At 47.0% G+C, this 288,358-nt stretch overlaps 1 protein-coding gene across 1 annotated transcript; it reads right to left on the bottom strand.

Moving 5' to 3' along the window:
• Positions 1-95,748: 95,748 nt before the first annotated feature.
• On the bottom strand, positions 95,749-278,102 carry LOC147751532 (NADH-cytochrome b5 reductase 3-like). The gene is made up of 9 exons (XM_086920019.1): positions 277,809-278,102; positions 262,007-262,138; positions 217,630-217,702; positions 175,877-175,983; positions 151,805-151,934; positions 146,596-146,679; positions 146,432-146,517; positions 121,425-121,524; positions 95,749-98,990 (listed from the first exon to the last, which is right to left on the bottom strand). The coding sequence occupies exons 1-9, from the start codon at positions 277,827-277,829 to the stop codon at positions 98,818-98,820; spliced, it is 906 nt and encodes a 301-aa protein (XP_086776145.1). The 5' UTR covers positions 277,830-278,102; the 3' UTR covers positions 95,749-98,817.
• Positions 278,103-288,358: the final 10,256 nt, after the last annotated feature.

The raw sequence follows: 288,358 nt of genomic DNA, 5'->3' as shown, positions 1-288,358 counted from the left end.
ACGTGATTCTTTTGTTGATTTCTATGAGACGTCCTTTTGGATCTCTAAGGCTTTTTTTGTTTATGCCAATTTTGCAAGCTTTACAGGTGTTACATTTTACAAAGCCTTTTTGTTGTTTCTCCAACCAGTTTGATTTCGTTGTTTTCTGGTCAAAGTGGCTTTGAATGAGTATGTCTTTGATTGAAGGTGCTTTTCTGAAAGTAATGAGTGGAAAAGCACCTACCAGTTTTTTCATATCTTGATCTTGAATAAATAGTGGCCAGTATTTTTGGACACTTTGACGTATTTTGTAGCTTTCTTTGCTATATGAAATGATCAGCCTAGGTTTTTGTTGGCTTTTGTCCTCTTCAGATATAGCTTGTGATTTTGGTTTTTGAATCAAGATTTCAATTTGAGTTTTCTTTTCTACTTTGTTTCTACAAATTTGTAGATCTCTTTCCCGATATCCTCTTTTCCTTAGCCTGTTGGTGCACTTTTTAATTTCTATCCTGGCATTCTCTTCTTATGAACAATTGCGCTTCATCCTAATGAACTCCCAATAGGGGATGCTTCTAATTAGTGTGTGCGGAAGAAAGCTGTCAGCGTGAAGAATGCTAATAGTGGCAGATTTTTTCCTAAAAAGTGTAGTTTGTATTTGTCCTTGATCGATATAGATACAGGCGTCTAGGAAATCAATTCTGTGGCGATTGATGTTATATGTAAAGGATAATCCGATTTCATTCTGGTTCAGTGAGTCAAATTATTGGATGAATTCCTCCTTACTTCCATCCCAGATTAAAAACAAATCATCTATGTATTTAGTCCATAGTATGATTTTTTCCAAAACATCGCCATATTCCGAATTCCATGCCACCTCCTTCTCTCACCAACCCATGGTTAAGTTGGCATAGTTGGGAGAAAATGACATGTCCATTGCACAGCCACAAAGTTGGTGAAAGATTTCATGATTGAAAAAGAAGATATTGGTATTAAGGCACATCTGAATCATAGTGAGAAGCATGGCCGAGTGTTCTAGTTCTGTGATCTTTCTTTGCTTCAAAAAGTAGGCACATGCATTGAGGCCCACTGAATGTTCGATGGACGTATATAGGGAAATAACGTCTATTGTAACTAGTAGATAGGATGGATTCCATGCAGTATTTGATAGGATGCGGAGGAAGTCCCCTGTGTCTTGAATAAATGAGCTTACATTTCTTACCATTGGTGCCAAATAGTGATCAATGTAAGATGAGATATTTTCATTGGCTGAATCACAAGAGGACACAATTGGACGTCCAGGAGGATTTATCATTGTTTTATGCACTTTAGGCAAGAAATAAATAGTTGGAATGGTTGGATGTTCTTTGAATAAAAATTCACGTTCCTCTGTTGTTAGGAGTTTGTGATCATACCACTCATCCAAGTTTTTGCGAATCTCATTGATCATTTTGTAAATTGGATTTGATGTTAGTTTCATGTATTTATTGCAATCAAGGAGTTGACGATATGCCTCTTTTTTGTAGTGATCTACATTTTGAATAACGATATTGCCGCAATTATCTGCGGGTTTTATCACTATTTTTGGGTTGTTTGCTAGTGACTCGATTGCCTTATGTTCGCTAGATGACAAATTCTCTCTTGTATTGGTGTTTCTTAATTTCTCTATTTTTTCGATTTCATCCATGATTGCTTCTGAGAATGAGTCAATTTTGTTACCTGGTGATAGTTGTGGGCAGTATTTCGATTTTTTCTTTAGTCCACTCTTGGTGTGTTGTTTTGTTTGAATCTCCAGGTTTTTAAGTACTGAGATCTCTGTACTGTCTTCATCTGATAACTCATTTGCAAGATCAAAAAGATTCTTTAAATGTGGGATTTCCTGGATTGTTAATGATCCGGCTTCCACAGATACGGAGTCTGATACATTTTGTTCAGTATTTGATGATTTTGTTGCATGGATTTTAGATAATTTCAACTTGCGAACATATTTGTAGATGTCAATTTTCGTGTCCGTAAAGTTGAAGTGTTTTTAAAGGGCAAAATGACAGACCTTTATTTAATACTTGATGTTCAATTGGTGTCAATAGGTAATCTGATAAATTGATTACTAAGTTTTCCGAAGTTAATTCTTCTTCGTGCGATTTCTCAGTGGGTAAGATCTTTTTGCGCTTTGCTCTCCTGGTTTTTCGGTGGCTTCTGAAGATTTTGAAGCGTCCTTTCCATACCCTCTGCCTCGCCCTCTACCCCTGCCTTGTCCACGGTTCCGGGAGATATTCTGGTAGAGGTTGACCAGGTGCATTTCGTCTAAAAAAGAGAAAGGAGTGGAGGTTGCACTCTTTGTATTTCTGCTGGTAGTTGCACCATTTTCAACTGTGCTTACATCAGATTCACTTCCCGATTCCAATTGTGGTTGTTTCTTAGCATAATTGCTCTTCAGAGCGTCAAATCTCCGGGCAAAAGTTAGAAACTGGCCATTTTTATAATGGCCTCATCTCTTAGGAATTTCCTTTGTTTGCATTGCTGTATGTCGTCTTCATATTTTTCTAGACGATCTTCCATTTCTTTAAGCAATTTGTCTGATTCATTTTTGTCTTCATTAGATATTTTCTCTTTTAGTTCTTTGATTATGGTGTGCGCTTCCTCTAGGTCTTTTTCGGAGTATTTAATAAGTATGCGCATCATGTTTTTGCTGCACGTCATGTTGTTTATCCCCCATTCTTCCAACATATCCGCCCTTGTATTTGGATGTGTGAGCATGGTAAATATCCATAGTCCTCGCGGTACTCTGTCTCCACCTCTAAGTATTTTTCTAGTGTCAATATCTCCCAGCTCTTTTTTATTTCCCTTTTGTACTGCTTTTCTAGTTGGAAAAAGAGTTGTTTTAGATTTGCATCCACCAATGGTTGTTGAGTTTCGCCCATGTTTGTTGTGGTGTCTTCGCCACTGTTTGAGGAAAACATCAATGCTGCCTTTTGCGCGTGTTTCACTTTCCGCGCTTCCATTGTGAAGGTGATTATAACGTTTATGCAAAACTGTGAATGTTTTGTCACAATTTCATGTAATAGCTCCGCTTTACTTCACTCGAAAGAAGAGGGCACTGTTGTTAATAATTTCTGAACTTGACAAGTTGCCGCTTTCGTGGTGAGAGGAGAAATGCTGTTTGCTTAGTTCTTAACAGGATTTCGATTATCTACCACCCAAGACGCTTCGAGTCAGAGGATTGGGAGAGAGGGGTGGGGGAGAGTGAGCAGACCCAAAAACCATTGAAGTGTGAAAAAGGCCGCTTTATTGGAACAGGTGCACATTTACAAATACACAAACTCGGCAACCGCCTCACAATCTAAACCACAACCAAGATTTTGTTCGTTTTATTTCAAACCCCCAAATCCCGCCCCCACCCCACACCCTCCATCACACCCGCCCCCACCCGTACATACCCAACACCAAAACCATACAAACCCTAATAACATTATAACATTATAACATCACCTTTATCAAATACAAAATATCACATCACCGATTATAAACCAACTGATCATATCCCCCGACCCATATTCTCCGAACCCCACCTAAATCAGTATGAAACATCCCCCAACAAGATCCGATTACAACTAACGGGTCCAAACCTGGCCTAAAACTGACAATCACATAGCAAAACCGCCACGCACCTGTCCAAGCGACAAAAGAACAACGTCAAACCCCATGCACACATGTCCCAAACAGCAGCCAAAAGAGAAAGAAATACTAGAACAAACCCCCAAAAGAGGGAGGGAGGGAGGGACAAAAAATTCTAAGCTCAACCGGCCACCAGGTCACCAAGCCCAAAATGGTGCCCGGGGAAGGGAGCCCCGCCCATTTATAGGGGGCCGCACAATACAACTAAAACCCAGCCCAAAAAACGCCCAAATAGAATCTGCTAGAAGGATTACCCCCACCCAAATCTCCCAAACCGCCCGGGGGAGGAGACCTCCCAGGGGTCGGCTGCCCTCCCCCAAGCCCCCCTTGGGAGAAAGGGGTGGGGGAGAGTGAGCAGACCCAAAAACCATTGAAGTGTGAAAAAGGCCGCTTTATTGGAACAGGTGCACATTTACAAATACACAAACTCGGCAACCGCCTCACAATCTAAACCACAACCAAGATTTTGTTCGTTTTATTTCAAACCCCCAAATCCCGCCCCCACCCCACACCCTCCATCACACCCGCCCCCACCCGTACATACCCAACACCAAAACCATACAAACCCCAATAACATTATAACATTATAACATCACCTTTATCAAATACAAAATATCACATCACCAATTATAAACCAACTGATCATATCCCCCGACCCATATTCTCCGAACCCCACCTAAATCAGTATGAAACATCCCCCAACAAGATCCGATTACAACTAACGGGTCCAAACCTGGCCCAAAACTGACAATCACATAGCAAAACCGCCATCCAGAAAGCCGTGGGGTGAAAGACTGATTCAGAGAGAGCCCCACCTTTCTGCCCCCCACACAGACCTAAAAACAGGGTGGGGGGGGGGGAACCCAAGAGAAGGAAAGACCAAAGCCTACAACACAAACGACCACTTATTCACCAACAAACTGTTGCACAGTCAGACAGCGAGACAAAACCTCCCGCAGCTCCAGCAAATATAGGTCCATACCCATCCGGGACAAATGAACACCGTCCCCCCTGAAAAATTCCACCGCATCATATTTGATGTCACCATGGACGATACGACCGAAACCCAAATCCCTACAGAAACGGGAAACCTCCAGATTCACTTTCCTCCGAGATTTATCCACCGCCTTCGGTTTCACCGCATTCCTCCAAACCCTCCTTGGCACCAATTCAGTCCACAGAACATGGCAACCCGGCCACTGTTTATGCAATAAGGCCAAGTCCTTTTTGATCGCCCGAAGCAGAACAACCCCCTTGACGGAACCCAAGTCATTTTCACCTAAGTGAAGAACCAACACATCCGGGCAAACCCCCCCTACCAACCAGGAATTCAAAGCAGGGATCAGTTCCTTCCATAACATACCCCCCCTACCCTTCCAAACCACATTGAACAACCGATCATTGAAACCCAAGGATGAACCAAAATAACTTTGACGAGCTTGCACTTGAGCTCTCTTAACGAAGAAATGGCCCACGATCCACACTGTAATGAAAGCAGCCCGAGGACCAGCCACAGAACCTGAAAAAGAAAACAGAATCAGACAGGCAAAACAGATGAAGACGCCAGCGCTCCAGCAGCCTCATTTCGAACATAGCGCCGAAAGCAATCAGAAGTCCAGCGCCCCAGGCCCATGATCTCCTCCCTCGACCAGCCCCTGTGGAAGGCCTCCGTGGCCGCCCCAATCCTGAAGGAATGAGTACCGTATAATGACCCATCTAAACCAATATGTCGCAGCGCTTTTCGCAGAACCATGCGCAGTTGATAATTCGACACACATGAACCGTTTAAATGTCGAAAAACCTGAAGGTCTAATGACCCCCCCGACATTTTCTTCCAACAAAGAGCCCATCGTAAAGGTCACGTTTCCGGAGGAGACACCGCCTCCAACCAAACACCTTTTCCCAAACTCCTCTGATCCGTTTTGGAGTGGGAGAGCCAAATGTGGACCTCCCTCACCGACAGTTGAACATTCCCCCACAGAAGGCCAGGAGAGGACTTGTTGCCAAGCAATTCAGACACACGAAAAGCTCCAAAAAACATCCACACCATCAACGTGGCGAACAAACACGCTTCCACTCGATCAGAACACACAGCCGGGAGTACAGAAATCACCTGCAACAGCTTCTGCCACGACAAAGGAGATCGCAAAGTACGAACAGCACCTCTCTCTCTAGACCACCTTTCCAACATTCTTCTACCCAACTCCCCAGCCGACGGAGAGTAACCCCACAAAAGCTTACCCATGAAAGAAATACCCGCTAGTTTGCCAGAAATAGTAATTCTAGACAAATTCCTATCCATCATACACAAAATGAACTGAACCACATCCTCAGACCGTTGCCAATCCTGCTCCCTCCAACACGCACCCGACTCCAAAAACTCTGTCCAGGCTAACTCATACGCTGTCCTCGTGGAAGGAGCCAAGGAACCTAAAACCAGTTGAAAGACCCGGTGTTGCCTACCGTCCACAGGTGGTCCGGCATGGGAGTCGGCTCCTCGTCTGCCTCCAAAGCAAGCCCACGGAATCTCTCCCACTGTGAACGAGACAAAGCATCCGCAATGTCATTGTCCACGCCAGGAACGTGCAGGGCCCGAAAACAGATATCATGTTTCAGACAACCCAACACAAACACTCGAAGGAGCTTCAAAATCTGGGGATCCCTGGCCGACTGTTTGTTAATTACCTGGACCACAGCCATATTATCGATCCGGAAAAGAACCTTTTTGTGGGCCAGATCCACACCCCACAGAGTGACAGCAACAACCACAGGGAAAAGTTCCAGAAAGGCAATACTTCTGCCACCATTCATCCATTGTACAGGCCACTGTTGGGCACACCACCTTCCTTGCCAGTACAGACCAAAACCCTCACTTCCAGCAGCATCAGAGATCTGTACATCCCAACACCAATCCACCTCCCGACACAAAGGCACACCATTGAAGGAATGTAAGAAGAAGACCCACATGCGTAAGTCCTCCTTCACCCCCGCGGACAGCCTCACCCGATGATGTGGAAGGGAATGACCAGACAAAGCTCTGCCCAACCTCCTACAGAAAGTCCTACCCACCCTGACCACTCTGCAGGCAAAGTTAAGGTGTCCCAGCAAAACTTGTATCTCTTTCACAAACACTTTCTCTTTTCCCAACATGGTTCCAACCAGTTCAAGCATTTTTTGTTTCTTGTCCAATGGAAGACGAGCTTGCATCAAATGTGAATCAAGCTCGATCCCCAAAAAAGACATGGTCGCGCAAGGACCCATGGTCTTCTCAGGGGCCAATGGTACACCTAAATAACTCATCAATGATTGAAACGATGTGAGAGCAGTTTGGCAAACCAACGAATTGGCAGTACCCACAAAGAAGAAATCGTCCAAGTAATGAGTGACTAATTCATGGCCACTCTGTTTAGTAAACCACCATTGCAGAAACGTACTGAAAGTTTCAAACAACGCACAAGACATGGAACAACCCATTGGCAATGCCTTGTCCACGTACCATTTTCCAAGAAAATGGATGCCCAGAAGACACCAGTCTTCAGGATGGACTGGAAGGAGCCGAAATGCGGATTTGATGTCGCATTTTGCCATCAGAGCATCAGGGCCCGCCGTGACAACCAGTTGCATAGCTACATCCACTGAGGAATAAGATACCGATGCAGCTTCGTTATCAATGAAATCATTTACCGACCCACCTTCAGGCCATGATAGATGTTGAATGAGCCGGAACTGACCAGTCTCCTTCTTGGGGACCACACCAATAGGGGATACAATTAGGTTCACCAGAGGCCAATCATCAAACGGGCCCGCCATCCTTCCCTCACTCACTTCCTTGTCCAATTTTGCCCGTACAATGGCAGGGTGTTCGCTTGCCGACTTCAAATTCTTGGACCAACGTCTCAAACGTGGTCCCTCATACCCCAAACGAAAACCAACCTGGAAACCCAACAACAAGACTGACCGCAGCTCGGCAGGCTCGTAATCCCGCAAAGCAGCAGCCAATCGATCAACATTAACCGGTGTACGAGCCTTTGGGCCCAGCACCGGATGAAGACTTCCCTCCCCTGGGAGCTGGAGGTTGCTGTGGTGGCACGAAAGTTCCTGAACTCTGTTGGGAAACCTGGGGACCCCCGGAAGTCCTAGGACCCCAGCAACGGGATAACGGATGGTTCTTCCTACCACATTGTGAACATTCGTGACGTAATTTACAGAACTGTCTGTTACAAGTCCCGCTGTTAAAATCCCAACACGTGCCGGTAGGCGACTGGGTGTTAGAGTTGGCCCCCACCCCTCCCCGGGTGGGACGGGACTGAAAGGGACGATAGACTAAAGGAAGACCACTGGCTGTAAAAATCGTTTTACCAGAGGCAGACGAACCCATAGTGTGCTGCCAAAGGTCAGAGTCCAACTCAACCCATTTCGCCTCGGGATCCCAAGCCATACGTGCCCTAAATTCCTCATCATATTGAGCCCAAGCGTAATCATTCCTAGTCAGCTGAGCCTTACGGATAACATCCATGTACTTAAATAATGACACACAGCGCTCAGGGAACTTTTCGCAGTAGACGCTGGCATAAATTAAAAAGGCCGCCGTCCAGTTTTCGATAGTCAAAGGTACTTTAGGGCGTTTAGCCAATTCAAACTCCTCCTCCTTGGAACCCTCTTTAGCACGAACCTCCCTGTGTAGCAATTTTAACAGTTCCACATACTCACCGTTCCATATCCTTTCCTTTGTACTGAGCATCAAATGAGCCCCCAAAGGCTTCGTAACACCCATATACGGCAACTTTTTGATTTTTAGTTCCTTACTGTGAAGTACATTTTTAGTAGTGCCCAAACCAACAGTGGACGTGCCGCTATCCACTGTGTCACCTGTACTGGGTTCATCCACGTTTGTACCCACACCTTGATCTCTGACAACACGTCCTTTTTATAATTTACCATCTATTTCAGGAGATATTAAATCTACACCAACACCAATAGAAACCATATTTGGCCGCACGGCCTGAACCACCGTCTCACCTGGGCGTAAAAGAGGCGGTTGACTGGCGTCCGTCCTCCACTCTGTCTGTGCACCGTCGTCCGCCCTCCGAGGAGCCCTCACCGAGGGGCCGAGCACTCGTGGCCTTGACGATTCCGCACGACTCCGTACCACCTGTTCCTGTAACATACTATGAGAAACATTAACGTGTCCCCCCCCAGACACCAACTCACGTATTTCTCCCTCTTCAGGGCTATCCTCATCATAATCCAAAATCAACGATTCATCTAACTGGGGAAGGGCATTGACAACCACCGAAGTCTGTCGAGCCTCCACTGTTTTTGACCGACCATGGGCCTTACCAGCCCTCACACTTGACCTTGGCGGGGATGACGACTGAACCCGTCTATACACACCCCCGCCAGTACCACTGACGACTTGTTGAGCCCCTGTAAAAGATAAGCCAGCATTAAAACCACCACGTGGCACAAGAGAGGTCGTGCGTAACCCGCTCCCATGTAAAGCGTTGGATTCCACCGTCAAAGCTGGGAAGGTCGCGCTGGACCCGGGGGCACCACCCACGTCGAAATCCCTCGTTGGGGCCATCAAGGTCATAGTAAACCTGCGTGTGATGGCCGCGGCGGGATCCCTCGATGGTATGGGACGTGCCGCGCCAGGCTCCACCCGCACTTCTCCTCGGCGTACCTGGGCTGCCTGCCGCCCTGCCAAGTCTGCTGCCGAAGGTCGAGCTCCCACCTGTAAAGAAAAAGGCCGGACTGGTGTGCCGGGTCCCTTACTAAAACCAACTCCATGAGCAGAAGAAAAACCGCCAACACTAAGTCCTCCACCCCTACCAGCCCCCTCCAACATCCCAGAACCACCAGCCCCCTTCCTTTTCAAAGCGTCACACAGCCGAGGAGACGGAGGGCAGACTTCCTCATCCGAACTAACATCCAACATAGCCTGAATAATCTGCGACGCCGGCCCCTGAGCAGCAAAATCCGGAACCCTTGTATTTCCAAAGGAACCCCGAGATGCATGCCCCGAAACCACTCTTAAACCAGGACACTGAAAATCCCCAGACAACCTATAAAAAGAACCCCCCTCAACATCACCCTGCTGAACAAAACCAGCTCCGCTCCCGTCCCCAACAAGGGGAACACCTCCAACCTCTACCGCCGGGCGGAAACTCCCCACTGAGGTACCCACACCATACAATTCACCCCCAAGTGAAGGAACGTCAGTCCGCCCCGAACCCTCCACCAAACCCATCTGAGCCCATTCCCCCTCCCCCAAAGAACCACTCCCAACAGACACAGCCTCCCCTCTTAAAGACACTATGGGGGAAAACAATAACGGGCTACTCAGATCCCTCCCTGCCGACCGCACAAGCACACCAGAGCTCCCAGACATGACCAACCCGGGACCAGATACCGAAGGCCTAGCGATGGAAGCACCAACAGGACCATCGTCAACCGATACCGGTACCTGAACCACATGCTGACGCATAACGCTCAAAGGAGCGCCCACCTCCTGTACCTCTTGCACCGGAGCACTCCGTAACGGCTGTTGCGCCACATTGACCAGATTCAAAATGGCCTCCGCCCCCCCTACATCGGTGACGTCAGTACCCGCCACCGCGGAGGCCGAAGCCGAACGGCGCGTGCAACCACGTTGCCTGGAAGCACGACGGCCTCGCAAAACAGGAGCAGAGGCCGCTCTATCACGAAAACCAACATTAGAAACCTCCCCCGACACAGAAGTAAAATCACCTTCCCCGACCACTTCTACCAACGAGGTGTCTAAAGAAACAGACGGATCCGAAGATCCAGAGTCACTCCCACGACGGGCCCTAGAACTCGCCCGCCGAGTCCTGGAACGACCCCGTTCACTTACCCCGTCCTGCCTCCGGCGTTTCGGAGAATAACACGCTGCCACCACAGCCGACACCCTCGCTGAGGCCTCCCGCTGGGGACGTGGAGGCTCCGTCTGACCCCGGTCACCAATAACCAGGTCCAACCGACCTGCCTCGCTAAGCAGTCGAATAGCCTCCAAAACTCGGTAATCTTCACCAGCCATAATATCAAAATAGAATAGCGACAAGTAAAGATAACGAAACACCAAATATCTGACAAAAAATTCTAAGCTCAACCGGCCACCAGGTCACCAAGCCCAAAATGGTGCCCGGGGAAGGGAGCCCCGCCCATTTATAGGGGGCCGCACAATACAACTAAAACCCAGCCCAAAAAACGCCCAAATAGAATCTGCTAGAAGGATTACCCCCACCCAAATCTCCCAAACCGCCCGGGGGAGGAGACCTCCCAGGGGTCGGCTGCCCTCCCCCAAGCCCCCCTAGTGCCGGTTATTTTCACAGAAGCACTTACCCGGAGGGGAGACTCCTGTACGGGCTGGGCTCTCTGCTCCGTCCTTCAGCGCCCGACCTAGTCGGGATCTTGGTACTCCTTCAGCGTGTTATTTCGGCGTTTCTATTTTCCTCGGGCGCTTCCTGCTTCGATTCAGTTTTCTGCAATGTGGTCAACAGGCAGGATCGCACAACAGCGGGTGCCGGCGTTAGCCCAGACCAGACCAGAGGCCAAAATTAATTTTTGCACAAAAGACGCCGCACACAGCAACTTGGATTTTCAAAGTTTAATTGGTGCCCAGTCTGACACACCAACGCGTTTCAGCCTCAAAGCCTTGTTCAGTTGCACTAGAAAATTTATTTTGGTCCTTTTTATTTATCCATTGCCATAAAGCAACAATTGCCTTGACAAACTGTGAAATTGTTTTTGAAAATGACCATCTAAAACCTTGAAAAATGTAAAATTCGTCTGACAAAGGTGAACTGTTACAATGAACTACATGTCCCAGAATTCATGGGCATGTTAGATACAGGAAACTGTATATAATTGTGCAGGAAAGTAGTGCCACCTACTGTGAACAAGGCCGTGAGGCAGAAACGCGTTGGTGTGTCAGACTGGGCACCAATTAAACTTTGAAAATCCAAGTTGCTGAGTGCGGCGTCTTTTGTGCAAAAAAAAATTATATATATATATATATATATATATATATATATTATGCATATATCTATATATATATCTCAGGGAGGGAGGGGTTGAAGAAAACATCCCACCAGAAAACTCAGGGAGTACCCTACAGAACTAAATCTGCAGCCACGCAAAGACATGAGAGAAAATGCATGGCAGAAGAATAACACAAGTGAGGAGAACACTCCATATAAACATAGCATTACAATGCCCCCTGCACGGACGACTGGACCAAGATACCGAGGCAGAAAGCAAAGGACAACAGCTAAAACTACAGGGCCAAGCCACCAGCCATCGAAGTAGGCATGGCATAGGGCTCCAACCAATAGCTGATAAAGCATCGCGAGCAGGAGCAAGAGCAACAATCATGGCCATAGACCACGTTAGGCAGAGGAAACACTTCGAGAGAGAGGAGGCTCTCTGGGACTATGCAGCGTAGAATCCCAAGAAAAGAAAGTATAAAACATATATATTTAGAGAGGTATGAAATATATATATATATATATGTATGAACATAAGCATATACAGAATTCACACTGCACACTAATAGGTGCCCAAGAAGGGTACATACAATTACCACAAAAGCAGCCATGGGCCGAAGGTGAGACAATGGCAAACTGGGAACCAGCCACATGGTCCTGTCTAAGGGGAGAGGGTGGGGTGGAAGTACACACCCCAGAAAACCAAGGGAGCAGACAGAAACAGCACTTCTGATGGAGCAGTACGATTAGGCAGGAAGACAATTGAAAAGTAAACCACAGGGAAGGAATAATCCAGCTAGAATAGCGAAATAAAGACAAAGATGGAAGACTGGAAAAAGGGACAACACCCGGGAGGCCTATGCAGATAACCAGGCTACAGCGTAAAAGAAATCAGTATTGGAAGACCAACGCCAGAAGTAAAGTCCAACCAAAAGGCCAGTGTAAAGAAGAGGGATAGATATTAAGGTAGTGCCCACAGCTTAGAAAGCAGAAAGGACCGAAGCCAGCGAGAGTCCTCGTAAGCATGAAACAACCCGTGCCCGGCCAACAATGTGAGGTGAGGTGAAGTGAGGATCCTGACACCTTCCAAGATCATACTTGGTAGTCCATAAGTACAAGGGAGACAAGCCCCCAAGGAGTGAGAACTGCAACCAGCTCACAAGAAGCCGAGGAAACACCCGTAAAAGAATCCTAAGGGATCACAAACCTCCATACGATCCAACCCGGAATGGACAGGAAAGAAACCCATATCAGAAAAGAACAGAAGAGAAACATTCTCCATGTACCACCGAAAAGGGTAGAAGGCACATCGGAAGAACAGCAAGGCAAGCACCAAAATGTTGAGGTTGGAATCAGAGGTGTCAAGGAAACAGCTCCAATCAAAAAGTAAAAGCAACTGCAGCTGCAGCTGCACGCAAGAGAGAAGCAGAGGAAAAACAGGCAATATAGAGCCATAGAAGAGGTTAGGCAGCCGAGTTGGCCATCCATGCCACGATACGGACAAGGGATGGTTACAAGGAACTTAAGAGAGAAAGACAGAGTGTGGACAGGGGCCCCTCCCACCTACGTATAATGAGAACTAGCACAAGAAGTGCTAACGCCTGAAGAGAGAAAGAAGAAATACCCTACAGGACAGAACGAAACAAAGAACCGTAGGCCAAGAACAATGCCCCTTCCCTTGCACCAAGCAAGGGAGATGTGGAGTCCCCTATAAGGGGTATTAGGGTGACAGAAACATATTGAAGGAACACCTGTAAGGCATACAGATGAAGTACCCTGTCAGACAGGGAACAAGTCAACAGTGCGTTTTCACAAAACCATGAAAACTCCCCAATCCATACTTGGGTAGAAAGCAAAGAACTCAGTGCAGCCACTGGTGTAGACACCAAAGAGGATTAGAAATTAAGACGCTTCCCAGAAAACAACCAGGGACCACAACCTGTCGTTGACAGGGTAAGAATGCAAGAAAACAAAATACCTTCTGGGGCAGAACAACATGCCGAACGGCAAAAGGAGGGATGAGTGAAAAGAAGAAGCCAACTGGCACTGCCTTATATTGGCTCACCCAGAAAGAAATGAAGGAGGCATTCTACTGTCAGACTAAGAACGGGGTGAAAGAGGACAGTATACCAATCAGAACTTACGATTTTGTTCCAATCAAACCATTCCAAAGTGGCTTAAAGCAGACTGAGCTTGAGAGCCAAACAGAGATTGGCCATCGAAAGGCATGTCCACCAAGGCGGACTGAAAAGCCGGAGGTACGTAGCCAGGCAAGTGTGCGAAGAGCTACCAAAAGGGCCATGGCCTGCTCATCAGAATCTGATGTATCCATGCCACTGTGAATCAGCAATGTAGCTGCCTGAGGGCCATCCTGGATTAGCTGAACAAGAGTGTCCCGAGAGTCATCAGGGACAGAGGGGAGAAACCGCTAGACCGAATCCCACAAGACATTAGAAGAATGGCCCAAAGCAGAAAGTGTCCAGCCCTTTAGATTCTCTGACCAGAGGGATGTCAGACACTGTGCCGATGTCAGGGGAGGCTGTAGCAGCCTGAACCACAAAGCTTTGCACAGAAGGGAAAGAGCAGGTCTCCAGGTCCAGGATTGTGCCTATGAGCAATAGACTGGTCCACAGAGGCCCTTGAAACGGGCTTAGCCCAAGTGCCCAACAGAATATCAAAGAGAGTTTCACTAAAGGGAAGCGCTGGCTCAGTTCTCAACTGGCTCTGCTGAAGCACCTCAAGTAGGGGATCAATGGTCACTTCCACAGAAGGAAGCTGCAGCCCCAGAACTACATTAACGCTGAGCAAAAGCTGAGCTAGACTCCAAAGAGATGCGAGGAGGAGAAAACAGGCCTGAGGATGGGGAAGAGTCAAGGCCACTAGCCTCACCAAGGTCAGAGACCCAATAAAACTCCGGAGGGGGCTCATCTATGTGAGCATGCACATCACCAAAATACCCTTGTGCCATGGAGAAAAAAACAAAAAAACAGGGGGCTCCCCAGAAATCAAAGGAAGGTAGCCTGAAGGGGACCAATCCACTAGTGCCATTACTGACGTCGACCAACATCAAGAAAATTACACCTCAGCGTCAGGTGAGAAGAGACAAAGTGGAAGCGAGCGGTGTCGTTGACGCTGGAGTTGGCGCCTATGGATCCAAAATAGGCGTCACAAGTGGGAACCTTGAAGGGCTGTGCACTGGAGATGAAAGGAAGTTGAACACAGATTCGGAGGACTCCACTGACACCAAGGGAGGTCCAGCCGGCGTGTAGTCAGTCGAGGCCTTGCCAACCTCCCGAGGGATGAGAGGCGCGCCAGAGAGAGGTTGAAAGCCAAAGATGGCATGAAGAGAGAAATAGTATTCCCTTATCTGAGCCACAGTCACCTGGGCGTCGGGAAAAACTGGCAGGCATGGAACAGACACCTGCTCCGACTTTGAAGGAATAGGAGGTGAGTCAGGGACACCGCACATACGCAGAAAGGTCGGGGAAGGCTGTGGCACCAACCACCTCTGTTGTGACTTACCAGGCGACAGCGAGGATGAAGGACTTTGTGGGCTGGCCCTCAATCGATCCTCAGAGGATGAAGATGACCGTGACCGATGAGAGGCCAACCACCATATGCAAATAGGTTGAGTGCTTGACATTGTAGACCCCAAAACCTTGAAGATACCCAGAAAAAAACACACTATGTCATCATCAACATCGAGAGAGGCCAAAAATGGCCAGAGGTACAGCACCCCAGATCCGCATGAAAGCGCGGAAAGGAGAAACTGATGTCAGCGCATCACAGGAGGGCTTATATGGACTCTAACAACATCACATCCAGTGGACAATGTCGTTACAGAGGCACTCGGTGTAATTCTAAGGAAAGGAATGTGCGGCTAGGTGTCTCTATCTGATATAATTAGCTACAGAATAACAGGGAAAAACCCCTACCTGGAAAACCATATAGGTTGTTAAAATTGCCCTCACCCACCAGATAGTGGCATCCTTCATCATAGGGCCGCTGACACACCCAGGCAAAGACCAACGCTCTGGGTGGAGCGCTGTTTTTTGGGGTTAAAGAGGGATCCTATATCCCAAAAAAACATTTAAACTGTCTCAATTTTATTATGGCCCCAACCCCTGGCAGGGTTAAAATCGTAAAAACAGGGTGTACTGGGGAAACTAGATCCATGTCACCCTCTTTGCTGTTATGGACATGTTTCAGCCATCAGTTTGCCACTATGGGTTATTTACCTGGTATTTTGTAAAGCACATTGAATCACCCTTAAGGGCCTCAAGATGCCCAGGGTTGTTTGGGAGATTAAGTAAGCTATTGCCCAAAGTCACATGGTGATAGGCTGAGCTGTCCCTGGCACCAGGAATCGAACCTCGAAAAGTCAGCCACCCTGGCCGCTGCACCACACTTCTCCCATTCCTCAGGCTAAAGGTCCCTTTGTAAAGTGCCTCCTTGTTAATGACTATATGGAGGTAATGTATTAGTGTAAACCCCTACTTGCCAATTATAGAAACACCCCCAGAGTTTCATTGCTTGTATTCCAAACCTGGGGAAAGCCTGGGAACATTGCTCTATAGTCACTTTTTCTTCAAGGTCAGATGTCTCCTGAACTAAGGCCACTTATCCCTCCGAAGTTGCCAGGATAAGTGTCAGATCTTTGAACCTCCTAGTGGTCTTAGTTTTGGCAGTGTGCGGGAAGCAATGCAAAAGGCAGTGACCAGGGGTACACTGGACTTCCCTCTTGGTGACCTCAGCTAGTACTCCCATAATGACCTCCCAATAAGCAACTAATCCCGGGCACCCGCAAAACATGTGTAGAAAGTCAGCCCCTCGTTCACCACACCAGCGTCACTTCGCATCGTGTACCACAAAGTGTCTGTTAATCCTTCCCAGTGTAAGATACGCTCTATGTAGCACATAAAAATTGATAAGTTTAAAACTGGCGTTTCTAGACCCTTTGGGTATCTATTCCACAATGGTCTCCCCGTCCTTCTCCGAAATGGAGATCTCCAAGTCCTCCCATCAGGTTCAAGGGGTTTCTAGGGATGACAGCATATCCCCTTGTAACCTTTTATACAAACAGGTGACAGCCTTAAAGATTCTAGATGAGGTGACCACGTACTGGCAGCCTCTGGCATGAGGTGGCTCGGACATGCCTGTCCTCCAGTGCCTACTAATGGCCGTTGTGACTGCGCCATGCAGGAGGAAGTGACAGCTGAATTCTTCAAATGGAAGTAGCAATTCAGCCTTGAAGAGGGCTCTGATCATCGTTGCACCCCGGGTTACCCAATATGAGAGTTCACGTCAATCTCCACCATGCAGGAGTTCTACCAGAAACCCCAGGGGGATATCTGGAGAGTACAGTAGCTTCACCTGTGTTTTCTGCAAGCTTCTAGCCCAGCATCGGCGCAGCATTTGTAATTCCACAGTGTCCCCCAGCCCTGGTACTATGGAGGCGAAGCAGTACTCGAGATAGCCTGTGAGGTTCAAGGACATAGGAGCCCATTGTTCTCCCTAGGGCGAGTCTGTATGCTACCCACTGCATCAGCTATTGAAGCTGTGCTTCCAGATAGTAGGTCTCAAAATCAGGACGAGCCAACCCATCCTCCGCCGCTGGCCTCTGAAGAGTGGTCAATGCCACTTGCCTTTGACCCGATCCCCAGCGGAAACTCATCAGGAGCATGCTTATGTCATAAAAGAATCCTAGAGGAATCCAAACCAGCAAAACTACAAAGTAATACAGCAGGTGGAGGATGGCTATCATTTTTAATAATGCAACCCTATCTGCAACGAGAGGTGAAGTGTTTTCCAAAACTCAGCATTGAATCGGAGCCCGCAAATACCCTTTCTCACATTCCCCTCTAAGAGATCAGCGGAATCATGGTAAATCTGCACACCCAGACACGGCTGGTCCCTTGGCTCCAAATTTAACTCCCTCCATCCCTCGGGCAAGGCACTGGATGCCAACATGGGGAATAGCAAGATTTCTGTCAATTAACCAAAAGGCTAGAGAGTGAGCCAAACCGCTCAAGGAACCTCAAAACGCCCACCAGAGCTGCCCCCGCATCAAGCAGAAACAGCAAGAGATCATCTGAGCACAACAGCAATATGGTAGGTCTACTTGCCCACTGTTATACCCCGATACTCGACCCCGGTCCTGGCATAACAAGTCAGTGGCTCAATTACCGGCGCAAAAAGTAAGGGCAACAGATGGCAGCCCTGTCTTGCACCATGCTCCACCCTGTAGCTGTCCAAGATGATGCAAACTGTCCAAACCCTAGCTGAGGGGCCCTCGTACAAAAGTCAGGTACAAGCCATGAACCTCTGGCCGAAGCCATAGTGCATCATCACGGTATAATGGAAGGCCCATTCCAGGCTATCTAACACCTTCTCGATGTCTACCTCAAAGATCACTGCCTTCTCTCTGTTATACGTATCCGCCTCCAATAGCGTGAGGAGCCTGCAGATATTAAGGACTATATTGCAGCCCGGGATAAGTCCAGCTGAACACGATGTATAAGGGTAGGCATACGGTGCAGAAGGTGGGTGGCTAGGATCCTATTTAATATCTCATAATCAATATTTAGCATCAATATTGCATGGTAGGCTTCCTTGTCGTGGGCGGGCTTTCCAGGTTTTGGCAGCAGTACAACGAAGGTCTCTTGCGTAGATGCTGGTGCAGTCCCATGTCCCCAGCCACTTTATATAAGTCCACCATTCTGGGGGCTAAATCCTCCACATACTCGGAGTAGAATTCAACCAGCAGTCCATCCATGCAAGGTGTTTTGTTCCTGGATATGGATTTTATGGCTGATCAAATCTCCGGGAGTGTAATGTTGTCCCCCAACATGTCCGCATCCTCTGTCATAATGGTCAAGAAAGCCACTGGTGCCAAAAATGCCTCAATGTCATCTACTGACCAAGAAGCAGCACCACGATAGAGGGCCGAGTAGTAGTCATAAAATTCCCAATTAATGCTTTCCTGTCGGTAGAGTTTGTGTCCGCGTTCCGTGTCTAACTCCACAATAACCGGTCCCCTTTTTACTGGGTTTGCAAGCCATGTTAGCAGCGAGCCAGTACCATTCCTCTCTACATGTACTCATATAATATAGTTCTTGTAGTCAAAACATTACAGCCGTTCTACATTCTCTTTAGCCTCCATAAGTTCAGCCTGCGCCTCTGGGTGCCCTGGTCTGCGCCACACTAGTATTGTCAGCTCTTCCTCATTACTTCTGTCAGCAAGGTCCTCAGGTGTCTTACTGACTCCGAAATGCACCAGCTCCTGATCACTTTTTTAAATGCATCCCACTCCACTTAGGGGAACAAGGCAGAGCAAGCATTTTTGCAAAATACTGCTTAATGGCTATCCGGATTGTATCACAGAAGACTGGGTCATCAACTGCCATAACGGGATTGAGATTCGCTCTCCCTCCCAACCCAACCCAAGCATCAGAGGGTTGTGGTTCTGGAAAGGTATTCAGTGGTTTGGACCAGACCAAAAACAGCAGGCATGCACAAGAATGCATCCAGCCTCACATGGAGGTCATGCAGATGGGAATAGAAAGAGTAGTCAGTAGTAGATGGGTTTTAGCATAGGAAGCCTCTCACTTTTCTGGAAACATGCCTGGTGGTCAGACCACTGTTGTTTTTGCCAATCAGCTTTTAATAGAAACACTTTTACCTTGTGTATTGCGGAGCATCCAAGATGGTGTTTACCTGGAGTTAAGCTAGAATGTCCAAAAAGTACTTGTTAGATGGTGGCGGAATTCTATTCAAAGAATATGCTGCTGCTGCTGTGATTGAGGTCTTCATTAAGTATAAAAGGGTACGGAAAGAAGAACTCTGAGACCTCACTACTTTTCTGGCAAAGTGTTTATCTAGCCCTAACTGCATTATGACCTTTTCCTTGATGTTCTGCCTTTCATCTTGCATTCAGTTGTCCAATTTTACTGTATTGATGTCTACATCTGTACTCCAGTGATGGTCAATTTTGTTTTCATTAATTTTGAAGCTCATACTTCAGTGATGTTTCAACTTGATTGCCATTGACGTCATCTTGCCTCAATGTTGAAGCTCAAGTTAGAGTTTTGCAGTGAAGTCACAGGCATTTAAGTGGCAAACAGTTGATTTTAGGGTTTGCCCCAGGAAGAGCTTGTATGTTACCTTTTCGGGGAACAGAGGAGATGCTTTTGTGTCCCATTTCGTTGCAGGCCATTGCTGGGTCCCCTCTTTCTTGACACCTTCCCCTGAGATGGCACATGTAGTCAGGTGGTCCTACTTGTGGGGTGTTTCTCATCAGAGGTGTGGCTGTTCATCATTTCTGAAAATACAATAGGGCTGTGCTTAACAAGTTATGTGCCATATTCGTAGGGGGAGAGACCTCTCTTAGAATGAGAACCCTCACTCACCCAAGGGTGACATGCTTCATCATTCCTCTCGCCGGGACCCTCTGTGTCGAAAGGACACAGACTGTGCCACGGCTGTGTACGTAGTGGCGTATTCATAAGGCTGAAGAGAGGTATTTGAATACCACCTAACGATGGGCAGTGTACCCTCTTATCTACTATCTCTGGGCCATTGTTCACATTTACAGGCTACTATTACGTTATGACCAGTAAACATTTATACATTTTAAATATTATTCCATGAATCTGAATGCAGTGACTTACCTTTTGGTCCTGACGAATGCCCCTGAACCTGAGCTGGGGTCGTTGATAGGCAGAAATATGACCTAAATTAGGGGTATATTTGCTGATAACCCCTAGTTCTCTTCTTTTTAATCCTGTCCTAGGAGACTGCAAAATAAAGACATTTGGGGCCACATGCATCAAGCATTTTTGCCCTCGCAAATGTGCCGATTCGCAGAATCGGCCTATTTGCGGGGGCAAAAAGGCCTTATCTGATGCATCAAAGGCTTTCCATTCACAACTTAGGTAATAGCCATTTTTTGCGATTACCTAAATTGCGAATGCATTTAGGAAATCGCAATTTGCGATTCCCGAAATGCAAACTGTGCATTTAGGAAACAATAATTACCATCAACTTCAAGTTGATGGTAATTTGGGCATTCTCTGAAAAATGTACAAAAGTGCATTTTTCAAAGTGACATGTGGTGCCCACACATGCCCCTAGGGCATGTGTGGGCACCACATGTCACATATACGTTTTTGGGGGGTGCATCGGGGGGCCTTAGGCTCCCTGGCACCCTTAGAATTGCATTCGCAATTACCAATTTGGTAATCACAATTTGCGGATGCATTTCTATTCATTCCTATGGGCCTATAGGAATTAATGGAGTTACCTAATAGCGATAGGCAATTTGCAAATAGCTATTAAGTAATGTTTAGGACTCACAATCTATTTTCCAATACCTACATGCATATGAAATTGCGATTCCTAAATAGCGATTCCTTAAAAATCGCTATTTAGGAATCGCAATATTTTATGTTGATGCATGTGGCAGTTGATCTCCTAGATACAGTTTTGATATCTTTTCAATTATTTCTGCACTCTGTCCCTCACCATCCTGATCTTTGGTCCCATCCACAAAACACCTCAGCTCCTTTTCTAGTCCAGAAGAGTTGTAGCCCACATTAGTGACCTTGCAGCCCTGGTGTGAGGAGGGAAACCTTTGATGGATGAAGCATGTCACCCTTGGGTGATTGAGGGTTCTCGTCCGAAGAATGGTCTCTCCCCCTACGAATAGGGCACACAATTCTGTTATTATACCATCTTGGTGCTCTCTCTTTTCTTGTTTCCCCGTTTATGATTTTCTGAAAACATACTTATAGTGAGTTTAGATTCAGGTAGGGAGTAGTAGGGTCTCCCATTGGCGAGGGCCTCGTCCCTTTATTTTTTGTGTGTATTAATAATGCCGTGCTTAACAAGCACATAACATGGCTACTTCTCCAACCATTGTGTGACCTCTGTATTTTTGACAGAGGGAAATTCAAAGTGCTAGGCCTGCATTTTCTAAGGGTGCTAGAATGTAGACTACAAATGGATCGGAGTCTCCTGTTTAATAGTTTTGTAGCCGAAAACGATGTTGCTTCAATTGAGACCATCTGCAGACCTTTAAACCATTCGGAAATGATGTTTTAGACCATTTCTGTCATTGCTCGGATTATGGAGGATTTGTGAAAACAAACACTTGGTTTAAATAAAACATTACGATTTAGGTAATGGCAGAATGTGTTCAAATCTTTGATATCAAGCAATAACAATCAGTTTCGGAAAATAGTTTTGTATCAGTGAGGTCCATCACAATGTCATCTCTAGTCGGGAATGCGCTTTCTCTCTTAATTGCCTTATTGAATAGGCAAATGTCAATAGAAGGTGGACCTTCCAAGGGGATTTTGGGTGTTCCTGTGACCACTAAAGAAGAATCCCAGGGCATGGTGCTAGTAGACCTGTCAATTAGGTCCAGTTGGGCAAGCTTTTCAAACTCCTGTTTACCTACAGATCTAGAAGAACTCAATATACCTGATGAAAATGGTGCTCCTCATTTGAAGAATGACTGAGTGTTTTACTTCCTGTGTGACGCTTTAAGAGGTCTGTAAGAGGTTAGAGGCACTATACACCGAGTTATTGATGTTCACGAGTTAGCATTTTGCTGTGCCATAGATGATAAGCAAACCAACATGTTGTAAAGTTTGCTGGTGTCTGTTTACACTGTTCTGGCAAATCGGTCCATGAAACAGTGCCTTATTTGAAGTGGTCAGGCAAGGTATAATGTATATGGAGATGTGAGCATATCAAGAAATTGTGCAAACCCTGACCTTCACTGAAGAACCTGTGACGATGAGCCCGCTGAGATGTTCTCCAGTGACAGTGCCTTTGAGGGAGCGGAGTGGTGGGAGCCATGGTTGCATTTAGCTAGGTCATGATTATGGGATGAGACTAATATTAGAGCAGTGGTGCTAGGTGGTGTGCGTTACAAACTACCCTCATACAGTCATCACTGTCAGTAGTAGGGTGACATAACTGAGCAGGTAACGCTTCATTTGAGGAATGACGGTCAAGCAAGTTATGGATGAGTCTGAGCATTAGCCCTTGTGGCATAACTGTCTGCAGTTTCAGAATTGCTGGTTATTTGCAGAATAAAGATAGAGTAAGAATGGCCAAGAGGTTGGTCACTCCAGAGAGCAGTATCATAGAAGAATTGTGACATAGGTGTATGACTGGGGGTGGGCTGTCTCTGTGGGGGCGATGACAGCCTTCAGGTTGATCTGAGTTGAGGCTGTTGTGCGAAGGAATTGTGCCTTTAAGAGGCTTTGACTGGAGCATACATTTCACAAGTTCTTGTGACCGGGCAACTACATCACTATCTTCCATTGAAAGGTAGTGTTGGGCTATGATCGTGATAACCACAGATTGTTTTTAGAATGCCATGTCAGTCATGGAACATACAGGAGGAAGCAAAGTGGTGAAGCTTTTGTAGAAGGACGTTGTGTGCATTGCTGGTGAAACAGTTATAACTGGGGGTTGCGTGGGCCTTAAAGTTGCCAGTGACAGTTGACTAGGGCCATTGCAGTTCCTTTCATTAATGACCCAAGACTTCCGGTTGGTGGGGAACATATCTGTGAGGCCAAAGCATTTTTTGAAGTGCTTTAACCAGATAGCCCAGCATGGAAAGAAGAGAGATAACAGCACAAATGCCATGGTGTTCATGGGGTGAAGAAGCTACTGTAAGAGGTACTAAGCCGCTTGCGTTCTCTAGGACATAACTGGCCTGCTTGATGGGGATCACATGGGGGGTGGAAAATAGGTAAGGCAGGCATTAATGGGGCTGTGTGCTGTGTGGTACACAGGCCACTATCGTCCTATGTGAGTCAGGTTGTGCATGGGAAGATGGGCAGAGGTGCAGGTGGTCAGTGGGGGAATTGACTGGCAAGCAGGTCAACTGTGAAGTAGGCTGCATTTACGTTGAGGCCTGCATGCGGCTCATTCTGCAGACAAGAATGACTTGTGCATTAATAAGAATTTCAGTTTATTAATTGTTCCCAATTTTGCACTTTTAGAATATCCTCAGGCTTCACTCTAGGTTGCACCAATGGTCTCCAGCAATGGTTCCAAACCATCTCTGGATCTGATTATACAGACCTTTATCAGGTGTCATCTGCACGTTGGTGTCAGTTTCTTTTCTCTTAGCTCCAATAAAGATATTCTAGGTATGAGAGTACAGGATTTCTGTGCGGGCATTCTCTTGCTGGTTAACATATCTGTTAATCAATTGGTAGGTAAGTTGACATAAAAGAATGATTTCTCATTATTATCTTCACTAGCCACAAACTTTATGTCATCTCGACAGCCTCTACCTAAGGGTTTTTTTGGGGGGGGAAGTTTTATATAGCGCAAACTCGACCCAAAGGTATCAGAGCTCTTAACATGAGCACCAGTTGCATTACAGACGGACACCAGTGGTGGCTCCTCCGTTATGGCGGAGGAGCGTTTCCCCACTGCTTTTAAGCAGTGCAAAGTAAAGGAAATATTAAATGATAATAACTTTGAGTTATCATCATTTTATGTTTCCTTTGCGGGCGGGTGGGGCTGCTCTGCTCCCGAAGCAGGATAGGATAGAAGTGGTTTGCCCACTCCTATGTGCGCAATGACTGTTTGGTAGGCCCCCTCAGGCTGCCCATAATAGTCATGCACACTTTTTCCTGTTCTCCATGCAGGCTGCATTACAGCCTGCATGGAGACCATGCACTGGCCCCCATTTCCTGGTTGATCGTCGAACCAGGATGCTCAAAGCGAATCACAACGCTGCATTGCAGCGTTGCGATTGGTGTGGAGAGCATTGGTGCTTACCCGTCACAATTCTGCACTGCAACGTTGTGATTGGTCAGTAGCCTGGCTTCCTGTTCCTCGAGTCCCACTGCCACTAGGGAAGCAGGAACAGAGACGCGGGACCCGGCGGAAAGGTAAGTGTATATATAGGTTTTTTTTGCATTGCGCAACCCCATTGCTTCGTTATACCAATAAAATAAATTTGTTTTGCACATGATGCCACGGACTGGATACAATGTATGTATGTTGAGTGCTCTTAGAGATTGCCCAAGGAAAGGGCAACTCTTCCAGTAGCCAGGATGCCACCCTGCACAGAATAATGTACATGAAGGGTGAGGTTGAGAGCTAGGAGGAAAAATCTACAAGGGAAAAAAACTATTTTTGGGCATCTGTGTAGATCTTGGTTGATGTTAGTTGTGTTGGTGATAATCAGCAAGGTACGAAATGCTCCCTGACGTCAGGAGTGACAAATAAGCCAAGCATGATAATAGATCCAAGAGTCTTATGATCCGCAAAGAAGTTGATCCAAAATGCTTTGAGGGCAATAACTGCAAATATTTCAAAAGCCTAGAAAATTCACAAGGAATGATACAACTCTGCTGAGGAAAAACCAGGGACCAAAATATATGGCAAGGCAGCATTGAGTATGATGAAAAATCAGGCAGCGAAATGCATAGCGACATATCCACCCTTTCCAAGCACTGCCTTTTATGTGCCAAAAATAGGACTGAACTCAAAGGAAGAGATTCTGCCATATCTTAGTTGGGGGAAGATAATGTAAATCCCATTGGAGACACCATCATCTTGGACTTAACGCTTATATGGCCAAGCGCCACCTTCCACCGGGAACTCCTGGCTTCAATGATCCCATGAATAAGGCAAAGTTTGACATTCAGCCTACAATGAGGTAATTTAGATGGCTGCTGCCAATCCTCAACGTGGACTGCTACCCACGAGGACCACCTCCAGGTTCCCCCAGCACAGAGACGCCGGAGTGACGTGGACAGACTGCCACCCTCTTGCTATGGTGATGCAAACAACATGTGCTGAACATGAGCTCATTCAAGACTACTTTTCTTCTGAAAGCTACACGAACTTCAGTGAATTTTAGTTCTTTGTCTAACTCTGTGCATGGACTTAACACAGGCTAATTTTATAAAACATAAAAAACAATCAGACTATTTTGCCAGGCTATATCACTGGCGTAAAACAGACTGCCCCTCTTGCCTCATTCTATCATTTTGTATATGTAATACAACACCTGCTATATTAATCAGTTCACTGTTGATAAATGTGCAACCAGCGATTAATTATGTTTCAGTCTATACAATCCATGAGATGAAATAGGTAATTTCTTTCACTGTACCTATACTTTTGCATTCCTAGAATGCTTCCTGCAGTCATCCGTTTGTACATTTCCCTGTCATATTGTGCATGTTCGTTTAATACCGAAATAATCTTCAAACTCATGAATAACTTTTCATCCAACCATTGGAGCTAAGGATAAACTTTTTATATGGTACTTGTATAGGTGCCAATATTCTTCCATTTTAGGTACCAATGTGTAGCACATGATGGTGACACAAATAAATCAGTTTTTAAAATGAAGAATGTATTTTGCAGACAGAGTTACAGGGCTTAATTCAGTTATTCTTTCATTAAAGCAATTCGTATAACAATTTTGCAATACAAATGTATCCAAGGCATGTAACATAATCATGTTGTTGACCGCTGTTCTGGAACTAGTCTAAGAAGCAAGTGCGTAAACAATAGGAACATCAAACTGTAGACTCGCTGGTCTAAAATAACTTTTAAGGGGCTAAATCAGCCACCATAATTTTTTTAAAACCATATGCGTTTTTGTATGGTACTTTAAACTTACCTTACAACAAAGTTGAATATTGCCGTTATATCGGATCAAGTTTTCTGCAAGGATTAGATTACATTTCCTAATCCTAAACTGTTTAATGGACACAATTCTTTTGTCAAGATCACACTCCGCAGGATCCGCATGCAGAAGAAATGCTCCACCTCCGGACCCCCCAAACACCCCGAAATAATATCACAGGGTATTCAGGAGATACGGTGAGGGAAAAAACCCCAAAAGGGGAAAAACCCAAAAGAAAAGATAGAAGGGGAAGGGTCAGCGGGGGACAAGAAGCTGTAAATACAAAGCACACAAGCATTAGTATATTTCTAAGGCTACTCTCATTTAATTCTCGCTAAATAAACATTTCTTAAGTTCACCTGAGTTACACTCTTTCCTAGCCTCTTCACACAGCTGTCTTCATGAGCCCCTCCTACCTGCATAACACAAAAAGCATAAACATCAGCATACAGAACAAGTACCCTGACCTTCTAAATATATACACTACTCTTGATACCTACCCACACAGTAGAATAAATAAAGCCTTAAGAATAACCCTGTATTCTGTAATGCTGTGCTGTCATAAGCAGAACACCTATGGAGGCATGGAAGGTGCAACAGTACTAAGAACCCCTTCAACAGGCAAGGCACTGCAGCAGGAAGATACCAAACAAGTTCGAAATAAATATGGTCACCAGAAGAACCTAACACGGTATGTTGTAGTTCTTATCACTACCAACATTCGCTTAGGCAATTGTAATCCGAATAGGGAATCAGCGCTAATCAAACCACCTAACACGGTATGTTGTAGTTCTTATCACTACCAACATCCGCTTAGGCACTTATAATTCATTACGAAATCGGTGCTAAACAAACCACCTAACACGGTATGTTGTAGTTCTTATCACTACCAACATCCGCTTAGGCATTTACAGTCTATTGTCAAATGTGCCACAAACTTTACCATTCGTGCCGGTATTGCGGAGAACCTCCTCCCCCTGCAATCCGTCACTTGTCGGATACGTAATGACCCCCTTCCGGAGGAGGAATTGTCTCTAGGCAGTACCGCACTAAACAACACATGCGGAGAAAATAACCCCTTGCAGCCGCAAAGGATTGATGACTACTCCGACTGCCATGAACATCGGAAGCGGAGCAGTAGTAACAGCAGCGCAGACAGCGCGAACACGTTACCGGGTTGTGAGTCTTCCCCAACGAAAATCCTAGGACTGGCGTGGCAAAGATCCAACGCAGACACGTCCGGAACAAACACAGGCTCTCTGAATCCTTCAAAATCGCAAGCACTGTTTCCTGGTCCTGCCCCGCCTTATCCAAGCGTCGCAAAGGATCATGGGACCAGTAGTTCTACTCCCTAGAAACATGGGGATTGTAGTTCTAGGCAGGCGCTTCACGTTCTGGAACCTGACATCTTTCCTATCAAATTACACAGCAGCATTAACAATTCCCTACATTTGTGAGGTTCTAACAAAAACATATACATGTATGGGGATGAATGTTTTGCAATATAAGCACAAAAGGAAATGTATTAATGAACGTGAAAAGATTCATGAGAATTAATACAGAAATGTACTACCTGAATGTAAAAAGAAGCTAAAATGGCGAGTTTACAGGAGTGGCTGATTTACAGGATGGGGGTTGCCTAAACATGGCGAAATCTTCTGCTTCAAGGCTAGATCGACTCCAGACAGGAACACAAGCAACCATAGACTGATTTTGCCCCCTTCCTTACACCCTGCCAGTGAGCCACAGCTGGAGTTCTGAGGCACAGTGAGCAGGGAACCCCCGTCTGGGCATACGTATCACAGACAGGGCATTGGAGAAGTGTGGCTCACTGGTTAGAGGAGGCAGACCTGGAAGCAGAGGTCAGCCCGGGACCAGGGTTCAATTCCCGGCTCGGCGGGGTCTTGAGTCCTAAAAATGTCCATGGACTCGACAATTCTCGCTCCGGTGCCTACTCGATTCACGAGTTCACACTCTGCGACTCTGGGCAATAGCTTGCTTAATCTCCACAACGGCCCCTCGCGGCGGGATGCCTGGCTTTCACCTTGCGGATACCCTGCCGGAGTTATCTCACAGGGGAATACCAGGACTGGTTCCCTAAGCAAGCGCTTAGAAACCGCTTGATGATTTGGCCTATATAAATTCCTGTACATTTACATCTAGAGCAACAAGGTGATGCTAGGAATGCGCATTGAGGCCTAATAGGCCGAAACCAGTCTGGGGTTGTTTGCATTTCTATCTGGAAAGAACTATTCTAGCCAATTCAGGCTGGACTGTTCCCACTGCAGCACGACAAAGACCGATTTGCATATGACCGGTTTCTATATAGAGTGGCATAGTAGGTTAAAAAAAGTTCTAAAGTGCAACCCCTGTGCAACTGCTAGTGATTGTGATTAATATAAGCATTCCTTCAATCACTATGTTGTTTGTTGGGAACATTCCCTCTCTCAGGGATCAATTACTAAATGTGACCCAATATGAGAAGGCGTGTGTTGCTATAGTTTTGGTTAAGGAGAACATGGTATCATCTCTATTGTTTGACAAGGGTACTAGTTTCTTTTTCAGAGGGTTGACATTTAGATTTAGAAGTGTCCAGGTTAGTCTGTAGGTGATTTAGTAATTCCGTATTTGTCTGTTTTCTTCTTTATGAAGGTTGTTGAAAAAAGATTCCTTTAGCATTCAAAATATTTTCCTGGCAAATTTTCGAGTGCTCAAATTTAGATAGATTGCTTTTGTTGCCAAATTCCTTCCAGTCGGTGGTATCCAGTCCACATCTAAGCGTAAACTTAGCGGCATCTCTCCTATCTGCAACTGCCTGGGAGAGTATGGTACGGGCCAACTCCAGAACCATGAGAAGAACCTGCACAACTGAGTCCCAGAGCACAGGAGTAAAGGGCCAAAAAGCATGCAGTGTTCATGGACCACAGTGCCAGGCTAGGTGAAGAAACATCTTCTTCCCTAAGCTGTCCAGCCTCTTGTATTTCCTATCCAGTGGGGTCGTAGAGAATGGGCCAGGACTTACGTGGGAAGTGGAGGCTTGGACCACTAACCTTTTAAGGTTAGGGTGTTGCCTGAGGAATTTGTGGTCCCCGGGAGCTGGGAAGAGAGGGTGGGCAATCTTCCTGTTCAAAGGAACCCCTGTGCTGGGCTTGAACCAGGTCCCAAGCAGGATGCCATAAAGCCATTATTGAAAGGGGAAGCAGATCTGAGGAGGTCACTCCTGGCTGAAGAACCTCTGTCAAGACATTTGTCTTGACAGCCACAAAAGGCAGGCTAAGGTCCAGGACCTCTGCCGCCCTCCTTATCATCATTGCAAAGGATGCTCCCTCCTCCATAGCCAAGGTAGGGAGAGAAAGCATGCCAGACTCTGGGATAGTGTTCAGTCCACTAGACACCGCCAAGTCCTTATACCACTACCTGTTGGATTCTAAGGGCTGCTAAGCTTTAAGGTCCAGAGACCCATTCTAATCCTCCCTGAGACCTAGCCCATGGGAATAGGGCTCAGGTTCCGGCCTGGAAGGCATGGCTCCAGTTGGCGCCAGAGTCATCTTCGAACAATGCCCCTCCAGCTTCGTGTCGGAGTCGAGATCAGAATGGGGACGGCGGCACTGGGAACTTCAGCATCGGGAACGGTGCTGGGGAAGGTTGAGGTGGTACCACCGGCGCCGGTTCAGAACCCTTTGTAAAGTCAAGGGGCCTAACTGGCATTGGGCCGGAGTTGCTGGCGTGGAACCATTTAGGGCCTCTACCGAAGGTGCACCAGGGGAAATGGGCCGCTCAAATATGAGGAGCGTGGCCTCATCAAACCAAACTCTCGGAATTGAGCGAGAGCCACTCCGGCTCTCAGAAACTCATGGAGGTGCAGAGCCAACTCAAGAGCTGGCTCAAACGTGGAGCCAGGCCTCGAATGTCGATGCTCCCTCATCTCGTCGGCCGATGGACGCGGCAAATCAAAGACTTATTCTACTTCTTACTCTTTTTCATCTTCTGGGACTTACCAAAGAGGCTCGACGACTTGCAGAGTGACGAGGAACATGGACTCCATGACCAATACTAGTACCAGTATCTTCCTATCGAGGAGGATCAAGAGCATTGTGGTGTCGTTCATCGGCCGGCAAGGAGCCCGAGGGCTCGCTCCCTCAAGGCCTTGGGGTGCATAGAGCAGCAACTTGCGCAAATCTTCGCCTGGGGATAATTCTAAGGTAAGGAATCTACAGCTAGAAGTCTTTATCAGATAAGAACTGTAAAGATCATATTTAAAAACAAACAGTCCCGAAGCTTCAATGCGGAACATGGCAGACGTGTCTCCTTGGAGCTCCTCTGTTTGCTCCTACTAGGCGCTCATATCCTTCACGATCCTTGACCCCAGCAGTTGCTCATGGGACTGCCTGCCGGGGATCACGCTGCAACCCTGCCAACACGGTTTGGGAAGGTCTCGGATGAGTCCCAATCAGCGGAGACCGCACATGAGGCCAAGAACAAAGGAGGCTGTGCCGCGGCTGCCGTGAACCTACATTGCTGAGGGGGTGGTGGAGGCCCTGACTGGTGCGACCCCTGATCGAGATAGGCAGCGGAGAGACTTTGGGGCACGGCAACTGCTTGCAGGCTGGGCGGCGAAGCAGAAGGCCGACATCGCAGCCGCTGCACCATTGCAGTGCCCATCCCCCACCTCCCTGGGCTTCCCCGCCCGTGAACACTGCGTTGCGGACCTGGCGGGGTTCCATACAGATCTCGGAGCTCCCACGTCATCACTCTGCCTGACTTGTACCGGAGGCCCTGAGGCACCGCTTATATGGCTAGGAGCTGCAGAATCTTCGAAGGGTGAAGCACCTACCCGAAGTGTACAGGGAGATCCGGAGCTGGGGAGTCAGCTAGCTGCAACCTGACCGGGGAGTTTACTTGCGGTGGAGGTGCTGTTGATACCTGTGGTCTGAGGGCTAGTAAGTGAGCGGCTTATCCTGTGCCCGAGGCCCACTATACTGCGTGCTGTTGCTACCCCCTAGAGGACTGGTCTTCCTGTTTTGCGGTTGAGAGGGCTCACCGCGCTTTACCATGAAGCCGCCGCCTGGAGAGCGTCCAAGACCGGTGAACACGTGGCTTCTCAACTATGCGGATCGAGATGCCATTCTCCACTATGCCCGGCTCCATAAAGACAAAATGGTCTTTGATTCACATCCCATTATGTTCTTCCCCGACTACACCAAATGAGTCCAGCAACAACGTCAGTCCTTCGTGGCGGCAAAACGATGACTACAAGAATTGAACTTATCCTATGTGCTGTTGTACCCGGCCCGGATGAAGGTGATCTATAATGCCAAGACTTTCTTCTTTGATACCCCGGAGGAGGTCTTTGTGTGGACAGATGAAAAGCGCAACCTCAGGTCTCACTTGCTGCTCCCGATGGATTCGGACTCCTCCAGGGCTCACATCGGAACGGGCGGCAAGGCATAGACACAGCTTTGAGGCGCAATAGATCCCGCTCCTATTGGTGCGCCCAGAGCCAGACAGGCGCCGGGGACTGAGGTAGTTTGGGATGTATGGACGTATACGGCTGGTTCCTCTTCATTAGTTAGGCGGGGTCGCTGGCAGTGGTCTCATGCTGGATTGCTCTAGATCCTATGGGTTGGGGTCTCTACTATTAGCCCCGGAAGGTACCGGACATCGTTCGCCCTGAACGTTTTGGGTAATGTCGGGTGATGTTGGGTTGGGGGGGATCCATTGGAGGAACCGTTTGGGTCATCATGTTTGGGGCCTAGGGTGTGAATCCACTGCGACAGATACTCCATGTTCCCGGAAGTATGGGAGTGGGTGTGGGGGGGTTGTTTGTTGTTAGTTTTATGTGTTACGCACCATGCACACACTTCGTTGCTCCGATATGCTTACATGGGTTGTCATTATGTTATGTTATGTTAATATAGACTTATAAAGCGCATTATCACCCAGGGGTATCTAAGCGCTATCAACGACGTATACCACCAGCGAGGGACGCAGAGACCCTAATCAGAGGGGCCCCCAGGCCTCCAAGAAAAGCACAGTCTTCAAATTCTTCCTAAAGGGGAGGAGATTAGTTTCTTTCCGAAGTTTAACTGGAAGGCCGTTCAAAGCCTGAGGGATAGTGCTAGAGAAAGCTCTACCGCCCATAGACGCAAGGTTAAACCGGGGGCAGACCAAGTTACAAGCATCAGCTGACCTAAGAGTCCTACTCGGCATATAGTTGATCAGTCTGCCCTTGATATAGCTAGGGGCTGAGCCGTGAATGGCCTTGTGTGCAATACAGAGGCTTTTAAATTTGGTTCTCTGAGTAATCAGAAGCCAATGTAGGTCCTGTAATAAGGGTGTGACACGGGTTCGCCTAGGTGTTTTGAAAATTAATCTGGCAGCGTCATTCATTACAACCTGGAGCCTAGCCAGGAGGTTTTTAGGTAAGCCATAATATAAAGAGTTGCCGTAATCGAGACGTGCCAGAATCAAAGCTGAGACCGCCAGCCTAAGAGTGGAGAATGACAGCAGTGACTACAGTTTCCGAATCTGGCGAAGCAGACTGACACATGTTCCCACCACAGCCGACACCTGCTGTGTCATGGATAACAAGGCATCAACCTTGATACCAAGACTTTTTACCGCCACTGCGGGTTCCGGGATCACTCCAAGGATTTGAAGCTGTGGTGACCGCTAAGACTTCAGTTTTGTAAGGGTTTATTTTTAATGAATTAGCCGACATCCAGTTGATGGTAAACTTGAGAATGTCTTGCATTCTCAGGTGAGCCGTAGGTGAGTGGTCAATCTGGATCAGAATTTGAGTATCGTCGGCGTAATTATAAACCCTGCAGTCCATCTGGTTCAGTGCTGCTATCAGGGGCTGCAAATAGATATTAAAAAGCAGAGGTGATAAAGCTGAACCCTGGGGCACTCCACATGTCAGCATGGCTGGGTTGGACACTAGATCCGCTAGTTGGATTTGCTGGGAGCGTTCCCTAAGAAAGGAAGTCAGCCAGGCCAAAGCCGTGCCCTGGATTCCTAGATTCTTGATCCGCGATAATAGTTGGCCATGATCAACGGTATCATACGCCGCGGATAATTCCAATAAGACCAGAGCACACAGAATTTTCTTATCAGCCCTGAGTCTCAGGTCATCCAGCACGGAAAGCATGACCAATTCCATGCTGTTATGGGCTCTGAACCCAGCCTGATTGGGCTCAAGGAGATGATTAGACTCTAGGAAGCAAGTAAGAGAATATAGAACATGCTGTTGTTGCCAGAAAAGGCAGCTGAGAGATTGGCCTGAAGTTCTTAAAATTTTTAGGATCTGCGCCTGGTTTCTTTAGAAGCGGAACCACCTGGGCTTCCTTAAAATTAGAAGGGACAAATCCCGTTTCCAAAGAACGGTTTAAAAGGGCAAGCACTTTATCCTCCATGCTAACTTAAACATTTTAGGAGGGCAGGGATCAGCTGAAGAGCCTGATTTCACCCGTCCTACCAGGGTGGACAGAAGCTCCTTGGTGAAGGAGGGCAGACTAGTCAAAAAGTTTGTTGTCGGAGGAGGAGCCAAGATGGCGATCGGAGCGGACCTGTAGGCTCCCGGCTCCGCCAGTCCGTTTCTGCCGTACCGTTATCCTGATCATAATCCTGACACACTCGACGGCAGCGTGTGTGCAAGACAGCGCTGATCACGAGGGTGCTCTCCCGGACCCTGGACCTGCCCGGCAGCCGGAGAAATCTGCCTCCTGGCTCCCGGCCCTGGACCCCGCTTCAGTGGGCTCCTCCTTCCGTGCCTCCTGACCCTGATGCCGGCCGGAGTGCTCCGCCGGCGCATACGGTAGTGTGACCGGCGCTGGCCCTGCGAGGCGCTGCTCGAGCATAGTCACCTGGGATGGTGCGACGCGGACGGAGAGAGGAAAGTGTTTACGGAGCCGCGGACCTCCGTTATAGCGGAGCCTTTGTTTGAGGCGCCTGGTACGAGGAAGGGACGGACATTTTGAATCGCACTTCGTCTGTGGACCCCATGCCTCGCTACCCGAGACTGCCAAATGGAGTGTAACTGACCCGCATTGTTTGGGGCACGGAGCGTCCTACTCGGTCGGTGGTAACGAGGGGGTGCGCTGGCGCTATCCTGAACCCGGTGCCCGTCGTGGACCCTGGTCGAGATGGCTGGTTGCGCCGCCATGTCTTGTGGGGACCTAAGCCCTTCCACGCCAGAGACCAGTGCCGCCCTGGCTGTAGGAGATCCCGTGACTCTGGAGATCCCCCGAGGGCACAAGACCAGAGGACTACAGCCTGCGATTTCTCTCGGCGCTGTTCTGTCAGCCCTGCGTGACCTCCGCTCAGAAGTGCGACACTGCTGCCGAGAACTGGGCGACAAGCTGGACCGCATGACATCGACGTTGGGCTGGAGCACCGATGCCTCGGAACTGCACAGCAACCGCCTGCCATTGCCTGCAACGAGTGGGGCGCCGATTATCTCTCCTGTAAGCTGCACATCTGAGTTCCCTGACTATCTTGCGGACGCCCAGGATTACCAGCCTGTTGACTACCCTCGGAACACTTTGTTTCTCCTCCAGGAGAAGTGTGCAACATTGTGGCCAGACTCTCTACTGTGGATGCCTCGAGACCGGTTTGCAGCGTCTTGGCTGCCTTTTCTTCCTGCGCTGCGCTTCTTGCCTATCCTGATTAAAACATCGTGTACGCCTGGTGTGCTTATGGAACATTTTGCTGCGCTTGACGGACTTCCTGCTGTCCCATCGTGGCCATTTTGTGCCTCCGCTTTGTTGTCCTCTGTCCTCTCGCCACCTTTGTTTTGTGGTGGGCGGGCCTCTCCTGGGCAGCGCGACTGTGTGACTATCCACGTTCAGGTCAGGGCTAGGCTGCTTTTCCTGATGTTGGCTGCTGGGCTGGTGGGTCGGGATTTGGGACTGTATCTTGTGTCCAGTTTACGTGTTCGATGCTGATTAATGCTTCGCTCCTACATTGCTTTAATGCTTGCCGTTTATCCTGACTTTGGGGGGGCGGCTGTATTACAACTGGCGGGGACCGGGTTGCCTGGAATTGAACCTCCTCCCTCCCTTCCTTCCTGCCTTTGAGAGTTGAAGATTAGGGTGTCCTTCTCTCCCTCTCTATACCATAGGGTACGTTTTGTCTCCTTTGTTCTTTTCCTCTCTTCCTTTCTCTCTTTTCCTTTCTTCTCGCTATATTTCGGGTTTACTGGGCGACAGACACACTGCTGGGGGGGGGGGCAGGCCGTAGCCTCCGCATGCGTGTAGGGTGGGGGGTTAGTAGTTAGAACTTAGTCATTATTTCTATGGTGCCTTCTTTTATTCCTATTTTTTGGTTTTACTTTTGGTCTGGGTCCATGTCTAGTTTTACTAGGGGTTAGGGGGCGGCAGGGTTCGGGTGGCGCACGATAGGGGTCTTCTATCTGACTCTGTGGATGGTTGCCTTCCTGCCCGGGGGGAACTCACTGGTTGGCGGTTCTATCCTGCACGTATGTTTGAAATTATGGTTTTGCTCCTCCCGCATGGATCCTTCTTTCTTTATTTTCAAAAGACTTGGTGCAGTACGACATGGTACAATGCTTGCTTAAAAAAACCTTTTAAAATTAACCTTCAATGATTCTGAGACATGGTGTTACGATGTATATAGTGTAATTGAATGCTCGCCTGAAAGTGATTAATGCTATGTCGCCGTAACGCTGCATTGGTGCTTAACTGTGTTCGTGGCCGGCCGATAGGTTGTAGGCCCGTATTTGTTCTGCTTTGAAGCACAATAAAGGTTTTCAAAAAAAAAAAGTTTGTTGTCAGCCTAGGGGGAGAGGAAGGAGGCTCGATTCAACAGAGAAGGTTTGGGGTATGACTGATTTCTTTCATCAGATCCTTTATCTTGCCCAAGAAATTTTTTTGAAAATCATGGCAATCCTTTTGACTAAAGGTCGGTTTTTGCACCCTAGCCGTCCTCAAATCGTTTAGGACCCTGAACACTTCTTTCTGCGGGTTGGCAGCCTCCGTAATTGTCGCCTCATAAAATTCTGCCTTCCTTAAACGGATGGCTTTTTTGTATGCAGCAGACTTCTGTACATAAGCAGAAAGGGCACTGGGTTCGTGAGACTTGCGCCATGCTCTCTCACATTGGCGGAGGACTTGTTTTTGTTCCCTGAGAGCATTATTAAACCAAGGTGTCCCCTTACCCTTGTCTACCAGTTTGATTTTATGGGCCGGTGCCACTCGATGGCATCCCTAAGTTTAGACAACAGGGTAGCGCTCTCAGTCTCCAAGTCGTCCTTCATCGGTAAATGGTTATCAGAATAGGATGGCTGTCAGGTCGGTCGCTTTGACCTGCCTCCAACTACGCAGTGTTTTCCATTCCGTCTTAGCTTTTGGACTGGGAATGGCTCACACGGCAGGTGATTCTCTGTTGGGGGGGACTCAACATTCTTGCTTGGAAGGTGCAAGGGTTATTGAACAAGGTCAAAAGCGGGTCTGTGCTTCATCAGGCGAAGCGGTATTCAGCTGACATCCTACTGCTTCAGGAGACCCATCTTTTAGGCACTAAAGCCCCATGCCTCTCCCGATATGGGTTCACTACAGTATCCCACTCTGGCTTCATGAGAGGGGCGCGTAGCATGGCAGTGCTATTCCATTGTAGGGTGCCGTTCCGGGTTACACAGCATTGCTGGATACCGGCGGCCGTTTTATGGTGATCTCTGGCAGAATAGCTGGTGAACAGATCACGATCGGCAGCATCTACGCCCCCCCCCCCACCGCTAGATCAGACATTTAAAGATAAACTAACACAGCTATGGGGAGTTCTCCCGGGCGGCCTGACAATAATTGGAGGGGACTGGAATGACATCATGGGCCCCGGCGATAGGTGGAGTGCTAGGCCGCCAGATATGCCCCCTGCTATATCCAAACTGGACATACTGGTGCATACACTTGGCTGGGGAGACTCGTGGCAGGCCTTTCACCCTTCCAAAGCCGGGTACACATATGCATCGTCGGTCCAGCCCAGTCTTCACGCTTGAACTATCTGTTCCTCCCAGACAGCTATATACACAGGATTACGCATACATCCACTAAGCCCCAGGGACTCTCTGATCATTCGCCAGTCTAACTCAAGCTGCGCCTGTAGAACCATCGAGCCCCCTACCGGTGGTGCATATTCCCTTGGCTGCTCTGCGGTGCAGAGTATCAGGAGATGTTACATCGGACAATCGCCAACTACCTCAGCTTTAATGTCGGAACCTCCCCATCTCCGGTCATCCTCTGGGAGGCTTTCAAGCCAACAATTAGAGGAGCAGACATAAGCTATTGTACAGGGGAGAAACAGCGTCGCCTGGCACAGATACAGGGCCAGGAGGACAGTCAGGTTAGCTTGCAATCCCTAATGATGGAGGGCTCAGACCCCAACGCTCGCCGTAATCTGCTGCATGTTCAGCAGCAGCTTCATCAGTTGCACACTGACAGCGCCAAAGAGCCCTGGTTGGCCACTTAATGTAGGATTTACCAATGTGGCGACAAATCCAGCCAGATGGTCCACAGGCTCTGCCAGTCCAGAGCGTCCCCGACACAGGTCCCCTTGTCGCGTCCCCAACTGGGGATATCTGCACCTCCCCCAAGGCGGTGGTTCAGGCCTTTGCAGACTTCTACGCGGTGCTCTATGAGGTACGCGAGGTAATAACTGAACCCCTTATATCACCTTCTTCACAGATATTCCCCCCGGGTGCCTCTCGATGAACGAGACACCTTACACAAACCAATCTCCCTGGACGAACCGTGGACGGCGCTCTCTAACACTCACCCGGTATGTGCACCGGGCCCAAACGGGTTCCCATGCGACTTCCTACGCTCTCATGTGGGTACTCTCCGACCTCATCTGCTTACGGCACTGCAAGAGTCCTCGCAGCAGCACATTCTGCCTACCGATTGGCGCCATGCCAAAATCATATTCTTCCTCAAGCCGGGCCACCCTCCTGAAGATCTGGGTTCGTATCGGCCCATTCCCTGTTGAATTGCGAGCCTAAATTGCTGGGGAAGGTCCTGGCATACTGCCTCCGCGCTTGTATCCGGGATCTGGTGCATCCGGATCAATCAGGATTCATGCCTCAACGCTCCACCTTGCACAATATCAGACGGGCCCACAACGGCGTGGAGGAGGCTCATCGTTTGGGGGCGCCCGTGGCGGTCTTGCTGGGAGACATTGACAAGGCGTTTGATTCGCTGAGATGGATATACCTTTTTAAACTCTTAGAGGCTGTCAACTTGGGTCCTTGCTTTAGGGCCTATGTGAAATTACTATAAACAGATCTCACCACATTGGTGTGGGGGTCTCCCTTCCCCATCCGCATGGGCACAAGGCAGGGGTGTCCACTCTACCTGCTTTTATTTGCCTTAGCTATCGAGCCATTAGCCGCATAGGTACGCCTGGATTCTGGCTTACGTGGACTGGACAGGTCTCCGGAGTGTTCACACAGGATCGCTCTTTACGCCGACGACCCTCTGTTTTTTATCTACGATCCTTGGACCTCCGGGTCACGGGTGCTCTAGATTCTGCTGAACTTTGGGGAGACTTCCGGGCTCTGCGCTAACCCGTCCAAATCTGTCTTGTTCCCCATATGCTGCGAGCAGAGGTCTCAGTCCTGGGGTTTGCAACTCATCGCCACTGAGGCCGGTTTCAAGTATCTCGGGGTATATATCACACGGTGTCCTGACAAAGCTTGGTCACGCAATATCGTGTCGCTGCTCCTCGCTGTCCGAGATGAGATGACGGTATGGTGCCACCTACCCCATTCGCTATATGACAGGTCAGCCGTTTTCAAAATGGTGTCTTTGCCAAGTCTGCTATATTGGCTGCAAAATTATCCATCTCCTATTCATGTTGTGGTTTCTCCAAATCAATGCTCTCCTGAATAGGTTCCTCTGGGAGCGGGTGGTCCAGGTGGCGCTGGCAACTTGTATTCAGTCTACGTATTGCGGTGGGATTGCGGCGGCCGACGTACGGGCTTATTACTGGGCTTCGCACCTCATGGTGATTACTGAATGGTGGTATGGCTCTCCAGTTCACCCGGCTTATGCGGTGAAACGGATTTTCATGCAGATACCCCGCTGCTTCACCTCCTGTACAGCTCCTCGTCCCTGGCAGAGCTCCCCTGGCCTGTAGGAATGTTATTCAGATATGGAGGCAGGTAGTCCGGCACATGAATTGGTGGGGCAAGCTGACCAGTGCAACGCCCCCCTGGCATGGCTCACACTTCCGACCGGTTTCGACACAAGCACAATTCCATAGATGGAACAACATTGGGATATCTACGCTCGCAGATGTAATGCAGGATTCCATACTCCAATCCTTCCAGAGGTTGCAGGAGGGATTCGACCTCCACAAATCACAGTTTCATAGGTATCTACAGCTCCGACATGCCTGATACGGCATCTCACGTCTCTACACGAGTTTCATCCGTTGGAGGGTCGGTTGTTGATGGGGGATCTTTGGGTTCACAAAACCCGGCAAATTTATCAAACCCTCACTACACATTCAAAAACAACTATTCAACGGACCTCGGCGGCTTCGGAGGCGGGTATACCCGCCCTGACGGATGATGAAGAATAGGTTGATGCAATTTAAATATCTCCACAGGGTATAATAAACATGCCTCCGCCTCTGGAAGATGGGGGGCATTCAGTACTCCGCATATCTACGCTGTGAATTGGATGAGGGGTCATTTCTCCACACGGTGTGGACTTGCGAGGCACTGCAACAATTTTGGTCGGTCGTTCTATCCTGCTTGGGTCGGGTATTGGCATGGGACATACCAGCAGACCCTAGATTGACACGCCTACATGGCACAGAAGATATTGGGGAGAACAGATATAAAAGACACCTTCTGTGTTTGGGCCTTACATTGGCTAAGCAGGACATTGCTCAACAATGGAAGGCTTCATCCCCACCCCTTATAGCGACTTGGAAAAAGGCCATGGATAGGAGCATGTCGGCAGAGATTGCGGTGGTCCAGGTAAGCAGCTGTCCTCAGAAGCATGGGAAGATCTGGGCAGGGTGGGCCAAATACAATGCATTGACCTGTCCCTCATGATGCAGCCAATACACCAGGACCCTCTAGTAGTAATAGACTCACCAGTTTAATGTGATGGTGGTATTCAGATGTAGACGGGAACTCATGCAATGTGTTTGCATCATGTTGTTTACGATGTGTATGGTGCGTGGTTGGGGGAGGGGGGTTGGTTATGGTCTGATGTTCTGCAGACCTCTGGGGGGGAAATTTTCAGTACCTGGACATTATACAATGTGTCTTTTACCTGCATGTTGCTTGCTGGGCTCGGCCCATCGGGTACTGCAAAAACTCAATAAAATCTGTTAAATAAAAAAAACCACAAAAAAAAAAACGTCCCAAAGCAAAGTAGAGTTAACGGTTAAATATATTATCCATTGTAATTTACACTGATAGTCACATATGGACACATAAACCTTATGGACCACTAACATATGCACCGTCATATTTCCATATGCATACACAAATACTTACAGGTACTTTAAACACTATTTCAAAATCAAAGACATAAAATAAATCACATTTGACCTGTATCAGGTTACTAGCTAGGAGGTACAAGGAACATCAGAGTTCAAAAGCCATAAGTAAATCAATCTAAATTCCATCACAAATGTTAACAGGTATCCTATATGCCATATTTCAAGACCATTATATCCAATAGCAGACAGGATATCAGTCACAACTCTGACAAATTATCCCATCTGCCAAACTACAAATCAGGCTCAAAGTCCAGAAAGGGTAAGAATCTGAGGCACTAAAGGAGGGGCATAACACAAATCGTGTCCTCTTTGTGTGTATTTTTACCTATATGTATGTGCCATATAGTGCCTTTGTTTTGTCACTATACTAATATTAGGATGAACATGTCTACATCTGTATGACTTTAACAGCGGGAATATACCTATGGTAATTTATACTCTGTCTCTATGTGCCACACTGAACAATCAAAGAAAACTATGCAGACCAAAACTAGGGATAAAATACATAGAAAATATATTGCATATTAATGTATTTTAAGGAGGCCACAGATTTAAATCAGCAAATGTAAAAAAATGTTAAATGTAAATGTTGTATACTTGTAAAGCGCACAGCTGCCCGCACCGCAGGCGTCCCGGCGCTGTATACCGCTATTGAACCAGTCCTGGCTTTCCCTGTGAGATGGTCCCTTCTGGGCACCTCCAAGGTGAGACCAGGCATCCCCTGTGTTGAAGGGGCCATTGTGAAGATTAAGCAAGCTATTGCCCAGAGTTGCAGAGTGGAGTCCAAGGTTCGAGTAGGCGCCGAGGCGAGAATTATCAGGCCCGCGGACATTTTTGCCCCAAGACCCTGCCGCGTTGGGAATCGAACCCTGGTCCCGGGCCGATCTCAGCTTCCAGGTCTGCCGCCTCTAACCATTGAGCCACACTTCTCCACAAAGACCCCAATGTCAAACTAAATTAGATCAAAAAGGATGAAAACCCAAATATAAACAAAATTATTAAACAGGAACATATAAATTGCAACTAGAAATTAAAAATGTAATTAAATCTAAATAAGCAACAACTGAGATTAAGAAGGGGAGACACAGTCCATTTCATAACAGTGTAGACCTATAGAGGCTAACACCCTACATTGGTCAAAGTTTTCTTATATTGTAAACAATCTTCAACTTGTTCTAATACCACAGTTGGCACAGTTACCAGAACACATGTTTATGTTTGGGGGATTTGTAAAGCGCATGGCTGCCCAAGGGCTTCCCAGCGCTGAAGAGAGGAGGCAGAGGTGATAGGAAAAGAAAAATCATGAGAACAGCCATGTCTTAAGTTTTCTCCTGAAACTATGTTCACCTTTCAGCAGTCTCAGTTCTGTGGTCATTGAGTTCCAGAGCGTAGGGACCAGGTATGAGAAGGATCTTCCTCCCCATCCTGATCCCGTTATCCTTGGTGTATTCATAAGGAAGTCGGCTGATGACCTGAGGGACTTTTTGGGGACACATGGGGAGATGAGGGTCTTCAGCAGTGCTGGGCCCCTGCCATTCATAACCTTATGAGCTAGGCAGAGGGCTTTGAATTGGATTCTGGATTGAATGGGCAGTCAGTGCAGCTCTTTCGAAGAGGCTCTCATGGACTCCTGTCTTGGTATCTTCAGGAGTAATCTAGCCGCCGCGTTTTGGGCAACCTGCAGTCTGTTGACCACGTATTTTGGGGCACCCAAATACAGGGAGTTACCGTAGTCCAGGAGTGAGACCACCAGAGCCTGGATCACTGTTCTCCGTGCCTGTTCTAGAATAAAATCTTGATCGTACGGATCAATCGAAGTATGCCAAAGCAGGTTGCTGAAAGTATTTTTGCTTGAGTTTCCATGGCTAGGTTGTGGTCTAACCACATCCCAAGATTCTTTATGGAAGGTTTGGGGACAGGGTGCACCCCAATCCTCTGGCCAGCTAATCATGGCCCAAGGCCCAGGCAATTACCCAGGAACATCAGCTCTGTTTTATCGGTTTTCAGCTTAAGGCAGCAGCTGGCCATCGATCTGACCACCTTTTCCATGCATGGTACCAGTTGGAGGTAGTTGGAGTTAGTCTTCTTGGACATTGAAACTACAGCGAATGACACAATTGTCAGCGCAAACTCCTGCACAATTTGCGCTAGTGGAAGCATATATATGTTAAACAAAGTGGGGCTGAGCGCGGAACCCTGTGGAACTCCGCATGGGGCCAGGAGCGTGTCTGATAGGTAGATGGATTCCATAATCTGGAAGGATCTATCATTTAAAAAGGAAGCTAGCCATTGGATGGCTTTATCCTGGATACCGATCTCCCTCAATCTGTGTATTAGGGTACAGTGATCCACAGTATCAATCTGTGCTTAAGTCAAGAAGCAGATTTGCGTCAGAGCCCCCCGGGTTGAGTATCATTTTGAGCTTCTCAGTGGCCACGAGGAGGGCAGACTCCATACTCTGTTCCGGACGGAAGTCCATCTGAGTCTGATGCAAGATTTGTTCTCCTCCAGAAATTGTGAAATGATACGACTGACATGTTTTTCCACTACTTTACCCAAGATGGGTAGCATTGAAATGGGGCGGTAATTCCCCAGTACCGAGGGGTCTAATTGTGACTTCTTAATGCATGTTTCCATTTCTTGGGGACTATCCCGGTACTAAGAGATTGAGAGAGAAGCTCTGCCATTGTAAAAAGGATTGAGTCCCACCCTGTGGTAGAATATGTGGGGGTGCAGGATCTACTGATGAGCCACATTTATTGTTCTTCTAGAGGTGACCCGTGTGTTCTTTGTTCAAGGCCATAAAGTTGTTTAGTACTGAGGCTGTTGGCAGGACTGATAGGTCGGTGCCCAAGTACTGGCCTGGTCTACAAGGGGTTACCCTGCCCCACTTCGGGTCCACCAGTGGAGCTACCTTGCAGTAAGTTTTATATGTTATCAACTTTGTTTTTAAAGAAAGTGGTTAGCTCATTACATCTCTCCTTCGAGGATTGATGTGGGAGGGATGCCTTGCTCAATCGCAGTAAGTGACTTTCCGATTTTAAATAGTTCCTTGGGGGAGTTGGACGCCATGTTAATTCTCTCCTCATAGTGTATGGCCTGGGCTTGCTGTATTTCATCATGGTATTGTCTGATGGATCTTTTATATAGAATCTTAAGGTCTAATGCGTAGGTCTTCCTTTAGTCCCTTTCAAGTTTCTTGCAATTGTTTATTAAGGAGGCTAACTGGCTGGTAAACTATGAGGCCCTTTTGGACTTGCATTGCACTCTTGGTCTGGGTTTCTGAAAGCATTGGTCAAACAAATTATTGATCTAGTCTTACCAAAGCGTGTCAGCCTCGTTAAGGTCTTTTATTGGGGGGGGGGGAGGGGGATGTAGGACTCTAAGGTACTAACCCATCTTTCTGGTACGGCACGAGGGCATTCTCTGCCTAAATTTGTATCGCCAGAAGAAGGTGATTGTGTGGGTGTTTTTGAATAATACAGTCAATAAAATGTATTTCCTCACCCCTAAAAATTAAGCAGGCCATTAGATATAATAAATAATACAATTTGTAAAATATTATAGTAGAACATATTGTAATGAGAAGCAGCTATGTCCTCAGTGATGTCAATGGTGAAGTAATGAGTGATGCGGCTAATGTCAAGTGTGATGTCATAGGCATCTCAAGGGGGTGGCACAACTTATGGTTCTAGCAGTTTTGTCAATGTTATTATTAAAAAATGTTATAAAGCGCGTAGTCACCGGAGGTATCCCAGCGCTAAGATCCCTGCACCTGCGGGTCAGTAGGCAAAAAGAAGGGGGGGGGGGAATGTCAGAGTTCAGGGAGGACAGAATTTAAGGGAAAAGATGGGTTTTCAGCCGCTTCCTGAATCGTAGATAGTTTGATTCAGTTCTCAGGTTGCGGGCAAGTGCGTTCCAGAGGCGTGCGGTGTGGACCGAAAAACGTCTTCCACCCGAGCGTGCCTTCTTGAATCTGGGGATGATAATAAGACACTCCTGATCAGATCGAAGGGATCTTGGGGCTTTATAAGGTCTGATAAATTTTCTTAAAATAGGGGGGCCTTTGTTTTGAAGCAGTTTGTGTGCCAGGCAGAGGGCTTTGAACTTCACTCGCTCCCTCACTGGGAGCCAGTGAAGGAGCTTCAAGGCTGGTTTGGCCGAAGCAATGGCGATGTCAATGTTGCAATTCATAAAAAGCAGTGGAGGTACTGTTCCTATCAGAAAGCCAAAGAAAGGGGGACGAGGACGGGGGAATCCTAAGGATTATTTCTTGGTGCCCTTACACATCCATGATTTTTTTTTTATTAAATCTTTTTATTAGGGTTTTGTATTCATAAGACAAATCACAAGGCAAACCACATATGTGCTAGCAGTACTTATCAATTACAAACGTGATTTAATGACAACGGATCAAGTCCAGTCCCATGAGCACTGCGATTGCATAGCATGTCCCCTGGGTATGTTAATGGATTGTTACGCCGCTGGGTGTCATGACCGAGTGTACCTGAGCACTTGGGTGATGAGGTGGTGGGGACGGATGAATCTATCCCCCTTCTGTTGGCGTACGACCCCTTTGAAGAGTGCAAATAGTAACATGCCTGTGGAGATGTCGGACTTCAAACTACCGACTGAAAGTGAACTGGGGATCGCAGGAGGTGATACCTCCAGTGGCAAAGTGGGGTAAGGAAGGGGGAGGGGGCGAAAGCCGCGAGCGCCGGGGGCAGGGAGAGCCGAAGCGCATACCGATGACGCATCAGTTAGACGACAACCGGCAGGAGCTGGTGCCGCATGTCACCAAGGGGCGAGCAGGGAGGAGGGGGGGAGCAAGACTGGGGAAGAAGGTGGACAGGGGAGGGGGCAAGGAGGACCCCCCCCATCACGACAGGTGGTGATAAATGTAGCGGCGGAGGAGCCTAAGGGGCCGGGGCCCCTAAGTGGGCTGCGAGGGCTGGGACTGCGTCGGTCGCGGGGTATCCTGTGCTGTGGTCTCGTGTTTAAATTGTATCGTCAGGTGCGGCCATTCCATAGAGATTGGGTGTTTGCGTGTTCCTTTTACCTCCTCGTCTCTCAAGATCTCTTCTTCCGCTGCCCCCCACTTGTTCACTGCCCCTATCCAGGCCGCCTCTGGTGGACCCGTGGGCGCTCTCCAATGCATGGCAATGGAGCGTTTGGCCAGAAAAATAGCTAAGGATGCAAATCGCCATTGCATCTTTTCGGATTTCTTCTTCTTATAAACGCCCAGGGCGCACGCCTCCCAGGTGGCAATATGTTGTAATTGTACTAGCCCTTGCAGTGTGTGGTGCACCCTACTCCCAATATAATTGCAGGGAATGACAGTCCCAAAAATATGTTTAAAGTCCGCATTCAGTGTGTGGCAACGGGGGCATCTGAATTCTGTATCTGGGTAAAATTTACTCAACTTGTCTGGCGTAAGATAGGCCCAATGTAGGATGTTGAACTGTATATTTTAAAAACGGGCGTTGAAAGAGACTTTTTTGGGATATTCTAGTGCTCGTGTCCACTCCGAGTCATGAAGGACCCGCCCTATGTCGTCCTCCCAGGATTGCCGCAATCTGTCCAGGGGAACTTCGATGAGTTCCCGGATGGCCTTGTAGTGCCACGTGACTGGGTGTCTACCCATCCCTATCCGCAATATCGTGTGCAGTACGGGATGCGCGGGGAGTTCTCCCTCACGTAGGTCCCAGCAGGCTCGGCTACTGTCTATTATTTGCCTGTCGTTAGGAATTGTCCCTGTGGATGGTCGTACCACTCGACCATCTGCTCAAAGGACTTCAGTGGTCCCTCGAGGAACAAGGCCTCCACCTCTGACACCCCACTGTCAGCCCACATCCGCAAGTCCCTCTCTGTGTAGTAGCCCTCCTTCTGGAGGGAGCCCACCAAAGGGAGTAGTGGGGAGTATAACGGTCGTCCTTTGGACAGCCTATGTATGCGCAACATGCATTTGCAGGCTATAGCGACCTGCAACGGGTGAGTACGGACTGGCCTGGGGCCCGGCATTAGTAGTCGTCGGATGTCAGGAAGAGGTACCCCTCCACTATCAGTGATTGTCTCTCCCATATGTCTCTCAGCCGTCCATTGAGACGGCCACTGGAGTTGCGCGGCCAGGAAATATGATTCTAACGACGGGGCGCCCAGGCCACTGCTAACTGTGGGTAACTGCAGAGTGCGTAGAGCGACTCTGTGTCGGCCGTCCCCCAGATCAGTGTTGTAAGGAGCGTGTCCAGTTCGCGAAAGAAGGACTGAGGCGGAATAACTGGCAGGTTCGTGAAATGGTACAGGAGTCTGGGTACCATTATCATTTTAGCGACGGCTACTCACCCTATTGGCGCGAGGTGGAGCATTTTCCAGAAACCAACCGCAGACCGAAGGCCCGCCAGTGCTTTCCGGTGATTTCCCTCATAAAGGTCCTCCGGGGAGTGGTACAATCTCACCCCCAGGTATCTGGGAGTCTCTGCACTCTAACTCAGGGTGTGTGTGCCAACCTGCAAATCGTGGGGTGCCAGGTCAGGGCTGAGGGGGTAGATCGTGGACTTGCCACAATTCACTTGGAGGCCCGACATGTCACCGAACTCTCGCAGGGCGCGCCAGAGCGAAGTGAGATCCCCCGTCACATCGCAGACAAACTAGCAGGTCGTCTGCATATAGAGAGACACAGTGGGTCGTGTCCGCTATTGGGATACCCTACACTTCCCCTTCCCGACGCAGCCTAATGGCCAGGGGTTCCACCGCCAGCGCGAACAAAAGGAGGGAGAGAGGGCACCCCTGTCTAGTCCCTCTCTCCACCGGAAACGAGGCGGATATCAGTTTCCCGACTTTTATTCTGGAGGCAAGATACCTGTACAGGAGTTGGGTGTAAACCAGCAGCGTGGGGCCTATCTGGATTTCCTGTAGGACTGCGAATCGGTGAGGCCAAGTCAGAGTGTCAAACGCCTTTTCCAGATCAAAGATCAGGCAGGCCGCGTGCGGGAATCGGTCAGAGACTTCGTGTTGTATATGAAACAGTTGGCGTAGGTTATGGGAGGTGTTGCGTCGGGGCACAAATCCACACTGGTCGGGATGTACCAGTGTCGGAAGGATTTGGCTATAGAGGTCGGCTAGAATTTTCCCTGAGCTTACAGTCCGCATTGAGTAATGTGATCGGTCTACATGAGGCTGGTAGTGTGGGGTCCCTATGCGGCTTTGGGAACGTCACAATCAGCGATTCGCAGAACGAGGCCGGCAGTACACCTGTGGATAAGGCTTCCACATACGTGGACGCCAGGTGAGGTGTTATTTCGGCTGCAAAGGTTTAGAGGTATTCCAGGGAAAAGCCGCCCATACCGGGGGCCTTTTTCTTAGCTAATGAATTTATGGCGTGTTTGATGTCGGAGGGTGTGATTTTCCCATCTAAGTCTTTCCTGTCTGCCTGAGATATTACCGGCATGTGTGATGGGCTTAGGAACTGAAGCAAATCGTGTGTGGACGTCAGTGTCGGGGCTCGGTATATCATGGCGTAATAGTCGTGGATTATGCGTAAAATGTATGGTTGGGAGGGGTGAAGGTGACCGTGTGGGTCCATGAATTCCGTGATGGGTTGGGCCATTGTATCCTGTTTAAGCAGCCAAGCTAAGAGTGCGCCTGTTCTGTTACCCTCTCTGTGCGTGCGAGTCGCATAGGCGCGGAAGTTGTATTTGCGTAAGTCCCTCATGGCCTCTGCGTGTGTGAGTTTCGCCGCCGAGAGTTGCGCTAGGGTAGCCCTTCCCTGATCCATGCTCTGAGAGAGATCCGCAAGCGCTCTCTCTGCCTCGTCCAGCGCTCGCACTAGTGTATGTCGCACCCCCACCACCTGCTGAAAGCAATGTCCCCTGGCGCTAGCTTTGTTTGCATCCCATTCAACGGCCCTGGAAGAGGCCGTGCCTGCATTGTGTTGGAAGTGTTCACTGATGTGTGCGCTGTGGGCGTGGCAGAAGGCCTGATCAGTAAGGCACTCCTGGGGCAGTTTCCATGTTGGGACCGGGGGGTGAGGTGGACGCCAGCGCAGGGTCGCGGTGTGCACATCGTGATCTGATAGGACGCGCCCCATATAATCTGCATGTCTTAACTTAGGTATCAGGTCTGCAGTGCAGAGGAACCTGTCTAGCCTCACTCGCAGGTCATGTGGGACGGAATGGAAGGAGTACAGCCGCTCGATTGGGTTTAATGCTCTCCATGCGTCCACGAGGGACCAGTGGTCAATCCACCGGCGGAAACGTGCTGTTTGTCTGTGGGCTGGCGAGTGGAGTGGCGGGGGATGTGACCTATTTAGTTGTAGGTCTAGAGCACAATTGTAATCCCCCCCAGGAGCAATGGTATTCCAGTGTGACAGGCTAAAATACCAGTGAGGGTGTCCCAGTATTGTTCTTGGTCAGTGTTGGGGGCGTACAAGCAACCCATGAGTAGTGGCTGGTCCTCAAGTTGGCCTACAAAAATTGACGTAGCGCCCATCACGGTCAATGATCCTGATGTATTCCTTGAAGGGTACCCCTGGTCTTATCCATATGAGCGTACCTCTGGCGAATGCGGAGTACCTAGTAGCGCAGAGCGTGCCTCGCCATTTTTTATGTAATCGGTCCGCTTCCTGTGCTGACAAGTGTGTCTCCTGTAGGAGGTCCACCTGAGCTTGTTGGCGTTTGATATAGGCGTAGATCGAATACAGGTTGCTGGCCGTGTGCATGCCCCTGACGTTCAGCGTAAGTAACTTGTAATCTGAGTTGGATAGTTTATGTGTCATGTGGAGTCCATGTGGCCCAACCCGCTACCCCCAGATGTGTCCAACCCATCGTTCCCCCCCCTCCCCGCCCACCCCTCGCCTCCAAGAAGGGGGCCCACAACGCACCCACCAACCGCCCGCTCGCTCAGAGATAAATAGAGAAGGAAGGGAGTAAAAGGGAACAAAAAACTGTAACTGGGGGAAGCTTATCCCAACAAGAGGGACCCGTTGCGCGAAGCAACGTGTCCAAACTAGTTTGCATGGTAACTCTAGTTCAGAATCGTGGGTTTGTGGAGGGACATTCCTCCAGTCCCCACCGGCGCGGCTTCGCAGCCCCGAAGTACAGCAACACCATGCCCTCGTTTGGAGGAACCTCTGGACCATACAGCTGCTGGGCAAAGGTGTCACAGGTCATCGTGAACTCCGCAGCGCGAGCCAGCAGGCACCATGCCAAGGCCCGCAGCAGGCCGAGAAGTTCAGTGGCAGTTCGTGTTCCAGTACTGGAGCTCATCTCCCTCGTTGTTTGTCCTGTGTTATCCGGCGCCGCATCACAGCAAGGTGTCAGCTGTCTGGGAAGTCACTATGGGGGGCGACACAGAGCCCTCCTGGGACGCAGGCGTGTCGCTGCACTCGTCCTCTGAGCTGAAGAGGTGGGGGCCCTCCTCTGCATCGGACCCTCTCCTCCCAAGGTCCAGGGTGGCTACCGCGCGTAGGGCCTTCTTGCGCTCAGCAATGATTTGGGTTAAGTCCGGGGAGCCTGTTCCGGATGGGCTGAACCTCACCTCCAGTTGTGTCAGGGTGATTTTGCGAGGCTGGCGTCTCCGCCTACGCGACGCTGGGCTGTTACGAGTGGGTGAGGTGTTGGAGCGACGGGGGAGATGTTGTTCAATCCATGCATCTGCTGCTTTCAGGTCGGAAAAAAAGTGTGTGTTTCCATCCTAGATAATCCTAAGACGGGCCGGAAACAGGAGGGCATATTGGACATTCTGTTGGCGCAAGGTGCGCTTAACAGCCTAGAAAGTGGCTCTCTGTCTCTGTACTGCCTGGGAATAATCGGGGAACAGCATCACCTGTTTGTCTTCCACTTGCAGGTGGACCTGCACCCTGGCCACACGGAGAATGGTATCCCGATCCCAAAAGTGCAGCAGTGTCAGCAAGAAGGGTCTTGGGGGGAGACCCGGTTTTGATCTTCTCGCTGGCACTCAATGCGCCTGTTCGATGGAGAAGTGGGGAGTCAGATCGGCGGCGGGTGTGAATGTTGTAATCCATTCTGTAATGTACTTGACCGGGTCTACTCCCTCCACTCCCTCCGGTAAGTTCATGATGCGGATATTGCTCCTACAGGAGCTCCCTTCCAAATCATCTACCTTATACTCTAGCGTCTGGTTCCAGGCTTGGAGGTCTTTAAGGGTCTGGTGATGTTGCTGGATTTGTGGCTCCATGGTTTGTATCGTCGCCGCGCTCTGGTGCACCTTGTCAGCGAGTTTCCTATGGTCAACCCGTAGGAGATTGAGGCCTGTGGCCAGGGTGTCAAACTTTTGTTCCATCGCCACTCTGGAGTTTTCTATGGCTGCTAAGACCTGGTCCAATTTCGTGGACATAGTGTCCCCTCTGGTGGGGTCGTCCTGTGGCTTCGTGACGGCCGGGGCCTGGGAGGTCGTCTTCTGCGGGCGGCCCATGCTGGGGGAACGACCCCGCGTCGCGCCTCGCCGGCGGTCTCCTGTAGTCTACTACCGTCTCCTCGTTCGGAAAAGCCACGCCCACGGCTTGTCAGTTCCGTCCTGCAAGGGGACCGGGCACGTAGCCACACCTGGGCTGGCGGCGAGTGTCACGGTAGGGGTCCGGGCCGGAGGCGGCCAGACAATCCTCCTGACCCCTGTCCACGTCAAGCGTCAGTAGCTGCCGGGATCACGCCAGCCGTGCACGGGGGGGGATGCGGGTGTTATCGCTTGTCAGAGCCCTCTATGTTTGCGCTCTGGGTGTCGCCGTGGGTGCTCTCACCTCGTGCGCCGCTCCTGCGCCCGAGTCATCAATCTCCCCCCAGCAGGGTCTCTCAGCTAAGCTCGGGGCCTCATGGCAGCCGGGCCCCAGTGCCAGGTAACAGCTCCGTACCCCCGCAGACTCTCCCTCTCTGGGGTGGGGGAGGGGGGGCGGGAATGGTCTAGGCACCTACGTGCGCTGCAGCTTCATTGCAAGCGTGTCTCTCCGGTCGTCGCTGACAGCGTTTCCCACCTCTAGTGCCCCGTGCTATGCGGGGGTCACAGCGGTAACTACCAGTATTCTCCCAGCCTGATCTCGCGCTTCGCAGCCCACCGATTGTCCCAGGGCCGCCGGGCTCAGGCCTTTATCGCCGTCTCACCTGGGGAATGGAGGGTGCGTGTCTTCCACGGGGCCGAGCACCCGTCCAGCGCGCGTGACGCCTCTAGGACTTCTCCGCTCGACCGGCGGTATTCAGTGCTGCAGCTCAATCTCCCATGTGGCCCGAGCCGAGGCCCCGTCGTAGGCCTCACGTGTATGTGGGCCGCAGATCGGGGTGCCCTCATCTGGCAGGTGGGCCGGCTCGGAGGGGGATCAGTCCGCGCTGGTGCAGCGCCTCGTCACGGTGCCGTGGGTGCTCCGTCGGCAGCTTGGTTGTTGGGAGCGGCAGTCTCACCCCACCGGAGGCACGGAGGCTTCTTCAAAGCCGGCGAGGACAGGTCACCAGAGTTGTCAGAGGTGCGCGGCGCTCCGCCGCGGCCCCGCCATTTTTAGGTGGCAGCTCGTAGAGGATTCGGGCAGAGCGCGTCTGGCTGCACCGCGCCGCGTGGCAAGGCGCCGGTCACCCAGGAGTGGTCCCAGCAGCCTGCGGACTCAGTTGCTCCCTTTCAGGACATGGGAGGGCACAGGTTAGGGGCAGTAAGGGCGGCGATCGCCGGCCGGCAGCCAGAGCCTCACCGAGAGACGTCCGCCATCTTGGCTGGTCCGGCCACGCCCCCTCACACATCCATGATGATGTCATGCGCCATCATCGGGGTGTTCCTCGTAGGTCCGGCACTGCAATGCCTTACAGGCCCACGAAGGGTCGCTTTGGCGGAGATCCTTTTATTTTTCTTGCCGTCTGGGGAGAATTACCTGTGTGAGGGCACTTAAATGTGTACAGTGAAATAAGGGGAAGCTAAAACTGTCTAAGAGATACTAAACTGGACTTTAATGTGATAGTTGCCTTGGCAGGATTAAAAAAACATTATTAGGTTGGCACGATTATACCGCCACCCAAGGGGGGAAGAAACCCCATGTCTTATTGATCTTCATTTCTAATCTAACTCCTGTTAAGTGGCCAACATCATTCCCACCACAACGGATAATTATAAAGTACAGATGGGGATGTGCACTAACAGTGGAATGGTGAGGGAGTAACTGATGCCATTTCAAAACGTCTTACTCCAATCCAAGTAATACCTACTCCGTTTAAACCCAAATTAGCTTCCAAATTCCCTTAATTTGCATGCTCTCTGGCCTAAAAATCTAAACTGTACTCGATAAGACATAAAAAAAACCATCTTGCTCCTCCTCGGACATACAACAATAAGGAACACTCAGCCGAAGAAACAAATATATATAGGGTTAGATGATTAGCCAGTAGGGAAGTACTTAACATTGACAAATTTTAGAAGGGGTTCCATGATTTATTTACATTAATTTTGGGCTACAGATATAGCATAATAGTACCAAAATCCAAAATTATACCAGAAAATAAAGTCTGCAGCTCTAATGTTTCACAAGTAGTAGAAACTCACATGAAAGAACCAATTTTGATAACATGAGAAAATCAATCGACAAATAGTTAAGAAATACAAAAAACAAAGCATTATGTGATTGGATGCTAACAGAAAGTGGGCTGCAAATATAGCCTAATACTACTAAAACATAATTCTGGTCACGGGACAATGAAAAACAACAGAAAAGTAGATAAGTAATTTCATGAACATGTAAAACTAAATATAATTGTTTTAGAATACTAACTGGGCTATCAACATAGGCCAGTGCCACTAAATAACAGGTACAACCATACCCACTCCGGTGACTGTTGAAAATCAATAGAGCTTGTTGAAATATATTGCACTAAAACTTAACATTAAACCTCCTCATCTACATATTTCAACATTAAACAGATACATTTTATTATGTAAGACTTAAAAAAATGAAATACTAGATTAAAAAAAGTACATACTTTCCTCTTATAGTACGATCATTACTCGTAAGACCATTCCTTTTGTATGTCTTTTATATAACTAATTTGGTGGCATTTATCACAATAGCTACAAAACATTACCGTTAGGGCAAAAGAAAAAGAATTGTACAGTAGAGACTTAAGACAAAAACAAAAGGAAGAAATAGAAGTAGAATGTGTACAGAAAAACAAAATAATTTTAAGACCGTTTATGCACACCTTAACATTGATAAACACATTTTTACAGAAAGCTATTGCCAACCAAAGGCAACACAATTAGCAGCCAGACAACCCACCAACAAAAATGCTGCCTATTGTGAAAAAATGTACAGTTTGACAAGAAGAGACAATATAAGGGATATCACTGTAAAGCATTATAAATTTATAAATCTGCTTGAAACTCTTCCTTTCATAATGCAAAACAAGGAAAAACTCACACAGAAACAATATGTTCACCATTATGTTAAAGTAGTATTTCATGTGAAAAGAAAACGTTTTATTTTCATCATGAATTTCTTGAAAACCCTAGACCATTTAATTTGTACCTATAACATATATAAAGTATGCAAAATGAACTAATAAGACTAAACTTCTGCAACCTTTTCCAGCGAAATTAGAGACATACATCTAGTACTGAACCATTCTTTCATGAGGAGACTTACCATCAACTGAATAATTGTGGGCTTTCATTCAGACGTGAAGGTAGCTGGTATGACCTCTTACAAGAAAATGTAGTAGGAAAAGAAAAAAATGTGAAAGATAACACTAGCTACTGACGATTTGCATGAGGGAAAACAAGCCTGTATATGAATGGATTGCACTTATGTAGTGTTTGGAAGCTAAGGAGATTTCTTATTGCATTTAAATGGGCATCACTATTTAAAAATAAATAAGTACTATAAGCCTTAGATGCCTACTAACCTCGAAGGACATTCTTCAGGGGTGCCTTACACATGATATGTGTGACACCACTTCCCATTACATCAAGATGCTCTCCACACATCATTCTACAATAAGAAAACATGTGCCGACATTTTACTCTGTGAAAACATCAACACTGCAATTAGAACAACTCAATTCGGCTCTACTTCTCTCTAATCCTGCCCGAAAGACCAGTATTACGGACTACATACAATGTATATACTTTGATTTACTCTCTGACACCAATAACTGTCCAGAGGTTGTCTTCACTCAGGATCAAGCAGAAGATCCATTAATGTACTTGGGCAGTTACAAAATGAATATTCTGGAATTTCAAGACACAATTTTGGAAATACCAAAAATAAATTGCATTTGTTACAGAAGAACACGTTATAAGAACCAAGTTAATCTGATTGATCTCCTTGAGAAAACAGAAAATTAAGAAAAAAATGCAAGGAGAAATTTGACTCTCTTTCTAATTGCCTATGAAAGACATGATGTCTGAGAATATCAACTAATCTGCATTTACTGCCTTGGAAAACTAGACCATAACCTCATGCCTTCAGGTGGGATTAATAATATGGAAATGTATCCAGTTGCATCTGTAGTACTACTACAACTGAATTCATATGTAAGTATTTTAATTCAAACAGTTCATCGTTTTCTAAATATTATTTGAATTCAACTAACATCAGGAAGAATTCAGCCACATGAATTTGTATGCGTGCTGAAAGGTTAAGTTATTTTCCTTCCATCAGTTTCAACAAAAATATTACCACTCTTGGGATACAACGGAAAATAGAGGTACCTTTAGTGGTTTTAGTCAATGAAGTACCAACAAAAGACAAACATGTGGCAACTAATAATAAGGATTGTGAAAGCTCACAAAGCTATACATTACCTTCAGAAAAATAACATATACTATTAAGATTTGGACATTCATAACTAGCTCATCTACATACTTATCATTTGGAAACGAAAATGACACTGGAAACTTTGAACTGAATAATCAGAAACAAGTTGAGCAAATATTTGAACATTACTGTATACACCCACTACACTCAAGAGCCATGATGGGCTCTAGAACTGTAAAAGATGAGGGAAACTAGAGAAGGGCCAATTAGGGTTTCGGAAAAAACTCCAGAAGCTAGATGTTATCCACATTTATTACTCACTGAGAAAGGGGTGTAATGTGATGATCGCCCAGTACAAATTTCTGCATCAGAGTACCAAGCAACAAGACTATAATCAGAGAATCCACGTTTTTGGCAAGACACTCCCTTTCATTTTCACACTACTGCTCATGTGATGTGAACTGGAACTCCCTTCATTAATATAGCAGCACATACTTTTGTTGGAAAGGTGCATCATAATGATGGGAAACTACAATATAACTTTATCAAGATTATGGCATGTCAGCAAAGAGCAAATGAATATTGGTTTCGAAGACATGGAGAAACGCAATGTATGCTCAGAAATTCAGGACCACCAGCTTCCTGGGTTAATACTTTAAACTGTTCTGAGTACATATGGGCCGACTTGTATAAAGTGGTGCAGGGTAGAGTGAAGTGATGCAAGACAGAGTGCAGTGGCATGGAGTAGTAGGGTAGAGTCCAATGGAGTAGAGTGGCATAGTGTGGAGTAATGCAGAGTAGAATGAAGTGGTCTAGACTGGAGTGGTGTAGAGTGCATTGGCGAAAGTGCAGTGGTGCATAATAGAGTAGGGTAGAGTGCACAGGCACAGAGTAGTATCGTACAGAATAGAGAGGTATAGAGTGAAGTGGCATAGAGTGCTGTGTTATAGAGTACAGTGGTGCACAGTAGATCGGAGTGGTTTAGTGTTGTGGTGTAGTGGTGTAAAGTGCATTGGCATGGAGGGCATTGGCGTAGAGTGGTGCAGTGACACAGAGTAGAGTGGTGGACAGTAGAGTGGCATAGAGTTCAGTGGCAGAGGGCGCAGTGTTTCAGAGTAGAGTGCTGTTGAGTGCAGTGACAGAGTGGCATAGAGTGCATTGGTGTAGAGTACAGCGGAGTAGAGTGGGCAGAGTAAAGTAGAGTGCAATGAAGTAGAGTGCAGTGGTGTGAAGTAGAGTGTTGTAGAGTATAGTGGCATACAGTGCAGTGGTGCAGAGCAGATTGGCATAGAGTGTATTGGTTTTGAATAAAGTGAGGTAGAGTGCACTGGCGTAGATGGCAGTGGCATAGAGTGCAGTGGTGTAGAGTAGATTGGGCCAGATTAGAGAGGAGTGGAGCAGAGTAGAATACATTGGCATAGAATGCAGTGCCATAGAGTGCAGTGGAGTAGAGTAGATTGTTTCAGAGTAGAGTGAAATGGTGTGGAGTGAAGTAATGCAGGGTAGAGTTTTGCAATATAGAGTGCAGTGGTATAGAGTCCATTGGCAGACAGTGCAGCGTTGCAGATTGGAGTATTTAGAGCGTAGTGGTGCAGAGTGGAGTGGTCTAGACTGGATTCATAGTAGAGTGGGTTAAAGTGCACTGGCACAGAGTAGAGTGGTGCAGAGCGGAGTAGAGAGGCATTGAGTGAAGTGGCTTAGTGTGCAGTGTTATAGAATGCAGTGGTGCACAGTAGATTAGAGTTGCTTAGTGTTGTGGTGTAATGTGTAGTGGTGTAGAGTGCATTGGCATAATGCACAGTAGAGTGGTGCAGTATAGAGTGGCGTAGAGTTAAGTGGCAGAGTGTGCAGTGTTGCAGAGTAGAGTATTGAGTGTAGTGGGGTATTGTGGCACATAGGGCATTGGTGTGGTGTGCAGTAGAGTGGGCAGAGTAAAGTGATGTAGCGTGCAATGGTGTAGACTACAGGGCAGTGTTGTAGAGTATAGTCGCATGCAGTGGTGCAGAGTAGATTGGTGCAGGTTGTATTGGTTTTGAGTAAAGTGAAGTAGAATTAATTGGCGTGGAGTGCAGTGGTGTAGAGTGCAGTGGCACAGAATCGAGTGGGTACTTTGAAGCGGCATAGAGTGCAATGAAGTAAAGTGGCGTAGAGTGGTGAAGAGTAGAGTGCAGTGGTGCAGATAAGAGGGGCATAGAATTCAGAGGCGGATAGTGAAATGTTGCGAGTAGAGTGGCGCAGAGTAAAGTGGAGTGGGGTGGTGCAGGGGAGAGCGCAGTAGCATAGAGTGTAGTGGCGTACAGTGTATTGGCATGGAGTAGAGTGGTACAGAGTAGAATGCAGCAGCGTAAAGTAGCAGAGAATGCAGTGGCAGAGAGTGCAGTGTTGCAGAGTAGACTGTCATAAAGTGCAGTATTGCAGAGTAGACTGTCGTAGATTGCAGTGGTGTATAGTAGAGTGGTGCATAGTAGAGTGGTGCAGAGTGCAGAAGTGTAGAATGATGCAAGGTAGAGTAGTGCAGAGTACAGTGTAGAATGGTACAAAGTAGAGTTGTGCAGAGTACAGAGTAGAACAGAGTGGCTTAGAGTACAATGGCATAGAGTGCAGTGGTGTATGGTGCTGTGGGATAGTGTTGTAGAGTATAGTGGCACAGAGCGCATGGTGCAGATTAGGTGGTGGACAGTGCAGTGGTGCAGAGCAGAGTGCAATTTGCAGGGCAGAATGTGGAGGGACTTAGAGTAGAGTGATGTAGAGTGTAATGGCGCAGACTGCAGTGGCATAGAGACGTTTTTTTCAGAGCGGAGTGGTGCATGGTAGAGTACAGTGGTGTAGAGTGCAGAGTAGATTAGAATAGCGTAGACCAGATTGGCATAGAGTGCACAGGAGTGAAGTGGTACAGAGTAAAGTGGATGAGCGTAGAGTTTAGTGGCACAGGGTGCAGTGTTGCAGTGTAGATTGGCAAAGAGTGGAGTAGTCTACATTTATCCTCCACTGGGAACCAAACACTCCATTGAGCGCTGGACTCTCATAGGATAGCGTGGCAAAGCAGTCCACGGCCTTCTCGAAGAAGGTGGCGTGGACGAGTAATCACCATTCACAGATTGAACACAAGAATAACATTCAATAAATGACTGTCCAGTCTGTGCTTTTCTTTATAAAAAGGAAAAATACATTTAATACCCACTAACACTACTCCATCAATCAATCAATAAACTTTATTCAGAGGAAATTAGCCATCCATAGAAGCAGTTTATGATACAAAACAGACATAAAAAAACTTTAAAAAATACAATTCATAACATCAGATCAAAGTATGTGCATAGATATACAATAAAAAACAGAATGAACAAATTACTTACCTTTGGTAGCAATGTATCTGTAAGAGACATATGTTAGTTGTAGATTCCTTACCTTAGAATTTCCCCCAAACGTCAGTCCGGATCCAGAGATTTTTCTTAGCAGTACCCCTGCACATCGGTAGGTGGTGTTGGTCGACTCAACGGCTGTTGATGGCTTGGTGGTGACCTGGATGAAGTTGTGGTGCCTACTTTGATGCCGCCCCTGCACGCTGATGTCTGTTCTGACACGACTTTCCGTGCCAGAAGCGCAGAGCCGTGACCGACACTGACCCCTGGTGCACCACAACTAGGGCCCTGTAAAGGAGTCCCTAAACCTAGAAATCAGTTTGCAGAGCGGGGAGGATGGGAGGGGCGGTAAGGAATCTACAACTAACATACGTCTCTTAAAGATACATTGTTACCGAAGGTAAGTAACTTGTTCATCTGAAAGAAACAGTTGTAGATTCCATACCTTAGAATAGATACCGCAGCAATAGCATCCCCGGAGGAGAGTCTGCAAACCAAGTTCAGATTAGAAAGTCCTGGAGGACCAAACAGGCAAAAGAGCCATCTCTCTGGACTTGGCTGTCAAAGCAGTAATGTCTGGTAAACGTGTGCAGCGATTCCCATGTTGCCGATTGGCAGATATCAAGGAGTGGGACGCCACGTGCCAATGCAGTGGTTGCTGCCGTAGCCCTAGTAGAATGAGCTTGAAACCCCACTGGAGGGTCCTTCTTCGCTAAAGCATAACAGATCTTTAAGCAAAGGACAATCCATCCAGAGATTGTATATTTTTGAACAGCCCTGCCTTTCTTGGCAGCACCCACATATCCAATAAAGAGTTGATAATCCACCCGAAAATCTTTGGTGCGGTCAAGATAGAAGGACATAGCATGTTTAGGGTCCAGACAGTGGAGTCTCATCCTCCTTGGAAGGGTGTGGAGGTGGGAAAAAAGTGGGCAATGTGATAGATTGTCCTACACGAAATGGTGTAACCACTTTTGGAAGAGACTAAGGCCTCGTTCTAAGCACCACTTTGTCCTGATGCACAGAGAAGAAGGGGGGGCTTGGAAGACAGAACTTGAAGCTCACTCGCCCGGCGAGCAGAGGTGATGGCACAAGGAAGGCAGTTTTGAGAGTAAGGAGTCTGAGAGAATAGTTATGAAGAGGCTCAAAGGGAGCACACACAAGATATGTGAGGACAAAATTAAAATCCCACTGGGGCATTATGAAAGGAGATGGAGAAAGAGATGAGTAATGCCCTTAAAGAATCTATTAACAATAGGGGACTTGAATAAAGATTGCTGATCTGGCAGCCGAAGAAAAGCAGACATAGCAGCAAGATAACCTTTGAGAGCGCCCAGAGTAGAGCCCTGCTGGGTCAAAAAAAAGTATATACAAAAGGACCTCTGAAAGAGAGGCAGAAAGGAAATCCACCGCCTTTACTGTGCACATGCCACAAACTTTTTCCATCTAAAGGCGTATACCGATTTTGTGGAGTGATGCCTGGCTGCCGGGATGACATTACAGACTTTGGGCGGAAGGTCGAAAGCTGTCAACTGCCACCACTCAATCTCCGGGCAAGGAGGTGGAGACTGGACATGTTTGGGTGAAGAACCGTCACCTGCTGTTGCGACAGAAGATCGTCCTGAGGGGCAGTCTGATCGGAGGATCGATGGCCATGCTCAGGAGCTCGGGTTACCAGACTCTTTGTGCCCAGGCCGGAGCCACAAGAATAACTTGGGCCCGGTCTAGAATGATTATCTTGCGTACTCTGGGCAGAACTGGTGCAGGCGGAAAAGCGTACAGGAGGCCACAGTTCCACTCGCGACGAAAAGCGTTGTCTAGCGAGTGCTGCCTTGGAAACTCCAACGTGCAATACTGTTGACATTGCGCGTTCTCTTCGGTGCTGAACACATCTTACTAAGGCTCTCCCCATCACTAAAAGAGACCTTGCACCACCTCTGAATGAAGACGCCATTCAAGATCGACCAAGCATCGGCGGCGGAGTTAGTCTGCCATGGCAGTCAGAGAACCCGCCAGGTGTTGAACCATCAGGGTCATGCACTGATGTTCCAGCCATGTCCAGATGAGAAGAGCCTCCTGACAGAGGGTCCACGACCCACCCTATTTGTTGCAGTACCACATGGCAGTGGTGTTGTCTGTGAACACCTGCACCACTTTACCCTTGAGAGAGGGAAGGAATGCCTTCAGTGCCAGTCGGATCACCCAAGCTCCAGCAGGTTGATACGGAGTCCAGACTCCAAAGGAAACCAGACGTCTCTGATCTCTGCCTCTCCCAGAAGGAATCCCATCCTAGGAGTGATGCATCTGTCACCACTGTTAGATCTGACGCGGCCACTGCGCGGCGGCGCAGCGGCCGCGGGCGCGCCGCTGGTGCACCGAAGGCGCGTCAAAGGCAAGCACGTCTGCGCCCGTCTGCGACCCGTCCACAACCAGCACCAGGAACCCTGGACCTCCGCCCCGCCAACGCTACGACCCAGCAGCACTCCACGCACTCAACCCAGGCTGCAACAACAACTGCAAGCTAGCATCACCAGCCGACACCCATGGACCCTTCAGCTGTCACCGTTGCCGGCACACCTGCAGCAACGCAAAGAACACGGATCCAGCACAACCCGCCCACAAGAACACAACCAAACCGAAGACCCTGCAATGCATCCTCCTCAACGTCCGATCCCTCCACAAACACGCAAAAGAAATCTGGGACCTCCTCGACAGCACCACCCCAGACGTAGCATTCTTCACCGAAACCTGGACCAACACCACCTCGGGACCGGACATCGCCATCGCCATCCCCCAAGGATACAAGATCTCCAGGAAGGACCGCCCCATCCACCCAGGAGGAGGAATCCCCATCGTCCACAAATCCAGCCTCCGCCTGAGCACACTCCCTGACGAGTCCACAGAACTGATGGAACACCTTCACTTCAAGATACTGGCCAGCCCCACCGCCGCCCTCCGAGGAACCCTCATCTACCGACCCCGCGGACCCTTCGCCAACTCCATCACGGACATTATTTTCCCGCAGGCCATCGCATCCACCAACTACACCCTGCTGGGAGAGCTCAACTTCCACCTCGACAATCAACTGGACCCCAACACCACATCCCTCGTGGACAACCTCCACAACATTGGACTCCGCCAGATCGTGACCGAGCCCACGCACTCAGCAGGACACACCCTCGACGCCCTCTTCACTACAGGAAACTCCATCACCTTCAGCCACACCACCAAACTCCCATGGACCGACCATCGTTGCGTCCACTTCACCTTCAGAACACCCACCATCCACAGACACCAGCACCTGCTTCCACAAAGAAACTGGACCAAAATCACCGATGACCAGCTCACCTCCTCACTCAACAACTCCACCCCAACCATCGCGGAAAACGACGACCCCAACACCACAGCCCGAACCCTGCATAGATGGATCTCGGACAGCACCAACACCATAGCCCCCCTCAAGAAAAACAATACCCATGCCAAGAAAGCCAGATGGTTTACCACTGAACTTCGAGAGTCCAGGCGCACATGCCGCCGCCTTGAAAAGGCCTGGAGAAACACCAAATCCACAGAAGCCCACAACAACTTCACAGCCGCCACCAACGCCCACCATCAACTCATCAGAGAAACGAGGAAAAAAGCGATTGAAGACAGAATCTCCACCCACGCACACAACAGCAAGGAACTCTTCAGCATCATCAAGGAGTTCGCCCAACCCACCAGCGAGTCTACCGACATCCCTCCCTCACAAGACCTCTGCGACAAACTCAGTATCTTTTTCCACCACAAAATCAAGAGCATCTATGACAACTTCGACGAAGACAACCAACACACTGAACCCTCACCAACCACCCCCGACACCCGGAAACCAGCGATTGATGACTGGACAGCCCTCACCACCGAAGACACACTGAAGACAATGAATTCAATCCACTCAGGGGCCCCCACGGACCCCTGCCCCCACCACATCTTCAACAGAGCCGCCAACACCATCGCGCCCATGCTCTGCCTAACCATCAACCGCTCCCTGGCGACCGCCTCGTTCCCCGACGACTGGAAACACGCAGAGGTCAACCCCCTCCTAAAGAAACCCTCAGCGGACCCCACCGACCTCAAAAACTACAGACCCATCTCCCTGCTCCCGTTCCCAGAGAAAGTCATCGAGAAAGCCATCAACAGCCAACTCGCCACATTCATTGAAGAACACAACATCCTCGACTCCTCCCAATCCGGCTTCAGAAAAAACCACAGTACGGAAACCGCCCTCCTCGCCGCAACAGACGACATCCGCACCTTACTGGACAAAGGAGAAACAGTAGCCCTCATCCTCCTCGACCTATCAGCGGCGTTCAACACAGTCTCCCACCGCACCCTAATACGCAGACTCTACGATGCAGGAATCCAGGACAAGGCCCTCGACTGGATCTGCTCCTTCCTCTCCAGCAGGACGCAGCGGGTCAGACTCCCCCCTTTCCTCTCGGACCCCACACTGATCACCTGCGGAGTCCCCCAGCCCTCCTCCCTCAGCCCGACGCTCTTCAACGTCTACATGGCTCCACTTGCCCCCATCGTCAGAACCTACGGACTCAACATTGTGTCATATGCAGACGACACCCAGCTCATCCTCTCCCTATCCAACGAGCCCAACACCGCCAGACGCAACTTTCGAGAAGGCATGGAAGCCGCCGCCAAATGGATGAAAAACAGCTGCCTTCAACTAAACACCAACAAAACAGAAGTAATCATCATGGGCCAAAACCCCGACACCTGGAGCGACACCTGGTGGCCCACCGCCCTCGGAAACCCGCCAACCCCCACAGACCACGCACGCAACCTGGGAATCATCCTGGACTCCGAGCTCAAAATGGACCGCCAGATCAACTCTGTCTCATCTTCCTGCTTCCACACCCTCCGCCTCCTTCGTAAGACCTTCAAATGGATCCCCTTCGAACACCGAAAGACAGTCAATCACGCCCTGGTCACCAGCAGATTCGACTACGGCAACGCACTCTACGCCGGAATAAACAAAAACCTCATCCGCAAGCTACAGAACATCCAGAACGCCGCCGCAAGACTGGTCCTCAACCTGCCAAAACACTGCCACATCTCCCAGCACCTGCGCACACTCCACTGGCTCCCCGTCGAGGCGAGAATCACCTTTAAGATGCTCACCCACGCACACAAGGCCCTCCACGGCACCGGACCAGCATACCTGAACAGCCGACTCAAATTCCACGCACCCCAAAGGACCCTACGATCAGCCCAGCTTTCCTACGCCGTGGTCCCCCGCACCAGAAAGACCAGATCGGGAGGCCGCTCCTTCTCCTTCCTCGCGGCCAAAGCATGGAACGCCCTTCCGCTCCACCTCAGACAGACAACATCGCTCCCCATCTTCGCAAGAAACCTCAAAACCTGGCTCTTCGACAGACCCCCTCCTTGATGGAATGGAACCTGCACCCACCCCACCCCCCCCACCCCTAGCGCCTTGAGACCCTTACGGGTGAGTAGTCGGGCTTTAACAAACTCCAGATTGATTGATTGATCTTGTTGGGAAAGGGATCTGCCTATGACCAAGCTTGGTTTGTTAGCCTCCACTGCAGTTGTAGTACAGTTCCCTCTGAGATCTGAACGTAGTCCGAAAGATTCCTTTGATGCTGCATCCAATGGAACTTCAGGTCCCACTGCAGAGCCTGCATATGCCATCTGGCATGATCCACCAGCAGGATGCAGGATGCAGGAGGCCATGAGGTCCCAGCATCCCCAGAGTCATTCTCACTGAAATTCGGGATAGAGGCTGAAATATTGGTATCATAGCATGAATATCCCACTCTCTATGCTCGAGAGGAAAGGCCCAAAACTGCACTGTGTCCAGAACAGCTCAGATGACAAGGAGCGTCTGAGAGGGAGTCAGGTGGGACTTCGGCACGTGTATAGTGAACCCCAGCGAGAGAAGGAGGACCGCTGTAGTCTGGAGGGAGACAACAGCCTGGGGCGATCCCGCCTTCAACAGCCAGTTGTCAAGATAGGGGAAGACTGAAACCCCTGATCTGAGCAGATGAGCTGCGGCCATCACCTTTGCAAACATCCAAGGGGCACTGGTAAGGCCAAAGGGAAGCAGGGTGAACTGAAAGTGCTCGTGGCCTACCATGAACTGTAGATAGCGTCTTTGGGCTGCCAAGACGGGAATATGGAAATAGGCGCCCTGCAAGTACAACACCACCATCGAGCCTCCGGGGTCGAAGGCAGACAGGACCTGAGCCGACGTGAGCATTTTGAAATTCTCCTTCCAGAGGAAGCGGTTGAGCGCCCGGAGGTCTAGAGTAGGACGCAGGTCTTTCTCCTTCTAAGGCAACATAAAGTAACGGGATTAGCAACCACGACCTACTTCCTGCGCAGGGACCCTCTCTTTAACTCCCTTGGGCAAGAGAGCTAAGACTTCCTGGCGGAGAAGAGCCAAATGATCCTCCGACATGTGATCAAAAAATAGTGGCATGGAAGGAGGGGTAGTCTCAAAGAGTAGCCCCTTTGAAAATTTGCAAAACTCACATGTACTACATGATGGATTGCTAGTGGAGGAAGTGATGGCGAATCCTGCCCCCAACTGGCCGTTAATGGCCCTGAAATGTTGGACTAGGAAGGTTTGGAGGATGTGGTGGGGGGAGGAAAGGGTGGACAGGCCTGCCCGCTGGGTCCCATACCCACGAGGACACGGATTGCCATGCCCGAAAGCACACAGAGGCTGGGCAGCTTGAGTGAACTGGTGGCTAGACTGGGCCTGACGTGGTTGGGTGCCCCTTCCGTAGCCACGAAAGGGACGAAAAGCAGACTGGAGTGAGAGAAAAGGCACAGTGAGGCCCAAAGATCTAGACGTAGCCCTATAATCTTTAAAGCCAGCGAAGAGTCTGCTTTATCACTAAAAAGGTGCCAGCCATCAAAGGGCTTTTCCATCAACGTTGACTGGACATCCCTCGAAAAGACAGATGTCCTCAACCAGGCGTAGCACTTAAGGACTGCCGAAGTAGCAATCATTCTACCCATTGAGTCGGTGGTATCCAGTCCAGATCAGACGGCAAATTTGGCTGCGTCTCTCCCATCCTCCACTGCCTGGAAGAGAATGGCCCAGGCCTCCTCGGGACACTGAGGGAGCACCTGCACTACCGAACCCCAGATGGTATGGGAGTAGCGACCCAAGAGGCATGTGCAATTCACTGTCTGCAGTGCCAAGCTGGAGGAAGAGAACATACCCTTCCCAAGATGGTTCAGTTCTTGAAATCCCTATCTGGAGGAGCAGAAGGCTTGGACCACCAAGAAGACGCTTGGACCACCAAGCTCTCAGGGGAAGGGTATTGGGTCAGTAACACTGGGTAGCCCAGGGCCGGGCGGTCGCAGCAGGCAATTGTCCTCTCCACAGAAGCCCCTGTGCTGGGCTTGGACCAGGTGCCCAGGAGGATGTCAGTGAGGGCCTTATTGAACAGCAATAGGGGTTCAAAAGAGGAAGCCGTAGGCTGAAACACTTGTCACGAGGTTAGTCCTGACTGCCACCAAATGGAGCTCAAGGCCCAAAACCTAAGGTAGTCCCAAGGGCAGGGTGCATTGTAAGTATAAGGTAGGACATGCTTTGGTGTGTGTAGCATCTCCTAATAGTGAATTACAGCCATTTTCGTTTTTCACTATTGCAAGGCTATCTGTTTTCCATAGGCCTGAATGGGCAGTTAGATTATAACATTTTATTATCCTAACTGACTCAGACAACATTGTAGAAATTCGAATTTAGTATACCTGAACTCAGAATGATAAAATACATCTTTTAGTAAAGTTGGTTTTAATATTCTGTGTTTGAAAATACCACTTTTAGAGAGTAGGTATTTTCTTGTCGAACTATCCAAGGCCTGCCTCTGGTAGGTTGTGTATTCCTTGTCTGGAGTTTGAGTGACAGGGCTAGGGGATTCCAAGAGACAGAATGAGTCAGCCCAGTGGTGAATAGGGAGATCTGCATCTAGATGGGAAGGAGGAGTTGCACCTGGGACCTGAATAGGGCTGGGCCTTCCCTCCACAATGCTGGCACCACCTCCTGGGGTGCGGCTGCTGTCTCTGCCCTGCACTGTGAACGATGAGAAGGAATCATGTCAACAAAGTGCTCCAGGGCTGTGCTTTCCCTCCACAATGCTGGCTCCACCTACTGTGGGGCGTCTGATGTTTCTGCCCTGCACTGTGAAAGGAAGGAAGGAGTCCTGTAAACTGAGTGCTCAGGCACTGGTTTGGACTGAGTAAGGGCCAATCTGTCTTCAGAGAACAAAGAGAAAAGCAGTATAAATATTGGGACTCAGATCCAAGAACTTTAGATCACTGCTGGGAACAAGAAACCTTTTGTCAAGGAGAAGAACCAAGGAAGCGGCAGGAGTTTGGACTGCCCCTCTGCCAGTGTGCTGTTTGCTGGGTTGGCCCGCAGTGGTTTCTTTATTGCCAAGAGAAAGTAGAAGGAACTTTTTTTTTTAAAGACTTTCATCATCTACAGAATATTCTCCAAGGGCTTGAATTTATGCTTGCTCCTGCTAAAGTCTCAGGGACAAAAGACTTCACCTCCAGCTCCCCCCCTGAATTTCCTTGCTGGGAATTCTAACTGCAGAAGCCTGCGTGTCGCTGGGAGCGCGACGCAACGAGAAGAAGCGTGTCGCCGCCGCAGTTGGAATCGTCGCACCGTCGGAGAAGCGTGCCGCCGTCGCATCTCCCAGAAAGAGTGTCTTCGTCGAAAGCTACCTGCTGTCGCATCACCGGAGAAGCGTGACGCCATTGAGAGAGTCGCCATCGCATCACCGAAGCGTGTCGCAGGGCCTGTCGCAGCTCCTAAATACAGAGTTGTCACAAGGCTGCCAGGGCGCCTACGCATCGTCATTGCATCGCCGCATCAAGGGCACCATCTTCTTGCATCGCACCAGGATCATCGCATCGAAGAGCCATCTTGCGCATCGCAACCGGACCGCAAGCCGAGAACCTATGCATCAACTCCACACCAGTAAGGATCACGATGCATCCCCTACTCTGCGCAAGCATTGAGGCCCAACGCATCATTTCCACCGGATCACGGAAGAGACGCATCTCCCCTATTGCAAGCCTTTTGTTTACTTTGCGTTACGCATCCAGGTACTTTGTTGAGAACTTTGTTGCATTTATCATAAACTTGAACTAAGCAACATTTATCATCTTTAAGTCAAATTTAAGTATAGTATTGTGGATTTTTGTTGTTTGTGGTCTTGTGTTAAGTCTATATAAAGAATACTTATTTTTATGAAACCTGTGTTGTGTCCATCTGTAGTGTTTTCACTGTATTACTGTGTATATTCCCAAATGCTTAACACACTGCCTCTGAGATAAGCCTGTCTGCTCGTGCCAAGCTACCAAGTGTCAGGAATACGCTTCACAGGATCCGGTCGTTGCTCATAGGGGTCCACCTCCAAATGTTACCAACTCCCTGATCTTAGAATACAGGGAGTTCGAACCATTAGGCGAGGGATAAAGGGAAGGGGAAGGAACTGCTGGGACAAAAGGCTCAGAAATGACATACATAAAGATACTGTTATGCAAGGCACACAAGGACACAACTACTCTCATATATTCTCACTAAGAGGTATGTCTGAAGGATCATAAACACACCTCCAACAGTAGAACCAGCACACAGACAGCAGTTTGGGAATGAAAACAAAAGTACAAAAGCCCAGTTCTCAACCCTTGAAACTATAAAACTCAGTATTCAATAATGGTTGAGGCTCTCTAGCATTCCATAGGACAATAGAGATTGGCAAGAGCACAGGTCATCTCTAATAAACATCCTGCTTCACAGATTAGGTTCCTGGAATATTGTTTCATCTTATTCCTGCAAGCCCAAAGTATTTGGAGATTCGAGTACATGAAATCCGGTGTACACACGGTAGAACGTAGTGACCACCACAGTCCTCCGCTGTACAAACAATAAAATGAAATCCAATGACACACGGCAGCAAGTGGACACCAATCTCACTTTGCTCCGCTAAACTCGTAGAAAGAGAACTTCCATGAACGGCAACGGTACACATTGCGTTCCGCTAAAAGGTAATGAAGAATACAAGGTCACGGCAGCATGTAGCACACACCACTATGCTCCGCAACTGATCACAAGGCTAGAGGTGTTCTAAACGGTAACACGTGGTCAGCCGACACACAGCGTTCCGTTTTAAGCCACAAGCGCAGCCGTGAAGGAAGACACACCGAATGCAGGATGCGGCATAAGAACTGAATTCTAAACAGTAATGCGTGGTCAGCCGACACACAGCGTTCCGTTTTATGAAGAGGGCGCAGCTGCGCAAGTAACTCACCAACCTCGAGGAATAGCTTGATCAGCCCCGGAGCTTCAGGGAAAGGAGAGACCAGCTACCGAGACGCCGACACTGAGAAACAGGAAACAAACAGAATAACGCGCATTCGCTGTAGCGCATGAAGACAATAAGTACCTCCCACTACAAGAGGTTCATGGGAGTTGTAGTCTTTAAATGTTGGGTAGGCGCAGATGTACACGAATCCTGACACCAAGGGGGTGAGCAGGGGTTATTTAGGAGTGTAATCCCCTTATCCTGACTTAGAAGTAAGGGTCCCTGTTTGGACAAAGGTGTATACGATTGCCAACTTGATACCCTCAGATCTAACAGACCTTATTGGTTGGGGCACAGCCAACGCTGGGAGCGTCGTAGTCAGGATCGCGGCTGGGGAAGGTCGAGTAAGATTGACCAGCGTAGATACGGATCCATAACTGATGCCACTGGTTCCGGCACCAGAGGGCCTCCACGGATCTAAAGGCCCAGGTACCTAGGGAACACCAGAGATAAACAGGGGAACAAAAGTACCCTCCGGCGTCAGCCTGGCTCCAACTCGGGGATGAGGATGGGGACAGCGTTGGTTGAGGGCACAGCCAACGCCGGGAGCTTCGTAGTCAGGATCGCGGCTGGGGAAGGTCGACTAAAATTGACCGGCGTGGATACTGATCCATGACTGGATCTGTGGGGGCCCTCCGGTGCCGGAGCCACTGGCATCAAAAGCCCAGGTGCCCCGCCCTGTGGGTCCCAAAGGTGCGTCGGCAGAGTTGGACGGCCCAAAAATAAGGTGTAAGGCCTCGTAAAACTGTATAAATTAGGCAGGGAATGCTCCGGCTCCTGGAAATGGGGAGAGGCGTGGAGTTGTCCCAGAATCAGGAACCGGATGCAGAGCCTTTGAGTGACGGTGCTGTGAACCCTGCGTCGCGTAAGCTGACCGATGGGGAGAAGGTGAAGAGCACTTGTGCTTCTTCGCTTCCTTCTTCTTATCTTTGGACTCACCTGATGACCTTAAGGACTTGAGTGCGACAAGGAGTGGGGGCTCTGGAAACCGCCTCAAGACCTTCCTCTCGAAGGAGACCGGGAATAAAGCAGAGCCACCGCCGGGCCGCCAGCAACTTTCGGGATCACTCCCGCAAAGTCTTCAGGTTCATGGCCCGGCAGTCGGAGCACGACTTTGGGTCGTGGTCGCGTTGCAGACACCACAAGCACACAAGGTGCGGATCCATCACAGACCGCATCTTGTGACAGGCTCCGAAGGGCTTGGAGCCGGTCCGACATAGGGATATCCCTCGCTCAGACTAGAGAGTCGAATATAGCTAGCCAAAAAACGGCTAAGGGGTAGCTCTTTCCGGATCTGCGCTAGGCTGGCACTGAAAAAAGAAAGACCTGACGTCAGGGCACAGGGGCATTGTGTAAGTAGGAACCGCAACGTCATCCGGCGACCACGACACCGGACGCGGAGTCAACTGAGGCCACCAACTGATGCGCAGGGGTACTGCTAAGAAAAATCTCAGGATCCAGACTGACGCCTCGGGGAAATTCTAAGGTAAGGAATCTACAATGGTCTCTTTCAGGTAAAAGGAATAAAAAAAAATCGGAAACAATGCCATGATATACCAGTGATAAAAGGACAGGTGTGCAACAATTAGGAGTTAAAGGTAGTAAGAGACTACATTCACATCTGGGTGGATTATTTCACAAATTCACCATACATCCAGTTGGAAAAAAGAATCAACACCAAATTCCTATAACATAACTAGCCAAGATTAGACGAAACCTAAGAGGAGGGAGGACTAAAACCACATATTGGGCCGCCATGCACTCTTCATGAACCCCATCAGAAATATGTACATTTTTTTCAATTATAGGGGTGTAGAGATACAGTAAATGGTATGTACAGCACTCAATTCATTTTAAAAAAACATAGGTCGCGTATCCTAGATCATAAAGGTTTGCACACTATGTCCCATTACTGTAGGAGATCTAGGGGAATCTTCTTTCTGGCGTAAAAGCCAGCCCATAAAAAGGATGCCATACTGCAGCAGATCTCCAAGGACGGCAAAGATTGTAGGTATAGATATGCAGAAAGATATTACGTAATGTTTAAAGCTGTTATAATCAGGGTAATGTAGCTTTTCTTCTGATAATTATAAAATTCACAGAAGAACACCACCTGCATAGTATTCTGTGACGTTTGCATCATCACAGGGACAAGTGATTAGAATTGTGGACCAGTCATTCACATTCGGTAAACTAATCAAACGATGGAAAGTGTCCAGTCTTAAACAAGTCAAAACAAAGCCATGCCTTGCATTAAAACTGCTTTAAGATAGGGTTGCATATCAAAAGTGGTTAAGATCATTTGATTTTTCAGGACACTGGGCTTAGGTATTTCGAATATCATTCTAAGATTTCCCAAGTGTGTCAGGGCTTTGTTTTTTGAAGATTTCCTACTAATGAAATCTAAAGTTTCAAGCTTCTCAAAATACTCAGGGTGACCCAGGTTATTGCAGAAACGTTGGATATAAACAAGCCAATGCATGCGCTGGTATAAACTTGTATTGAAACAGTACCTGATTATAGCACGATTTAAATCAGTATATTCAGAGGTCCATACTTTATACCAGGGTAGGATGGGCTGCAGCATTTTATAAGGTCAATGAAGAATGGGGCTCCAAGTTCGGCATGACGCACATATACTGCAGCACTTTTAGAAGTGGCAAGAACATTTCTACACAGAGACATTTAGCTTTGTAAATCAACATCATCAACTCTGGTGGGTTAGAACCAAACGACTGGCAAACCCACTAAGGGGTGTGCTGCCTTTACTAAATTGTAGTTTCCTATTGGAAAGAGCCTTGTTCCATAAGCCCTCTTTGTCAAATAAAATCCCCAAGTAGGAGAAAGTATTTGAAAACCAACAGTTGGACCGTTTATTTTGAAATCTTAACAGTTGCGGTGTTCTTCCCACATTTCATAACGAACGTTTTTGATTGATGCACTAAGAGACCAAGGTCCTGCATATATTCAACAACATTTGTGAGCAGGGTCCGAAGGGCTAGTGGTGTACGTGCCATGAGGACCGCGTCGCAGGAATAGGTGAGGGCAGGTACAGGGCGAGTTCCTACTTGCGGAGGGTCCTTAGTAGATACAGCAAGTACCGCATCCACACTGTTTATATCAAGAAAGAACAAAACAGGGGCCAGGACACAGCCCTGTCTCACTTCACTCTCCATCCTGAAGGCTTCAGTACATTCTCCATTGGACCGTATCTGACCCTGGCACTCCAATCCCAAGTAAAAGTGCCTCAGAAAGGTAATTATCGGCATCTCCACCCTCATGTCTTTCATAATTTACCATAATTTGGCATGTATAACACAGTCGAAAGCCGAAGAAAGGTCGACAAAGGCTAGATAGATATTCCTCTGTTTGATTTTAACATATTTCCCAAAAAGCATGCTTAAGTTAAGGCTTTGCTCCTGAACGAAAACCGTATTGTAGGTCTGACAGGATGTTACGTGTGTCTACCCAATCTTGCAGTCTGTTCAGAATTATACGACCCGCAATCTCACCAGGGAATCAAGCAGAGAAATTGACCTATAACAATCTGGACTGTAACGCTCTCCCTTTTTATAGATGGGGATGATGATTGATTCGGCCCATGTTGTTAAGAAACCAGCTATGCAGCATGCCCCAAGTACTAAGGTCAGTAGGGCCCCCCATAAGGCGACGATGGCTTGGTACAAATCTATGGGGTTTGCCTCTGGACCTGGGGCATTGCCACCTTTACTTGCCAATATTGCATCATTGACTTCCTTCAAACTGAAGGAAACAGTGGTGGGAGTCTGAAAAGAGTCTGCGGTTATAGTATGGCTGTGTCCCCGGTCTGATGAGGCATCGCAGTAGATAGAGAATATATATATATATACTAGCACTCCTCAATACGATGCAACAATTTACAAATATACATAAGCTGATGGAAATACTTCTTGTTGACATTGGGTAAACATTACCACCCCTCCCGGAGGAAGGTGGTCTAGTACCACCACTCACATGTATAAACATTATACTGCCCCTAAATGCGAAGTGTAGTCCAGAACTTGGAAGGAGGGCTCTTACCACTAACACAGAGTGAGTGGCTGCCCGCACTATTATTTCAACAAGCATTTAATTATGGGAATGCATGAGATAGTTTCATAAAACCCTGACCGAGAGCACCTAATACTGACAATAAGGTGTACAAACTTTAATCACAGTGGCTGACAGTCTCATTATTCAACTAAACCATTAGCAAGAATAAATATCTAAGCATGCTTGAGAGTGGGCTACTTATGACTGTTGGCATAAATAGCGCAATTCAGTCACAGACCTTTAAGGGCCTCAAGTGTATAATTACATGGCATCAGGCACCCATAAAGAATGCTAACAACATATACCCAAAATCACATGTGGTATAACATAATGCATGTGGATCCTAATCCCCAAGGGACAACATTTATGGAAATGCACACCTGTTCAATTACCATCTTACACTCCTAGAGAATGTCCCCAATATGACAACTCATATTAATCATCTCACACCTGGGTGTAGCCCTAAACTTCTCCCAGCTGTAAAACAAAAGTTACAGCATGAGGAAGGCTTGAACATGTTCCAAAACCCATTGAGGGGTTCTCATCGCAAAGCCACCAGAGACTTAAGGGGGGACTTTCCAACTCTTTTTGGGGGAGTCTGTGCTGCTACTGCAGTCCCCCGCTCTGTTGCTTCACTTTGGCGGTAACACATCCTCCTGGGGTCCCCATACGCCGCAAACAAGCAGTTTTTTCTACAAAGAATGGGCCAGGTCCCGCAGGGAATTATGGGGCACCCCATCAGCGGTGTGCATAATTGAGCAGTGGCTCCCCCGCTGCTCTGGGGGGAGCCGTGGTGTAGCTCTGGGGGGGGACTGCGGTGTAGCTCTGGGTGGCCTCACACCAAGTATCACTTTTTTTCAGGGGTGCCCGGTTCTACATGGGTGGTTGGCATGCAGGTAGGACGTTGGAGAGCAGCTAGGGGAGCCCACCCCTGGCTGCTCTCACCGGCTCCACGGGCGGCCAGCACCTTCGCGTGTTGCAGCGGGAGCCAGAACCTCCTCTTCTGGCAACCCCTGCTCCTGCGGACAGACACGCACCGGGCAGCCGGGCCAGCGGCTGCCGGTGAGAGCACCGTGGTGCTCCACCCTCCTCCCCTCTCATACTGGGCAGCTTCACAGGTAGTGGGACGGGACTCCTCAACTTCCTCTGCTTTTTGGGGGCCAAGGGATGGTATACTGGGTCCCCTGCCCGCTTAACGGGGAGCGGGATGGTGATACCAGACTTTGCTTCAGGGCCACTTCACAGGGAGCGCAACAGTGTTTGCAGACTTTTCTTCAACTGGTTGCAGCCTCTGGACCTTGACCCACCCAGGGGAGAGGGAACATCGGAGACTGGTGGAGGAGCCTCACACACTTTGTTGGTCATACCAGAGGTCGCCTACCTTCCGGGGGGAATATCTCGGGCCCTGTTGGGCGATTTAAAAGATCTTGGACTCTTTTCGCTCCTTGTGGACAGCCCTAGTCAACTCGAGCACTCTCCTTCTGCCTTCTGGCCTGCAAAAGGATGTACTCAGCGGGGAGAATGTTTCACTGGCTCCCTGGGCCAGTCTTACGTCTGGTTTTCTCTTCTGGGCTTCTCTCCTTGCTCAGAAACTCAGGATTTCCCTCACTGGTCCTGGACTTCCTCAGAGTCACAGTCCAGAGTACTGGGGACAGTCAGAGGGCTCCTCCTTCCAACCGCCCATGGTGTCCACCTCCAGTGCCAGTGTTCCTCATGAAACATATCCCAGAGAGAGCTTTCCTTCCTGTGCAAGAACTTTAAGGAGGTGAAGAGGATGCTGTCAGGAATTCACCTCTGGCTTATCCTGCAGTGCCACATCACCTCTCTGCCTCAGTTTCAACCTTCCTGCATAGGCCTCTGTGATAATTCAATATGGCAAAGTCTATGCCTCCCTGTTATACGGAATAGAGCTAATTGACCAAAAAAAGTGGAGTTTTTTAAACTCCTCGGAAGGAAAAAGTTTGCGTAGTTTACCATCTGTTAGCACAGCAAATTCTACTGGTTCCTTGAGACAGGAACTTGGCTTACGCAGCAGCTGGGTTCAAGGTTTGGCCAGCATTATACGCTGGGTTGTAAGTATTGCAAAAAGTGAGTCTAATACCTTAAGACATCTCATAAAAAATGAATTGCTGGGAAACTTTAATGACCATTCATTGATTGTAAAAAATTTCAGATTTGCTGTGGCCCTATTGAAACTGGATAAAGAGATTTTATTTTCTTTATCCTCTCATCAATTAAAAACCATCTTGAAGTCCTCCACATGGGAACTGGGGTTTAGACAGGATAGAGATCTCCGGTTGTTGAAAAAAGGCTGTACACCTGTTATTGAGTCCTGTATTTTGAGGAAAGCTCAACCCTACACTCACTGGAACATCTATCATTGCGTTAGACGCTTAGTGTTTTTAATAAGACAGGACCTGCTTCCGTTGAAATCTCTTTATGCCAGATGGTATGGCCACTCAGCACTCTGTGATTTTTGTCAGATGTATGACCAGGACTTGGTTCATGTCATTTTTGTTTGTCCTGCCCTGATGCCTTTTAGGCGAAGATGGTTAAGACCAATTTGCTTACAACTCAACATTTTATCAGCCTCTTCTTTTCAGGCGGCCCTGATTAATCCACCAAATGAAATGTTTTGTTTTAAACTGTACAGTTTCTTTAAATGTTTTTTGGACCTATATTAAGATGGTAACTTTTCATTTTGTTGCTATTGCATAATCGACATTTTATGTGTTAATTGCTTTTGTATGTATATTTTGTCTTTTATGTGGACCTCATAAAGAGTTCCGTTATCATAATAAATAAACTTGAAAACTCTATTCACCACGAAGAAATGTTTTTTTTAAACATGCAGGCTTTATATGTTTATACAAGATCTTCAAAGATGGTTCTAACATATCCTCTGCCTGCATAGCCAGTGCGGAGTTGTTCCAAACCCATTCTGCCGCTGGTATCCCTGTATCATCTCCTTTTATTAATTGCTGATACCAAACGGAGATTTCTTTAGAGATTGGTGTAGATGATCGAATAAGCCTTTCTACTACCTCATTATTCCCCATCTCTTCCACTTCTGCAGTATGCCAGGACACTAGTTGAAGATATTTAACCCCTTCGCTGCTAGGCCTTTTCCCCTCATGTGCTAAGCCCTTTTTTGGCGATTTGGGGTAGTGGGGGCTTAGGCCCTTGTAACTTTTTGACCACATAAGGTATCCACGCCAAATTTGCGTCCTTTTCTTCCAACATCATGTGGATTCTAAAGGCGCCCAGGGTTTGTGGATTACCTTGGAGGGGTCCCAGAAATTAACCAAAATATAGTGATTTTTTTTGTTTTTTTCAGAAAAATGGGAAAAACGGGCTGCAAATGAAAGCCTCTGGGTTTTTTCCTGAAAATGTTATCAAAAAAGGGTTTGTGGGGCTGAAATCTCCATTTTCTCAGCTTTTAGGAAATGACAGTCTTTTGTCAGAGAACCGACATTTTTCACACAGTTTTGGCATTTTTCTGGGACACAGCCTATTTTTGCTATTTTTAGAGCTTTCCACCTCCTTCCAGTTAATGGTAGAAATGAGTTTGAAAGCAATAATGGATCCTAGAAAGCTGTACATTTTCAAAAAGTAGACAAAATTCTGAATTCAGAAAGGGGTCATTTGTCTAAATCCATGAAGGTTTCTTTATAGAAACTAACAGTTAAATATTGGAATATTTGAAAATTTGTTGAAAAAAACAGCCTTTTGTCTCAACGTTTTCACCTATAACTTTTTCTAGTTTGGACAGCTCTTGGAAAGCAATATACCGTTACATCCGTTAGACATTCCTGGTTGTGGGGATATATAGGACTTGTAGTTTCACCAAGAACCCGACGAACCCAGATCCAAAAACTGAGCAGCAACTTGCAATGGTATTTTTTCATTTACTGGGTATAGAGCACTTTGTCTTGGAAAATGTATACATGGAAAAATCTGTATGAAAGACACCTATGTATTTCTGAATTGGGTACAAAATATAGAGTTCAGAAACAGTATATTATTGCTAATTTTCAAAATTGGGAATACTCATACTAGCATGAGAATTATTGGTCATTTTTCAAAATTATTTTTTTTTTACACAATGTCTTTCATTGAAAGGGAGAAATGCGCAAAATCTCAATTGGTAATAACAGTTGATTTACAAATCTGAATTACCCCAAGTCTCCCGATAAAAACGGTACCTCACTTGTGTGGGTCGGCCTTGTGCCTGCGACAGGAAACGGCGCAAAATGCAACGTGGTGACACCTAAATTTTGCAGTTACAAATTGACCCTTTTTTAGCAAAGTGCCTACCTGTAGTTTTTGCACCCTAGCTCTGCCGGCACCTAGGGAAACCTAGCAAACCTATACATTTTTGAAAAGTAGACACCCAGGGGAATTCAGGATGGGGTGACTCGACTGCCTACCACCAGGTCTTGTTACCCAGAATCCCTTGCAAACCTAAGAATTTGACAAAGAAAACACATTTTCCTCACATTTCTGTGGAGGAAAGTTCTGGAATCTGCTTGGATCAACAAATTTCCACCCACCCAGTGTTCCCCCAGGTCTCCCGAAAACAATGGTACCTCACTTGTGTGGGTAGGCATAGTGGCTGCGACACGAAACAGCGCAAAACGCAACGTGGTCGCACCTCAATTTCCCAGTGAAATCTTGCGCTCTTTGGACAAAGAGACTACCTTTTGTTTTTGAGCCCTAGCTCTGCCAGCACCTAGGGAAACCTAGCAAACCTATACATTTTTGAGAAGTAGACACCCAGGGGAATTCAGGATGGGGTGACTCGTCTGCCTACCCCCAGGTTTTGTTACCCAGAATACCTTGCAAAGCTAGGATTTTGACAAAATAAACACATTTTCCTCACATTTCTGTGGTGGAAAGTTCTGGAATCTGCGTGGATCTAGAAATTCCCACCCAGCGTTCCCCCAGGTCTCCCGAAAAAAATGGTACCTCACTTGCGTGGGTAGGCATAGTGGCTGCGACATGAAACAGCGCAAAAAACAACATGGTCGCACCTCAATTTCCCAGTAAAATTTTGCACTTTTTGGACAAAAAGACTACCTTTTGTTTTTGCGCCCTAGCTCTGCCAGCACCTAAGGAAACCTAGCAAACCTATACATTTTTTAAAAGTAGACACCCAGGGGAATTCAGGATGGGGTGACTCCTCTGCCTACCCTCAGGTTTTGTTACCCAGAATCCCTTGCAAAGCTAAGAATTTGACAAAAAAACACATTTTCCTCACATTTCTGTGGTGGAAAGTTTTGGAATCTGCGCGGATCAACAAATTTCTACTCACCCAGCGTTCCCCCAGGTCTCCCAAGAAAAATGGTACCTCACTTGCGTGGGTAGGCATAGTGGCTGCGACACGAAACAGCGCAAAACGCAACATGGTTGCACCTCAATTTCCCAGTGAAATCTTGTGCTTTTTGGACAAAGAGACTACCTTTTGTTTTTGAGTCCTAGCTCTGCCAGCACCTAGGGAAACCTAGCAAACCTATACATTTTTGAAAACTAGACACCCAGGGAAATTCAGGATGGGGTGACTCGTCTGCCTACCCCCAGGTTTTATTACCCAGAATCCCTTGCAAAGCTAAAAATGCAACAAAAAAAACACATTTTCCTCACATTTCTGTGGTGGAAAGTTCTGGAATCTGCGTGGATCAACAAATTTCTACCTACCCAGCGTTCCCCCAGGTCCCCCGAAAAAAACTGGTACGTCACTTGCGTTGTTAGGCATAGTGGCTGCGACATGAAACAGCGCAAAACGCAACGTCGTTGCACCTCAATTTCACAGTGAAATCCTGCGCTTTTTGGACAAAGAGACTACCTTTTGTTTTTGAGCCCTTGCTCTGCCAGCACCTAGGGAAACCTAGCAAACCTATACATTTTTGAAAGGTAGACACCGAGAGGAATACAGGATGGGGTGACTCGTCAGCCTACCCTCAGGTTTTGTTACCCAGAATCCCTTGCAAAGCTAAGAATTTGACAAAAAAACACATTTTCCTCACATTTCTGTGGTGGAAAGTTTTGGAATCTGCGTGGATCAACAAATTTCCACCCACCCAGCGTTCCCCCAGGTCCCCCGAAAAAAACTGGTACGTCACTTGCGTTGTTAGGCATAGTGGCTGCGACATGAAACAGCGCAAAACGCAACGTCGTTGCACCTCAATTTCACAGTGAAATCCTGCGCTTTTTGGACAAAGAGACTACCTTTTGTTTTTGAGCCCTTGCTCTGCCAGCACCTAGGGAAACCTAGCAAACCTATACATTTTTGAAAGGTAGACACCCAGAGGAATACAGGATGGGGCGACTCGTCTGCCTACCCTCAGGTTTTGTTACCCAGAATCCCTTGCAAAGCTAAGAATTTGACAAAAAAACACATTTTCCTCACATTTCTGTGGTGGAAAGTTTTGGAATCTGCGTGGATCAACAAATTTCCACCCACCCAGCGTTCCCCCAGGTCTCCCGAGAAAAATGGTATCTCACTTGCGTGGGTAGGCATAGTGGCTGCGACAGGAAACAGTGCAAAACGCAACGTGGTCACAACTCAATTGTTCAGTGAAATTGTGCCCTTTTTGGGCCAAGAGACTACCTTTTGTTTTTTAACCCTAGCTCTGCCGGCATCTAGGGAAACCTAGCAAACCTATACATTTTTTAAAACTAGACATCCAGGGGAATTCAGGATGGGGTGATTCGACTGCCTACCCCCAGGTTCTGTTACCCAGAATCCCTTGTAAATTTGAGAAATTTGAAAAAAAAAACGAATTTTCCTCACATTTCTGTGGTGGAAAGTTCTGGAATCTGTGTGGATCAACAAATTTCCACCCACCCAGCGTTCCCCCAGGTCTCCTGAAGAAAATGCTACCTCACTTGCCTGGGTCTGCCTAGTGCCTGTGACAGGAAACAGCGCAAAACGCAACGTGGTCACAACTCAATTTTGCAGTGAAATTGTGCCCTTTTTGGGCAAAGAGACTACCTTTTGTTTTTGAACCCTAGCTCTGCCGGCACCTAGGGAAACCTAGCAAACCTATATATTTTTGAAAAGTAGACACCCAGGGGAACTCAGGATGGGGTGACTCGACTGCCTACCCCCAGGTTCTCTTACCCAGAATCCCTTGCAAAGCTAAGAAATTGGAAAAAAAACCAAATTTTCCTATTATTTCTGTGGTGGAAAGTTCCGGAATCTGCGTGGATCAACAAATTTCCACCCACCCAGCGTTCCCCCAGGTCTCCCGAGAAAAATGGTATCTCACTTGCGTGGGTAGGCATAGTGGCTGCGACAGGAAAAAGTGCAAAACGCAACCTGGTCACAACTCAATTTTTCAGTGAAATTGCGCACTTTTTGGGCAAAGAGACTACCTTTTGTTTTTGAACCCTAGCTCTGCCGGCATCTAGGGAAACCTAGCAAACTTATACATTTTTGAAAAGTAGACATCCAGGGGAATTCAGGATGGGGTGACTCGACTGCCTTCCCCCAGGTTCTGTTACCCAGAATCCCTTGTAAAGTTGAGAAATTTGAAAAAAAAACAAATTTTCCTCACATTTCTGTGGTGGAAAGTTCTGGAATCTGTGTGGATCAACAAATTTCCACCCACCCAGCGTTCCCCCAGGTCTCCTGAAAAAAATGCTACCTCACTTGCCTGGGTCTGCCTAGTGCCTGCGACAGGAAACAGCGCAAAACGCAACGTGGTCACAACTCAATTTTGCAGTGAAATTGTGACCTTTTTGGGCAAAGAGACTACCTTTTGTTTTTGAACCCTAGCTCTGCCGGCACCTAGGGAAACCTAGCAAACCTATATATTTTTGAAAAGTAGACACCCAGGGGAATTCAGGATGGGGTCATTCGACTGCCTATCCCCAGGTTCTCTTACCCAGAATCCCTTGCAAAGCTAAGAATTTGAAGAAATTGAAGGAAAAAACCACATTTGCCTCACATTTCTGTGGTGCAAAGTTCCGGAATCTGCGTGGATCAACAAATTTCCACCCACCCAGCGTTCCCCCAGGTCTCCCGAGAAAAATGGTATCTCACTTGCGTGGGTAGGCATAGTGGCTGCGACAGGAAACAGCGCAAAACGCAACGTGGTCACAACTCAATTTTTCAGTGAAATTGTCCACTTTTTGGGCAAAGAGACTACCTTTTGTTTTTTAACCCTAGCTCTGCCGGCACCTAGAGAAACCTAGCAAACCTATATATTTTTGAAAAGTAGACACCCAGGGGAATTCAGGATGGGGTGACTCGACTGCCTACCCCCAGGTTCTCTTACCCAGAATCCCTTGCAAAGCTAAGAAATTGGAAAAAAACGCATTTTCCTCACATTTCTGTGGTGGAAAGTTCCGGAATCTGCGTGGATCAACAAATTTCCTCCGACCCAGCGTTCCCCCAGGTCTCCCGAGAAAAATGGTATCTCACTTGCGTGGGTAGGCATAGTGGCTGCGACAGGAAACAGCGCAAAACGCAACGTGGTCACAACTCAATTTTTCAGTGAAATTGTGCCCTTTTTGGGCAAAGAGACTACCTTTTGTTTTTGAACCCTAGCTCTGCCGGCACCTAGGAAAACCTAGCAAACCTATATATTTTTGAAAAGTAGACACCCAGGGGAATTCAGGATGGGGTGACTCGACTGCCTACCCCTAGGTTCTCTTACCCAGAATCCCTTGCAAAGCTAAGAAATCGGTAAATAAAAGGCATTTTCCTCACATTTCTGTGGTGGAAAGTTCCGGAATCTGCGTGGATCAATAAATTTCCTCAGACCCAGCGTTCCCCCAGGTCTCCCGATAAAAATGGTACCTCACTTGCGTGGGTAGGCATAGTGGCTGCGAAAGGAAATGGTTCAAATTGTACGGTGGTGAATTTACAATACCAAATTGCAAAACAATCTTGATTTTTGGGGGGGGCACCTGAGTTTTTGGCCCGGGGCTCGGTGGTATTCTTTGGAAAGTACAAAACCCAAACAGTTCTGAAAAGTAGACCCCCGGGGGAGTCCAGGGAGGTATGGCATGCGTGGGTCCCCGAACGTTTTCCTACCCAGAACACCTTGCAAACCTTAAAATTAGGTAAAATAATCACTTTTCCAAACTTTTTTGCGTGGGATCACCGTGCCGGCACAAAATGTCCTACCACCCAGCGCTCCCCTTGTTCTCCGGAGTAAAAGGATACCTCACTTGTGTGGGTGCCCCAAAGCAGAACAGGCCAAAAACGAATGTTGAAAAAAGTAGTATTTCAGTGTTACAAATTAAGCCCCCCTGCCTTAGTCACAGGCCTTTGGCCCACCCACACAAGTGAGGTATCATTTTACTCGGGAGAACAAGGGGAATGCAGGGTGGTAGGACATTTGTGCCGACACGGCGATCCCACGCAAAAATGTATGGAAAACAGTTTTTTTAACCTAAATTTGTGGTTTGCAGGGATTTCTGGGTAGGAAAACATTGGGGGACCCACGCATGCCATACCTCCCTGGACTCCCCTGGGTGTCTAGTTTTCAGAACTGTTTGGGTTTGGTAGTTTCCAAAGATGCCCGCCGAGCCCCGGTCCAAAAACTCAGTCCCCCCCCCCAAAAAAGAAGGTAATCTTGCTATTGGTTATTGTAATGTCTCCACCGTACGATTTGGACCTTTTCCTGTTGCAGCCACTATGCCTACCCACGCAAGTGAGGTACCATTTTTATCGGGAGACCTGGGGGAACGCTGGGTGGGAGGAAATTTGTGTGAGCCCAGTGACGCCACGCTTTCCCACACAAAAAAAAGTGTGAAAAAACTGATTTTTCCAGCAAAAATTGAGGTTTGCAAGGGATTCTGGGTAAAGGAACATTAGAGGATCCACGCAAGCCATACCTCCTTGGAAGCCCCCGGGTGTCTACTTTTCAGAAATGTATGGGTTTGGTAGGTTTCCCTACATGGCCGTCTCGCACGGGGCCAAAAACCCAGGTAACCCCTCTTGCGAAAGCTGGCGGTATTGACATTCAGTACAACCAGCTTTTGCAAGAGGGGTTACCTGGGTTTTTGGCCCCGTGCTAGACGGCCATCTAGGGAAACCTACCAAACCCACACATTAGTGTCACTCAACTAGCAATGTGTGTAGTGACCAACAGAAAGTAACTACTCACACACCACCAGCCAAGCGCCACTCCACGCATACCGCCAGCCAAGCACCACTCAGTGCACAGACAGCAAAGTAGCACTCCTCGCACACCACCAGCCAAGCGCCACTCCACACACACCGCCAGCCAAGCAGCACTCCGTGCACAGACAGCAAATGACCACTCCACACACACCACCAGCCAAGCGCCACTCCACACACACCGCCAGCCAAGCACCACTGCGTGCATAGATAGCCAAGTACCCCTCCACGCACACTGCCAGCCAAACACCACTCAGCGCACACCGACAGCCAAGTACCACTCCACACACACCGCCAGCCAAGCACCACTCCACGCACACCGCAAGCCAAGCGCCACTCACCGCCAGCCAAACACCGCTCCACGCACACCATCCAGTCAAGTACCACTCCACACACACCGCCAGCCAAACACCACTCCACACACACCACCAGCCAAACACCACTCCGTGCACAGACAACCAAGTACCACTCCACACACACCACCAGCCAAGCGCCACTCCACACACACCGCCAGCCAAGCAGCACTCCGTGCACAGACAGCAAAGTAGCACTCCTCGCACACCACCAGCCTTGCGCCACTCCACACACACCGTCAGCCAAGCACCACTCCGTGCACAGACAGCAAAGTATCACTCCATGCACACCACCAGCCAAGCGCCACTCCACACACACCGCCAGCCAAGCAGCACTCCATGCACAGACAGCAAATGACCACTCCACACACACCACCAGCCAAGCGCCACTCCACACACACCGCCAGCCAAGCACCACTGCGTGCATAGATAGTGAAGTACCTCTCCACGCACACTGCCAGCCAAACACCACTCAGCGCACACCGACAGCCAAGTACCACTCCACACACGCCGCCGGCCAAGCACCACTCCACGCACACCGCAAGCCAAGCGCCACTCACCGCCAGCCAAACACCGCTCCACGCACACCATCCAGCCAAGTACCACTCCACACACACCGCCAGCCAAACACCACTCCACACACACCACCAGCCAAACACCACTCCGTGCACAGACAACCAAGTACCACTCCACACACACCACCAGCCAAGCGCCACTCCACACACACCGCCAGCCAAGCAGCACTCCGTGCACAGACAGCATAGTAGCACTCCTCGCACACCACCAGCCTTGCGCCACTCCACACACACCGTCAGCCAGGCACCACTCCGTGCACAGACAGCAAAGTATCACTCCACGCACACCACCAGCCAAGCGCCACTCCACACACACCGCCAGCCAAGCAGCACTCCATGCACAGACAGCAAATGACCACTCCACACACACCACCAGCCAAGCGCCACTCCACACACACCGCCAGCCAAGCACCACTCCGTGCATAGATAGCCAAGTACCACTCCACGCACACCGCCAGCCAAACACCACTCAGCGCACACCGACAGCCAAGTACCCCTCCACACACACCGCCAGCCAAGCACCACTCCACGCACACCGCAAGCCAAGCGCCACTCACCACCAGCCAAACAGCGCTCCACGCACACATCCAGCCAAGTACCACTCCACACACACCGCCAGCCAAACACCACTCCACACACACCACCAGCCAAACACCACTCCGTGCACAGACAGCCAAGTACCACTCCACACGCACCGCCAGCCAAACACCACTCCACGCACACTGCAAGCCAAGCGCCACTCCGCACACACCGCCAGCCAAGCACTACTCCTTGCCCAAGGGGTCGCTACCTAAAAACAAAATTTTAATTCCCTGGTGCTAGTGGGCATTTTCTGCCCCCCCCCCCCTGGGGGCAAAACGGCAAAAAAAATGGGCCGATTTGCCCCCAGGGTGGACAGAAAAACAAAAAAACCATCATGGCCACCTGGAAGCGACCCTTACCCAAGGGGTCGCTTCCCAAAACAAACACATTGCCCCAACAAAAAACCCTGATGCTAGTGGGAAATTTCTGCCCCCCCTGGGGGCAAAACGGCCGAAAAATAGGCCGATTTGCCCCCAGGGGGGGCAGAAAAACAAAAAGTTAAATATGAGGCCACCTGGAAGTGACCCTTGCCCAAGGGGTCGCTTACTAAAAGCTAAAAACAAAATCCCTGGTGCTAGTGGGCATTTTCTGTCCCCCCTGGGGGCAAAACGGCAAAAAAAACGGGCCGATTTGCCCCCAGGGGGGGGACAGAAAAACGTAAACAAAAGCCATCGCCGTCATCTTGGCTTCACAAAACAACCCTGGTGCTAGTGGGAAATTTCTGCCCCCCCCCGGGGGCAAAACGGCCGAAAAAACGGGCCGATTTGCCCCCAGGGGGGGCAGAAAATTGAAAATTATTTGGCTGCCCACGTGGAAGCGACCCTTGCCCAAGGGGTCGCTTCCGAAAAGCTAAATAAACAATCCCTGGTGCTAGTGGGGGCATTTCCGCCGCACAATCGCGACGCTGTGCGCGATCGTGAGGCAGAAATGCCCTGCAAAGAGACATCAGGGGAAAGGAAAATCTCTTTCCTCTCCCCTGATGCCTCTTCGCTGCCCCAAACCCCCGCCGGAGTCCAAAAACCTACCTTGCTGCACGGCGCTCAGGAAGCAAATGGCTTCCCGAGCGCAGGGAATCCCTGATGATGTCAGCGCGCGCTGTGCGCGCTGACGTCATCAGGGATTCCCACGGGGGGGGGGCGCGGGGGGGCAGCGGAAGCTCTTCCGCTGCCGCCCCCAGCAACGCAACCAAGATCGCAGACCCTCGGGGGGAGCGCCAGCGCTTCCCCCGAGGGTGGGGCTGATGACGAGCTGGCCTTGTCATCCGCGCACGGCAGGTAAGCGCCATGACGAACACAGCTCGTCATTAGCCTCGAAGGGGTTAAACCTTGACAGATCTATCCCAACCTTGGCCCTAAAATACTCCCATGGGTGTATCCCATCCTCATCCATTAGCTCCTCCCACTTCATTATCCCAGTTCTTTGGATGGGTACAGCCAGGGCATCTTTTAAGGAGTCCGGGGTACCAGGTGAGTCCCAGATTGGAGATGAGGCTGAATAATACCCAATTCCACATCCTACCCTTATCCTGTACCAAGTCTCCAGGGCTGTTTTTAAAATCTTTAAACGAACCCTCTTGAAGTATCTTGGGGAGCCGAACTTATAAATAAATTCGTCATTCCTCCCTTTGATTCTAACCATTTCCTGCAATAGTTTGCCCCAGGGTGAATCATCTGGCCTAGTGAGTAACGTGCAGAGACTCTTAAACTGAAAAGCCACAACATAAAGGCTGATATCGGGGAGAGCTAAACCACCTTTTAATAATCTTCTTCTGAGTTTTTTCCAGGATAAGCTTGTCCCTTTATTTCCCCACACAAAACTCCCAATCTTACCCTGTATCCTTTTTACATCTTTCTTGGGGAATAGTAGCGGTATAGTAGAGAAGAGATATGTAAGCTTTGGAAGAACCACCATTTCTACCAAGTTCACTTTCCCGTATATTGTTAATGGGAGATTTTTCCACCTACTGAACAAACGGTCTATTTCCTTAGTAGTTCTGTCTAAGTTTATTTTAGGGATCCGATCTAATTCCTTCACTATATAAATCCCCAGATATCTGAACTCCGAGCTCTCCACTCCTGCCCAATGATCTAAATTCTAACACATAACCTCCGTCTTAGATCCATTCACTTTATAGCCGGACAGTGTCCCAAACTCTGCTGTCAATTCCTCTATCTGGGGTATGGCTGTAACTGGGTCTCTCGTATACAGGATCAAGTCGTTCGCGTAGAGGGCCAATTTGGAAATATACTGTCCAGATTGAAAGGGTGCTATAATAGGATCGAGCCTTATTGCCTGCGCCAAAGGTTCAATATACAAATTGAATAGTAACGGCGAGATAGGGCAGACCTGCCTGGTTCCCTGCTTGATATTAAAGACTGATGTTAGTGTTCCATTTAAAACGATCCTAGCTGAGGCTCCCCTGTAACAATTCTGTAGTGTACTGATGAAAAGTGGCCCAAACCCCATTGTTTCAAGGACTACCCAGAGGTATTTCCAGCAGACTTTATCGAACGCCTTGGCAGCGTCGAGAGCTATCACTGCCAAGGGTTCTGACTTTCGTACTGCTAGATCGATGTTTCCCAGTAGGAGGTGCGTTTGATCCTCAATATGCCCACCCGCCACAAAGCCCTTCTGGTCCTCATGGATCAACGTGGGTATCAATTTGGCCAATCTCCCTGCCAAAATGCCCACAAAGATTTTATAATCTACATTTAGCAGGGAGATTGGTCTGTATGAGTCTGCTCTCCGAGGGTCCTTTCTGGGCTTCAAAATTAAAACTATTAAAGCTTCCCTCCAGGAGTTTGGGACCCTACCCTTTGGGGAATAGATTGAATTAAATATGATTTCTAAAATCGGACATAACTCCTCAGTTAGATGTTTATATAGCTCACTGGGTAATGCGTCTGTGCCCGCAGCTTTTTTTGTTCTTTAATTTCTTAATCTGTTCTGACATTTCTTCTATTGTGATAGGGGCATCCAGGGTGTTCCTCTCCTCCTCAGATAGCCTAGGCAAATTCTTGTTGCTCAACCATGTATATATGGCTTCTATAGGCGGATTCACCTCTTCTCTATATAGGCTTGAAAACAAGGAAAGAAGACAGTTCTGCATGTCCTCAATATTTCTTGATGTTTCTCCATTATTGTTATTAATTATTAACTCCTTTATGTCATTCCTTGCACGGTCAGTTCTAGATTTCCACGCTAGTAATGCTCCTGCCTTTTCCCCATATTCAAAATTACCCATCCTATTGGAATCCCACTGAACTTTACACTTAATGTCTAGATGTCCTCTATAAGTTTGTTTAGCTGATTCTAGATCCGATTCGATCTGGGAGAGTTTTCCCTGCTCATTGATTTGTATATTCATCCTTTCCTGCCTCAACTGTCCTATTTTAATCTCAAGATCTTTAAGTACCCTTGCCTCCGATCTGTTCTTGGCACAGACTATTGCATGAAGCTTCCCTCTGAGCCCTGCCTTATATGCGTCCCAAATATAATCAAAAGTAGTGGACCCCATATTAAATAGAAATAATTCTGCTGTATATGCCTGAATAGATTGTATTGTCACTGTACTAGAAAGAATAGACCTCTTTAATGTCCATCTAGACTGTGTCTGCGTTACTCCTTTCACATAGACTAACTGGAGAGTGTCTATCTGTAAACATGCAATCTATCCTCGAGGCATGCTTAGATTTCTTACTGTAAAATGTATGTCCCTGTACTGCACCCTGCTTAGTTCTCCACACATCCTCCAAATCTAGATCATGGATCATATTCTTTAGTGCGCGCCGTATCTTTGGTGCCCCTACGTAATTACTCCTGTTGGATCTATCCCTTATTGGGTCCAATAGCACATTGAAATCTCCACCCACAATATACGGTGGTGCCTCCAACATCAATATAGATTGTAATTTCAAGATGTAGGAAGGGTCATCCACGTTAGGGCCATAAAAGGAGGCACACACAACATCTATACCATTCAACAACATCTTTACTACAATCCATCTCCCAGATGAATCTGAGTGGACCCCCCTAACTGTTGCCGAAGTACCCTGTTTCACAAGTATAGCCACTCCCCTGTTGTGTGCTGTCTGAAGCGAAACCTCAAAATCTTTTATCCATTTAACCTTCGAGAATATAGATCGACTTTCGAGTACACTCAGATGCGTCTCCTGTAGTAGGCAGATCTGGGCACTCGAGATTTCCAGATATTTAAGAATAAGTCTCTGTCTACGTAGACATCGCATTCCATTCACATTCCATGTGACAAAGGTGGTCCGTTTATCCCTTAAACTTTGTTCTCCCATCATTCATCCTACTACTTAACAAGCTTAATTCCATACCACTAGTGAGATGAGTAATTTTCTGGATTTTTTCCCTATGCCCCCCCACCCCACACGCCTTCCCCCAGTGCCCTACCCGCCCATTGGGAACCCTCCCTTCCAATAGGCTAAGCCTATTTGGCTGGGCTCTCTCTCTTAGATGCAATTTTAATATTTATTAAACAATAATGCTCTGTTTATTCATTAATCGCCACATTACAGCTCTTAGCGGCTCTGGTCATTCATGGTTTTTGACTCCCTACAAAAAAAACATAAGGGGGAATAAAAGATACACCACTTATAGATACGGAAGGGGGAGAACTTCCTATCCTTATCATTCACTTCCTTTAGAGCTTTTTTCTTTCTTTTTTAATTTTCAAAATCAATTCATCAGCTTCCTCCCCTGTTTTGACCAAGTGCATGTGGTTGTTCCACATCACCCTTAAATGTGCCGGAAACTTTAACTGTGCCTTGACCCCCAAACTATTCAATTCATCCAGTCTTTTTCCCAGTTCCCATTGTCGGTTAGCTGTCACATGGGAGATGTCCGACCTTATTTGGAAATTAAAGGGGTTGGAACTATTGAATGCAATTGTTTTTTCTTTCAGTGCTGATGATAAGATTTGCTCTTTTACCGTGTACGTCAAGAAATTCACCAGGATTTTCCTTGGTTTCTGCCTGGCAGGATTCCTTCGAAAAGGATCTTGATGAACCCTCTGAATTTCCTGCACAAGATCAACGGTTTCATCTCCTTTCAGTACAGTCCCCCTTATCAACGATATCACAAAGCCCTTTAAATCAGCTCCTTCCATTGCTTCTGGCACATTGAGTATTTTTAAGTTATTCCGCCGGGAGTGGTTCTCCAGCCTCTCAATGTCCTCTTTCAACTCTCGGTTTTGTGCACTTAGTTTCGCCACTACCTCATCAGTAGAGCGCACTGACTCCCTTATCAATTGAACTTGTTTCTCCAACACTTCTGTCCTTAACATGACATCATTTAGTCGTTTTGCCAAAACTTCACATGAAGCCTGAATAGCGGCCTGGTTGGCTTCAGAGGTCATAAAACGGCTAGCTAATTCTGATGGATTGCTTTCCGAAACCGTAAATCTGTTTGATATTTCTTTCTTCATAGTTAGAAGGATATCTGCCAGCGTTGAAGAGGACACATCAGTTTTACTAGTGGCCAACTTACTGGCACCAGTGCACGCTAGCCCTCCCTGCAACTAGGGCATTACGGGCTTTTTCTGATGTTCGGTAGGCAAGGGACTAATTGGGGGAAGAATCCTCTCCCCCGTGACTCCATCACCATCTATCAACCCAGAGAACTTGTTGGAGAGGGGCACGTCCGGGTGTATGGTCAAATTTGCCGTCAGCTCTCCCTCTTCATCTGCTGGCATCTCGTCCATCCCCCCATTGATTTTAGCTATTTCCTCAGTGCTTTTCTTTTGCTCTACCACTGTACCCTGCTTTGTAATGCCCTTTTGTGCGGTTGAGACCAATGCCGGTGATGGTGTTTTCTTAGGCTTTAGTGATTTAGATGGCGTCTGAGAGGTACTAGTAGACATTACTTTATAGTACGTTTTCAATGAGGGGGTAACCTTAGTGTATGATGGACTCCCTTTCTTGGTTTTAACTTTCCTTTTAGGTGTTCTTACCACAGCCTCCTCTTGACTTCTATCCGGACTACTAGTTATGCCCTTGCTTTTGCCTTGCCTTTTAGACTTTACAGACGCAATAAGCGGGGACACTCGCATGGGGTACCCAGAGTTTTCACGAACGGGGTCTTGTGTTAACCTGGCCCTCAGTGCATACCTATTCACTCTTCCCCCTTGTATTTGGCCCAGGACAACTTCTCTTTTCTTCCGTCTCCACCGTACTTCTAACGTCTTCCACTAATTCAGATTTAATTTGGTCATACACACCCCTCTCTTTACCCCCCTCAGGGTATATAGTTTCGCCATCCATCCATCCCCTTTTCTGCAACAATGCAGTGGCGCCCTCTTTCTCCCGAATAGTCAATTTTAGATATTTCGAAGATTCAAGTAAACCGGGATAATCCGCACCTCCAATAACCCGCTTCAGAGTATACTTTCCCCACTGCCCCTCCACAGGAGTTACTAGTACTCTGCTTAGTCGGTGTAGGTGTGTTTGTGCTCGTGCTTGTGTTTGTTTAACAATGTTAACCACCCTGTTTGTGCTGTTTTGGGTGCTAGAACAACATATATCAGGGATATTGGAGATATTGGAGATGTTGAAACACTTTAGAGCAGGTACACTCTTACCGCTACCATATTTATGGGAAGCCTCACTTCTGTTACCTCCTTCCCTCCACGATACCTGAGCCGCTCCCAGCGACCCCACAGACTACGGGCTGAATCACGTCTCGTTCGAGGAGAAGCTGCCTCCTCCGACCATGTATGGTTGATCTCCCGGCAACTGCCTCCAACTATACAGTCGCCTCCATATGAGCGTGGAGCTTTCTCCACATCTCCCGCTCCTCTCACGCTCTCCACCAAGCCCCGTCGCTCGACTCCTGCTCCCATCAAGGTCGTCTCCGCCTTCACCGATGAGGAGACCGTAGAGCTGGGCAAACCGCCACCACCGCACTCCCCAACACGGCGTCCACCTCCTCCCCAGCAAAACCGCTGCACGTCTCACGTCCTCCGCTGCAAAAATCGCCCTGCTCCGCGTTCGCCTCCACTGTCCGTCACCACAAGAGACCGAAGAAACCAGAGGCGCAGAGACTGAGAAAATGAGCGCCACTTCAACAGACCGCTGCCGCCGCGATTCACTCCCAAGGTGAGCCGCGGCCGCTTAGCTTACGGCCGCCATGTTCCCCCGGATAGTACACTCCCTATAAAATCGGGAGATTTGCCCCTCTACCTCCACCGAAATGTCCAAGATGTCAGGAATTGTTGGCCAACGATATACATATGTTTTTTGATTGTAAAGAACTAGATCAATTTTGGACTGAGATAGGACAGGCTCTGTCAGGACATTTTAGCTCTGTGATTAAAGTCAATCCCTCCCTAGTGATTTTTGGGGATGACGGCCTGTTCTTTCAGTCAGCTACTAGTGTGGAAAAAGGGCTCCTACTATATTTGATACTGCTGGCTAGGAGAGAGATATGTAAGAGGTGGAAGGACCACCTACCCCCGAGTAGTGAGGACTGGTTAAGATCATCATTTAGTATGGCCCGGTTGGAATACGAAAGGGCTGAGGAGAAGCTGCTTAACATCTGGCATCCTCTTATAAGATGGGGAAGGGACTTAAGACGGATTCGGACACTCCTATGATTACACCATGTCCCTGGTACTAAAGGGGAGGAGGTCTGGTGACCCAAGTAACGGTGGTCAGCCTGGTGGCCCCTAGAGATGGATTATGGCTGTAAAGGTTCCACAAAGACTTGACACGGTGAGATGAGGAGTAAAAAAATAAAAATAAAAAAAATAAAATGATAATTCAATATGGCGTCTTCCAGGGGTCTCATGCCACATGGTTTCTAAAAAGCCCACTTCCTCCACTCAGGACGGCTGCCTGACACCGGGTGACAGCTGGCTAATTAATGCGGAGCAGCTTCACCCCATGTCTCCCTCCAGGAAAGAAGACCTCCACCCGGTGGAAGGCTTGCCATAAAGGGCTAGGCCTCTGATGCTACAGTGGGGGGAGGAAAGTAATTAATCCAGCCTGGCAGGGTCGCAAAAGGCCTGGATTCTGGTTCTGAGCTGAGTCCGAGAAATATAAAAAATTGATACTTGTATAGTGCACTACTCGCCCGCAAGGGTCTCAAGGGGCTTGTACGAATACCGCTGTGGAACCCATCCTGGCTTTCCTTGTGAGGAGTCCACTCCTGGGCACCCCCAAGGTGGAGGCCAGGCATCCTTAGCGTTGTGGGGGCCGTTGTGGAGATTAAGCAAGCTATTGCCCAGAGTTGCAGAGTAGGACTCCATGATTGGAATAGGCACTGAGGCGAGAATTATCAGGTCCGTGGAATTTTGAGCCCAAGACGCGCCGAGGCGGGGAATTGAACCCTGGTCCCGGGCTAGACCTCTGCATCAGGGTCTGCTGCTCTAATCATTGAGCTACACTTCGCCACAATATAACATTACTGGATGACCCATAAGCGGTACAGAGATGCTTTTGGACATAGCAGAATGGTTCTTTCCATACAATTAACAGTGTACTTTCGTGAGTGTCTGGGGTTTGTAGGCTCAAGGGAACTGAAGCTATGCCCGAGACCTCCTTCCCCACAGGAGTATAATTGAGTGTTTCTATAGTGAAACTGTAAAGCACACTGACAATCCCTTACATGTGTTCACCCACATTATAAGGCCTACTCCATGCCACCACCCAACTCTGCATAGTTCCTTGTGCGCCAGTCCATTCTTGCACAGCTCCTGGGCTGCACACAATAGTAATCTCCCCAACGCACGCCCTGACAGGTGCACACACGTGTGCACATGTGTCCGCAAGTAACCAGCCCAGTGTCCCTGGCCTTGGCTGCGTTGTAGCGGCCTTACGTCACGAGGCGAACACTGGCGGAAAACATGTGCAGTCCACTTTACCACGAGTGAGTCCTAGGTTATGAGGATCTTCCACAGTAAAAGGTAAAAAAAATCAGGTGATCAAAAAGCAAAAAATCTGGGCGGCTCAGATGGTCAGCACCACCTGCTCTCAGTCCTGTAGGGAAAACAGCAGGTCCTTGCACAAGGCTACAATTAGATTAAGTAGAAATGTCACCATATGATGGTTTGAGGTACATATTGGTTAGCGTTTGCTTGTTTTCATAGTGGGTTTAGGCAAGGAGGTGTGATACACTAATGGTTGTAAAACTATTATTGCTGGAGTTGATCCCTACATTTGGAATACCAACTTAAATTGAGTCAGACAAGGGGACATAATTCAAAATGAAATCATGATAGTTGTGTGTGCAGCATGGATATTATTCAGACATTTCATGATACCCATCATCCAGAAGCATTAGGAGTTGTCTTGTGTATTGGTTTCACCTTTGCACTGTGTTAAGTTAGCATGTGCTAGTTAGGATTTTAAACACCATTTTTCCTTTTCTGCTACCTCTGCACACAACACATTTTTGTTATTATAGCTTTTCGCCTAGTTAGGTATTTTGCTTTACACGAGAACAACATGTTTGCTTATAATATCAGCTTTGCTTGGTAAGCTATGTCTGTACAGTGAGTGCCGAGGCCTTCAAGGTTGTTTCAAGACAGCGCTTATTGTTTGGATTGATCAGCGCACAGAGTAGACATAATATGGATGCAGCTGTGGCCAACTTTGGGTTTAGGCGCGATTAATAATGCACTGCGAAAGGCAGGAGACACACTTGACGAATATCCGTATGCAGAGAGTTGGTGTAGGAGATGATGTGATCCATTCCTGCTGAACCAAAAGGTATGGGCCCGCCCTTCTAAACCCTAAGAGACCTTCTGTAGATATAATATAATATACTAGCTAGGGAGGGTAAACTGAGGTTCTATTTAGACCTGTTTCCTTTAGCATTTTAACACGCGTTCATCCTTTGTATTTTATGGAATAGTAACCATGCTGTTAACCTTGTTCCTTATAATATGTTTGCTTGTATTAGCTAAGATACTGCGTTTGAGAACACTGCATTAGAAATAAACATTTCAAACTCGCACGTGTCCTCATTTGACTCCTCGTTCTGGATTGATATTATAACGAAAGAGTGTTCATGTGTTCCACGTTTCCTGAGGTGTTCTAAGTCCATGTTCTGGGTTGTCTAAATCATTGGGGTTTTGTAAGTACCAATGAGACACTGATAGCTAGTATGGTAGGGGGTTTTGGATGCTGAGGTGAGTTTTGGCACACCCTAATTCACTGTCTCACCTTCTGAAACATAAGTTGGAAAGTGGATAAAAATATAGCAGTCAACCATATTCATTATGTCTTTATAATTCTTCAACATCTATGTAAGAGAGACATAATGAATATGGTTAAATGCTATATCGTTATCCACTTACCAACTTATGTTTTAGAAGGTCAGACTTACAGTTAGCTTAGTCATGTGGACTGTCATGATCTGTGTATTATTCTACTATGATGCATCAGTGGGGAGACTCCCTTTGGTAGAAATCTAGAAAAACAATTTGAAAAAACGGGAGTGAGCCAATTGGCCTGTGTGTACGTTGTCAAGTCAAGCTCGTTTATAAAAAGAGAAAACAAAAACAATGCTGTTACCTTCCATTGCTCTGCTTTATGCCAAAAGATTATTTTCATAAACGAAAAAAATGTGTCAAGACGATTGTATTAATTGGTGGCAACATTTTCTTTTTTGATGTTTGAAAAAATTATTTGAAGCCATCACTTTCGAAAATATTTTATTTGGTTAGACATATCAAAAAAGGGCATTTATACTTTGGCAAAACAAAGCAAACATTTAACGATGCAGGTGTAAGTAATATAAAGTCACACAACACTTCAATTCATTGGTGGAACCCCCTCTTTTCAGGAAAAGACAGCAATTACATCTTTGCTATTTGACATGCTGCCGAACTGAAATATCGAAATTTCAACTAAAAAAGAAGCCAACACAAATAAAGCAAATGCACATGGTATGCTCAGTGGCTAGAGCACGTGTAAGAAATAACAAAATAAACATGATAAAGTAAAGATAGAAAGGCCACATCTTATAGCTTCCACAGGATAAATTACGTTTCTGCAAAAACTAGAATCAGACATCATCAATACTCGATTACTAAATACAATTAATTCTGGAGGAATTGATAACAATCTAATAGAATAAACTAAAGCACTGATTACATTTTTATTGGAATACTTCTTTATACGCTGCCTTCATTTATCGTTCACAATCTCCAAACTGATACATATTACCACACTCCTCCAGGTCCATACAGAGAACACCGTTTATGACCGTATAACACATGCTTGGTCCCTTCCCAATTGACATCTCAAAACATTCTCCTTAATACGCTATGATTTTTCGTGAGCATTATTTTTGCTTTGATATCTGAAATTCTCCCTACAACCGAGAGCGGAACTGAGAATGTCGGCATGTCGAGACTACAACCAACTATATGTGTCAGCCATAATAGTCCACTGCTACACCAGTTTAAAGAGGGGAGAAACTGCACAAATACAAGATTATGTACCATTCTGTAATGTAAACTGCCCAGTTAAAAAGAGGAATTAATTCCGTGGGTGAAATCTGCATTCCCCTCGCTCACAATTCCAAGCAAAGAAGAGGCAATTAACTGTATGGCTTGTATAATAGCCAATAATCAGGACTAAAGGATCGAAGTATTACCGGACAGGCTGCAAAACTGCTTAGTAGAACAAACAGAGGACATAAGATCCAACTGGTCCAAGTCACCAGAGAGTGTAGTGCTAAGCACATACAGTCTGATGCCTCATGAAGCTAATCTTGGCCCTTCAGCCACTACAATCACCATGTTTACACATTAAACGCAAACATAAAAATGCAGCTAAATAAACGTGGTTACCAAACATTGCTGGAAACTAAGCTCTTTGACAACTAAAGGGCAAGCCATGCAAGGCTCTTATCAATTTTGAGGCAGAAAAGTTCAGAAGATACATGTGATAAAATGTCCACAAAAATGTTTAGGCCACAAATAACAGCACTTGCCAGAAGTCATCACTATAACACAGCAAAGCAAGGCTTTATGTTGAGGAAAGAAGAAAAAATATCACTGCAGCTAAAAACGAATATTTGTATTGCTAATGTGTTTTTGTGGACATCTCCTTTCCAATTTCTTTAATTCTATAGAACGCCATAAGCTTCCCTTCAGACCCCTCTATGTCTCGCTCACATATTCCATACCTGAAAACTGCCAGTGTTTTTCAAAAAACAGCATTCCCATGCGTGCCTGCACGTCATGATGCACTGGCTGTTGCTGCAGACGGTTTAAGCATGGACGAGGACACGGTACATTAAATCTAGCGTCACAGCCCAGTATCCATACAAAGCGCTGTGGAATAAAAACTCAACCGAAAGAAATGGGAAGGACTCCCTTTTGAGGATTCTTCTTTGGTACCGAAAATGTCCTCAAGTAAATGATATGGCTGTCCACGAAGTCTGCATGCTTCCTAAACTGAAGACATAGTGAGTCTAAGAAAATATGTCTTGCACAAAAATGAGCATCCATCTGATTAACATTTATCACTCACCTCAAAAGTTTAATAAAAAAAGATACAGTGATTTACTTTAGTGAATCTAGAAGTCAGCATAAAATCAACCCAGGCTGGCATGGTACATGATGGGCCAGAAGGAGAGTCACTGAGTGGGACGTAGGATTTACACCCACCTGCAATGTTTATTTCTTACGCTCGAGCTAAAGCAGTGGAGTTTGGAAGAGCATTGTTTGGTTCTCAGAAAAAGTTCAAAAGCACCCCGGACATCCGTCCACTGCTTCTGAAGGCCACGTATGCTAATAAAGACAGAGTGGCACTTTGATGGGTCAGCATATACCATATTTACCAAAGAAAACTCGTGTTTCATATAAAATACGAGGGCTATATTAGGTATTGCACAAGCAAAGCCACACTCCTTATTTACAACGGCCAGTAGGCCTTCCAAAATACAGCCCAAAATGCATAATTAGAGCACATACCCTTTAGAAGAACCCCAGCAGTCAATATAAAGGGCGTAGAAGGGTTATGGCTAAGCACAATGTACAACAGTTACAATGATCAGACCTAAGCCCAGGGATGTGGCTAAAGTGCTTACTTTATAGCTCGAACACATGAAAATATAAATTCAAACATTATCAAGACTGGGGGTGTGGTTCTCGTCTAAAACATTTGGTGGGACGAGATAATTAAAATAGTGCACTTAATTTATAGGAATTGCAGAACGTGTCAGTAGTGTACTGCGATAAATGATTTAGGGGAGTGGGTCACGTTAATTACTAAAAAACGGACGGTGATTCTTTGCAGGTACTGAGCAAGGTCCGAGATGTGACATTAAAGGCAAATGCAAAAAATACATTGCTTTTCAGCAGCCAACTGATTATTGAAAAATAAAGAGCAGTCAAACGGGAAGTTAAGAGGAAAGGTGAATGAATGTGTCTCTGTGAGGGACTAATACAAACAGAAAGAATTTTTTTGGAGAGGGGTAAAGTAAAAAGAAGCCAACTACAAAATCAATATGTCGTTCCAAAGCCACCACAAGGTGATTTGCAGTGCTTTACAAATGATCAACATTATATGTATTTGATTGCAAACTTATTTCATGGTTTCGATTACGTTTCAATGATCATAATCGGGGCACTGTGCAAAATTATCGCATGTTCCTGGGTCCCAGTTAGCCACCCTTGTATCTACTGTAATGATGTACATTGTAAACCCACTCCACTCAAGCATAGCCAAATGAAACTGAATACAAAGCTGTATTTAATATGCGAATCTCCGGTCCTGTGGATATCCCAGTTTATCCAGGCTGGGGTTAATGGCGTACTGGATCATTGGTGGAGGGCCGCACATCAGCATTAGGGTGTCTTCACTTGGTGGCGGCATGTGGTCCTTGATCATTTCTTCATTCACAAATCCCTTGCTGTAATCCCAGTCTGCATATATACACAGGCGGAGGAGAAAACATGATCCATTATTAGATGTCGTTTCTCATTTTTTTAAACATTTTTATTGGCATTTTGAGTAACATAATAATTGAATACTGTACAGTAGGATTTGACATTGCATACATAGTGGTTCTGAAAGCTATACAATAGTACACTGGCTGCCTTCAACAGTAGGGAATGCTCTGTGCTGGTACTAGTTAGTGGGCAATCAAGATGTACGATACCCCGCATCCTCTTTCTGTTTTGGTCCCGTCACTCACTTATTTCTGACAATGATTCCTTATGCGGGGGTTTGCATACATTTCCTCGGTAGGTATTCCACCTTCCCCACACCCGTGTCCATTTTTTGGGGCACCCTCTGTGAACATAGACTGATTTCTCCACTATCATTGCATTGTTCATGTCTTTACACCACTGGTGGAGGGTAGGAGTTTGTCGGGATCCCCAGCGTTGTGCAATATTTTGCTTAGCCAACATCATGCCTAGTGTCACCCAGTCCTGAGTCGTATGGTTGAGATCCGTGGGCTCCCATACATTAAGGAGGCATCTTTTTGGTTCTGGGAGAACCGTTACTGTCGTAACTTGTGAGATTGTGCGCATAACCGACCTCAAGTAATGTGTAATCCCCTTGCCAGAGCCAGAGGGTGTGGAAGAGTGTGCCTGATGCGCCACATTGTCTAAGGCAGAGCGGTGTGTCCGTCCGGTCAATTTTGTTTAGGAGTGTTCCTGTATAGTAAGTGCGATGTAAGATTTTTAATTGTACCAACTTGAGTTTAGACAATATCCCTACCTCCTTTGGGGCCGCGAGCGCCTCTTGCCAATCTACGTCATCTAACTCACCCACTTCCGATTCCCATTTGGTTTTAAGGGCTTCAGTGGGGTCTGGTTGATTATTTATTATTTTCTGATAGGTTTGGGAGATGGCTTTTTTGTTTAGGTGATCTGTCAGGAGCCTATCCTCTAGCGGTGATGATTCTGGGAGCTGCGTGCCCGGTGGAATCATGGCCATGAGGGTGTGCCTGATCTGCATGTAACAAAACATTTCCGTTTTCGCCAGTCCATATGTAACCTGTAATTGGGCAAATATGACAATTTCCCCTTTCTTCCACAGATCTCCCACTTTTGAGATTCCTATCAGGTCCCACTGCCGAAATCCTTTAGTGTTCCCTAGTGTACCTAATCTTTTTGTGTCCCATAATGGTGTGGCCTGCGTTATTATTCCCTCTCAACCCAGCGTTTGTTGTTCCTCGAACCAGATTTGGATAGTGTGCTCCGTTGGACCTGTGAGATTGTTCCTTTTGACCTTATAGTGCTCCCATAATCCCTGCAGTTTCCAGGAGGTGTCTATCCATGCGATATGCTGGGTCGTCTTGGGATATGTGAAGCCATTGATTTTTGACAACGCACTGCGAAGCCCAATAATATACTTTTATATTGGGGAGGGCAATGCCACCATCATACCAACTTCTTGTAAGTTTTTGCATGGCTATACAGGGCGTTTCTCTGTTCCATAGCAGACTGGTCATGCAAAGAACAGATTCTTACAGGGTAAGTAACATAATCCGTGCTAAGCATGTGTGGCTGTAGACACACATGCTTTGCATAAACTGTACAGCAATGTCCTCCAAAAGCGGAAGCTAACCAGTGGACAATGTAGTTGTTTGAAAAAGTGTACACAGCTCCACCTGTCCTACATAAGTTTGTTGGCGTGCTAGAACATCCACACAATAGTGCTTAGTGAAAGTGTATGGTGTAAACCATGTATCTGCTTTACAAATGTCAGCTATAGGGATGTTGCCCAAGAAAGCCATAGATGCCCCTATTTTACGAATGGAGTAGGCTCTAGGGGCTATATACAGCGTTTGTTTGGCTTGGATATAGCATGTTTGAATAAATGTAACGATCCATCTGGGAATACAGGATTTTGAAATGGGCTTTCCTTTATAAGGGTTTGCAAACACACCAAAGAGTTGTTTTGTTTTGCAAAAGTCTTTTGTCCTATCAATATAACACATTAATGCTCTTTTGACATCTAGTGTATACAGAGCTCCTTCTGCAACAGAATCTGGTTGAGGGGAAACAAAAGAAGTTAAACGATTGATTAATGTGGAAAGGGGCGCAAACTTTGGAAGGAATTTCGGGATGGTATGCAGAACCACCCTATCCATTTAGTTGGAAAAACGGTTCTTCTAAAGTTAGTGCCTGGAGTTCACTGACAAGAAAGGAAGGGGTCCCGAGACCAGAAAGAAATTTACAAATTCATAGCATTTGTATTCATAAATTCAAAAACAACGTTTTTAGATGCAAAAAAGATTTTACTTCAAGATTGCATACATCCTATTAAATGGATACATCATTCTCAATACAATTGCTTTATATACAATATGTGTGCCCACATTCACAACAGGGAGGGGGTGACATGAGGGAAAGTGTAAGGGGTAGGATATGTGTGAACTGATTCATTCAGTGACACGTCTTATTCAATTACTAAGACAATATACATGTGGTCCCTTAACATCAGGGCCACATCTGTAGGCTCCATGGGAGTCCAAAAACTGTAAATGGTGAAAAAAGGCCTAACTCCGCAATAGCCGTGAATGTCTAAATGGGGACCGGAGCTGGTCTTTGGTGACGTAGTGGTCTACGTTTCGACCCACAATCAGTAGGAGTCTTTTCCTTACGGAAGGGTCTTCATCAGGACAGATATTGTTGTGGGTGGGCAAACTCCTTTGGCAAGGGGCGATAGAAGTAGACTCAAACGTAGAGTAGTCTTAGTCCAAGTTGCTGGAAATAACTCTGTCCGCCTGTATGGGGTGGTGTCCAAGGCGATAGAGTACAGTGTTGCTCAATGGTAGATCAAGGTTATAAATCACTATCAACCGAGTCTTAGGGATTAAATTAAGTTGATCCTGGGTGCATTGCGCAGGAAAATATTTTCAGGCGTACTTATTCAATTTCGGCCACCTACGTTTGTTACTGGTAACCAGCAGAGGCAGCTGAGGATTACCTATACATCACTAGATTTTTAGGTCTCACCACTTCTTCGGAACAACATATATGGAAATTCACCTTGTAACAAACGTAGGTGGCCGAAATTGAATAAGTACGCCTGAAAATATTTTCCTGCGCAATGCACCCAGGATCAACTTAATTTAATCCCTAAGACTCGGTTGATAGTGATTTATAACCTTGATCTACCATTGAGCAACACTGTACTCTATCGCCTTGGACACCACACCATACAGGCGGACAGAGTTATTTCCAGCAACTTGGACTAAGACTACTCTACGTTTGAGTCTACTTCTATCGCCCCTTGCCAAAGGAGTTTGCCCACCCACAACAATATCTGTCCTGATGAAGACCCTTCCGTAAGGAAAAGACTCCTACTGATTGTGGGTCGAAACGTAGACCACTACGTCACCAAAGACCAGCTCCGGTCCCCATTTAGATATTCACGGCTATTGCGGAGTTAGGCCTTTTTTCACCATTTACAGTTTTTGGACTCCAATGGAGCCTACAGATGTGGCCCTGATGTTAAGGGACCACATGTATATTGTCTTAGTAATTGAATAAGACGTGTCACTGAATGAATCAGTTCACACATATCCTACCCCTTACACTTTCCCTCACGTCACCCCCTCCCTGTTGTGAATGTGGGCACACATATTGTATATAAAGCAATTGTATTGAGAATGATGTATCCATTTAATAGGATGTATGCAATCTTGAAGTAAAATCTTTTTTGCATCTAAAAACGTTGTTTTTGAATTTATGAATACAAATGCTATGAATTTGTAAATTTCTTTCTGGTCTCGGGACCCCTTCCTTTCTTTCAAAATAGGTGAATTTCCATATATGTCGTTCCGAAGAAGTGGTGAGACCTAAAAATCTAGTGATGTATAGGTAATCCTCAGCTGCCTCTGCTGGTTACCAGTAACAAACGTAGGTGGCCGAAATTGAATAAGTACGCCTGAAAATATTTTCCTGCGCAATGCACCCAGGATCAACTTAATTTAATCCCTAAGACTCGGTTGATAGTGATTTATAACCTTGATCTACCATTGAGCAACACTGTACTCTATCGCCTTGGACACCACCCCATACAGGCGGACAGAGTTATTTCCAGCAACTTGGACTAAGACAGGGTTCTTCAATCTGTGGGGCGCGCCCCCCTGGGGGGGGCGCGGCGCCATCCCAGGGGGGGCGCGGGCTCCACTTCGATCTTCCCTTTGTGCCTGTTTCTTTGTCCGGGTGATTCTCCCAGGAGGGGGCCAATTCAGGAGTCAACAGCTTCGGCTGCGGTGCAAGCCTGGGGTCTCCTCTGCTAAAAACGAAAGCAAACAAACAGACACACTTTCAGTTTCAGCAGAGGAGACCCCTTGCCTCCCACTGCAGCTGAAGCTGTCAGCTCTGTGAATTAACCCCCTCCTGGGAGAGTTAGCTCTTCCCAGAAGGGAGAGAAGATTTTGCAGAGGTTTTGAGGCACGGGCAGGGTGGGCTCTGGTCCAGGGCCCCAGCCTTTCAAGGGGGGTGGGAATGAGGGGGAGTTGGGGGGTAGGTGGCGGGAGTCCTTCAGTTATTTTGGGAAGGGAGGGAGAGGTTGCAATCCGGGTTTGGGCCATGAATCGGGACAGTGGGCTCTGGTCTGCGGTCCTCAACTCATGAGGATCTTTGTGTGGGCACCGAAGTGTCGGTGTTCAGGGATGTTGGTCTGCAGATTCGAATTTGAATCATAAAAGGTGTGAGGGTGGAGTGGTGGATGTATGGGTGGGGGGTGGATGGATGAGTGAGGGGATGGATGGTGAGTGAAGGGGTGAATGGATGGTGGGAGAGAGGATGGATGCATGAGTGGAGGGATTGATGGATGGGAGTGGATGGATGTGTGTATGGTTAGAAGGGTAGATGGATCAGTGAAATGGTGGATGGATCGATGGGGGGTGGATGGTGGACGAGTCGGTGGGTGGGTGGATGGATGAGAGGTGATGGATGGATTGATGTATTGATGGGTGAAGGGATGAATGAATGGATGGATGGATGAGTGAAGGGGTGGATGTGGGGATGGATGGAGGAGTGAAGGGGTGGATGAGTGGTCAATGGATGGATTCATGAGTGGATGAGTGGATGGATGAGTGGGTGGATGGGTGAAGGAGGGATGGAGGGATGGGTGGCTGGGTGAGGGGGGAATGGAGAGAGAGGGGGAGGATGGATGGATGGATGAGTGATGACATGGATGAATGATTGGCAGAGTGGATGGGCAGGTGTGTGGATGGGTGAGGAGAGGAGCATGGAGATGGATGGGTCAGAGAGTGCATGCATGAGTGGGGGGAGGGTGGAGAGCGGGATGGATGGGTGGATGGATGAGTGGGGGGTTGAGTGGGTGGACGGATGAGTGACTGAGTGGATGGATGAGTGGGTGGGGGGATGGCTGGATGGGTGAGAGGGTGGGTGGTTGGATGGATGAGTGGATGGATGGGTGGATGGATGGATGGATGGATGGATGGAGGAGTGGATGGATGGGTGGAAGAGTGGATGGATGAGTGGAGGAGTGGATGGATGAGTGGAGGAGTGGATGGATGAGTGGAGGAGTGGATGGATGAGTGGAGGAGTGGATGGATGAGTGGAGGAGTGGATGGATGAGTGGAGGAGTGGATGGATGAGTGGAGGATAGCTTGGGTGAATGGTTGGATGGATGAGTGGGTGGATGGATGGGTGGAAGAGTGGATGGATTGGTGAGGGGATAGATTGGGTGAAGGGATGGATGGATGGGTGAGGGGTGGATGGAGGGATGGGTGAGATGATGGATGGAGGGATGGAAGGTGGATGGGTTTGCAAGTGGTTGAAGGGGTTTGGATGTGGATGGGGCTCAGATGGAGGGACAGAATGAATGGTGGGGGAGTTGGTGGATGACAAGGTGTACATGATGGATGGGGAGGGTTGTGATGACTTCCTTTGCGTTCTTGGTGCCATGAGAGCTGTGGTTCAGAGTGGAAGGTATTTGAATTGTTTGGCTGCTCAGTTGCCTATGTGTTACTGTTCTGTATTCTATGTGTGCTCATGTGTGGGATCTATGCATCATGCGTGTGACATTTTGCGTGACGTCCAGCTGCTACTTTAATGCGGGGGCACCCATGGGCAAGGTCTGGTTCCATGTTTTGGGTTCCGCTTGGTGAAGAACCCATGGTGTGTTCCCTATAGTGGGTTCATCACGGCGGTCCTCCCTTTGGTTCACTTGTGCAGGGTGCTTTACATCATACAATGTATTTGTTTATTTGTTGGGGAGTTTGTGAGATTGGGTTCTCAGCACTTGCGGTGTTGAAGACCAGGTACCGTTTAGAACTGGATGTGGAGCACAGCCGGAGGATGGCAGTGGCAGGGATTCACCCACAGATTGTGAGTCTAGGTTTGGCTGGGCACCGGCACACCCGTCACATTCATGTTGGTGGTGGTGTTGTTGATCTGTGTCCTGTGTAAGGCAGGGCATCCTAGTGGGGAGAATTTGCGCACATTTTGTCTTGGAGGATTGTGTTTTGAGCTGTCTGGTATGCCTCTGTCGTTTCGTCAAACCCACTCACAGGCCTGCAGTTTGCTAGGCACTCTTGTTGTGTTGAGCATTGTTTGCTGGGTATGGCCCGTGGTGTGCGCGTGGCAGTCGATCATGTGGTGTGCCGGATTCCCGAGGTTTCTGTCGGGTGGTGGGGGGGCCCAACATCTGGGGGAATTCAGCTGGGGGGGGCTCAACCTGGAAAAGTTTGAAGACCTCTGGACTAAGACTACTCTACGTTTGAGTCTACTTCTATCGCCCCTTGCCAAAGGAGTTTGCCCACCCACAACAATATCTGTCCTGATGAAGACCCTTCCGTAAGGAAAAGACTCCTACTGATTGTGGGTCGAAACGTAGACCACTACGTCACCAAAGACCAGCTCCGGTCCCCATTTAGACATTCACGGCTATTGCGGAGTTAGGCCTTTTTTCACCATTTACAGTTTTTGGACTCCCATGGAGCCTACAGATGTGGCCCTGATGTTAAGGGACCACATGTATATTGTCTTAGTAATTGAATAAGACGTGTCACTGAATGAATCAGTTCACACATATCCTACCCCTTACACTTTCCCTCACGTCACCCCCTCCCTGTTGTGAATGTGGGCACACATATTGTATATAAAGCAATTGTATTGAGAATGATGTATCCATTTAATAGGATGTATGCAATCTTGAAGTAAAATCTTTTTTGCATCTAAAAACGTTGTTTTTGAATTTATGAATACAAATGCTATGAATTTGTAAATTTCTTTCTGGTCTCGGGACCCCTTCCTTTCTTTCCACTTGCTACCCAGGTCCCTATTTGACTGCATTGGGTATAACCCTGTTTGTTATAATGGAGTTCACTGACAAGCCTTAGTGAAGTGATGGCAATTATGAAAGCAACCTTCTCAGATAGAAATTTGAGGGGGCATTGTGCAAGGGTTCAAATGGTGGACCCATAAGCCTTGGGAGAACAATATTGAGATTCCACGCAGGTGCAGGTGGGAATCTGCGTGGTATTACTCTTTTAAGGTCTTCAATGAAAGCTTTAATAACTGCCACTTTTAATAAGGAGAAATGCTGCCTGTTTTGCAGCTAGGCGGCCACTGCCACATGATGTAGATGTATGGAAGTATAAGCACGGCCAGAGCGCTGTAAATGCAAAAGGTAACAAAAGTTTGGTGCAGCTGCATTGAGTGGATCACCTATCAAGCAAAGGAGTGAATGAGTTTATGCACACTCCAGTATTGTGGTCATATTGATCTTGGGAAACGTTGTTTTGTTTTTATACCTAGGTGGCTATTTTTTCTATTATCTTCATGTTCTGTCAGCAATACATTCTAACAGTGTACCAGATATTTTACTTGTTGATCATTAATTTGCATTAGTCCAGTGTGTAGACTGTGCTTTTTAAATGACTAAAAAATGAGCAGGCGGAAAGCTACTGCAGGGAAAGGAGTAGTTGGAATTTAGATGCCTTTTTAACCAGGGTTGAATCTGTCCTTAATAACGAAATTTTGTTAAGGGAGCGTAGGTTATCTTTGGAGCACTCTACCTCACACGGCAGGCTTTCCCTCACTCCTGCTATTCCTGATGTCTTGTTTGCCCCAAACCAGGAGATGTCATTAGAACAGCGTAGTCAATCACCAATCGCTGATATAACAGTTGAATGATATAGTCCCCTCTATAATTTTGGAGCAGGAATCGAGCCCAGTCCACCAAAAATCGACAAGAGCACAAGTAGAAAAAGTAAAGCCCACCCGCCCTACCAATCCCCCAGCTGTAATTAAGAAAACCCGGGGGACTAGGCAAACAAAGAAATCCGTGAAGGGTAGTCCGGGGAGGAGTAGGGTAGAAGTTCCCACAATGGGCAATGTTAATGATGTAAATTCAACTACTCAGAATCATGCTAGGACAGGGATACCATCTGCGGGTTGTCTAGAGGGGGACTACTGGGGGAGATTAGAAACCATGTTGACCACCCTAATTGAACCTATATTTGAAAAAATAGGTATGATCGAAGATAGGCTGTCTAACTTAGAAACGTTGGTGGCAAATATTCCCCAGGATAGTACAACAGCAAACCTAATGAAGCCCAATACTCAAGTTACCACTGAAAGAGTTATAGAGGGGCTAGGCAGAGATGGGGGAGCCGGTGCTGCGAGTTTAACATCTAATAGCAGGTCACCAGAAAAGAGCCGTTTAGGTAGTCACAAGCCAGTAAATACCAACACCTTAGACTCTAGACAGGCCACATCTATCAGAACAGCGCTCCCACGCTGCAGAAGGACAAGAGTCCAGAGATGAAGTCTCTCCAGTCAACCAGTCTCCCTACTATTGATCTCCCTCCTGAATCCAATCCCTATGTAGCAATTTTGGGGTATGTTCCTGACCTTCCTCCAGGTAAAAGTGAAAATTACGGGCAGCTATTAAGTAAAATAAGCCATTGGTTTGCACAGAACACTAAAGTTGGTGCAAATATATCCAACAATATAATCATGGCACGTAGGGTTAATTAGATCGGGAATTCACGCAAACAAGGGATTGGTGATTGTATTATCATTAACTTTGACAACCCCCATACTGCTGGTCGTATTTTTCAAGGGATTACAGTCTCTCCCCACTAGTGAGTTCTGTAATTAGGCTACTACCCCTGGGCTTTTTTATAGGCCACCTAGCAGTAGGGATACGGTGGAAGTAGCTTATTAAGAGCATTGTTTAGGAGATGCTCGAACAAGATCTGAACTCACTCATCAATGTATCCCCTTAGTGCAACCCCAACCATTGATGGATAGGTATTTTGGATTTGACCACAGATTGAACCTAAATAACAGATTTGACACCATGACCGATATAGAGGAATATGACTGACCGCGGGGCCCTGTTTCTGTAGGTTCAAAGCCAGTCGCTGTATCCCAGGATCTTAGGGTTATAGAGGCTGGGCCCCCAAGGAGGTGTACAAACAACTTTCTATCTTGGAACACAGCGGGTTTGGCTGCTAGGCTACAGGATCCCAGGTGGATAGTTTACGTTAAGCAATTCCTGGTAATCTGTCTACAGGATTCGTGGTCAATATTCAATTCAATAGTTCTTTATTCAGTATTTAAAAAATACCATAAAAGTACATGTTAACAGTTAAAATCCATAAAATACAATTCATATGCCAATAATTAAAAACAATTGACCAAAAATGCTTTCAACACCGCCCTCTTGAGTTCCTTAGCCTTACAGAGACCTTAATAAAATTCATAATGCAAAACAGAGTATGAGGATCATTGGCCCTTTGCAGGAACAGTAAAGCGACCTTGGCGTGTTTACATTTTGCCCGTTTTAGAATTTCTACTAAAAAACTACACCTAGGTAAAACATAAAATGGATATAAAAGTACAAAATTAAGGTTATCCTGCGGAGACCTATTGTCGCAGCCGCAGGTACCCTTCTGCTTAACTGTTGCGGTAAAACCTGGTGGGTCAGCCAGTACGTGATGTAAAAGGTTGAGCCTAAACGGGTCATTAAAAATCTGTCCTGTGCGTTATAAGTAAGGGCAAGATAAGGCTCTATTCCTTGCTCTGTTTTCAGTAGTCTATAAGATCCAACTGTAGGTTTACATTCTTCTATGGCCACCCTGCACGACGCTGCCAATTCCCCCAAAACTTTTTTGACTCTCAATTTATCTTGAGGAGTAATTTCCATGGGGTTAGTGAAAAGATTCCTACAGCCAATTCCCTCAAGTGTGGACTTCACATATTTTAGCCAGGGAATACTCATTCCTTTGTGCCTTTTCAGGCAGTCTATAATAATTTGTCTGCTTAGATCTGCCTCGGTGTTAGTCCAGATCTTCAGCCAGGCAATGAGAGGTCTAACCTTTATCAGGTCCTCAATGTATACCCTTCCTAACTCTTCATGAACGATTTAGGTGGGGATACTTTGCGGAATTTTAAGTATCTTTCTGAAATATTTGTTCTCCTCTGCCTGTAGCTGTTGGGTATTTGCGAAACCCCAAACTTCTGACCCACATGCCGCTTTACAGAAACAGATTGAACTATATAGGTTCATAACTTGTTCGGGCGACCACCTTCCCAGCCTACGTCCGTAGTTCATTATCGCCCCGTTCATGGCCACCAGTCTTGATCGTCGCTCTTCCACTAGAAGTTTGAAGTTTAAAAATCCGTCAAATAACAAGCCTAGGTAGGAAAAGGACTGAACCTGCCCTAATTTGTAAGAAAACTTCTTGCAGGGTTTGGATCCTGTCAGCATAACGTAGGACTTAGCCAAGTTTACAGATAAATGTAAGGTATCTGTTAGACGGGAAACCTGAGGGTCGGCCGAGCAAGGGGGGAGAGGCCTCCTGGCGAGGGCCCTCTCCTCAGATCATACGGACGGGCAACCACCCCCCCACAGATGGACACCACACAAAGATAGGTTCTCAACACTTTTATCAGTATTCTTAGGCAGGTTATCGGAACGTTACAGAAAGAGCAGGATACTGGGATTCCTGCAATTCTAGGCTCTGTGGGAAGGGGGTAGCGGGACAGTCTCAGTACCGGTCTGGTACAGGGGTATCGGGTGGTCAGCTCTCAATCCTCGAGCTGGAGGGTTCTGTAGTAGGGGCCGCGGCAGCGCCAGCAGGCCTTCAAGGATGGTGCATGAAGATGAGCCGCGGCAGCGCCAGCAGGCCTTCAAAGATGGTTCACGAGGATGAGCCGCGGCAGCGCCAGCAGGCCTTCAAAGATAGTTCACGAGGATGAGCCGCAGCAGCGCCAGCAGGCCTTCAAAGATGGTTCACGAAGAGGAGCCGCAGCAGCGCCAGCAGGCCTCCAAGGATGAGTTCGTCTCGTTGTCTCTCGACTCCAGGATACAACTGGCTTCCTGCTCTGGAGCTGCCCCAGTTATAGGTCTGGTGCCCTTTGATGTCCGGACCCTCGCACTTGGAGGTCGGGGGGTCCGGGATGAGAAAGTCCAGACACCCAGCAGGGGGGTGGAGCCAGCGCCAAGGGAGGCTGGGGGCGATCGAAACCAGGCGGATGGGAGCCATCGACACTCCTTCTCCCATTGACTCGCCAAGTGGTCTCTTTACCCGCTGGGTGGATGGTGGTGCCTCGATGTCGGGGCCTGGCTGGGCCTGAGGCTGAGGTCGACCCTAGGCAACGAGGCCTGGTCGTGGAGGGTCCAAGATGGCGGCTGGGCCGGAGACGGTGGTCCGGGAAAAAGGGTCCGGGCCAGCCGAGAAGGTTGCGGACATGAGTTTGAGTTCCATCGGGGAATAGCTGGGGTAGCCCGGAGGGTGGAAGGTGCGGCTCTTGTCCGGGGAACAGGGGTAACGGTAGTCCGGGACCCGCCATGCGGGAGGGGTCGGGCCACGCCACGAGGCCGTGTCCAACAGTATCCATAAAACTGACAAACCCATCAATCAAACGTTGGAGTACCTTAGGGGTGCGGGCTAGAAGCACCGCGTCATCCGCGTATAACACCGGGACAGGGCGGGAACCTACTTGGGAAGAATCTACTCCTAATTTGCATAATTCTATATTTAAATTATTATTATATAAGGAAAACAAAAAAGGAGCTAAGATACATCCCTGCCTGACCCCACTGTTGCATGGAAAAGGTAATGTAGTGCCTCCTTCCGAGTTGAAGCGCACTTTGGTAGAGGTGTTCCAATGCAGTGCTCTCAGTATATTCACTAACTCTTGTTCAACCCCTAATCTAATCAGCAGGGCCCACAACTTCTCTCTATTAACATGATCAAAAGCAGCAGTGAGATCCATGAACCCTAGATATACTGCCTCGTTACTGGCTAGGGTGTATTTTGCCACCAGAAGATAGATGTTCAGGCACTGATCCGTTGTAGACCTTCCAGCCCTGAATCCGTATTGCGTGTCAGTAATAATTTGATGTGCATCGGCCCAATCCGTAAGGCGATTAAGAACCACTCGCCCCAACACCATGGCTGTTACATCGATCAAGGATATCGGTCGATAGCATTGAGGGTTGTCCAGATTCCCTTTTTTAAAAATGGGTACTATTGTTGCAGATGGCCAAGAACGCGGAAGGCCGGATACGACCGCCGCATTTAAAACTCTCGTAAGGATGGGAGCCCACCTTGCTTAAGTAAAGGTCAGGGGGTTTACCATCTGGGCCCGGCGCTTTATTTTTGGATAAACCCTGGGTGGCCCCCGCTACTTCCTCCAGTGTGAACTCAGTCATAGCTACCCCACCGCGTGCCAGACCCTTCATCCTCACTATTTTCAGCAGTGTGGTTATATAAATTTTTTAAATGGTTATGCCATTGCTCTTGCAGGATATTGGTGCCAATCTCTGGGGTGTTGGGGTCCTGGAAACATGGGTTATTTAGGATTTTCCAGAACTCTGTCAGATCCCTTCTCTCCGCTGCCTCCCTTAAATCCTCCCAAGCTTGAGATTGGAGGGAATATTTCCTATATTTAAGTGCCTTTTTATATGCAAGCCTACACTGTGCAATACGTGACTTGTCCCGGGGTAAGGTTTTCAGGCTAGATTTCAACTCTTTATGTGCCCGAGAGCAATCTTTATCGAACCATCTGGGGATGTCAAGTCAAGTCAAGTCAGAGAATTTATATAGCGCACTACCTACCCAGAGGGTCTCAAGGCGCTTAGAAAGGGGAGGAGGATTACTTGTCAAATATCCATGTTTTAAGTTGCTTTCTGAATGCTAGGTGGTTCTGGGTGAGGCGAAGGTACGCGGGGAGTGAGTTCCATGTTTTAGCAGCCAGGTAAGAGAAGGATCTGCCACCCATGGTGGTCTTGTTGATGCGAGGTATAGTGGCGAGGGCTTGGCTGGAAGAACGTAGTTGGCGGGAGGGGGTGTAGAAGGACAGTCGTGAGTTGAGGCATTCTGGTCCGATGTCGTAGAGTGATTTGTGTGCGTGGGTTAGCAGTCGGAAAGTGATTCTCTTATTGACGGGTAGCCAGTGGAGGTCTTTCAGGTGACCAGAGATGTGTTCGTTGCGCGGGATGTCTAATATGATCCTGGCTGAGGCGTTTTGGATTCGTTGGAGTTTCTTCTGGAGTTTAGCGGTAGTGCCTGCGTAGAGGGTGTTTCCGTAGTCCAGTCGGCTCGTGACTAGAGCATGGGTGACTGTTTTCCTTGTTTCGGTGGGGATCCAGCGAAATGTTTTCCTGAGCATGCGAAGAATGTTGAAGCAGGATGAGGATACGGCGCTGACTTGTCTGTTCATTGAAAGTGAAGAATCCAGGATCACGCCTAGGTTCCGTGCGTGGTCTGTCGGGATGGGTGCTTTTCCAAGGGCTTCCGGCCACCAAGAGTCGTCCCATGCAGAGGGGGATGTACCTAATATGAGGACTTCTGTTTTTTCTGAGTTCAGTTTCAAACAGCTTTGTTTCATCCATTCGGCAACTTCTTTCATTCCTTCGTGTAGGTTAGTTTTGGCGGTGCTGGGGTCATTGGTGAGAGAAAGGATTAGTTGAGCGTCATCCGCGTAAGAGATGATGTTGAGGTTGTGTTGGCGGGCGATGGCCGCGAGGGGGCTCATGTATACGTTGAAGAGGGTGGGGCTGAGTGAGGATCCTTGTGGTACGCCACAGATGACTTCAGTGGCCTCGGACTTGAATGGTGGGAGGCGGACTCTCTGGGTTCTTCCGGTGAGGAACGAGGTGATCCATTCAAGTGCTTTTCCTTGTATTCCGATGTTATTGAGGCGTTGTAACAGGGTGCTGTGGCAGACTGTGTCGAATGCTGCAGAGAGGTCGAGGAGGATGAGGGCGACTGTGTCTCCATTGTCCAGTAGAGTTCGAATGTCGTCTGTTGCTGCGATGAGGGCGGTCTCAGTGCTGTGTTTTGCTCGGAAGGCAGATTGTGAGGAGTCGAGGGATTTGTTGGCTTCGAGGAAAGCGGCGAGCTGGTTGTTGACGGCTTTCTCGATGACTTTGGCCGGGAATGGAAGGAGCGAAATGGGGCGGTAATTTTTGAGTTCGGTGGGGTCCGCTGTGGGTTTTTTCAGAAGGGCGGTGAGTTCAGCGTGTTTCCAGTCTTCCGGGAAGGTGGCGGAGTTGAAGGAGCAGTTGATGACGTCTCGGAGGTGCGGTGCTATGACGGAGTCTGCTTTGTTGAAGATGTGGTGAGGACATGGATCTGTGGGGGATCCTGAGTGGATGGAGTTCATCAGGCGGATGGTGTCCTCAGTGGAGATTGGGTTCCAGTTGTTAAGGGTGTTCACGGGGGGAGAGTGTTCAGCAGATGGTTGGGTGGGTTGGTCTCCGGGTTGGTTGTCGAAGCTGTTGTGGATGTCTGCAATCTTGTTGTGGAAAAATGAGGCTAGGGAGTCGCAGAGGGCTTGGGAGGGGGTGATGTCGTTGGAGTTGGCCGAGGGGTTGGAAAATTCCTTGACGATGTTGAAAAGTTCCTTGCTGTTGTGGGTGTTGTTGTCAAGTCGATCCTTGAATGCTGTTTTCTTGGCCTTTCGGATTCGTTGGTGGTGAGTGCGGGTGGCGTTTTTGAAGGCGTCCTTGGTGCTAGACAAACAACAGCAAAGGTGCACCACAAAAAATGAATCAGTTGGTATAAACGATATTAAAGTAACCATCAGAAGAAAATTCCTCAGAGATATTTAGAGTTCTTCTTTCAATCTTTATTTTTCAATCAGTATAAAAGCACAAACAGCCGACGCGTTTCGTCCCAACATGGGACTTCTTCAGGGCTTATGAATTGGTTGGACGTCGCATGTGGGAGTAAACTTGTGAAGCAGCGTGGTCCTGGGGTAACCTTCCAGGCTTGTGTGATCCTGTTCTCTATTATATTGCTCCGAGGCTGAGTATTTAATTAGGTTTCTAGGCTGAGTCTGAGAAAGAACTGGTTTGGGACTGGGGGTCCTATTCGTCCATTGGGAGAGGGAGTGGGCACTGTGTCCCAGTAGGCCGTTCTTAATATATCGGCCGGCACCCATCCACAGCCCTCGACCCGGAAGAACACCCGTGGCGACGGGTGTTCTTCCGGGTCGAGGGCTGTGGATGGGTGCCGGCCGATATATTAAGAACGGCCTACTGGGACACAGTGCCCACTCCCTCTCCCAATGGACGAATAGGACCCCCAGTCCCAAACCAGTTCTTTCTCAGACTCAGCCTAGAAACCTAATTAAATACTCAGCCTCGGAGCAATATAATAGAGAACAGGATCACACAAGCCTGGAAGGTTACCCCAGGACCACGCTGCTTCACAAGTTTACTCCCACATGCGACGTCCAACCAATTCATAAGCCCTGAAGAAGTCCCATGTTGGGACGAAACGCGTCGGCTGTTTGTGCTTTTATACTGATTGAAAAATAAAGATTGAAAGAAGAACTCTAAATATCTCTGAGGAATTTTCTTCTGATGGTTACTTTAATATCGTTTATACCAACTGATTCATTTTTTGTGGTGCACCTTTGCTGTTGTTTGTTTTGCATTGTAATTCCCTAGGGAATAGGCACGGTGTTGATGGGTGCCATTCAGTGTGCACACAACCCCTTCAATTAAACTTAAGGGCAAGGATAGCTCATGGGGGTAGAGTAGTCAGGTGCTTATCTCAGGTAGGGTCCATCATTTATTCAGTCGTCCTTGGTGCTAGAGGTTGGGTCTTTTTTCCAGGCCTTTTCAAGGGAGCGGCAGAGTTTCTTGGACTTCTTAAGATCATCGTTGAACCATGAGGCCTTCTTGTTGCCAGGTTTGCTTTGACGTTTTTTCAGTGGTGCTAAGGTGTCGGCGGTGTTGGATAACCATAGGGTGAGGTTAGCGGCGGCTTGGTTTGGGTTAGAAGAGTGGGCTGGGGTGTTTAGAAGGAGCGATGCGGAGATCTGGTCGGTGGTGATTTTGTTCCAGTTTCTTTGCAGAGTTGGTTGGAGGTGGTTGGTGGGTTTTGGCTTGTTGTAGGTGAAGTGAACGCAGCTGTGGTCAGTCCAGAGGAGGTCCGTAGTGTGGCTGAAGGAGACATGATTGCTGGAGGTGAAGATGGGGTCAAGTGTGTGACCTGCGATGTGGGTGGGGGAAGTGACTAGTTGTTTAAGTCCGAGGTTGGCGAGGTTGTCCAAGAGGGTGGAGGTGTTGCGGTCGTTGATCTTTTCAAGGTGAAAGTTGAGGTCTCCCAGAAGGATGTAGTCTTTGGAGGGGAGCGCGTGTGGAGTGACGATGGTGTTTGCACTCACTTGCTTAGTGGTCTTTAGTAGTCCGTCTATTAGGTGCGCCACTTTCTCAAATTATTTACCACAGCAGCGCCCTCCACAGATAGATCGAGACACACCTTAATCTCTTCTTTGCCTTTCTCCTTTAAAGACTTATAAAAGGTGTCCCCATCCACTTTCGACCATCTAAGTCATCTCCCCTGATTCGTTGTCCTCTCTATGCTATCTACCCCTACCCCTCTGCTAAAATTCTAATGGAGACTTCTTTCAACTCCAACACAAGGGGGTTATGGTCACTGAATATGCTCCATTCAATGTCTGCCCCTCTTATCCAGGCTTTAAATAGGCTGGAGACAACTATGTTGTCAATGAAGGATCAACACCCCCTGCCCTTAAATGTGGGGTTGATCTCATTTCTGCTTCCCATGACTACAAGATCAATGGTGTGAACAAGGGCATGGCCTTTCAAAAACCTACCCAAATCCGTCCCCTCAGAGGAATGTAAGAAGTGCGGGCCATCCTCCTCCGTACAGCGGGACCAATCTTCACTAACAGGTCTCAGGGTTGGGCACAGGTGGCAATTAAAATCGCCTGCTAGTACCACAAACGGAGCCACTGCGTTCTTCCATGAGGTAGTCTCAGCTTTTAAAAAGGTGTCCAATTCTCTTATTGTGGATCCCTTTCCATTAGCTCCCACTGCGTTATACAAATTAATCAGGATGATGTTTAACCCATTTGTGTGTAACCCGAGGGCATGCATATTATGTGACAACCAATTTAAGTTGGTCCACACTCCTTCCAATTGCAAGTCCACCTATGTGACCAATCCTCCCATGGCTCTCCCTGAGGGTGACTTTTGGGCAGGCACAAAAAACACTTATATCCAGCTAAATTAAAAGGGTTGCAGTCTATCGACCAGGTTTCCTGCAGATAGATTACCTGAAACCTAGTGATATACTGCTTCCAATCCTGATGATCAAATTTCGCTGGCAGACCCGCTATGTTCCATGATAGCAATTTTAACACCTCCTGTATTTGTGTCACTCTTACAGATGATGTAGCTGGGTTATTAACTTCTATACAATCACTATTCGGAACTTACTTGGGCCTGGAAGGGTTATATAAGTTCGCCAGTTGCTGAGGGTATAGCGGAGTATGATCCAACCCCATTGGTTCATCACGGAGGGCCTAACTAGTAAACCAACACTGGTCCCGCCCGAAGGCTCTGCGACTGTGCCTGAGGCCTCGGTCAGTGAAGGGTAATAAGGTGAACTTATGGACTGGGCGGTGTAAGGTGAGCAACCTTTTTCTCAACATTGATTCTTAAGGGAGGCTCTATCACTCTTTAATCAATCCAACTCCTCTAGGGACATTAGGGGATCGAATCTATTCTTCACACTTAATGTTCCTTGATTTCTGAGAAGGAGCATATGGGAAAGGACGACTACCCCCGTCCAAGTTACTATCATTTCTGCTACGCCAGGCGGGCTCCGAGCCGAGGCTGCGAGTTCCCCTTGGGTAAAAATAACTTAAAGGTAAAGTTCTAATGTTAGTGGGATAACTTGTCAAACCCCATCTTAATATTTGATCGACTACTCGGTGGTCCCTAAAATTTACCACCACGCAGTTGCCAGAGATGTCCTTGGGCGCATTCACCAACCAGCTCACCCTGCGGACCATCAAGATTTCCCCCTGTTTATTCCCTGTTAGCGGCCTGTTCTCATTTAGCCAGAACATGGTTTTGTTCTTAAGATCGTCATAGGCCTCTAATTGATCTGGCTTCAAATCCGGAACCCCCGTTAGTATAATTACGTATGGTGCTGCTTCGGGGGTAAGTTTATACAGGGTAGAGGATTGGTGGTTACTATGGGGGGTGACCCTTTTCGTTGGCACCGAGATGGAAGATCGGGTGAATACTGCCTATGAACAATGGCTCGAAGTATACCTTTTGTTGGACTGGGGATGACATCACCTGAACTCGCTGTCTGACCATTAGAAGCCCGGCTAGTATGTATTTGCTGAGGACCTGGGGTCTATAAAGGGCATGTAACGGTGGTAATTTGACCTTTTAAAAAGTTACTAGGTAATTCAACAGCCAGATTTATGGCATTAGCCTCCGCCACTATAACATAGTTGGAGGGGGCAATGTTGTACCAGCCCCCAGCCCCTTTGGTTTTACCAGAAATACAACCTTATCTAGCCTGCTGAGAATTAATTTCATTTGGGTGTTAATAAGCTGCTCAAAGTGAGTCTGCATGTCACTCATAATTTGAGCTACCCAGGTCGGGGGTACTTGTGAGAGCGGCTCATGCCCTGTGTGAGCCCCTGCAGCCGCATTGGTCTTTTCAATTGGGGCCTCGATGGTTTTACCCTTCTTCTGCCTTGGTTTCTTAGTGCTAATCTTCTTTTTCTTACTAGTTTTTCCCCTCTCCCCATAATTTGTGTCTCTGAATCAATAATGATCACAAACTGGGCACAGGGAATGTCAGTTAACTCAGCCTCAGGCGGAGTGTTTAATGGGGTTAGGGCAGCTTCTATCTCCAATTCTTGTAACGAGGGAGTAAGGTCAATTTGCGGGGTTAATGAGAGACGCGTCTCCGTGCGCTCAATTTCGTTAGCAACCGCCCCAATAGCTTTATGCAACATTCTATCGATTGCGGTTGGTTTATCAAGTGTGGGGAAAGGGGGGGGGAGGGGGGAGGGGGGGAGGGGATTCTCCTTGGTTTGCTAACCGGACAGGTATCTGGTGTTGTAAGCAGATTGTACTTGGCTGACCTTGTTTGTACCGCACTAGCCATCTAGCCGTTAAATGAATAAAAATGAATAAAAAGGGGGATGATCTAATGATTTCAAACAAAAAGCTAAGGTTCTGTTCCCTTAGTATTATGCCAGCCCCACGTATATTGATCATACGGTCCGGATATAGTCTTTGAGGGGAGAGGGAGGGGGTGCAGGCATCAAGTATTGGGGGGGGGGGATGACATCCCCCCCCCCAATCCTTGATGCCTGATCATCCCCCTTTTTATTCATTTTCCTCTTCACTTTCACTTGAGCACTAAATCTTTTGCACTATCTACTGCACCTGTCAGAATTCCCCAACAACTCTTTTTGTCTTTGTAAATATGTATATATGATTGTGAAATAAATTGTGAATTTATATTGCTACACGCAAACTCAGTGTCTTATAATCTGTTTTGGGTATCTAGGATATATACTGCAAACTCATTTGGCTTGTTGTTTTGTCTCTTTCTTTTTCAGGATTAAGTCATACAAAGAGTAAAAATTAATAATTCATGTACATGAGTTTGATAAATTGTGTCTAGGACTAATTATCTCTCTGCACAACGGACTGGTCCTCACCAAAGGGGGTCTTGGATGCCTTTAAATCCATTTCAGAAAAGGTTGCAAGGCTGTTATCTGCCCCAGCAAAAGGTCAAACCTGGGCAGGCCCCAGATGGTTTGATACCCACTGCTCCAAAGCAGCTAGGAAGCTTAGGGAAGCTTTGGCACTTAAACCAAGAATGCAAGCTGATGTCTCCGCTTGCCGTAGGGATTATAAGTTGGACCTTGCCGTGCGAAGGGGAACACTGAAGGACGAAGCATGGAGGGAGTTGTTGGATCCTGGCACTTTTAGAAACAGCTCTAAGTCTTGGAGTGTGGTAAATAAACCGCTGTTTGACCATGACCATGAAGGGGCGGGGGGGTTTTGGGGGGCTCGATTTTCACATAACAGAGGAGGAGTGGGAATCACACTTTGAACTTATGTTTGAATGTCCGCCTGTGCAAAATCAAGGAACTCCTCATGGTACTCAAGAGGCAGCATTAAGATTTGGGAGGGGTGAGATCTTGGAAGGTATAACAGGCTTAACTACTGGAAAAGCACGTGGCCCTGACGGGATCCCCCAGATCTTTTTAAGTCAGACCCCTCCATCTGGGCGCCGATACTGGAGTCCGTTTTTAACGCAGCGGCACAGTACGGATGCCCTCAGTCTTGGGCAACCTCCACCATAGTTCCTATTTTTTAAAAAGGCGATAGAGGCAGCCCCAACTGCTATAGACCCATTTCTCTTATTGATTCAGTGGTAAAAGTGGTGGGTAGGTTCCTCCTTCAAAGACGATCATCCTGGGCAGAGGACAATAGGATACTGTCGGAAGCTCAGTACGTGTTTCGACAGGGACGGTCTACAGTTGCCCAGTGTCTTAATCTTTTTTTGATACTGAGCACATATATCGTCTCTCGCCCTGTGACCATTCACCTTGCCTTCATGGATCTGTCATCGGCTTTTGATTGCGTCAATAGGAATAAGCTCTGGCAGTCCATGAGGGCAATGGGTGTGGAGACCAGTATTGTAATTTTTTTTAGAGGACTTACACAAGTAAACAAAAGCCAATGTTAGGTTCTCACAAGACCTGCGTGTTACGAGGGATTTTAACATTAAGAAGAGAGTCAGGCAAGGCTGTATACTAGCTCCCTTTTTATTTAATTTTTATATTAGTGAATTGGATAGCATCTTACAGGCATCTGGGGCTGACAGTCCTAGGGTAGGAAGGCAAGGGATCCCCGTCCTGTTATATGCGGATGATGCCGTCCTCATATCCAGGACAGAAAAGGGTTTACAAACACTTTTAACCGCCTTTATGTCAGATAGGGATCTGGCAATTAACAACACAACATCTTACGCTATGCAAAAGGGGCAGCTGGTAAAGAAGAATTTTCAATTCAGAGTGGGAGACTCCAAAATTCCCCACACAAACGTGTTTTCATACTTAGGGGTTCTCTTCGGCAACAAGCTCAACTGGGGTCCACTACTATGGATAAAAAGGGGATGTTCACAGGGTGAATGCAGCGATTTTCAATTTTGCTTCCAAATTAGGGAAGAAACCCACTGGAGCTATGCTGCAAGTGTACCAGGCTAAAAACCTGGCTATTGCTTCATATGGCAGCGAAATTTGGGGATACAACATGGGAGAATCCCTTCAAATAACGGAAAATGACTTCTTGTCTGTTCCACGTGGTACGTCCAATTTAGCGGTCCTTTTTTGTGCTGTAGACCATGTATTGGGTGTTTGTAAATATTTCCACATAGATTCTTTGCAGTGGCAACTACAAATAGACACTTAACAGGGGAGGACTAAGTGAATGCTAAATCAACATAAGTTTCATTGTCATATAAAACATGGCTATTCACACAGTTAAACTGGTTGACGAGCCAAGGGGTCTGATGTACGAGCTAGCACATGCAAACACATGCATGCACAAATATGCAGTGTTTATTCGTGTCGCTTGCAACCTACATACCCTATGCAGAAACATGATTATTTATTTCCTGAACTGGCGCTACATGCTTTGGCACATAAAAGCCAGACAACTGGCTTGGCTTATTCATATTTTTTTTTACGTGGCAGAAATATGAACTCAGGTCATGTTATGCAGTGATATGGGGTGTCGAAGGCCATGCAGGAAAGGGCATGCCCCTGAGCCGAGCCAGAGACAATGATTTTGACTAATACCACTTTTGTACTAGTAAGGAAGAGAGTCTCTCTAACATCGGGGATCTAAAGAATCTAGAACATTCTTGAAAAATACTTTACATCTACAATAGCCTTTTACATTGTTACACTGCTCATATCAATTTCCATCAAGAAAAGGGCAAAGAAAATCTAATACACTACAACGTTTAGCTTCCTAGTAACAGTGATCTTCAATAACAAACCCCACATGAAAAAATTCACCATTCAACTTACTCTCAGGAGCTTTATCCAAAGTGTACCAGAGTTTGAAGCGCTGGGAGTGTTGGGCCTGAATTTCCTCCAGCTCATCCCGCAGGAGAATATCGTTTTCAGTCTGTAGAATTTAAGGAAAAAAGATGGACTGTAGCAATACAGACAGAGACTAACTGCTGACATTTTTATACCTGCTGGTGTGCCAGCATGTGTCTACTAGGTTATTCATGTGTATCTTTATTATTTAATCATCAGAGAACAGACTCTCCATGCTTCTCAAATTTGCAAGTGCATTCCAAGTATAAAACCACTTGAGAATATGGTTGAATGTGATCTCAAAGAAAAACTATTTCATGGACTACCATTCATGAGAAACCATTTCACCTAAACTGTTTGATGGGAAACAAATGAATGGCATTTTTCATTTCAGAAACCATTTCATAGAATGTCTTCTTTTGGAAATTGGCTTTTGCATGCTTATTTTTTTTAAGGTGCAACTGAAATGACTGCAAGTCTTATTTTCAGAAACATTTTTGCCGTAGGTATTTATTTTATTGATTTACTTCAGGTGGAATTATTTCAGATTTATATGTTTTACACTGTCAAACTATTACGTTGAATGCTTTGAATTCACGTATCCCCACCACCCTTAAAACACCATCCATCCCTGAACCCCACACAACCCATAAACACCATCCAACCCAGCCCTCTAAAAAACCCTCATTACACAAACTCAATCTGTCCCTGAGCCCTAAAAGCCCTTTCTACCCCTAAATTCCCCTCAATGCTGAACCCTAAAGCCCATCACTACACCTAAAATACACACATCACTCACCCCTAAACTCCTCCTATTCCTTAACCCCAAAACTCTTTCTGGCCATAAACTCCCCCCATACCGGACCCTTAAAAATTCCCAAAACCCCTAAACACAACCTCTCACTTCACCTCAAAAACCCTAAAATCCTTTCATCTGTGAACCCTAAAAACTCAACACCTGCAGACTCCACCCATCCCTGAAACCTACTAAATACCCCCCCACTAAACTAAACCCATCTCTAAACCTTAAAAATCCCTTTCTATGCCTGACCTTCACCCATCGCGACCTCTAATCACCCCTCATCTCCTCTAAGCATCACCCATCCCTGAATCCAAAAAGCCCTCACTACCTCTAAACTCCACCAAGGTTTGATGTAATTTTGGATTTTTCCTTAAAACTATCTCTTTTAAAACACTTCCTTTAATTTTTGATTAATTTGCATTTCCTTAAAATTGTGTTTTCATGATTTGGTTTCTTACAAAACGATTTCTCATTTTTTGATTTTCCTTTAATTCACAAAAATCACAATAAAATACTACCATTATAAATTCCTAGCTATACAGAGAAAAGAAATGCTATGAGAGGACATAAACAGGGCTCACGAGTATTTTCACATCCGATGTTGCACTCTTTACTTGAAGTAACAATACAAAAATATAACAACTCTGAAAAAGGGGTGTTCTGCACAAAAATAAATCTACTAAAAGTTGAGGAAACAATCGGAGGCAAGAAATCAAACGATATACGTGTTTAAATGTAAAATGCACTTAGCAGATCGTTACATCCTGGAACAGTACAGTAAAGTAAAATAATTAGTTTGAAGCGCATGGCTGAATTTTGTATGACTGGCTTTCTGAAGGTATTTTTAATCTTTCAAAGAAAGAGAAGACCATGGTTTTTCAAAAATAGCGTCTTGATGTTTTTCTGGTGATAGGTCCTCCACAAAACCAAAAGTATTTTTTTAACCTATAAAGTGCCTGAATAAATCCTATGTTCTCTTGTGACAACGTTGTTTTCACTCTTCTCCGACGGTGTATCATCTTTACAATAATGCTTTGCACTATATGCTTTTTCTTTCTGCTGTGGAATTTTCCCCTTATTCCATCGAAGCTTTGTGTAAGAGTTGCCATTTTATTTTTTATATTCTAGAGACAACATCATATCTCTTGCACAAATAGAATAAGGGATAGTCATATCGCCCGACTGACATACATTTAGGAGTATTGACTGCAAGGAAAGATCTCAGCCAAAAAACAAAATTAATGTTTGGGATAGAAGCTAAATGCGCTTCCCTTTATGGATTGAACAAATCCTTCCGATGAACTTACAGGCCAACTCAGACCTGGTTTATTCCATACAGAAGCATAGGTATAATGGGGCACCATTTGATGCAAAGGGATTATGTTACTTACCCTCTAAGAATCTGTTCATGGAATGCAGTGCAGTAGATTCACATGCATTGCAAAATGCTGCCATCTAGTGTTGGATCCGGATGTGTGCATGTTGTTTTTCTTTAAAAAAAGTCTTTTGAGCACGAGTTGAGCAGCTCCTCCTCTTGGCGATAATGCGCATGAGCATCAGCTCCATTGTTAGATTGTTTACCCACAAGTGGATGAGAATGGAGAGTAACGGGGGGCGTGGCCAGCAGCATGGCCGGTTAGGAAGTCCCTTGCCGGAGCTCCTGTCGAGCTGCACCCAGATCCGCCGTAAAAATATCCCCCCCGGGGCACAAAACTTACCAGCGGGAGCCGCAACGTCCTGGGAGCTGGCGAGGGTGCTTCCACTGAAGAAACTGTGCGGGGGCGTGCAGAAAAAATAGACCGGATCGCCGACTCGGTGCGACCCTGTGTGGCCAAGATGGCGGCCGCAGCGCCCGGCACTCGTCGGAGCTCCTAGAAGCCCGCCCGGGACCCAGCAGTGCCAAAACCCGCCGCCTGGAGCGTCATCGCGAAGGAGCCTGTCCGCGGTGTTGGGAGCCTGGAGCCCGGAGGGGAGGAAAGCGACACACCGGAGACCGGCCGCCTTTACCAAGATGGCGGCCGGCGCAAACTTGAGCCGGTAAGAGGGAACCAAGGGCCGTCACCAACATCCCCCCTGCCGTGCGATCAACAGACTGAGGGGTCGGAGAGCGAGAGACATTGGTGTAGCGGGGGCCCCTTGGAGAAGACCCTGATGCCTTCACCAGCATGGTGGCGGTGCTAGAAGGGCGCCTGAAGGGGCCGAAAGCCTTGAGGGCACCTGGAGACTGGTGAAAGGTGGGGCCCAGCGGTGAGGGACCTGAGCTCGCCCCCCCCCCCCCACCTCCCTCTAGAGAGCTGATCACTCGAACCCACTATCAACCGGCCGTTTGGGGAGAGACCCGGAGGGCCAGAAGCAGAGGCTGGTGAGAGCATCCTGGGTGTCTGGCGGCGCTGAACCCCTCTTTGGCTGGATGGAAAGTGCCAAGGGGTCGCTCTCGCTCCGTGACCACCTGTCCCCTGCGGGGAAACACAAGTGCGGGCACCGAGGGCTGTGAAGGCGACAGGTGCATAAAGAGGAGGCCTCGATCACTGCCAGCGGAGGGGAAGTCAACACGAGAGGCTGGGGGTGTACAAAACTCACGGTATACCAGCACTAGGAGAGAGGGGGGACCCCCTCCCCAGCTCGGCCCTGCCATAAGACCGGCCAGAAGTCTGAGGCCTGTGATCTGCTACGGGGATCCTCCCCTGAGGAGTGGACAGCCATGGGGAAAAGAGACACGATACCAAAAACTACGAGACAAGGGCCCATGGACAACTTTGCGGCGCCAAGACACACGGCGGAGCCTCAGTCTGTGGCATCCGGGGTGCGGACAGACACGGCCTTGTTGATGGAGGCTATCCAGGCGTCCAGAACGGACATTCAGGAGTCTCGGGTGGCCCTGGAGGTTAAGATTGGGGAAGTGGGCTCCAAGGTAACACTGCTGCAGCAAGACTTTCAGAAATTGTCCGATAGGGTGACGGTGACCGAAACAAGGATCAGCGAAAATGACGACTCGATATCCGCCCTGAAGAGTGATATGGCGGAGTTGCAGGCATCGTACCGCCAACTGCTGTGGAAGGTGGACGATGCTGAAAATAGATCGAGACGCAACAACCTTCGTTTCGTGGGATTTAGAGAGGGAATTGAGGGGACGAACATGTCCTCATTCCTCCACAACTGGTTGAAGACCACCTTCCCGGCAGCACAGTTCTCCCCTTGTTTTATCATTGAAAGAGCGCACAGGGCCCTCCTGGCTAAACCTCCGGAAGGGGCGAGACCGAGGCCGGTCATAGCGCGCTTCTTGAACTTTGCGGATAGAGACCTGATCTTGAGAGAGGCCAGAAAAATGGGGGAGATCCGTACGGAGAATGCGACCATAATGATATTCCCGGACTACAGCCAGGAAGTTTCAAAACTGCGCCGCTCGTTCGACTCAGTGAAGGCAAAGCTGAGGACCTTGAACATCACATACATGCTCCTTTTCCCCGCTAAGCTCAAGGTGCTATACAAAGACAAGTCCATCTTTTTCTCTCACCCGGAGGAAGCGTGGCAGTGGCTTGAGGAACGCCCTATACTGAACAGCAGGGAGGTTGTGGGGCGAGAAGTGCTGGATAGATCGAAGCGGGAACGGTCTCATTGGGAGATGCCGAAGCCACAGAGACGGAAATCGCGAAGGGTGAGGAAGCAGACACCGGCAACGCCGTGCCATGGCGTGGGTGACAAGAGAAGAGGTAGATCGGCTTCACCAGGAAACGGATCCGTGGCGGGCTCCAGGTTCAGTTGCCTGCGGAATGAAATCCGTTCAGAAGGAGACGACGAGGAGGGATCGGAGGGCCGCGTATCTGGAGGAGAGGAAGAGGAAGGAGGGGGGGGGGGGACTCTGTCCACCCACTAGTCGAGGAATTTCGACATTTGGAGCAAGATTCTTCAGGGCAGTCCAGCGCTCCCGCAATAGACACACAAGACTCACACTCATGAACGATGGTGCTCTGGGACTTTGGAGATGGCAGCTCGACATATGGGAGCACCCAAGTTGACACGCCCTTCTCTGTTCTTTAAGTTTTTTCTGTTCTTTGGTTTGTGAAGGGAGGGATGCGTGGGAGGGCGACAGGCCTTCTCCCGCGGATAGTTTGGTCCTACGTTAGGATGCGACTGGAAGGGGAGGGAGGTTTTTCGAACTCTCTCAAGTTGGGGATCGGGAGGGTTAGGTGGAGGAGGAGGGTAACAGCTGGGAAGTCGCAGCAGCACACTTTGATACACTGTACCGCACATCCATCGCAGGGACACACCATGAAAGAGGGTCACTTTACACAATGGCAAGTACATTAGCCGTACCGCAACAGGGTGACAAGGGAGTCACTATCTTAACCTGGAATGTGAATGGCCTGGGGTCGAAAATTAAGAGGGGACTGGTGAATGCTTACCTCAAGAGAGTAGCACCGGATATCATTTTATTACAAGAGACACATCTTAGAGGTACTAAATGTGCGTTTATAGCGAGAGGCCGCCACACGGTCCTGGCGCATGCAGGGTACACGCCAGACTCCAGAGGGGTGGCGATACTAATTAAAAAAACATCCCCGTTTTGCATTACGCGCACATGGCTAGACCCCCAGGGGACGTATGTGGGAGTGCAAGGGACATGGAAAAGACGCAGGTACACTATAATTTCGGTCTATGCTCCGCCGAAACTCCAGGCACGCACTCTTAAAGCAATCACTGCCATTCTCCTGGACACAGCGGATACATCCACATAGTGGGTGGCGACTTTAATGACGGGATGTGTCAAGTGCAGGACCGTACAGGGACAGCGCGTAGAGGGGGGACACAAACAGCTTTGGCACAACAGATGACTGACATAGGACTCACCGACGTTTGGAGGTGGCTCCACCCTACGCAGACAGCTTACTCTTTCTACTCAGGGGCACATAGGGTCTTTTCGAGGTTTGACTATATATTCACATCGAGACAGTACCTAACAGCGGATGACGTGGCGGAATACAAAGCGAGGGGGATCTCGGACCACTCTCCCTTATATGTACAGATGGGACGGGTGCGGGGGAGGGGGAGAGCTGAATGGCGTTTAGCGGCGGGGACCTTCAAACGCCGGAGACACTACGTGGCATCAGAGCTGACATTAAGGTGTATGTGGCCGAGAACGAAGGAACAGTCGACTCAGGGGTCACCTTCTGGGAGGCGATGAAAGCGGTCTTATAGGATAGAATACAGAGTAGGTTGGGGGAGGAACGACGAACAAAGCAGGCCGAGGTTGCGGGCCTGCAAACAACAATCTTGGCCTTAGAGGAGGAGTATCAAACACGAAAAGATGCAGGGACTCTCCGACAACTGCTAGATACCCAAAGGAGGTACAGGGAGGTGGTTTCAAACGAGGCACGTTTCTCTGGCAACCCTTCACCGTCTATATGACGTTGGGGATAAGTCCGGCAAGCTCCTGGCTTGGCTCAGCAGAAAGGAGCAGGCGGCAAGGTGGGTAGAACAGATCAAGTCGGCGGAGGGTAGACAGGTCCACACAGATGAGGCAATAGCAGATGTGTTCGCGTCGCACTATGAGCACTTCTATGAGGCTAAAGACCTGGGGACTAGTGAGGACGCGCTGCAATACATAGGACTCACGGAGGTACCCTCGCTGTCCTCCGAATCGTGCACAGCCCTGGAGGCAGAGGTAACACTAGAGGACATATCTGACGCCATCGCCAAACTGAAACCGGGTAAGACACCAGGGCCGAATGGATTTCCAGCGGAATTTTTTAAGCGGACAACTGATCTCTTGACACGACACCTTAAGGCCCTCTTCACGGAAGCATATCAGGTGGGGAGCTTGCCACCGGTCCTCGCCCTGGCTACGATCGTCCTGATCTATAAGGAGGGCAAGCCAAAAGACGAATGTGCCTCATACCGTCCCATCTCCCTCCTTAATATGGAGGTGAAGATTATAGCGACTATCCTAGCAAATCGCTTGAGGTCGGTTATTCCAGAGCTCATACACATGAACCAGTCGGGGTTTCTGCCGGATAGGGCAACCAAGTTAAACCTCCGACGCACACACAACTGGTTGCAAGAAGTCAAGGGAAGGAGTGAGCCTCATTGGTTTCTTTCCCTCGACGCGGAGAAGGCATTCGACGCGGAGAAGGCATTCGACGCGGTACACTGGCCATTTCTGATGGCGGCGCTCCAGAGATTTGGCCTCGGCCCGAAATTCCAGAGGTGGGTTCAGCTTCTTTACACGGCACTGAGAGCGCGGGTTTGGGTAAATGGGAGGTTGTCCCACGAATTCCGAATCGAAAGGGGTATGCGCCAGGGTTGCCCTCTATCCCCCCTTCTATTCACACCAACCATCGAAATTTTGGCGGCAAAGATAAGACAGAATCCAGAGATTTGGGGCTTCTCCCGGGAAATCTCAGCCTCCGCACAAGAAAAAATATCACTATACGCTGATGATGTGTTACTGTTCATTACTAAACCTGAAACTACGGTCCCGGAACGGTTTAGGGAGTTAGATGGCTATGGCGCAAGGGCGGGTCATACCATAAACTGGCACAAGTCGGTCCTCTATGATCCACAGGGAATGGACCGAGGGGGGAACCTACCCGAGAAACTGGTAAATACCTCGGAAGGATTTCAGTACCTGGGTATTTACATTACCCTAGATGGGAAACTTTCATTCAGTAAGAATATAGAGCGGGTAATGGATGGCGCGGTGGCGGATATGTCCAGGTGGAGGCAACTGCCGCTCACCCTATTGGGTCGGGCGGCGATGTACAAAATGATTGTCCTCTCTAAGTTCCTATATGCGCTCCAAAACTAATACTACCCGCTCCCAGGCCAAGACGATACCCAAAATTCACGTGGACCTTCTTACTTTTCTGTGGCTGGGGAAGCAGCCGCGAGTAGCCCTGTCGACGCTCCAACGCCACCAATATAGTGGGGGGATTTCGCTCCCCAACCTAGAGGCCTACTACTGGGCAGAACACCTAACACCAATAAATGATTGGATGCACGCCCCGCTGGACCACCCGACCTATGCGTTGGAAAGGTTCAAAATGTCCACCAAAAATCTATTGTACTATCTCTACGGGGGTGTGGTGCGGGTACCGCTTCTACCGGCAACGGTGATCACACTGAATGCCTGGACCAAGGCCGCAAGGCGAATGGGGTGGGACAGGAGACCTACCCGACAGACGCCGCTATGGCACTGTCAATGGTTAAAAGAACTCGGTAAGCTGCGCGGCTTCAGAAGGTGGGATGACATAGGCATATCAACTATCGGAGATATGATTGCAAAGGGGGAGCTGAAGCCCTTCCAGGTACTTAAGACTGAATTTGGGTTGCACCACACACAACTCTTCAAATACACACAGTTGAGACACGCGTGGAGAGCCCAAAATATCACGCTCACGGAGATACCGGAATATGCACCATTGGAGGGTAGGCTGCTTCAGGAACAGATCATGGGTCAGGCGGTATCCCTCACATATAAAACTTTGACAAATAATATGCTAAGCGACTTGGCAGGGCTGAGGAGCGTGTGGGAAGCGGAAGTGGGAGAAATGGAAGATCTGGACTGGGAGATTGTCCTAATGCACCCCCGGGAGGTGGCGATCAAATCGAGACTACGCCTCATCCAGCTGAATGTGCTCCACAGAACCTATTTTGATAGGGTACGACTCCTTAAAATGGGGAAAATAGAGGATCCGGCCTGCCTTAGATGCCGTCACCAGCAAGGGGACTTATATCACACTATCTGGGCATGCGGCAGAATACAAACATATTGGTCGCACATATTCACGGAACTAGGGGAGGTCCTAGGGGTGACTGAATCAAGACCCTAAATTGGCACTATTAGGCATGACAAACGAGGTGGACCTGCCATGTCCACTGCTTATCTTCTTGGTACTCGCATTGGTGGTGGCCAAAAGGGACATTGCAAAGTACTGAGGGGCAAAGGAAACGCCTGACATAGTGGAATGGAGGAGGGGCTTGGACTTGTATATGGCTGCAGAAAGAGTGACTTATAAGGCTGTCCCAAAAAGTTCCGGAGAGTATGGGCAAAATGGAGGCAATACCATGGATTGGAGGGTGGGCAGTAAGGGGGGGGAGCCCGGAGGTGTTGAGATCGAGACCATTACGGAACTACCTAAGGTAACATTGCTGACTGTGAAAGCACCGAATAGGCACACTACAGGGACAAGGAGGTGGGCACGAGACCAAGAATAGGATGATGTAATGTTTGTGCTTTGTGGTGGGAGGGGGGGGGAGTAGAGGGGTGTGCGCTGCATCTTATCATGCCTGTATTGTTAAAGTTATAAACATAGAAATGCAAAATAAAAGTTTTAGAACCAAAAAGTTGCGCAAATGGCTGACAGTGGCAGAATGTTGACGCTACGCCAGCAGATGATTCTCTCTAAAATATACTTCTTGATGCAACAATAAAAACAAATTTATAAAAAAAAAAAAAGAGAATGGAGAGTAACGCAAGTGTAGTAAAGAGAGAGCAGGGGACGTGGCAAGAAGCTCCACTAGCAGCTCTCTCCGCCGGCCCGTTCTCTAATCTACCTCTTAGCTTGATGTTACAGAGTCACCCAACCCTTAAAAGATAGCCAGATTGCCCGGGAGATGAATGCTGCGGACCGGAGAGAAAGCGGGGCCTCTCCGAAGCTGCAATCTCCCTGCTGCTGTCTCCCGCTGTAAAACTAATTCACCTCCCAACATGGTGGCAACCAGGGCCGTGGCCCACCGGGGATGCCTGTGAGGCGGAGGTGAAAGCGAGGGGTGAGACATACTCCTTCTCCCGGTGGCCTGAGACCAGGCTGAAGTCCTCTTTTTTTTTTTCAATTTTCAAAAACCTTTATTGCTCACTTCTGTAAACCTACACAGCTCGTAGCCTACAACCCGGAGGCCGGCAGCAAAGGGAACTTACGTCAGAATTACATACGTTTATAGTTTACACAGCCTTGTGGCCGATAACCCTGGGGTCCGGCGGCGTAACACATCCATCATTTACTCCTCCGAGTTTGCTTGTTCTGTTTGTGGGACGGCCTAGCATACTTCCCTAAGGGAAGCAACGTTACCCCTAGTCCTAGCCCATGTCTCTACGCTGCCCTGCTCCACTCTAGTGTGGCCACGTCGTGCTATATCTAAAAACCTAACCAAGAAACTAACCCAAACCACCCTCCCCCAGATCCTATGCACACCTATCCCCCCCAGTCTCACTTACAGCAATTATTGTCACCTAACATGCATCCCTGCCTCTACTATGGTTCCTCGTGCCCTACCCTGGTGCCTTCCCCAGCCTGTGAGTACCCTCCTCTGCGTGCCCCAGTTAGCCGCTTCTGTGATAGGTCTCTGTTGTGGTCCATCGTAAATCTACCTAATTGACTCTCAGCCCTTCCAGTGTTGGTCTCCCCACCCTAGGTGCTAAGTCTTATCCTGTCCCTTTTCAAATGCAGTTTCCTATGCTATGCTACTATCCTGATCCTCAGCTGGTATTATGTCCGACTGTGTACTCCCCTGGCTGTAGTCCTGGTTGCTGGGCCGTAGCACTGACGACGTGGGAGGAGACAGTGCCATACCAAGGGACTGCCCTTCTTGGTTTAGGTGTGACACCACCCTGGCATGCATCAATTTTGTGGTCCTTGCCCGCTGATACCCCTGCATGAAGTGCGGCTGTGTAAGAGGGACGGCGAGCAGCCCATGATGAGAGGACATGTAGATGCAGAGGACCCCTGGTGCAACGACTGCTGTCCGGTCCCCAGCAGTAATGGTAGACTAGGCACAGCGGAAGGGCACTGGGGCAGATAGAGACGACGGTGAGTCTAGCTTGACCCCCACACGCCTGCAAAACTACTCACTGGGTGTATTTGGGAAACTGCCTGGTGGGGGGGGAGGGGCTACGAGCACCCGCCGTCTACGCTGGGCACTCCTCACTCCCACGAAGTGCTGTAGGCAATCCGGCAGCCGTCTCAGGGAATAGATGCTGACCGCCACCTTTCTCTCCCCTCCCCCCAATACAATAATTGGGGGTAGGAGCGGTCTCACCCCTTTACCGGCTACAGGCCATACAAAGAAGGCAAATTACCCTTGGCATAGACATTTGGCCGCCTGGGACCGCGTGTCACAAACCCCGAATGCTATGTATGGACTGTCAGAGGTGTATTCAGCACACTGATTTGGGGAGGGGTGGGGGGTGAGGTGAGACCCGGAACTGTGACAGCTTAGGGACATGGACACGTGATTCGAGGTGATGCTTTGGACCCCCGGACCTCCTTGCACTACAGGAGGCATAAAGGGGATAGACAGTGGAGGGCCCCGCGTGGCGAACGTACCATGTGAACCAATGTACAGCCGTCATCCCTAACCCAATCACTATGGCCATGGACAAAGACTTGCGGCCACCAAAACAAGGGAAAATTGACATGTAGAAGAGGGTCATAGGCCGAAAGGCCGGTCCGGAGGCAGAGACATCTATCATGAAACACGGCGCCATAAAAATTTTTAGAGATGCACTAGAAGAGAAAATAGGCGAAGTATGTTCTGAGGTCCGAGATTTCAATAGTTCCAAATGTCAAACTTCCACTTCCATAATTCATCTGATTAGACACTCAGTTTCATTCTTACTCTCCAACTGTATCTTTTTTTTTGTATGGCGGTATATACAATTTTTTAGCTACTAATACAATCTTTTCACTGGGCTCTCATCAGTTACCCTTTTGGAGTCGGAGTAAAAGTGTTCTTTTACTTGAACCCAAGTCCCGTCTCTACGATCGTGTGTCCATCTCCTATTTAGCAAAATAGAAGAAAGACACCCAAACTGAAGAGAGACCAGCAAGAAGATTGTATTAGTAGATGGAAAATAGGATATACCTCCATTGAAAGAAAAAGATACAGTTGGAGAGTACGAGTGAAACGGACTGTCTAATCAGATGTCATTATGGAAGCGGAAGTTTGACGCCTGGAACTATTGAAATTTCCAGTGGATTGTTGACCCTGTCACCCAGTCAAGAATATAATGTGATTCGGTACTCCTGAACAAACTTATATCCAGTGGACAACAAACAGATCATTGTTGTCATATAACCTGGGCCTCACAGTCACGAAGAGTGATGTAGCAAAGTACTGGGGAGCTCCAGAAGACCTTACTCTAAAGGAAAGGAAAACTGGGATGGATCTTTATATGGGTATAATCCCGTACAAAGCAAGAGGATGCCCATAGAAATTCTAGAAGGTTTGGGACCCCTGGCTGAAATACTATGGTATAGATATGGGAAGATTGAGAGAGATTGATGGAATATATGGTCATCATTATCATGTGACGTCCCTGTAGGAAAGTGCCCCTTTTGCATGGTTACTCCCCACTTTTTTGCTGACATCTGATGCAACCTGACTTGATGTGCCCTGGGTCCCTGCCAATCCGGTTCCCGGGGCCTGTGTTCCTTCCCAAGACTGTACCTTAACACTCACACCCTGCCATTGCATGCTGCGTGTTTTGGTGTGGAGAAAAGTGAGGAGTCGACATGGCACACATCCCTGTGTATCATGCCTGCAACCCACAGCCTAAAGCCTGGGTAAGTTACCCTTCTAGCAGGTTGCAGTAGCCCTCGGATCAGGGTACAATGGCAGGCGCACTGTACCCCATACAGTGCCAAAGTCCATTCTTAGACATTGTAAGTATAGTAAAGCCATAAAGAGTATATGGTCTGGAAGTTGGTCATTACGAACTCCACAGCTCCAAAATGGCTTTACTAAAATCTAGGAAGTGTGATAGCAAACTTCTCAGCACATTAAGCCCACACTGATGCCAGTGTGGGAGTTAATGTAAAATGCACTCAGATGGCATCTTAGAGATGCCCCTGAATGACAATCAGCCCTGGTGTGGTTCCTGAACGGCTGCCCGCCATTTGCCACCCCCAGACAGGTTTCTGGACCCCTGGGTAGATAGCCTACATTCTCTGGGTCCAGAAACAAAGCACATCCTGGGAAGAGGTGTCATGCCTCCTCCCCCAAGATGGGCTGGTTCCACCAAGGAGAAGCTTGAAAGGACTGCTGCCTTTGTCCGCTGTCCCTTCTTTTTGCTGCCCCCAGCAACTAACCCCACTGGTTCTGCCCCCCACTTTGGGCGGGAGAACAGTTGGGAAACCAAGCTAGGAGGAGAGGTGTGCCCAGCTTTGCCAACCCCACCCCTCAGGTGAGGGAGGCAAGGTGAAGCACACATCTCAGTCCCCTCCACATTGAAGAAGAGGGGACCCAGCCACTTAGGGAGAGGGTCATGCCCCCCTCCCATTGGAGGGTGGCATCATAAGGGGTATCCCAACCCCAAGGAAGGGACCCAATGGCCCCGACCTGCACAATCCTTTAGTGCCCCTAAATTTAGTTTTTAGGGGCAACCCTGAACCTTGCCTCCTCAGATTAGAGGAAAAAAGAAAAAAGGCAGAAGAGCTGTGCTGACCCAGGTAGAAGAGGGCGCCTACTGCTTTGGTCCCAGCCCTACCGGCCTGTCCCACCTTTAACCTGCCTACAGCAAGAACCCTGAGCCAGCAACCCCCAGAGCCCGGAGGCCCAGCACTCATCTACCAGACTCTGTCTCCTGTGAGCACCGGATTTGCTCAAGCCAAGACTCACCCACAGGATACGGATCCAGGCGGCTCTGCGATTCTGGACCACTCTGCACCCGATGCCCAAGGCCCGAGTTAGAGTGGCTCAACACCTAGAGGAGGTCTTCCCAGCGATCCTGACCTGGGATCTGGTGATCCCCAGGGTCCCTCAAGCAGACGCTTGCATCCTCAATTGAAGGGTCTCCGCCACCGGGGTTGGTAAGAAGAACTAATGCCAAAAGACACCCCTGCACCTGACGCCCCACAGCCTTGGCTGGCCCAACCGACAGTGTCTAGGCATCCCCCAAGAACTTAACTCTCCAGCTGGTGGCTGCTTTCAGGGAGTCTCCATTTCCGAGCCTGCTGAAACTCTGCTGAGCAGAAGGTCCTCATTGGAAAAAATTGGGACCCCAACATCTTTTTGGCACACTGCACCCGGCCGCCCCTGTGCTGAGGGTGGTGCAACTAGAGTGCCTACCTAGCCCTTGGTCCGAAGCCCCAAATCTCCCACTCGTAAGATGTTTACATACCTGTGAAACGGAGAAAAAAAAATCACCCGTAGAAACAAATGTTATGAGTTTTTGTACCAAGAATGTTTAAAGTGTTGAAGGAATATGCTACTTACCAGTATGTATCTGTTCTTGGCATGTAGGGCTGCTGACATTCATATCTGTGCATAGATCGCCGCCTAGTGTTGGGTCCGGATGATTGCACATTGTTGTCCTGGAAGAGTCTTCGAAGTTTCACGAGATAGGTGGCTCCTCCCCTGGACTACAGTGCGCATGGGCATCCTCTCCATCTTCAGATTGTTTTTCGCCATTGTGGCAGAGATGGAGTGTAATACAGTAAGTGATGACCATGCCTGAGAATGATTCTGAGTGCTACAGCTGCGACAGGCACTGGGGAGGAGGGCGGGCGATATGAAGGTCAGCAGCCCTACATGCCAAGAACAGATGCATACTGGTAAGTAGCATATTCCGTTCGAGGCATGTGGGCTGCTGACATTCATATCTGTGCATAGAATAAATAGCAGTTACCTCCTTAGCGGTGGTTGCCCGTGCCAGCTGTAGCAGTCTGAAAAAGGGTTTTGAGAACATCCTGTCCTACAGCAGCTTGCTGTTTGGAGTGCACATCTACGCACATCTACGCAGTAGTGTTTGGTAAATGTATGTATGGTGGTCCATGTGGCTGCTCTACATATATCTTCTAGGGGAATGTTACCTAGGAAAGCCATGGATGCTCCTAACTCGCGTGTTGAAGGCGCTCTTGGGGGAACTGTTAATGTGCGTTTAGCTTTTTGATAACAGATCTGTATGCACTTAACAATCCATCTGGCTATACCCGATTTGGAAATGGGGTTGCCTTTGTGTTGTGGAGAGAAGGCAACAAACAGTTGTTTAGTCTTTCTAAAATCTTTTGTCCTGTCAATGTAATACAGGAGAGCTCTTTTAACATCTAAGGTGTGCAGTGCTCGGTATGCCACAGAATCTGGATTGGGGAAGAAAACTGGCAGTTCTATGGTTTGATTAATGTGGAACTGCGACACCACCTTAGGCATGAATTTAGGGTTGGTACGTAGCACTACCCTATTAGCATGAATCTGTATGAAAGGCTCTTGAATAGTTAGGGCTTGAAGCTCACTAACTCTTCTTAGCGATATGATGGCTACAAGAAAAGCCGCCTTCCATGTAAGAAACTGTATCTCACAAGAGTGAAGAGGTTCAAAGGGTGGTCCCATTAGTCTGGTGAGAACTATGTTTAGATTCCAGACCGGTGAAGGGGGGTGCCTGGGAGTGATCACTCTCTTGAGTCCTTTCATAAATGCTTTAATGTCAGGCACCCTGAAAAGGGAAAGATGCTGCCTGTTTTGAAGATATGCCGCCATGGCGGCCAGATGTATCCTGATGGAACTATATGCCAGATTGCATCTGTATAGATGCAACAAATAACATTTGATGTTTTGCGTGGACGCATCTAGCGGATTAATGTAATTATTGGAACAGTAAATTTCAAATCTCTTCCATTTGGCCGCATAGCATGCCCTAGTTGTAGGTCGCCTTGCCTCCTTGATGATGTTCACAGGAGGCAGGTTGAGACAGCCAAACTCTAGGACCTCAGGAGCCATTTCGCAAGGCTCAACTGTTGTGGATCTGGGTGCTGAATGTCTCCATGGCTCTGGGCGTGAGGCGCAGCCGTTGGCGAGTTACCACTGAAAGTTCCAGGAACGTGGTGTACCAGGCCTGCCTTGCCCACGTTGGAGCAACCAGGATGAGCGTCATGGAGTGCTGTCGAAGCTTGCGTGCCACTAGCGGTATGAGCGGTGCTGGAGGAAAAGCATACGCAAATCTGCCTGACCAGTTCATCCATATCGCATTGCCCTGAGACTGCGGGTGTGGGAACCTGGCGGCGAAGGTTTGGCATTTTGCGTTTTCCTGTGTGGCGAATAGGTCGATCTCTGCTGGAAATATGGTTGGAGCACCGAGGGGTGTATTTCCCACTCGTGCATCTGATGGCTGTGCCTGCTGAGCAGGTCCACCATCTGGTTGTCTTTGCCTGGGAGGTGTTCCGCAATGAGGAACATGTTTCTATGAATGGCCCACTTCCACATGCTTTGTGCTAGATGCGACAAATGTGGAGAGTGTGTCCCTCCCTGCTTCAGGATGTAATACATGGCAGTCATGTTGTCCGTCCGGATCAGCACGACTTTGTTGCACAAATGCAATTTGAACGCCTTCATCGCCATGAAGATTGCCATCAGTTCCAGCAGGTTGATGTGCATCTTCTGCAGCTGCGTCGTCCATAGTCCCCGCACTGTATAATGGAGGACATGCGCTCCCCAGCCCTGGAGAGATGCGTCCGTCGTCAGCACTACTTGTGGTACAGGCTCTTGGAACGGTCGTCCCCTGCAAAGGTTTTGTGTGTTCCACCAATGCAGAGAGTTGTATGCACGACCGGTCACCAACACTAGGTCTTTTAGATGTCCACGAGCCTGGTTCCACTGTCGTGCTAAGCACTCTTGGAGGGGACGCATGTGCAGCCTTGCGTGTGGGACTATGAAGATTCAGGAGGCCATCATACCTATCAGCTGCATGAACACCTGCGCTGGGAGCGAGTGTTGGGGCCTGAATTTCTGAATTAGCAATTGCATGCTGTTGACTCTGGCAGAGTTCGGCTGCGCTGTTGCTGTCAGTGTTTATTGACGCTATTGACGCACCCAGGTACTGTAGTACATGTGCGGGCTGAAGGTGTGATTTCGGGTAATTTAGTGAAAATCCTAGACTGTGTAGGAGGTGAATTGTGCGGAACATGGAGCTGGCACATTGCTGGGCTGACTTTGCTTGGACAAGCCAGTCGTCCAGGTAAGGATTGACATGGATGTGTTGTCTCCGAAGGTGCTCAGCCACAGTCGCTAAGCACTTGGTGAACACCCTGGGGGCAGTAGTGACCCCGAAAGGCAGGACCTTGAACTGGTAATGCTGGTTGTTGACGGTGAACCTGAGATACTTCCTGTGACCTGGGTGAATGGGAATGTGGAAATATGCATCCTTCAGGTCTAGGGTTGCCAGGAAGTCCCCCTGACTAAGCAATGGTAAAACTTGCTGTTAAGTTAACATGTGAAAATGTTCTGACAAGATGTACTGGTTCAGAGGTCTGAGGTCTAGAATGGGCTGCAGGGAACCGTCCTTTTTTGGGATCAAGATGTACAGTGAGTACACCGCTGTGCCTTGCTGTTCTAAAGGCACTAGTTCTATGGCCCCTTTTTGCAGCATGCAGATTACTTCTTGCTGCAATAAGTGCATGTGCTCTGCGGACATAGGACGGTGCCTTGGGGGTATGTTGGGAGGAGTGGAGGTTAGTTCCAGACAATAGCTGTATTGGATAAGTTGTCTCACCCACCTGTCTGTGGTAATGCCTTCCCAGACTGGCAGGAACTGCTGGAGTCTTCCCCCGGCCGGTGTTATATGGTCTGGGGGCAGTGACAAGGCGTCACTGTTTATTGGTGGCGGAGGATCTGGCATTATTATTTCCACGTCCTCTGCCTTTGGTGCTGTTCCCACGATATCCACCTCTGTTATTCTTGTTATAGGTGGGCTGCATGCTCCCCTTGTTGTATTGGACTTGCTGTGATGCTTGACCTCTAGAGGCTCCCCTGTTACCGGAGCGACGAAAGGAACCACCCCTGAACTGTTGTGACTGCAGAGCCCCCATGGATTTTGCTGTCTCAGTGTGACCTCTAGAGGCTCCCCTGTTACCGGAGCGACGAAAGGAACCACCCCTGAACTGCTGTGACTGCAGAGCCCCCATGGATTTTGCTGTCTCAGTGTCTTTTTTAATCTTTTCAAGGGTCGTGTCTACATCAGGACCAAAAAGAAAGTCAGGGTTAACTGGCTGATTAAGCAAAGTTGTTTGGATCTCTGGCTTGAAATCAGAGATACGGAGCCAGGCATGACGTCTCAGCATTACACTAGTGTTGATGGCCCTAGCTGCTGTGTCTGCTACATCGAGTGCACTTGATGGATGCATTTGAAATCAACTTTCCTTCCTGTATTAGCATTTCTGCTCCCTCCTTATAAACATCAGGCAGGTGTTGCATTAGCTGCTCTAACGTGTATAGTGAGCTCTATCATATCTGGCTAATAGCGCCTGTGTATTTGAGATCCTCCAAATATTAGCCGCTTGAGCCGCTACACGTTTGCCAGAAGCTTCCAAGATTTTGGATTCTTTGTCCGGAGGAGGAGCATCACCACTTGTTTGAGAGTTTGCTCTTTTGCGAGCATTAGCCACTACTAGGGAGTCCAATGGGAGCTGGCCCTTGATGTACGTAGGGTCCACAGGCGCAGGCCGATATTTCCTTTCAATCCTTGGGTTTACAACCCTTGCCCTTGTGGTCTCCTTGAAAATGTCCGTAGCATGTTTAAGGACACCCTTTAGCATAGGCAATGTCTTTACTGATCTTTCTGAGGTGGAGAAAGTATCGAACAGAAAGTCCCCCTCCACTGGGTCAGCGTGCATTTCCACGTCATGGTTATTGGCCGCCCTTTCAATCAATGCGTTAAACGCCGCCGTGTCTTCAGTAGGCGAGGCCTTGACATTATAGGACTGAGTATCAGGCGTGGTGTGTGGCTCATCAGGGTCAACAGGGTCAGTCCAGGGTTGAGGTTCCTCCTGATCTGTGTCAGCAGGATAAGTAAATTCATCCTCATTGTACCCCTCCCCCACATCCTCATTGATGCGTGTGGGAGAATAGTCATAGTGTTGTGTATATGACTCCAAAGGTTCAAAGAGAACAGGTGAGGTGGCAGAATCCCTTTTCCTTTTGAGAGGGATTTTGTATGACTCCAAAGGATGTTCTGGAGCGATTTTCAGTTTGTGAATGGTAAGCCTGCCAGAATCCGAGTCCATGAACAGCTTCGACTGATTGTCATACGAGGGTGCCTGGAACACCACCTCCTCCGGAATGGACTGAGACCTGGAAAGTACCGACACCTTCTTTGACGTCTCGGTGCTTTTTTGGGGCTGGAACGCTTTGGGTCGAGTGGTCGGGGGCAGTCCGTATGTAATTGGTGGAGGAAGCACTGTAGACGAACCGACCTTTTTTGAGATTGGCGTCGTCTTCGATGCAACCGATTTTGTTGGATCACCAGCTTGCTTGCGGCCTTGTGTCGACTCGAGCTCATGGTGCGCAGCAGGTACGGCCTTTGGCTTTGACGCGATATGCTCTTTCGGGTCGGGTTTGGTTTTCGACTTGAAGGCCTAGCTCAATATTGGCTTGGAGGCTGTAAGCTTCAGTTCGACAGACTTTTTAGCCTGGAGTCCTTTGCCAGTGTTGCCATGTTTGGACGTCGACGGCGTCAAAGCGACATGCTTGACCGTAGAGACTGGCTTCGACCCCCCGCTCTTCGGACCGACGCCACCTTGTGACCCCGAAGGGTCGATGACACTTTTAGACTTGATCTGAGCCGAGGAATCAGAGGGCGTCGATCCGAGGACTGTCTTCAACAGTTTCGGTTTCTGTTTTGTTGGATCGACCGATGGCTCCTTAGAAGTATTCTTAGCCGGGCCTTGACGCGGGGCTATAGAATGTGGAGTCAGATCTTGGCTAAGGCCTTCCGGCGATGCCTCGACCTGAGCCGTAGAGGGTACAGTGTCAGTATTAGGCCCCGCGACTGCGGGTGGGCCTTGCTCATCGCTCGAGTCGTCATCGACAGCTCCGATGGCCTCTGCATCGTCTCCTACCTCGACGACGTCTTCATCATGGACGTAGTCTTCATCGTTGTCCACACCGAAGTTAGAGTCTTGCTCCGACGCAGGGTCCGACTGCTGGTCAGGATCCTCCTCATCGACGCCTTCATCGTCATCGGCCTCCAAGATGTTTTCCGGGTCAGGCGTAGTTTTCTGCGCAAACTGTCGTGCGGCGCGTCGAAGTCGAAGCGTCTTCTTGGACCGGAACTTGGAACAGGCCATACAGCTGGCCTCGTCGTGGTCCAGGGATAAACATTTATTGCACACTGGGTGCGCATCAATGTGAGGGTATTTGGAGTTGCAGACGGGGCATCTCTTGAATGGGCCCGTTCCATCGTCGTCTTAGTCGGGGCCTTTAGTGTCGAAAGGCAAACGGCCTTCGACGACCTGTTCGAAGAACTGGATGAAGTACAGGCACCGAACGAGAGACAATACCGACGCCCCGAACCTTGCGAAAATTGCTTTATACCGATTCCGAACTTGAGTCAAGAAAGTACATTCGAACCCAATGGCGGAAAAAAACAATATGAAGATGGAGAGGATGCCCATGCGCACTGTAGTCCAGGGGAGGAGCCACCTATCTTGTGATACTTAGAAGACTCTTCCAGGACAACAATATGCAATCATCCGGACCCAACACTAGGCGGCGATCTATGCACAGATATGAATTCAGCAGCCCACATGCCTCGAACCTGCTGTTTTGTATGTAAGAAAAGTAACTTTACCTTAAACCCTAAAAAGTCTTAAAAACCTTGTATTGTGAGATCCCCCAGTGTGGTATCTAGGCATACCGCCCCAAATAGTTGATGTAATCTGAAAGTATCACAAAGTTTTCAAAAAGTAATTACTGTGTAATTTAAACTGCTTTTTGAAACAATACCAACGTTTAACAGTTGCAAATCCATTCCCAAATAAATTCCTGTGAAAAATTTTACAAGTGAAAGTACATTTTACCTACCTCTACCAAGTCCTGCTTGGTTCTAGAAATAAAATATAAGTATACATTTTCTATACTTACCCAGTTGGTCTGGATTCGGTCTCTGAGTGTGTGTAATCAGTCCTTGAGTGAGTGAATACAATAAATGCTTAGCACACCCTCTGGATAAGCCTACCTGCTCACCCAAACTATCACAAAGAGAGCTATTAGTACTTACCTAATTTAGCCTCTACTATACCTCTGGGGGACTACCTGGACTCTGTGCACTCTATACCTTACTTTTGTCTAGTATATACAGAGCCAGATTCCTACAGTTCCTGAATGTAGTAACGATGTATTGAACTACTGATTATCTGGCCAAATGTGCTTCCACTCATATGTATTTAAGTTTTTAATGTATTGTTCAACATTGTAAATTGCTTGCAAAAAATCTCAATAAAACATTTAAAAAAACGTGCAGTAAAGAGATGTCCATGCATAGCAATAGAGGTAAAGAAAGCTTGAATGGCTACGATGTGTATGGGGAGGAGGGTGGGCGCATGTGAATCTACAGCACTAAATGACACGAATAGATGCTTACAGGGTAAGTAACAATCTGTTTGAGGCATGTGCAGCTGTAGATACACATGCTTTGCAGAGACTGTAAGGTAGTGCTCCCCAAAGCGGTAGCTAATCTATGGGTGTTGCAGTTGTTTGAAAGAGTGTACGTACACTGCCTGTCCTACTTTATCTTGTTGGTGTGCAAGGACCTCCACACAATAATGCTTTTTCAAAGGTGTGTGGTATGGACCATGTAACTGCTTTGCAATTGTCAGCTAATGGAACATTTACCAGGAAGGCAATAGAAGCCTTTAGTTTAAGAAGTTCAGAGTGCTCTAGAGAATGTTGTTAAAGTTCTTTTGGTTTTGATGTATTAAGTTTGAATGCATTTAACTATCCATTTAGCGATTCCTCATTTGGATTTAGGCTTTCCTTTTTATGGTACTGAGAAGGCCAAAAAAGTTGTTTTGCGTTCCTGAAAGTTTTTGTTCTGTCAATGTAGTACATGCATCTAATGCATGTAGAACCCTTTCTGCAACCAATTCAGGTTGTGGGGGAAAAAAACAAGCAAATGAAATGAATGGTTGAGATGAAAGTGTAAGAAGACCTTTGGGAGGAATTTCGGGTTGATGCGAAGGAACACCCAGGCTCTGTGGAGTTGGAAGAATAGTTCTTCTAAGGTTAATACCTGGCGCTCACTAACATGTCTAAGTGATGTGATGGCAATAAGAAACACTATCTTGCATGATAGAAATTGGAGAGGTCAGTTATGTAAGGGTTCTAATGGAGGACTCCATTAGTCTTGAGAGAACAATTTTAAGATTCCATGCCGGAGCAGGTGGAACCAGAGGTGGAATCACCCTTTAAAACCCCATCATGAAGGTATTAATAACAGGTACTCTGAATAATGAGAGGTGTTGTTGTTATGGAGATAGGGAGCTACTGCTGCATGGTGTAATCCTATGGATGTGAAAGAGGCCACAGAGCTTTAAATTAAGCAAGTAGCAGATGATGTTTTATAAAGTGGCATGGAATGGATGTATTTGTTAATTGTGGCAGTAACAGACAAATATTTTCATTTGGCTGCATAGAAGGCCCTTGAGGTGGGTCTACTTGCTTCTTTAAGAATTGTAATACATTCCGGTGGAAGACTGAGCTATCCGAACTCTATGACCTCAGGAACCATATCACTAGGTTTAGAGTTTTGGGAAGCGTGATAGAGATATATTTGGAAACGAATATGCTACTTACCAGTATGCATCTGTTCTTGCCATGTAGGGCTGCTGACATTCATATCTGTGCATAGATCGCCGCCTAGTGTTAGGTCCGGATGATTGCATATTAGTGTCCTGGAAGAGTCTTCGAAGTATCACGAGATAGGTGGCTCCTCCCCTGGACTACAGTGCGCATGGGTATCCTCTCCATCCTCAGATTGTTTTTCGCCATTGTGGCAGAGATGGAGTGTAATACAGTGAGTGATGTCCATGCTATATAGTAATTCTGAATGCTGCAGCTGCTACAGGCGCCGGGGAGGAGGGTGGGCGAAATGAATGTCAGCAGCCCTACATGCCAAGAACAGATGCATACTGGTAAGTAGCATATTCGGTTCGAGGCATGTGGGCTGCTGAATTCATATCTGTGCATAGATTACATAGCAGTCCCCCCTGTTAGCGGCGACTGCCCGTGCCAGCTGCAGCAGTCTGAAAAAGAGTTTTGAGAACAGCCTGTCCTACAGCTGCCTGCTGTTTAGAATGCACATCTACGCAGTAGTGTTTCGTAAATGTATGTGTGGTGGACCAAGAGGCTGCCTTACATTTTTTTTCTAAAGGAATATTCCCCAGGAAAGCCATGGACGCTCATAACTTACGTGTGGAGTGTGCTCGTGGTGGAATGGTTAGTGTGCGTTTAGCCTTAGCATAGCAAATCTGTATACATTTAACGATCCACCTGGCTATCCCTGCTTTGGAAATGGGGTTGCCTTTGTGTTGTGGAGAAAAGGAAACGAAAAGCTGTTTTGTTTTTCTGAAATCCTTCGTTCTGTCTATATAGTGCATTAGAGCCCTTTTGACATCTAACGTGTGTAGGGATCTCTCTGCGACATTTTACGGATTGGGAAAGAAAACTGGCAGTTCTATGGTCTGGTTCATGTGGAACTGCGAAATCACCTTAGGCATAAATGTAGGGTTGGTGCGTAATACAACCCTATTTGCGTGGACCTGGATGAATGGCTCTTGGATGGTTAGTGCCTGGAATTCACTAACTGGTGGTCCCATTAATCTGGTGAGGACCACATTCAGGTTCCAGACTGGTGACAGTGGGTGTCTGGGAGGGATCACTCTTTTAAGTCCATCCAGAAAAGCTTTAATGGCAGGCACTCTGAATAAGGAGAGTTGCTGCCTGTTCTGAAGATAGGCTGCTATGGCGGATAAATGTATGCAAATAGAACTGTACGCTAGATTACATCTGTATAAATGCAACAAATAACAGATGGTTTTGAATAGATGCATCCAGTGGGTTAATGTCATTGTTGGTACAATATATGACAAACCTTTTCCATTTAGCCGCATAGCATGCTCTGGTTGTGGGCCGTCTTGCCTCCTTGATGATATTCATACATTCCGGCGGCAAGTTGAGGTAGCCAAATTCTAGGACTTCAGGAGCCAGATCGCCAGGTTGAGCTGTTGCAGATCTGGATGCTGAATGTCTCCATGGCTCTGCGTCAAAAGCCTGGGTGTGAGGCGTAGCCGTCGATGCGGCACCACGGATAGTTCCAGAAACGTGGTGTACCATGGTTGGCGTGCCCACATTGGAGCAACCAGGATGAGGGTCTTCGAGTGTTGCCGTAGTTTGCGTGCCACCAGCGGTATCAAAGGTGCTGGGGGAATAGCGTACGCAAATTTGCCTGACCAGCTTTTTTGCGAATCGCTATTTGCTAATCGCAAATAAGGAATGACTCCCCATTCATTCCTATGGGCCTTTAGGCCCATACGAATGAATGGGGAGTCATTCCTTATTTGCGATTAGCAAATAGCGAATTGCAAATAAGGAAGCTGTAGAAATCGCAATTAATATTGCGATTTTCTACATGAATCCCGTTTGCAAGTCTTTAATAGCGATTCCTTAATAATCGCTATTAAGGACTCGCAAGCTTGCCAGTGCGAATATCTCAGAACATCAGGGCAACATGCTCATGGAACAGTCAGTTAATGGTGATACAAAGTTAAATTAGATGGTTCACTTCGGAATGCAGAATGGAGTTAAACTGGTGATGACAGAAGTGTTATTGTTTTTTTTGTAGTATTAATGAGTGTTGGTAACCGGGGTAAATCCAGGGTAAAACAGGGTAGTGCACTTTCAGATACTCTAACCTCTGAAAGAGCGTCTCAAATGCTGGATTTAATGTTTGCATTATTGGAAGCAATGTGAACAGAAAGTCCAGGTTGATGTATTAAGAATTCCTGTAGAATATAAATGTTGCCGGAATCACGCAACCAGCTGCAAAAGAGTTTGGAGTTCATTCAAGATTGAAGAAATATTTTTGCCAGCCAAGAAAGACTAAAGTCTAATACCACCAGCCTCTCTATTAAGGGAATTTTAGCTAGCAGTTTTCACAGCAAACTCATATTGCAATGAGGTCCTTTTAATCACTGCCCTAGGCAGTTTCACATTAGCACAGCTGTTGTGTTTTCTTTAGTGCCCTCCAGTCCATCATGAGTCACAGTTTGAAGCAGAGACAAGAAGTAACGAGTCACTGGGGCCACTCAGGGAACACATCCTCAAGTCAACTGTCTGAAAATGATCTCCTAAATAATCACCTCTCCTGAATTTGAAATCAGTGCTTTACTCAACTGGGGATATAACTACAGGGAACAACATAACATACCTGGTTTGCAAAAAGCAAATAACAGATTGTAGGATCCTCTCTATCCTTTAAGATGGCCCGGATAAGTTGCAGCATCGGAGTTATTCCTGGAAATAAAGGAATTGTTAAAAAGAAGCAGCAACATGTTGCATTAAAAAAGGATAGTAAATATGTTATAGCCATACCTGTTCCACCTGCTATCATTCCAAGATGCTTTGCTCTTTTAATAACTGCCTCAGACTTCTTGTCAGGTCGAATAGCAAAATTACCTAAAAAGAGAACCCAATAGGATTGCTGATAGTCTGTGCCATATGAAGAAACCCCGTTCTAATTACCCAGTCCTTGGAGCAAAACCCACAGCAGATGCCAGTTCACGGGTAGTTTAGTCCAATGTGAAGGAAGGAAATCTCTAGGTTTTTACTGCAAAGTGGTGTAAAGCAGAGGTAGTTACAAAAAGCTGGTAAAATCAGGAGCTACAAAGAAAATCAAATGCTACTAGCACTTATTGTTGTAACAGCTACGTGTGAGGTATTAGATTTTCATGAACACTGGTCCTACTGCCAATGTTGGTCTTTAGGACTGCACCCAAATAAAAAAAAAATTTTTAAAACATACCTTACTCCAAACAACAAGGAAGCCAATTAAGTCACTGGTGCTGTCCCACAATCTGGTGCATCATCCCACTTCCTATACTATATTTGGTTCATCCTCCCTACTATCTTAACTATATTTTATACCGTGACCAGTTCTTCCCTCCTTCCCACTATAGTTTCTCATTTCCAGTCTACACCCTAACATTTCTTTCCCAGCATATACTGTTGCACATCCACTCTCTAGCACACCCATCTTTGCCTACACACCTCGGCCCAAAGATAAAGTGACTCCAGCACTACCTACACCGTAGCACTCCTACCCCATTATCCTGTTCTTTTAATTCTCATCTTGCGCCGTGTTTCCCCCTCTTACATGTCCCCTTCTTCTTGTATTTTTTTATTTTATTTCAATCATCACATTTTCCGGAGAATAGGTTCTTACTTGTTTTCGAAATTCACAAAAATTGTGTTTCACCAGCATAAGGGAAGTGTCATCCATATATGGTGTTCTCCATTTTGTTTTTGTCTGAACCTATGCAGAGTCAATCATCAGACAACTCACAATAAGCCTTCTATCACGCCATTACAGATGAATCCACAAGATCCACTTGTAGCTATATTAAATACATCCGCCAAACAATAATAAATCATGCCAAGTACATTTTAACAAATCTGCCTTACTCTTCTTAAGTGTCACCCGTCTCCTTTCAATCACTCCTCTTAATGGCCAGATACCAAGCCCATCGCATATCCCTAAGCATGGACTTCTGGCCATTTTTGCAAAACACTAAAGGTGGATTCAATGTCCCAAAAAACATTGTTCCCTCATAGGTCGCGTCCTGTTTATTGGAACATTGGAATGTTGAGCTCTCCATTTAAGACAATTGAGTGCTCCGGGCTTCTAATGGCCAGTAGAAGCCTGAAGCATTAATATTCCAATGTTTATTCATAGCAACAGCAGTGAACAAAGGCCTCACGGAGCCCAAGAGGATTTCAACCCCCTTCGGCTCTGTCAGGTCTTTGTTTTTACAAATTAGAACATTCTGCCCCCTAGAGGCGGAATGTTCTAATAGCCTTGGAGCCCTCTGTAGCAGGCTCTACTGGCTATTAAAGGCCTGCTCCCTTGTTAAACAGTGGGCCTTTAATGGCCGGTAGAACCTGCTATGGCAGACTCTAAGGCTATAGTGGGATTCAGAATACCAGACCTCCAAGGGCCTGAATATACCCTCCTGAAAGTTCCACGTCCTTTCTTCAGTTCTCTGTAGCTGCAATGGCGGACAAGGAAGAGTAGTATGTGGCCTTCAATTAAAAGAGATTTACCTTTTCCAGGCATATGCCAAGATTTTAGTTTTAGGGCAAAGCCTACCAGACAGTGCAGCTGTCTGGTAGCTAAAGACTTCTTGGGGACGTTCTGAAAGCTGACCTAAGCATGCTCAATATTGGCTTTGTAGATCACATTTGCTTGCTTTCTATTTGATGGCTTTATTTGTTTTAGGCTGTTCGGCATGTCTTTATCCCTCTTGAGGAGGACTGCCTTTTTACTGTATGCTTCCAAGAGTGCTCACTTGCTGTAAATAGGCCTTTAAATTCTGTTCTTATCTCGTCATATTTGCTGTACATTCAAAGACAAAGGTCAAATGTCAGGCTGTCTTTCAAGGGAACTAGGTGTTTACTTTTTTTCTCCAACTTCATAGTGAGAGGTATTATCTGGGGGTGTAAAAGGAAAGGCTTTTTTCTAGCACACAACAACATTTAGATGTCTGTAAATGAACAGTGTAAATATTTCAGACAATATAAGAATCGGGAAAGCACAAATGAAGCACTTTTTTTGTAATTCTGATGAAAAAAAATATTTTAATACAATCAATGCAGTAGGTTAAGCAATTTCTACACATTGTTTGAACGCTGTATAGTTTTATCAGTAACAGTGTATGTCTGTGCAAACTTTATGGTCATTTCAATTGAAAATGTGCTGCCTGTAATGCAGTGCACTCCCACACCATGCATACTCCATGCCCCTCCACTCTTTGCCACTATTTTCAACGCAGACCTACTCCACTCTACTTCACTGTAGGCCACTCCTAGAAAATTATTATTGTGAATGTCGCTGTAGTTGTGTTGTGGGAGACGGTTGGGGAATATGGCATCTCTGCTGTGGCAATTCGCTGTGATCCATCCATTGTCCTGAAAGATCTAATTCTAACTGCCTGACACAAGACCGTTTAACTCCCAACTCTTACAACTGCTCCTTTACATAATATATTATTCTGTATGACAAAGCTTTCTAAATTTGCAAAAATCCAAAAATCTATGGATAAACAGCTCAGATATTAGGCCTTGCTGCAACACTTACCAGTTAGCTTAAGAGGAGAGGATTGAAGTGGATGTTTACTTTCAACATGGTAGGAAAAAAATGCAAGTTTACATGAACTGTCTCTTAAAGTTACAGAAACAGCCTTTTAGTCACGATTCTCCCTCTTTCCGATTGGATATTGATCCCATTTGTATACAGCATCAGCTTTGTAGCTTTCATTATGCCAATGAGACATGTAAAGAAAGCCATACATTCTCCTTTTCTTTTTATTTATATTACTGTTCAATATTTCTTCATAGTTACCTAAAAGTGTTTATTTCTATGGTGTGCTGTCTCGGATTCATATCGCACCCTATATTTAGCATCAGACAAATTTGCTTCACAAGGTTAACTGCACCTGTATATTAAACCATACTGCGCACTACATGATTTACAAGCGCAAACTCTTGCTTGCAATTGACAAAACACAAATTTACTCTCAAATCTATTTACTAACACTTAATATTACACCACTGATGTGAAACGGCCAAGGGCATGGTGTGGCCCTTCCACAGCAAGGTTCCCCTGCAAAGTAGGTGAACACCAGCAACAATTCACATTGCATAATTGCACCCTGAATACTATTGCATATTTGCGCCTGGCAGTGACAGAGGTGAATATGAATACATTGTTATGGGCTGACATCCCCACACTGACCAGGGGCATGGGGAATTGGGAAAAATGATTCCCTGAAGAATCTAAAAATTAAAATCTTACTAAGTGCAGTGGCCTTGGTGGGGATTTTTGCATTGGTCAACCTTACAAATGTACATTCACTAATGCAAAATGGATTGCACAAAAGAACTACAATTGTACTCTAAGGAAAACAGCAGCCGTCACTCGTATCTCAAAAGTACTCCTGAAAACCTTAGTGAATTCTGAAAATATGTACTCCAAATGTAGGCGTAACCCAGCAGACCAAATCTCTTTATTTGTTTTTGTGAATTGGGGGAGAATTCCAAGATCTAGCTAGGTCAGGTGGAAGCACATTTACTGCCCAGTCAATCATCCTCTTGGGACAATAAGTCACAAACAAACGTGCATTAATACCGCTTATAAGCACATTCTAGTGAGAGCAAACAGAGGGTCTGATTTAGAGTTCGGCAGATGGGTTACTCCATCAGGAAGAGGACATATTTCCCATCTGCCGCATTACAAGTGCTATTGAATATAATGTACTTGTAACACAGCGGACAGGATATACGTCACGATGGTGATGGAGTAACCAAACTCTATTTCAGGCCCGCCCAGAGTCTGCTAACCGACGAGCATAAGTTGCATGGCATTTGTGTACAAGAAAGAGGTGATGCCTTCGCAATTAAGAATATCAAACAGAGCAAAGTATGTATCATTAAAAAAATATACATATACACAAAGGAGCATACATATAACTCATTACTGTTTTGTTCCAAATACCTAGGGAGCTGCATTAGGAAATACGTTCTACAAAACGAAGCTTGTTCCTGGGCAGAATGTGGTTATAGCTCAAGAATCAAAATCACTCAAGACTGTTCTGTTCATCCCACTTCGGCCATCACTCCTAGCCTGAAACTGTACATGAATCCCAGGTAAACTACCCATGCAGCTTCCTGCTCTTTGTTATTTTCCTCCTGGTGAAGCAGAAAAACAAAAATACACTTCCCACTCCACATTCAGATATAGCATCACACCACACAGCTAGATTCTCATACAGACTCCTGGATTCGTCCATGCGCACTCCCCGTCACCCGCCAAGAGGGGAAATGTAGTTTTCTAATAAAGGCTGGCACTCACTACTTAGTAGTAAAAAAAAAAACAGTCGCATATTAATACCGGACACACCAGATATCCTATTCAGGTGGGTACCAATACAACAAACAAACAAACATTGTAACCTTACATTCTGCAAAGTACCAGGGACTCTCGACCTCTAATAACACAGTAGGCATAACAGTCAAAAAAATCAATAGAGTGGGATGGACACTGGTAACCACATTACCTTGGTTTAGTACTTAAAAAACCCTCCTAAACACAGTGAATTCGATCTTACGAGCGGTATATATTTTTCTCCGCCCTACACTCGTGTTCTGGCATAGTCATAGGGTTTAGTAAGGTTGTGTATGCCCACCTCAAACCGGAGGTAACCTCTGGTCCAGTGTGGTAGTGTCCAGAGATAGATTCAGTGCCCACAAAAGTCAGTCACGGTTCCATGAAATGGTCCGTGAAAGACGCGTTTGCTTTACCTTCTGAGTGGCAAACATTCTCTCTATATTAAAACATGCATCTGCAATATACAGGGAACATGATGCATTTTCTTTCATTTGGTAAATTGAATCGTTTAAACCTGAAACAAAAAGAGATGAATAGTTCTTCTGTGCCTCCTACAGTTTGCAGGACTAACGGCTCATGCCCCTAAACATCCACAACATTGCGTGATTTACATCCCTAGCTATACAACCGTCCACTTACCTTTCTTCTGATAGACAAGTAAACCACTAGGCCCTCTGAAATCAATAGTGTCCCCAACTTTCAGACTCTCCAGATACTGAGACATCTTGCCACCTTCTGGGAATTTTGGATGAATTCCTTTGAAATAAATCTGAAAAATCGTACAACTATATGTTAAAAAATGTGTAACTTAACATGCAAGAAAAAGTTCACTGTCTTGTTTGTTAATTTGCAATAAATTCAATGTAAAAATACTGAACTAAAATCAAAAAGTAGTGATCTTGTAAAGTATGGAATACGTCTTTTACAAGCCACAATATACTAAACTCTGCCTACTTTTTCGAATTCCATAAAATCACAAAATAGCAACTGAACTGTGAATGCATTACCATCGAACTTATACTATGATATATCTTCTTATAGGTAGATTAAGAGAACATTTCATAATGTAACCAATCAGCAAATTTAAGATCTCTCTATTCACATACATACTAAGCAAGTTAGAGCTGCCAGGTCAACCAATGTATGCATTTCTCATCAGAATGTTGAAAAAGACTCCATGTCTCTTGCTAAATGGCATTTCCTTCTGTTGCAAATGATTCATGTATATGCTGACAGCAATGAAACGTTGCTTACTATTAAGCATTAGCCAACTGTGGTCTCAATCCTTGAAACTGTTTCCAGAACAAACATCATGACCTTATTCCAGGATGTGCCACATCCGCACCTTTCTTTGCCAAAATAGAATTTCCCTGGTGCCTAATAGGTTTAATACACTCCTCAATCTGTCTCCCTGTGAGGGCAGAAAGGCAATATTGACCCGGATTTACCCGTTGGGCTGACCGCCCAACGGGTAAATCCGGAGGGGGTGTCGCCCTGATCGCTAGAAAGGATTTACCATTCCAACCTATCATTTTTCCCTCGATAGGCATGGCCGACTTCTTAGTCGCTCGCTCTCTTTTTACAATACTCCCCTCACCTGCCTACTTATGTACCGCCCTCCCCAACCATCGCCTACCTTCCTGGACGGATTTCAAGAACTGGTGGCCTCCCTAGCAGTCAACAATTCATCCGTCCTGGTTCTAGGTGATTTCAATTTCTGGCCTTCCGACCCAGCCGAATGCTCCACTTCCAAGGAATTCTCTAAAACCTTACGCTCTCTTAACTTCATCTCGCATGTCAACTCGCCGACCCATATACAAGGGCACACGCTCGACCAAATCTGGTCTCTGAACTGCCCTATTGCTTCTCTGTCCATCTCTCCCTGCCCCTGGTCTGATCACTCATTGATCACCTTCTCCTCTCAACTCGGACCGCCTATCAAGCCCTCGCACCCCAAAAACATCTGGGCCCGTTCCTGGGGGCGGGTAGACCTAGCTGCCTTAGCCTCCTCTCTCTCCTCCTCCTGCCCCGACCTGTCCGGTCTGTCCTCAGCGGATCAAGCTAATTCCATCAACTCGTGGCTACTCTTAGCATGCGACTCCATCGCTCCTCTGAGGCGAATCTCCTCCAAACGGACTAATGATTCTAACCTGTGGTTCAACAACGATCTGAAGGCACAAAAGCTAGCGGTCCGCCACGCTGAACGAGCGTGGAGAAGACAGTACTGCCCTAACCTCAAATCACACTACACTTCCCTCTTACAGCAATATAAGTAATCCATTTTGTCCACCAAAAAAGAGTACTTTTCCTCCAAAATCTTAGTCGCGGAGAAGAAATCCAGAGAAATTTTTGCCATCATTAACAAACTTGCATACTCTGATCGAACCACCCTCAAACCCTCCCCCTCTCAACCTCTTTGTGACTCCCTGAACTCCTACTTTTTGGATAAAATCGCGACAATCAGGGCCAATATTCCTCCCCCTTCCCCCTCCTTCCGCATCCCTCCTTGTCCCCAGACAGACGCCAGTCTCCACTCATTCCCTCCCTTAACAGCAGATTCTTTTCTTTCCCTCCTCCCTCTGGTCAAATCTGGCTCCCCTCACGACCCTTGTCCTGCTCACATTCTTGCCCATGTCTTCACCAACTGTCCGCTACCCCCTCTCACCTTTCTTAACAGCTCCCTGGCCCGGGGCGTGGTCACTCCCGCTCTCAAATCTGCCATAATTCTGCCCATTCTAAAAAAACCTAGCTCAGATCTTTCTGTCCCTGCTAACTACCGCCCCATCTCCCTTCTCCCTTTCTTAGGGAAAGTCCTGGAGCGGCATGTCACCAAAGCACTATCTTCCTACGTGGAAGCAAACCGAATCCTGGCGCCCCGCCAGGCCGGCTTTCGCCCGGCTCACTCCACCGAGTCGGTCGTGCTTTCAGTACTGGACAACCTTAGAGAGGGAATGGACACAAACATCCCCCAGGCCCTGGTGCTACTCTATCTCTCTGCCGCATTCGACACGGTGGATCACTCCATCTTACTCTCCCGTGTCGGAGCGGCGGGGATCGGAGGCACCGCCCTGGTCTGGCTGTCCTCCTTTCTAAGCGAACGCACCCAGGCAGTTCGCCTGGGTGACTTCTGGGCCGAACCGCGGAAGGTAGTGTGCAGGGTCCCCCAGGGCTCCTCCCTCTCCCCCTTATTGTTTAATTTGTATATAGCCCCCCTCATCTTTACTCTTCAACAAATGGAGGTCTCCGTATACAATTATGCGGATGACCTCCAGCTCATTTTTTCCCTCTCTCACTCCCCTGACTCCAAATCCAAATTCCAATCCACCATGCTTTTCATCCGGGACTGGATGAATCACAACCACCTGAAACTAAATCCAGATAAGACAGAGCTTGTTCTGACAGGTGGTTGCTCCAGTCCCTGGTCCCCCCTCTTCTGGCCTTCCTCACTTGGTTCCCCCCCACCCCCTACCTCCTCCGTCAAAACCTTGGGCATAAAAATCAATGATCAACTCACTATGCACTCCCAGGTGAGTTCGGTGGTCTCCTCCTCTTTTCTATCCCTCCGCACTATCCGCAAAGTCTCCCGCTTCTTTTCCTTCACAGCCCTGAAACTCATTGTACTGGCCATGGTCATTTCCCGCTAGGATTATGCCAACGCTCTCTACCATGGCATGCCAGCCTACAATGTACGTCGACTTCAGCAGGTCCAGAACCAAGCGGCCCGCTTGGTATACAACCTCACGAAATCCCATCACGCCACTCCCCTCTTGAAATCCCTGCACTGGCTCCCTGTGCGAGAACGCTCCCTTTTCAAGGTGGGCTGTCTCGCCTTTCAGGCCCAGCTAGGCAGGTCCCCTGCCTTTATCTCCTCAGAGATCATACCTTATGTCCCCCCCAGGGAACTTCGCTCTTCTTCTCACCACCTACTCACAGTTCCCCGCTTCGTCGAAAAAAATGGGGAGGGTCTAAATTCTCCACCCTTGCCCCTATGTTCTGGAACTCCCTTCCGATTCAACTCAGAACCTCTACTCAATACCAGCCCTTTCGAAAGGCCTTAAAAACCTTTCTATTCTCTAAAGCATTTCCCTCATAAAATCTCCTCATTCCCTCTCCCAGATTCATGACCTCAGGGACCTTGCTTACTGTAGCGCCATGAAACCTTTGGGTGTACGTGCGCTGTATAAATATTTTAAAATTCAAATTCAAATTCTTTTGGGGTGGTGTCATGGCCCTATCCCAAAATAGGCCGCACATTCCCTAGTGGGCTCCCTACCCTCTGAAAACGTACTGACCTCTATGGAATGGGGGCATGGCCCTATACCAGGATGGGCCACCCGCACCCCCTTTTGCAAATATTTGCATCTAATCAGTGAGCATTCTGGGAGCATTATACATAGCCTCATATTACTAAACATTGAAAAAGGTATGTACACATTTTTAGGTCTCGCGCCTAGCGTTGCACTGCATAGCAGTGCATCGCGCAGCGAGAGGCATTTTGTAAACAAAAAAAGGGGTTTTCAAAGCCACTTTTCACAGTAAAATGCTGGTGTGTGTCCTTTTTTGTTTCCCGTTACTTCATTGGCCTTGGCGTTGTTTCCATAATGAAATACTTAAATCTATTGGCTTTTTCCGCGAGCATTGCTCCTCCCATAGCCTATTGGTGTCTATTACGCGCATGAAGCTCGTAACCGACACCCATAGGCCGTAGGAGGAGCAACAGAGCTACGGGCCTGGTAAGAGAAATGACACGCCTTGCTGTAGCGCGAGTGTGTATGTTTAGCAATTACAGGTGTCGAAATGACACGCCTTGCTTTAGCGCGCACGCGTGTGTCTTTATCGATATAGAGAAGTACAATGGTAGGAGTGAGATACAAGCTGGAAGAATGCGCATGTTTACCAATTACTTCATTTATTTATTTATGCATTTTTACGTACTACGGACTTTACCCCAAGGCGTCAGAGCGCTTCACACTAGGAACAGGACTGATACGTGAGGAGAACATAACACGTGAACATATTACAAAAGCAGATGTTAACTTACACAAGGTAAAAGTGATAGTTGTGAGTAAACAAAATACATGAGAGCAATGACACACCTTGCTGTAGCGCGCGAGTGTGTTTTGCAATTACGTTTTTTCTTTTCTCATTAGGCCCTGAAGTAAACTGTTTATAGATGATGAACAATATAACACAATAGTAAACATTGAGCAGTCAATATGTTGTAGAAAAAAAAGCAAATCAACAATTGCAGCAAAAAAGAAAAAAATATAATGATAAAAGTGGTAGGAGTAAAATAAAAACACGTTTGATCAACATGGGCCCCTATGCAAATATTGCTCGTTCCTTTCAGACCTTTCTGACACTGCCTCTGTTGAAGGCCATCTGCTCTTTTTATGGCCAAAACATCCCTGCGCACATTCTTGGGTAATTTCTCTCCTTGAGCCATATTCAGCAAGTTGCAGTTCATTCACAAAATATAACGAGCATTTCCAATGCAATAAGTCTCGCATTATTAAAGTTTGAGCTATTGGCCTTGAAAATGACAATGACTTTTATTCCTTTGCATCGGTGCATAAACAAGCACTTTGTACTTATAGTCCATGCTTATGAGAAGCAAGTATGGCAGTCTCTTTCACTGCCAGCCTTGCTCATTGTAAGCAAGGACTATACGTTTAAAGTGCATGTTGATGCACCAATTGCAGGTTTTAAAAACAAATTAATAAAAGGCATTGTCATTTACAATGCCAATAGCTCAAACTTTAATAATGCAAGACCTATTGCATTGTAAATGCTTGTTATACAGTAGTGAAGTCTGAGCTTACAACATTCACATTCACCCTAAAGGCTTTGCATTAATGAACCATAAATACAAGTTTGAACAGAATTAGAATACAAGTGCAATTATTATCTTAACTGCAGGCAATAACTTTCCCTGATCCATAATGTGGTACAGTAAACTGGCAGCCAAAGTGGTTGTGCTGTAGGGGGTTGGGCCTACTTGTCCCAAGGACAAAATACACATGAAAACGTGTTGCCCTTGACCCAGAACAATATGTCCAGGGCGTCGGACTATAGAACACGGACCAGTGCTCAAGGGGCTGCTCCCCATGCAAAAATAAGTTTCTGGTGTCTCCTTTTTCACCATCTCAAAAAAAATGGCTGGCTGACTGTGTCAATGATGTAGGAGTTGGACCCCGACCTCTTCAGCAATTGACTTCTTCACCTCTATGCATCTGATGGTCATCAGGGAGTTGGAAGCCAAACGGTTTTTGGCTACAGCCTAGATGGACACCCCAAAATGGTCCTCTCTACTCATTCAAGTAAGTCTCCGAATAAAGGGTCCTCCAGCAAAAACAAATGCCACCGGGCAAAGAAGTGGTCTTCTTCCTGGAGTAAATGCTCCCGACACATTTCTGATACTCAACAGCACAGTTCTCCTATGCAGGTCTTAAGAAATTCAGGCAAAAGTTCCCAGTGCTATCTTCTGACTCACTGCATGTCGAGACCTTTCAACAGGACATGCTGGAGATCCTTATAGCTCCCAAACACCTTCTGGGATAGTTCCCAAGGGTAAGCTGTATCCTGCAGGGATGGTAATTCCAGTGGCTCATGCAGACACCACAAAACTCTACAAGGAAACCACTTTCTACAAAGATGCCTGGTGCAACTGACTTCTAAGCAGTCTATTGGCATCGTTGGCTTTGCTCGCTGAACTGTTTTCCATGCTCCCTCAGCCTTGAAGACTGCAGAAATAATTCAGGTGGCTAGAGCAAGGTCAAAGTTTCCTTCAAGGGTCAACCCGCCCGAGAACCCAAACAGTCATACAAATAGAAGACCTCTTCAAGTTCAGTTTCTGATGTCACTGAAGAATACTAAACTCTGATTTTATGTGCATGGTGGAAGATGATTAGGAGGCTGGCAACATTTTATCTCCTTATCACTCAGATGTTGGGCTCTACTTAAACCTCTAAAATAGTAGTGGTCTTGCTATATCTTGGGAGGGCGATTGTAGGAAAGTGGAGTATTATGTGTTGTGGGGTTAGACCTTAACATGTAATACTATCACAATACAAAAAAGATGGCCCTTGGATTCACACTAATAAATCCTTTGCTCAGTCCTGGTAGTGTGGCAAGGAACAGTCAGGCTTTACTAGAGGAACATGTGTGAAGCATTTCAGAGTACAAACATGGACAAAAAGTAATTGACACAACTCAAGAGAATTTCAACACCAATTTATAAACATAGAGTGTATTTTTATTTCAATTTAGACACCAAAATGAACGGAATAGCATACATATAACCGTAGTTCTAGATTTCTGAAGCAATATTACAATAGTGCAAAATAATATATGAAAAATATAACATTGGGGTCAGTGGGAAAAACCACTAGGGACAATCGTTCACTTGCAGGTCGAGTTACGTGGAACCCTTAATAGGTTAAGGTCACATGGGCCCCTGCACAAGGCCGTGACAGTTTACCTAGCCCAGGAAGTCCAAGTGCAGAGCTGTCCTGGCTGTCCGTGGGGATGCTAGTTTTACCACTTACACTGTGCTGCATGAACAGTATACAAAAACACAACAGATACACAGCTGCTGACTTCGGATGAAGGTTGCACTGTGTTCCCTGTAGATGCAGTGTTGAGTGTGAAGATAAATTGACGAACGGCAACTCTTGGCAGCGCTAAGCACAGCGAAAGGGTACTAGAACTACACTGGATCCAGGGGAGTGACATAGCGGCCTGAAACGTGGCAGGCGAGACTACAACTCCCACAATGCACTGGACCACCTGGATTTAGCTGATCCCGAGGGCCCAATGGCCAACTATACCTCTGATCCGGTGACTGTTTTTACCTGCAGTTTGCAGGGGACTAGTGGGGGTAGCTGGCTCTGTATATACTATACCAAAGTAAGGCACTGTCTGCCCAAAGTTATACAGAGGTAAATTTCACGTACTCGTATCTTACTCTCCATTTGTGGTAGTGTGGGTGAGCAGTGAGGCTTTATCAGAGGGTAGTGTTAAGCATTTATTTTACACACTGAGGAAAGAAATTATGTCACACACTCAAAGACTGAACTCTGTTCAATTCTTTGTATCAAAAATATTTCTTTGTTGTATTTTGTTTTAAGAACTAAGCGGTACAGGCAAGTAGAGTTGTACTTTTCAAGACAGATTGAACAAGCAAACTGGATGAATAATGATTTGTTCCAGCAGTATTGTATTACAAAAGGGTTAGAAGTTAATGTGAAAAAGACTAAATATATGGCACTTAATCCTCACAAAGGTTTTAGGAAAAACCTAACACTAAATGGAGAAAAACTTGACTATGAATCAAGTTTTACTAATTTGGGGGTACTATTAGATTCAGCCCTAAGTTGGAAACCCCAACTAGAAAAATCTAAAATTGTCTTCAAGCAAAACTGCCTACCAATACTGAAAAGACACAATAACTGTGTTAATAAAGCAGTTACCCCAGCATTAGAATTGTTTAAATGCAAGGTTCAGTCGGCGGTTCTTTATGGGGCAGAACTCTGGGGACCCGTGTGCAGAAAGACTTTTGAAATCATGGAAAATAGGTTTCTAAGGGGACTATTAATGGTTCCTAGTAGTACTCCATTATTACCCTTACTCCTTGATATGAACATACGACGCACTGACCTACATGCAATATTAAGACCATTATTGTTATGGGTCAGGCTGTGGATTACCCCAGAGCTGTCTGAATATAAAAAGGGTTGGTTGAAGTTCAGGAACTGGACACATGTAACAAGATCTTTTGGTTTAAACATGTTAAAATTTGGTTAACAAAAATGGGTTTATCCCACTTTTGGACTCAACCTGAACTACTGACTGTGTCCTCAAAGAAAATAGTAAAACTCTCTTTTTGGGCTCTAGTGAGCCATGATGCTGTATATGTTGGAGCACATGGCCCCCTAACCGAAAGATTTTTATTGGTGAAAAATGCAGCCAAGTTTGAAATGTTTCTTGATGAGATTCAACCACCTTTAGCGAAAACCTTGTATATAAAGTATAGGTACGGTATACTAAGAACTCGGGAAACCGAGTCTAAATGGGGGAAAACCAGTAATGACAAATGCACTTTATGTACAAATAATGCAAGAGAAGACATTTTTCATATCTTGTTTTTCTGTCCAAGTTATGTAGAAACTAGGAAAAAATGGATAGTGCCATTGTGCCGTAATATTGGAACAACTTCATATAAGGAAGCAGGAAGAATATTACTTACGGACACTAGTCAAGTAATAGTGTTTGGTATCAGTAGATTCCTTTTGGCAGTAAAATTCATTAGGCAAAAATCATCACTGGCATTTTAAGTGTCTGGCTGTTATATATCAATTTAATGTTTTTTTAACCTTGTAAATATTTTAACCATCTTTTTAACTATATTTATTGATGATTGTTTTAAAGCTCACTCTCGTGATTTAACTAAGAAGCCCAGGGATAATATTTTGGTCATGCACTAGCACTTTCTGAATTATATATCATGTAAATTTGCTGAAGATATTGTGGCCATGTATAACTATGTGTATTATGTATTTTTTTTGTATATCTTTTATGATGCAATTGCAACGAAATAAAGATTATTGAATTGATTTGTTACAGGTTCATAAAATATTCAAAATTGAGGTGAAATTATTTTTGATTACTTTTTAGAGTACTTTTTCAATTACTTTTTCTACTCATGGTGATATGCCTAGATATTACACTGGGACAGTCCCTAGATAAAAGGTAAGTAAAACAGTTCAGAGGAAAACAGTCAATGCAATCCTATGGTGAAAAATGAGGTTATCGATTTGCAGGTAAGGAAACGGTCTTGAGGGTGGAGCTTCTGAGGTTAGAACAAGAGTGGCCCCAGGGTCTAGGATGCACTCAAAAAGCACGCTCACAGGCACTAGGGCAGCCAGGTGCAGAGCGATGAGGCCCAGTGTTAGCCTATGGGCTAGGTGGCCATCGGTTAGTGGCTGCACAAGGGCAAGCCACAGGATTGAGGGAGCAAAGCTCCTAGAGTGGAGCTCAGGGCAAAGGGGGGATATAAGTTAGCATCCAAGGTGCACCCACATCGGCACAGGGGTGGCTGGGCGCAGGGTGCTGGATCCGCGTCGGGTGCCCTGTTTTCAATGAGAGTTGCTGGTTTTGGATTTTGGCTGCTCGGTCCAGGAAGTCTTCCGGGAGGAACCAACAGCTGGGCAGGAAAGTTGGAATGCTCGGGATGTAGGTGCACCTCAGGTCCTCTTCTCCGGGACGCAGAGCGGCTGGATGAAGGGGCACCTTTTGAGGTCAGATATCACTTTACGGGGCCCTGGATGGATCAACCCCTGGTGGACTCGGACTCTGGAGCGCTGGGGGAACTCGCTGGAACCGGTTAGCCACTCGGACCGCAGGCGCCCGGTGTAGTGGTGGTTCCAGGTGTCGGGTTTCTTTGTCTTCAGCAGACTTGGAGTCTATCTTGGGAGATTCTTTTGAACAGAGCTGCTGTTCACAGGTGATCCGGTCCTAGTTGAAGGCAGTCAGTCCTCCCAGGGGTTCTGGAGGTAGCTGGCTGCAGGACAGGGCGCTTCTTGGCGCAGGATCTAGGGAAACTGCAGACGGGCTAGTATGGCTAGGGCCAAGTCAGTTCTCCTCTCCTACGTTTCTTCTTTCGTCCTTCTGCTTCGTAGGTTGCGGTAATCTGCCTTCTGGGTTCAGGACTGTCCCTTAAATTTACTGTATTTAGGGGGCGTTTTAGGGTGCTCGGGTTAGTTGCCAATGGGCTACTGACCTTAGGTTGACTACACCCTTGGTGTGCTCACCCCATATGGGGGGTGGGCACAAACCCTAATCCAGATTGGTGAGTGCCTGCCATCTGCAAGATAGCGGACCCTGAAGAGTGGGTTTCACCTCGCCTCCCCCACCTGAAGGGTGGAATTGACAGAGCGGGGCACACCTTCTGGGCTCTTCTAATTTTTCCCACCCGTCTTACCACCGAAAAGGAGGGGAGACGAGAAGGGGCCTGCTCCTGATAGCAGGAGAAGCCGGAAATGGTGTTGCGAAGGAGGCAAAGCCTTTGAAACTCCCCTGCCACAGATAGCTCTACCTGACCAGGGGGAGGTATTAACACCTCCACCCAGGAAAGGCTTTGTTTATGGGCTCAGGGAGCAAAGACTCCCCCCAGAGGTCCAGAAACTTGTTTTGTAGTGACAGGCTGGTGTTTACCAGTCAGGGAAGCCACCAGATGCTGGTTATTTTTCAGGAGGCATCTCTAAGATGCCCTCTTAGTGCATTGTATAATAAATCCTACACTGGCATCAGTGTGGGTTTATTATGCTGAAAAGTTTGCTACCAAACTTCCCAGAATTCAGTAAAGCCATTATGGTGCGGTGGAGGTCGTAATAACAACCTCCCAGCACTATATACTCTTTATTGCTTTACTGCACTTACAATGTCTAAGAATGGATTTAAGACACTGTAGGGCTACAGTGCTCATTGCAACTGCACCCCAACCAGTGGTATAGTGCACCCAGGTAGAGGGGTGACTTACCTATACCATAGGCAGTGGGTTGCAGACATGGCACACATGTATGTGTGCCATGTCGACTATTCACTTTTCTCTGTATCAAAAACATGCACCCTGCAATGGCATTGTGTGTGTTAAGGTACAGGACCTCTAAGGGTAGCACAATAGGTTCTGCAGCCCTTCGAGCAAAACACACAAGATGATGGACGAAATGTTGCACAATGGCAAAACATTCACCCCCAGTCATAGATCTGGGTTAAATACATAGTTATTTTGCTCACCAAGCCACCCTAGTTCAGACATGGCCATATGCAAATCAGTCTTGACCTGGTGCCTCAAGGGAACAGTCCAGCCTGAACTGCCAAACCATGTCTTCCCTGAACCGGAATAAAGCATCCTAGGACCTGTTTCTGGCTATCAGCCGTCTTCAGCCAGGATAGCTGGACTCCAGTGAGCATGGGAACCACGTCTGGGCATACCCTTCCACATTGCATATTGCCAGAGAGATGCAAATTGGGGGTACAACGGTACTGTTTTGGGAAACAGCACAGGCCCTGGGAACCTGATTTGCAGGGGCCCAGGGCACATCAAGTCAAAGTGCATCCGAAATCTGGCAAAAAGTGGGGGGTTACTGCAACAGAAACTCACTTTCCTAGTGCCACGAGCAGTGACGGCTGGTGGCTTTCGAAAATGGTGAGCCATAAAAGCCATCGCCAACTGTCACCGAGTGAGCAAAGCGAGCGATACCAACTGACCCAAGGGAGTTTTACGCTAAAAGAAACCATTTCTAAATTCAGGAGGCAGGCAAATGCATACAGATGGGATTTGCATTAGCATCATTCCACATTAACTTTACATTTAGTGTAATCTGAAGGCGTGAGAAGGCAAACTGTATTCACTATAATAAAAAAACGTAAGCAAATGATGGATAACATTTACCGTTTTGTCATAATTTGTCCAGTTACAACATTCGTAGAGTACTGACTTTTCACTTGCACATTAAATTTTTCTTGCAGAGATTTACATAGCGCGAACTTGACCTGAATCGGGTATCAGAGCGCTTTACATAGCACCAGTTACGTTACATGAGGACACATTCATTTTTGTTTAGGTCTCGCCTACTCTTACTTCTGTGCTGCTCCAGTCAACCTCATATTGCATCCGTGTACTCCTGTACCCCTCCATTCTAACTCACTGTGTGCTCTTACTCCTGTGCTCCTCCTTCTAACATAGTGTCCTCTTACTGCTGTGCCACTCCATTCAAACTCATTGTGTCTTCCTACTCCGGTGCCTCTCCTTCCAAGCATATATTGTATCCTCTTACACTAGTGTCTCTATTCAGTAAATATCTGCTTAATATTAAGCCTCTCTTCACAGGGATATTTTGTTCACCTAGCTCTGGACTCACTCAAATCTGTCTGAAGAAGTATCTTCCAGAACTGGGCAGAGTTCTCCAGAACTGCTCAGAACTGTACAGTGCCTCCGAATATAACAGACAAAATGTGACCTTTGGAACAATTACCACACTTTAGATAGAGGCTCATGTTGTAACACAAACCCACACCTTCAATGGGCACGCCTCTCACAATTAATAGTACCATCACTCTTGTACCCCCATGGCATACTCAAAGGCCCCCTGCGTCTCAAAGTGAAGTTAAAGGAAATGGGCAGCAGTGAAATGGCAAGCAGCGTAACAAGCACATGTCTGAGACTAGTGCAGGAAATAAATGTCATTCAATGCTGGTGAATACAGACCAATGGGGTGCAATTGCTGAAGTTATTTTGCACACTATTTAGCCTGGTCTTCCCCCGCCGCATAATTTCATAGAGCACCATTCATGCCTGTTCTTAACTATGAAACGTGACAGGTTTTAATTGGTGGACATTAGTCACACCACCCATCTTTCCTTACAGCTTGTTTAATTTTTATCCAGGGATCTTTATTCCCTGACTGGTCGGGGACTAAACATCTCCTGCTCTCATGCATAACCCGATGGTGCTGAACTTCAGTACACAAAGTTCTGTTTGCGAGTCCAACGTACCACGCGTGCATTTGATATGAACCCGTTTTAGAGCTTTCCTGTTCACAGTCCTTACAAAAGAGTAACACATAACTGCGTTAGAAAGGATGTGCTAATTAAAAAGGTGTAGTTCCTTCAGCCTTTCCTGCTGCTGCAGTAGTGGCACCACGATGCAGCTGTACTGATAACCTGCCATGGCCTCATAAGGGCGCTATTGGGGTAGCTAGCAGATATTAAACACGTTATTTATATGTTACAATAGTTCCTATGGAGCAAGGTACTATGACAGATTTGCATGCTTTACATAATTCCACCATCAAGCTTGTCATAAGTAACCAAGCAAGGAAATGGACAAGGGCCACTGTCCCCTATGCTCTCACTCAACTCGACCATCAACAAAAGTAACTTACAGATGGAAAGCACTTTCCATAGCTGTTGAACACTGTATCAACTCCCTGGACCTCCAAAAACTCAATCGACAAGTGCAACTCCATCAAACGCTTCTTCACTACGATATACAAATTCCGATCTGACACAGACAACACTAAATACTCAGACATTTTACTGGAAATTCTCCATCGTACGTCCCAGTGGCGGCCGGATTCGATCGGGTGCGAGGGGGTGGGGGCGTGTGGGGGGGGGGGGGGGTTTGGAGGCGGGATAAATAATAAAAGTACAACTTTAAACGTACCTTCCCGCTTTTCCTAGGTCCCGAGACTGCAGACCCCCGACTCCCGCCGTCCTGTTTTTCAATTCTTGCAGTACACGTCATCACGCTGCACGCAGCCTCCCTCCCATCCACCGCAGCCTTGCGATTGGTCAGGCTGCTGCTCCACCCGCGTCATTTTCCTCTCTGTAGGCTGCAGCATACAGAGAGAACAGGGAGAGTGGACGGAGTTACTCGAGGGCAGGGGGGAGTGGCTTGCCTACTGTTGTTAATACTGTCTGTTTGGGCGGCCTCAGTGGGCAAGCAACTCCCACCTGCCCTTGAGTAACACCACCCACTTTCAACCAGGAACTTCTGCTTTCTCGCCGTGCGAGAAGGCAGAAACAAATGGTAGTTATTACCGTAATAACTACAATTAGTTTCTGCCTTCTCGCAGGGCGAGAAAGCAGGGGGGCGGCGCCCAAACGCCCCATAGAGGAGCTGCCACTGGCCACTAGCCCAGGAGAGTCTGAGGGTGTTTCTGGCATCCACAGGGGTTCCTCTCTCAGGTAGTGCTGAGTTTTAGCCAAGGACGAGGCTTGTTCTCTCTGTCCATGTGGCAACAGACTTGGATCTAAGTATCCCTCTTTTGCTTTGGTGATGTAGACAAAGTCCTGTTGTTTGTGACACAGGTCACAGATCTGAGGTTCTGGTGACAGTGGTGGTACCTTAAATCATAGATGTAGGGGAGTTAAGGGTGTGGGAGCTAGTAGCCAATAGGCAGCTAATGCCTGTAGCTAGTCCACCCCGAGGTGACCACATACAAAAAGGGAACTTCCCTACAGTGATACCCCATAAACTTTGAGCTCTCCTTCTCAAGATGGCTGTTCATTTACTTCTGTTTGCATACAGCAGGATACATGCTTGTGTTAACAATGCCATCTGAGGAGCCTAAATCCAACATCCTTACAGAAATCCTGCATGCGTGCTTAAGACCCCAGAACCTCTTTTGTTGTTCACCTTTTCCACCCAGAACCCTCTATTCTGCCGTTCCTAAAGATATCAGAAATCAAATTGTTGGGTACAGACCAGGCTGCTCCCCATGGAGGTATGGCTAGCTTTCTTGGGATGTACACCTCCCTTACATAGCTAGGGTGCAAATGGGTCTGGGGCTGGGCAAGGGCTGTTTCCTCTGCTGGAAGGTAGCCCTGATACATATCAGAGGTGGTGCAGCCTTTGAAGCTCACCGTCTTGATGCGCCACTTCAGTAGCCTGCTTAAGAAGAGGGAGGTGTGACCTTTCTACCCAAGCTTTTGATCCTGACTTCTGTGTGGGCTCACAATGCATAGCAGGTGGGCAATCTGTATGGTCGCCAACTGGGCGCATGCCACGTCACCCAGGGCACAAGGATTCTGTCAGGGGTAAGAAGGTGTGTTGTTGGATACCAAACATGACATATTTCGGCTGTTCCATAATGGAACTGCCAACCTCAAGAATGCTTGGGTGGCAGCCCACATTATCTTATGGACCACTAACACTGACAGTACTTTCTAATGGGGAATACCACTATAGGGACATACATGCTTGCACTTGTATGTCCTCGCCTTTAATGTACTGTACCCAGCCTCCTGGGCGGAGGAGTTCTACCTTAAATGTGCCGACATATATTAAAGTTTATGCATTTGACTGTGCCACACATGGTGGGGGCACAGTCAAGTTTAACCAGTTTACACTGCTCCTGCAGTCCTCAATGGCAGGCCTGCTGCCAGTAGTTTGCTTGGGTCCCTAAAGGTGGCACAAAACCGTGCTGCAGCCTTAGGGACCCGATTACCAACTATGCCCTAGGTACCCTTGGCACCATGTACTAGGGACTTATAAGTGCGTACAGTCTTTGTCAATTTGAGATTATCAAGTCGAACATAACTCAAACATAACAGTTGTGGGAGAGAGCACAGGCACCCTGGTCTGGGCAGCAGACTCCAGTGCGCTATCAGAGTCAAAACCATCTGTATTTGGAGCAAAAAGTGGAGGGGTTGGCCACACAAAAAGGGCACTTCCCTACAGTGATACTCCATAAACTTTGAGCTCTCCTTCTCAAGATGGCTGTTCATTTACTTCTGTTTGCATACAGCAGGATACATGCTTGTGTTAACAATGCCATCTGAGGAGCCTAAATCCAACATCCTTACAGAAATCCTGCAGAAGTGTTTGAGACCCCAGAACCTCTTTTGTTGTTCAACAGGGCGTTAAAGTTGAAAAGTGCTTGATGCCTGAGAGAAACCCTTTTCAGCACAGAAGCTCAAGGCAAATTGTTTGCGCTACTGACCCATGCCTTCTGATCCTACGTTCTTATCGATACATCTTTCTTCAGAGAGTTTGGGGGTTCAAGCAAACTGCAAAGCAAAGCTGCAAAGCTTGACCCCAATGCTTTCTTCACTGTGCCACTCCCCAGTGAGTCTACAACGCTTGAGTGCATAGGCCAAAAAGTCTGACTCAGGCAGACAGCCCTATGCACTGGGAACAGCGCATGCATCCTCACACAGTACATTAATACCTTAAGGGAAATGGAATAGCTGGCTGTGATTAGCCTGCAAGATCACATGTAGATTTTCTTTTTTTTCAATTCAAATTAATGATTTTCATTAGTGCTTAAACATTAAACAATCAGAAAAAAATAAGAAAAAACACTGCAGCCCATTATGTAAAGGAGTCATAATGTCAAGGTCATATGTATTGCGTACATAATTCGGTAGAGCAGTGAGCCTCTAGTTCATCTTTTCACAATTTAGTGCTATCTCGCATACTTCCACGCCACAGAAAATGAAGCATCCTATTGCAAATTCTTCCAAATTATCACTTTGTGTATGAGCAGTTTCTATTCTATATATCCGACATTTTATAATATTAGAAAAGGTCTTTAATCCAATCTTTGACTCTCGGAGCAGAACCTCTGCCCAACATAGTACTACTCATCTTTTCAGTAACAGCACTGCATAAGCCACAATCTCACATGCCCCAAGTGGGATCTCCGCAACATATCATAGTAAGACCAGTAGGAGGGATATTTTGAGGTGAATTCCCATCAGTTTTGACAAAAGTTCAAGGATTTGAGGCCGGAATGCGCTCACATTCAGACTCTTCCCGTTGTAAATTGATAAAGTCTACCCCGGGTGTATGACATCTTTCACACATCGCATTTTCTCATAGACCTGCCATACGTCAGCTTTCTGAGAAATGATAGACACAATGTAAATATTTATACTGTACAAAACACAAGTTTGTTAACGGCCATATATCCATTAGCGGAACTTCAGGGTGGCATTCCTTCAGTAAAGAGCAGTTAAGTTACCTATCTGTGACTCCACCTGTACCGTTGTACTTAACTTAGATAGAAGTTGTTTAGGAATAGGGAATGAGAGGAAATGTAACAAGGCACTTACAATAACTCTTTACACGGTGGGATTCACTGTATTCCGCAGACCTCGTTGAATAGGCATTATGTCAAGTCAAGTCAAGTCAAAGAATTTATATAGCGCACTACATACCCAGAGGGTCTCAAGGCGCTTAGGGAGGGGAGGAGGATTACTTGTCAAATATCCACGTTTTAAGTTGCTTTCTGAATGCTAGGTGGTTCTGGGTAAGGCGAAGGTAAGTGGGGAGTGAGTTCCATGTTTTAGCTGCCAGGTATGAGAAGGATTTGCCTCCCATGGTGGTCTTGTTGATGCGAGGTACAGTGGCGAGGGCTTGGCTGGAAGAACGTAGTTGGCGGGAGGGAGTGTAGAAGGACAGTCGTGAGTTGAGGCAATCTGGTCCGATGTCGTAGAGTGATTTGTGTGCGTGGGTTAGCAGTCGGAAAGTGATCCTCTTATTGACGGGTAGCCAGTGGAGGTCTTTCAGGTGACCAGAGATGTGTTCGTTACGCGGGATGTCTAATATGATCCTGGCTGAGGCATTTTGGATTCGTTGGAGTTTCTTCTGGAGTTTAGCGGTGGTACGTAGAGGGTGTTTCCGTAGTCCAGTCGGCTCGTGACCAGAGCATGGGTGACTGTTTTTCTGGTTTCGGTGGGGATCCAGCGAAATGTTTTTTTGAGCATGCAAAGAATGTTGAAGCAGGATGAGGATACGGCGCTGACTTGTCTGTTCATTGAAAGTGAAGAATCCAGGATAACGCCTAGGTTCCGTGCGTGGTCTGTCGGGATGGGTGCTTTTCCAAGGGCTTCCGGCCACCAAGAGTCGTCCCATGCAGAGGGGGAGGCACCTAAGATGAGGACTTCTGTTTTATCTGAGTTCAGTTTCAGACGGCTGTGTTTCATCCATTCGGCAACTTCTTTCATTCCTTCGTGTAGGTTGGTTTGGCGGTGCTGGGGTCATTGGTGAGAGAAAGGATCAGTTGAGTGTCATCCGCGTAGGAGATGATGTTGAGATTGTGTTGGCGAGCGATGGCCGCAAGGGGGCTCATGTATACGTTGGAGAGGGTGGGACTGAGTGAGGATCCTTGTGGTACGCCACAGATGACTTCAGTGGCCTCGGACTTGAATGGTGGAAGGCGGACTCTCTGGGTTCTTCCGGTGAGGAATGAGGTGATCCATTCAAGTGCTTTTCCTTGTATTCCGATGTTTCTGAGGCGTTGTAAAAGGGTGCTGTGGCAGACTGTGTCGAAGGCTGCAGAGAGATCGAGGAGGATGAGGGCGACTGTCTCCATTGTCCAGTAGAGATCGAATGTCGTCTGTTGCTGCGATGAGGGCGGTCTCAGTGCTGTGTTTTGCTCGGAAGCCAGATTGTGAGGAGTCGAGGGATTTGTTGGCTTCGAGGAAAGCGGCGAGCTGGTTGTTGACAGCTTTCTCGATGACTTTGGCCGGGAAAGGAAGGAGCGATATAGGGCGGTAATTTTTGAGTTCGGTGGGGTCCGCTGTGGGTTTTTTCAGAAGGGCGGTGAGTTCAGCGTGTTTCCAGCTTTCCGGGAAGGTGGCGGAGTTGAAGGAGCAGTTGATGACGTCTCGGAGTTGCGGTGCTATGACGGAGTCTGCTTTGTTGAAGATGTGGTGAGGACATGGGTCTGTGGGGGATCCTGAGTGGATGGAGTTCATCAGGCGGATGGTGTCCTCAGTGGAGATTGGGTTCCAGTCGTTAAGGGTGTTCAAGGGGGGAGAATGTTCAGCATATGGTTGGGTGGGTTGGTCTCCGGGTTGGTTGTCGAAGCTGTTGTGGATGTCTGCAATTTTGTTGTGGAAGAATAATGCCAGGGAGTCGCAGAGGGCTTGAGAGGGGGTGATGTCGTTGGAGTTGGCCGAGGGGTTGGTAAATTCCTTGACGATGTTGAAAAGTTCCTTGCTGTTGTGGGCGTTGTTGTCTAGTCGATCCTTGAAGGCTGTTTTCTTGGCCTTTCGGATTAGTTGGTGGTGTGTGCGGGTGGCCTTTTTGAAGGCGTCCTTGGTGCTAGTGGTTGGGTCTTTTTTCCAGGCCTTTTCAAGGGAGCGGCAGAGTTTCTTGGACTTCTTAAGATCATCGTTGAACCATGAGGCCTTCTTGCTGCCAGGTTTGCTTTGACGTTTTTTCAGTGGTGCTAGGATGTCGGCGGTGTTGGATAACCATAGGGTGAAGTTGGCGGCGGCTTGGTCTGGGTTAGAAGAGTGGGCTAGGGTGTTTAGAAGGAGCGATGAGTAGATCTGGTCGATGGTGATTTTGTTCCAGTTTCTTTGCAGAGTTGGTTGGAGGTGGTTGGTGGGTTTCGGCTTGTTGTAGGTGAAGTGAACGCAGCTGTGGTCAGTCCAGAGGAGATCCGTAGTGTGGCTGAAGGAGACATGATTGCTGGAGGTGTAGATGGGGTCGAGTGTGTGACCTGCGATGTGGGTGGGGGAAGTGACCAGTTGTTTAAGTCCGAGGTTGGCGAGGTTGTCCAAGAGGGTGGTGGTGTTGCGGTCGTTGTTCTTTTCAAGGTGAAAGTTGAGGTCTCCCAGAAGGATGTAATCTTTGGAGGGGAGCGCGTGTGGAGTGATGAAGTCTGTGATGTCTTCACTGAATTTTGCACGGGGTCCTGGTGGTCTGTAGAGGAGGGTGCCTCTGAGTGTGGTCTTGGGGTCGATGTGGATCTGGAAGTGAAGGTGTTCAGAGTTGGCGAGGTTGACGTCAGAGCTGGTTGAGATGTGGATTGATTTTTTATGGACGATAGCGATTCCTCCTCCTGTGTGGCCGGTACGGTCCTTGCGTGTGATCTTATAATCTTCAGGGATGGCAATGGTGATGTCTGGGGCGGAGGAAGCGTTTATCCATGTTTCTGTTAGGAAGGCGACGTCTGGAGAGATGGTGTCTAGTAGATTCCATAGGTCAATGGCGTGTCTGTGGACCGATCGGGTGTTGAGAAGGATGCATTGTAGGTGGTTGGGGTCGGGAATCTGTGGTGTAGTCGTAGCGGAGAGGTTGTCGGTGCCGATGAATTTGCAGGAGTAGCAGGAGAAAGGTCCATGGGTGTGTCCAGGAGCGGCTTGGACGCAGTTGGGGGCGCGACCGGGGTTAAGGGCTAGGAGGGTGGCGGCATCGTAGGTAGTGCGGGAGGGCTGGGAAGCGCGAGGGGCAGGGGGTCTGGCGCTGGGTGCGGTCCAGGCGCGGACGGGCGTAGACGGGCTTACCTTTGGTGCACCTTCGGCGCGGATTGGGCGCGAATGGGGCGCAATCGCTGCGCGTGGACGCTGCGCGTTGGGACGTTGCTCATAAATGGATGGTGGAGGGGGCGGAGCGTGGGAGGGGCAGCAGCTGGGAGGCGGTGGCGGGAGGAGGGGCGGACCAGGGGAAAACAAACAACAAAATGGAGGGTCAAAGGCTAATGGAGCCAGGGGCAGCAAATTCACTACAGCGTCGAGTGTGCAGGACAATTGCAAGAAAACACACAAGCCTCAGAGTACCAAAATCAATTCAGCCAGCCTCAGCTAGGTCGCGCTAGCAATTAATTAATTAAATAGAATAATGCGGCGCTGCGCGAGCAAAGCGCTTCTAGGCTGCGAGGGTCAGTCAAATACACAAATACAGCTGAAAATGCTTGTTGAGAAAACGATACCGCCAGGAGACAGAGCGAGGCAGCTGCAGTTCAGCTGGAGCGTGGAGGAGCAACCGATCTGGAAGAAGGTCCAGGCGATCACAATCTGCTCGGGGGAGAGGAAGGGTAGAGATCGTGGGTGGGAGGGGCAGCAGCTGGGAGGCGGTGGCGGGAGGAGGGGCGGACCAGGGGAAAACAAACAACAAAATGGAGGGTCAAAGGCTAATGGAGCCAGGGGCAGCAAATTCACTACAGCGCCGAGTGTGCAGGACAATTGCAAGAAAACACACAAGCCTCAGAGTACCAAAATCAATTCAGCCAGCCTCAGCAAGGTCGCCCTAGCAATTAATTAATTAAATAGAATAATGCGGCGCTGCGCGAGCAAAGCGCTTCTAGGCTGCGAGGGTCAGTCAAATACACAAATACAGCTGAAAATGCTTGTTGAGAAAACGATACCGCCAGGAGACAGAGCGAGGCAGCTGCAGTTCAGCTGGAGCGTGGGGGAGCAATCGATCTGGAAGAAGGTCCAGGCGATCACCTGGAGTCCTTTGTTTCCCTTTTCTCAATGCTCTTTGTGTGCTTTTTGCACTGACTCATATTTTCGTATATTTGGTCATTGGTGGGGATGATGAACGAAAGAAAAGAAACATTGTTTCCGTTGTATACAGCGTACAAGGTTGGTTGAACCTGATACTGTACTGTGAAGGAGATTTGGCCGTCCTATTTGCATTTTTATGTACTTCTGGCCAGCCTGTCTTATTAAGAATTCTTTTAATGGTGCCGCTCTTAAAAGGTCTATTGTATTTCTTTCCATCCGTGGCCTTGTTTGTTCCAGAGTGGAACTTTAACCTGCGTGCTGACTTGGTTCTTCCTTATTTTCTCAATACAGCATGGTTTCTGCCATGTGATGTTAGATGTCACTTCCTTTTCCTCTCTTTTTGCTACTTGATGGCTGTAGTCGTGTTGGAGGCTGGGTCGCAGAAAAGTTCTGGCCCTTTATTTTTATTTTCTGTGTCCCTCCACTGTTGATCCCGATTCTTCTCTACAGAATTCTATTGTCAGACTGCTTATTACTGGGTTTCTTAGAAGTCTTCGTCCTGCAAGACGTTTGGCTTTTTTCTCCTGAGAAGGCAGCAGTATCTGGAGGACATCTGCCTGCCACATACTCCAGTGTGTGGTAACATGGTCGCTTCAAGAAACGGTCTCCCTTACCTTGAACAGCAGAAGATAAGGGTCCAGATTTCGGGGAAGTGACCAGAACAGATAATTAATAATTAGTCACCCATTCCAGCTCCTTCTTGGATATTTTAAAATAACCCAAATCGTTGTAAATGGTAGAGGCCAGATGCAGTATTGGTAAGGAATTATTCTGCTTCCATTTGTATTATTACTAAAAGGACCAGGACATTTTACTACTAAATCTTGAGGTACATAATTTTGCATCAATCTGCACCAAGAGTACAACTTTTCTAGAGGCCCCACTCTATTGACCACTTGATTTTAAAGACAGAACTAGTCAACTTAGGGGTACAGCTTGCCATACTAATAGGCTCCTATAACGAGCTCTTTGAGTCCTTTATTGCAGCATGTACTGATCTATTATCCACCAAACTACAAGTCCATAAATCTAAATTCTAATGTCTTTAAGCACCTTCGTTCAAAATGGATTTTAGAAAACTAAAACCGAAGAATCTAACAGTGGTCTCTACTGTTGGATTCTTCATACAGTAGATGTGTGAAGAATCCATAACTCTGTTAAGTTATGTGATACATGTTTTAAATCATTAAAAAGCTGGAAATGATTAATCTGCCTCCTTCTCCAGTGAACTCCAACTCTTAAGCTTCTTGTGCTAAGCTTATCTTCTTGTTGTCTACACCTAGTGTGCAAGAAACTAAAATCTTACTTAACTTATTTCCCTTATAGATCTGGCACCACCTTAGCTACTGGTTAAGTTTGAACCCTCCTGTTGCCTCACCAGTTTATCCTTATTCAACTTTCGATTGAGTGATCTTTTTTGGAGGGCATAGTTCCGCCTAGCTTGAAAAACGGAACTGTCAACCTTTCGCTTAAAATCCTCCATTTAGACCAAGATAGTCTACCTTTAGGCTTATCATAGACTCACCTGTACTTTCCAATATTATGGTAAAACTGGTGGTCAGGCAGCTCCAGAAACACCTACATTTCAATAACTGCCTGTCCATCTTCCATTCAGTCTTTAGACAACAGGCTGGGATGGAAAGCATCTGCTTGCACTTTTGGGATAACACACTAAGATGGGCAGGTGAGAGGCAGGGCACCATCTTGGTCATGCTGGACATATATGCCATGTTTGATACAGAGAAACATTAAATACTACTTCAGAAGAGATTAAGCCGTTGCCCACAACTGCCCTTTGGCCATTCGCTGGTTCAGTTCCTTCCTTGTCCAAAGGTCTCAAAGAATTTGACTGGGTCCTTCTACATCTGTGCCAGTTACTCCTAGTGTGGGGGTTCCCCAGTGCTCCCCACTGTCACAGATCATGTTTAATGTCAATATGGCCTACTTGTCCCACCTCTTTATGAATTTGGACTACAATCTTATGAGAACACCACCCAAGGGTACATTAGGATATCCATTGGCTTTAGAACAATACACATTCTAAAAGAATTTCTGAAATAAAAAAGATGCATCAGAGCCAACTTAAACGGAACAGCTCTTGAACGGAGTTTATCATTTTCGTAAGGAATATCCTTGCTAATGTGAGATCTGTGCGTTTACCACCATTGCTGGAAAACAAATCCAACACTGGCTGCTATGTTAAAGAAACCTGGGTGTAACATCTAATCACAACATTTCCTTGAAGGCTCAGATTAGAAAGGCGATTGGTAACAGCTATTTTAACTTTCTAAGTGGAGACCTATACTTCCCAATGCTATCTGCTCAACACAGTGCACTGGTGGTTGAAGTAATGACCCAATTAGACTATTAGGCTAAATTATTAGTCTATTAGATTAGACTGTTCCACTGACCTCCATTGAGGGCCATCAACTAATAATATCTCATAGCAACAAAACACCACTATATAGCTGTACTGAGTTTGTGTTAGAGACCACATCTCTCAGGATAAAAAAAGCACTGCACTGGCTTTCAGGCAAGATACCCTCCAGTACAAGATGGGTTATAGAATGTTCAGATGCTGCCACTAGTTGGGACCACACTTTCCTTTCTTAACAGAAGAGTCTAATATTACAAACTTGGAAGTACTCTTAGCAGTCCAAACCAGGCACAGTTATCTGAACCAAGCTGCAGGCTCAAATCCAGAAATGACAGAGTTTACTCTATAGTAGGTTGTTAGCCATTTTTTCTAGCTTTCCGATAGCCTTAAAAGCATACCTGATCTAGAAGCACGGATGGCCAGAACAAAAAGACCTATCCGAGGTACAGAGCCTTGTAAATGTCTACATTCATTCACTTCATCAATTGCACACCATTTTTACTGAAATGGTTGAATTAAATTACCTTGACTACAAGATCCACATAACCTTTATCATCATCACTGGAAACTGGAGTGTAAGGTCTGACCACCAGATTGCCATCAATCCTTGCCGAAAGGTATATGTGCTGTCCTGAAAAACAAGCAAAAGATGGTGGATCAATCATACTTTTTCGTCATTTGGATGGAGCATAAAGGGGTGGTTGTGAGCCAACCATGATGATCTGTCCATATTTTTTAGATCTCCGGAACAATCATGCAACTGTCAAAATAGATATTTTAATCAGCCATCAAAAGATCTAAAATTCTCTCAGTGTCCCCTTTATATGAGTGCACAGTTGGTGGTTGGTCTAATAGGATATTGGCGCTCCTAGGCAGTACGCAGGTACTATTGGATGCAATGTAGTATGAGTGCGGTGCAAAGGGTTGGAGAGAACCACCCCTCTCCCTATAAAGTGGTGAAGCCATAGACAGAAAACGCAAACATCCCCTGCACAAACTCCTGTATATCGGGTCCTCTGCTTCGGTTGTAATTCCGTCCCGAAGGATATCAAAGTAATACTGTCTCTAAGTGCAGAGATCAGTTAATCGTTTGTACCGCCTTGTAAGCGGCAGTCCCTGTCCAGGTGTGAAATAATTCTAAAATTGTCACCATGTAATCGTTCTCGTTATAGGCATCTGATGTGATCGAAAGTTACAATTATAGTATCCCATTTATCAACCGTTTCCTTTCTTGTTTTGCGCACAATTGCAGAAATCAGCAACTGTATTGTTGCAGCCGGTGGCCCGATCTGCTATTGAATCCGCATGTGCACTGGACGGCTTCCAGCACAAACGCAGATTCGAAATAAACGGACTACTAAAACTAACTTTCGATCACACCAGATGCCCAAAACGAGAACCATTACATTTTTAAATTGTGTTTCATTGCCGCACGCTAAATTTGTTTGCACTATCCATACTCAGGAAAGTGCTCATCATTCCTGGTTAGGATAAACTGGCAAAATGTGAGAGTGGTGCTACAAACTGGTGTTAAGTCCACTGGAATAAAGGCCAACTAGTTTTGCATTGGAGAACCCCGGGCCCATACCTCTAAATTCAATATCGTTGCCATGAATTTTTTTTTTTAATCTTTATTGGGTTTTAAGCCATGGAGAAGATAATTACATAGTCATCAAACAAGAGGGAGAGCGATCTGTTGATCAAACGGGCACCAATTACCACCTCAAGAGGGGGTGGAAGGTCCAGTATCAGCGTGTGCCCGTGTATAGAACACGTAAACAACAAACGGGAGATGCTGAACTGTTCCTGGTAAGTATTGAAGGGAGACTGGCTGTACCGAAGGTGTACATTAACACCCTTGGGCATCCATTAAGTTGGACATGTTTGCCTCACACACCCCGAAGGATGTCATGCTTCATCATCGGTGGTTGCTCCTCGTCGGGGAGGCGGTGCAATCCCCGACAGGCTCACCTCAAAGAGGGGCTCTTTGGCAGAGATCTTTTTGTCCAGCTGCCTGTTGGTGAAGTGCGGGTATGTGGGCCAGGGCAATCAGTATCCTGAACTAGAAGAGTGAAGTTTAAAATGTAGTAGAGGGTCCCGGAAAAAACTTTATTCTGGAGGTCCTACTACTACCATTAAAAGGTGTAGTTAGCTTGTTGGGTCACGGAGAGTTACGTGGCGTGTCCCAAAGCAAGACTAGTGTGAAGGTCGGTCAACATGTTTCTCGCTTGGGGATTTCCCGCGATTCGTCAGGACCTAGTGAAGTTGTGAGTGAAGAGTTTAAAAAGGAAACATGCTAGTGTCATGAATCTCATATGGTTTACCTCAGGGGAAATCCTATGCCTGAAGGATGGAGATAAAAGAAACCATTAAAGCAAGTATCATATTTGATATACACAATTATCAATGGTAACAGCCAATCTAGCATATCAGTGCAGTGAAGTGATGGTGGTGTGTGGAGTGTCACACATACACGAACATGCCTGTGATGTATAAGGAGTGCAAAGTCTCGTGAACACTCTTATACCTTATGTTCGTGGTGGGTGCGTTGTGATTAAAAACAATAGTTAAAAACGCAACTGCTATCTCAGGGAGAGAACTAGGATCAGAAAAATGGCAAGTCGTGACCAGGTTTATTATAAACTCACCTAAAGGTCTTGGATTAATGACCACCTGAGTTGTCGGCGGGTCGGTACAACAGGAATTGCCTATAGATCAGGCTAGGGAGAAGGAACTAAAGGTTATGGAGGGTCTAGGTATCGTTCCACCTAGAATCGGAGCATATCGGAAGCTATGTGGTCTTACCTCAAGTTACCCGTGTCCGTGTAGAGTCACCTACCCATCACCGCCGAGCTCGAATAGGTATTGAACCAAGGGGGCGTGGGATATTTATAGGTAGACCCGTCATCAGGTTGCGTCGGTAGACGCCCTCTGTGTAGGTCACGTGTTAACCTGGGTCATGACGGCCATGATGGAGTGGTGTAGTAGGAGTACGGCCTCATGTTGATGGATACAGTGTAGTCAGGTAGTAAACAAAGGGTTGGATGTTTACAGAGGATGCCAGGGAATATCTTCATTTAGCCCTTGTCTGTCTGTGGAGAGGCGGTGTACCCACCTTTGCCCTAAAAATGCATTGTTCCGCAAAGAGCAAAGGTGGGTACACCGCCTCTCCACAGACAGACAAGGGCTAAATGAAGATATTCCCTGGCATTCTCTGTAAACATCCAACCCTTTGTTTACTACCTGACTACACTATATCCATCAACATGAGGCCGTACTCCTACTACACCACTCCATCATGGCCGTCATGACCCAGGTTAACACGTGACCTACACAGAGGGCGTCTACCGACGCAACCTGATGACGGGTCTACCTATAAATATCCCACGCCCCCTTGGTTCAATACCTATTCGAGCTCGGCGGTGATGGGTAGGTGACTCTACACGGACACGGGTAACTTGAGGTAAGACCACATAGCTTCCGATATGCTCCGATTCTAGGTGGAACAATACCTAGACCCTCCATAACCTTTAGTTCCTTCTCCCTAGCCTGATCTATAGGCAATTCCTGTTGTACCGACCCGCCGACAACTCAGGTGGTCATTAATCCAAGACCTTTAGGTGAGTTTATAATAAACCTGGTCACGACTTGCCATTTTTCTGATCCTAGTTCTCTCCCTGAGATAGCAGTTGCGTTTTTAACTATTGTTTTTAATCACAACGCACCCACCACGAACATAAGGTATAAGAGTGTTCACGAGACTTTGCACTCCTTATACATCACAGGCATGTTCGTGTGTGTGCGACACTCCACACACCACCATCACTTCACTGCACTGATATGCTAGATTGGCTGTTACCATAGATAATTGTGTATATCAAATATGATACTTGCTTTAATGGTTTCTTTTATCTCCATCCTTCAGGCATAGGATTTCCCCTGAGGTAAACCATATGAGATTCATGACACTAGCATGTTTCCTTTTTAAACTCTTCCCTCACAACTTCACTAGGTCCTGACGAATCGCGGGAAATCCCTAAGCGAGAAACATGTTGACCGACCTTCACACTAGTCTTGCTTTGGGACACGCCACGTAACTCTCCGTGACCCAACAAGCTAACTACACCTTTTAATGGTAGTAGTAGGACCTCCAGAATAAAGTTTTTTCCGGGACCCTCTACTACATTTTAAACTTCACTCTTCTAGTTCAGGATACTGATTGCCCTGGCCCACATACCCGCACTTCACCAACAGGCAGCTGGACAAAAAGATCTCCGCCAAAGAGCCCCCTCTTTGAGGTGAGCCCGTCGGGGATTGCACCGCCTCCCCGACGAGGAGCAACCGCCGATGATGAAGCATGACATCCTTCGGGGTGTGTGAGGCAAACATGTCCAACTTAATGGATGCCCAAGGGTGTTAATGTACACCTTCGGTACAGCCAGTCTCCCTTCAATACTTACCAGGAACAGTTCAGCATCTCCCGTTTGTTGTTTACAAGATAATTACATAGGCACAGCCGCTAAAGTTGTTTACAAGATAATTACATAGGCACAGCCGCTAAAGTGAACGCGGACTGCACCGTATACTAAATAAACACAGCCGCTATAAAGGTGACCGCACTGTAATTTGAATAGAATAAATCACAATTGAAAACAAAGGGGGCGGGTGCGCCGATGCAATGAGTGGAATAGAGGAAGAGCATTAAAGAAAATAGTGCCCACCAACTTAAAAAGCGTACTGTGTAACAACTGAAGAAAAAGGGCCTGTCCTCATGGGAGGTTACAAACTAAGACAAGGCGATACTAAGGAGTAACTAACAAGCCTATGTACGAATCAGAAGCCAGATTATACGAAGGGCAATGACATAAACCAATGACAAATATGGGTGGAGAATGGGAGGGGCTTCAATAGCATACTACAGTACAGCATGCCTAGCAGAGCGAGCAGCGCATGCGCGCTACCCTTAGGTTCGACCTAACAAGACCTCCCTGAAACCCTCTGTGCATAACAAGAGAACGGTGGGATTGGACATGGGTAAGCCTTTACTTGATTAGGACTAACACTAGTTTGAAGGAAAAATGTCCATATGTTGCTGTCAATGGTAGGCAGATATGGACAGTGGAAAGGGCTGTACTCCATTGAAACGACTTCTCCCCTGCTATGCATGACTTATATTTATATTTATCTAGATGTGAGCCAGAAATTTGCCTGGAAAGCCTTAAATCCTCAAGCACCCACTTTCTCTAAAATAATCATTTTTATTAGCTGCCAACCAGCTCCGGTCCGTGCAGGTTACAGCAGTGGGGCCAGGAAAGATGAGATTGAGGGACGATGCAAATTAAATAAATAATTTCCCCTTTGTATCGTCCCTTGAAATCCCCCCTTATTTGGCCCCACCGACCCACCGATGTTACCTCAACCGCAGCTGCGGCCCTCTTTATTCCCTCAGTGGAAATGTATTATAGGTCAGTAATGCACTTTTGTTGCAAACAATCCTTTGTAGGTCTGTGGAATCATTATTAGGCTATTTGAATTAAACTGGGAAATGCTTTATGTAAGGCTTTGCATGAGGAGTCTGCTATTTAATTAGCTAATTTTTATCTTTAACCAACAAGCTTCCCATGATTAAGGGAACTATTACAACTTGGTAATCCCTCTTGCCAAATCTATTTCTCTGCCGTCTTATGTGGCCTTCCTTTCCCAGGAAAGTCCAACATAATTCTCTGAAAATCTGGCAGTCTCTTAAACTCATTTTTTCAATGATCTTGCTTTGGTGCTCCTCCTTTCGGACTGAATATATGCAGGGTGGCAATGTCAGAGTCTGTACAGATGTCGATGCACTTCTGTGTGTGATATCAGTGGGCTAAGGATTTATCTACACTCAGTTCCTTTTTAACCTTAATGAGGGGTCAATGGGAGAACACGTGGATGGGTTTGGCATTCATGTACATCAGTATACAGAAGGGACTCAGATGCACTAATAATGCTTAGTTTGCCTTTCAATTATTACTCAATTTCCATTGGCTCATGTGTGAACTGGCCATTAACGATATTACTGCTCACATTGCAGTGCCTATAAAATATCTGGAGTACATTTCCAATGGATAATGCACATTTGTGTTCAGATACTGGTTATGCCCCTAAAGGGTACTCTACATTCAGGTCATGAACCTCAATTCCTTTCAATAGACGCACAAGAATGGGTTATTCACCATATCAGTTATGGATACTCAGTTTCTGAGTAATTATCTAAATCCACCATGGCTTTCCCGGGGCCAGTGCTTCAATCAGCTGCCAGACTGGCTTTTAAGTTCAATACTTTTGAAAACATTACTCTTTTGTAACAGAAATGCACTGGCTATATCCACTTGCACAAACAGTGGGAAACTACCTCTCTCAAGCAACAATATCTTGTTGTGGGCTCTCCAATTTGAAGATATATGGTGATGCCAAAACGTGCAGGGTAGAGAGCAGCTTATAACAAACAAAAAGAAAGAGCTCAATGCAATCTCAAAAGACCAGCATCCTGTTGGACAACAGAGATGTCTCCATTGAGGGAAGTCGTACAAAGCTCACGCTATTGAGAGAGAGCACCTCTGTGCACAACAAGAAAGACTCGTAGGTCTAATTCATTTAAACATCAAAAGTTAATGCAGATTAAACGACGAATAGTTCGTTAAGTCTTTACTGTTTATTTAACAGTTGTTGAAATTGCTGCTTCATAGTCAACGTAAAATATCCAAAATTAAATCTCAATCATCAGATAAATCATTCTGAAGCAGGTTATCACAAATCCCGATGCATTTCGGGCCACGCCCTTCTTCAGGGAATTACTCTACAAAAACAATCCAAAAAAGCACAATTCAATCAAGTATCCAAATGTCATTGCAAGTAAAATAACATAAACAAGTGCTCACTTACAAGCAGTGCGATATTAAAAAGGGTGCAAGAATAAAGATAAACGCCAATAAGAAGGTGTACGCGAAGGTCAAACAATAATAATAGTCAAACGTAAAGTAAGATTAGAAAGTAGTCACCCCGTGTGAGAGAAAGGATTACCAAGTGTTAATACATGTGAAAAAAGTGGATAAAAGTAAAGCGGAATTAGCAGTAGGAAGATAAGATCAAAACTAACGGAACCCAAGTGAAGGAAGTTAGGCAAGAAAAGGAGTAGTCCCAAGGCGGGTACTTACTTAAGTTACGTCTCTTTCTATGTTTGATCTCCAGTCCTCTTTTCATTTCTTTGCTTCCACATGCTTGTATTTCACTTCGGCTCAGCTGCTCCGCTGACTAACACTGACTCCGCGGAACTCCGCGTAGTTTTCCAACCTCGTTCTTAAGTAAGTACCCGCCTTGGGACTACTCCTTTTCTTGCCTAACTTCCTTCACTTGGGTTCCGTTAGTTTTGATCTTATCTTTCTACTGCTAATTCCGCTTTACTTTTATCCACTTTTTTCACATGTATTAACACTTGGTAATCCTTTCTCTCACACGGGGTGACTACTTTCTAATCTTACTTTACGTTTGACTATTATTATTGTTTGACCTTCGCGTACACCTTATTGGCGTTTATCTTTATTCTTGCACCCTTTTTACTATAGCACTGCTTGTAAGTGAGCACTTGTTTATGTTATTTTACTTGCAATGACATTTGGATACTTGATTGAATTGTGCTTTTTTGGATTGTTTTTGTAGAGTAATTCCCTGAAGAAGGGCGTGGCCCCAAATGCATCGGGATTTGTGATAACCTGCTTCAGAATGATTTATCTGACGATTGAGATTTAATTTTGGATATTTTACGTTGACTATGAAGCAGCAATTTCAACAACTGTTGAATAAACAGTAAAGACTTAACGAACTATTCGTCGTTTAATCTGCATTAACTTTTGATGTTTAAATGAATTAGACCTACGAGTCTTTCTTGTTGTGCACAGAGGTGCTCTCTCTCAATAGAGTGAGCTTTGTACGAGTTCCTTGGATTTCACACTGCTTGGCCAGACAGTGTTTCCTCTCGTAGCACACCACACATTTACAAAACGGATCACTTGTAAAATACTAAGTGTGCGAGCTCCACCTTCATTCCAGTTTCCATTGAGGGAAGCACATTACGTTTTTTAAAAGAACCCTCAACTGCCTCCCTAGTAGGTGCCATGCTCGATCATCGGGTTCCCACGTAGGGGGCAGAGTGTCTCCTAGGTGTGCTTAGACTCCCGATTACAGCGGAGGTGAATTTAGGAGAGTTTAAACCTTACAACTACCTCCGGGATATGGAGTCAAATCACAATAATTTTAATAGAGAGTTCCTGGGGCACAATTAAAATCAAGGGTGGATGTAAAAGAGAAAAAATGATCTCACACATCCCAAGAAGGTGAAATGGCCTACATGTTTACCCGCATCGCTGTGGGCGATATTTTCCTCCTGTCCTGGGCCCCTATGAAAATGGGTGTGGTCGTGACGGAACCATTCCGTCATCAGCACAGCCCAATCGTGACTGATGACGGAATGGTTCTGTCACAAGCATCAAAGGGGTTAAGCCAATCAATTCTCTATCAGGAGGCTTTCTTCAGGACCAGTGCTGCCAAAGCTGAATGCAACCCTAAGCAGGTGTTGTGTACGCACACACCCTAAGATGTGCGTACGCGACCCTAAGCAGGTGTGGTGTACAAACACCCCCTAAGGTGTGACTTTATAACTTACGATTTCCACCTACAATGAGACTATTTGATTTACAATAATTTATTGTAACATGGATCTCGACGGGAGGCAGTCCCTGTAGTCACACTTTTGTCAAGGCCTTCCGCCTGCTCGGTTACCTACTTAGGCCAAGAGCGGGATAATGGCAATGCGAACCCGATGGAGAAGCAGGACACCATCTCGGTTGGTGAATAAGGGTTCGTTAAGAAAACCTAGTGGGTTTTCCTCAACAGTATGCTGGTCTTTTGAGATTGTATTGAGCTTGTTCTTTTTGTTTGTTATAAGTGCTTGTGGAGACAGTAGAGTCGAGTCCTGCTGTTCCTTCCCCTCTCTCTCTCTCATTTTGTTTAGAATAGAGAGCAGCTTCGAAGTGAGCTTGAAAGACTGAGCAGAGTTACAACCTCCAATAGTGCGTCTGTTGTGTTGCTGACTCACTGCATATAGCAGCCATGATTCACTGTGTCCAACACTCATTAATCTGAAGTAAAGTTTAACCACAATTGAGAACAATGACTGACTCATCGCCATTCATTTCAGTGTGGAATGCCACCGTCTTTTTGAAACCTAAATGTTAAATGTTAGGAGATTTCTAGAGCGCATGGCTGCCCGTAAGCGTCCCAGCGCTGAACAAGTACAGGCGGAATCAAGAGGGGAAGCTTACGGGAACAGCCAGGTTTTCAGAAATTTTCGGAATGTCAAAAGGTTGGGCTGTGCGCGGAGATCAGGGGGGGAGGGAGTTCCACAATTTGGAGGCGTTGTAGGAGAAACGCCGACCTCCCGATCGTGCTCTCTTGATCTTAGGTGGCAGAGTTAGGTGGGCGTTAGAAGATCGGAGGGGTCTGGAGGTGGTGTAAGGAGTCACCAGATCTTTGAGGATAGGGGGGCTTTCCCGTTGAGAATTTTGTGCGTGAGACAGAGCGCCTTAAACTGCACTCTTTCCACGACGGGCAGCCAGTGCAGCGCTCTAATGGCCGGCTTGGCCGAGCAACGACTCTTGGTGTTGGTAAGAATCCGTGCGGCCGCATTCTGCACTACCTGTAGTTTAGTAGTTACTTTCCGCGGTGGGCCAAGATACAGTGCGTTTCCATAATCCAACCTTGACAGAATGAGGCCCTGGATCAGGAGTTTCCTTGATTGGAAAGGGAGCAGTGGTAGAATTTTCCGGGCGGAGCGCAGGAGCCCATAGCAGACTCCAGCGGTTTTTCTTGCTTGGGTATGCATGGTGAGATTTTGGTCCAGCCATAATCCGAGGCTTTTGATCTCGGATTTGGGGGTTGGGGGCTTACCCATGCATGGGGGCCAGAGAGAGTCCGGACGAAAATGGGACTGATTCCCCATCACCAGAATCTCAGTCTTGTCACTATTAAGTTTCAAGTGAGATCTGTCCATCCAGCTGACTAAGTCTCTCAGGCAGGAATAAAGATCGATGGTAGGATTTTCCTGCTGAGTAAGAGAGACAACCAGCTGGGTGTCGTCCACATACGTCAGGAGTTTGATACCATGTGGGGTGACTATCTTTTCCAGAGGGGACATATATACGTTGAAGAGCGTGGGGCTCAAGGAGGAGCCCGGTGGCACTCCGCAACGTATAGGGGTCTCTTTAGATGTGTAACTACCCTCCATCACCTGGAATGAGCGGTCATGAAGAAACGATTTCAACCAGGACAGGGCGACACCTGTGATCCCAAGATGTCTAAGTCGCAGGGCCAGGATCTGGTGGTTGACCGTGTCGAAGGCTGCGCTCAGGTCCAGGAGGATCACTGCCACTGATCCTCCTGCATCCATGATCTTCCTGGCCTCCTCGACCACTGTCACCATCGCTGTTTCAGTACCCTGGCCAGGGCGAAAGCCTGTCTGTGAAGATTTAAGTAGTTAGTTTGATTCAAGGTATTTAGACAGCTGGGCATTAATGAATTTTTCTGTCAACTTGCTAATACACAGGAGGAGAGAGATAGGCCTGAAATTGGATAAATTGAGGGAGTCTAGATTGGGTTTTTTAAGTAGGTCACTAACCTTCGCCTTCTTCCAGCTAGGGGCACTAATCCATCTGCTAGAGAGGCATTGATCAAGTTTGCCATAGGTGCAAGAATGGTAGATGCTACCTGCTTTAATATTTTAACTGGAGCGGGATCGGGCGGAGAGCCACTCTTAAGTGATTGGAGAATGGGGGACAGGGTGTCCTTACTTATGGGAATGAATGTGTCAAGTCCCGTATTAAGGTTCTGGACCTGCCTTAGGGACATAGATGATGGGTCCATAGGGGTGAGCGGCGGAAGTTGCTGAAGAATATTTTTAATCTTTTGATCAAAATAGGTGGCCAGCTTATCACAATGGTTGTCCGAGAGGTCAGTCGAGCATATGGGCTCTGGTGTTTTTAAAAGTTGTTTTACAATTCGGAAAGTCTCCCTCGACGAGCAAGATGCAGTACTAATTTTCTCCTGGAAAAAAGCAGTTTGGGCATTTTTCAGGGCTTTTTTGTAGTTAAGAATGGTCAGACTATAATCCTTCTTGCTACTAGGGTCGAAGTCTTTCCGCCACACTCTTTCCGCCCTTTTACAGAGCTTCTTCAGAAGGCGGGTCTCCTGGGTAAACCTATACACATTTTAACACATATAATGCGAGATCGATTCAAGGTCAAAATCTTTGCTATTACCTACGCATTCCTGGCACAAATTTCAGACGCTGTCATTATTCCCAAGAGACAACCCACGAGGGAGCGCTCACCGATTCAAGAAATTCAACCCTAATTATTAGAGGAAAGATAAACAAGAAGACTTTTTAATCCCACTGTAAGAGTTACTGAGGCCGACTGGGAGCAAGCTTAAAATGAGCTTCGAACTAGCAGTGCTTCTTTCTAAGGGGTGATTACATTGCCGAATTCTGCCGCGGCGCGATCAACATTATAAACCCTGGCTCTCTGGATTTGTTCTAATTTTAACCAGTACCCTCGCTAAAGATTTGAGGCACAGTACGAAGTTACATTGCGGGGACATTCAAACCGATCGTGGGTGGTTTAACCCGACATTCCGAGTCAAAGAGGGATTAGAGTATGAAAGGTGTCATTATCCTACTATAAACAGGTGACCCTACAAATTTGTTTAGCAATTGCAGAGTCTATACATTTGTCTTGAAAAAGATGGACATATGAATTCACCCATCGAAATGCGTCAACGCCAAATTTTAGTACACAATCCGTCAACACAGGCTTGGCTTAAGAGTACTAATCACAAACTAATGAGCTTCATGCTTCAGATATTGCTGTATGACGGAAGTGTAAATTCTAAAGACACATTGTATTTGTCTATTATCTGTACTCTCTTTTTAATGTGCGTTGTATGACAATTTTTAAACAAACTTTGTTTCATTATCTAGGAGATATAATGTACATTGACAATGTGGTCCTTTTTACTGATAATACTTTTTTATGATCAATAAATAATGTGTAATTTTTGAATTTTTGTGTTTAGCGTTATTCCTAGCTTCATATGGTTCAATCTTCTGTTTGGTGGATAAGTAAGTTGGGTAAGTGTAATACCTGGTCCATATGTGGTATGCTGATTGTACGTCGGTTAGGTTGCATTAATCTACCCAAAGTATTTAATCTTTTTTCACTGTACAGTGCCCTATTCCTTTGGGTTAAAGGGGTCCCTCTTTCTTCACTACAAATTTCAGTCACACCACTGTTTCTCTAAGGATTTCAATTATCACTTCAGTGAGTTCTATGAGGGTAGCACGTTCTTGGAGACGTCAAAGTGCTACCATGCTTGGGGATGACTTTCTTTACTGTTGCTACAGACAATTACTTTCAGAGTATTTTCACTCGGAACATCCATCTCGTCAGCCAGCTTTGTCATTGGTACTGACTCAACTCTAATCAATATAAGTTTTAGGTTTGAGCACTGCCTGAGGCAGATTGTCTTTATGACTACCCGGCACAGATAGCCCCATGTATTGGCTTTTCCAGCTAAAGTATCTTAATCTTGAACCTCCCACAAGCTGTACACCTGGTTTCCCATGGTTCAATTGCACCCCAGGCAAAATAAAGGGGTTAATTTTACATTAACAATTAAAGCAATGTTTTGTTATCCTCAAAATGTTCCAGAAAATAAGAATTGTCATACTTCTGTCTTTTATAGGCGACTCTAAACAGTTTTAGGTGAAATCATATTTAATAGAGTTCTCCTCTTACATGTTCTAGTTCAGTTCCAACACATGTGGGTGTGACTAAGTTCCAAGACCTCATAAGCTTTCATACGCATGACAGGGCCAGAGAGAAAGCTAAGATGTTCTGGGTTAGTACATAGCTTTCTCAGTTCACAAGAAACCCAAGAGAAATGCATGCTGTCTACAGGCACAATCGAAGAGTCCCTCTACTTGTTCTAATAAAAGCATTGCAGGGGTGTTCTCAGTGAACAAATCATCCACATTCTTGTAGAACTGAGAATGACAGTAAAGCCAAGATGAAAGCCCTGAAAAAGAGATATTGAGATAAAGACAGTTTGTTAATAATTGCAGATCTCGGCTAAGGAATTGACAAAGAGACCTACTGTTTCTAATACAAAGAGAGGAAGCTTTGGGTCCACTCCCTGCCCCTGATTTAATGTCTGGTCCTCCTGTTCTTGTGCGTAACCAACCCCTGGAGCATTTCGGTTTCACAAATGTTTTGACTTCATGAGCTGTATCCTTTGGTTGCTCATGTAAGGGTACTATGGGTCACATATACGGAGCCTTTCTGAGGTCGCAAACATCCCGATTCGCAAAAACTGGGCATCTGAGCGCAAAAATGCTTTATTTGATGTAAAAAAGTCAAATAGTCAATCAGTAACAAGTTACACAACCGCAATTCAGGTTTGGGATTCAGTATTTGGAAGCAGCGGGTTTAGGGAGTTCTTTCCAAATACCGATTTGCATTGGCATGTACTTAATGTTCTGCAACCACATTACGGTAGCAGAACATTAATACTTTACATCCAATGCGCAAAGGGGTCCTTAGGGATCCCTTCCCCTTTGAGAATGAAAAAAAAAATTTAGAAGCAGGCATTGGTCCTACAGACAATGGCCTACTCATAAAAAAATTAAACTTCAAAGTTTTATTACTTTTTTAAAAGCATTCTGTTTTTCTTTAAATTTTCTTTATTAAAAAGCAATCCGAAACATGCTGCTCCAACGACACCTGGTGGTCTACAGGCCACCATCCCTGTGAATGTTGAAATTCCTAGTGAGCGATAAATTGCGACCTATCTCATTAACACTCTAGAAATCACTATTTTAAAAATAATTCATGAGTACATTAGGAACTGCAATTTCCAAACTGTGATTTGGGAAAAATCACAATTTGTAAATCGCAATACTTAAAGTTAGTATAACTGGCCCTATATTTTTATTTTACATTCATCACTTCATGGGAGTGCATCACTTTCCTTGAACTCTTCCTCCATCCCCTATGTTTGCTTATATATGGATTCCTCAGTTTTTTACTTTTTTCAAGGCCCGGTATAGGAAAGTGGGTTTCTGTTGTAGTAACCACCACACTTTTTGCCAGACAACTGATGCACTTTGACTTGGTGGGCCTGGGTCCCTGCCAATCAGGTTCCCAGGGCCTGTGTTATTTCCCCAAAACTAACCCAAATGGCATCTCTAGCCACTGGTCAGCCCCTGGTAAATGGTACCACAGGTACCAAGGGCACTGTGGCCGGGGAAGACCTCCAAGGGCTGCAGCGCTTATTGTGCCACCCTTAGAGGCCCTGTACCTTTACACACGTACACACTGCCTTTGCAGGCTGCGTGTTTTGGTGCAGAACAAAGTGAAGAGTCGACATGGCACACATCTGTGTGCCATGCCTACAACTCACTGCCCTGGCATAGACCAGTCACCCCTCTAGCTGGGTGCCCTATACCAGTGGTGAGGTACAGGTGCGGGAGCCCTGTATCCCTACAGTTTCTAAGTCCATTCTTAAACATTGTAAGTGCAGTGCTGCCATTAAGAGTATAAGGTGCTGGGAGCTTGTCATTATGAATTACCCAGCACCATAATGGCAAAACTGAACACTGAGAAGTTTGATATCAACCTTCTCAGCACATTAACCCCACACTGATGCCAGTGTGGGATTTAATGATAAATGCAAACAGAGGGCATCTTAGAGATGACCCCTGAAAACTAAACCTATCACTAGTATCCAGGCTGGGTGGCTGCTTTCAGCTGCCACCACCAGACATGTTTCTGGACCCCTGGGCCGAGACCCTGCTGCTCTCTGGGGCCTTAAACAATGTGCATCCTGGGTCGAGGTGCCAAGCCTTCTCTCCCTGATGGGCAGGGTTCACAAAGGAGAAGCTTCAAAGGCTTGCCACCTTTATGAGCTTGCCCAGGCCACTTGCTGCTTTCAGCAATCGGGTCCCCACTGGTTCTGACCCCCCACACTGGGCAGGAGAACCAGAGGGAAAAACAAGCGAGATAGCGAGGTGTGCCCACCTTTGCCAACTCCACCCCTCAGGTAGGGGAGGCGAGGTGACGCACAACTCTCAGTCCGGGCCCTCTTGCAGGTGGTAGGGACTCAGCCAACCAGGGACAGGCTAATGGCCCACTCCCACTAGAGGGTGGCATAATAGGGGGTTACACACCCCAGGGAAGGGACACATTTGTCCTTAACTTTTTACCTACCTGTAACACCAATAAATCTAGTATTTAAGGGCACCCCTGAACCTTGCTTCCTATGACAAGAACCTGCATCAAGAAAAGACGAAGAAGGACCAAACAGCCGTGCCGAAGCTAATAAGAGGAAGACGCCCACTGACGAGCCCTACAGGCCTGTCTCCACCTTGAACCTGCTCCAGCAAAATCCCTGTGTGTCCTGCAGCCAGCAACCCACGATTATCACAAATCCCCTCAGGCCCCCCACACGGAGCAATAGAAGCTCCGTCACCTGTAATCTCAGAAAAGTCCCCTGGTCAGACCACCACATCATCACCTTCTTCATCAACGAAAAGGTCAAACTTAACCCGGCTCAACCTGCCAAAACCAAGATCTGGAAGAGGGACTTGAAGAATCTTAACCCAAACTCCTTGCCTGCCCACACAGGCAATCTCCTTCTTCCCCCGACGGGCGTCTCTGATGTGCATGCACTGACCGACCTCTATCTAGACACTATGGCTACAATAATCAATGAAGCCGCACCCCTGCAAAAGAAGAGAGTCGCCACCAAGAACTCGAACCCATGGTATGATGGTAGACTCAAGGATGACAGACGTGCTATGCGAATGGCAGAGCGCACGTGGAGATCTGACCCCTCAGCACTGCATCTTAGAGCGCTTAAGAGTAAGAGAAACGCTTACTTCAGAAAAATCAAACGCTCGAAATCAGTCTTCTTTAGCCAACAGCTGGATCAAGCAAAAAACCGACCAAGTAAACTGTTCGAGCTAGTCAAAACCCAAACCAAGACGCAGCCTCCACAACCTAACTGCTCAGCAAAGGATATTCCAAGTTGCAAAGACTTCTCTGCTTTCTTCAAGCAAAAGACCGACAATATAAGAAGTGATCTCCTCAAAGATGTAAGTCGATTCTCCTGCTCCATAGGCATAACTAACACTCAACCTAAAAAAAACGCTTCATGGACGTCCTTCGACACCTACACTGAAGAATCAATTCACAAGCTGCTCGGCACCTTGAAACCCGCCAATCACCTCACAGACCCCCTACCTCCCAACGCTGTTAAAGCCTTCACCCCCATGCTCCTCCCACTCTGGACTAGAATCATCAACTGTTCCTTGCAACAAGGATCCATCCCAGACTCCCTCAAAATAGGGCAGGTCATGCCTATACTCAAGAAACCCACAGCTGACCCGGCCGACCTGAACAATTACCGACCTATCACCAATATCCCCACTCTGGCCAAATTGCTAGAAAAATGCGTACAACTCCAACTGACAAAACACATTGAGCAGTTTGACCTCCTCAACCCTCACCAATCAGGATTCAGAGCAAAACATAGCACGGAAACGGCTATGACACACATAATCGATGACGCCCTCCAAATCCTTGATCCTCATCCTCCTCGACCTCTCCTCAGCATTTGATACGGTCAAACACGAGAATCTACTTGAGCTGTTAAACACCAGAATGGGAATATCCGGGACTGTCCTCAAATGGTTCACTTCCTTTCTGCACAACCGGTCTCAGAAGTTCAAGATCAACAACGCACTGTCCTCGCCTGTGCCCGTAACACTAGGCGTCCCACAAGGCTCCTCCCTTTCCCCCACATTGTTCCACCTCGTCATGGAACCCCTCACCACCTTGCTTCAAGCATCAAATGTACACTTCCATATGTACGCAGATGACACTCAGCTCTACCTCAAACTTCAATCCCCTGAAGACATCAAATGTTTGAATGCCACACTAAGAAACACTCAAACATGGCTGGCCGACAATCACCTTAAACTAAATGCTCTGAAAACTGAGTTCCTTCTGATCTCACCTCCTGCGAAAAAGGCCATCACCCAAACCTGGCTCAATCATCTAACCGCACTAAATGTCCAGCCCACCATTGTGGACTCGGCGAAATCCCTTGGCATCACACTCGACTCCAATCTCGACATGCAGCAGCATATTAGCAAAGCAACCAAGGGTGCCAACTTCCAAATCAACACGCTGAGAAAACTCAAACCCTTCCTACCACCCAAGGACTTCCGAACTGTTGTACAAGCCCTAGTCATTCCTCGCATAGACTACGGAATTGTGGCTCTCAGCGGGCTCCCCCTAACAACAACGGCACCCCTACGAGCCTCCTTGAACGCGGCCGCGAGGCTCATCACTGGCTCAAGAAAACACTTGCATATATCCCCCGACTTAAAAGCCCTGAACTGGCTGCCTTTTGAAGCCAGAGTTCAGTTGAAAATTGCCTGTATGACACATTCGGCCGTACACCACAAATCACCCAACTACCTCACCCACAAACTGACTATATCAGGAGGCTCGAAATCCAACAGAAGCACAAAGAATCTCCTCCTGAAACCTCGCAGATTCCGGAAGGAAAAAACGTACAAACGCTCCTTCTCAGGAATGGCACCCAGGATCTGGAATGCACTCCCGCCAGAAACTAGGCTTATCCCCTCCTCTGTACTCTTCAAGAAAGAGGTAAAAGCCATCCTTATGGCTAAGTTCACCTGAACCCTATTGCCACAAGAACAATGATAGTACATGGCTCCTAGTTTATCGGCTACCTGATTGCTATCTATATTAGACTCTTTTATGACTGCTACTGGACCAAAATCACTGCACGGATGCTTTATTATCTTGTTTCCAGATTGTTTATTAGGGCTGTACACTATGATCTGAGTGCCTTACTAACTTGCAATCCACTCACTGCTGCCTACTATTCTGTTTTCAACAGTGTGTATACTCACCCTCTGGGGTGCTATAATCTTATTCGAATCGTCATTGCACGGCTACAATATTATTGCTTCCGGATTGTTTTAGTGTGCATACTCTTGTGCGTTTACTACCCTATACTGTTTTCAACAGTTTGTTTATCCTACCTACTGTTTCTGTAAAGCGCTCTGATATCTGCAAAGATCTTGTTCGCGCTATATAAAACTTTAAAAATAAATAAATAAATAAAACCTCAAAAACCCCAGAAAACCTGCCTGCCTTCAAACACAAAGACTTTGTCTCCTGTGAACACCGGATTTGTTATTCCGCAACCTCTGGCTCTGACACGGACACCACCAATCTGCACCACTGCACCTGCCATCCACGGCCCGAGCTCCACGAGGAAGTCCCCCTGGCGATCCTGACCCAAGATCCGGCAACACGTGACCTGCCTCAAGCCTCCAGCTGGTAAGAAGATCCGACCCCAAAAAGCCCCCCTGCACCAGACGCCCCACGGCCTTGGGTCACCAAACCAACCCCCAACTTACTTCTTGAAGTGGTGGTCGCACCCAGAAGACCTTCGTCCCCAAGCCTTCAGTGTCTTTGCAAACCGGAGGTACCCCATTGCAAACCGGAGGTTCCCCATTGCAAACAGGGCGCCCAACGTCAAAACAGCACCCCGCACTCAGCCACCCTAGTGCCGCTGAGGGTGTACTTTTAGTGGTACTTTGTTTCCTCATTTGCCCTGAGCTAAAGTCCAGGAGCTTTGCGCCCACAACCAAGTGGCCTGCTCATCAGCCGCCACCAGCCGGTGGCCCCCCATCTTCCGTTGGATAACATTGGGCCTCAGCACTCTGAACCCGGCCGCCCTGGTGCCGCTGAGGGTGTAACAGTGCATCCTTGACCCTGGGGGATCCCAAAGTCTACCCCCAGAACCTCAACTCCCACTACCAAATACTTACCTTAAAACCAATAACATTTTTTTCCTCCATAGGATAACATTGACTGTCTTTCTTGGAAAAGTTTCTACTTGTGGAGTTTGAAAACCTAAAGAAATTCCTTGAACTTGTACTGTTAAACAAAAAAAAACGATTTTACTTACCTGTTTATAGGAAATGTCTTAGAGTAGGATCGAGGTATATTACTCTGTGTAAGAAAAGTAATTCAAAAAGTAACTTACCTGGTATTTTACTGAAAAGCCCATTCAAGTCTATGTACTATATTTACAATGTATTCCCTTTCTCTGCATACTGTAAGTCAAAACAAAGTGCATATACAATTACAATTCAAGCTGTTTACAAACTACATTACTACTGTAAAGTATTTGTTGCTTACATGTGCCAGGCTTGCTTGGTTCTAGAAAATAAAATAACTAAATAATATTTTTATAAAAAACAATTGGTCTGAAGTTCAGTCATTGAGTGTATGTATTCATTTGCTGACTGACTGACAAATGCTTAACACTGTCCTCTGATACGGACTTACTGCTCTACCACACTACCACAAACAGAGAGTGAGGTGCTATCTAACTTTACCTCTACCTACCTTTGGGGTTCAACTGGACTCTGTGCACACTATACCTCACTTTGGTATAATATATACAGAGCCAGCTTCCTACACCCGGTAGCTGCACACTGCTACTGGGCTGCTTGCCCGCCCCATTGTGCAAGTCACCCCCAGCAGACTTTAATTTTTTAATTTACTGTTCTAAAATGACTGCTCGCATTCTTAAAAAGGTTCAAAAAGATGTATAGAGAGGACCGCTGCATACTCATGAGCACAAACGGTAGTCGTGTTTAAATGGCTTATCTATTGCTTTGAGAAAAAGCATTTGGGGATGGCCATCACACTTGTGTATGCATTTATCAAGGCAATCTTGCAACAATTGTCCTTAAAGCCTAAGAAAAATTATTTAAACATGATCATCGTTTCTGAGCACGCATATGTGGTGCTCATCTTTTAATCATTTTCTTTTTCCTTGAAGAAAAATCCTTACAAGTTCGTAGCTGCACATGCATCCACATGCAGGACATCCAACCTGTAATGATTTATCTGAACACAAGAAAACCCATCAAAACATTTGTCATTTGTAGTAGTCATTGTTGAATAAATGTTTTTCAACATGAAAGCTGAAAGCTGCTATGCCTTCATGCGCATACCTTTGTGTGCGCGAACATGAAAGCCATCTAAGAGGGAGATAAACACTGGCAAGGCCAACAAGTTTCATGAGCAAGACCTATGGGCTTTGCCAATGCCCAGTTATGTTTTTTAATTATCCAGATTTTGCTTCCCTCTCTGCTATTCAGATCAAAGAATTTCCCCACTGGAGCAGCGTACTCTAGAACTTACAAGTACCTGAACCAATGAAAGTCGGCACTATGGGTAGTTGTAGGAAGCTGGGGTTGTGGTGCAGATCCCCCCGCACATTTTTTGCCAGATATTCAATGAGCTTTGACTGAATGTGCACTGGGTCCCTGACAATCAGGTTCCCAGTGCCTATGTTCTTTCCCCCAAAACCAACCCCCAATTGGACCAACTTCAGACACCCCTGTAAGACCTCAGTAAATGCTACAGCTGGAACCTAGGGCATTGGTACTGAAAAGGGTACCTAAAGACTGCAGCACTAGTTGTACCACCCTGGGAACCCCTCACCCTTGCCTCTCAAACTGCCACTACAGCCTGCGGGCCTAGATGCAGAGAAAATCAAGTCGGCATGGCACACAGCCCTATGTGCAGAGCCAAAGTAGCACTGGCCAGATATATAGGTCACCCCTCTGGAAGGCCTCTCAGTCCTAAGGCAGGGAGCAGTATAACTGTGGTGAGGACATATCGGCATGAGCAGATATGGCTCTGCAACATTAAGCCCATTCTTAAATATTGCAAGTGACAGTGAAGCCGTATACAGTCATGGGCTGTAAACTCCCCAAAGTCGAGTTTCACAGCACCATGATGGTTTCACTGAACCTAGAAGTGTTTCATATCAAACTACTCCTAATAATCAACCCACCCTGATGGCAGGGTTGGATTAGAGAGGTCCCCTAAAAGACCAACAGCTCTTGTTTGTTACTTGACTGGTCTGAGCCAGCCTGCTGCCCTGAAACGCTGTCCTGGACGCCTGGGGTGGAGAGCCAGCGCTCTCAGCGCCCGGAAACAAAGTCTGTTCTGGGCGGAGGGCTTCACACCCCCTCAAAGTCAGGATGGGTAATACGAGGTAGTGAGGTTCAAAGGGCTCAGCGCCCTTTAGTTACCTCTTCCTGCCTCTCCTGTATCAGGAGAAGGGCCCCCCTCATATCCCAGACCCTTTTGATGGGAAGAAAGGTGGGAAAGCAACAATAGCCAGTAGGTGCACCTACCTCGGCCAAACCCTTTGGTGAGGGAAGCGAGGTAAAACACAAAATTCACTTTTCACCTTCTTAAAGATGAAGAAAAATAGCCAATAGGGTTAAGGTAAATGCCCCCTCCCACTGGAGGCTGGTATTTAGGGAGTGTAGCCACCCCAAAGTCAAGGGCCCATTGGCCTTTGTTCTCAATTCCCCTGAAACACCCTAAAGGTTGTATTTAGGGGCCTCTCCGAACCAGGAAACCAGATTCCACAGACAAGACACTGAAGAAGGAGCGGATGCTGGTGGAGATAGAGGATGAGGACCTAGAGCTCTCACAAGAGAATAACCCATGACCAGACGTACAAGGTGGGAGCGAAGGGAATACAGAGTAAGGATATAACCGCCGGATGTACAGGTTAGCCAGCCACCTGCAAATACAGTTCTGGACAGGATACGGTTATCATGGCAAAGATTACAGTGCCTAACCGATAGAGAAGCTGGGAGACGCGGAGGGTGGGAGGGGGTTGGGTGGGACAGAGTTTAGTTAGAACTCGAGAATTGGCTCCCTCAGCCACTCTAGCAGCTGTATGGCCTCTGCAAAACCCAGAGTGCCACTAGACTTCGAAGATATCCCAAGATCTCCCTCGGGACAGAGGTACTCTTCCCCCCTGCAGTTGCAGGCACCAGAAATTCCCAAAGCCTGGTACCGCGTTTTTGCTCTGCCCAGCCCAGCCATCCTAAACCACTGAGGTCAGAGTTTTGGTACCCACCCCCAGGAGAGTCAGATCGACAACTCCCCAAATTTGGTAGTCCCAAGACCTTTATTGCCAACCCAGCACCAATAACCGGGGTACCAGGCCACCAAACCCAAAACTGGGTGAAACCAGTCCTGGTGGGCTCCCACTTGCCAGCACCCCTCCAGGGACATCCAGCCACCAGAGACCCACTGAAGATCCAGAAACCTGACAAGAATCGTGCCAGCCCTGACCACAAAGCGCACCTTTGTGTGCATTGCCAAGCTGTACTGTTTTTGCTGCTTCCTGCCAGTCCGGCCAGAATCTCCAGAAATCTGCTGTGGCCCTGAGGTCCCAAGACCCATGTAACCTTCTACCCCTTTGGGGAGACCCCCGACTTCCATGAAAGTCCCTTTCTACCTCTTTCATCCAAGTGACCCCCACCCCCCTTTTGGAGATGCCCCAGCAACAGTGTTCCTTTGTCCCGCTCTCCCGCCAAAATTCTGGATTTTCCTGCGAGGTACTCCTTGGAACTTGATCTCCCCACTGGCCTGCTCTTTGAAGGTGAACTCCTGAATGCTGTGCAGTGGACGTCTACTTATTGTGCCAAATTTCTCCTTAGCGAATGCATGGTGGGCCATTGCGCACCCTTGGGTAACTATCTAAAACAATTAAATGCCCTGTAAAAGTGTTATCACGCCAATCCAAAGCCTACACAGCCCTTCTGAATCGAATGGCCCTAGGAAAAGCATTTCCAGGACATACCTGTTGCAATGTTTGTTCTGTTTTTCTTCCGTAGGACAGTATGGCGCTTTTCTGACACTGCTCCAAGTATCGCTTTTTTAAAGTATTACCAAGCATTCTCAAGACTGTAAAGTTTTGGGTGCGGGGCTTCAGCGCCACTTAAGATGGCCGCCAGACGGGAGAGGTCCATCGCACTTCGGAGGAGTTGAGGTGTTCGGCGCTGGTTGGTGTCATCCAGACGGACCACAACAGCAGCATTTGCAAAGGAAACCATGGGCATGAAATGGAACTGCTTTTTGGAGCGAAGGGCGTTCGTCGTGGCTTGCTCACTGTGCGACCCCCATTTGGTATCAGCGCTCCTTCGCAAGTAAGACGTTTGTGAATGCAGCGCTTTCAAAATTAAAGTTGGTGCCTCATCTACGACTTTACAAGGATAATGAAAGCCACTGCATCATTTTTATTGTGACTCAATTAAAGGCTGGTTTTTAGCATTTCACAGCTGGGGAATGTGTGTATCTGAAGCTCTATGGCACCCTGAGGCAGTACTTCACCAGTGCAGGATATGTCAGAGAAACACTTATGCTATCTCCAACTTTTTCTATGTTTCTTTACGCAGCAGCCATTTTGATTTTTACTCTATTTTACAAGTAAAAATGTTCTTTTTTTTAATGCATTATGTTCAAAACAAAGTGTTTGGGCGTACACAGGTTTTTACCAGATAATAGCCCCAGCAATTGTTTTTATCGGGGCTCAGCTTAGGGCTATCTTTTAGCGCTTCACTGTTGAGGAATGTGTGTATCAGGAGCTCTATGGTTGATTGGTTCCTTTTTATGGATAAATTAAAGAAACCATAATTTGTCTTTACCCCCAAACTGCATCTTCAGCGGATCGTGTGTCTCAGTCATCAACAGAAGTCCAGACACCTGCTGTTGGAGAAATGGCTATTGTGGCCCCTACTCGTAGTTCCTCGCTGCAATCTGTTGTCTATAAGGCCTCACCGACCTCTTCTGCATTCAAGCGGTTGAAACATGATCCTCCCTTACCTGACAAGTGAGCGTCCTCCATCTCCTTAGAGCTGTTGCTGGAAGAGATTCCGACTTTACACCCTTTTGTGAAAGAAACTAATAGCAGAATGCAGCTATTGGATGATAAATGGTCATAAATGGAAAGTCGAGTATCTATGATGGAGCAGCAACTTTTGGATGTTCAAGTCGAGGCTCATAGAATTTGCTCATTGGAAAAGGAAGTACACAAGCTTCAACAGCATACAGAGGATTCGGAAAACCAGAATAGGAGATACACCTTACGCATTTATGGCCTGCCTGAAGCTTTGGGAGATGAACCAGTCTCCTTTTTTTATCTCCTTTTTGCGAAAATCGCTAGACATGCCCCCCTCAACTTCGCTCAATATTCAGACAGCCCACAGACTTGGACCTCATCCCTCGCTATCTAAACCTCCTGTCCAACTTAGAGGCGTTATCCTCTTTTTTAAGTTTACTGACTTGCTGTTGGTTCTTTCTGCAGCTAGGGCTAAGCGTCAAGTTTCTTGATTAGGTGGCATGGCCGAGCCGGCGACTAAAATGGCCGCCAGACTCCGTAGACGTCGCTCGATCGCTTGTCTGCCGCCTCGTTTATTGCCCTTAAAAGTACCTGCCTCCACCGGAGCAGATGCTGGGAGTGACGGACAACTAGGCGAGTCGCTAGCGATCTCGAATGGCGGCAGTTGTGATGAGATTGCAACGAGCGCGCTCCCGTGCCTGATGTAGCCCTCGGAGGCCACGAGACAACAGGGCTCTCGGTGAGCCTGAGGGCGGGGCCCAGAGAGCGCAAGGCAGACTGAGCCTGCTTCCAACCTCGCAGGCTTGCGGTAGTGGATACATCGACCCAGAAGTGCAAGAAAAAGAGGAGCTGCCTCCAGCTCTGATCCTGGCTGCTCAGACGACACTCTATGGCATAACATGACCGGAGAGGTAGGAGGTGCCATTATTATCTAAGCAGCCCTCTCTCCCCAAAGGACGTTTGCGGTGTTTGTGCCGGTGGCGCTGGACCTCCACTCCCTCCATCATTACTCCTACATCCCTCCACAGCTATACTGGCGGACTGGGAGGTGGTGGTGACACACTGTGCTCCATTTAAAGTGCTATCACAGGATAGCTGGGCCCTATACCTCTCTACATTCACTGCCTGTGAAGACCTGGAGATGGCCATTTGCTACACTGACCGCGTGTCGTTTCTGCGGCGTGTGCCCCCCTCACATTTCATAATCTAACTGCGGAGGCTCCCTTGTAACCTTTCTGTGCTGCGGCCTGTGCGCTGAGGTGAATAGGAGTGACTCACCTGGCGCCTAAAGCGTTGTGATTCATATTGGGCGCTACAATACCTGCTCCTGACTTAACAAAATGGGGCGCACAGACCCCAAACAGCACTAATTGAGTTTTGAGGCCGGGAAAACTCCTTGCACTATTCCCTGATTTTACACCACTTGTGCAAGAAGCACGCCGGAAATATATGGATGTTAATCGTACTCTCCAAAAAGCAAACATCAAATACGCAATGTCATATCCGGCTCGTCTCCGAGTGCAGGTCGGGGGTAAAGCCCATACCTTCGATATTCCTGAAGCCACCGCAATGTTTTGGAAACAACATCAGAATGCGCTCAAACTGCATAAACATAGTGGAGACCATGGTCCTGAAGATTAATGCCTGACGGCCGCTTCGTGATCCATGGTGAGATGGAGGCATTTTTGTTGCTCGATGGGGCGCGGAGAAGACCTGCAAGCGAAGCCTGAATCAACTGTGAAACGCTACAAATGGTTTGTGGGCCGCAAATATACTTTGCAGGATTGCCCCGCTACGAGCAATTCTATTTACGGTATAGTGACACATTGGGTGGAACTAACTTGGCTTTTTCATACACATTCCTTGCCTAGACGGCTCCGTCGGAGTGTTGCCTAACTCCCTCAGGATGTTTTCCTGTCTTCTTTTTCTCTCCCCTCCCCCTTTTCCTTGTTCTTCTCTCCTCTCTGCAGAACCTCGATTGAGATTCACCAGGTGCATTCTTCTGTGTATCCGAAGTGGGTGGGGGGGGAAGGGGTGGGATGGTTTATCATGGTCATTTGTTTTATTTGCTATTGGTGCGGAGTAGCATTACTTTACATTGCTGATGGTGTGATTCTTACATATTTACATAGCGCAACGCAGTGTACTGCGAGACTGAATGACTTCCACTAATGAGCGCAGCTCTGGCTTGCGCCTTAATGGTCCATCTTGGAACGTGAGAGGACTCGCTAATTCTAAGAAGGGGCATAAGGTCCTAGTCTATCTGTCCAGGCATGCTATCCAACTAGCCTTTCTCCAAGAGACACATTTATGCACCGCTCCCTGCGCACAGATTCGCATCATCATGTGGCTGTCACTGTTTTTTTCTAGTTATAGCTCGTATTCACAGGGGTGTGTATATTAGTTCATTGTTCTCTTCCTTTTCAGGTCTCCGAGGTGGTGACAGACAATGAAGGCAGGTATATACTAGTGCTGGGCTCACTGGGAGGGGAGTTACTTCTTTTAATTAATATATATATGCCCCAAATGTAGATACCACAGACTTTTTTTCTAAGCTCACGGCACAGATTGAACGCCTTGCTGCAGACAACATACTCTTGGGTGGGGATTTTAATCTCACATTGGACCCCATGACCGACACTACTGGTCAAGGGAACTCCGGAACTATTCATTCTATTTGGCCCCTCATGGCTCTTGGTCCAGAATAGACCATTGGTATCTCACACCGCGGCTTCTATTGGAGGTCTAAACGATGGACTACCTATCACGGACACCGACTTAGCCTCCCAAGAAGTTAAATATTTTGGGAAATACGCAGTGGCCCGCTCCTACTGAGAGGGTGAAAGACCAGGTAAGACACTTGCCCGACTGCTCAGGCCTCATTACCAGTCGGCGTTTATTACACACCTAGACATAGGCACTGATACATTATTGACAAAGGGAACAGACATCACTGCTGCTTTCCTCTCTTACTATACTCAGTTATATAAATGGCGCAATCCCCCAACCGGGCAAGCACTGGCGGACTATCTACAAGAGGTAGCTATGGTCTGGCCAGAAGAGGGGCAGTGCAAGTTTTTGGCCTCTTCCTTAGATGCAGATGAAATTAAGCAAGCGATTAGAGATTTGGCCAACAGCCGAGCTCCCGTCTCAGATGGGCTATCGGGGGAGTTCTATAAAGCTTATCAACACAAGTTGGCCCCGCGATTGCTAGAAGTTTATGATGAGGCCATGCAGACTGGATCCCTCTCCCCCACCATGTGTGATGCTATTGTCACACTGTTGCTTAAGCCCGGGAAATTACCACGCCACTGCACATCCTACAGACTGCTGTCTTTACTTAATTATGACTATAAGATCTTACCCAAGATATTGGCTACCCGTCTAGCGCTGCTGGTTGATACTATACTGTGCCCCTTATAGGCGGGGTTTGTCCCCCAGCAAGGCCAACACCCTCAATCTGCGTGCCATTTTATCAGTGATGAACCACATAGAGCCTACATTGATGGCTTCACTCGACTCCGAAAAAGCCTTTGATTCACTAGAGTGGACTTTCTTATATGCAGTGATGCAGAAACTGGTATTCCAATTCGGTTTTGAATTTGGTGCGGCTTCTGTACTCTGCCCAGATTGCCCACCTGAAGTTAAGTGGTGAAATAACTAAATTTCCTTTATCACGTGGCACTAGACAAGGGTGATCGCTTTCGCCCCTGTTATTTATTGTGGCCTTGGATCCACGGGCAAGATACATTCAGGAAAGACACCTTCACCGTGGCTTACAGTTCCACACAGGACCCCTTACCGCCTCGTTTTAGGCAGACGCCATTATGTTGTTCGTGCGGGTACCAGCGACGAATCGGTCTCCACTGTTACGTGAAGTGGTCCGGTTTGGAGTATACTCTGGACTGGTCATTAATTGGACAAAGTCGGAGATTTTTACTTTGACTCCGGCCACTACTCGGGAGGATTTTGGGTTTCCCTTAAAGTGGTGCACCGATCCCCCAAAATACCTTGCCATTTTTTTGCTGCAGGGATTAGCCTCAATTACGGCTTAGCAATTGATAGTATTGCAAATCAGGTCGAGCGATGAATCGAACTACCACTTTCCTTTGCGGGTAGGATAGCCATAATAAAAATGGTGGTTTAGCCATTTTTTTAAAAACTTTTTTTTAATATCCCTGTCGCTCTCACCATGAAATTCTTTGATAATCTCCGGACCTTGCTCATTCGCCTCGTTTTGGCAGGAAAGCATCCGCGCATTGGCTGGAATATGCTGCTTATGCCTTATGAACAGGGGGATTTGGAGTGCCTGATATTTTTTTATATTATCTCGTCGCCAAAGTCCACTTCACATATTACTGGTATCATCAAGATGCTCGACTCCAGTATCTTAAGCCGGGGAGATCACAGATACATCCCAATTTGTTATATTACAAAAGGGCCTGCCCCCATGCCCTACTGAAATTCAGACGATACCCACCACCTGCTGTGAGTGAACCAAATTACGACGGTAGTTACAGGTTGACATTCTATATTCTGCGCTTATACCGGTAACGGGTAACCCGTGGCTGCTCCCCACCACCAAAACCCTTACCAACATATATTATCTAGACATAGACTCCGGATAGTTGGTGACCTGTTCAAGGACCTAAGTTTAGGAACCAGAGAAGAACTCCTTTCTCAGGGGAATGCTCTTTATATGGACAGATTCCTTCTACATAGCGTCTGTAGAGCTCTAGCTGAGGCGATTCGAGATGCGGTGAGGGAACCAGTGGTCTTTCCCCCCTCTCACATTAGTAATTGCCTCATCGGACGGAACACATTTAGTTTCGCTACTGAACCACCTCTCCCTATCTCTTAGGCCAGCGGTCAGCGTTAAGGTGGGCGCGGCGTGTGAGAGGGATTTGGGTATCACAATTTCTGATAAAACATGGCAGTATTGCTGTGCACAGACGAGATATGTCTCAAATAACCATCGCCACAAGCTTTTACATTTTAAATATCTACATCTGGCTTATATAACACTTCTGTCCAAAATGGATCCCAGCACCCCATAGAAGTGCGCTCGGTGTACCACGGCGAATGCCAATCTCTCGCATCTTGGGTGGAGGCGGGCCGATTCTGGCATACTGGGGTGAGAATTATTGGCACTTATCCCATACAGTGGAACAGACTATACACCCTACACCATTGGCAGCATCACTAGGGTGCAGTGAGCCTTTGAAGAAAAGCATACCAATATTTACAGCAATTGCCCTATTAATCGCAAAAGAACAGATTTCTATACACTGGGGTAGGGCACATACACCTACGGTTCGGGCCTGGCTCCGCAACTTAATTCATTGTGACACGATAAATGACATATGCGCCACACTGCTGCCACCTACCTCGCATCCGCTTCACATTTGGCAACCAATGAAGACCTACCTACTGGCATATCCCCTGGACGATGACTGACTTCATCTAGTAGCTACATTCGAAAGCTGTATTGCATTGGGAGATTGAAATGTTGCGCAAAAAGCTATGTAATATTTTGAGACTGTAAGGTTGTTTACTTGAATCACTGCCAAAACTGTAACAACTACTGTATTTGCTAATGCTCGCTATGAATAGGACTTATGTACCTTGTTTACTGCTGGGTTGAGTCCATTGCTACTATTGCTTGTTTTACATGTTGTGAGATGCGGTATCTCTTCACCACTGAGTGCGATTGTACTTTGTAGATCTCAATAAAGAAAATCCCCCCCCCCCCCCCAAAAGTTTCTTGGTTGGGTCAGAGGGTGTTCTTCTCTCAAGATGTCTCTACTGCCACTGCAGCTAGAAAAAGGGGATTTCTTCATCTCCGAGCTCCTCTTCGTTCTCTTAGAGCTAGATATGGTCTTTTTCATCCTTGCATTTTTAAAGTAACTATCTAAGATAACACTGTGACGTTTGAAGATCCAGCGGAACTTAAGAAGTTTATACATTCCCATACTTTAAGTAATATGGGCAACGGCTGTCCCATCTAATGGTTGATCTACTTATCTTGCTGGTTTTTGTTCTCATTGTTGGGTTCTCCAAAGATACTGAATTATAGTTTTTTTTTATGACTCCTTGACATAACTCAGTTTGTAATTGTTCAAATGTTTTAATATATCTCAAACTGTAATTCTTCGTATGTTTTATTGTATACAATATGTCTTATGTTGTTCTTTTCTATCCCCTTGCAGATTCGCCTTCTGTAATTCAGTAGGTTCGGTCCACCTTCCTAAGTGTTTTGGTCCTGGTGTGGATTGGTCTTCCCTACCCTTGGGCGTGTCATCATCTTCTGTGTTGTCCCCACCGCGTTCTATTTTGTTCTTGTTTTTTACAAGTATGTTCTTTCAGTCATCCTTTATGGATATGTAGTCTCTTTGGCTTTTTTTTTCCTTTTTACCTTTCCCTGTTCTTGGTTTCCTTTCATCCTTTCCCTTCCTCCTCTTGTTCTTGTCTCATTTCTGTATTACTCTTTCTCTTCCCTGTATCATATGATGGAATCTTTAATATTCCATGAGATTACTCCAAATTATATAAAGGATTGCTTAATCAGATAAAACAACAGTGTGTTATCCCATCTGGGTAAAACAAATCCGGCTCTGGTTCCTCTCCAGGAAACTGACCGTACACAAACTGAAGCTCTGAAACTTAAGCGAACCTGGATTGGTTATGTGTTTGTTTCCCAGTCGGTAAATAAGGAGAATGGGGCTGTGATATTGGGTAAAAAATCCCTTAATGTTAATTTGTTTTCTCAACAAATAGATTATATGGGTGGGTGGATTATAGTAAACCTTATTATAAATAATGTACCCCATACTATTATGAATGATTATGCCCCAACGCAACCGGATAATGCTTTTTGGCCCTCCGTTGCACAAAGTGTACACAATTTCATGACTGCAGTCAAATAATGGACCCATTTTTAGACAGACAATCCTCAGTTCATTTTTCGGCCCATAAAATGCATAAGCAATTTCACTCTGTTATTCACAAGGGAGCCTTGGTGGACACTTGGAGATTATCTAACGCAACTACCAGAGTTTACTTTTTACTCTGTTTCATATGGGTCACTTTCACGACTGTATCGTATATTTCTAAGGCTCTTGCACAGTTTATCATACAGTCATGGTTATTACAGACTTGGATTTGGTTCCTCCCCTTCCCCCTTTGCATCAACGGAAATTCAACAATTATTTATTACAAAATTCTCAATTCTCTAGTTCATTTACCGCTTTTGCTTCTGATTTTTTTTCTTTCAAAAGACAATACTGAAATTTCGCCTTCCTTGCTCTGGGATACATTCAAGGCCTCTGCAAGAGATTTCGTTTTAAACTATGTCTCTAGGCAAAAGAAGATGCGGTTAAAAGAACATACTAGTCTTCTCTCGTTGATTAAATCTTTAAAAATGAATAATTTCTCCTCTAAACTGCCCTCTGACCTTAATGCACTGCTTCAAACCAAATTGCAATTTAATTCTATTTCTACTGAAGAAGCTTCTTCTGTGCTTCTTCGGAAAAATGCATGTTATTACGGAGTGAGAAATAAAGCTGGCAAGTTATTACCAAATTATCTCAAGGGAAGAAAAGAGGAGCACATTATTGTTTCTATTTTCACATAGACCAGTAAGTCTACTACCAGTCATCAGGCTATTTTAGATGAATTTGTTATATTTAACAAATATATTTATACACCTAAATTTACTCCTCCTTCCTCTGTAATTGTGGATTATTTACATCATGCATCTAATTTTTTTGCTCCTGATTTAGACTTTGATTTTTTTAGAGAATGATCTTTCTACTGAAGAAATTGCTTATTTAGTCATTTACTGCATCTTCTTATACTTCTGGCACTTTCCAAGAAGCAATATGTCTTATTTATAAGGATGGTAAAGACCCTTGTGAATGTAAATATTATAGGCATATCTCCTTATTGAACGTTGATTATAAAATATTTGCCCAGCTCTTAGCTCTTCCATTAGAACCCTTTCTTCCCCATCTTATAGGTAAAAAACAATTAGGATTTTTTAAAGGAATGCTTATATTGCATAATGGAATATTGCTTCTGAATGTTCTCAGTAAAGCTCCTTCTTTTAAATCTTCTCTCGCAGCTATAACAATTGATGCGGAAAAGGCATTTAATAAGAGTACACTGGGATTTGTTTATTTCATTCTTTAAAATCGCATGGGTTTGGGTCTAAAATTATAGCTCGTCTCCCTCTTATATTATGCGCCTCGGGCATCAGTAATGGTCAAATGGTATGATTTCCTCATGTTTTTCTATTAATAGAGGGGTTAGACAAGGTTGCCCACTTTCTCCTTTATTATTTGTTTTAGCTCGAGCCCTTTCGGATACATCTTAACCATTCTATATTTGGTTCTCCTTATGGAGACCGACATTTAAAATTTTCGGTGTACACAGAGGATTCACTGCCTTCTCTATTGCAAGGCATTTCTCTATTTTCTACTCTTTCTGGATATAAAATTAATAAGGATAAAACTGAAATTCTCCCGCTTACTAAATACACATTCAGTAATTCTTATTCTCTTACTGGTTATCAATGGTCCACATCTGCAAAAACCATTCTTGACACGGTTAAAATTAATTTTACGGAACTTAGTGTCAAAATTGATAAGATTCGGGGTGTGGCTTGGTAGCCAAACATGGCGGACGTGCTCTGAGCCGGCTCCGTCCAGCCCATGTATTATCCTTTCATTATCCTGGCAATCTGGTGATATTTTAACTACTGACCTGCGGAGCGGAGGGCGGCGGCTGCTCCCCCTCCCAGCGATGTCCCCCTTGCTGACTGGAACCGGAGTGTGGCGGAGATCCGACGGGGGGCCGGGGAGGTGTGGAGGCCTGAAATGAGCAAGGCGTTAGGCCGTGGTCGGCCTGACTAGTGGTGGCTGCAGAGTCGGCAGGAGGTCAAGTCAAGTCATAGAATTTATATAGCGCACTACATACCCAGAGGGTCTCAAGGCGCATAAGGAGGGGTGGGGAATCACTTGTCAAATATCCACGTTTTAAGTTGCTTTCTGAATGCTAGGTGGTTCTGGGTAAGGCGAAGGTGGGTGGGAAGTGAGTTCCAGGTTTTAGCTGCTAGGTAGGAGAAGGATCTACCTCCCATGGTGGTCTTGTTGATGCGAGGTACAGTGGCAAGGGCTTGGTTGGAAGATCGAAGCTGGCGGGAGGGGGTGTAGAAGGACAGTCGTATGTTGAGGCATTCTGGTCCGATTTCGTATAGTGCTTTGTGTGCGTGGGTAAGGAGCCGGAAAGTGATCCTCTTATTGACGGGAAGCCAGTGGAGGTTTTTCAGGTGATCAGAGATATGTTCTTTACGCGGGATGTCTAATATGAGCCTGGCTGAGGCGTTTTGGATTCGCTGGAGTTTTTTCTGGAGTTTGGCGGTAGTCCCGGCGTAGAGGGTGTTTCCATAGTCCAGTCGGCTCGTGACCAGAGCGTGGGTGATAGTTTTCCTAGTTTCGGTGGGGATCCAACTAAATGTTTTTTTGAGCATGCGAAGAATGTTGAAGCAGGATGAGGAGACGGCGTTGACTTGTCTGTTCATTGAAAGTGAGGAGTCCAGGATGACGCCTAGGTTCCGTGCGTGGTCTGTCGGGATGGGTGCTTTTCCGAGGGCTTCTGGCCACCAAGAGTCGTCCCATGCGGAGGGGGAGGTACCTAAGATGAGGACTTCTGTTTTATCTGAGTTCAGTTTCAGACGGCTGTGTTTCATCCATTCGGCTACTTCTTTCATTCCTTCGTGTAGGTTCGTTTTGGCGGTGCTAGGGTCATTGGTGAGTGATAGGATCAGTTGAGTGTCATCCGCGTAGGAGATGATGTTGAGGTTGTGTTGGCGGGCGATGGCCGCGAGGGGGCTCATGTATACGTTGAAAAGGGTGGGACTGAGTGAGGATCCTTGTGGTACGCCGCAGATGACTTCAGTGGCTACTGACTTGAATGGTGGAAGGCGGACTCTGAGTTCTTCCGGTGAGGAATGAGGTGATCCATTCCAGAGTTTTTCCTTGGATTCCAACGTTTCTGAGGCGCTGTAGAAGGGTGCTATGGCAGACTGTGTCGAAGGCTGCGGAGAGGTCGAGGAGGATGAGGGCGACTGTGTCTCCATTGTCTAGTAGAGTTCGAATGTCGTCTGTTGCTGCGATGAGGGCGGTTTCAGTGCTGTGTTTTGCTCGGAAGCCGGACTGAGAGGAGTCGAGGGATTTGTTGGCTTCGAGGAAGGCGGCGAGCTGGTTGTTGACAGCTTTCTCGATGACTTTGGCCGGGAATGGAAGGAGCGAGATGGGGCGGTAATTTTTGAGTTCGGTGGGGTCCGCTGTGGGTTTTTTCAGAAGGGCGCTGAGTTCAGCGTGTTTCCAGCTTTCTGGGAAGGTGGCGGATTTGAAGGAGCAGTTGATGACATCTCGGAGGTGCGGTGCAATGATGGAGTCTGCTTTGTTCAAGATGTGGTGAGGGCATGGGTCTGTGGGGGATCCTGAGTGGATGGAGTTCATCAGGCGGATGGTGTCCACAGTGGAGATTGGGTTCCAGTCATTAAGTATGTTCGAGGGGGGTGGATGTTCAGCAGAAGGTTGGGTGGGTTGGTCTTCGGGTTGGTTGTCGAAGCTGTTGTGGATGTCTGCAATTTTGTTGTGGAAGAATGAGGCTAGGGAGTCGCAGAGTGCTTGAGAGGAGGTGATGTCGTTAGAGTTGGCTGAGGGATTAGTAAATTCCTTGACGATGTTGAAAAGTTCCTTGCTGTTGTGGGCGTTGTTATCTAGTCGTTCCTTGAAGGCGGTTTTCTTGGCTTTTCGGATCAGGTGGTGGTGTATGCGGGTGGAGTTTTTGAAGGCGTCCTTGGTACTGGTGGTTGGGTCTTTTTTCCAGGCCTTCTCAAGGGAGCGGCATAATTTCTTGGATTTCTTAAGATCATCGTTGAACCATGATGCCTTCTTGCTGCCAAGTTTGTTTTGTCGCTTTTTCAGTGGTGCTAGGAAGTCGGCGCTGTTGGATAGCCATAGGGTGAGGTTGGTGGCGGCTTGGTCGGGGTTTGAGGAGTGGGCTGGGGGGTTTAGAAGAAGCGATGAGGAGATCTGGTCGGTGGTTATTTTGTTCCAGTTTCTTTGCAGAGTAGGTTGAGGATGGTTGTTGGATGTGGGCTTGTTGTAGGAAAAGTGAACGCAGCTGTGGTCAGTCCAGAGGAGAGCCGTAGTGTGGCTGAAGGAGACACGATTGCTGGAGGTGAAGATAGGGTCGAGAGTGTGACCTGCGATGTGGGTGGGGGAAGTGACCAGTTGTTTAAGTCCGAGGTTGGCGAGGTTGTCCAGAAGGGTGGTGGAGTTGCGGTCGTTGTTCTTTTCAAGGTGGAAGTTGAGGTCTCCCAAAAGGATGTAATCCTTGGAGGGGAGTGCGTGTGGAGTGATGAAGTCCGTGATGTCTTCGCTAAACTGTGCGCGGGGTCCTGGTGGCCTGTAAAGGAGGGTGCCTCTGAGTGTGGTCTTGGGGTCGATGTGGATTTGGAAGTGAAGGTGTTCAGAGTTGGCGAGATTGACGTCGGAGCTGGTTGAGATGTGGATGGATTTCTTATGGACGATAGCGATTCCTCCTCCTGTGTGGCCGGTACGGTCCTTGCGTATGATCTTATAATCTTCTGGGATGGCAATGGTGATGTCTGGGGCGGAGGAGGCGTTCATCCATGTTTCTGTTAGGAAGGCGACGTCCGGAGAGATGGTGTCTAGTAGATTCCATAGGTCAATGGCGTGCCTGTGGACCGATCGGGTGTTGAGCAAGATGCATTGTAGGTGGTTGGGGTCGGGAATCTGAGGTGTGATCGTAGCGGAGATGTTGACGTTGCCGATGAATCTGCAGGAGCGGCATGAGAAAGGTCCATGGGTGTGTCCAGGAGCGGCTTGGACGCAGTTGGGGGAACGGCCGGGGTTAAGGGCTAGGAGGGTGGTGGCATCGTAGGTAATGCGGGGGGACTGGGCAATGCGAGGAGCAGAGGGTCTGGCGCTGGGCGCGGTCCAGGCGCGGACGGGCGTAGACGGGCTTACCTTTGGCGCACCTTCGGCGCGGATTGGGCGCGATCGCTGCGCGTAAACGCTGCGCGCGGGAGCAACTGTCATATATGGAAAGTGGAAGGGGAGGGGCGAGGGCGGCTCAGCTGGGAGGCGGGGCGGGCTACAGACGACGACAACAACAAACAAAATGGAGGCGGAGGGGGGAGCACAGCAAACGCGCAAACAGAGTGAAATCAGCTGAAATAAGTGATAAAAATGCAAGTAAGCTCAGCGGCGATCAGGCAGACAGCAGGCACAAATAATTATGCAGTTGTGGAAAGCAAAGCGGCACAACGCGCAAACAGGGTCGAGTCAGCTAAATAAATAATTAAAAGTGCAAGTAAGCTCAGCGGCGATAAGGCAGACAGCAGGCACAAATAAAGCTGCAGTTATGGAAAGCAAAGCGGCACAACGATACCAGATATCTCAGAGGGACACTGGGGAGCGACCACTCAGCCCACTTGAGGAAGCCCCCGGGGATCCAGTGGCGTCACGGAGGAGTGACGGGCTTCCTGGACGACTGGCATTGTGGTAGACGGGGGCTCGGCAGGCCGGCTGGCTGCGAGGTGAGGAGGCGGCATCTGGAGCCCGGTGGGGGCGGCTGCGGTGAGCCAGGGCACCATGCATGCACAGATCTTGCCTGCAGTTCTGGACACGGCGGGGGCCGCATGGCAGATCCACTGGCTATCGCAGAGAGCTTTGCCGAATACTTTGCTGACCTGTATGCCCCGCGGGAATGCCTGGAGCCCGCCAGGATAGACCCATTTATAGCAGACCTGCCACCCAGGGCGCTGTCGGACACTCAGCGAGACCAATTGGAGGCTCCCCTCTCTGAAGAGGAATTGGGGATGGCCCTAGGAGAATTGAGAACCGGGAAGGCCCCCAGCCCGAATGGGTTCCCCAGCTAATTCTTTCGCCGATACAATTTGTAGCTGGCCAGGCATTATAGAGCAGTGGTGGAGGAAGCCCGGGAGGAAGGGGTGCTCCCGCCGGATTGGAGACATGCCGAAGTGGTGGTCTTTCAGAAACCTGGAGGCCCTCCGGAGAGTCATGCGTCTTATCGACCCATTTCTCTCCTTAACGTCGAAGCCAAGGTCTTGGCAAAGGCGTTGGCTACCCGACTCTTGCCACATATAACGTCCCTAGTACATCCGGAGCAAGCGGGTTTTATGCCTCAGAGGGCTACGCGGCATAATATAAGGAGGGCGCAGGTAGCAGTCGCGGCGATTCGGCAGACCGGGGAGCCGGCGGCGCTGCTCCTGGCAGACATAGATATGGCTTTCGACTCTATTAGCTGGAGCCTATCTGTTTGCTCTGCTGCCCAGGCACAATCTGGGTCCACTTTTTCTGTCATACATAAAGTTGCTCTATACTGGTCTCACGGCAGCGGTTAGGGTCGCTGGGGCGGTCTCCTCTGTTTGAGATTCAGAGGGGAACGCGGCAGGGGTGCCCCTTGTCGCCTTACTTATTTGCATTAGCCATGGAGCCATTGGTGGCGTGGGTACGCATTGATGCACAGGTTCATGGGTTTAAGTGGGACGTGAGTCTTTCCAACAGGATAGCCCTCTAAGCAGATGATGTTTTCTTTTTCCTAACTGCACTGGATAGGACAGGCCTGAGGCTGCTGGAGATCATGCAGATTTTCGGGGAGACGTCGGGCCTCTACATGAACCCCGCAAATCCACACTGTGGCTTCTAGATGGGCAGACGAAAGTGGGGTCGTGGGCTTCCCCGATACAATTGGCCGCAGGAGGGCTGAAGTACTTGGGGGTGGTTTTGTCGGAGGTTCCAGCTATAGCATGGGAGCGCAATGTGGTACCGGTGTGGGATAGGACGTGGGTGGACATTACATCCTGGTCTCGCATGCCTCTCACGCTGTTTGGTAGGTCGGCAATATTTAAAATGGTGGCACTACCTCGTCTTCTCTACCAGTTGCAGAATCACCCATTCCCGATTCCAGCCGGGTGGTTTCGCACAGTGAACTCAGTGTTGGGACAGTTTCTTTGGGAGGGAAGGAGGGTGCGGGTGGCGGTGCGTACATGTTTCCTCTCTACGTACGGTGGGGGGCTGGCCTCACCTGATCTCCTGCCCTACTATCAGGCCTTGCACTTGCTGGTCCTCAATGACTGGTGGTATGGCGACAGGGGGATCCAGCTTATGCGCTGGAGCACTGTCTGATGGGCCACCACGCATTACACACTATATTGTACTCTGCCAGGTTACGGGGGTGCTACCGCCGGCCATGAAGGTGGTGTTTGAGTTCCGGATACAGGCGCTGCGGCGCATGGGTTGGTGGGGGGTCCTGACTCGGGAAACTCCACTGTGGAATAATGGGCGGCTGCCCCAGTTGGCTGCTTTGACAGGACTCAGGGGGTGGGATGCCATCGGCATATCCACGTTGGGCGATGTTGTGACGGATAACTTCATTAAGTCCTTTCAGACTCTACAAGAAGAATTCCAATTATAGCAGACACAGTTGTATCAATACTTACAGTTGAGGAACGCGCTAACACAGAGCTTAAGGGGGTTGAGGATATTCCTAAGTTCAGCCCTATATAGAGGCCAAACTATTCATGGGCGATCTGGGCGATAGGGAAATCTCGCGTATATATCAAACCATGGTGAGGCATTGCTCCCCAACACTTCAGAAACTGAGGGGGGATTGGGAGGCTGACGTGGGAGTGCTGGAAGAGGAGGACTGGGTAGAGACGCTGGCGTCCCCGTGTGGGGCGGCCATTGCAATGCGACTTTGTCTGGTCCAATTTAAATACCTCCGCAGGGTGTACTTCACTAGGGTGCGCCTTTGGCAAGCGGGGATGATCTCCTCACTGATATGCTTGCACTGTGATCAGGAGGAAGGAACATTTCTACACACAGTCTGGCTATGCACTGCGTTAGAGCGCTTTTGGGGGTGGGCTTTACCGGTCTTTCGGAGGTCTTGGGGTGGCAGCTGGCCCGCACAGCGAAGTTGGCCCTTCTGCATGTGATGGAGGGAGTGGGAGGAAATAGATACAAGAGACACCTCTTATTACTAGGGCTCACCCTGGCGAAACGTGATATAGCACGGGCATGGAAGGCGACGAGGGCCCCATCAGTAGCGGGTTGGAAGAATGGTCTTGATTTTTGCATGGGTCTGGAGCAGCCTATTTTTGTGGCAAGGGGGTGTCCACGCAAGCATTATAAAATCTGGAATAGGTGGGCAGAATACCAGTGGTGTTGGCTGGACCCTCCTGTGACGGGAGAGCAGATATTGCCGGGAGTTGGACATAGGGGAGCTATCTGCTACTTGACTAATAAAATCTGTTTTAAAAAAAAAAAGCTAATATTCTCTCCTCTTGGAATCCTCTATTTTTAGCATGGTGGGTTTGGTTAGACTATTAAAATGATGATTTCTCCCTTACCAATATATCTGTCAGTTTACACTCCCAAACAGATTTTTTTTTTTTAATCAACACACTGGTCCTTAAATTTCTTTGGAAACATCAAAAGCCAAGGGTAGCAGTAGTCACTTCAAAAAAACCGTAATCTGTGGGCTGGGGGTTAATTTCCCTCACTGTTATGGTTATCACAGAGCTTTTGCTTCGCACCAAGCGGCTCTTTGGACTCATGATTTATCCTCGTCCTTTTCTCCTTTACGGCTAGATATTGAGCGTATTTATCTTCTTCCCTTTAGTTTTAAAGCGGTCCGATCACTTACTGCTAGGACATCGCTTCTTCATTTCCCTATATTATGCAACACGGTATTGCTGCTCAAATCCACTTTTCTTCCACTTGCGCTAGATACGGCCTTGTTTTAGAAAGTGCAGAAATGGTAAAACTCCTTACTCAAGATAAATAATAGGCCCTTTTTTTGGCGTACTTGGAAGGATAAAGGCTTAATGTGGATATCTCAACTTTTCTATAATGATTAATCTATCTCTTTTTCTCAATTCTGTCTTATTTACCACTGCCCTAAGTCCTTTTATACTAAGTCTTTATCCCTGATGAACGTGGTTCTTGATGTTTATTTCTCTCTACAGAACTCTTTGAAGATGGTTCCCCTCTCTTCTGGCATTACTGAATTTCTGAATACAGGCTCTAGGGCTTTGGCTATTTATAAGTATTTCGTACTCCCTGACCCTTCCAGAACCAAATTGAAATCTGAGTTTATACGGGAGAGACATTAGGAGTTTCTAGGTCAATCCCATTTTGGAATAGGGTATGGGCCCGTATATATAAAATCTTGCGGTCTGCTGGTAAGTCATCTCCTATAATATACCCCCTTGCAGTGCTCCAGATTCTCGCCCTATACCCTTGCTAAATGTTGGTCTTGTGATTTTCCTAATGCAGATTTAATGCATAGCTTATTCAGTGGTCCCAATACCTGTAACTTTTGGTACAATATTTGGGCTTAGATTAAGAGGATTTTTAATTTTGATAGTCCTTTCAATATTATTCATCTTTTTTGGGAAACACTGTCCAATTTGTTCACTCAATCTTTCCCTAATAGTGAACTAATAGACATACAGTTAGCAATAGCTTGTCATTAGATTACTTTAAATTAGAAATCAGATAAATTATCTTATAAAGTATGGTGGGATTTTAGCGTGTTCTCACCAGGCGCGCAACGCCCATTGGACTCAAAGGGATTCAGCCCCCATTGCCACCCCCCTCCCCTGTGTGTGTCTCATCCCGGGATGAGAAAGCTTCCGGGCACACACACAGCCGCAACCAAGAACTTCACAGGTCTTTTAAAGACCCTTTGCTTGTTAATGAGGCTTTGATGTCCCCCCTCCCTGCTTATTAGAGCCCCTCCAGCTCCACTCTGCCTTTTGACAAAAGAATCAGCCCCCCGGCCCCAAAAAATTTTCTTAGCCCCCCCGAAATTGGACTCTAGTTGCACCTCTGGTTCTCACCATAAGTTAGATACTATTTATGCTATACAAAGTACATCTTCGCATAATCCGCAATTGTTACGGTTACCTCTTAGTTCATATCTTAACCAAGTTGATAGTGATGTATCAAGTATTGTTTCTGTATTTTCTGAACATTTACACCCTCCATGAATTTCTCTCCGTCCTCCTTTTATATTAAATAATTTTATGATAGATTTATTGATATAACGTTTATGAGGTTAACCTAGAGGCAAGCTGTTGTTATTTCTATTAAACACTTATGATTTGTTCTAAGATCTCCATTTCACCCTCCACTTCCTTCCCCTCCCATTTAAGATTATGGTTTTCTTTATGATGTTTAATACTGCAGATGCATTTCTGTTGATCTTATTGTATTGTATTTTGCAGTATATAATGAATTAATAAAGTCTTTTAAAAACAAAGACTCTAAAGTATTTTTAACTTACTGTAAAGTAGGTTACTAACCTTGCAAAACCAATTTACTGCATTTGAAAAGTATCCCTGCTTGTGACACTGTTACTTACTTGCAACTGAGTTTCCTCTTGGTTCTAGAAATAAATTAACAAAATAATAATTGTGTTTCATACAAAGAACTGGCGTGGACTCAGTCTTGGAGTGTGTACCATCATTTCTTGCCTGAGTGTGAACAACAAATGTTTAACACTACTCTCTGATACGCCTGACTGCTCAACCTCACTACCAGACAAGAGTAGGGTATTATCTACTTTAGCCTCGGCTATACCTGCGGGGATTCTTTGGACTCTGTGCACACTAGACCTTACTTTGGTATAGTATATACAGAGCTGGCTTCCTACGGTAGCCTTTTAGCACAGACCCCACTGGATAATCATAATGGTTGCAATTCTTCCTTTCTCAGTTTTGTCGGTGAAACAACTGTTAACCAGGTGATGAGATCAATGTCTTTCTGGAACCACCAGGCAGAGGTGGCACATATGTTCTGTAAGTGTACTGGTGCCCTGCATTAATCCAAGTGATGGAAGGCAATAATTGCTCTGTTCACTGCAATGGTTACAATACACAAGATTGGTTACTTTAATTACTGTTGTGTTCGGTCTTCTTTAGTCTTTTGTCCGTGTCACACGACAGTGTCATTCTATTGTGATGAGTTTGGTGTATGTTCGTACTAGGGATTCCACCAGAGATCGACATGGAGGCCATAAGAAGAAAGGGCTGAGCTGCTAGCAACACAGCTCCTGATGGGTTGCACTAAAAAGGAGTTAAGCATACATACAGTTACTAACATTTGGCAGACATTCACTACTTAACAGGTTATTTAGCTGAACAAGCATAAGTATAACATGTTAAATTCTAAAACAAAAATTGTCAAGCAGGACATAAAAATGCTGAAAATTGTAATATTCCAATGTATTAACATACCAACTGGGAGACCCAACACATGTTCTCTAGAAGGGAGGGCAAATCGAAACTTTCTGGTGTCATGGCTCACATGCTGCAATGCACAAAAAGCTTACATTAGTGATATGAAACACTTTTAAAAAAAGTACATTTTTAAACACAATCATAACTTGTTTTAAAATAGCCTACTGAAAGCTTGTTTCATGTACTTAATGCTTTTAGGCAGTCGTTATTTTTTTTACTGCGAAACGATATAACAGCTAAAGACGTGGCTTTCATTTTTATCACAGGAAATGTGTGTTTTATACACAAAGGACCAAATATCTGACATGAAGTAAGTATTCTACATGAAGCAATATAAAACCTGCACCAACATCTGTTATGTGACTACTTCACAGAATTTAAGAATCTGGTGTACTATATATAATCAGAAACCCATGTTAATTTTCTGTTTAATGTTAAATCAAAGGGCAGCATATTTGACCGCTATTCCACATCACCAATGTCACTACTGATGAAATAAAAGTATGATGAAACACAATGGAGCGCATCAAGAACAAACATCTTCAATGCAACTCGCACCACTTTGGTTTGTTATACTGAAACAGATCACAGATAAAGCAGAAATGTATTGCATTGGGAGAAATATTTTGGAATCAAACCACTAGGATGATAAGATAACCCTCATAGGCGCTTATTATATCTAAGCGCTATTTTTACTTCAAATATGTAAAAATGAATATCTCAACTTCTACTCATTGGGTTTTTGTCTTGTTTGATTTATAAAAATCATATCTATTTTCCTAACTTGGTGTGGAGTCTTTCTGTGGTGTTTTCATTGTGGTACTGTGTGTTGTGTTGCACAAATACTTTAGACATTGCCTCCTTAGTTAAGCCTGCCTACTCTTTGGCAAGCTACCAGAGGGTGAGGAAAGGTTAATCTATGGTGTGTAACGGACTTACCCTGACTGGTACTGTGGTCCCTACTTGGACAGAGTACATACCTCTGCTAACTAGAGACCCAATTTCTAACAAACCTACAGCAGACGAGGGCCTCGGTTTTGAGGACATCCTCAAAACCGTTGTACAGTAATCAGCCTCAGGCCATGCAGTCCAAATAAACTTCCTACACCTTGATGTAAAAGGAACATAAGCGCATAACTATAACTAAAATCTTTAATTTATACAACACTCTTGCAATTGAACCAATGTCTTACCCTACCAGCTCTCAACTTATTCACCTGTCCTCATAAATATTGCATTGAAGATGGAGATGGTTGCTAACCTGGGCCTTAATTACACCTCCTTGTTCAATTTACTCTATGCAAGAAATAATTTTTAGCCCTCTACAGTTTCACAGGTCAGCTCATGCTAGATTCACCTTCTGAATGTCTTTGGTTCCTTCCCTCTTCATTGGCCCTCATTTTTTTTCCATGACACTACGGTTACCAATACTTCCACCCAACCAATGAAAGACTTCATTTGAGAAAGCCTCAGCTTGCTACATCTGAAACATGCCTAAATGTTTATTAAAGCCCTGATCTTTCCACAATTGTCAAACTAAAATGCAATGCTTAGGACCTCACAAAAATAAAACCAAGAAGTAACAACACCTTAAAACCCAACATTAATACATAGCAACGCCTACTCAAAATGTAAAACAACAATATATTCATTGTTGTCCCCCTGGTAGTGTTAATGTGAAATGTAATCAGATCTGTAACAATGTTTCTATTGGTTGTAACTGCGTATGTCACATCAAGGTTGAGCCTATGAGCATTGCATTTGGTGCAACAGTTATGGGTGTCATGGCTGTTGCACAAGGTACAAGGTACTTGAATATTTCAAAGTTTTTTTTTATTTTTATTCATAACTTTACCTGTGTTTTTGGGTCTTTTTCATTGGTAGTATTTAAACATGTGTTTAGGAGTTATAATGAACAGTGCCGCATGTGGTGTGGAAGTAAGTTTAAGAGTATGATTAATAATTAGGATTCCTGTAAGATAAGGTGTTTCTTGAAAGTAGTCTTTATGTGAGAAAGTTAGTTAGTTAGTTAGGTGCCATTAAACAAAAGGAAGACAATATGGATGATGCATATGGATGCTTCAGAGTGACTACGTAATTATAGTTGACCTAGTTCCAATTACGGCTTGGGACAAGTCTGGATGGATTGCAGACAACCAACTAGATTGGTTACAGCAGTTGGCGACAGGAGTGTGTTTGAGAAGATTATAAAGATTCTTTTGAGGCAAAAGTTAGTACTTTGTCCAATGAGATCATATAGTTACAGGGAGAAACCAATCACTGGCACATCATAGTTCTAGCAGCCATACTTATTCAAGGTCATAAAGTGAAACTGAAAAAATATTAGCATTTTTCATACATTATAAACCATTTTTTGTGGCACAAAGCATATCATTCAACATAGACGGCAAATATTATAAAGACATGCATGAATTGAAAGGTACTTTGCATAACCTTGTAGTTACAAACATGTTGGCTTTGAACTCGCAAGGACATAACGATATAAAGATCATATGCAGTTCATCAACATTTTTCTGAACACCTCCCATCTCCTTAAAGCCGTCGTCACCCTGTCAGCAGATCCACAAGCTCAGATGAGTCAGTCGTCAGCATACCTTGCTGACAACAACAAGTCCAGCAGTACATAGTGGTGTTGTGATCCATCCCAGCACCCTTTCAGGGGACTGGTTGGTGACTATTAATTCCTCTAGATGAGTATGAGGCTATTTAGTCAACACCACTACTTTTGCAGTTTATCTGTATGCTCTAATCTCGGCTACGTTAACAATTCAATTCAAAAAGTGCTTTATTCGAGTATTACTCACAAAAGCAAGACATACAAACATGTAATAAAAAGCAATTAAATTTACATAGTCAATCAGACAAAGCACATTACACAATTTAAACAGTTAAAAACTATTACATATTTTAGGCAATTTAAAAACAATGACACATCATATATACAGGTGCAAAGATCATTACTATTAAAAAAATACCAGAGGGATGATGTTCATAATAGCAGTATAAAAATCCTCAAAAATTCATTCCCTTGAAAGTTCAAAGTTCAAGCCAATGACACATTAAATAAGCATAAACAAAGAATAGACAAAAGTCTAGCAGTCTCTGATCAGCTAAGAGATTTACAGAGAATAAACATTAGTTTAGCAGTCTCTGGCTGTTACTTAGCAGTTACAGAGAATAGACAACTGTCTAGCAGTCTCTGATCAACTTAATGGCGATTAATTAACTTACCAACAGTCTCTTCCTTAAAACCCACGCCCACCCCAAGTACTTTGCAGTGGCAATATTGATCCATTCTTCAGTAGTGGATTTTACAATACGCAGTGCCACCATGCTACTTATTGTACCTAAATTCCTGCACATAGGAGCCAACCAGGCTCGCCTTGGGGCAAAATATACTGGGCAACAAAACAAAAAGTGACCTAGAGTTTCTTCTCCTACTCCACAGGCTGGGCAAATTGCTATCCCCCCAGATTTCCATTTAGTTGTTAAATTACGAAGGGGGAGCGAGCCTACAATAAAACCACAAGAAAAAAGGACCGGGGGAAGTATTATACAAGTAAATATTCCAAGGAAAACAAATGGTTAGTGTCCAGGAACTTGGACACTAACCATTTGTTTTCCTTGGAATATTTACTTGTATAATACTGGCCTCACAACGACAGAAAATACCTCGTTTTTCCTTCCCCCGGTCCTTTTTTCTTGTGGTTTTATTGTAAATAAATGTTTTGTATATAAGTGTCACTATATGCATTGCACTGGTCACTTTAATCACCACAGTCACTACTCACGAATTTAAAAGTACTCATCAGTAATGTAGTGGAATGAAGTAATTCCAAAATATTGTCTTTTTCTTGTTTTTAATATATATAAAAACTTTACCTATCAGAGAGGTTTTTGCTTGTTGTATGTTTCTGAGCTGTTTTTCAGCCTATCCTAAAGAAATTATTGCCAATACCCAACAGAACCACTTGTTTGTTAATCGTAGAGCTTGGATGTGTCAGGGGCTGGGTGAAACTTGGGGGTTCGGGTCTGGAGCCGGGTAGTGAGCTGGTCTGAGGGTCTGGGTGTACAGCTGTAGCCCATGGAATGAGTTACAGAGGCAGGCGGTTTATGGTGCTGTGTGCAAAATATGTGTATGTCCAGAAATGGTGGGTGTCTGTTGTAGAGCTAGTAGGTGCAAGTCTCGGTTCCATGTTATAATCTACAGATTTGGGTCTCAATCGTATGTGAATGGTATGTTGCTGCCAGGATGTTGGGGGCTGTCTCCCTCGCTGGCATGCAGGAGCAGCCGGGTGCTGATTTGGTGTATATCCAGCATAGAGCAAGGGCGAGTACCTCAGTATACAGCAGTGGGATCCAAGTTCTAGAGGGTACAAGACTTTAGCTGACACGCGTATCTCTGAAAAACTGCATTGTTTGTCAATGAACTTAAAATTTGCTTTAAAAATGAAAATCTGTTGACTGCAGTCTGTGAAAATGCTGCATGTTAGTGTGAGAAAATACATGTGAACAACGATTATATATTTGTGAATATGTCCTGCTGAATGTACAGGTTTATTAGCTTCGGAGCTGGAACTAGCTCATTGCCCAGTCTCTTCCTTAACACACCTTGTGCTGGCAGCACAAAGCACAAGGTATCTGCCATGCTGGCAGGCACAACCCCACCCTCTCAACTAGGTTCCTCTGTGGAATAATTGCATTATTATTGACTTGACCCAGAACTACAAGGGGACTAGGAGTGTTGTGCTGTAATAGCCCACCCTGTCCATAGAGCTCTTAGCTCTGCTAGTTAAAAAAGAAAGCATTGCCTTCCTATTTGTTGGTATAGTGATTTTTTTCTTTACTTTATACTTAACTACATGCATCCACGGCTCCCTGCTTCAGAATCAGTTTGGGTGGTCTCTAGACACAGCCTTTGAGTTGAGATGCCCATCACAGAAGGGTAGTCTCCAGCCTGGAGCACACACACACACAGGCACAAACCGTTGTGAGGTTTCTGCACTGAAAATGTGATCAAGAAAGATAAAAGACTTACCTCGAAGGCCCCTGTCAACGTGCACAACAGAAACTGCAGTTCCACCTCTCACTCTTACCATATACCAAAGAGCAATACGTCTGTAAGTCTAGTTAGCAGCCCTTTGCTAACAAGGTCTTCATTGAACTGGTAGAGGGAGCCCTGTCGCCATCCTCTTCACACCAGTGTCTGCATTTCTACCGTCCAGCCACTAAAATGCAGGCAATACATTCCCACAGTCTGGGAAGTAGTCCTTGTTGGAAAGTGAGTTATTGGTAGGGGCAAATGTAGGTCTGCCACAGGCAATAAGGCCACTAACACATGATAGGACTCAGCATAGGTCTTAGAAAATTATTCCTTTGCTCAACCCTTGGTAACGTGGCTGCGAGCCGACAGGCTTAACTTCAAAGACAGGTATGTAAAGCATTTAAAAACACAATTTCAGTAAATAATTAAGACACAACACAAAATAAAAATCCAACACCAATTTATAAAAATAGATAATATTTTTATCTTTTAAATGACACCAAAACGAAATAATCCACTGTAGGGAACCAGAGATGTGATTTTTAAAGATTAGTCACTTTCTAGTGCTTGGAAACCAACAGTGCCCCTTTAAGTCATTTCGTTTTCTCTGTCAGGGACACACCTTTATAAATTGTTCTGAAGAATTTTCTCACCACTGTAGTGGGCCGCCTTCTTCAGCAAGCAGGGTCCAGTTAGAACACCTTCCTGGCATTCTGCTTGCGGGTACCAAAGTATCCAACACACAATCAAAGGTTCTGGAATCTCCAAGAGGGTCCTTGAAAGTGTGAAACTTCAATTCCGCAATCCGCTTGAACAAAACCCTTACAAATCCACTGGTACTCCAGGCTTTCAATACTTTGTGGGGCTGTCCAGGTGAGCTCTGTTAACCTCCAGCTTGCAGGGAGTTCCACTCTTGAGTCCTTGGCAGCAAATCCACAGGGCTGTAGTTTCAGATAGTGCAGTCTTCATAGGTCAGGACTTAGAGTTCCTTGCACAGCAACATCTTCAGCAGGGCACTTCTTGCTTCATTCAGTTTCAAGCAGCAGATCTGGAGGTCTCTGCCCCTCTCAGATACTTAATCAAGATTCTCTGGGTCAAGCACCAGGTCACTGCTGACCAATGAGAGCCGGGCAACTCCTCATAGTCAGGACCACATCCTGTAGAGTGTGGCATTAGTTTGTCCCAGAGTGCATCATTCTTCCAAATCCATAATGGCTGATTTTCCAGCAAGGAGGTAAGAGCTGGCTAAACACACCCCCTGGGATGGCTTATTTCCATCGACTCTCCCCCTACCATCTGCACATACCTTCTTTAAGCCTAGCCCTGACTCTGGGTCAAGGCTGTCAGAGTGGACTGAAACCCAGGCCTCCCCTCTGCCTTTGAAGAGCGTAGTTTACGACACCACCTCCCAGCCTGGCATTCCTATAGACCAGCACACTGCCCTCCTAGCAGCCTGGCTAATCCACTTAGCTCTGACCAATCAGGGCAGACCACTGAAAAGCTGAATTTGTACTTACAAACAAGAAAGTCTCATAACTTCTTGTATGTACACTTTAGGAGAAATTCAACAATATAATATTGTTGGATTTACTACTACCATTCTGGGAAGTCTTTGAATGGTCCGGCTAGTCCTCTCCTATCAATATTTATTATTCGATCACTTCCTACCATGTTAACTTATAGGCCATGGGGTTTGCAATGGGGAAAATGACTTTGGCCACTTTTCAAGAACCATGGCTTATAAAACCATATTTAATAAGTATTTCCCTAATTTCTACAGGAACCCCATCCCCTGTGCAACTAGGGGAGACTTCAGGGGTTCTGAATCTGCAGAAATCATGCAGATTATCCTTACCCAATTCTTCAAGCATCAAAGTCCAATTTGAGCAGCTCTTTAACACAATATGGGGAGTGACATGTGAAATTTCACTTTACCCAGGCATACAAAAATTCATTTTATAAGGAAGCTCCTTATAGAAAACAGACCCCCCACCCCTGGGATACCTAGAGGTGACCCTGGGGGTCCCTAACATGGCCTTCTTTCATTTTTAAGGGCCCCTACCCCCAAAGTCTAGTTTGGGCACAATTTAAGGTTTAAAAGCTGTCCTGGTCACCCGGGATGCTTTTAAACATACCTCAGGCTTCAGCACTGCACACATGCTAGTGCAGAAAATCTGATGGCCTCTAAACTGCCCTGCTCCAGGATACTGGAGACTTCTAGGTAGTTTCAATCCCCTGCCCTATTACATACTAGGGGCTTATGGGGTAGGTCATGCCAATTACAGGGGTACCCCACCATACCATAGTGTACCATGGTGTATGTTGGGTGTCTTAACTGTATTCTAATGTGTTCCTTTTAGCTTGGCACTGGCACTGGCACTGGGCCTGGTTAAACAGAGTCCACGGTCAGTCAGAGTCAGCTACAACCAGTTCCAGTCAGCAAAAACGTGGGGGGTGCCCAGGGCACAGGATGACTTTCCAACAGTCCTCAACTCCGTTTTGTGCCAATACAAACCAGAGGCATTCGAGTGGATCCCACTCTGCTTTGTAATCAACACTGTGAGCCAAACTTGAGGATGACTATCACAATACAGCCGCTTCAGCATTTGCAGAATCTCCTACTTAATGTGTAAACTACTGGCCCATGTATTTTCTCACATTGCTATGATCTTGAGGTTATGGCTTCTTTTGATGCAGCCTAAAGCTCTTGACATTTCTCATTTAAAAAAATATATATTTTTATTAAATACAGCATCAAGAGTCCATACATTTTATAAATAATTCATTTAGCAAGTCATTATACACATTATTAATAGCCAATAAGAATCAAACAATGTATTAGCTAAAATCAGACATTTCAATACTAGGGAACTTAATATATATACACAGCGTTTCTACCAAGTTGTCATGGTCATGGAGGAAATATTAAAAAGACATAAAATATTATCATATGACTGGTTTACAGATGGGAGTCCCTCCAGCCCTTAAGGGGCACCCAGATGTTTAGCTCCATCTCCCTCAATCTCCTGCTTCTACGGGTAAATAAGGAGGATTCAAAGTTATAGATCCCCAGGAGTCTAGATAGCCACATCTGGCAGGAGGGGGCCATAGTGTCCTTCCAGCCTTCAGCCAGCAGTATCCGAAGAACCGCCACACATATAAAAACAAAGGCTTCCTCCTCCTTATTAAGACCTAAATTGCAATCGGTTCCTATTATCATTAGGGTAGGGGATAGGTTGATCTTAACACCTAGCAGTTCCTCCCAAAACATTTCTATCTAATAATAATCCGTCTAAAGAAATCAAAAACAAGAACTAATGAGACAGTTCTATATACAATTTATGCAGTCTAGGAACACGGGGTATAATGCATGTGTGTGAGTAATTCTATCTGGCAAAATATCACCTTTTATTACAAACAATGTTTCAAGAACATTCTGTAAAAGAGCTCTTTTTCATGAAAACTGTTTTTCCCTCGGAGTAGTGTCGCACCAACCAAAGCTCACCCAAGTGTGACAGCACACAAACCAGAAACATAGTTATAACCATAAACTGTAAAAAGAAACCACAAGTGCAATACAGAACTCGAAAAAAAGTGTGCAAAGAAGGCATATCGCCAATAAATATGTCGACAATTACAGTGGTCAAATTTCCTGAAATGACTTGAAATTAAGTATTTCGAGGGACGTTTTTAAGTGCTGTGTAGCAGCAATCACTATAAGGGAAGAGAGTAGCAAAAAATGCATCTTACTAACCCGGGCTATAAAAAACTAGAAATGACACTCAACAAGGGGGGTAGCTAGGCTTACCAAAAGAGTCATGAGACTATCTTATATATTGTATGTTCTTCCAATCGAGCTCCCAAGTAGCTTAACTTGTACAACACTGGAGGTGGCCTATATATCTCTGAAAACCAAAACAAATTCTAAGTTAACTGAGTGTCCGCTTTTAATTAAAAAGCTGTGTTGCAGAAAATGGAAATAGAAAAAGGTTCTTACTCCCTACTCGCGATGCGCATTAGGTCGCATTCGGCGGTCTATTCTAACGTTGTGGAATTTCGGCAAGCTTTTTTCAGCGATAAAACATAAGTGCCAGATTAGCAGGCCCTTCATGACACCTTGGGCATTTATCGTTGTACCTTTTACCCCAATCAAAAAGCTTGGCTGGTGTGAAGTATAAGTTGAACAAAGTTTTGTAATGTTGGGCTCGCAGATTCGAGGAGCGGAACAGTTTCCCAGCCAGTTGCAGCGCTTTATCTAAGTAAACATCTGAATCCCCTAATTTCAACATCCAAGAGGCCTCAACCTTATCAATATCGTATTGTATTGTTGAGATTAGTCAAATGAAATTAAATGAATGAAATGAAAATAACTTTTATAGCGCATGGCTACCCAGAGGCAACCCAGCGCTTGAAGTTGAGATAAAAAAGGGTCTGAAGTGAACCGGGGTCAAATATTCGTTAGTTTTCAGGAAAGAGCCAAGTTTTTATTTTCTTACAAAATGAAAAATGATTGGGCTCCTGGCGAAGTGGGGGGGGAGGGGGTTGGGCAGAAAGTTCCACAACTTATAAGTGTTATAGGAAAAGAGGCGGCCACCCGTACGGGCCTTGTTGATTCTGTTGACTTGTGCCAGGTTAAGATCGTTGGAGCGGAGGTTACTGGTAGTTTTGTGTGGTTTGATCAGATTGGTGAGGGTAGGGGGGCCTTTGCCTTGCAGGTTTTTATGGGCAATACAGAGGGCTTTGAAATGTACCCGTTCTTTAAATCGGTAACCAGTGGAGTGATCTTAGCGCTGGCTTGGCTGAGGAGCGGTGGTTAGTGCTCGTCAGCAATCTGGCTGCTGAATTCTGGACCACTTGTAGTTTCTGGATCACAGAAACCGGAGCTCCCAGGTAGAGCGCGTTACCGTAATCGAGTCTTGACAAAATCATGGCTTGGACCAGGATTTTTTTGACTCTATCAGGAAGTTGAGGGAGGATTTTACGTATAGATTTTAGCAAGCAAAAGCAGGTGGCCACAGTTTTTCTGGCTTGTACTTTGAATGAGAGATCATCATCTAACCAGAAGCCTAAGCTCTTGATCACGCTTTTTGGAGTTGGACAGGCACCCATAGAAGGGGGCCATAGCGTGGGGGAATTAAATGATGCCTTCCTGCCCAGTAACATCAGTTCAGTGTTCTGGTTATTCAGATTTAGCTGAGACTGGCCCATCCACTTTGATACCTCCTCAAGACAGTCACTCAGACTCGTGTGGGACAGATTAGCCTGGTTCAGAGAGACCACAAGCTTAGTATCAGCATAGCTGATTAGTTCAATTCCGTAGGGGGCCACTATCTCAGCTAAGGGGAACATATAAACATTAAAAAGTGTGAGGCTAAGGGAGGAGCCCTGTGGAACCCCACACTGCAAGGGTATCGGCGAGGAGTGGCAATCTCCTTCAAATACTTTAAAATACCTCTCGCAAAGAAAGGATTCAAGCCAAGAAAGAGCTTTTCCTAAGACTCCAAATTTTTCTAAGCAGGCTAAGAGGATACGGTGGCTTACTGTATCAAAGGCGGCACTAAGGTCTAGGAGGATGATGGCCACATTGCCACCTGTGTCCAGGATCCTCCTAGCCTCTTCCACCACCTTAAGAAGTGACGTTTCCGTCCTTTGACCCGGACAGAAGCCTGTTTGAGAGGGATGGAGTAAATTGGAGGCTTCCAGGAATGAGGACAGTTGATGGTTTATAAATTTTTCTGCCAATTTGCTAATGCCCGGAAGAAGGGAGATGGGGCCGTAGTTGGATAGGTCTCCAGGGTCAAGGTTGTTTGTTTTTTTAACAGTGGTTTGACCATGGCCATTTCCAGTCCCGTGGGACAGTGCCTGTTTCAATCGAGGTGTTAATCAGATTGATAACTGGAGACGCCATAATAGGCAGGGCAGGTTTCAAGGTGTTAATTGGAACAGGGTCAAGGGGGGAGCCACTTTTAATAGAGTTGAAGAGGGGGGTAACAATTCCTTGGTGAGCGGGATGAAAGAAGAGAGTACGGGGGAGGAGCCTGGAGAGAGAGGTTTGGGTAACGGGGGTGATTCGGGGGTGGTGATGGGTGGAAGGTACGGGAGAATATTTTGAATTTTAGTGTGGAAGAAGAGTGCAAGTTCATCACAGCGGAACCCTAATGCTTTTGGGGCAAGGGGGGGGGGGGGTGGGGGGGGGGAGAAATCAGGAGGTTTCAGCAGAGTTTTGACGATTCTGAAGATCTCTTTCGATGAATTGGGGGATGTAATGATTTTCTCTGCGTAGAAAGCTGTTTTTGTTGCCTTTAACGCAGCTTTATAGGCTTTGATGGAGGCTCTATATTTAGTTGTTGTCTCTGGATCAAAGACTTCTCTCCATAGTCTCTCCTCTTTTTTGCAACTCTGTTTGAGTTTTCGGAGCTCTGGACTAAACCAAGGATGATTGATAGATCCCCTTTTTTGGGTTACAGATTTCCTAGGCAGGATGGCGTCCAGTGAGTTCTCTATCCACTGGTTAAACTCTGAGTTCGCTATATTGATGTCCGGGTTAGCGGGCGGTAAGGTAGTCCTTAGTACTTACGACCATTCATTTATCTTGAGTTTGGACCAGTGTCTTGTCTGTTTAGTGCTAAAGGGTTTGACAGGGGCAGGGGGAGGGACATTCCAGGTGAAAGGTATAATGAAATGGTCTGACCATGGAACCGGGTTCGGGTCCAAGGTGATTAAATCAGTGATATTAGAAACAAGCATTTACAATGCAATGGTCTCGGCAATATTATAGGTAGAGCTATTGGCATTGCTCATAATTTTTTTTATTTTTTATCCCTAAATAAATGGCATTGTCATTTCTATTGGCAATAGCTGAATTGTTTGCATATGTGAGACCTATTGCATTAGCAGAGAGAGAGTGAGGTAGTGAGAAAGAGATAGAGAGAGAGAGTGAGGTATTGAAATTGAGAGAGAGTGAGCTAGTGAGAGAGAGAGTGAGGTAGATAGAGAGTGAGGTAGTGAGATAGAGAGAGTGAGGTAGTGAAAGAGAGTGAAAGAGAGTTACTTTAGTGAGATAGAAAGAGAGCGAGTGAGGTAGTGTGTTAGAGAGAGATAGTGAAGTTGTGATGTAGTGAGATAGAGAGTGAGGTAGTGAGAGAGTGAGGTAGTGAGGTAGTGAGGTTTTGAGAGAGAGAATTCGTGAGATAGTGAGGTAGTGAGATAGATAGAGTGGAGTAGGGAGGTAGAGCGAGTGATGTAGTGAGAGAGAACGGAAACACTGCACACATCAGAAGCACCCATCAGAAGCCCTGCACACATCGGAAGCACCAAAGCAAATATTTCCTAATCCGGCGACAGAATTAGGACTGTGGGAATTGCAAATATAAAATATGTTACTTTTTCTTTTTAAATATATTATTTGACATTATGTGTATGTTTTAAGTGACGGGTGATTAGTGACATCTAAGAGAATATTTTTCTAAATGATGGTTTGCATGCTCGTGTACTAAAGATTGGTGTATACACGGGTTATAATATGCATAATTCGAGATAGAGCAACACCCATTTGATAAGAATTGCGTGCCCTGTTTTAAAAATGCCACTTTTCTGCTTGTTTCTCGTATTATTTCAGAGAAACTTTTTGGGGAGGTTCCCCAGTTTTGGAGTCACTATTAAAATAGAGGAACGAGCTAGGAAGCACCGAAATTCTTCGCAACGTACAGAAAAGCACTTTATAAATGCCAATAAAACATTTTAAAAAGATACCCACGAGGTGCAGTAGATGTGGCATGGGGAAGAGTGAGAAAGAAACATGACGGGAGTTTGGCACCCCTGTAGAGTGGGGGAGTCGCCTTGGCGGTAGCACCCCCTCCCCTCCTGCCGGCTGACCCACCTGCTCATCCTTGAGCCTCCGCGCCACCTGTTCTCAGCAACACCCTCCCCTTCCCACGACTCTCCCTGGGAGCTGGATCTGATTATTCATGGCCCGCTGTGCAGAACAACTGCGCCATGGCAACGGACTTCCTTTCACAGTTAGCCATGTACCCCCCCCTCCCCTTTCTGCCAGAAGTTCCCTAAGACACGCGTGAGCTCCTTTTGAGGCACCATCACTATAAAAGCGACCACTCCCCAGCCGCAATTCTGTAAACAGTCCAAGACCTGCTGGTTCAACCACTAACCTCACAGGGACACGCATCAATCTCGGTGTGTCAGGATTCAGTTTTAAAGTCAAAACACCAGGATGTGGCTCATCAGAGGTCCACAAAGCAAAGCATAGACATGCCTTCTCTTTGTCAGCCTGCACCTTCAGCGGACCCCTTCAAGGCCCTGGGTGTAATCCTGGATGCCCACCTGCAAGAACTTGTGAAGCCGCGGTTTCAAATCACATGAACAGACACTGCAACACTGGTGACAGTGTATTGCTTATAGCAGTGGTACTATTGTTTTCAAAAAGAGACCGTGTGAAAATGGGTTTGTTAACTGCACTCATCTGAACTCTTGTCTGTTCGCAACTAGAAGACTAGGAGGACCTCCTTTGACACTATGGAAATCTATAGTTGTCAAATTACCCTTTATCTGACAGATCTTTGCTTGCTAGGATTTTTAGCCCCATACTTATTACATTAAGAAATCAATAGGATATTCTACAACGCTAAGCCCTTTTGGTTAAAATCCAGATCTAGCTGATGGTGTAAAAAAGAGACAAGTCAGTAAGATTTGGGGACATCAATCGCAGAGAGTGCAGTCAAAAGGCACTAATGTGTTATGGGAAACATTGCCAACTACAAATATGAATCTTTTAGTCACCAGTTCTGGTGACAATATCGGTCACAGTGACATTATGCTCAGTGATGTTTCATATCCTTACACCTGTCTTCTGAGGTAGTGTGGCTCACTGGTTAGAGGCGGCAGACCCGAGAGCAGAGGACGGCCCGGGACCAGGGTTCGATTCCCGGCGCGGCAGGTTTCTGGACCAGGGTCAGCGGCCTCGATAATTCTCTCGCCTCGGTGCCCACTCTGATCAGCGATCACACTCGGCAACTCTGGGCATTAGCTTGCCTCATCCTCACTAACGGCCCCACCAGACCGCCGGGGATGCCTGGTCTCACCCTGGAGATACCCATTAAGGGACCATCTCTCAGGGAAGCCAGGAAGGGTTTCGCAACGGTCGAAGCGCCTTGGGACCCCTCCGGGTAAGTAGTGCGCTATATAAATGCCTATACATACATACATACATACATACATACATACATAACAACAAGCTTGACAATGGTGCATGGAAGCGCACCTGCACAGCATCTCGATTTGTCCTTAAAAATCTGTAACCTTTAAACAGTGGTTCAGTCATGATTTGATCCGCCATACAAGGCAATACTGCTCTATATATGATATGGGTGATACCCCGAAACCGGTCCCAGGATGCTTGTTTCCGGTCCAGGGAGGACCTGAGCTGACAGTTCCGGCTGGACTGTTCCCATGGGAGGTGGGAGGGGGGGCAGGGTTTAGACTGATTTGCATATGGGTGGATCCAAACTGGAGTGGCATGGAGAGCAAAACAATGGATTTAAACCATATCTATTGATTGTTGGTGAGTGTTTATAACGTTTCAGCAATCCGTCCATCATCCTGTGCCTTTTGCTATATATGTTCAGGACAATAATCATGAAACAACCTATACAACAATGGTCAAAATGAAGGCCAACTCAAAATTACAGCTTGCACAGCAATGGTCAAAATCAAGGCACACTGGAAGAATATAATGCTGTACTTACTTAAGCCGCATTGACCCTGATCAGACTCTTAACAATGGTTAACATCCTTTTCAAAGTACATTAGCCACCACTACCTACCCATTCGCAATTATGGCCTGAGCAGAAAGTCCGAGTGCATAATGAAGAGAAGGGCAATTAGCTGCTGTTAAGGCCAATAGCGTGTGGGCAGGAAGGCTAGTAGCACCTGTCCCAATACACGTGCAAACAGGCCCCGCCCTCACTGCCTTCCATATGACCCTGCTTCACACACTCACTGAATTAAAACAGGGGAAAATAAGAGATGCTCGTGCCATCTTTCTAACTAAATGAGCCAATTCCATACAGGGTTCGAATATATAATGATGGTGAAGATTGTTGAAAACCAGCAGTACACTGTCTTCATGCCATTACACAAATACATTCATACAGGTCTCGAGAAGCATGCTGCTTGCACGCTAAAAGTATAGGCATTGGTTATCTCTCTTGCAGCATACACAGGTAGGTACACAAAGTATCTTCCCAACTTTAGGGTCGCAATGGAGGAGGGGATACTAAGCATGATGCACGCGCTGTGTTGCTGTGCAGCTAGGTTCATGCCATGCCAGTACAGATCACATGTCCCAATCCGACCAATAACGAGATACACTTAAGTATTTCATGCACGGATTTTTCTGCTTAAGCACATGGCATGCATTGCCTCCTACAACAGTTAAAGAAAAAAAGACAATTTGCAAGTATAAAAGTGGATTAGTATGAGAACGTCAGCACAACGTGTGGTCAATGCCAGCGGGCAGGCTACTTCCAAACAGTAAAGCAAAGACAGACTGGCACAGACACCCTCCAAGGGATCAGCTGACAGAGTATGCAGTGCAAGAGAGTTCGGCCAATCATATCCAGGGCTTGTGATCTTTCCTCCAATCCCCTAAAGCAGGCCCTGAGTGAACACTCGGACAAATGTGGTCACGATTCTTACTAGAGTTCAGATTCTGTACACCACCCATTCACCTAACTCTGGGGCCCTCCCTCTGTCACGGGAGTGTGGTACACAAACTCTCTCACACCCCCAACGTCGTATCAGGTCATACACACGTGACCATGATTGTTTCTGACAAAACATACATGTGCCCAATCCCTCCTTCCGCTCCAGACTGGGGCCTGAATTGAGTCAAGCACAAGTCATCAATGAGTGAAGGATTATGCAACGCCCGTTTAAATATGCAAATCCCATAACACCCTCTCTCTAACTGCCTTAATAAAAGGCCAAGAACCACGAGGCACAGGCAAGGTCTATCACTGTTCCCCAATAACCATTAAACTCATTTTGCCATGTGAAATGCACGTGTCAGTACACTCTACAGTTACCTATAAACTTTCATATGCGCCTGTCACTGATTTTATAACCCTTAATGAATACAACATTAATAAACATTGCCACGCCCAAAACATGGCATGCGCCTTTAAACAAGAAACAAGAGTCACTGTGGTACAACGCCTGTAACCTATCATGCAACTTCCAGCCAGGCCTTTCTTTTGGGAACGTCTAACTCTACCTAACCAATCGTAAACACGCCCAAAATCATCCAATCGAACCCTAGGGCGCAGACTGAACACGCCTGTCTCTGCAGTGCAATGAATGCAAGCCGTGACCTCCTCGCCTATCCCTCCATCATGGGATGCAGTTCAAGCACTGCTCAGCAGAGCCCAGGCACATACTGTGCACCCAGTCATTGACGTCGGAGTACGTGCCTGCAACCTATCACACAAACACTAGGGACACAATGACACGGGTTCTTTGTTCAGCACAATAGATAGCTGTGGGTGGGTGGGTGGTAGGTGCTCTTTCCATGAAGAAGAGCCCGGCGGTTCCTCTTACCATCCATGTTCTCCCGGTCGCTGATGTGCTGCAGGTTGCAGCCTGTGTCTCCCGGCTCAGGTCTGTCTCGGGCCGGTAGGACTCCAGCCTGGAATGGGCATTTCTGTGCGACACGCATTAGGACGCGGTGTTCCCCATGGTGCCTCCCCGCGAACTCCCCGCCCGCGTCCGCTTTGAAGGCTTCGCTGCCCCTCAGCTGCTGGCACCTGCAAAGGGGGCCGAGCTCTCCCCCACTGGCACCCCGAGAGGAGCGGGGCTGGGGTATCGGATCCGGCCGCCCTCAGCGGCTAGGCGCCGGACACAGTCATGGGCAGAGCCGGGGACATACGGGAGAGGGGCTCCTCCCTTCTCAGCCGCACATCTCCTCCCGGCAGGGACCCCCGCACGCATAGCCTCCGCCCGGGGATGCTGCTGCTGCGTGCATGGGAAGCAGGCAGCGGCCCCTAACGCTCCCCACCCAGGGCGGGCTCCGTCGGGGAAACGGGCAGCATTGCGGGCATCGGCGGCCACAGCTGGGGGGGGAGGCTTTCCTTTTCCTGGCGTCGGGTCTGCAGCCGGCAGTCTGGCTTCCTCCCGAAACTACTCCCGGCAGGGGCAGGAGGGAGCCGAGGCTCCGGGAAGTGCAGTTTAGGGGCGCACTGAGCGGTGGAGAGGCACCCCAGGCGCTACAGCAAGCACACACCGCCCGGCTCGCACTGTACACTCGTAGAGGATCAGCGCCCTGGTGCCACCAGTTCAGCGCCTGCCACTCATAGCCACCCCCAGTGCTGACAGACCCCACTCTGCCCCGGATCTCACCAACTTTCAAAGAGGATAGGGATTTCTTACCTCGCTCAGGCGGCGAGGAGGAAGGGAGTCCTGCAGCTCATCTTCGGGGAAGAAAAAAAATGGCGGCCACAAACTTTTGAAATTTTTCGGAATTGGGGGCGTGGTTTTGATGTTCTGAGTGACGGACAACGTCACTGTCTAAAGAACATCAAAAATTACGCCCCCAAATCCGAAAAGGACGGGGCTACATCGGAGTGACTGATCTCTCCTCCAATGGCTGGCCTCCGTTTAGGAAGCCAGCCAATGAAGGAGAGACAGGGCAGGGAGGCGGGACCTTCTGCGCTACTGAGAGTCATTAAATCTCCGGCCTAAGACTGCGCAAGCGCAGCCTTTTAGGCCTTCGACCTAAAAATGGTGTCAAGCAGGTGTCCCTTTATGTGTGTGGGCTTTAAGATTCTTTGAACCATTTCGCATGTCTCTAGGTCTTGGGCCAGATCCACAGCTATCGTATCTTGTGGGTCGTCGAAATGGAGGATCAGTTGGAGGCTGAACTGGCGAGGTTCACATCCGTTTCTAGCAGTGTCCTATGGAATTGTCCTAAGGATCCTGGAGGACGGTATACTAGAAGCCCCGTGAAGGAGGCAGAGGGTGAAAGAGTGATCGAGAAATGGACGTTTTCACAGTCAAGTAATGGGCTGCCTAACAGGCGACAGACTAAATGATCCTTATAAAGGATAGCGATCCCACCTCCTACGTTCCCTGTTCGATCAAGGTGCTGGATTAGGTAGCCCAGAGGCAGGGCCTGGACAATGTCTGGGCATGAACTGGGTCCTAACCATGTTTCTGTAAGAAACAATGCGTCCAGTGCCGCGTCCTGAAGTAAGAATGAGATCTCAGAGGCATGTTTTGGCAGGGAGCGGCAATTCAACAGTGCCATATTGAGCTTGTGCGCCTGTTTCTGCCTGATCTCTGCCGGCTTAATCAGTTGGTAAGGATAGTGTCGGCAGTGATATTGATTGTGCGAAGGGTCTAACGAGTGTTTGCACACGGAGTTGGGAGAGGTAGTGGCGTGATTTAATTGCAGAAGGGTGGAGCGCGAGTATGTGGCTGGGACAGGCGTGAGGAGGACAGGGTAACTAGTCCCTGGGCCCGGAAGGGCGCAGACGTGCAGGACTTTGGCGTGAGTCCGGCATGAGCCTGGTGCGTCCGCTACGCGGAGAGGGCCATCCCCTTTTATAGGCAGCTAGAGCGCACCAGAGCGCTCAGTCACACCCAAGATGGCCTATGTAGAGGCTTCGACTCCCCGGAACCACAGTCTCGGCGTCAATGCTCAGCTGAGAGTGGGCCCAGGCAGCGGAGAGATGAGGCTGAAGTGTCTGCCAGGTAAAACGCTTTTTAATAAAGCGGAATGGCACCAAGAGTGACCTGTAGATCATATTCAGTTTGACACCCCCTCCCAATATATACTCGACGAAATTAATTTTACCTCCTGGGAAAATCCGTGGCCTAATACTTGTTAACGATCGTTTTTTGTAAAAACGTAAAGCCTTGAAAGGCTTTCAGTTGAATATCATCCAGACTCATCAAGTTATACCCTTCAAATAGATCCCCTAGTCTTCTAATTTCTTGATGCTTCCACAATCTCCACCACCTATCATTGCCAAGGTGTGGAAAGATACTGCAGTTCCAGAGGGGTGTGTAATAATTAATTTTCGGGATTGCCATCGATTTCTGAATTACTTTCCAGACCCCCCAGACGCTGTCTAGCACCTTATATCGCAGTTTGTTATAATACCGTCTGTCGGTCTTACGCAACAGGAACCCCAACGCTTCTCTACCTAAGAGCAATACAAAGATGGATGGGGAATTTACAATCCCAAATGAGGACCAAGACAAGTTTGTGGCACAGTCTAATAATATCGCCATCTGGCTGAAAAGACAGGCCACATGATAAAATGTTATATTAGGGACTGCCAGCCCTCCCTTATCTTGCGACAGAGACAGATATTTCAGGGATCGTCTTGTTTTCCCATACTGCCAGATAAAATTCACAAAAACTACCTCTATAGATTTTAGCACGCTCTCCCCCACCATAAGCGGGATAGAGTGAAAAAGATACAGTAGTTTAGGGAGAACAGTCATCTTGAGCACATTGGCTCTTTCTAATATAAACAAAAAGATCCACCTCTAGGAAGTTTTACTGTCAGCCAGAGTGTAATAGGCACATACAGTCTTTGTTAAAATACCCCTCACACACCAAAAGGTCCCTTGGTGTCATGCTTCATCATCGCTGCGGGACGGGGCGTGGTACAACTAGGGACTACGCAGGATCACTGAGATATTGTAAGTGCTATGTGAAGTGTATTGGAGTGAGTGTCAGTAGGGTCAGGAGTGATAGAAAAAGTGAGGTTTAAAAAATACCTGGCCTTATGATGAACAAAAATTCTTTATTAGCCGTAGGCTGGTACTGTTAAAATAGGTGTAACTGAGAATATAAAGCTTGGCAATGAGCTAATTCTCCTGATGGTGTCAACATGTTTCGAGGCACATGCCTCTTCGTCAGGACGGGGTCAGATCCCTCTGTCACTCACTAATATTGTCACCACTATGTGCTCTGTTTATATACAAGTGAAAAATGAAATATCAATACCTATGTGGTATGAGATTAAATTACGATCAAAGCCCTAACAGTATTACTGGTACGTGGGCTGGAATATCTAAGAGTCAATGCCCCATGAGCCGATCAGGAGAGAGGGGTAAGGTTCATTTGACCCAAGGAAATCCTCGCATCCTCCCTCGTCCGTGGCTTCCGAAGCCACGGACGAGGGAGGTGCTCCTGCATAGTCGCCCCGCCGTACCGCAGCGGGGCGGGAAGACCCCAATGATGAAGCAGGACACGAAGGGACCTTTTGGCGTGTGAGGGGTATTTTAACAAAGACTGTATGTGCCTATTACACTGTGGCTGACAGTATAACTTCCTAGAGGTGGATCTTTTTGTTTGTTTAAACCATTGACTGGAGGAGGGTGCATCCACCTGAGTGCAGTCTAAGCACTACCTCTTCACTCCCTCTTTTGATTTTCTAGTAACTCTTTCTATTATGGACAGATATATGGAGTCTATTCTTTTTAGCTCTGCCGTAATTGAAGTAACAAGTGGGGCAAAATTCTCTTTAATAACTGTATCCATTACAGGGCTAATCCTGATCCCGAGATAAACTGCTGAATCCGTGTATCTTTCATCCTTCTGGGTCTTATTTTTATTTAGGAGGTACCCTGAACACCTACCAAATTCCGTAGGTATCCCTAAAAGAGCAGTCAAAGCCGTATCTGGTTCTGTAGTTGTTATTGCCAAATCATCAGCATAAGCCAGCAGCTTGGTTTTAAACCGTTTACAAACCATTGGCTTAATACCCTCACACCCTAGTATCTTCCGAACCAGTGGGTCGATGTACAGGGCATATAGGATTGGCGAGCAGGGGCACCCTTGTCGAGTCCCCCGTGAAATATAAATTTCGTCTGAGCTACCTCCCATTAATTGAATTCTGGCTATAGGATAAGCATACATAGCTTTTATGGCACTCATTATTTTAGGGCCAAAGCCCCTCCGGTCCAATATTCCCCACAAATACTTCCACGTGACGCGGTCAAAGGCCTTTTCCGCATCCCGAAGGATCATGGCGATCCGTCCCCCCTTGACAGCCTGCACATCAAACAACATGATCGCCCGCCTGATATGGTCAGTTGTCCCACGACCCAGGATAAACCCATGTTGCCACGGAGAAACCAGACCACCATGACCCCTCCCAGCCTTTTAGCCAAGACCTTCGCATATATTTTAGTATCCTATTTATGAGGGATATTGGACGATATGAACCAAGATCTTCCTAAGGCTTGTTTTTTTATGAAAGACAATGATATTCATTTCTTTCCAGGAATCTGGAATTTTTCCAGAGCAGATTAGGCCATTAAATAAGTCCAACAGCAGGGGTGCTATCATATCCTGTAAGCATTTGCATAATTCAAGCGGGATACTATCTGGCCCTGTAGCCTTCCCGGCTGTTAAATCCTGCAGTGCTTCTACCACTTCACTTAGTGCCAGATCATTATCCAACGCCGCTCTTTCCTGGTCGGCCATATTAGGGCCAAAATCATCAAACGCCAAACTAGTAAAATCTGCCAGTTCTCTTCCATATATAATTTTTTATAGAAATTCTTAAAAACCTTACGGATATCCTCTGGCTCTGCATACTTGTGGTTTCCTTCATGTATTTTCGTTATTATATTTCTGCTATAGCCCTGCTATTTCACCGCCTGCTCTCCAGTCTCATACATACTTTAATAACGCCCTCTACTTGGGAGCCCCAGACTACACCCTACAGAAGCTCCAACGCACCCAGAATTGTGCTGCCAGAACACTACTGGGAATCCCCCGGAGGACCTCAGTGAGAACCGGCCTAAAGACCCTGCACTGGTTACCTGTCAGGGACAGAGTAAAATTTAAATCGCTCTGCATCGCCTACCAGACATTCTGGGAAACGGGCCCAGACATCAATCGCTCCCTGATTTCTCCCTACAGGCCCAACAAATCCCTCCGCTCCTCAACAGCATTCCTGGCTGAGATCCCCAGAATCCGCAGAGCCAGGGCAGGAGGACGCTCCTTTTCGTATAATGTTTCCAAACTCTGGAACTCTCTCCCTCTGCAGCTGAGGAACAAACCCAACCTGACTACTTTTCGCAAACAGCTAAAAACCCTGCTGTTTAATGCCTAATAAAGTAACCTCAAGAGGGCTTTTTCTGTTTTAGCGCCTGGACGCCTCAGGGCAGCTGCAGCGCTCTACAAGTCACATTTTCATTTCATTCATTTCATTTCACATCCTACCCCTGTGTGTCTGGTACTCGTCGGCGTCTTTCCGAGCTATCCACTTATGTAATTCCGCCTTGGTAGCTAGTATCTTCTATTGACTGCCATCGGCCTCATTTTCCTGTGATATATCCCTCATATGCTACTCTTCTGCCTCTGCCAGCTGACCCACCAGTTTCTCATGCTCTTCTGGGCCTCTTTCCTCAGCCTCGCAGAGAAGCTGATCTTCTCCCCTCTCAATACTGCCATAAATGAGTCCCACACACTATTTCGGGATGCACTGTACCGAATCAGGTCAAAAAAATTCTGGGTCTAGTTCTTTAGGTGTTCTACAAATTTGGAATCCACTAGCAATCTCCTCTCAAAAGTCCATCTGGAACGTGAGTTACTAACTTTATCTGTTTCAAATTGTAAAATTAGTGGACTATGGTCGGAGATCACCTTTGGTAGTTTTTTAATACCTACTCTCCACGCCGCCATAGAAGAAATAAGAAAATAATCCAGCTTAGTGTACTTTCTAAAAGGGAATGAAAAATAGGTAATCCCTGCATTGTGAGGTTTTTTATCCCCCCACACATCCATCACACTGGGTGATTTAATTAGGGAGCTCAAAGCTCTAAATACCTTGGGCTTACGACCAGCATACTTTACATTATTATCAATATCTGTGAAATCTGCAGAGATGTTAAAGTCCCCACACACTACGAAGGGGCATGGCCAGTTCAATAAATCTACCTCCAGTTGATCAAATACCTCAGGTTCATCTTGATTAGAGCCATAGATTGTAAAAAGTGTGAATCCCACCTCAAGTTCCACAATTGCCCACCTACCCAAGGTATCTGCCAGGCAGCGTCAAGCACCACCCAGACTGGATTTAGCCAATATTGCCACCCCTCTAACAGTAGATGTCTGTGATGAGCATGTCAACCGATCAAACCCTTTAATACTTAACAAATGTTTTTTGACCCAGGGAAGATGGGTCTCCTGTAAACAAATCATGTCTAACTGATTTGATCTAAAAAATTGCCCCAGCCTCTGTCGCTAACTCCAATCATTCAAGCCCCCTATATTAACTGAGGAGATCTTAAGCTTTCCCATTGTTCTCGAATGATTTATCGCCTGACCATCGTCTCAGCTGAGACCACTGCTTTACAGAAGACAATTCAAGTCAAACAGAAACATTATAGCACCAGTTATTTCCCTTTTTCTCCCTCCCTTTCTTGTGAAGTGCAACCCACCACCCCCCCCTTCCCCACAAACCCCACACCCTCCATAACCCCTCCCACCCCACCCTCCTCTAGCTCAACTCGCCCCTCCACCCCATAAAGACGCTCAGACCTAAGTCTGTGCATGTGATGTGCGCAGTACTAGTGGCAAGTGGGTCATTTTAAACATAACATTGACTAGGTTATAAAAGACCCTAAATAACTACCCTAACACCAAAAAAGATATGAAATCCTCGAACCACTCCAATTCTACTATACCACAACTTCCCCCCCACAGCTCTATCCCCTGGCCTCCCCCCATCCCTTAATATCCCCCAGCAAGCAGATTCCATCCGGTTTCATCCTATTTCCCCCCACTGTGAAAAGCAGAAAAAGAATCTTTATTTGTCCATGGAGCCCAGCTACTCTTTTGCTTTTATCTCGGATGAAAAGTACAACGTACTCCCTTGATTGATCACTTTTAGTTGCGCTGGATTAATAAGGTAGGCCTGGATACTTTTGTCCTGAAAAGGTTTTATAAGCGGTCTCAGCCTCCAGCACCTTTCTACTGTTCAGTGGCAGAAATCAGGCCGTACAAAAAATGAGACCCCTCCGCTTTGATCTTTTGGCGTCAGACCTTGCTTTATCAAAAATAGCTTGCCGCGGGAGAAAGTTCCCGAAGAATACTAATATAGCCCATGGTCTGTCGCCCTCCATTGCTGATGCTCGAAGTTTAAGCGGAGTGCGATGCGCTCTTTGAATTTCTGCCGCCCAAGTCCACTCCGATAGTTCAGGAAAAGCTGCCTTAAAAAGATCAATTATATATTTCCTAGTGTCAGACCCTTCTAAGCCCTACTGAACCCCCAGCACTCGGAGGTTATTTCTCCTTTGTCTCTTTTCAAACTCTTCTAGTTTCCAGTGGATGTCTTTGATTTGCGCACCTTGGGCCTCCACCAGGGTTATAGCACTAGTCGCCACAATTCTCTCTTCAAGATTCACTACTCTCTCTCCCATGTTTGAAAAAGCTTTAGAGAGCTTCCTAACAACCCCCTGCATTTTCCTCATCCTAGCCTGAGTTTTTCGGCTATCCTGACGAGTTTCCTCTCTGTGTACCAGGATAGCTTGGTGTATTATATCCAGCGTAGGGGGGGTCCCATGAGCTACCACCGGTAATTTACTTGAGGGTGAGCCTGAAAGCAGAGTGGCCGAAGAATAGTTCCATTTTAGATCTTTTCTCCCTCTATTCTGTGTACCACTTTGCACCAAAGATTTTTTGGCTGTTAAGGGGCGATCCTCTTCACTATCTTCGTGGTCCGATTCAAAACTACTAGTCCCCTGCGACGTGCTCATGATATCATCCGACCACTCCGCTCCCTCTGAGACTGAAAAAAAACAGTCAATGGGCCCTTTATCCAGTTCACCTCTATTTTTATCTGATAACAGCTCGGTTGATACAATCAGTTTGTTACTTTCTGGGACTCGGGGGACAAGATGTCGGCCGCTTAGGAAGACGACAACAGTACTAGCTGGCAGTGGTGGGCTTGTTACTTCGTATAAGACCCGTTTAAGGACAAAGAACTACTCCATTTAGGTTTCCTCAGGACCCTACCCTCCCTCTAATGTGGCATTCCCGTAAACCTCTGTGGACATACCGTTCCGGAGCTGTGCCGCTAATAATCAGGCGTTGCATTGAAGAGTACCTGGTGTGGCTGCTTCAACTGCTTGCAAGAGGAGGTCTGGTTATGACTCCGAAGGTGGCGGCAAATGCAGCGGTGACTAAGGAGTCAGCAGCGGCCGCCCACAAGGTTCGTGGTGAGACCGCGGTGGACCCGGCGGCAAAGAAAAGCTCCCCCGGTCGTCTGCATCAGATGCTCTCACAGGACCCACCGGCACCCAGGAGAGGAAGAGGCAGAGTAACTGCCAAGAACCGCACGGCTGGTCCCACAGTAGCGGAACTGTTGCAGCGGACTAAGGAACCGCCTGTGGGTGCAGAGGCAGGAGCAGCGGTAGTAAGTGCAGAGAATAGCACTGGGAAAGGTGGGGCTGGGAGCCATGACAAGGAGGTGAGTCCGGTAACTACCCGGGTGGAGACTCTCCGTGTTCCAAATGGAGTAAGCGCAGAGGACAGCAATCCAAGTCATGCGCTGATACCTGAGAGCAGGCTACAAACACCCCCTCCAGCCGGCCGGACGGCGCCGGAGTTAGGGGAATTAGGGGAAATGAAAATGTCAGTATTGTTCTCCCGGATGAAAACACTCCTGCTCTAGCAGGCATTGTTTCAGTTGCCCCCCCGGAGCACGTAAATATTGAATTGGCAGCAGAGGACTGTAATATTGGCAATAAGGGCAATATCTGTAGCAAAGGGATTGGGTATGCTGATAAGCAATTGGTCGGACCAGCCCGGGCTCAGGAAGAGGAAGAGGAGAATCAAAGCAGAAGGCAGGCCTTGATCTCTGTCCCAGAAATTAGCTCTTGACATTTCTCAACATACTTGTCAAGCCATTACTTTTCGCTTCCAGCTCTTGAGCTGATCAAGTGACCTGAATGGAGCGTCGGTCAAACGGTAGTAGCAGAGTTTGTTTGATTCGAGTGCATATAAAAAATTCCATAATAACACAATGTTCACATACAAATGTTTCTTTTCACAGTCTTGCATCTGCAGCTACATTCTATCTCATAAATATCCTTTTGATCCCTAAAATAAAGCAAGAAAAACTGACTTTTAATTAAAACTCTTGGCAGTTGTCGCTCCTTTTTTTTTCTTTCATATGGCCCTCTCCTTCCATTTTATCCTCTGCATGCCTCCTCGCTCTCTGCACAACTTACTCTGTCACAAGTGTTTTCGCTTTAATCGCTATTATTGTATTTCTGCAAACCCCCCTAATAACCACAACTAACTACTATTAATTTAATCCACTAAAAAGAAACTGGAGTAATTGCATGGAATGGTTTGCTTGGGTACAGAAAACTAATCCCACTTGCCAACAATTACCAGTAATACTGAAGTAACCACTAATTTTGGGTTCTGGAGAAGGGTACTGCCCAGGGTAAATCAATCAATGCCTATTCAGGGGTAGTAAGCAATATAAATGCAATTACAATGTAAATCAAATTCACTGTCTGCATCTTTTATTATACTCTCAACTCTTTTACTCAAAAGGTAACAGGCACCCATCACACTTTTATTGATTGAGACATAATCAACCTTACAAGATGTTTTTGAACCAATGGTGCCTACACTTTCCTTCATAATTCAATACCAGCACGGTTGGGCTCTTGTATAATATTCATACGCAATGCTTGTCAATCCAAGCTCGAACCTCAGGGCGAACTCAGAGTGCCTTGGACTAATCTCATCCATCCTTTCAAAACTAGAATTTCCAATAACTAGATTTTGTTTAGGTCTGTATTTTCACACATGTAAAATAACAAACTCACTATCTTTAATTCATACATGTCTCTTTATACTTCAACTGATTTAGGCAATATTTATATCCAACTTGCCTTAGGTACCTGCAGGCATTCTTGCTCCCCCAGTAATATGGTTGGAATGGCAGGCAAAAGACATTTTGTTAGAAAAGGTCACTTACAGATAGCAATATGTCTGCATTGTTTCCAACTGGCAACTATCAAGACTCCAACTAATGTTTACTTTTATTTCTTGTTCATTCTAAATCTCTTTCCGCTAAGTTGAACTTTAAACAACAGTATATGCTGTATTTCGCAAAGGCACTTAAGCCAAACTGTACACCAAAAGAGGGAGACCGAAAAGAATTGTGCATACAAGCCTTCGATGGTCTCCTATGGTAATGTAGGGGGAATGGAAGGAAAAAAACATCACGCTTCCTCTAAACTTTTAGGGGCTTCAGCTGTATCAATTGACAATAACATGGACACTGTAAGAATAGAATACAAAAATATTTGCTCGCTCCATTATATGTGAAAAGGTAAACTTATACAAAAAGTGCATAGCAACTGTCTAAATCAGTGTTTCTCAAGGTGTGGGTCGCAATGGTGATTTTTGGGGTGTTGCGCAAGTCAAGACAAAAAAATAAAGATGCCTTCAAATTCTGTATTTATCTGGTCACATTTGCAGCACTTCAAAGAAAGAGATCAAATGTCAGGCTCGGTCTACTGACAAACTGATGGTTATTTGTTAAACAAGTGGATAGGTCTTTAGAAACTCTCACTTTGCACTTACAGAAAGAAACAAAGTGAATTATTTGACAATCTGCCACATAATTAACTTTATTTGTGTGGAAGGAAAGGCTGTAGGATGCAACGCAACAAAATGTAAATACCTGTAAATTAACTGTACATATACAGCGATTAGGAAAGCGAAAATTAAGCACTTTTTAAACATTTTTGAAGTGTGATGGAAACAAAGATTTTAATAGGTCCAAAACAGATTAAGACACTTTACTTGGTAATTCACAAATGATACATATTCACTGAAACCTGGTTTCCACAAATTAGTATGTGTACAATATAGTGTTATCTGTAAATCTGTATGTCTGTGCAAATTTAGTGGCCATGTCAATGGAAAACGAGCAATCTGTAAAAAGTGCGCTGCCACACAATATTTTAGTTACATAAACAAAATGTCATGCCTCATGTCTATTAAAGCTGGGTAGATCGCGAGAGTTTGTCATTCTAAAAATTGGGTTGTGGTTATAAAAGGTTTTGAAGCCACTGTGTACATAAATGAACTAATAGTTAAGTATTGAAGCAATGGGGGGGGGGGCGCTAGAGGCCGCACGGCAAGATGGGCGCACTTATGTGATTCTCTGCCAGACTGAGCCTAAAATCCGTCCAATATCCGCCACATCCAGCGTCTACTGCCTGATATTTCGGTGGTAATTTATGCATGACGACCTGCGGAGCTGATTCGAGCTGTTACCGGACGGCGGAGCTCTCTGACAGCGTGTATTGGTGCACCATTTCTACTGCTGCGATCTTTACCGCATGGCAACCGGAGCCGGCCTACGTCTGCCGGGGCCTTCCCAGCGCCTGGCGAGGTGATTGCGTCCTGTCTACCAGTGGTGCTGTGCCCCGGAGGTGCGGAGAGTCTGCTGTACCCGCCGAAGCGAAGACGGAGGAAGTTTGAAACACGGGCGGTAGAGCTTGGCTCCGAGACTGCCCCGGCTGCCCGCGCTGGGCCTACGCTACTACCCGAACTGATAGCGGGGAGTGGGGCTGGGATCTAAGGGAGGCCAGGGCTGCAGAGGCGGCGCGCGGCTGACCTGGGCCTGGCCGTGCGAACTGCGGTTGGCGAGGGCGGAGATATTGGCTGATGTAATCCTCCTGGCTACTGTGAACAATAACAAATTGGAGGCCTGATCTCTACCAGTATTGGATGGTCTATGGGGGCAATCGATTGGTAAGTGGCCTTGGGCACCAGTGACTGTTATGGAATGCTGCTAGTTCTGAATTTCGTCGACTAGCTCTGGTAAAACGATATTGTGGACTCTTGCAGTGTCAAGCTCCTGCACGTGCTGCTGTGGAATTAACTGCTTGGCGTGGACGCTCAACGGCATGCTCGGTCTACATTGCAGGAGCCTTATTGTGACTGGTTTATGTTTGCTTTGCCTAGTAGCAATATGGGCAGGCCTGAGCGGAATCAACCAAAGCTTAACTTTAACAAGCGCAAAACTGCGATGTCCTCATCTCAGGCCGCATCTGAAGCTGAGAATGCGGGAGCGTTGGGAGGTGCGCCAAATTTGGAGGCCACGCTCCTCGCAATGCAAAAGACATTACAGTCAATAGAGGGAACTATGGAGGCGGTGAACCACAGGCTTGACCACATGTCCACAGAATTTGAACGGCAGAATGAGAGAATGGATCAAGTGGAACAGAGAGTATCAGCTGCGGAGGATGGCCTTACAACAGTCACAGATAAGGTCTTCAGCATGGAGCGGGTGCTGGCAGTGATCCAAGCTAAGAACGAGGAGTTGGAAGGGCGGTCCCGGCGCAATAACATCTGCGTCACGGGGCTGCCGGAATCCACGAATGTGGGCAAGATGAAGGATTTTATGGAACGTTTGTTTGTGGATTTATTCGGGTCTGACCAACTTTCCCGAATGTTTATTGTGGAGCGTGCGCACCGCTCGCTAGCGAAAGACCAGTGCCAGGTGCACCACCGCGCCCCATAATTGTTCGCATTTTAAACTATAGAGAGAGGGATGTTTTGCTGCGGTTGGCACAGGAAAAAGGCACTATTGAGTATCAAGGTAGCAAGTTGGAGTTTTTTCCTGATTTTACTGTGGTTGTACAGGCGGCGCGGAAAGAATTCAACAGCTTCTCCGGAAAGAGGAAATATCGTATGCCATGTTGTACCCTGCTCGGCTGCGGATTGGTGCGCCATCGGATAATAAAATCTTTAACTCTCCGAAGGTTGCCATGGAGTATGCCAAGAAACAGAAGAAGCGTAAGCGTGACTCCGCAGTGGCATAGGAGGAGGACGCCGACATGAATGCTGACAGCTGAACGTAACCCTAAGTACAATGTGTTGATTGTTGCTTGGAAAGATGACCACATGAACGTTGTCAAGCGGGGGTCGCTTTCCTAAATATTGCTGTTGAACTTGCTTTCTTTAAGTCATTGCGCAACGTATGTACTGGTGGGATATATGCTCTGTGGGACGCAAAGTTCAAGACTGTGTTAATTTGAAGGTGCTGTATCAGTATGTATGTGGCATCTGGCCTTTTCAAGTAAGAGGTTAGGGAATTACAGAAATAGCAGGATACAGACTCCTGGTGGTAGACGTAGGATGTTCATTATGGTGTCTTGGTCACTTCCAGTTTTCCACACACGGGAATTCTGCACCTCTATGCCCCCACATATGGGAGTACCCCACAATTTACTTGCGGCTGAACATAGGGAAGGGAGTTTGGGGGTGGGATGTGGCTTTGGCAGGTTGGGGAGCTGAAGTGGGTGGGGGGGGGGTCGAGGTGGGGGGGCTGTGGATCGGGCCTACTGGTTGACATGTTTTTTGGTTTCTGAGGGGTTCCTTAGATGCAACTACTGGATATACACTTGTGAGCTTAACTGTTGCTGTTGGAGGGCGAATGATTTTCTTATTTGTTATCGGACGAGAGAAGGTCTGTTGGCTAGATTTCAGACTCTACATGCTGGTGGACCGTATGGATAAGGGAGGCAATGTTTCTTGGATCACCTGGAATGTGCGGGGACTACACAAGCCACAGAAGACCAGACAGGTGCTAGCGTACTTAAATAGACATGATGTGCAGGTAGTCTTTTTGCAGGAGACGCACCTCAGGGGGCGGGTGGCGGAGACGGTGGCTAAGCAGTGGGCGGGTACTAGACTGGCAACAGCATATTCCTCGTATGCTCGGGGAGTCATGATATTGATTACGAAGAACATACCATTTGAGAGTTTACATGAGGATGTTGATAAAGAAGGTCGCTATTTTATTCTACATGGCAAACTGTGTGGGACACTAATAACAATGGTCAATGTTTATGGACCGAATACTGACGATCCTGAGTTTTATGTCACTTTATGGAATAAGGTGTATGCCCTACCTCCCTCTGCAATAGTATATGGTGGGGATTTGAATGTGACGGATGGTAATTTAGATGGAAAGGATGACCGGCAATGCTCGACTAAAATGCTGCTGGAGAGGTGTGGGATGGAATGAAAGAGCTTGGCTTGGTGGATGTGTGGCGCCTTGGCCATCCGGGAGCCAAAGAGGGTACCTGCTATACGTCTGCGCATGATACATGGTCACGTTTGGATTACTGGCTCGTGACGAAGGATGTCAGTGGTTGGGTGATGAGGGCGGAACATTTGCTTCGCACGCTGTCGGATCACGCGCCCGTCCTTATGGAGGTGTGGTTGCCGTCACATGCGCCTGCGCCATTTTCGTGGCGATTACCATCTGGTGCCTTGTCAGATCTGGTGTTGCGTGAGAGCTTGAGAGAAGTAATTAAGGAATTTTTTGTCAAGAATGTTGGCTCTGTGGATGACATGTGTATTGTCTGGGAGGCCTTTAAGGTGACAGTACGGGGAGCGTGTATTGGTTTGCAGGCTGGTGTGCTCAAGTCACTGAGGGATGCCATGGACAGACTAGAGCGTGAGCTGCTGGGACTAGTGCCAGCTGCAGCAGTCTGAAAAAGTGTCTTGAGAACAGCCTGACCAACAGCTGCCTGCTGCTTGGAGTGCACGTCTACACAGTAATGCTTAGTGAAAGTGTGTGTGGTAGACCATGTGGCTGCTCTACAAATATCTTCTAAGGGAATGTTACCTAGGAAAGCCATAGAGGCCCCCAACTTCCTGGTGGAGTGGGCTCTTGGTGGGATAGTGAGAGTGCGTTTAGCTTTAGCGTAACAGATTTGAATGCATTTCACAATCCACCTAGCGATCCCAGCTTTGGAGATAGCGTTTCCCTTGTGGTGTGAGGCAAAAGCAACGAAAAGCTGCTTGGTTTTGCGAAAATCTTTTGTCCTGTCCACATAGTACATCAAGGCTCTTTTAACGTCAAGGGTGTGGAGCATCCGCTCCACCAGCGTCTCTGGGTTTTGGAAAAACACCGGCAACTCAATTGTCTGGTTCATATGGAATTGAGACACAACCTTGGGTAAGAATTTAGGGTTAGTGCGGAGCACAACCCTGTTAGCATGCACTTGGAAGAAAGGTTCTTGGATGGTGAGCGCCTGCAACTCGCTAACCCTCCGTAGCGATGTAATTGCTACTAAGAAAGCAACCTTCCAAGTCAGAAATTGAAGCTCACAAGAGTGCAGTGGCTCGAAGGGAGGACCCATCAGACTTGTAAGAACCACATTGAGGTTCCATTCTGGAGCTGGTGGGGTCCTTGGCGGAATGACTCTCTTGAGTCCTTCCAGAAAAGCCTTGATAGCAGGGACCTTAAAAAGTGACAGGTGTTGTCTGTTCTGGAGGTATGCTGCCATAGCAGACAGGTGAATGCGGATGGAAGAGTACGCCAAATTGCATTGATACAGGTGGAACAGGTAACAAATGATGTTTTGAATTGAAGCATCTAGCGGGTCAATATTGTGGTTAACACAGTAAATGACAAATCTCTTCCATTTAGCCGCATAACAAGCTCTAGTAGTGGGCTTTCTTGCCTCCCGAATGATGTTCATGCAATCGGGAGGAAGATTGAGGTAGCCAAACTCTAGGACTTCAGGAGCCAGATCGCCAGGTTGAGCTGTTGCAGATCTGGATGCTGAATGTCGCCATGGCTCTGCGTCAGAAGGCTGGGAGTGAGATGAAGCCTTTGATGCGGTACCACGGAGAGTTCCAGAAACGTGGTGTACCACGGCTGGCGAGCCCACGTTGGAGCAACCAGGATGAGAGTCATCGAGTGCTGCCTGAGCTTGCGTGCCACCAGCGGTATCAGAGGTGCTGGGGGAAAAGCGTACGCAAATCTGCCTGACCAGTTCATCCACATCGCATTGCCCTGTGATTGCGGGTGTGGGAACCTGGCGGCGAAGCTTTGGCATTTTGCGTTCTCCTTTGTGGCGAACAGGTCTATCTCTGGATGACCCCACCTTTGGAAGTACGGTTGGAGTACTGATGGATGTATCTCCCACTCGTGCATTTGATGACTGTGCCTGCTGAGCAGGTCCGCCATCTGGTTGTCTTTGCCCGGGAGATGCTCCGCCATGAGGAAGATGTTCCTCTGAATGGCCCACTTCCACATGCTCTGAGCCAGATGAGACAGCTGCGGAGAGTGTGTGCCTCCCTGCTTCTGAATGTAGTACATGGCTGTCATGTTGTCCGTCCGGATCAACACGACCTTGTTGCACAGATGTACTTTGAACGCCTTTAAGGCCATGAAGATTGCCATCAGTTCCAACACATTGATGTGCATCTTCCTTTGCTGTAGTGTCCATAGTCCCTGCACCGTGTACTGGAGTACATGCGCTCCCCATCCCTGGAGAGAAGCGTCCGTCGTCAGGATAATCTGTGGCACAGGCTCTTGGAATGGTCGGCCCTTGCAAAGGTTTTGTGGATTCCACCAATGCAGAGAGTTGTATGCCCGACCGCTCACCAACACTAGGTCTGTCAGTTGCCCATGAGCCTGAGTCCACTGACGTGCCAGGCACTCCTGAAGCGGACGCATATGTAGTCTCGCGTGCGGGACAATGGAGATGCAGGAGGCCATCATGCCTATCAACTGCATGAACACCTTCGCTGGAAGCGAGTGTTGAGGTCTGAATCGTTGGATCAGCGTCTGGATACTGGCGATTCTCACTGAAGTTGGCTGCGCAGTGGCCACCAGAGTGTTTATGGTCGCGCCCAGATACTGTCGTACATGGGCGGGCTGGAGATGGGATTTCGGGTAGTTCAGAGAGAATCCCAGATCGTGCAGGAGATGAATGGTGCGGGACACGTGGTCGGCGCACTGTTGTTCTGTTTTTGCTTGAATGAGCCAGTCGTCCAGGTAAGGGTAGACGTGGACGTTCTGGCGTCGCAGATGCGCCGCCACAGTCGCCAGGCACTTCGTAAAGACCCTTGGCGCTGTGGTGACCCCGAACGGCAGAACCCTGAACTGGTAGTGCTGGTCTTGGATCGTGAATCTGAGATACTTCCTGTGGGAAGGATGCAGGGGGATATGAAAGTATGCGTCTTTTAGATCCAACGTAGCCAGGAAGTCCCCCTGTTGAAGCAGAGGGAGTACCTGCTGCAACGTGAGCATATGGAAATGCTCCGAGAGAATGTACCAGTTGAGGGGCCTGAGGTCCAGGATGGGCCGCAGGGAACCGTCTTTTTTGGGGATTAGAAAGTACAGAGAGTAAACCCCTGTACCCCTTTCCTGCAGTGGGACGAGCTCTATTGCCCCTTTTTGCAGCATGACCTGAACTTCCTGCTGCAACAAGAGCAAGTGCTCGCCGGACATAGGACGGCTTCTTGGGGGTATGTTCGGTGGAGTGGATGTAAGTTCCAGACAGTAACCGTACTGGATAAGAGACTTGACCCACCTGTCCATGGTGATGGATTTCCACGCGGGCAGGAACTGCTGGAGTCTCCCCCCGACCGGTGTTATGTGGTCGGGGGGCAGTGACAAGGCGTCACTGCTTGTTGGCAGCGGTGGACCTGGAGCTGTTGTTTCCACGTCCCCTGCCTTTGATGTTGTTGCCTCTGTAGCCACCTCTACCCTTGTTGGTGTATGAGGTTTGGGAATTGCCCTTGTAGTACTGGGTGGATTGCGATGCCTGACCCCTTGAGGTGCCTCTGGTATTGGAGCGGCGAAAGGAACCGCCCCGAAACTGCTGAGACTGGAGGGCCCCCATAGACTTAGCAGTGTCTGTATCTTTTTTCATTTTCTCAAGCGTCGCATCCACCTCAGGGCCAAACAAATGGTCAGGATTAACCGTCTGGTTCAGGATGGTTGTTTGTATATCAGGTTTAAAACCCTGAAATCCTAAGCCATGCATGTCTTCTGAGCAACACACTAGTGTTGATTGCCCTGGAGGCCGTATCAGCCACATCTAGCGCACATTTGATGGAAGCGTTTGTGATGAGCTTTCCCTCTTGAATTAACATTTCCCCTGCCTCCTTGTACTGGTCAGGCAAGTGCTGCAGCAGTGCTTCTAAGGTGTCATAATGAGCCCTATCGTAGCGTGCAAGTAGGGCCTGCGTGTTCGAGATGCGCCAAATGTTAGCTGCCTGTGCAGCAATCCGTTTCCCTGAGGCCTCAAAAATTTTTGACTCTTTGTCTGGGGGAGGAGCGTCACCAGTCGTCTGTGAGTTCGCCCTCTTGCGAGCGTTGGACACAACCAAAGAGTCCAGTGGCAAGTGTCCCTTGATATATGTTGGATCCGAGGGCGCTGCCTTATATTTTTTATCAATGCGTGGATTGATGACACGCGCCCGAGTGGGCTCCTTGAAGACCTCCTGCGCGTGCTTGAGCACTCCCTTGAGCATTGGCAAAGTTTTGATTGACTTTTCGGCCACAGAGAAAGTGTCAAATAAAAAGTCCACATCCACAGGATCGGAGTGCAGCTCGACATCGTGGTTAGCCGCAGCTCTCTCGATCAACGCGTTGAAGGCCGCAGAGTCCTCCGTTGGCGAAGTCTTCGCCGCAAAGAGTTGCGGTTCCTGACCCGACTGCGGGTCCTCAGGGTCGCCTCCGGCAGACCAAGGTTCATGTTCCTCCTCCGGATCCGAGTACGCCGGATAGTTGTACTCGACCTCCTCCTCGTCTCCATCCCCCGCGTTGGAGTGAGTCGGGGAACGCGGCAGGTCACCCGGAGACGCCGGCGCCAAAAGGTGCTAAAGTACCCGCAGAGTCCTTCTTGTTCTTGAGAGGAATGCGATAGTGTTCCAACACCGGCTCCGTGGTGATTTTCCTTTTGAGGAGGGACAGTTTCCCGGTATTGGCGTCGATGATGACTTCACGACGTTCTTCCTCCGCGAGTGTCTGGAGCCGAGGTTTAGCCACCACCGGAGACGCTTTGGGCGTCGACACCTCCTTAGAGGGCACCCCAGCTACCTGCTTCGAAGCGAAGGCCTTCGGCGTCGACTTCGGCGGCAGGGTGAAGCGGATAGGCGCTTGTGCCTTCGACGGCTTCTGCGCGGGCTTCGACACCCCAGCTTCAGGGTCGGGAAGCTCCGCGACCTTCCGAATCCGCTGCAGGGACTCTTCGACTTTCTTCGAAAGGGCTGGAGAGGAAGCGACCGCCTCTCGTGATTTCCCTGACTTGGGAGTGGTGTCGGCGAGAGGCACCGTCTTCGGAGTCAATGCGGTACCGTCCTTGGCTCCGACGGCCGGAGCCGGGGAAGCCAGAGCTTTGGGATCGCCTTGACGCTTCTTCGAAGCCTTCTTCGGGTCATCGACCGCGACCATCTTCGGCGCCGACGCAGCCGCGTCGGACGACTTCGCCTTCGGCACCGACCCTGAGGCCTTTGGGTCAGCCATCTTGGCGGGACTGTCCTTGTCGGCCATTTTGAATTTCTTTGATTTTGACGCCTCTAGAGCCTTCAGCACTGCTTTCACTTTCGGTTTCGAAACCGGAGGTGTTGAACCCGAAGGCTTCACTTTCGTTTTTGGAAATGTGAGTGGCACCTCCAAAATGTCCGTGGCCGGGCCCGTAGGCGGGGCTGCTGGACTAATAACATGGTCTTGGGTAAGGCCCGAAGGCGATCCCTCGACCTGGGCCGCAGGAAGGGGGTCGGCCCCCGAGTCAGTCCGGGGATGCTCCTCCTCCGAGCTATCCCCCACGGTGGCAATGGCCGTATCGTCGTCCCCTACCTCGTCGCCGGCTTCGTCAAACTCCTCGTCTCCTGCGTCGTAGGCCTCCCCCCTCGGACGCAGGGCTAGAGTCCGAAACCTGTTGGACATTGTCGCTTCCGACGTCTTCTTCGAAGATGTCGTCCGGCGGGGGGCGCAGACAGTTTGGCCTGGAGTCTCGCAGCCCGACGAATCTTGAGGGTCTTCTTGCACCGGAACTTCGAGCAGGCCATACACCTGGCCTCGTCGTGGTCCGGCGACAGACAAGTGTTGCACACTAGGTGCACGTCGAGGTGCGAGTATTTCGCGTTGCACACCGGGCACCGTTTAAACGGAGTCCGTTCCATGTCTGGAGCGTCGTGTAGGCCCGTCCGCGCCGACAGCACGCGGAAGGGCAGCGAGAGTGTGGAGCTGAAGAAAACAGTAAACCCGAACGAAAACGATACCGGCGCCAAGCCTAAAGACCTTTTGGTCTCGAGTTAAGAGAGTGAACAACTATCGGTTCCGACAGAGGGAACCGACACACATCCGAACCCAATGGCGGAAAAAAACAATCTGGGGATGGAGGCGATGCCCATGCACACTGTAGTCCAGGGGAGGAGCCACCTATCTCGTGATACTTCGAAGACTCTTCCAGGACAACAATGTGCAATCATCCGGACCCAACACTAGGCGGCGATCTATGCACAGATATGAATTCAGCAGCCCACATGCCTCGAACACAGTGAAAACACCACAAACTGATTCCACAACAGTTTAGGAAAATAAAGATATTTATTCTAAACTACACAAGACCAAAACGACAAAAATCCAACATACACAGTTCAAGAATATGGTTTCAAAAGAGTTCTGCAGGTTGTAATCAAAGTTCTTTAAGTTGCGTTAAAATAATCCACAGATGCGTGAAAAGTTCACAGTTGCGTCACGTTTACTCACAGTACCTTTTAGATGCAACAAAGTTCCACAACCAGGAAGCTGGTGCGGTGGAAACAAGCGATGCGTTACTCCTGAGACCCTGGGGAGGCGATGCGACAGCCCCGCTGCAGCAGCGGGCGTGTTGCGACGAATCCGGTCTGTATGGGGAGGAAGGCCGCTTGCGTGGATTCCAGTGCATAGGTTCCGTAGGAAGTCTGTTCTCGCAAAGACACGATGCGATGATCTCGTAGGGGCTGCGACGATCTCCGGGGCGACGATGTGCGGTCCAGCGGTGATCCTCTCTCTCGCAGCTCCTCGATGCGATGGTTCTGCGACGATGCTCGCAGCGACGTGATGCGGTCCGCAAGCAAGCGGTGCGGTGATCTCACCCAGCGACGACAGGCTCTGCGGCGACACTTGCAGCGATGTTCGATTCTCCCGTACCGGTCTGGTGCGTCCCGCAAACGAAGGATGCGACGGCTCTGGCAGCGGCGTCAGGTGCTGCGACGATCTCGACCTTCGTAGCGGCGGGAAACTTCTCGCACTGTCGGGGATGCGCTCCGCAAGCGAGCGATGCAACACTTTTCAGATTCAAAAGTCTCTCAAGCTTAGTTTCAAGCTTCCCAGCTCAGGTTCAACTTCCAGAGGCCCCACAACTGGATCAAGCACTCTAGGAAGGACAGAACTCTCACAGCAGAGTTCAGGGAAACTGGGGGTGAAGTCCTTTTGTTCCTGGGACTTCAAAAACAGGGAGCCAGCTCTTCTCAGGCCCTTGGAGATTCCTTCAAGACAGGGGACACAGCTCACAGCAAAGTCCTTCCCCTCTCCTTGGCAGCAAAGCAACAGCAGGTCAGTCCAGCAGAGCAACAGCAGGACAGTCTTCCTTCTTCAGAGTCAGCTTTCTCCCTGGCAGAGGTTCTTTCTTGATTCCAGGGTGATCTAATTTTCTGTTGTCAGGGCTCCTGTACTTATACCCCTAAAGTCTTTGTTCTCTCTGTGCATGTGGGCCCTGAGCCCGGTCTGAACCAGTTCTGGGTGGATCCTGAGCACTTTGTTTTGCTGGCTGCATCTTTCCTTTCAGAGTGAGGGGCAGGGTCCTCAGCCGCCCAGCAGGAGGTGGAGCCAGCATTGTGGCAGGCATGCACAGCCCTATTCAGCCCAGGTGCTAACTCCTCCCACCACTCAGGTTGCAATTGCATTCATTCAGCCTAGTGCTGACTCATCCAGCCTCTGGGGGAATTCCCCAGCCCCTGTCACTCACAAACCAGACAGTCAATACACAAACAGGCCCAGGCACACAGAAGGGTCAGACAGGAGAACAGCAACTTTCTAAAAGTGCTGTTCTCAAACACAGGATTTAAAAACCACCTTTCCTAAAAGATGTGTTATTAAATTCTGAGTTCAGGGATACTAGATACTTATGTCCTATCTTGCTCCTATGGGAAGAAATGCTGTTAACCACTGTAGCCAGCATCCCCCATGTTAACCTATGGAGCAAGATAGCCTTACAATAGTGAAAAACGAAAATGGCTGTAATTCACTACCAGAGCATGTCACCTGCACTAGTACATGCTCTACCTTTCACATACACTGCACCCTGCCCAGGGGGGTACCTTGGGCCTTCCATAGGGGTGACTGATGTGCACAAAAAGGGAAGGGTTAGGCCCGGTCAGTGGGGACACTGGCCAGGCGGACATGGCAGTTCTAAACTGCACGCAGGCACCGCAGTGGCAGGCCTGAGTCACCATTTTAGGGCTACTCCTGTGGGTGACACAATCAGTGCTGTAGGCCCACTAGTTGACTCTTAATTAATGAGTGGTTTGACAATTTCCACCCTTGTGTATCCACAGGATATCCGGTTCAATTCAAAGCAACATAAATGCAGGGAAGGTAACAATACAAAAGAGAGCTGGAGAAGGTGGGTTTGTGCTGAAATAAATCTTTACTTCAAATAAATGATACGGGATAAGAGCAAAAGTAAATTTAAGCAGTGAGAGTCATGAACTAAGAAGGACAATCAATTTCTCGATAATTCATAACCCTAAGTATCAGCTCCAAGTAATTCAAACAAACAACCCAAATTAAATAATAAAACGTGGTTGAATGATGGCGTCGAGCGACAGCATTTAAAGGAGATGATAACTAGATGTCGACGTTTCGGTCTTGGTTGTGTTCATCAATAAGACCTTCATCAGGACGATGTTGTGTTTCAATGCTGTGAACAACTCCCGGAGAGTGTTAAGAAGGGGCCACAAACAAGTATTCAGGCGGTCTGTGAAGCAATCTGGTAACTCGACGGAAATAAGCCCACGTATTTGGATAGTCCAGGCCAGCTAATGAGCTGTTAAATTTTTTCAAGAGCGGCAGCAGCACGGCGAAAAGCTTTTCGCCGTGCTGCTGCCGCTCTTGAAAAAATTTAACAGCTCATTAGCTGGCCTGGACTATCCAAATACGTGGGCTTATTTCCGTCGAGTTACCAGATTGCTTCACAGACCGCCTGAATACTTGTTTGTGGCCCCTTCTTAACACTCTCCGGGAGTTGTTCACAGCATTGAAACACAACATCGTCCTGATGAAGGTCTTATTGATGAACACAACCAAGACCGAAACGTCGACATCTAGTTATCATCTCCTTTAAATGCTGTCGCTCGACGCCATCATTCAACCACGTTTTATTATTTAATTTGGGTTGTTTGTTTGAATTACTTGGAGCTGATACTTAGGGTTATGAATTATCGAGAAATTGATTGTCCTTCTTAGTTCATGACTCTCACTGCTTAAATTTACTTTTGCTCTTATCCCGTATCATTTATTTGAAGTAAAGATTTATTTCAGCACAAACCCACCTTCTCCAGCTCTCTTTTGTATTGTTACCTTCCCTGCATTTATGTTGCTTTGAATTGAACCGGATATCCTGTGGATACACAAGGGTGGAAATTGTCAAACCACTCATTAATTAAGAGTCAACGTTTTTCAAACAAGTCCCTTGTAGCATCTTATGCTTTGAACTATAAACTGCCCAAGCCTACAAGGGTTTATTGGGTTTCCCCTGTGAGAATAAGTAGGCCCACTAGTAGCATTTGTCATCACCAGCCCTGGCACACCCAGTGCACTTTACGAGGGACTTCATGGTGATACAAATATGCCAAACAGGTATATCCAATCAGAATAGTAATTTACATAGAGAGCATATGCACTCTGAGCACTTTACCACTGCTGATCAGTGCTAGAGTCCTATTGCCAACAGCCACGGGTCAGGAAAAATGAGGGAGGAAGAAGCAAAAAGTTTGGGGATGACCCTGCAAGAAGGGCCAGTTCCAACACCTACCGTCCGCTCTCCATGATGAATACTGATGTGAAGATACTTGCCAAAGTGTTGGGGACTCGCCTACGCTTGTTGTTGCCTGTTATGATACTACCAGACCAGTCTGGCTTTGTTCCCCTGCGCTCTACATCTCATAACCTGAGAGCTTTATTTGCGGTCCTCCATCTACTTAAGCCGGACCTTGCTGCGGTGGCGGTCCTGTTGGACGCTGCCAAAGCCGTATGGATAAGGGAGGCAATGTTTCTTGGATCTTCTGGAATTTGCGGGGACTAAACAAGCCACAGAAGACCAGACAGGTGCTAGCGTATTTAAATAGACATGATGTGCAGGTAGTCTTTTTGCAGGAGACGCACCTCAGGGGGGGGCGGGTGGCGGAGACTGTGGCTAAGCTGTGGGCGGGTACTAGACTGGCAACAGCTTATTCCTCATATGCTCGGGGAGTCATGATATTGATTAAGAAGAACAAACCATTTGAGAGTTTACATGAGGATGTTGATAAAGAAGGTCGCTATATTATTTTGCATGGCAAACTGTGTGGGACACTAATAACAATGGTCAATGTTTATGGACCGAATACTGACGATCCTGACAGCAGGAATTTTTAATGCATCACGGAGCAGGAACTAAGGGATGTGATTGCGGACTGCCAAAGAGTTTGATTCTGTCGCATGGCGATATATGATAGCGGTATTACATCGCATGGGGGTGCCTTTTGTATTTACGTCCTGGGTCACCTTGCTTTACACTAATCCGATTGCCCGGGTACGGGTTAATGGACGAGTGTCGGCGCCCTTTTCTATACAGCGAGGAACGAGGCAGGGCTGCCCACTCTCGCCCATGTTATTTGCCATCGTTTTAGAACCCCTGGCCTGTATTTTGCGGCAACGACACGCGGCCTCTGAGTTGCGTTTTCCTCTCAGATCACTAGCGGTATCCATGTACGCTGATGACATGGTCCTGTATGTGCGGGAGCCAGATAGGTACCTGGAGGGGGTGATTCGGGAGTACATCCGGTTCGAACACTTTTCTGGGCTATCGATCAATTGGAATAAACCCATATTATTGCCTTTGACTGACACTACACGACCATTTCAGCTGGAATTCCCATTGGCATGGGCCACGGAACCTGTTCGGTACTTGGGGGTCTGGGTACATAGAGATTCCAAAGAAATAATCCGAGCTAATTATGGTGCACCGATTTCGAAGCTGGAGGATCAGGTAGCCCGCTGGACGTGACTACCCCTATCGTCTGCTGATCGGGTTGCCCTGATTAAAATGGTGGTACTACCTAGGTTTCTATACTTCTTCGTTAATATTCCCCTGGCTTTGACGGCTCATTTTTTTGCTGCGCATCAATCTTTGATAGGCACTTTGGCCTGGGGTGGTAAGAAGCTCCGGGTGAAATGGGACACTCTGGTCAAGCCTTATGAGGTGGGCGGGTTTGCTGTACCGGATATGCGCTTGTACTAGCTCTATGCTCGGGCACATTTCGCCTCTTACTGGATCTCGGCACCACCATATACTCCTCATGTGGCAATTAAAGCAGGTGCAGTATATCCGTTGCCCTTAAAGGCTATTTTGGTAAACCCGCACTCGGTATATGAGAAGGGCGAGGTGGACACGGTGCAATGTACTGCTAGAGCTTGGAAGGAACTAGGGAAGCACTCTAATAGACTGCCGCTATATGCGCCGGCCATGCCTTTATTACATCATGCTGACATCTCAGTGTCGTGTGAGGTTGGAGCTCTTCAGTTGTTGCGAGGTGCTGGGGTTCAAACCATGGGTGATGCTTTTCCGGCGTGTCAATTTATCCCAATACAAAGCTTTCTGGAACATGAGACTAACGTTACCATGGCTACCTTTACTTATGTCAGGCTATGTGCTGCGGTGCGTGATCTATATCCGTCTTTTCCCGTGGAGCCGCCGGTGCGGAGTGCATTACAGTTGCTGTATACTGCGAATACTCATTTAAAATTGGTTTCCCGGTTGTATCGAGCGTCGCAGGAGGATGAAGGAGGTGTGAATGTGACTGCCAGACCTAGATGGGATGCCTGTTTGACGGAGCCACTGACGGATGATGAATGGTCTGAATGCTGTGCCATGACTGGCAATTTCGAGGTTAACGGTAACTTCAGACTCATACATTACAAATTTTTACAGCAGTGGTACTACACGCCAGCGCAGCTAGCTAAATACGGGCTGCGTGATTCGGCTGTTTGCGTACGTTGCGGGATGGATGGGGCTGACTTTATGCACTTAGCTTGGGTGTGCACCAGGGTATTTGCGTTTTGGATGGATGTGACGGCGGTGTTGTCTGAAATGACGGCGGTGACGATTGCTAATGACCCGCGCGTCTGTTTGCTCGGTGTTGTCTCTAGCGTGCCAGCAAGTGTGAGACGTTTGGTGATCTTGGCGTTACAGATGGCCAAGCGCAGAGTGGCAGTTTGCTGGGGAGGGAGGCGAGCACCTGACGTGAAGACTTGGTTGCAGGAGTTGGCGTATTGCCGTGACCAGCTGACGTGCTATTATGAGGAATTGACAACTGCCTCCCGCCCAAGAGATATCTGGGGCCCTTATACGGCCTACATGTTGTCCAAACTTCTTGACGACTGATACACCACACTGTCTAATACTATCTTGCTCAGCTGTTGCCTTCTTGCAATTGTGGTCCCAGGTGCTGTCATCTGTCTTGTTATTGATGGGGTCCTGCACACTTACCTATTGTGGTGTTCTGCACACTTACCTATTGTGGTGTTGTATGGTACCGATAACCTGCACTTCATGACATGCGGCTCTCCGTACTCTGATGTCTGGCAATGCCGTCTTCCTGCACTGGTGGTTTAATACGCTCCTTTCAGTAAGCATTTCATATGAATACAGGATATGCGCAACGTCCAGGTACCGCAAGAGAACGAGGACAAAATGATTCACGCTTCTTCTGTATTGCTTTCTATTTGAATATTGGTTATCGCCCTGCTAGGATCCCGGGGGTTGTTGGAGGAGGGGGTGGTTGTTTCTATGTTTTGTTTATTCCATATGTAAAAAAAAGGCTGATGGTACATTCCGGATCAGAACTGCAGGATCTGAATGCACCACTACTATGCCGCCGGACCCTTGGTTGTCGGCTTAAAGGCTGTGTCATTCTGATTGAATTCTATGCATATATGATCTTTGCGGCCGGCCCTATTAGGGTTGTAGGCCAAATGCTGTGTGTCTGCAGAGTGGAACAATAAAGGTCTTAATAAATAAAAAAAATGTAAAGTATCGAAGCAATAATTACTCAGCTTTTCATTTCAAAAGTCTCAATTATATGAACTGTTTATTCTATAATTCTTTATAACTAAGTCAAAGCTTTGGCGAGGCACTGAAGAAGGCAGGCACTTAGAAAGTTCAGAGGCCACTTACCTCATTGTCAATGAGTTTCAGGGGATATTTTATTTCTGGGTTCTCAAGCGTGATGGCAGGAGCAGGTTTCCGGAACAGTCTCATGAAGATACTGAAAATGAACCACACTGGGGACATGGCCACATTGGCCAGCTAAAATATGAAAGGAAAAAAAGTTTAGCAACCACACCTTTTCTAAAAATTTAATTCTCAAATCATCACAACACTAAAGTAAGTAACAAGCATTTACAATGCAATGGTCTCGGCATTATTAAAGGTAGAGCTATTGGCATTGCTCATGACATTTTTTTTCTTTTTTTTTTTTAAACATAAATAAATGGTATTGTCTTTTACAATGGCAATAGGTGAGCATTAGAGAGTAGTAGAGAGTATTCACAGAGCCACCCACACTCACAGAGCTACACACACACACACACACACAGAGCCACCCACCCACACCCAGAGAGCCACCCACACACACAGAGCCACCCACACACACGCAGCCACCCACACACACACAACCACCCACACAGAGAGCCACCCACACACATAGAGCCACCCACACAGAGAGCCGCCCAGACACAGCCACCCACACACAGCCACACACACACCCACCCACCCACACACACAGCCACCCACACACACATCCACCCACACAGAGCCACCCACCCACACACAGAGCCACCCACCCACACACAGAGCCACCCACCCACAAACAGATCCACCCACCCACACACAGATCCACCCACCCACACACAGAGCCACCCACCCACACACAGAGCCACCCACCCACACACAGAGCCACCCACCCAAAAACAGAGCCACCCACACACACACAGCCACCCACACACACACACAGCCACCCACACACACACACACACAGCCACCCACACATACACAGAGCCACACACACACACTTAAACACCTCTAGCTAACACAAAGCCTTTCCACTTAGCATACATTTGCACGGACAGTGCACAGCCACAAACTGTCTCATCCTGCAGTAGATCAATGATACATGCCGCATCTGGAGCACCTTTCCATTCAACATGCAGGCACGCAGAATGCAACTGGGGAATTTCAAGTGCAGCAAAGCATTGTACTGTACAGTACTAACGTATCGTCCATGTTGAGTACTAAAACATACACATTCCAGCCATCATCTGGCTACTGTATGCTCCACCAGTGCCCCCTGCTGTAGAATTCAGAACACTGTCCCCAATGAATAGCGTGCACTGCACTAGAGACGAACCCATAGTCACAAGTGTTCACTATTCCGCACAAGCTTTCTTCTGTCAGGTGAGCCCTGACCCCTCTCCCCCCCCCCCCCACCATACACACATACCCGTCGTGCAGGCACCAACAACAGCATGTCAGTGATGTGCGTGCAGAGCGTCAGAAGCAGTAAGAAAACCCTAGTGACAGGAGTGCACTGCATAAGAGACAACCTCCGTTACCAGTTCACAGCACCAGCACATCAGTGACAGGAGAGCACTGCAATATAAGCAGCACCCAGCTTACAGGCGTGCACGGGACACCGCACTAGAAATAATCCCCCCTCCCCCAGTGTCAGTCGTGATCTGCACCAGAGGCAAGCCTCGAGCACGGGCATGCACTGCACGATAAAAGATCATCATTGGCAGTCGAACACTATATCCGAGATAATCGACCCCGCCCCCAGTGGTTGTCCTGCACAGCACCAGAGACAGCACCTCACTGTATCACAGCCAAATCAACTCTTGCCTCAAGTGACTGAAGTGCACTGCACTATAGATACCCCCACAGTCATAGGATTGCACTCTACCATACAAGCCTCCCCGTGTCAGGCGAGCCCTGGATCAGCGACAACAGAAGCAAAAGGGCAGTGACAGACGTTCAGAGCCCCCAGTGGTTGTTGTGCACTCACCAGAGCAAGAACCTCAGTGACTGCACTGCACAGCGCCAAGAAGCCCTTAAACCGAATCACAGGCAGGGCAGCACAGAGGCACAAAAACGGAATCACGGACAGGGGAGCACAGAGGCACAAAAACCGGGATCACGGACAAGGGAGCACATAGGCAAAAAAACCGGGATCACGGACAGGGGAGCACAGAGGCACAACAACGGCATCACGGACAGGGGAGCACAGAGGCACAAAAACGGGATCACGGACAGGGGAGCACAGAGGCACAAAAACCGGGAGGATCCAGCGTCTCCGGTGCGTGCTGATGACGGAACCGGGAATCCAGCGCTAGCTGAGACAGATAGAGCGTCCTCCGCTCAAATGCTGACCGCGGTGTATGCCCTACGCTGGAGCCCCGTTTCTTATGACTTTAGAAGATAAACCAGGCAGGGAAAGAACAGAAGGAACGAGCCGTGTGCACGTGCGCACCTAGCTCAGGTTTCGTCAAAATCCTGCGACAATGCGTGCGTGGTGCAAGTGCTGTGACAGTGTTTGAATTGAAACAGTAAAGGATCGAGGTCTCGAGATGACTAGATTGTGTCGCCATGTTTGGTGAGGCAAGTGCGCATACCATTTCCAACTAAATTGGGTTTTCTGTTAAGCCGTGGCAGGGCCGTTGTCTACAATTTGAACAGGTTAAAGTTGTGCAATACCAGTGCTGGCATAGTATACTGGGCAGCAGGTAACTGTTACACCTCCGAAAGCTTTTCACAGAGGTTGACGGCTGTGCCTGGCTTTTAAGAGCCTGCTTCTCTCCGTCACATGACACTGACCAACTCGAGATGAAGCTATAACAAGCATTATCATAACTCGTACCATGATGCGGGTATCTGCTCTGAAATGCACACACGAGCGGGAGGGGGGGCGGGAAACAAACAGGGGGCGGGAAACACACACGGACAGCGAAAATACACGGCGAGCGGGAGGGGGGCGGGAAACAGACGCTCTGAAATGCACACACGAGCGGGAGGGGGCGGGAAACACACACACGGACAGCAAAAATACACGGAGAGCGGGAGGGGGCGGGAAACAAACAGGGGGCGGGAAACACACACACGGACAGCGAAAATACACGGCGAGCGGGAGGAGGGCGGGAAACAGACGCTCTGAAATGCACACACGAGCGGGAGGGGGCGGGAAACACACACACGGACAGCAAAAATACACGGAGAGCGGGAGGGGGCGGGAAACAAACAGGGGGCGGGAAACACACACACGGACAGCGAAAATACACGGCGAGCGGGAGGGGGGCGGGAAACAGACAGGGGGAAGAAGGCACGGAGGGAAACAGCCACGATCTTACCTTCACTGCGAAGGATCGAAAATGGCGGACACAAGCTCCGAGATTTTTTCCGATTTGGGGGCGTGGTTTTGATGTTCAGAGTGACGGGCAACGTCACTGTCTAAAGAACATCAAAAATTACGCCCCCAAATCCGAAAAGGACGGAGCTTGTTTGGAGTGACGCATCTCTCCTCCAATGGCTGGCCTCCGTTTAGGAAGCCAGCCAATGAAGGAGAGATGGGGCACGGAGGCGGGACCTTCGCCGCTACTCAGACTCATTAAATCTCCGGCCTAAGACTGCGCAAGCGCAGCCTTTTAGGCCTTCGACCTAAAAAGGGATGCTTGTAATTAAGAAAAACAATTGTGTTCTTTTAAGGCCTCTGATAAACATCCATCTTCTCTCAGACCAGCAAGATGGACAAATAAGCAATATATATGAGCATGAGGGTTGGTAGATGAGGTCAAACAACAAATACGCTAGAACGGAAGTTTAGCAATCCGATAGGCAAAATATAAAGCATGATGATCGCAACAATTGAAGGTATTTAGCTATGAAACACAGTAAAACAGAGCTAGAAAGCATACACAATCAAGCTGAAAATCTAGTTTTCAGAGCGAAACTTTGAGATCCAACAGTCACCATTCACTAGCCTTGTGTCAAAAGTCAAGTGTACCCTGCAATTTGATAAAGTGTGGAATCGGGTTTTTCAGCAATAACGTCAAGCAAGCATTTCCAAGAAGAAATTCAGTTTCTAACATAACTTGGGAAAATGTTTAGGATTGGTGATCTTATTTGTATTTATTAAGAGCAACATTCATCCCAAGGGACATCACAGCGCTAGGAGAACTTACCCAAATAAGAAAATTACGATTGTTCGGACAGTTTAAAGGAGTGGGGCCCCAGCGAGGATGAAAGTAAGTTTATTTATTTATTTTAGTGTTTTATAGAGCGCGAACTTGACCCTTTAGGTTATCAGAGCGCTTTACCGAGTCATAGAGTTGTACAAGAGGCATGGGATCACAAGAGTATAACATAAATTAGGGAGGGGGGTGGTGCTGAGTACAAGAGAGATAGAAGTATACAAATACAGATTAATATTACAGTTGCTGAGGACAGGCCCCAGGTTTCTTGGTGGGGCGAAAGGTCAAAGGAGGGATGCAATAGTCTCTGTGGTGGTTGTGGAACGGGGTTTAGCCGAGGAATTTACCCATGAGGAAGGATTTAGCCTCCTTTTTGAAGCATGCAAGAGAGGGGATTCTTCTGATGGCGGGTGAGAAGGAGTTCCATATTCTGGTGCAGCCCCAGCGAACACCCGATTATAGGTTTTTTTTTCCCGAAAGCGTGAAGGCTGGAGTAGAAGGGCACAGGCAGACGGTGAGTTTCTGATTTCTCCGGATACCACAAGTTTCTGTGCAAGATATGCAGGGGAGTTTGAGTGTAGATCCTTGTGCGTGATGCATGCCAGCTTAAGTTGTATTCTGGCCTCGAGAGGAAGCCAGTTCAGCGCTTTCAGGTGAGGAGAGAGGTGATCAAATTTTCTTGTGCCGGTGAGTAGTCTGGCGGCTGCATTGAGGCAGGCTTTTAAAGGTGCTAGGAAACGCTTGGGTAAACCAGAGAGGATGGAACAGCCATGTTCCAGTCTAGAAAGGACTAGTGCTTGGACTGCCAGTTTTAGGTCGGGAGCGTCAAGAAAGGTTTTCAGTTTCCATAGGTAGCTCAGGTGGAATCTGGCAGATTTGGCCATTGAGTTGATGTGGTCTCGCATGTTCAAGTTGCAATCCAAGGTTATTCCCAGAGATTTGGCCGAGTTCACAATGGTCGGTGAACAATTTGAAGCTGTGATGGCTTTAATCCAGGTCTGGGTCTCAGGGTTGGTTTTAGGCAGGGAGATTAGAAGAAATTCTGTCTTCTTTGCATTGAGTTTGAGTTGGTTGGAGGAGAGCCATTGGACGGTCAGCTTCAGGGCCTCATTCAGGGAGAGAATCTCTGAGAGATTGTGAGTAAGTGGCTCTATATATACTGGACCAAAGTAAGGTACAGTATGTATAGAGACCATAAACCCCAGAGGTATAACAGGGGTTAAAGTCAGGGCTGACCTTACTCTCAAAAAGTGGTAGCTTGGTCGAGCAGTAAGGCAGTACCAGAGGACAGTGTAAAGCATGTGTTTTACACACTAAGTCAGCAAAAGTTTACACACACTCAAGGACTGAACTCCAGGTCAATTGTTTTTATATCAAAAGATATAGTGGTTTTATTTTTAGAACCAACAGGTATCAAAATATACTTTTCTCAATTATGGGTGATCTCAGGTAATTACTTTGCAGAAAGGTAATAACTGGGTAAACACAATAGGTACAGAGGTTGCAGTATGCAACACAATTCTAAACACAATTTAACATTGACCTCAATAGATTTTTCTACAAAAAGGCAGTTAATTACTTTGTAGATTACTTTTGTAATTCCAGGACTAGATCCTAGATTCAGTCTTGGGGTGTGTGCTGAAAACAGTTTGGTAAAAACGTTTTGGTTATTGCAATCCTTTTTAAGGAATATAAAGGAATTTCAAAAGTTCGCACTTAGAAACTTGTCAGTGAAAATCTAGCAATGTTATCCAATGGAAAAAAATTCAGGTTACAGGTAAAGTACGTTCTCGTTACTTTTGTACTGCAGTACTGGGCTCCTAGGTCCAGAACTGGGATCTCAACTTAAGACAGGTAAATAAATACCTTTCAGTAGTAGGTACGATTTTTAAGGAATATTTCAAGTTTTCAAAAGTAGACACAAGAAATTTCATAGAAAAACAAACAATGGATTACAATGGAGAAAATACAAGTTACTAGTAAACACGATAAGGATTACTTTTGCGGTTCAGTACTGGGCTACAAGGTACAGTACTGGCTTCTCTCCTGATCACAGGTGAGTACTTCGGAATTCGGTTGATTTTATATGAACATTTTAAGTTTTCAAAAGTAGACACTTAGAAGATTTTTCGAGTCAAACCTGTCTGTTATCCAATGGCAGGTAAGATTGTTACCGGTTTCCAGGTGAGTACTCGACCAGTGAAGTTAAGGTTATGGGCATAGACTCAGGGGTCCCCAGGGTCAGGTAGGTACAGTTGGTACACCCTCAGCGGCACGGGGGCAGCCGGGTGCAGAGGTAGTTAGTTCAAGACATTCGCCCCAAACCCCTGTTTTTCGCACAAGACAAAGCCACGCTCATCAACAAGGAGGTGAAGGATCTTCTGCGAAAAGGAGCGATAGTGCCCTCTCACTTGCACCCTAAAAGGGTTTCTCAGCAACATCTTCCTCATAGACAAAACGGACGGGGGTCAACGTCCAGTAATAAATCTCAAAGAATTCAATCAGTGGCTGGTATACCACCACTTCAAGCTGGAGGGAATCCATCTCTTGCGGGACCTATTGCAACCCAACAACTGACTGGTCCGCCTGAACTTAAAGGCCACGTACTTAGCAGTACCCGTTTTCCCCCGCACAGGCATTGCTTGCAGTTTCTCTGGAGAGCCAGGTTGACAAGTTTTCAACCTTTCTGTTCGGGCTTTCGTCAGCCCTGGGGTGTTTCACGAAGGTCCTCAAACCAGTGGTGGAAACACTGCGGGCCAAAAGTATACACCTCATCATCTACTTTGACAATATCCTGCTCCTAGAACAGTGTCCCCGGCGCCTGGTTACCGTCCTGCAGGGGACAGTGGACCTACTCCAGAATCTGGGGTTTGTCATCAATGACAAAAAGTCTCTGCTGACCCCCTCCAGGAAGGTGACGTTTCTGGGGTTCACCATAGATTCAGTGGCCCGAAGAAAATTACCTAGATACGCAGGGAACTGAGAAGAATGTTAGCCCGCTCATCCACTTCGCTCAGACAGGTAGCCCGGTTGGTGGGTCGCCTGGCCTCGTCAATTCAAGCAATCTTTCCATGTCAGCTCCATTACCGAGCACTTCAACGCCTGAAGGCCTCTCACCTTCGCAAGGGCCTTCAGTACGCGGACCAGGTACCTCTCACGAAGGAAGTCCGCATGGAGAGGAGGTGGTGGCTCGACCATATGGAAGCCTGGAATGGCAGAGACATATTCGGTTGTGATATGCACTTAGTAATAGTCGGACCCCAGCAAGTCAGGCTGGGGAGCTCGTTGCAGGGACTCCTTTACAGGAGGAAAGTGGTCTGTCGCAGAAGGTCAGCTCCACATCAAATGCCTGGAGTTGATGGCGGGCTCCTTCGTGATACGGTGCTGGACCAAGGACAAAGCCTCCATCATCGTGCTGTTAAAGATGGACAATATCTCGGTGGTGCGTTACATCAACCATCTAGGGGGTTCCAAAGCATTAGCGGACCTGGCCAAGGATCTGTGGACCTTCTGCCTCTCCCGCAATACCTTGGTGAAGAAGGAGTACCTCCTGGGTGTTTCCAACGTGGTGGCGGATTGGTGCTCCCGGCATTGGTCAGACATGAGCCTGTGGCAGCTGCAGCCGCGGGTCTTCCAGAAACTACACGCGAAGTGGGGGCCTTTCTCAGTGGACCTTTTCGCATCCAGGTTGGATCACCAGCTTCCAAAATTATACAGCTGGAAGCTGGACCCTCTTGCGGCCGCATTTCTCCAGAATTGGACCGAGGAAACTGTTATGCCTTTCCCCCATTCGCGATGATCATGAGGCTCACAACACATACCCGCAGACAACAGGTGAGAGTGGTGTTGATCACACCGTATTGGAGGTCGCAAGTATGGTTTCCAGAACTTTCCTGGGATTCTCCAATCCTTCCACCCCGCGATCCTATTCTCCTTAGGGATCCTCAAGGTCAACCCCACACTCTGCTCCAGCAAGGGAGAATGCCGTTGATGGCCAGGCGGATTTCAGGCATCACTGGAGAGTCCATGGCCTTTCAACAGAAGCTCAGCAGCTGCTGGGTGCAGCGTGGGCAGACAGCACACACAAGCCCTATAGTTCAGCTTGGTCTAGATGGGTCAGTTGGTGTGTTCGGAATGATCAGGATCCCATGCGGTGCGAATTGGTAACAATTCTGAACTTCCTGGCATCCTTCGCATCTCAAGGTTTGGCGTACCGTACGATTAACTCCTATAGATCTGCGATTTCGGTAGGCCATACACCGATCAAAGGCCGCCCAGTTGGTGAACACCCAATGGTCTGTAAGTTGTTGAGGGGCATACGTATAACCCTCCCTCCATAATCCAGGAATTCATCACTTTGGGACATTAATAAAGTGCTCCACCAGTTTCAATCTTGGCAGTCCAGTAGATATCTGTCCCGAAAAGAGCTTTCAGCGAAATTGGCGATGCTCTTGTGTCTCATCTACTGCCGCAGAGTGTCGGACGTTCGAGCACTAGACATCTTAGGACGGGTTTACACCCCAAAGGGCGTTACCTTCCACATTGCCCGCAGAACCAAGTCAGACTCCACACTGATTTCTTAACCAGCTTTTAATAACTCCCCTAAACTGTGTGTTGTCCAATGACTCAAAGAATACGAAAGCATCACAGAAGAAACCCGCCCCACTGGGGAGCGCCATCTGTTGATTTCCTTACGGAAGGCCCATCAAAATGGTTGCGCCACCCACTAAAGCACGCTGGATCCGATGGGTTATGCAAGGAGCAGGCATCAATCTCTCACAATTCAGCAGCCACTCGGTAAGAGGAGCCATGACACTGGTTTTGGGCAGTGTGGGTAAAACATGAAAACAGGTCGAGACCTAAAAAACTGAAGACCCAACTTCTACTAATGGCACCAGCAATACTGATGTGATAAAAAAGAGCTGTGGGTGAAGCACATTACGATAAATAATGCAGCGGTCTTTTGAAATGAATGGCCACATGACATTCAGGATAATAAAAAGGGCTATGGATACACAAATGGCATCGCCTCCCACTTCCTTGGATACAACTCCCGAGTTGCAAGCTCAAATAGTAACGTTTGCAATTGACAAATATAAGTTCTCATAAGTGGTGACTAAATGCTCCTGCACTCACATTTTACTTTTTAGAAACGTGTGTAAACATAAGATCTTTTTTTATATTAAATTTATTAAAACTACACGTCGATGGAGTCAATTAACGCATTTCCCTATAGTGTTCCGTCTTTCTTCAGCAGCCTTAAACCCATTGTAATTCATAGGTTCTTTTCCGTTCCTCTCTTCCCCTGAGAATAGTATATGTGAAGACACGTACTCTTTCCTGCCAAATGTCATATCTGACAGGGGACAGCCTCCACCGCTTTGCCAGTGCTGCTCGTTTTGTGCCTGCTGGTGGGCCGTTCTTCTTCTCTTCACGGTAATGAACTTGTCACGCCGTTGTTAATGTTCAGTTCCAACAGCTAGCATTTGGCACAATTATCCGGCACACACCTAGCCCACAGGGCGGCCTGCAGCGCCTTCTGAGTCTTCTAAGTGTAATGAGCCCCCCAGTTCCGCCTGATGATGCCTTGCGCCACCTAACGGCGTGGCTCGAAGGTACACATACAAGGGACAGTGACCTGCCCGCTTGAGGCCAATCCAGTATAGCGTTTATATAAGTGAATATCTTAATCACAAAGTGCCCCCTAACCTGCCCCTCTGCCCGATCCTGGTGTGCACCTGGACAATTCTTTACACTTGGCAGGCAACTTAGTCCCATCATGCACATCAGTTTAAAGCGATTTTCTTTCAAAATTCTACGCACATTGTAGCTGAATCAGGGCATTCTGCAACGCGTGGTAATAAGGCGTGCCCTCGTGCACAGCAAGGCCCATTAGCTAATTAATTTGAAATAAGAAAACATCATTGTTCGGTTCAAATGACCGTTTATTTCATAAATGAAGTGCCAATGTAAACGGTACTCTGCAGAGCTGTAACGCGAGGAGTTTTTAATCCTGCTCCCTGTTTCCCGCTGTACATTTCAACAGGAACGTCTACGCAACAAAAGGAAGAAGCAAGAGGATCAATGATTGCAATGGGCATGCTTTAAAATCCTTCCTCTGAACGCCGACTGATAGCCGGGGACCCGCTCCGTGCATTTGGTAATTACACCAATACTTCCTCCACGCTCTCTTAAGCTTGTCTACCACTTACAGAGTACTACCCTGCCTCTCCACCTTTACGTTCTCTTCTCAATGCATCCTGAGTTACCAAGTATCGTGTCCTTTGGCCGCCGTTCACGCTACATGATGACGTAGCGTGAACACTAGAGCGGCCACTCTACAAGTTTATGTTCTTGAGCATGCATAGGGTGTTTACCTAGACAGCTTCTTGAGCCATGAAGCTGAAGTTATGCTTGATAAATAGGAAGCAGACTTAGCATCATCTAATAGATTCCGGTCCAGTGGCTGTTTCTCTTTTAGGGCATCGGGGTTCCTCCCCCTTTACTTCAGCTGGCAGCGTGGCACTCTTTAAAGGCTAATTGATTTATCTTTGTAAAATGCATAGGACAGTGATAGCCATTTTTTACGGCGGGACTGCTGCTGCACACTGCCTGCCAGTCGCTGTGTGATGGCACTGCAATCTGCATTGACGCTGACGCTAAGTGAGCAAAGTCTACAGTGTTTGCCGGGCCGAGGATCTCATAGCCCTGAGGCCTGTGAGGTCATCAGCTCGTCAAAGACATAGACTTGCACACCAGTCTCCACCCCCTGATGCCGTGGGGATAAAATTAGCCCCGGGCGTCTTACAGTGAAGCCCTAAAGTGCCGGGGCACGGTATCGATCGCGGGGAAACTTTTGCCTTCATCCTTTTGGATCTGAGTGCGGCGTTCGATACCGTGTCTCATTCCATCTTATTGAACTCTCTCCAGTCCCTGGGAGTAGATGGTCCCGCATTGGCCTGGATTGCTTCCTTTTTAAGTGCACGCACTTTCCAGGTCTTCTCCACGAAAGCCGTATCTGATATTTGTCCTTCGGCGTATGGCGTCCCTCAGGGGTCCATTCTCAGCCCTTTATTATCTAATATTTACATCAAAACTCTAGCTTCCATCGTAGAGGATGCTGGGCTGACTATTTTTTCATACGCCGACGATACACAAATTGTTTTCTCCCTCTCCAGCACTGAAGGCAGCTGCGTGTCTAGTCTGAAAACTGGATTGTCACGAGTGGCTGAGTGGATGCAAAGGCATTTCCTCAAGCTAAACGGCGACAAGATCGAGATTGTCATCTTGGGGAAACATAAAGATCTCTGAGGCCCGCAACACTGGCCTGATGCCATGGGTCCCCTCCCCCTACCGGTCCCCGTGGTTCGCAACCTTGGATTCCTCATAGATGACAAGCTCTCTATGCGGCAACAGGCTACCAAGGTGGCTGCCATCTGTTTTTCCACCGTGAGATGGCTCCAGAAAATTCTCTGGATGTTGCCATATGCCACTAGGAGAACCGTCGTCCAGAGGTTAGTAACATCTCGTCTGGACTATGGTAACGTCCTCTACCTTGGTGCCGATGCTGCGACCATAAATAAACTGTAGGTAGTACAGAACTCATCAGCTCGACTTTTATGTAACATCCCGAGGAGATCTTCGGCAACTCAGGCTCTTCGAGATCTACATTGGCTCAAGATCCCGAGCCGCATAAAATTTAAAGCCCTATGCTACCTTTTTAAAATTAAGCAGGGCTCAGCTCCTCTGTATCTTCAGAGCCTTGTTCAACCGTACAGGCCTAGCCGCACATTAAGATCTTCGGCTAACTGTGACTTCGTCATTCCAAGATTTAAGCTTGTGAAGATGGGGGGGAAGATCTTTCTCCCATCTAGGCCCCAAATCTTGGAATGCGCTACCCACTGCTCTGAAATCCGAGACTAACATGTTCTGCTTCCGCAAAAAATTGAAAACTTTACTCTTCCAATAGATTTCCGGCCATTTTAGCTGTTAATAATGCTGTGTAATGTCCTTTTTTTCTTCTTTAGTCTATCCCTTGCGCCGGGAAAGCCACTGTGGGTAACTGTCGCGCATTATAAGTTTTAAATAAAAATAAAATAAATGTTAATCAGGGAGTGGAGAATATGGTTACCCCGCCCTTTCCCAACTAGTCACTGTAACGAGTTGGGAAAGGGCGGGGTAGAGGCTGTAAACAGAGGGGGAGCAGAGAAATCGAGTCTGCGCAGACTCGAGGTGGCTGCTTCCCACGCAATGGCGCTTTTGAGCTCCAGTGCATCACCCATAAGTGTTCCAGAGCAGCGAGAAACCAGCTCGGGCTGTCACAAGCAGAAGAGTTTTCGCGTGGTTCAGTTTGCCATAGGTTAGTGTTATTTATTTTATTTAAAAAATTCTGTCATGATAGTGCCAGCTTTAAATAAAATATGTTGTGGCCTCACATCTCCCCACACTCCCTTCCTCCAGCAGATTTCCGATTCTGACTCTCCCCTCCCTCCACTCGCTGTTCACTCGCCCTGTCCCCCTCACACTGGCCCTGCTACATAAACTGCCAGCCAGCTCTGTGATTACCCAGTAAAGAGAGAGGCTGTGTGGAAGCAAGGCAAGGCAGTGCGGCCCAGGCAGACAGCAGGTGTGAGCTCAGGCGATGTGTGGGTAAGAACAGGAGGCCCTTCAAATGGGAGCTGCCTCTGTGAAAGCGCCCCCGAAAGCGGAACCCCCTCAGCTGGCTATACTCCCCAGAACTATCGAGCTAACTTAATCATTAGCATGAAGTTAACACTTGTGGCACAGTGGCAAGGCAAACAGCCCAGGGCATTGCAAGAGGTGTGTCCTTGGGCTCAAAAAAGTCTCGCAGGATAGACTAAATAGCCTATTGCCATTAAATATTTCTCTTTGAGTTACTTGCGAGCCCAGACCGGGTGTCTCTCCACTCTAAGATGGGCCTTCTCTGCCATGTTTGGTTAACCCTTTACATCGTGAAGTATTAACATTACACCGAGAGCAGCCCGCACGCTGCAAAATAGGTCTTCCAATTTAAATCAAAAACGTGTGAATGTGACAGCTGCTCCCTGTGCGATCACTGGTCTGGGCTGCATTTTCTTTGACACAAAACAAATTGATATCAAGGAGGCATGGTGTTGTTTGCGAGAAAGACGTGGACTCTTCTTTCTGTTCGAATTAATATTAACAGTGGACTTGACAGACGGTGCCAGAAGAATTTTACCTAATGCGTCTGACATTTAAGCACTCAACCTCAAGTGGGCTTCTAGATGCTATGACTTGGTTTGAGATCCGCTGCGGGGAGCAGATGATGGGCACAGGTGGAGTTTAGGGGTGCTCCTGGGGTGTGCCTGTCATTGGCGGTGAAGTGGATTAGGGAGAGGCTTGTTGTCATGTAGTGACTCGGGCTTCAATAAATGTGCCCTGATTCCCTCTAGCTGATAAACAGACTTGTCCCGGAGCGGTGCAGACCTGCAACTTGGCACCCCGGCCCAGATAACACATGAGGAGAGGCGACCATGGCATATCCTTAGAAGATAAGACTCGTTCATTCACATCCAAGTTTAGCCAGAAATTACGAAGCCCCATTATAACTAAGGTACAGTTTTGTGTTATAGCAACTTATGAGAAGCTGCATTTTCTGGTACGCAACTGAGAGGCAGTGCTTGAGAAAGCTGATGTCATTCACTGTAGAGACTGTTTATGTACAATTGTGTCATCTGCATATTGGTGAATCTTGATTCTTTGTTCAGAAAGTAGAATTTCAAGATGTTGCATTGTGAGGAGCATACTGCGGGAAGGTTGGGAGCAAGCACACAGGCATAGGATACAAACCAATGAAATACAGTACCGTTGGAGCATATGAACTATGAGAGGCTAATAACGAGCGCTTAATGATCAAGTGTCGAAATCTGATGATATGTCAAGTATGGAAAGGGGACATTGAGTGCATTATGGCCAGAGCTGCCGACTTTGGACCTGTGGAACCAGGTTTGAGTCCCGGCGCCAGCTCAAAATGCATTGATTCTGGACAAATTTCTTAATCTCTCAGTGCCAAAAATAATATATCTAACTGTGTGTAATGCTTTCTGATGCTCATATAATAGCACTCTAATGCCCTTGCCCCATGTTTATGGTATGTAAAAACTGCAAAACAAACCATGGATATTGGCTGTCTCAGTGCTGCAATGCGATCCGAAGCTTGATTTAAAACATAGGTGGTTCAGAGATGTGTTACAAGTGGGAGACATTTAGAGGGCCTGTTTCTATTGGTTGTATGTGCTTGGTATGGGGGTCATTTTGCAAGCAGACCAGTTTGAGGATTGGGCACATTGTTGATTTGATTCTAATGTTTTCTACACACTTGTGCTTCAAAATTCTATACTTGGAATCCTCTTTTTTCAACAATTTGCAGTAAATATGTGGTGTAAAACGCACCATTTGAATCCATTTTTCCCAAATTTTCTTGCGCACCCTCCTTTTGCAGTTCAAGCTCGCTCGCTCGCTTATTACATTGGGGTACAACTTTTTTCGCTCCGCCACTTTCAAAATCCACCAGCCGCCACTGTTCTGGTCAATGACACATTCACAGTCGGTGACCACAGCATGAGGGGTTTCTGATCCACCCAGCCCATGCTGGGTGCTACCTCATGGAAATTATTTTCTCTGAAAAGCAGGGCTTTAAGTGGGCCACGTCCCTCTAGGTTGCAAAACGGCCAGTAATTAAAAACTGATATTTATTTATGTAAAGGTTTTATATAGCGCAAACAAAACCCTTGCGGGTATCAGAGAGCCTTACATGGCACATGACAGAAACAGGTACAGGAATCAGTGAGGTAGTTTCTATTTACATTTCACATCTTTTACCTAAAATGCATTCTTTAAGAGCGTTTGCTTTTTTTCTACAGGGTTTTTCATGCAGCATGTTACTGTTGTATCATTGTACTGCGGACGAAATAACATTTATGCGTCTTCAGGTTGTGGTTGGCCTTGAAATGACAGCCAGTTTCTCAGTGGATCATACAGTTGTTCGTTCAGACTATATGCTCATCCAATCCATAGCCCTTTTGCAGATCACACAGAGCAATATGCCTATAGATTCTATACTTAAGTGTTTGAAGAAAATACACTGTCGAAATATTGACAGAGAGAAAGTAAAAGAAAATGCAGGGCTTAAATGGGAAAGTCAACTCTATAATTATTCATAACCAAACCAGTATTGTTACTTAATTATCAGCTCGTACTGCAAACAAGCCAGACCAATTGACAAAGAATAGGTCTGGCGTGTTTTGTGCACCTCCATTTATGTGCGATGTCTGGATGTCAAAGTAGAAAACTAACAGGCACCCTAAATACTGGTCAAATGTCACGCCTTACCAGCTGAGGGATTTTACTTATATGTTTTTAAAGACACACCCTTAATTAAATTGGCCACGCCTCTTGGGAAGTGTTTCTAGTTTATGCTTCTTAGGGCTCACTTTCGGATTGCCACCTCCTTTTTATGCCACTTAAAGCACTGCTGAAACTGCGTGTCTAACTCCTGGAACTGCAGATAGGCGTGCATCCACTTCCTCGGCCTCTTTCACCCAGACTTATGCACTAGTGGGAAAGTGGATGAAGAAAGCCTTACCAGTATGCACTCTCGAAACTACGCCTGCGTAAACCACATGTGGACATCCGCTGCTAAGTCTACAGCTCAGCATCCAAATTATATGATGCTTTCTCCCTTATGAGACACCTACCGTGCTAATTTGAGCGCCCATCGCGGTAAGTAACAGGGGTCACAGTGTCTCTGATGGAGATCCTCTGGCTTGCAGAAAAGTCTGTGGTGAGCTCAGCGGCCACTCCCAAGGCTGTTGACACAAAGGAAGGACTAAGCTGCGACCCTATCCTGATGCCAGAGCTCGGATAGGTCCGCGATGGTCTGTATAAGTGGTTGTTTCTAGCTCTTTGTCTTAAACTGAAACCTTGGAACTAATTGTAGTTTACAGGTGGCGTACTTGTCTGCTGAATCAAGGAATGTCCTCAGCTCGCCTACAGCTTGCCCCAAAAGCCAGTGTAACCTGGCGGCCATATTGGAACAGTATTTGTTCAATTATATGTACGGCAAAGGGCCAAAGTACACGGATATATACTTAGCCATATTTCGTGAATGATGCATAGCCCATTTTCTGCCATGCACCTCGGGGTCTAGAAAGGTGTTAATAAGTATATGAGGACATCATAAGTGAAGAAGATGCCAGAATGCACAGCCACTGTAAAAGCGCCAATACCATCCCTCCACTAAATGTCTTTGTATCTGCGTCTTTCATACTCTGACGTTTCCTCGACATCAGGTGCTCATACCAGTCATACATACCCAAGCCCTGTCTATGTACATGCTGTCTAGACATAATTTTCTCCAACTCAGCCACTAGTCCTGAACATGGAAAAACACATTGATTGACAATGCTAAGCTTTCTTATCTTGCATTTTATTATATAGCAGCCAAGATAAGTGTAAACAAGCATTTACAATGCAATGGTTTCGCCTTTTGTGGGTCTGCATTGTCTGTGTGCATGTAAACATCGTTTGTGAAATTTCACCCACAGGTAGGAAGGGGGCGCACACCTCATGAACAGCTAAAGTGGAAGCACACAGAGCATGAGCAGCAACAGTAAAAAAAAATCATGCCAACTGCATAACGATCGCAAGGGCTGTACTGTGCGGGTACACATTCACTGTTTCAAGGCTCTAGGATGCCTACACAGCTGTTAAGCTTACAGGGTTGAATTGGACATGGGGGTGTCGTATTTTTGTAAGTAAGGGGGTACAGATATAGGTGGGACGGTGCTATTCCTACACGTGTGACATTTTTACGACCTTAAAAAGTGTCTCATATGTTGCTAAAAATTGAGTGGAACACTAAGGCTCAGTGTGTGTAAAAACACTGGAAGAGACGCAGCTCGCACAGGAGACCACAGAGGCAGCAATCACTTTAGAATGCCCAAGGTGTGGAGAGTGCCCACACCCTGGACAGTGCAGACACGGAAGAAAAATGAAGAAAAGTAACTAAATGCCCAAAAAGATCCTGCGGACGCCTAGAAGGAATGGGCTTTGCAGTCCTGCGCTTTTCCAAGTCTGCTCACCGATTCAACGACAGCCTGAACACAGGATGCTGTACCCACAGTGACGTCAGGGAAGATGCTGCGCAGAAGCAAGCACGGACATTTCACTACTTGTGAGCCCCAGGCGAGCACAACCAGGGCCTCAGGGCTTTCAGACAGATTCAACTTCACCTTTTCCTAGCCAACGAGTGAAAGTTGAATTATTTTCCAGTCCAAATTATGCAGCTCGGCGATATCGGAAGAATAACCAGCGACACAGAGCGCCTTTGACGGGGCTCGTGGCGACTGAGTCACACTGACTCACGTGTAAAGGGACAGGAAGTCCTTGTGTAATAGCAGGTAGAAATAAACATAGCGCATGACACGGTCTAAAATACAAGCCAGCTTCAGAGACAGCGCCCTGAGGCACCCCTGAGGGCCGGGGCACGTGAGCTCCAGGGTTGCGCCCCACTGCAGGCTGTCTGTGCCCCCACTGCCCCGCCTGCGGGCACAGAGGGCACGGGACGCGCTGGTGATCAATACCCAACACAGGGCAGGGGCAGCCAGAGCTGCAGTCCGGCCAGGCGCATCGACAACTCTGCCCAAATTTCACCTCTCACATAAGGTCCAGGATTCTGCAGTTTGACTTCTTTCCGCCGCCAGTGGTCGCTGTAACCCGCTACCTTTGCAGGGGCCTGGGGGAGGTTTTGATTCCGCCGGCGGAGTCTTCTAACTTGGAATAATCGGATTCATTACATTCCGCAACTGAGATTAAAAGTATGCAATGGCTTCCAACGTGGAGAAACCACTACATGCCCCACGGTATGTTTGGCTGCGCTATTTTCATAGTACAAAATGCACCTTCGTAAAAAAAATGGGGGACAAGAGGGTGCATTTAGCACTATGTAAATAGCGCCAAATGACCACCCCCGCACATAACGGAATTCCGCAGAGTCTCGCGGAATTTGGATGTAATTCAGTGTGATTCGGTTGCATGAAACTTCGCCATTTCCACGACCCCTATTTTCCGGCAGAGGCAAAATACGAGCCACTTACCTGCAACTCCCTGCAAAACAGCCACCGCCTCCACTCTTCAGGGATCTCCATTCAGCCTAAAGCCCATAAATTAATATGAGATTGAGGGGTCCTGTGGACATGAGCGAGATGCAGTGTAAAGTACTGTGATAAATGGATTCAAAGGCACCAGGAGACTGGGGAAGCACTGCCAGTTCGAAGGATGAGCGGCTGCAGCACCGGGGGAAAGGAAGTCGTCCTCGTCTACATGTGATCGTGCGACCATAATCAGTAAATCCGTCTGCCTGTGCCAGTATGGTCCGTGTGGAACCGGACCGCAATGCAGACCGCAGCAGCAAAGCTGGCCCTAATCCTTGTGTGTGTTTGTGGGGGGTGCGGGGGGGTGAGATGGGGGGCTCAGGGGTCCCTTTCACATTCTGGGAGGGGGAGGGGGGAGGGCATCATTTTACATTACGTCTCTGCTGCCGGACCCAGTGCCACTTGAGGAAAAAGATGCAAAAGGGCTCACAAAATGGAAGCGGTTAATATGCTCGGCACCTGAAAATAAAGTACACGCAGTTAATGAGATGACACTGCTCGTTTCTCTCCGTCTGTAATGAGGTCTTCGTTGGGTAAATTGAAGCGGCTCATAATGACGCTTTCTGTTTTCTCTCCTTTCTTGTCGTCGCTGTTCATTCAGCCTCGCCATCTGTGAACAGGCATGAGCAGTATCACGGACACCGTTCTTTTCTTTCTGCTGATACACGCCAAACTCGTGGTCATCCGATTTCACTTTTCTTTCTTGCGCCTGCTTCTTGTTTTATCTCAGAAAGTTTTTCACAGTCAAGCAGGGAAACAAGGTAACTTGTGGCTCAACTTGGCCTGTCCCAAATAGCTTGTAAATGTGCCGTGCGCGTCCCGAAAACGATAAAAACAAGCTGCAAACTGCCGATTTTTGAAGCCACGAAAGTTTTTCACAGTCAAGCAGGGAAACAAGGTAACTTCTGTGGCTCAACTTGGCGTGTCCCAAATAGCTTGTAAATGCGCCGTGCGCGTCCCGAAAACGATTAAAACAAGCGGCAAACTCCCAATTTTTGAAGCCACGAAAGTTTTCACAGTCAAGCAGGGAAACAAGCTAACTTCTGTGGCTCAACTTGGCATGTCCCAAATAGCTTGTAAATGCGGCGTGCGCCTCCCGAAAATGATAAAAACAAGCGGCAATCTCCCGATTTTTGAAGCCACAAATTGCAGAGGCAGTCAGGTCCCGGGCCGGCCAGCCAATCACAGCGCGGCCCGGGAATGACGTCACGGGGGTGTCCTGGGCCGGCAGCCAATCGCAGCGCGGCCCGGGACAAAGGGGCGGGGCTTAAAAAAGCACCAGAAACGCCCCCGAATTGCGTTTTCTGGAGAAAGCGCGATTGACAGCCTCTGTCTCCCAATGGCTAGCCTCCATTTATGGAGCTAGCCAATGATAGACAGAGGCGGTCCAAACATCCCTACTGTAGACAATAGTTTTCGATCTGGGAGGGGCTTTGCCCCTCGCCAGGTCGAAACCTAAAAACTACAGTTCCCAGAGGGCCAGGCAACAACTGGGCCATGGGAATGAGAAACAAGCACTGGCGTTGCCAATAGGTCTCGCAGTAGGAAAGTTGGAGCTATTGGTTTTGTAAATGACAAAGCCCTTTATGTTTTTAAAATGAAAACAAAAATAAAAGGCATTGGTATTTGCAATTGTAATAGCTCCAACTTTCCTACTGCGAGACCTATTGGCAACGCCAGTGCTTGTTGTATTTGCAGCAGGAACAGTTCAAGTGATAATGTGTGCCTAGTGCATTTAGTAACACAGATGGATGGACATGACCAATGCCATAAAGGCTGTTCACTCATTCAAAGCTTGGCCTCTCTGCTGTGACTTCCAAACAATGTACCAATGAGTTTCAACAATAACAGAACTTTACTAAATTTGACACCAGCCCATAGGGCTCTAGACAGAGAGCAACAACTCAACTTCTGATCACATACGTCAATAGTAAAAGAGCAAAAAAAACTAACCACGGTATTCAAAAACCTCGAGGGGAGAAGCCAGCTATATATTGACTGGTCTTTCAGCTATTCAGTCAATATTTTCTTCAATTTGGGTAAAGCAATTTCACTGACTTTATATTATTTTAGGTAAAATTGATGTACTTTTGAAAATGTATCAAGACAAGGTAGTGCATGGTAATTGGACCTTATTGTGGAAATGAGAGAAAGCATGTGCACTGCGGTATATGTGTGAGGCTTGATGGATGCTGGTACAGGCCATTCTGAATGACAAAGTGCTACAATAGATTATTCTGTATTTAAAACTTTACAACTATTCTTTACCAATGCCCACGCTCAGAGTTACCCTCCGCAGTAGATCTACTAAACAATACTGACCACCTTACAAAGTTCTGCCACACAAGTGAGGGCATGTTAAGGAAGCAAAGAGACAGGAATATTGTGCATTAACCATCTCACCTTCAGGCAAAAAGAGTGGTCATTACAGCTGCCAGCCATTGTCAAAGCCTGTGATCAGCAAAACAGAAAGGTCCATAGATTCCCAAGTTTAAACAACGCTTATATAAGCTCCTTTTTTAGGTGGTTGGAGACAGACTCGAAGCTCTGGACCTCTTGAGCTTCATAAAAGAAGAGAGGTTTAGGAAAAGAAGAGTGTGTACTCCAAAAGAGATCAACAAGTACTTATTTGGATTAATATCCGTTCTTTAAAGTTGTCATACAAGACCAGAACTCCTTTAGATTGCAGTGCGACATCTTTATTGTTTGATGAGAAACATGGACAGCCGACACGTGTTTCGCCCCCCTATTGACGATTTGCGCCGGGGCTTCCTCAAGGCTGTGAAGAAAGACGGATAAATTATATTCGAGTGTATTGAGATAGCAGTTGACCCCAAACAAGAGAGAGAAGGTAGCCACCTAGAGTGAGAAGTTGTTTAGATATTATGTAATATCTCAGCATTAAAGCACTCTTGTGTATTATATTCTACAAGGAACGTGAGGCTGAGATGTATCATGCCTCAAAGGCTTAGTCACGGGTTCTCTTGTGCTCAGAGGTAGTACAGGTGAAGGTAAGTGCAAGGAATTTCATAATAAGACGTGATATTAAAACCGTGCGCGTTCCCAATGTCTAAGGTTAACCGAGCATCGGGTATGCTCTAGTGATACAGAAAGAGAAACAATAGTCCCCAAACAAACTGATAGGGTGGAAACAAGACAAAAATTATATATTAAGAGAATCAAGACAAAATCTAACTGTCATACCTATTTTCACATGTACAGCATATATTATTTCACGCCTGGTTCCAAATTGACAAGTTCCAAAATATCAGAGTTTAAATACTCAGGGAGCAGAGTTCTTCTGTAAGTTAAAAAAGGGGCAAATATATATATATCCACAGATTGTTTGTAGTCTAATGTTAAACCTAGAAACTATTCAAACAGTACATGCTGTTCATCACATTCAGCATTTTTAAGGACCAAACATTTGATATGGGAAGTATGTGTAATATAAATTAGACAAATACTCATGTATAAAGATTCTGCAATAGTCCTGATCTAGCACATCAGGAAACACATTGGTATAGACACATTAAAACAGAATATAACATTCAATACTTCAGAGACCAAACAAATAATAACCTGTGGATTGGAGGGAACTGGAATAAGCCCCAGATCTGGATCCCCGTTTTTTAGGGTATACATTTTCTACAGCGCTGCTTATATGAAGTAAGAAAGTTTTCAATTTGTACTCAGCATTTGAAGCCATGTAGGCAATGGGCCCAAGGTTTATAAATAGCTTTGTTTTTTATGGCTGTCTGTGTTCGATATCACGTGGACCTGGTACTGATACATGTCTAGTATCATGTGCCTGCCTGTCCCGTTATGACCACAGTTAGGGGCTCAGAAAATAACCATGTGGTTACTGGCAAGGTATGTCAAAGCTTGATTTCGGCTCGTTGGAGGGAACGCAAGACACCTTTCAAGGTTGCATGTAATGGCAAACATTAGTATCGGGTCGCGTGTCTTTACACAGGTGCGCCCGTCTTTTAATAAAAGTCAATGCTAAGGAAAGTTAAAAGAGATCGCAGGGAGCCCGCATTATCTTAGGCGATGTTGTTTCAGCATCCATCAGGAGGCAGGCATACGGGGGTGCACATTTTGCCCCCATAGCAGTCCCACGGAGTTGTAAATAGTATTTGCCATTGAAAAGAAAGTAATTATTGAATAGACAAAATTCCAAGAAATCAAGAACCATTTTGTTGCGTGCCGTTAGATGGACTGAACGGGTTTGCAAGTATTTTCTGGTAGCAGCTATTCCATCTGTGTGTTTTATTGAGGTGTATAGGCTGGTGATATCAATTGCAATTAGGAAAAAGTCTTCCTGCCATGTTATGTTCTCGAGTTTTTGTAATACATCCTTAGTGTCCCTAATGTAGGATGGAAGGGATTTCATTAAGGGTTGCAATTCTGCATCAATGAATGCTCCCAAGTTTGAACACACTTCAGCCTTGGAGCGACGAGCAGGGGTTACATCAGACCCAACAGCTCAAAAGTAAGTAAATGTTGTAACTACGATAATCACTTATTTCCGTATCGATTTATACTCGCGGCTTGTTTGCAATATCTAATATGCCCACGGGACTGTGTCTCTGTTCGAGTTAAGAAAGGCTGAAACAACATCGCCTAAGATAATGCGGGCTCCCTGCGATCTCTTTTAACTTTCCTTAGCATCGACTTTTATTAAAAGACGGGCGCACCTGTGTAAAGACACGCGACCCGATACTAATGTTTGCCATTACATGCGACCTTGAAAGGTGTCTTGCGTTCCCTCCAACCAGCCGAAATCAAGCTTTGACATACCTTGCCAGTAACCACATGGTTATTCTCTGAGCCCCTAACTGTGGTCATAACGGGACAGGCAGGCACATGATACTAGACATGTATCAGTACCAGGTCCACGTGATATCAAACACAGACAACCATAAAAAACAAAGCTATTTATAAACCTTGGGCCCATTGCCTATATGGCTTCAAATGCTGAGTACAAATTGAAAACTTCCTTACTTCATATAAGCAGCGCTGTAGAAAATGTATACCCTAAAAAACGGGGATCCAGACTTTGGGGCTTATTCCAGTTCCCTCCAATCCACAGGTTATTATTTGTTTGGTCTCTGAAGTATTAAATGTTATATTCTGTTTTAATGTGTCTATACCAATGTGTTTCCTGATGTGCTAGATCAGGACTATTGCAGAATCTTTATACATGAGTATTTGTCTAATTTATATCACACATACTTCCCATATCAAATGTTTGGTCCTTAAAAATGCTGAATGTGATGAACAGCATGTACTGTTTGAATAGTTTCTAGGTTTAACATTAGACTACAAACAATCTGTGGATATATATATATTTGCCCCTTTTTTAACTTACAGAAGAACTCTGCTCCCTGAGTATTTAAACTCTGATATTTTGGAACTTGTCAATTTGGAACCAGGCGTGAAATAATATATGCTGTACATGTGAAAATAGGTATGACAGTTAGATTTTGTCTTGATTCTTTTTATATATAATTTTTTTCTTGTTTCCACCCTATCAGTTTGTTTGGGGGCTATTGTTTCTCTTTCTGTATCACTAGAGCATACCCAATGCTCGGTTAACCATAGACATTGGGAACGCGCACGGTTTTATCTGGTTTTAATATCACGTCTTATTATGAAATTCCTTGCACTTACCTTCACCTGTACTACCTCTGAGCACAAGAGAACCCGTGACTAAGCCTTTGAGGCATGATACATCTCAGCCTCACGTTCCTTGTAGAATATAATACACAAGAGTGCTTTAATGCTGAGATATTACATAATATCTAAACAACTTCTCACTCTAGGTGGCTACCTTCTCTCTCTTGTTTGGGGTCAACTGCTATCTCAATACACTCGAATATAATGTATCCGTCTTTCTTCACAGCCTTGAGGAAGCCCCGGTGCAAATCGCCAATAGGGGGCGAAACACGTGTCGGCTGTCAATGTTTCTCATCAAACAATAAAGATGTCGCACTGCAATCTAAAGGAGTTCTGGTCTTGTATGACAACTTTAAAGAACGGATATTAATCCAAATAAGTACTTGTTGATCTCTTTTGGAGTACACACTCTTCTTTTCCCAAAATTGTCAAAGCCTGTGTAGACCAGGCTTGTATAAGGAGTCATAATCTAAAAGCTTAAAGAAAGGTCTGCTGCAGTGAAAAGGGGATCGATTTCTGTACACAATACACTCATTGCATAAAGACTTTATGCATGATAATTCAGTGCAATTTTGAGATGTAAAGTAGTCTCTCAGGTATTGCAGGGTGAGCGCTCCACGTGAGGTGGAATGATATACATAACCACCAATAGCAAGAGGTGAGAGAATGATAGTCCTCTGGGTTCAGCCCAAGCCCACTCTCTGTATATTTGAAAGAGCTGGTAACATAAGGTAACCGGACAGCGGTGCAGTCAAGCAAGACCTAAACAGCCTCCCAGAACAAAGCCATGTTTGCTTGTCGATACTTGTCCGGACAGCAGTGCTTGTTTTACAACCCCTGCCAGCTGGCAAGAGGTCTGAAGAGAAACTGCGAGAGAGCCATGCCACGAAGACGCCTCGGCCCTCTGCGCTCAGGTTAGCCCCCATGATTAATAGGCCAGGTTTAACAAAGCGTGCACAATTGTAGTAATTTAAACCCCCTGGCATCGGTTTCCAAACAGAGCCCCTGGAATCCAGAGCCTCTCGGGTAACAGCAACTGATGGCTTTTCTAATCTAGATGTCTGCCCCAGAAGGTAAAAGCGAGCAAAAAATACTTGAATATAGAATATCTGTATAAAAATAAAACGCATTATTGTTTCCGTGTCTGGGTCCATTCTAGGCTGAAAATTTTCAAGAGAGAAATTTAATTTTAAGTGTTCTCAGATCGTTTACAGTGACAATTAATAGAAAAATGCATTCATTATGGGCAGTGGGCTACCAGGCACAATGAAGAACTGGGGTCTTAACATCCGAAGGCAGGCAGCAGTGGACGCCATATTGCTGAACCAGGGAGAACCGCTCGAATCCCAAAAACCAAAAATGTTTACTATTTCCATCTGCATGGTTGCTTTTCTCTGGCCCGAAATGGTTGGAAGACCTGGCTATCGCTTGTGTTTTCATGAACCGCCTTGGGGATGCGGCAATAATGAATTGAATTACAATCCCAAGTAAATGGTGTTAATCCAAGGGATGGATAAAAACGCATTCCAAGTGACAGCATACACTTCCAGCGGCCAGCAGCAAATAACAAACCAGCAGTGGTTAGTTTAGCAAGAAATCACATAGTTGGTTTTTTTCTCGATACAAATAGAAAGAAGACAGATTGGTAAGACTCGTGTCTTTGGCAACCACGCAATGGCCTCTCAGTGAGAAACCTTTCATTTCCACATCTTGGAGATTAATCTTTAGTGGCAGCTCGCAGTATTCTCAAATATTACAGATTCACACGGCTGGCTATGAGCCACATGCCATGTTGGTGCCATTAAACAAATATTGAGGGAGACGCCGGGACTGTTAATTTATGACACCGACCGGACTCACTGTACTGCAGCTGTGACATTGTGCCCCGTATGTGGGGTCCGCGATTCTTTGTTGTTTAAAGAGGCTCAATTGTGCCAAAAAGCGCAGAATCAGCAAATTCCATTTTGTAGCGCTAGCTTAGCTCGGAAAGAAGCGGCAACGGGGAAGAAAGCATTCAGGGCAAACTGAGGGGAGAGGAGGACAGCCGAGAGCGGGGAGGCGGGGGTGGGGCCCCTCTCTGAGTCTGCAGGGGACACCGGCCGCCGGGATGGACAGAGACTGCAGGGGATAGAGACTGTCGAGTACAAGGCAGTACGAGCCTGCAAGAGACAGACTGCCGAGTAGACACCTACATGAGGTCCGCGATTCTTTGTTGTTTAAAGAGGCTCAATTGTGCCAAAAAGTCCTGAATCAGCAAATTCCATTTTGTAGCGCTAGCTTAGCTCGGAAAGAAGCGGCCACGGGGAAGAAAGCATTCAGGGCAAACTGAGGGGAGAGGAGGTATAGACTAGATAGGGAAAAGAGTTAAAGGAGGGATGGGTGAAAGGTTGAAAGTAAGGAAAGGTAGAAGG

This window comes from Lissotriton vulgaris, chromosome 1_1 (genome assembly GCF_964263255.1).
Source record: "Lissotriton vulgaris chromosome 1_1, aLisVul1.2, whole genome shotgun sequence".
In the NCBI taxonomy this organism is placed as follows: Eukaryota; Metazoa; Chordata; class Amphibia; order Caudata; family Salamandridae; genus Lissotriton; species Lissotriton vulgaris.
Note: the sequence above shows the minus strand (reverse complement) of the source record. Positions and strands in the feature narration are given on the sequence as shown.

What these genes read in the sequence shown, in the direction of transcription:
- LOC147751532 (XM_086920019.1), bottom strand. Translation starts at nt 277,829, where the DNA reads ATGGGCGCTCAAATTAGCACG. An exon ending in AATGATAGCAGGTGGAACAG is followed by an intron (nt 146,518 to 146,595) that starts GTATGGCTATAA and finishes CTTTATTTCCAG; the next exon opens with GAATAACTCCGATGCTGCAA. An exon ending in ATTTGCTTTTTGCAAACCAG is followed by an intron (nt 121,525 to 146,431) that starts GTATGTTATGTT and finishes TAAATTCTACAG; the next exon opens with ACTGAAAACGATATTCTCCT.